General features: G+C 41.7%; 19 protein-coding genes and 1 non-coding gene across 27 annotated transcripts; 8 read left to right on the top strand and 12 right to left on the bottom strand.

The window, feature by feature from the left end:
• Positions 1 to 620: 620 nt before the first annotated feature.
• map3k3 (mitogen-activated protein kinase kinase kinase 3) lies at positions 621 to 19,276 on the bottom strand. Its single transcript, XM_074696566.1, has 17 exons — positions 18,085 to 19,276; positions 12,920 to 12,999; positions 12,377 to 12,498; positions 9,493 to 9,533; positions 9,047 to 9,146; positions 8,751 to 8,864; positions 8,465 to 8,585; positions 7,874 to 8,007; positions 7,263 to 7,336; positions 7,102 to 7,169; positions 6,593 to 6,688; positions 6,356 to 6,517; positions 6,113 to 6,261; positions 5,598 to 5,729; positions 4,177 to 4,306; positions 3,905 to 4,082; positions 621 to 1,984 (listed from the first exon to the last, which is right to left on the bottom strand). The coding sequence occupies exons 2-17, from the start codon at positions 12,921 to 12,923 to the stop codon at positions 1,756 to 1,758; spliced, it is 1,854 nt and encodes a 617-aa protein (XP_074552667.1). The 5' UTR covers positions 12,924 to 12,999; positions 18,085 to 19,276; the 3' UTR covers positions 621 to 1,755.
• Positions 19,277 to 21,192: 1,916 nt separating this feature from the next.
• Positions 21,193 to 38,705, bottom strand: limd2 (LIM domain containing 2). Its single transcript, XM_074697351.1, has 4 exons — positions 38,505 to 38,705; positions 26,229 to 26,273; positions 25,882 to 26,018; positions 21,193 to 23,980 (listed from the first exon to the last, which is right to left on the bottom strand). The coding sequence occupies exons 1-4, from the start codon at positions 38,505 to 38,507 to the stop codon at positions 23,821 to 23,823; spliced, it is 345 nt and encodes a 114-aa protein (XP_074553452.1). The 5' UTR covers positions 38,508 to 38,705; the 3' UTR covers positions 21,193 to 23,820.
• Positions 38,706 to 39,798: 1,093 nt separating this feature from the next.
• Positions 39,799 to 47,249, bottom strand: ddx42 (DEAD (Asp-Glu-Ala-Asp) box helicase 42). Its single transcript, XM_074696083.1, has 18 exons — positions 47,175 to 47,249; positions 45,663 to 45,881; positions 45,424 to 45,574; positions 45,275 to 45,330; positions 44,969 to 45,005; positions 44,501 to 44,653; positions 44,287 to 44,391; positions 44,097 to 44,216; positions 43,825 to 44,001; positions 43,608 to 43,736; positions 43,423 to 43,522; positions 43,294 to 43,341; positions 43,117 to 43,214; positions 42,749 to 43,025; positions 42,444 to 42,670; positions 42,227 to 42,337; positions 42,014 to 42,151; positions 39,799 to 41,080 (listed from the first exon to the last, which is right to left on the bottom strand). The coding sequence occupies exons 2-18, from the start codon at positions 45,872 to 45,874 to the stop codon at positions 40,475 to 40,477; spliced, it is 2,745 nt and encodes a 914-aa protein (XP_074552184.1). The 5' UTR covers positions 45,875 to 45,881; positions 47,175 to 47,249; the 3' UTR covers positions 39,799 to 40,474.
• Positions 47,250 to 47,268: 19 nt separating this feature from the next.
• On the top strand, positions 47,269 to 54,282 carry strada (STE20 related adaptor alpha). 3 transcript variants are annotated; one of them, XM_074696084.1, is made up of 13 exons: positions 47,269 to 47,401; positions 48,111 to 48,214; positions 48,458 to 48,515; positions 49,745 to 49,773; positions 50,867 to 50,969; positions 51,056 to 51,177; positions 51,275 to 51,383; positions 51,487 to 51,610; positions 52,284 to 52,455; positions 52,547 to 52,651; positions 52,783 to 53,033; positions 53,128 to 53,170; positions 53,259 to 54,282. In XM_074696084.1, the coding sequence occupies exons 2-13, from the start codon at positions 48,203 to 48,205 to the stop codon at positions 53,412 to 53,414; spliced, it is 1,284 nt and encodes a 427-aa protein (XP_074552185.1). In that variant the 5' UTR covers positions 47,269 to 47,401; positions 48,111 to 48,202; the 3' UTR covers positions 53,415 to 54,282. The 3 variants fall into 3 exon arrangements, with proteins under 3 accessions (XP_074552185.1, XP_074552187.1, XP_074552188.1); XM_074696086.1 differs by lacking the exons at positions 48,458 to 48,515; positions 49,745 to 49,773; XM_074696087.1 differs by lacking the exons at positions 47,269 to 47,401; positions 49,745 to 49,773 and having other exon boundaries at positions 48,133 to 48,214.
• Positions 54,266 to 56,777, bottom strand: rnf113a (ring finger protein 113A). The gene is made up of 10 exons (XM_074696088.1): positions 56,596 to 56,777; positions 56,120 to 56,199; positions 55,932 to 56,030; positions 55,707 to 55,814; positions 55,497 to 55,606; positions 55,292 to 55,398; positions 55,126 to 55,215; positions 54,944 to 55,037; positions 54,509 to 54,615; positions 54,266 to 54,398 (listed from the first exon to the last, which is right to left on the bottom strand). Exons 1-10 carry the CDS (start codon positions 56,699 to 56,701, stop codon positions 54,331 to 54,333), a joined length of 969 nt encoding a protein of 322 aa, XP_074552189.1. The 5' UTR covers positions 56,702 to 56,777; the 3' UTR covers positions 54,266 to 54,330.
• Positions 56,778 to 57,275: 498 nt separating this feature from the next.
• On the top strand, positions 57,276 to 68,599 carry rundc3aa (RUN domain containing 3Aa). Of its 3 annotated transcripts, none has more exons than XM_074696126.1 (11): positions 57,276 to 57,560; positions 64,364 to 64,479; positions 64,673 to 64,806; positions 64,961 to 65,046; positions 65,219 to 65,308; positions 65,393 to 65,473; positions 65,563 to 65,728; positions 65,804 to 65,961; positions 67,249 to 67,362; positions 67,449 to 67,555; positions 67,799 to 68,599. In XM_074696126.1, the coding sequence occupies exons 1-11, from the start codon at positions 57,454 to 57,456 to the stop codon at positions 67,939 to 67,941; spliced, it is 1,302 nt and encodes a 433-aa protein (XP_074552227.1). In that variant the 5' UTR covers positions 57,276 to 57,453; the 3' UTR covers positions 67,942 to 68,599. The 3 variants fall into 3 exon arrangements, with proteins under 3 accessions (XP_074552227.1, XP_074552226.1, XP_074552225.1); XM_074696125.1 differs by having other exon boundaries at positions 64,364 to 64,491; positions 67,452 to 67,555; XM_074696124.1 differs by having other exon boundaries at positions 64,364 to 64,491.
• Positions 58,614 to 63,972, bottom strand: zwi (zwilling). The gene is made up of 2 exons (XM_074696128.1): positions 63,122 to 63,972; positions 58,614 to 60,681 (listed from the first exon to the last, which is right to left on the bottom strand). Exon 1 carries the CDS (start codon positions 63,794 to 63,796, stop codon positions 63,548 to 63,550), a length of 249 nt encoding a protein of 82 aa, XP_074552229.1. The 5' UTR covers positions 63,797 to 63,972; the 3' UTR covers positions 58,614 to 60,681; positions 63,122 to 63,547.
• Positions 68,600 to 69,084: 485 nt separating the features above from the next.
• On the top strand, positions 69,085 to 69,156 carry trnac-gca (transfer RNA cysteine (anticodon GCA)). Its single transcript has one exon. It is a non-coding gene; the product is annotated as a tRNA-Cys (tRNA).
• Positions 69,157 to 69,678: 522 nt separating this feature from the next.
• Positions 69,679 to 73,366, bottom strand: dcaf7 (ddb1 and cul4 associated factor 7). Its single transcript, XM_074697655.1, has 7 exons — positions 72,981 to 73,366; positions 72,554 to 72,712; positions 71,709 to 71,820; positions 71,494 to 71,612; positions 71,200 to 71,409; positions 70,946 to 71,063; positions 69,679 to 70,860 (listed from the first exon to the last, which is right to left on the bottom strand). Exons 1-7 carry the CDS (start codon positions 73,116 to 73,118, stop codon positions 70,688 to 70,690), a joined length of 1,029 nt encoding a protein of 342 aa, XP_074553756.1. The 5' UTR covers positions 73,119 to 73,366; the 3' UTR covers positions 69,679 to 70,687.
• Positions 73,367 to 76,061: 2,695 nt separating this feature from the next.
• rundc1 (RUN domain containing 1) lies at positions 76,062 to 82,028 on the top strand. The gene is made up of 5 exons (XM_074696832.1): positions 76,062 to 76,608; positions 77,639 to 77,797; positions 79,326 to 79,524; positions 79,630 to 79,722; positions 79,803 to 82,028. Exons 1-5 carry the CDS (start codon positions 76,222 to 76,224, stop codon positions 80,669 to 80,671), a joined length of 1,707 nt encoding a protein of 568 aa, XP_074552933.1. The 5' UTR covers positions 76,062 to 76,221; the 3' UTR covers positions 80,672 to 82,028.
• Positions 82,029 to 82,797: 769 nt separating this feature from the next.
• On the top strand, positions 82,798 to 85,603 carry rpl27 (ribosomal protein L27). The gene is made up of 5 exons (XM_074696833.1): positions 82,798 to 82,879; positions 83,406 to 83,488; positions 83,975 to 84,144; positions 84,642 to 84,752; positions 85,520 to 85,603. Exons 2-5 carry the CDS (start codon positions 83,408 to 83,410, stop codon positions 85,566 to 85,568), a joined length of 411 nt encoding a protein of 136 aa, XP_074552934.1. The 5' UTR covers positions 82,798 to 82,879; positions 83,406 to 83,407; the 3' UTR covers positions 85,569 to 85,603.
• A 2,588-nt stretch (positions 85,604 to 88,191) lies between these two features.
• ifi35 (interferon-induced protein 35) lies at positions 88,192 to 93,311 on the top strand. The gene is made up of 10 exons (XM_074696831.1): positions 88,192 to 88,266; positions 88,528 to 88,559; positions 88,882 to 88,959; positions 89,909 to 90,067; positions 90,136 to 90,252; positions 90,340 to 90,475; positions 90,596 to 90,705; positions 90,787 to 90,970; positions 91,097 to 91,209; positions 92,623 to 93,311. The coding sequence occupies exons 2-10, from the start codon at positions 88,545 to 88,547 to the stop codon at positions 92,833 to 92,835; spliced, it is 1,125 nt and encodes a 374-aa protein (XP_074552932.1). The 5' UTR covers positions 88,192 to 88,266; positions 88,528 to 88,544; the 3' UTR covers positions 92,836 to 93,311.
• Positions 93,312 to 94,778: 1,467 nt separating this feature from the next.
• Positions 94,779 to 106,418, bottom strand: bcat2 (branched chain amino-acid transaminase 2, mitochondrial). Its single transcript, XM_074697344.1, has 11 exons — positions 106,280 to 106,418; positions 104,628 to 104,699; positions 104,014 to 104,214; positions 103,598 to 103,708; positions 101,122 to 101,241; positions 100,871 to 101,034; positions 99,420 to 99,562; positions 99,258 to 99,343; positions 99,041 to 99,181; positions 98,872 to 98,946; positions 94,779 to 96,524 (listed from the first exon to the last, which is right to left on the bottom strand). The coding sequence occupies exons 1-11, from the start codon at positions 106,295 to 106,297 to the stop codon at positions 96,483 to 96,485; spliced, it is 1,173 nt and encodes a 390-aa protein (XP_074553445.1). The 5' UTR covers positions 106,298 to 106,418; the 3' UTR covers positions 94,779 to 96,482.
• A 514-nt stretch (positions 106,419 to 106,932) lies between these two features.
• Positions 106,933 to 111,346, bottom strand: hsd17b14 (hydroxysteroid (17-beta) dehydrogenase 14). The gene is made up of 9 exons (XM_074697345.1): positions 111,214 to 111,346; positions 111,094 to 111,132; positions 110,862 to 110,959; positions 110,617 to 110,683; positions 110,434 to 110,525; positions 109,362 to 109,466; positions 109,210 to 109,277; positions 107,883 to 107,979; positions 106,933 to 107,089 (listed from the first exon to the last, which is right to left on the bottom strand). The coding sequence occupies exons 1-9, from the start codon at positions 111,293 to 111,295 to the stop codon at positions 106,946 to 106,948; spliced, it is 792 nt and encodes a 263-aa protein (XP_074553446.1). The 5' UTR covers positions 111,296 to 111,346; the 3' UTR covers positions 106,933 to 106,945.
• A 3,546-nt stretch (positions 111,347 to 114,892) lies between these two features.
• Positions 114,893 to 120,238, top strand: kcna7 (potassium voltage-gated channel, shaker-related subfamily, member 7). The gene is made up of 2 exons (XM_074697340.1): positions 114,893 to 115,573; positions 119,297 to 120,238. The coding sequence occupies exons 1-2, from the start codon at positions 114,893 to 114,895 to the stop codon at positions 120,236 to 120,238; spliced, it is 1,623 nt and encodes a 540-aa protein (XP_074553441.1).
• A 5,502-nt stretch (positions 120,239 to 125,740) lies between these two features.
• slc1a9 (solute carrier family 1 member 9) lies at positions 125,741 to 156,912 on the bottom strand. The gene is made up of 12 exons (XM_074697339.1): positions 156,686 to 156,912; positions 155,847 to 155,961; positions 143,769 to 143,927; positions 142,946 to 143,098; positions 141,664 to 141,917; positions 140,287 to 140,392; positions 140,047 to 140,173; positions 136,662 to 136,895; positions 135,751 to 135,945; positions 129,728 to 129,862; positions 129,170 to 129,614; positions 125,741 to 127,920 (listed from the first exon to the last, which is right to left on the bottom strand). Exons 3-12 carry the CDS (start codon positions 143,920 to 143,922, stop codon positions 127,741 to 127,743), a joined length of 1,983 nt encoding a protein of 660 aa, XP_074553440.1. The 5' UTR covers positions 143,923 to 143,927; positions 155,847 to 155,961; positions 156,686 to 156,912; the 3' UTR covers positions 125,741 to 127,740.
• Positions 156,913 to 165,764: 8,852 nt separating this feature from the next.
• Positions 165,765 to 175,465, top strand: ntf4 (neurotrophin 4). 2 transcript variants are annotated; one of them, XM_074697343.1, is made up of 2 exons: positions 165,765 to 166,019; positions 173,419 to 175,465. In XM_074697343.1, exon 2 carries the CDS (start codon positions 173,438 to 173,440, stop codon positions 174,797 to 174,799), a length of 1,362 nt encoding a protein of 453 aa, XP_074553444.1. In that variant the 5' UTR covers positions 165,765 to 166,019; positions 173,419 to 173,437; the 3' UTR covers positions 174,800 to 175,465. The 2 variants fall into 2 exon arrangements, with proteins under 2 accessions (XP_074553444.1, XP_074553443.1); XM_074697342.1 differs by having other exon boundaries at positions 165,765 to 166,248.
• A 2,236-nt stretch (positions 175,466 to 177,701) lies between these two features.
• LOC141809417 (liprin-alpha-3-like) lies at positions 177,702 to 216,351 on the bottom strand. The gene is made up of 31 exons (XM_074696418.1): positions 216,212 to 216,351; positions 214,606 to 215,247; positions 207,654 to 207,755; positions 207,314 to 207,553; positions 207,174 to 207,233; positions 206,959 to 207,087; positions 206,730 to 206,822; positions 206,184 to 206,236; positions 205,994 to 206,087; positions 205,654 to 205,788; positions 202,696 to 202,779; positions 202,303 to 202,434; positions 199,948 to 200,010; positions 199,773 to 199,852; positions 199,231 to 199,399; positions 197,905 to 198,098; positions 197,515 to 197,752; positions 194,494 to 194,627; positions 194,245 to 194,399; positions 194,065 to 194,164; positions 193,898 to 193,979; positions 193,613 to 193,813; positions 191,926 to 191,991; positions 191,431 to 191,457; positions 191,092 to 191,267; positions 188,664 to 188,761; positions 185,705 to 185,880; positions 183,588 to 183,656; positions 183,335 to 183,497; positions 181,795 to 181,856; positions 177,702 to 181,576 (listed from the first exon to the last, which is right to left on the bottom strand). The coding sequence occupies exons 2-30, from the start codon at positions 214,963 to 214,965 to the stop codon at positions 181,804 to 181,806; spliced, it is 3,726 nt and encodes a 1,241-aa protein (XP_074552519.1). The 5' UTR covers positions 214,966 to 215,247; positions 216,212 to 216,351; the 3' UTR covers positions 177,702 to 181,576; positions 181,795 to 181,803.
• A 2,621-nt stretch (positions 216,352 to 218,972) lies between these two features.
• nucb1 (nucleobindin 1) lies at positions 218,973 to 222,893 on the bottom strand. 3 transcript variants are annotated; one of them, XM_074696015.1, is made up of 14 exons: positions 222,788 to 222,893; positions 221,718 to 221,848; positions 221,504 to 221,611; positions 221,281 to 221,413; positions 221,085 to 221,185; positions 220,777 to 220,962; positions 220,600 to 220,690; positions 220,457 to 220,515; positions 220,176 to 220,268; positions 219,997 to 220,086; positions 219,740 to 219,910; positions 219,494 to 219,611; positions 219,289 to 219,406; positions 218,974 to 219,258 (listed from the first exon to the last, which is right to left on the bottom strand). In XM_074696015.1, exons 2-13 carry the CDS (start codon positions 221,835 to 221,837, stop codon positions 219,312 to 219,314), a joined length of 1,365 nt encoding a protein of 454 aa, XP_074552116.1. In that variant the 5' UTR covers positions 221,838 to 221,848; positions 222,788 to 222,893; the 3' UTR covers positions 218,974 to 219,258; positions 219,289 to 219,311. The 3 variants fall into 3 exon arrangements, with proteins under 3 accessions (XP_074552117.1, XP_074552116.1, XP_074552115.1); XM_074696016.1 differs by having other exon boundaries at positions 218,973 to 219,406; positions 221,718 to 221,841; positions 222,788 to 222,872; XM_074696014.1 differs by having other exon boundaries at positions 218,975 to 219,406.
• A 489-nt stretch (positions 222,894 to 223,382) lies between these two features.
• ccndx (cyclin Dx) lies at positions 223,383 to 225,282 on the bottom strand. The gene is made up of 4 exons (XM_074697350.1): positions 224,888 to 225,282; positions 224,593 to 224,808; positions 223,833 to 224,162; positions 223,383 to 223,715 (listed from the first exon to the last, which is right to left on the bottom strand). The coding sequence occupies exons 1-4, from the start codon at positions 225,140 to 225,142 to the stop codon at positions 223,566 to 223,568; spliced, it is 951 nt and encodes a 316-aa protein (XP_074553451.1). The 5' UTR covers positions 225,143 to 225,282; the 3' UTR covers positions 223,383 to 223,565.
• Between the last annotated feature and the right edge of the window lie 689 nt (positions 225,283 to 225,971).

Genomic DNA, 225,971 nt, shown 5'->3' with positions numbered 1-225,971 from the left:
TTAACATGGATCACTGATGTCTTCATGAAATGGTAGTCACATGTTTTGGTCCAAAAAGCCAATAAATCAAGCACAGCATCATTGTTTCCAGGCTCTCATAGCCCCTCTGTTCAGAACGCAATGATTTAGTGGGCGTGGCCTTCATATGTCAATGAGCCACCGCTGATACCGCCCCGCTCTTCCACGTCACTGAGAGCGGCGCCACGAGCTCCGAGTGCACAATGTTTAGAAAACAGCGAAGCTCGTTTACTGTAACATTACAGGCTAAAACAACAGGCTAACGCAGCTACAGTTAGCATCCTGAAGCTAACACAGAGACAGGGGGGACACTGAGGAAAAGCTCTTACATCTGCTCCACAGCACACAGCATCTAAAATACTCACATTTCCAGGGTCCCAGGTTTGTTGGAGGATGGTTGGTAATGCGCCTGGATTCAGGACCAGTCTGTTCGCTAGCCCTCTGTTGTACTGTCCAAAGTTGGAAAAGCAGTCGGCCGTGAAGTGACTAGCACACACATGAACAGTTTTACTGAGTGTAGCTGGAACATTTCCTTGATAAATGAACTCTAGCCACTAAGTTTTGTCTTCTTCTGAGATGGGGAGCTTGGAGCTATGTGGCTGTTTACAGCCAAAAACAGAGCAGTGATGGCTCTTCAACTTAGGCATTCTCCTCCCCGCTGCTAAGGAGATTACTCTCCAGCAGAAAAAGGAATCGCTGACATTGGCAAATCCCCCAAATCCAGACAGCTCGTTTTAGGTCAGGATTTTACATTCACAAGCACTACTAAGTACAGGTTTTGTGAGTGAATATCACATTTTGTGGGCTGGGACGAAAACAAGAGACCCACAAATTTCACTAAAAGACTTAATAAAGTGATTTTTGCATAATATGGGACCTTTAAAATCGCTTAAAATATATAAATTTACATTTATCGAGATGTTATTTTTAATTAAAGCTGGACTGGCAGCTAAAACTCTTTGTTGCATTAGATTTATTTTACTTTTTGATCTACAGGAAACCTTGAAATAAGGTGTTCAGTCAAAATTTGCTACCAGGAAATTCATAGATTTCCTCATTTCTGAGCAGATTAATTTCAAACAGAGTTTCAGATCAGCTGTTCATGTTGTCAGCTGCTCAAAAAATCACACTGGACACGCTCAAATGTGACCCGCTGGATTCTTTTTACACCAGCTGCATCACTTCTTGATCTAAGTTAACACTTTGTCGGAAATGCAAAGTGCATCACAAGTAGCTTAAATGGCTTTAGAGGAGTTAAAGAGGAGTTTCTTTGTTCAAAATGCTAAAAAAACGCAGACCCAAACTGAAACCAGTGGACCTTCCTGTCAAACTAACACTGTTTTCCATCCAAGCCGCCGTCATTCTGCAGCTTTAGGCCTGCCGTAGCTTTAAAACTGTGCTCAGCTAAATGTTTAAATGTCAAACACTCAAAGGGCTTCTTGGCATCACTGCCCAACAAGTGAATGTAAACACTGGAGAGGATCATTTCTGAATGATGAGAGCATCAGTGGGACGTGTGTTTGAGTCTGAGAGGGGTCAGCAGCCCAGCAGACGCTTTGTCTGTGTTTTGTTTCCCTCTGGTGGTGACAGCGTGTACTGGCATCGGTTATGAAGCTGTTTGGAGGAGACTGAATTTCCTCAAAGCTTCTGCTGAAGAGACCAGCACCGTGGATGTGTTTCAGAGACAGCTACAGATTCTGCTGAGGCAAACCGAGGAGGAAGTCCAGAAACCAGGCATCAGCACAGAATCTGAGAGAAAGGGTGTCTGAGCAGCTCCTCGGCACTCGGTCTGTGTTTGGCCTCCACAAAAATACATCCGATGAAGTCCCGTGCCTGGTCGGACGTGTGTGAGGGCAGAAGAGGGTTCGTGGGTTGCGTGGCGATCTTGAATATGGCTGCCATCGCCTCGAACTCAGCCCAAGGCGGCTTTTCTGTCAGCATCTCCACCACCGTGCAGCCGAGGCTCCTGGAACAAACGTTTTTTTTCTTTAAGTCAAACCTGCACACGATAACAAGCTCTGTCTCACAGCTTCAGAGGAATGCTTAAACTCTGCAGGACCTCCTCCACCTGTCTGGGAGGTACGAGCCCCCCCTCGGTGTGCAACTCCCCCCTCCAGCCTGGGCCGAGAATCGGGAACATACCAACCTCTGCTACGACCTGTCTGACTGGCCGACAGCCAATCACATCAGTCCCCTGGGAGGTCAGCGCTCATTCAGGTTGCATAAGTGAATATTTAGTGTAGCAGAAAGTGGGTTACATACAGCAGACTCTTACATTTATTCATACGCCCTGCACGTCTCATCCCGTCTGCCTCTGGCTAGGAATGAAGTCACTTACATGTTTTCCTTTCATTAATTTTACTACTACTTTAAAACAGACGAGCATGGAGGTTTGTGGTGCTTGTTTTTCAGGTGAAAAGTCACTGGGTCTCAGTGTCACTGTGTGTTTTGTAGTCACACATGTTTTTATATACAGTAATTTTGTCTTAAATCCAATTAGAGTCCAGATTTTACAATGATATTCATTAAAATGAGATATTCTATTATAGTTCTTGCATCATTCTAGGAGTCAAAGCTCCTTTGTTGGTTTAAAAAGCTCAGATTTGGCTCTTCCTCTGTTTTATGTCTCTTGGTTTTAATTTTCTCATTACTGTCTTGAATTTTAATGGTTTTTAAGGGATCGTGAGGAGGATCTGTTTGAAGTTGGTTACAGTGACATCTTCTAGCCCAGAGTCTCACGCACACTGTCGTGAAGCCGTGACTCTTAACAAGGCCCGGGTTTGTTTTGGAAATCAGATCAGATCTTCTTTTTACCTCTACTTTTCTTTGTTCGACAACTTTTTACTGGATACAACGCCACAAAACGTTGCAACAGGCAAACTTTGTCAGTTTGTACCGTAGTTTAGTAGCCAGCTTTATTTAGCTCTACTCACAGCCCGGTGCTCTGAGACCAAGCGGCAACTGCTGGTCTAAGAATAGGAGACAATGCTGAAATGCTACAGTCTGCTGTTTCTCGAGTGTTGGCTTGAGGCTGGCTCTTGAAGTACCAGAAGTCACATACACACCAAGCCAAAAAAAGCTGTTTTCAAAGCAGAAATTAACCTATTTACAGCCTGGTCCAAAACACGTCTCCTGTCTGAATTTCTAAGTTTACTATCGGCACACACCGTACAGGGGATGGATCTTATTCTAACTCAGCGGTTTAGAGGATACTCAGATCGTGAGCTTGCTAATTTGCTTCATTTTCCGTTTCAGTACCAAACGGGTGACGTCGGGTGAGACTACGTCCATGTTTTATACAGTCCATGTCCGAGACGTGTCTGTAACGTGCAATATTAGTGAATCCTGGTTCTGTCCTACCAGCACTCATCTACCAACTCCAACCTCACCAAGCAGAACTAACATAACCTCACTCTTCATTTTATTGATAGACTCTCAAGTTTGAACAGACCACTGCAGAATAACCTACATTGGCGCTGATAATCTTATTTTAAAATGTGGATTACGATCAGGTATATATATCTAGAAGGAGGACTTTTTTACTAACACTTAAAAACTCTTCACAGACCCTTTAATATTTCTATTCTACCACCTTTCTTTCCTCATTTCAAACTCATAACCATGTCTCAGTTTCTTGATTAATAACATTATTTTTATCTCCCTCATGGGCTGTGTCTTAGATTAAATCTCTGTCATTGTTAGAAAAACACCTTAATTCTGACTGTTTATCACAGAGAAATCTGTTGAAAGCAGATTTTTCTCACTGATTTCCTAATTGTAGAACCGTCCACAGCTGTGTTAAAGTTTTATTCATCCAAGAAAACAAACCCAGCTGTAGCTGATAAATAAAGTCTCCACTTAACCTCTGCTCAGCTCCAGCTCTTACCAGACGTCAGCCTTCCTGCCGTAGCCCTCTCCACTGATCACCTCCGGGCTCATCCAGTAGGGGGTGCCGGTCACCGAGCGGATGCCGGTGCCGGACATGCAGATGGTCTGCAGCCGCTTGCTGGCACCAAAATCCCCGAGCTTCACGTTGCCGGCTGAGTCCCTCAGGATGTTGGCACCTTGAGAGCAGAGTGGACGAGGAACGTATAAGCATAGAAACACAGGCTCCAAACACCAAACACTGACACACTCTGTGGGGTCAAACAGGACTACCTTTGATGTCCCGGTGTACGATCATGTTACTGTGCAGGTAGGACATGCCCTCCAGGATCTGTCGAGTGTACTTGCGGGTCACATTTTCTGTCAGAGCTCCATAGGCCTTAAGCTGGTCTTTGACTGAACCCTAACAGAAAGGAAGCACATGCTGTAAGATCGGTTACCTGAAAACTTTTTTCTTCTTTTTCATTTTTCAATGCTCTTTCTTTTATTTGTTTTGTTTTTTTTTTCAAAATGAATCCCCAACAGTCTAAGCAATAAGAAAAGTTTAAGTAATGATAATCATATATATATATACCTCACTCACATATTCATATTATATACATATATGCATTTACATTCAACTGATATATAAAAAAAATATTTACATGTATTCATATAAATGTAAATATTATATATGCACCAAATATGCATTACCAGCAGACAGTAGTAAAATTAACAGATGAAGAATATATATATATATATATATATATATATATATATATATATATATATATATATATATATATATATATATATATATATATATATATATATTAATGTTGCACTACTTGCCAGTAAAAAATGAAATAGTTTATAATAATAATAATAATAATAATAATAATAATAATAATAATAATAATAATAATTATTATTATTATTATTATTATTATTATTATTATTATTATTATTACAATAACAATAATAATAATAATACTTAAAACAAAAAATAAAATAAATAAATAAATACAAAGGGAAAAAATGAGGTTTTCTTTTCCTAGTTGCTATGGGAAAAAAAACAGTACAGGTGCTGAAAGCCTGTATATTTTTAGGTTGTAGGAGACAAAAATTGATGAGCTTCCGTTTCATTATATGTATGGGGAGTTACCTGAAAACATTCTTCACAACAAAATGATGGAGTAAAATAACTTGCAATAAGCTGAATCATATCATTGCTTGCCATTTTACAGCATCTGCAGCCCTGTAAACATGAGGTAAACATGTCCATACGTCATCTTCTTGCCATGACATTTAGCAAATTGTCTTTTGTGGAAAATGAGGTATTCGAAAATTTTGCAGAGGCAGGAAAATAAAATTATGACAAATATAGAAAGAAGCAGATTTGGTCTCTGAATGAAAAAATAAGTCCAAAAATATGTCTTAAAAGAAAAGTTGACCTCAAGCTGATTGCAAAAAATAAAATGTGGAGGATTTTCAGCATCAACACATTACTTCATTTTCATATCCTCAGACTTGATTAGTCAAAAAATTGGCTTCAAAATCACTGGCCATGGATCCCTGAGTTCATTCAAAGGTTCCTGGAAAAGTTCCTGCAACTCAAAGGATGAGGAAGCATCTTTCTCTTTTTCTGTGACTCTTTTTTTTTTATCTCTTTTCAGTCTTAAGCGACTGGCTTGAATCAAATCGCTCAGACTCACCCCCGGCATGTACTCCATGAAAATAGTGAGGGTCTTCTCATTGTGGTCCCTCAAACAGCCGTAATACTGAACGATGCGCTCGTGATGCAGGTTTTTCAGCAGCTGGATTTCACACTCCAAGGCGCTGACTTCCTGTGAGGAAACAAGAAGTGGTTTGGGAATGATGCTCTGAGGATTGAAATGAGCGCCGATGCATGAAACGTGGAAGCAAAACAACACATCTCTGCTGATTTACTGTTTATGTTACTGTCATTTCCATCTCCCAACAACACACTTTTCTTTCTCCTTCAAGAAGGTTTCTTTAGGTTTGATTTTACCAACACCTTCTCATCAAATGTTATCTGGCATGCACAAACAATGAGGTCATTTTAAGTTGGACAGAAGAGCAAACTCATGATTTGTTAATCAACACATGAAGGTTTAAAATTTGAAGAAATGATGCCGTTTCCTCCTGTAATGTCTAACCAAAGGGTCCAAAAGTTTATTAAACAATAGTTTGCATTCCAGTGTCTTACTTTACTAGTGTCAGGACTCTCAGGATCAAACTGGACCTGCTTGGCAGCTAGCTCCCTCCCAGTATCCACATCGTAACACAGATACACCCGACCAAACGCTCCCTGACCCAGCAGCTTCCCCCTCCGCCACGTCACCGGAGCACTGGGCGCTGAGGAAGAAACGGAGAGGTTTCTCAGCGTTTGGTCATAAGTTGTTTTGTATCTGCTGATTTAATCCTGAGGTGATCTCAGATCAACACTCACATTTGTGAGCCACAGATCGATCCTGAAGGCGGAGTCGGCCCTGAGCGTCCACAAGCTGCCAGCTGCCCAGACTCTCCTCGCTGCCGTTGAGCGACCGCCGCGAGGGAACCAGGGTGAAGAGGTTCCCCTGAGGGCGACGGATCCGTGGAAATGTTCTACGACCTGAAGAAACACGGGAAGCATTAACACCAGAAATGATCTGAGGGACTGATAGAGACTGGACACGGAGCAGCTCACCTTCACTGTGGTCCTTATGATGCAGGGAGACGTGGTACCTTCGAGGGTAGGTGCCTCCTTTCCCCGCGACCCGGTCGTACACGTGATTCTCCCTGTCTGGAAGCACAAATACCCAAAGTCAATACACTGGAAAAACTGAAATTTTATCAAGTTTTTTTGTCTTATTTTTGGTAGAAAATATATTTTTGTACTTAATATGAGCCACATTCACCTGACCAGTCCAGAAAAATATTTTATCTCAAGTTATTTAAAGACAAAAATGACGTCTGAATTTCTTTTAACAAGTAAAAAAAGACGTAAATGAAACAAGAGAAAAGTTACTAAAACCCAAGACCTCATTATTGTCTTTAAATAACTAAAAAAAAAGACATTTTTTCTGGACTGACCAGTTGAATGTGGCTCACATCAAGTATAACAAGATTTTTTCTTAAAGCAAGATTAAAACACTTGATAAGATTTCAGTTTTTTGCAGTGTAGAAAACTTCCATTAAGGGGTCAAATCTCTTTACCTGAGCAGTCCTGACGGTTGTCAGGGTAACTCTTGGCTCTGTGCATGCGGGACTTTCTCATCGACGGGCTGTGGGAGAGGAAGGAAGGATGCTGAATGAAAGAAAAGATCTTATCGTTTGAGAGTTTCTGTTTGGAGAAACGCTGAAATGTTGCTCCTCACCTGTCGGAGTTACTGTCCAGAGACTGACAGCTTCCAGAGACCGAGTTTTCCGCACTGCTCCAGGGATCCAGAACCTGTGCAGGGCACCACAGAGAAACACAGGCTTTGATGAAGAGCAGGGGTGGCCAACCAGTCACAGACCAAGAGCCACAAAAATTACTATGGTACTACAGAGAGCCACATCACACACCTGGTCTTACAAACACACTTCCTCTCACACATAAGACATAAAATGAAAATCAATACATTTCCAATTTTCAAAGCAAGGTTTATTGTGTTCATGTGTTTAAATATGTACTAGAGAAGAGAAACTGAAACTTAAGTATCAATCCCAACTGATCCCAATGTTGGCATCCATATACATAGTTTAGATTGATCGGCACACCACTACTCATAACTATATATATATTTTATGAATGGATCAAAGAGCCACACACTGAAAGGCAAAGAGCCACAGGTTGGCCACCCCTGATGAAGAGGAAGAGGATTTTTTTCAACACAAATTAAACTTTTGAGATAAAAAGTGCCAAAATCAGTCAGACTCAGCTAAGATGTGCTGTAAAATCAGAGTTTATGGTGGATTTTTCCCGTCAAAGTGATCTGTAACTCACACACTGATCGCTGGTCTCAGGGATGAACTCCCCCTCACTGTTGATGCTGGTGTAGGAACCTTGGCGGGCGATCCTCTGCTGGCGTTCAGGAACATAACCAGGAGGCGGTGAGCTGCGCCCTGTGTTCTGAGAACCTGCAGGAGTTAAGAGAGCAAAGGAAACACTGAAGATATGAAAAAATAACTTCTTCACTCTCTGAACTTCACAGGGTTTGATTTTTTCTGTCAGAGCTGCTCAATCCTCCTCCTTCTCCTCCTGAGGACAAAACCAGGCCACTGGTCCAGCACAGTAATAGCTCTCTGTAATCTGATTGGCTGCTTTCCAGCAGGCATCGTCTAGTGATGGTGAACAGGAAAAGGAAGAGGACCCATTGCTAAAAGGGGAAGCTGAAGAAGGAACAGGCAGAGAGCGAACAAACGAGAAGTCGACAGACAGGGAAATCCAGGTAGCTCAAAAAGAAGTTGCATAACACGGCGACCGATAACCACACGTTTACAAAATTCTGAGGAAAACAAGCGTTTTCATGTCCTTCTCTGAACCACAGCGGGAGGAATCTGACTGCTTTTCAGGCTTTAAATGACACATATGTACCGGTTGATAAGTGGCGCCCCCTGGGTTCAGCAGACTGGTACGCCGTGCTCACGTCTCCGGTGGACTGGGAGGACTTGATCCTGACCTGCTTACAGGGCACATGATGGGACGGCGAGGAGGCCTGAGGGTTCAGAGGAGAGAAGAAGTTTGAACATGTCAACAAGCCGCTCAGTGTGATGCAAACATGATGAAGAAATCGTGTGGTGAAACACAGTGTTCTGAATTCATGCCCAGTGTGTGTGTGTGTGTGTGTGTGTGTGTGTGTGTGTGAGTGTGTGTGTCTCACATTGCTGTGCTCCTGTGTGAGCAGCAGGATCCGGATGCTCTTCATGTTGGAGCTCCTGTCGAGGAGATCGATGGCTTTGTCCAGGTCGTCCTGATCTCGGAGAGGGATCGATAACTACACACACACACCATCAAAATATAAAAACATACCAGGACACACTGAGTCATAAATCACGTCTTCAAACCAAAAACACGACACACTCTTCAGCCACAGCTTCTCTTTTACAGCCGCCGTGTTGTCTTGGTAATACAGGAAGAAAAATGTGAAGCGATCCTGTATCAGAGTCTCAACTTTACCTCATTATTCATGTAATTCAGGTCCAGCTGCTGCCCAAAGACAGTCTTGACCTTCTGCTGGATTTCCTCAAACTGCACAGGCCGTGCAAACATCAGGATCCTGCAGAAATCACACAAAAACACACACGAGGAATGACTCAAACCGGCTGCGATAGAAACTGCTTTTAAGTTTCGTGCACACGTGCGAGCTGAATCAACACAAGCTGCTCTTTCTGCGCCGCATTCCTCTGAGTGCACCTTGCATACCTGTGGTCTGCGCTGGCAGCCAGCGACAAAACCACAGTCCTTTCCCCTCTTCAACTCTCCGGCTCACATACCGGTTTGAATTAAGAGCTGGAGTCTGAGTTTCCCCTCTGAGATGTGCTTTTTCTCATGAACCGGGACATGTGACGAGGACAGCGTGTTTGAAGGAAGGAGTTTGTGGAAAGAAACGAGGACACACTCACCTTCTCTCTCCTGAGAACTCAAACTTGATCCTGACGTCATCCTGGGAGAGAGCAGAAAGAGGAGAGTGAAGGAGCAGTTCGTAAAGCTTGATCATTTGGATGGTGGGAGGATGAAGGAGTCTCCCTCGCAGACGCACGTCGTCTACTCTCAGTCTTCTGGAAGTTGACGCTGGGTGGGCTGAGAGCTACTTCTCAACATGAGCTGAATATATTTTTAGAGAAGAAGTTGAAAATAACTCTAATACATTTCAGATGCAGAAAGGAGGTGGGTGGCTCTGTTGGGAATCCAGCAGCTATTATGCTAAATTAGCAAACTGTGTGGGCTGGGGAAACACTGTGAGAAACATGAATATTTCTGTATGCATGGCACCAAATTACTCTACTCTTGGTAACAGATGTGCAAAACGTGTGTTTAATGGTTGACATGGAGATAAACTTTGTAAACCTAAAGACAAGCTGTGTGTTCTGCACATAGACTGTATTTAGAGTTGATAGACTCTCAGTGGAGCCAGGTGACAAAAATAATTTTTTTTTTTTCTTTCGAGAGTCGGATCACTTCTTGACTCTACCTCCCGACATATTTTCCAATCCCCGAAAAAAATACACGAGAACGGCAGCTGTCAATCATCGCTAAACGTGACGTAAAACCTTGTTTTTAACCTTCTATAACTAATGAAAACGAAACTTTTCAGAAAAAAAGAGGACTTGAATACAAGGCAGCCAAATGATATCTTCAAATCACCACAATAATCAGACGAGAGAAACATTTCTACGAAGTGTATTAATTTCTCAAAGTTTGACCACAGCCCATCTGGAATGACTGGGAAGATGGATTTTTTGACCTATACTGCAGCCAGCCACCAGGGGGAGCAGTTTTTGTGGCAACCTTACTTCGGGCCAAGCAAGATGACGTCCATTTTTTTACAGCCTATGGTTCTGCAGCTGTGCGTGAATACACAACTGGAAATTCATGCTATGGTGTAAAAATCACAACCTCCTCAGCAGCGGCGTACACAGACCTTTTAGAGGCAGGGACAAAAGAAAAAATAAAAATAAAGGGCAGTCCATCCCAATTTAACCACCCAAGAGGTCAGTTTAGGAACTACACTACACACTACAGCGCACGTTTTGGCTCCTAAGAGAGTCACTTAACCCAGATTGTGGTTCCTTAATCCCCGTTTTCACCAGGCAGTCCGGTTCAGATTATTGCGGTTTGGTACAGGTCGGATCCTGGATGAGTTAAGACTGATCCTGTTTGGGTTACCACAGCCAACCGTTCCCCCTCATGGTAGCGTGCAAGCCAAGTGACGATAGCTGCGTCAGCTACGTGATAGCGTGACGCCAAAGCAGCGCAACACAGTGTACCCAGCTAATAAATCCAGCAAGGAAGAGATATGCGACACGGTTAACACAGAGAGATGATGGAAGACATCCAGCAATTCATCTTCTTTGTGATTTCCATGTGGCTCTTTATTACAAAGAACAATCAAGCTTTGTTTCAGAGAAGACTGTGTGCCACTGTCACATGGTAAGTGATGATTCTTTCGACTGATCTGCAATGTTTTTAGCTCCCCCTTGGATTTAGATCAGTTAAATTTGGCACCCTAACAGTAGGGCCCCAAAAAGTGGGACGGTTCGTTCCAGTTATTTGAAGATCTGTCCCCGGATTAGTCAAAGGAATCGCCACAAAGTGTGCGCTGTGCCGAGACGAATCGAACTGAAACGCTTGATGTAGACGGAGCTTAAGAGGGCACTCCAGCAGGTTTCTGTTTGCTGAATTTGATCTTCTCCTTTCTGGACGTCATTACCGAACGCCCAGAACCAAAATAAGGCGAGCCAGGACTTCTTTTATTCCCCTTATTAAAAAACGGAATTCATTTGCCTGACCAGTTTTCCTTCTTGTACTTTATGCTTCTTGTAAATAGAATTAATTGTTGACTTTTAGACTGTAATCCTATTTATTGACTTTTATTGAATCTCTTTTATCTGCTTTATCTTGTATGCTCTTCATTACTGTTTATTGATCTACTGCACAGCACTTTGATGACTGAATGCAATTTATGGGTTCTGCCTGATTCTTAGTCTTTGGCATTTTGTGGTTTAAGTGTCGTCCTTTTTCACTTGAGTTCAGGATTTTTCCTGATTATGATTTATGTGTTATCATATACTTTGTGAACTGATGCCTGCTGCTGAAAAACAATTTTCCCACGTTGAAGTTGAAGGGGGGCGCGGCCACCCCCTACCCCTCTCTGTGCACACCACTGCTCCTTAGAAGTTAGCACTGTTATAGATTTGTTTCACCACCTGAGGTTATCAGGGTCCATTTTGACAATCAGGTATCAACCTTAAATAGCTAGATTCAGGGCGAAGATGGCCTAGCGGGCGATCCAAGTTCGAGTCCAGCCTGTGGCCTATTTCCTGCAGGTCACTCTTAAATCTCGCCCCCTTTTCCTACTCTATCTACTGTCCTCTCCTGTGTCATTAAAGGCATCAAAAGCCCCAAAAATAATAACTTTGAAGAGCTAAATTCTTAAATTTGCCTTAAAATCAAATTAATTATGAGTATTTCACACCCAGCATGTTTGTAAGTATCTTAATGAGCCTTTCTGGCTGATGACAACAAAAGCTACTTGAGCGACTCAGAAACATTTTCAGTGTTCCTGTGTTTGGATCTTTTAGACAAACTCAATCCAGACAAAGTGCTTAGAGGGACGCCAAAATAACAGGACACAGAGAGAGAGGCGTCTAAAGAAGTATACGGGCACTTTAAGCAGAAGGATTTTCAACATATAGATCCAAAAAGCATGAAGGGGAAGTAACAAAAGAGGAAGATGGCATCACTTCAGAGAGAGAGAAAAAGAGTTCAGAGTTCTTCAGACTGTACCTGTCTGTTGGCCTGTGCCGGTGTCTTTGGTTTCCCGCTGTCGTATGACGACAGAGGCTGACGCCGCGTCATCTGGAGGGCGACCAGGTCCTTCATGATGGAGTGGAGAGCCTGTCTCTCATCTGGATAAACAGGCAAAGAAGAAATTCACGATTAGGAGAATGAATGATAAGTGTACAGTTGATTTTTCACTTCAAGGTGTGAGCAGGTAATCAGTCCGTGATCTTTAATCGCAGCCACATTTGAGGCGATCCTGAGACCCTGCAGTGTTTTTGATATGCCTATTCCCACGTTTGATCTCAGGGCAAGCTCTGCTCCGGCTGAACGAGCTCATGAAGAGAAAATATTCTCCTTGTGTAGCTTGGACAGACATCATACAGCCCCAGGGCAGCGGACAGAACCAGACCCCCATCTCCACAGCGCCAAAAACCCAGTGTTTTAGATTCTGGATCAGACTCCAGCCTCTGGCCTCAGGGATGCTGTTCAGTGTCTGTTTTTATCTCATGGTTTGAGGAAACCAGCCTCAGCATCAGAAAGACTTACTCATTGTGGCGATGTTTGCGTACGTGAGCTTCGAGTCAGTCCTCAGAAAGTGGTCTCTGCTGAGCCGACCGGTCTGCAGCCTGAGGAGAGACGCACAGATCAATTAGTCCAAACAAAGAACAGTGAGCTGAGTCTGGGACTGCAGACGTATCACATTATCTCTGTGATTAAATGCCGTCTTTGAGGGTTTTCATGTGACATCAAACAGAAAACCTGGTTCCCAGTCTGCACAGAGTCCTCTTCTTGCATAATTCTGTGCAGGCATGTGAGAAATGTAACTCAACCCTGCAGAAGCTCAGACCTACACATTTCTCTGACTGCAGAGTGGAAGGAAAGAGTGCGGTGCATGTGTGAGAAAGTGTGCCGTCTGTTTTGCCCATGAGAAGGAATGACAATTGGAAACGGCTTGCATTGGCAGCGATCAGCCTGCCAAAGTTTTTACGGGGAGTTTTCTGCCATTTAGAGAGCAGCGGCTTTAAAACTTTGATTGCACGAGCAGCTGAAACCCCTACCTCTGCGTGCTTTTCTTTCCAAACTCCATTGTTGATGGAAACAAGGCAATTTTATCTGGCTCTCCAAAGGCGTCAACAGCGTTATAAACTGAGGAATTTCCTTCAATGGAGAGGGTTTTCCTAAATTTGTACCAATAAAGCAAAGAATTCAAACTAATCCAGCAGGAAGAGCACAAAGAGGCTGGTGTTGAGGGTGAATTCTGGTGCTTAAATTATGGTAAACTATCTCCACAAAGGATGCACTGATCTGGGTTTTCTTTCTAGAAGTCAAGAATCATCTTTGTGCACAATTGAAGGGTTAGTTGCAGCATTTATAAAAAAAAACAGCTTGGGCACAGATACTGATGTGAAATCTTAGACCTCGTGTGCACAGACTTTTTGAAGAGCAGGGGTGAATGAAAAAAAAGGGCACATACAACAAGTTCCCGCCACTGAAGAGGGCATTAAATTCCACGTGTCTTCCAGGGAACTCAAGCCCACATATTAGCTCCCTGAGAGAGACACTTAAAAAGCCCAAGACCAGCTCCTAGGAAGGAACTTTAGCCTATGTTTTGGCTCCTAAAAGGGCCCTTTTGTACATAGTTTGGCACCCAAGAAGTCACGACAGAGCACACATTTCCTTAGAAGGCACTTAAAGGGGCAGTCAGGAGTTTGAAAGTGATCTAGAAAAGTCTTCCTCCTAGAAATATACCTGATCATAATCCACACTTTAAAATAGGGATGCACGGTACATCGGTATCGGCTGATATCTACTCTTTGGCTGCCTGCATTTTCAGAGCATCTTGAACCATCTGTCAAGACCCAAGTATTTTTTTTTCTCTGACTATGTGAACACCAAAACTTCCTAAGAAGAGTGGACTCTCTTCTTTTATGTCTCTCTTCCTGTTTTTGATCCAAAAAACTGACAAAACATACCTTTTTGATCACGCTCACGCCGGATGCTCCATCCTTTGATCCTCTCCTTGGTCGTCTTTTCTCACGATTGCACCGCTCTTTCTCTCTGAACTACCTTGATACCTCAGATTCATATCATCTCAGATTGTTTTTCTTTTTTTTGCAGTATCAATATCAGTAAATATCGGTGCATCCTTACTTTAAAATGACACTAACAGCGCCTATGTAGGTTATTTCGAAATGGGCAGGAACAGATTGATTTATGGTACATTCAAGTCTCTATGACAACACCATGCTGGCTGACGTTGTGAGAAGAGAGATCTGTGTTTTTTTTTCTGCTGAAAATGATTTCTGTGATTGATTTTGTAGTGATGGTGGACACTGGAGCCTAACTGTCAGACAGAAAAAGGACAGAAGAGCAGAAGAAAGATAAACAGGAGAGAGATAGAGCACAAGCTAAAGGCTAAAAGGGCTAAACTCTTAGTGCTAATGTCCATTCCAACCCACAGTCAGCAGTTATTCTGCAGTGGTCTGTCCAAACTTGAGAGTCTACAACAAAATGAAGCGTGAGGTTACGTTAGCTCTGATTGGTAGATGACTGGCAGGAGATAACCAGGATTCACTAATGTTACACGAAGCACCAGGCTGTCAGTAGCGCTATGGACGGCTACCAAACTACTGTACAAACTAACAATTTGCTTGTTGTCACAATAGACTGTTAAAAAAATGGACATCCGCTTGCTTGGCTCAAAGTGAGGTCTCCACAAAAACTGCTCCCCCTGGTGACTGGCTGCAGTACAGGTTTAAAAATACGGCTTTCCAGCCATTCCACCTTATTACATCTCGTAGAAATGTTTCTCTTTTTTATCGTTTTATGATGATTGACAGCAGCCGTTCTCGTGTATTTTTTGGGGGATAGTAAAATATGTCAGGAGCTAGAGTCAGGAAGTGATAAGACTCTCGAAAGGAAAAAAATATATATTATTTTTGTCACCCAGCTCCACTCAGATTCTCCCAGAACCCCTCATCGTCTCTACTGCACAGACTCTGGCTCCAAACTGCTACAATGGTGACGCCTGAGAAGGCGGTATTTTGGCTTCAAAACTGTACAATGATAAATGGCGGAGCCACGCTGTCCACTCTATATACAGTCTGTGGTTGTCACGTTAGCCTACAGATATGTTTGAGCACCGGGCTGCTAGCGCTATTTTTAGCAAGCTACTGACACTCGGTACAAACTTACGTTTGCTAGTTATCATGTTTCAAACAACAGTGCTATGTAACTGCACTGATAAATACCTCACCTCTTTGCGTTTGAAACAAAGAAAAGTTGATCCAAAACAAACACACAGTTTGGAGCCAGGTCACTTTAGCACACGTTTTGGCTCCTTAGACGGCACTTCAGCACGTGGCTTAGCACCCAAGAGGGCACTTTAGTGCTTGTTTTTCAACAACGGGGCCATGAGGGGGGAGTGTTGACTGCCCCCCTGCCCCCCTTCTGTGCACACCACTGATGTTGATGTTTTCTTTTGTTTATATCAGTCCGAGTTACAATCACTGCAAAACAGACCAGTCCCTCGGGCTTATTTCAGATTGGGACTTTCCCATGGCAGAAGAAGAAAGAGATAAAGAGCAAAGTTCATGCTAAACCAAATCCTAGGAATACACAGAAGCGAATCATCCGACTGCATTAACTCTGTGGTGAGGTCATCAACAGCTTCATTTACAGTTAAAGAGCAGAAAAACTGCTGCGAGTGCCACCACAGATCAGGATGAAGAGTGTCTCAGGATGGAGCACAGAGGAGAGGTTGTAACTGTCTCCCTCAGGGCAGAGAAGACTGAGATTCAGGGAACTATTTCTGTGTAAAACGGGCACCACTGGCACCTGAAGCAACCCATTGGCTGTGTGGATTTCTGGGTAATAATCACCCACAGGAATCCCTGGCATGTCCGCATGTGGTCGGTGGAGCGTTGCCACGCCGCTTTCAAGCTTCTGCCGCTCTCGTGTTCACCCGCCAACCGAGCAGGAGCCGGGAACTTTCATCCTGTAACCCGTCTAACTTTAAGGCTTATGGCGTTTTCTCACTTTCTGAATAACAGAGTTAATGAGGTGTGCAATCCCCCCGGCGTCAGAAGCGGTCATTTCAGGACGCTCTGAGAAACTTTCCTCTCTTTAACTTTTAAGTTTCCTCTGTGGAGAGCTGTAAAGGTGCTGCAGAAACATGCATCCCAGAGTCTGTTCAGTAACAACACAAAGATAAACTCTATATGCATCCTCTCAGTTACTCTTCTCTCTCAATCCTCCTGATTTCAATTACCTCCCAGGCGGAATTCAGAGAATTCACTGAAGAAGGAGGCCGAGCTCTACCACTCCAGTCAGCTGTGCCCGCTTTATTTTTCCTTGTATCACATTTCCAGGACTAGCAGGATTTACATGGATTTTACTCCCCCCTTCTCTGCTCTGTCTGCTTGGAGAGGTGTTTAGTCTGAGGCTGTTTTTCCCAGCCTCAGCTCTTAACTCTGTCTCTGGCCAGAGATGCATCTGGATTCAGGGCTTGTCAGCAAAAAAAAAAAAAAAAAAAAAAAAAAAATCCCCTTGGCCCGGTGTCTCCCCTGTTCAGGTGCACATGTGTTTCAGGATCAGAGTAATGACAACCACATTTGAATACTGCAAACTCAACAAGACACGAGTGTTTTCTGTGGCTTGAATTCCAAAGACACTTTCTTGGTGCACAGAAAAATACATTTAAGAGACATTTCAAGAGATAAGTTCATGCACAATCTTCTCCAATGCAAAACTGTGTTCTTACCATAGCTAAGGGTTCATTTGTTTACATTTTTGGGCTGATTCAATACAATTCCCAAACTGTGCTTTGTTTCAGTCCTTAGAGGCTGAGAAAATAGGCTAACTTTTTATTTTCCAGCAACTGTTTGAGTCATTTAAACTGTGATATCCCTTGTATGTGCTTTTTGGTTACCTGTCTCCTATCATCTTTTAATTTTCAACTACTTATTCTCCTTGTTTACATGTAAAGCGTAGCGCACTCTGTTAGTTTGGGGCTAGATTTTATTGTTCATTTGTTTTATTTTGGTATGTGTATTTTTTATTTTGTTCCAAAATTTGTCTGTGCATTTAAAACTGAAAAACATATTAAAAAGAGCAAAAAAAACGGTGATATTTTCTATTTAAACTTCATAATGTGATTTATTTCAGACCTGGGTTTTTTTGACAAACATTTTTTAACCTAATTAAATTTCTGACCTCTTTCTGTGTAAGTATTTTACCACTTTAAAAGTAACTTTTACAACTCTAATGTCATTGTGCAATAGTTATTTGATTATAATCAAGCAATACTGTGTCTGTAATTATTTCCTTTATACGAGAAAAGTGACTTTTCCATGCAGGACCCTGATACACATGAGAGAGAAGTCATACGATTTGCTTGCAGAGCTCAAATTCTGAGGATATCACAGATTTTGAAACATAAAAAAATAAAAAAATATATATATAAAAAATATATATATTTTCTAACATGTCATTCAGTGTTGTTTTTGAGTTTTTTCAGGGGTCTAATTATTGTTGAAATAATAAAAACACATTTTACCTCTTTGTTTTTGATCATCGGTGCAGTGGCATGAGTTAATTTATAAGCCAGACAGACTGGTGTCATATTTTCCCGAATTCCTTGAATGCAGCGTCACTCACTCTCCATATACCTGTCATTCCTGTCACGTGCACCCCCCGCACCAACCCCTCACCTGCAAGTCCAGGCTTGTCCCGCGTGCAGGTCACCTGTGTCAGACGTAGTGGTTCCAGGATGCTCTCACGTCCATCGGTGCCCTCACAGGTCAGTCACACCGACACAGGTGAGAGTGTGGGGGGCGCCATGGCGGGGATGACCCCCCAGGTGACAGGCTCCTGTCTTCTCCAGTGGAAAAATGAGGCACAAACAGATTCTTTCCAGGTAGATAGATACAGAAACTAGTCACATCAGACAGCTGTGTGTCTGTGCGCACAGCTAATGTTCCGATGGAAAAGAAGTCATCACACAGCTCCAGGAAAAGTTCTGCTCGGATTTTTGGAAAACTTAAACTTCCAAAACATTTTCAGAGCAAAAACTCGACTTTAGCTGCTCCATGAGTCCCATAGTCGTGTTTTAAATGAAGAAAAGCTACAGAACAAGGTGTAACAATAAGCGTGTGGCCTTTATGAAATCCATTTGTCTGTGGGATCAGCTCGCCAGAGGAAAAGACCGGACGGTTTCCGTGATTTGATGGTCTCTCTTCCTGCTAACTTTGCAGATTTCCCAAAATGAAAAAAAAAACTCTTTAAGAAAAATATCTTTACTTTTAAGATCGAGTTGGATAAAAGTGTGTCGCATTGCAGCTTGAATGATCTAAAAATACAGAAATGAAAAAAGGCCTGTGACGATCTGCGACAAAAACACAGGAGTTTGATTCAGTGCGCGGAATAATGGAGTTCAACCCGCAGCAGGAGGAGTTTGGACATAACTTTAAACAAAAATGCATGAACACACAATCCCCATAAACATTCAGCTTAACACTGGCATCAGATTGTTATTTTGTCAAGTTGAGTAAACTTTTGTTTACGCTTCACATCGCTTCGCACTCTTCAAAAAAAAAAAACGTTGACATAAACAGTTCATGCAACATCCTCACTGCTGCAGAGAGAAGTGAGAGCAGTCAGAGTTTTCATCCTGTTTCTGTGAGAAACGTTGGTCCAAAAGTTTCCAGAATCAAAACAAAGTGTGAAACAATCTTCTGCTGAAAACGTCAAACTTCCTGACAGAAAAAATATCGCCACCGGAACCTCTCTTTACGCTTCCAACAGGTGGAGAAAACTGTATTCCAGCAGCGAATCCTTTGTGTCCAGACTCCAGACTCTCCGTCGTCTTTTCGTTTGTATTAACATGATTTTATTCCTGAGGGATTTTCTAAAAACTAGCTTCATTTGCGCCGAGCAGCCGCGGGAACGCGCTGTTACTTGGTCGAAGTCTTTTCACGGGAGCGTGCGCGTAGTTATCAAAGGGGCGGGGCCGTAGTGACGCAGTTCTAGATTGTGGTGCCTTCATGACCTCCGGAAAATCGGGGTTTGAAATGATTATTCGTTTCTTTTTTTTACAGGATCAGAGTTTATTTATTCAGGGTATATGCTAAAATCCTGAGGTTGATTTCAATACCTTTTTAAAACTTAAAAAAAAATAAAAAATTCAAAAAGTTTAATGACTTTATCGCAAATTTAAGTTGTTGTTGGCAACCCCTCTTTCACAGTTATAGTTCGCACTTTTACAGAAGTTATGTAAGCTGAGAAGGAATAAAGCTTGAAAGAATAAATACAACTAAAGGCAGGTTTATTGACACTCCCACAACAAGAAACAGCAGTTATTAAAGGCCAACTTGCTAAAAAAAAAAAAAAAAAAAAAGTTAAATTATTTCATCATTTTCAAAATTTTGGACATGTGCCTGAGACTGTGTGAATTTCTTTAATGTTGCATTTAATTTCTCTTTTTAAACCTTGTAGCAACGTTAATTCATAGCTGGTGTATATACCTCTCCCAGTCTTTATTGCTGTATCGTATTGTAACTAGAGTCTTTGTGTTTAATTTATTATTATTATTTTCATTTTTGTATTTTTCTACTGACTCCATCAATTTCAGCTGTTAACACAACAATTTCCCAGTTTTGGATCAATAAAGTAATTCTATTCTACTCTATTCTATTCTATTTTATAACTTTATTGACTGAATGTTTAACGTCCCAATCAGGGGACAAGGGGAAAATAAGTACTCATGGATATTTTTGGAGTCAAAGCTTAAATACCTATACAATTTAATACCTCATTAAACCACAATTAGGACTTTTTAAGACTTTTTAAGGGCCTCAATTTTCACAAAATTGATTTATCAACTTTTAATACTTTTTAAGACCCCGTGGACACCCTGTTATTTATACTTTGGTTAATATACCAAAATGCATTAAGATTAGTTCAAAGGTCAGTTTCCATCTGTAGTCTCTTACTAGATGTTAAAATAGGAGACCGAAAAAGCACCCAAATGAAACAAAACAGAATAAAAGTGTTTGGAGGATGAAAAAACAACTATTTAAGTACAAATAATAAGATGGTGAAATTAAATGTTTAAAGAATCTACATTTTAGAAAAAAAAAAAAAAAAATTTACAGTAAGTAACGAAAGACATAACAGACAAGTGTGGCATTCAACAGAAAATAAGGAAATTGCAAAGCATGCATGGTAAATATGAATGATTTGGGCAAATAGGCAGAATTCTACAATAGCATATGATTAGCTAATTAGCTAGATTGTAGCATTGAATAGGTTATAGTGCAAACATGCAAAAAGCATCGAAGCAGCGTTATACAAACAAAACAAAACATAAGCACCAACTTATACAGTTACCTGAGCAGGCTACAAACAGGTCGAGTCAACCCAAGCAACCACACAGGCTACATTAGCTACTGTCAAGACACAAGGTGGCAGTAGCATTGTTGTTTATGTCTAAATCCATTTTCTTTTTCTTTTAAGACAATGCTACACATTGTTTTGCCATAATCTATTGAAACTATACATTCAAAACATTAAATTACAACTTAAATTATTGAAAAATATTTTTAAGTAACTGATTGCACTCTTATAAAATAATGCAAAAATGTTTTTTAGTCTTTAAAAATTGTCAGAATTTTTATCATGACAGTTAAAACCATAACTTATTTATTAATACATACTTAAAAAAAGTTACACTGTAAATAGTTACCTCCATTGTTCACTTCACTTCTTTGTATAATAATCACACCAAAATCACTGTTTTAATCAACACCAGCATTTTATTTTTTTCTCCAAAAGCATGTAAAAAACAAACAAAAAAAAACAAGGAAGAAAATGCACAAAATGAACGTGTGAACTGGCGTAGAAAGGGGGCGCTTATGTTTCAAAATGATACACTTCCATACGACAGCTAAGCAAGAGAGGGGGGAGCAGAGAGGAACGACTGCAAACACAGTCCAAACGTCCTTTAGCTGTAAGGCCACCTCAATCCACAGGTCAAGTTTTCAAAACAGATGAAATTCAAAGATGCAAACATTAAAAATGTCTCAATAACAGCATTGAAAAGTAAGTCCACATCAAGTATAGCACAAAAGTTAAATGACTTACACGTTTAACATTGAAAACGTCACACTGCAATCATTCACCTGAGCCTCTTGGCACCAGTGTTGAGTGTACCTTGTCTGCTCTGTTACACTGAGACGTTGCAATTCACAGATGCTGCAGCTGTACCTTGGCGAACTGCTAACGGAGAATGACAAAGACAGCATTTCGAGATACAATACTCTTGATTTTAAAGCATTCTCAGGGATCCAGAGGACCGTTTCGAACAGTTCAAAGGAAATTAAAATAAAACTGTCAAACAAGTTGAAGTAAGAACAATGTGTGTGGATATAGAGTGGTTTCATCAGAGAGTGGATGCTGGTTGAGTGAAGTAATCTTACGTTAAAGAGTGGGGATCTGAAGTCAGCCTGCTTGTGTCTAAAAAAGGCATGAACAGGACATTTCTCTGTCAAGATTTGTGGACTCAAAGATGAGCTTTTCATTTCTAAGGCTTCTTTAAAACAAAAATCCAGCAAATATCCGTCTTTTTTAAGGTTTCACTCCTGCACACCGTGCTCAGATTCACAGTACACCTTCAGTCACAAACACTACTTTGTGTCATTCAAGTGTCAGTCAAGTCTTAGTGGTAATCCTTTTCTAAAATGAGATATTTAAATGGCTTTAGACTCATTCTGCGTATAGAATGAAAAAATAGATGTTGAGATCTTTTCTAACTGGATTAATTCCTCTTAGGTGTAGAGTTAAATAAGATTAAAGTTGCTGAAGTGCAGTAGCTGCACCGCAGACTGAGGCAACATATTACAAAACTTTGAATAAAGGCTTCCTTGATTTCACAGGCAAGATATTTTTCTTTCTCTCCTCTCACTTCCTCCAACATTACTGTCACACTTTCCCCAGTAGGGGGTGCTATGTACCGGGTTTGGCATGCAGCATGCAGGAGCACAAAAGGGGCCGACACAGTGACAAACCCTCCCTCAGACACAGACTGTCGATTCAGTATTAGAAATAGGTCCAGGTGCTAAGATGCATTTAGGTCGTATGACAGGAGACAAGAACAGGAAGGCATTCAATCGAAAACAGAAAAGTGGTCTGCTTTATCCGGATGGGGCTGTGCGGAAGGTTAACGAGTCTCCAGCTACATGAACACACTTTAAACCAGCCAGGAAAACACAATCTCAAGACTGGTGACATGAAGAGGGAACAGAGTCGTTTGATTCAACACCCTCTTCTATCATCGTGATAAACTGAACCAAACATCAATGCCTCCTCTGAAAATCTTCCGTATAAAGGTGCGAGGGATGTTCACAAACAAGCGTCAGTCCCCCCTTGTGATTATCGACGTCTTGCCTGGTGATGATGTGCGCTCGTGTGTGTGTGCGAGACAAGAGTTTTGTGGGGAATGTTCACTAAAATCACGAACTACAGCTCTATGTACAGACAAATACAAAACACAATCTGAGAACTACGTTAAAATCCAACCTTAAAAGCTCAGAGAGGATCAAATCCAAACTCTACGCTTTTAAAAAACGCTTTGAGGAGACGAATCATTCACAACAACAAAGATCGATACAGTCATAAGATAAGGCTGTTAAAACCCAGTCATCCCGACATGCAAGGATAAGACTCAGAGTGGTCGATAAAACAAAAACAAACCATGGGATGAGGCAAAACAAAGAAAACAAAGCACAAATAAGAAGTTAAAAAAGCCAGAGGTGAGCTGTTGCTGATGTGTGCGGTTGTGTTACAGTACTCTGTACCCTGTTTGTTCCTCAAATATATGAAACCTGACAAACTGACATTAACGTCTCTGACAGTAAACTCACAATACTGAGGAGCAGTGTTTAGATTTGTGTTATCTTTTTGAAATGAGTGAAATCATGTTTGTAAAAATCCTTGGGTGAAAACTGACCTGAGTTTATGCTCTACTGCAAAACATGAATGCTCTGTAACCGTTCTGATATGTTTGCCTGAGCATACAGATTACTGACTGAACACATAAAAAGGGAGCGAATCATTAAAAGAGTTAAAAAAAGGAAACAATAAAAGTGATTATTATCACACTCCCCATTCCAGAGAAGGCATTTGGTCACAATCATCTACCAATTCCAAGAAGGAAATAAGAAAATACACATTAATAAAAACCAAACCCAGAATCCCCAAATTATGATTATGACTGTCTTCTCCTATCTGTTTGTGCATGTATCTGTATCTGATGGCCTTCGAAAAGCAAGTGAGAGCGTGGGTGATTTAACTGAGCCCCAGCTCGTGAGGCATGTGTTCATCGTGATGGAGGTGTAAGGAGGGAGAAAAAAGGAAGAGACAGGGAGGGGACGGGACACGAGCAGACACGATTATGCCGTCTTCGTTATGTCGTCTGTCTCCTTGGAGGCCCAGAGCTCTTTGTGCTGTTTGCGTCCGAAGCCCTCGTCGTAGTTGCCTTTGCTTTTGAAGAGCTGCTGAAAGTGGGGTTTGCAGTAAAACTCGCCTTGGAGGGCCGCAAAGGTGCCAAGACTGTCAGAGGAAAAGAGGAAAAGGGTTATAAACAAACCAAAGGAGAACGATTAGAGGAGGAGAGTCAGGTAAACACAGAAGGACAGGAACTACAGTTCAGAAAAGGTCCAAACGTTCTGTAAAAAGTGAATCAAAACAGATTCTCGTGGCTTGCAAATCCTTTAAAATGGTTCAAAGACAACAAATCAAATACACCATGAAAAAAATACTCAGCATTCTGAGCAATGTGAGCTTTTATTTTACCTCTCCAAACTAATTAGGATAATTTTTAGCAGGTTAAGACCCATTTATCCTTCCTTTGTGTTGGCATCGCTGTTAACCAATACATCCACTTTGGGGGTCGCCCAGAGTCTAAAGTTTACGACAACAACAAACTCAAAAACAGACATGGTGACTGTGGAGAAGATATTGCTAATCAGAGCCGGGGAGATACGCTTTTCTCCCGATTTAATTTGATTCTTTTATGATTTTTGAGGAACCGCATCAATTTAAACTGTGATTTTTCAATATTTATAATTTGTAGTTTGCTTTTACAACACCAGATCTTGTGGAAATGTTGAATGATGATGATGAAGTCTAAAGACAGAAGCCATATTTATTAAAAAATATACATCACATATGGTTCAGTTTTTAGGATTTAATCAGGGGCTGACATCACGTTACTAGATAGTTGAAAAAAAAAAATTCTGCAGCCCCCTGCTGGAGAAAAGTGGTAACTCTTTTCCAACTTACATTCTAAACAAAGACTGAAATGAAGGATTTAAATTATTAAAAAAGAAAGACTTTTGAAAAAAAAAGTTGTGAAACAAAATCATGAAACAAAAATCCTGATACTGGTGTGAATCCATTTTGGCTCCCACCACTATTGCTATTGTACCTTTTGTGTTAAGGACAAAAACGGAGGCAGCATTGCAGGAGGCGATGGTCGATGAGACTTTTTATTAAATTGCTACTGAAGGACAGAGAATTGTTTTTTTGTGTCTTGCTAGAGCTACGTAACAGGTAGGAACATGGACTGTAAAAAAAAATGGACGTCCGCTTGCTTGGCTCGAAGTGAGGTCTCCACAAAAACTGCTCCCCCTAGTGGCTGGCTGCAGTATAGGTTTAAAAATACGGCTTTCCAGCCATTCCAGATGGGCTGTGGTCAAACTTAAAAAAATTATTACACCTTGTAGAAATGTTTCTCACATCCGATTGTTGTGGTGATTTGAAGATATTATTTGGCTGTCTTGTATCCAAGTTCTCTTTTTTCTGAAAAGTTTCGTTTTCGTTTGTTATTCGAGGTTAAAAATGAGGCTTTACGTGACGTTTAACGATGATTGACAGCTGCCGTTCTCGTGTATTTTTTTCAGGGATTGTAAAATATGTCGGGAGGTAGAGTCAAGAAGTGATTTGACTCTTGAAAGAAAAAAATATATATTATTTTTGTCGCCCAGCTCCACTCAGATTCTCCCACAATCCCTCATCGTCTCTAGTGCGCAGAATCTGGCTCCAAACTGCTACAATGGCTGCACCTGAGAAGGCTGTATTTTGGCTTCAAAACCTTACAATGATAAATGGCGGAGCCACGCTGTCCACTCTATGTACAGTCTATGGGTAGGAACAGCAACACCTGCCCCAGGGTTTCAGGTGGTGAGCACAGGCTCTGACCATATCTGGATCCATATCTAATGTTGAGCATTAATGGGCCTAAAGTCACATGAATGAGTATAAAAAGGCATAACAGTGTGTCTGACTCCTCAGCAGTCGAGATGAGAAGACGTTCGTTGAGGGACTTCATACTACAATTCTTATTTTCAGCATTCGATTTGTTGTCTTTGCATCATTTAAAAAAAAAGGGTCAAAATGTTTTACAAATCATCAGTCTTCTCGAAATCAAAGGCGCTCTTTATGAAGTTAACCTGAGTTTGGCGTTGCAGTGCTTGCAGCAGAAGCATGTCGAATGGAAGACCATGTTGTTGGCCACCAATCTCTCCATGGGGTAGACCGTCTTCTCACATGATGAGCACAACTCCTTTTGGGTTTTGAAGCTGAAGGACTGAGCACATAAACATATTCATTAAGACAAAAAACCAGGCACGGATCTGGGCCTAGATACTCCAAGAGATGAAAGCTGGCTTTAACAAAAGACACCAAATGCAGGAGAGACTTCCTCTGCGCTTTTCTGAGATCAAAGCCTCAATGAAAGAGAAACACACACACTCAGAGCGCAACAGAAAATATGGAGAGACAGAAGATGCATGTTTACCTTAGATCGCTGGACGGGTTTCTCTTCAGTGGTGTTCCTGGTGTCCTGGACAAACAGAGAAAAACAAACTCAGCACTGAAACAAACAGATTCACGTGTGTAAAAACTCTTGGTGTGCTCTGAGAGCTGCAGCACACGTGCAAAAAGAGCAAAAAGAGACAGAGAGAAACATTTCTCGCATATTTCTCATTGTCCTCTTATTACCTTTAGCGGGGTGTGTACTCATCTCTTGTTTTCTACCCCTCTTTCTATTTGCTCCATCTGTCTTTTTGCACCCCTGGGAGAGGATCAGGTGCCTTCTGTCTGGTCATGTGAGCTGAACTGTTGGTCACTCTGCATGGGGCTGTTTCTCGGCATAGCACAACAGTTCAGACAGCCGGCAGAAAAAGAAGGGTTTACCTTCAATTGTGTGGCTGCAGTTTGAGTTGTGTTACGCTGTGAGTGTTAACGTATCTGTCAGGTAATTACAGCTCGAGTCACGGTGACAAGAGGAATGGAAAGACTTCCCTTCAGGCACTCGAGAGGTTAAGAAGAAACAGATAAGCCTGCGTGATTACAAGCCAGAGGAAGTTACAGATAAGTAATGACTGTGTTTGTTTTCATGCAGCTGGTCTGCAGCAGCAACGAGCAACAAACATGTCTTTAAGTGAGGCAAACAGGTAGTTCAAGAGCATAACACACACACACGCAGACACACACACAGAGGCATTCAGACGTGCATGCAGTAACTGCCATGGAAAAGCCAGTGAGCAGGGATGAAGGGCCGCCTCTGTTCAGGCTAGGGAAAAGTCCACTGCAGACTTTGCTAAAACCCTGTTATGTAAGGTAGTTTGGCTGGGGCTGGAGGAAGTGGTGAAGGCGGCGGGATGGGGTGGTGGGGGGGGCTGGGGGTCTGCAGACATGGCTGTAAAGAGAAGGGACTCTGGCTGGTCATCGGTTTTTGAGTCCATTAACATTTGACTTGCAGGATATTCTGCTGTGTGTGCAAAATCACAGAGGGGTGATAGCAGCAAGTTTGTGCTCGTATCCTTCGTATGAAAGTCGCAGTCAGACATAAGAGCAGAAGCTGATGAACAGGGCGTCTGACGTGCATCTCATACAAAACTGCACCAAAACAGCTCTATGATTAGTTGGCATACGAGTGATTCTTTAATCAGGGGTACATCTCATATCAATTTTACCAAGTATTTCAAGCAATGACCAATTTTACAGTGGGCCATTGTGGTGATGTTTATTTAATACAGAGAGTTAACAGGTTCCATAATTTATTTAGCTATAAATGCAAATGTGTTGGAATTTGCAGTTTTTGTGCCGTCTGGTTTCTCATATGTCAAGTTTGCTCTTCAAAATTAACACTAGAATCCATGTTTGTGAATATTTTCAGCATTATTTGTTTGAAATAATCATTTAAACATGACAAAATGTTTTAAAATAATTCACTTTGTGTGTGTGTCCGAGAAATCTGTCTTCAACCATGTTACTATTTGAAACGGTACGGTACCGATTGCTAAGTACCTGGCAATTGGTACCGGTACTCAACAGTACCACTTTTTTTGGCTGTATGTGGTGAAAAATATCAATTTGTTTAATAATAAAATATATATTTTTTCAATGTAACATATTTCTTCTTCAATGTATATCCTTGCAATGCTGTGTTCATGTCCAGTGTGGAAAATTGCCTACTCTTCCACTCCCTCACAGTCACAAGAATGCATTCAGGTACCTAAACATGGTAACTTTTGATTTCATGTGAATCGGTACCCGGTACTTTTGACAAAATTTGGTCGGTTCCTTTAAAAGTACCTAATTTGGTACCCATCCCTACATGTTACACATTGAAAAAACTCTATAAATCAGCAATGGTTTCCTCCAAAGTCACATGACTTAAATCAATTGAAATTGCATCTTTGAAGAAAAAGTTACATATTTTAACTCCTCCTTATCAATATTATATCAAAATGATTGTGTGTACATGGGGCGCTTTAATTGTTCGTCAACTGTGTTGCCAAAATTTTCTGGTTTTCTTACTATAAATGTTTAAAAAAAACAATCTGTAGAAAAAAATTACAGAAATATGAGCTGATTGAGGGCAAGTGGTGCCACGTTCAAGGTCTGCAGTTGGCACAAGAGACAAAAAATGGAGGAAATGTCAACCATATTACTGTGATTTTTGCGCCATAATTCTTTAAATTTTGTCCAAATTGATATAAATGATGAGGGACATTTCTAAGGAGCGTAGTGTGACATAGAAATGTTGAATTACTTTAAATTCAGTATAATATGGATTCATGTTGAAAAAATAGTCACAACTTTTGTCTATAACACTGTTGACAAAATTATACTCCAAAATTTATTTTTGTTACTTCAATATTTAAAAATTCAGCTTGCTAGCTAATAAGTTAAGTACACTCCAGGTGTATCATTTGCAATCCAATGGAATATGAAACAAAAAAGCACATTATTTTTTTACTTTTTTATAAACCTGAATGTTCCCCTAATCATAGAACCACTCATTCACCGACTCAGGAAGCAGTCATTTACATATTTCTGACCCTTAAATCTTAACATGGCATCGAATTAATGAGGAGGTGTAACACCGAGCGCGCCGTCTGCACTGATGAGGACCGGACGCTTCAGAAATGATTGGCTCATTACAAGTGAAGCCATCCAGCTTCCTGTTGATGCAATCACATCTCAACTGTTTGCCTCATCTTCATCCCTGCTCCTCCTCAGGGTTCAGTTCGCAGGTAGCTCGCTCACTCACTTACAGCATGTTATCTCACATGCTGCACGCTGCACCACTTCCTGTTGACTCTGATCTCCTCAAAACGATCTAACTCTGTCTCAAACCGAGATTGAATGAGAGAAGTTCCCACAGAGCATTCAGTTCGAGGCTGTGAGAGCAGCAGAACGAGGTCAGGAGGTCTTTGATTGGAGCGAATGAAGCCCTGACACGGAGGGAGCCTTATTAGGAAAGTGATCTGAGAGCAGGCACCGAGTTGCCAAAGATTTTTGTACTCTGGTGAAAAAACAAGCTGGCATGATAAGTAACCATGTTAGGGGGCAGGCATGCATTCCAAACACACACACACACACACACACACACACACTCACAGACACACATGTGCAAACATCCAGGAAGACTTGAGATTAGCTATGCCATCTTGTCCTCTCTTGCCTTATATGTACATGTTGTTTTTGCCACAGAAAAGCTGAATGTGACAGGAAGTTGTGACACTTGTGGCTTGTAACTGAAGTCCTAACCCACCCCTCCTTCTCCATGACTGCTTCAGCTGAAGTGTGAAACTAAAAGGTTAGAAACAAGCTCAGCCATACTCCACGCCGATTCAAAAGAGTCACAGGATCCACGCAGGGGCAGGAAATTAAAAGCCCTAACGAGCACAGAACGAGGCGTTCAATGAAAACACGAACAAACGAGCGCTTGTGGTGGAGCTGATTTGCTCTGCTAGTCCCAACACTATTTTAGCTGTGAAGCAGTTTGACATACCAGCGTGTGAGAAGCTCGAGCCAGCTGGAGAGCTGCATCTCTCCAAACAAAGACCACTTTCACACGAGTGGTGAAATCTTTCTTTCAACAGAGGTTCAACTCTTAGTGGCCTGCGGCATCAAGGCCCTGCTTCGATTTCAAGTCACACCTGCATGTCTGCGTGGGTAACATGTTGTTTTAGAGAAACAGCTTTGGGATAAACATTAATTACCTTCAATAAAACCTGCTGTGAAGTTTGAACAAGAAATATATTGTGATGAATGTTTAAACTGTGGTGATGATGCTTTCAATCAATAAGTGGAAATCTTTAAGTTTGCATGTCGGGTGTAATGAGACAGTTCCTTTTTTCTCTACTAGTCTAAGTTTCAGAACTGGTGCGTGCAATGAGAAGTTAAGTATTTGCACAAGCAGAAGTGCTGTTTTTCTTTAAATGAGGTTTTCATCAAAACCATCTCTAGGGTTTACAGAGAATGGTCCCAAAAAGAGAAAATATCCAGTGAGCAGCAGTTCTGTGGGACAAAATGTCTTCTTGATGCCAGAGGTCAGAGGAGAATGGACAGACTGGTTGGAGCTGATAGAAAGGCAACAGTAACTCAAATAACCACTGGTTACAACGGAGGTCTGCAGAAGAGCATCTCTGAACACACAACACGTCCAACCTTGAGGCAGATGGGCTACAGCAGCAGAAGACCACACCGGGTGACCCTCCTGTCAGCTAAGAACAGGAAACTGAGGCTACAATTCACACAGCAACACCAAAACTGGACAATAGAAGATTGGAATAACGTTGCCTGGTCTGATGAGTCTGGATTTCTGCTCCACATTCAGATGGTAGGGTCAGAATTTGGTGTCAACAACATGAAAGTATGGATCCATCCTGCCTTGTATCAACGGTTCAGGCTGCTGCTGCTGGTGTAATGGTGTGGGGGATATTTTCTTGGCTCACTTTGGGCCCCTTAGTACCAACTGAGCATGGTTTAAAGTCCACAGCCTACCTGAGTATTGTTGCTGACCATGTCCATCCCTTTATGAGCACAGTGTACCCATCTTCTGATGGCTACTTCCAGCAGGATAACGCTCCATGTCATAAAGCTGGAATCATCTCAGACTGGTTTCTTCAACATGAGTTCCCTGTACTCAAATGTCCTCCACAGTCCCCAGATCTCAATCCAATAGAGCACCTTTGGGATGTGGTGGAACGGGAGATTCTCATCATGGATGTTCAGACGACAAATCTGCAGCAACTGTGTGATGCTGTCATGTCAACATGGACCAAACTCTCTGAGGAATGTTTCCAGGACCTTGTTGAATCTATGCCATTAAGGATTAAGACAGTTTGAATAGACCTGTCTCAGCACAGACTCATATAAAGATATTTATTTGAGGTATTTTCCTTTGCTACCCTTGAGGATATGAGTTCATTTCTATATTTTATTTGAATAATATGACAGTCATTTTTGGATATTTAGCAGATAAGAGGTTAAAATTTCTTATGTACATAGACAAATGATCTCTCTGTGCACAGATATTTCGAAGAGCATCACTATTAGCAGCAGCTACTAGCATGCTTAATGTGCTTATGCAGGAGGACAGAGGTTTGTTAACTGACCTAGTGGGCATGAAATGTTAACAAAATCAACCAATCAAATTTGGACTGTTTCAATGCAGACATTATCTTAGCAACATCTCACATTTGTTTCTAAAGAGGAGTCTGAAGGCAAAACTTGAATCCAAACAAATCTTTGTAGAATTGAGGTGCCGATAACCCTGAGGCTGAAAACGGGTTCGATTCTGCTGTAGAAACAAGCGTCTCAGACAAGATTCCCTTTGCAGCTTAAAGTAGAAACATAAAGAAATGCAGTCTTTAGCATTTTTGAACTTGCGTCATTTGTTTTTCATGATCTTAAATGCTGCTGGTAGCCGGACTTTGCTCCTTTAAGCTACACATTTCTAATGCAGACATGAGAGAGAGGTATTTATCTCCCCCCCAGCCAGTGCATAATAGAAACTAAGTGTATTTCCCAACTAATCCTATAAATAGTAATCAGTAATGGGCTACTACGCTTTTTAATCCGCTCACTGAATAGTCCAATCTGCCCGCTTATATTGAGGATGTTAAAACATTTAAACCATTACACTCACAAATCCTATACGGACGTTTTAACCTGAGGTCACAGACCGTCATGAGTCTGCTCTTTCAAAATCAAAAAAAAAAAATGAAAAAGATGTGAAGGAGAATTTTAGAAACATCAAAATAATGTGTGCAAGTTTTTCACTGCTTCAAACCAACAAACCAGACCCCTCTTGTCTAAATCTGAGTGTTTACGAGAGCTATCTGCTGACGTAAATAACGGCCTTTTAGGACAGTTTCAAGAGCTCTGCTCGGCTGTCACGTGGGTCAAAGGTCGAGATGTTCACAAAGAGCTGAAATGTGGAGAAGCATCTGCTCCTTTTGCTTCTGAGAGACGCCGCAGCACGTAATAAACTCAACCTGCTTCACACTTACGCATGAATCTGCAACAGCTCCATACAAGGGAAGGCAGGCGCCGCATTAACAGATGTCTTACGCCATTAAAACAAGTCTCCCACTCTTCTCTCACCCTGTATTTTTAGAGATGTGATCATTGCTTAATCATCCAGGACAACAGAGTGGAAAAACAACAGAACCAACCTCATCCTTTCAACTCGACTGAACACACACAGCCTGTAAATCACTCTGACTTTAATCATAACACACCAAAAAGTTCCAGCTCAGAACTTGCAACATAAACCACACAAGCCTTCAGATTAATATTCCTGCAGATAGAATCTCACTATATATTGCACTTTTCTGGCCCCTCAAGCCATGGCGGCGATCCAACAGCTGAAACAGCTGCTGCAGGGAAGATATATAGGCTCCTTCTGACAGCAAGCTTCCATCAATAACTCCAAACATGATGAGACAAAGACAGAAATGTAGACCAGATACCAGAGAAAGGGGGAGAAACTGAAGTTTGTTCTGTGATGGAGACGTTGTGACGGCGGGGTTTGACACTTGACTTGCAGGGGAAGTGATGATATGGACAACGAAAGAGAGCAGATGAGGGTTCACCACAGCAGTCTGCAGACTAATCACATCTGGGAGTGTGTCAGAGTGTGAGGTCTGTTACTACTTCTCTTTCTCTGTTCAGCTTCCTGTGTGCAATGACAAAGTGACGGGGCAGTTTTTTGCGAGTGGAGTCAGTGGGTATCAGATGTCTGCAGGCATGAGAGATACGGTTTCTACCTCCTGTGTGGACAGCCTGAAACACTTCAATGTTTTAAGGATGCATATGCAAACCAACGAGGGTATATCACTTCTGTAAAGTGCAAAAAAATCAATCTACGTGGTCATATATCTAATTTTTCTGACAGCAACTGAATAAAGGTTATTTTGGACTTAAAGCTCTTTTGCAGGGAGTTCACGCTGTCCACTATTCTCTCTTCTCTGATTAAAGGCATAAAAGCCCCCAAAAAATAACTTAAAAAGAAAAAACTCTAATGCGGAACTTTCAGGCTTTGACAACTTTGGCGCCCCCTGTGGTCAAACCATATACTGTCCAGAAAGTGTGTTAAAGCATCAAATTGAACTGATTCAGTTTCATCCAGTCGTTAAATCTGACATAACTGAGGGTTGGTTAAACGGACGTTTCAGCCTCGGACCTATACGGAAACGGTGTTGAAGTCGACCTACAACGCAAACTTTTGAAAACGGCCTCCAGAGTGGAATTTTTCTGAAATGCTGCCGACACTTGCCGTGTAAACAGTAAGCCGGCATACTCAGTTGAAACGCTGATGTCACGCTCTGCTTCATGCAATTGCATACAACAGGAGAACAGTACCGTTGTAACAATCGCGCTGACTTCCGTGTTGTGCTTGTGTTGCTCAATCTACTGTATCTGCTGACTGTCTTTCAACAAAATATACATCTGTTGCTCCACTTCTGCTCTTAGCATTCACACCAGATGATCGGCTCAACTCTACTTCGGTGGAGATCTACCAAAGTGAGTTCTGGACAAGACAGTTAAGCCGTTTTTCCACAAAGCAGACTGGTTCCACTTGGGGGATAGATCCCCAAACAACTGAGACGAGCCGTCCCACTTTTTGGGACCCTTTCATATGGGCACCAGACTGAACCGATCCGCTCTCAGAAGGTGGAGCTACAACACTGCAGACCGTTGATTGGTCGGAAGAATTGTCACTTACCCCGACAGCGGCTGCATTTCTCCTGGCGGCACAAAGACTTCTCTGAAACAAAGTTTGATTGCACTTTGTATCAAAGAGCTACATGCCAAACACAGAGAAGAAAAAATGCTGGATGTCTTCTATCTATGGTCTTTGTTTACTGTGTCGTGTTTTTCTTCTCCGTTGGATTTAAAGCCGGGTAAACTGTGTCGCGCTGCTACGCCGTCACACTATTGTTAAACAGCTGCAGCTTTCGGCATCCAGCTTACACGCCGGCTACCACGAGAGGGCACAGTTTTGCAGTGGAAACGCAAACGGGATCAGGCTTAACTGTACCAAACCGTGCCAAACTGGTTCAAACGCTTTTATTTCACTGCGTTTTAGTGTTTGCGGATGAAACATTGTTGTGTAAACGGGGCCTGAGTTATGAAGAGACAATCAGTCTCATGGATTTTCTGCTTTTGCATGCCATAAAGAGAAACCACATCAAATACCGCTCTGTTTACACTGAATCAAAAAACTGTAGAGGCAGACTCTATGATATCAGTAAATCTAACATAATCAGGCTCAAAATTCGATCTCAGGGTGATGAAACTTCATATTAACAACCTAAGTACTCTGATCTAAAATTAGGGCTGGAAATACAAAGTTCCCTGTTTTTGAATAATCACCCAGGATGACTGTTTTGACTGGCAAATGTAATAAAATAGTTCCAAATTTCCATTTCACTTTCCTAATGACCAAGGTCAAGACTCAAAACATCCTGTCCACAGCTCGGATTCAGCAAAACTTGACCCATAAGACGCTGGAAATGTGAATTCCTGACATTTTTATCTGAAGAATAAAAACAGTTGCAGATTATTTTCTTGTTGATCCAGATCAGGTTGAAATACCTCCGAGTTTAACCACATTTTCTGAGTAGAGAGGAGTGAGCAGTTAAACTTTAATGAAACTTTCTAGACCCCCGTTAAGAGATTTAGGAAACAAACAGAGAGTACGGAAACAGCCTCTGAACATGGCATGAAATTTCACAGCAAAGCCAAACACAATCTCCTAAAATCAGATTTAAGATTAAAACTTTGGTTGGGAATAAGCAAGTTTTTCTCACACAGATGCTCTGTAGTATCTGTTACCTGCCTACAAAAGTCCATGATGCTTTTATTGAGCTCTTTGAAGAAGTGTCCTGAGGGCAGGACTGGCTGTTAGCGTCAGAACCGTGTAATTAGCTCATCTAATACTGACTCATAAACACAGCCTAACATGGTTTTCTATTTATAGACCAAGGAACTACGACAACTTCCAAAACAGAAACTCCTTTACTTGAGTCTTTCATCTCTCAATTGGCAGTTTGGCAGTTCAATCTCAGCTCCTGCATGCTGAAGCGGTGGTGTGAATGGGTTACTCAACACACCAGCATCACTTCATTTTTGTCTTGAAGTCCCAAAGGACCGAACGGGTGATGGCCTGTGAAAGAATGTGCAGACCTGCTGCCTGTGTCGACTTGACGTGGCGAGGAGATGCTGCAAGAGAAGAAGACATGGCCTCAAGTGCTACGACTGATCAGATGTTGTGTGGAGATAAAGAAAAGAGGAACTCTTCAAAACTAAATTCCCCCAAAGGACTGGAATTCAGGCAAACATGCCCCATCCCGTCTGAAGACAGAAAAAACCCACATGCAAATATCTGCTGAGTGAAGTTTCCTTTCTGCTCTAAAGGTTTTCAAACTACAGAGTGAATCGACTCAGAGTTATTTCACAGGAACAAGATCCCCACAGAACATATGACGTCTGCTGCTTCTTTTGAGGATCTCCACAAAGAAATAATCCGCCTTTAAGTCCTCTGAAACCAGGTTACCTACATCTGATCAGCGCTGACAGTCACAGAGATGCAAAGTGATGTGGGAGTGAGGCTGGTTTGGTTAAACAATTGTTGCTGAGATTCTTCTGTAGAGCGACTAAGAGACGGTTTTAAGGCTGTGAAGTCGCGTCATGACTGTCTGGAACTTGGGACTGTTTGTAAACAGCCATAAAAAATGTTCAAAGTTTAACAAATCAAAGTCTGAGCCTTAAAACTTCAGCAGCATTTTGCAAAAAAAAAAGATCAAATTTAGACCAGATGCAAAAAAAAAAAAAGGCCATAAAAATCTATCCTCATTCAAGCTTTAAGTTGCACAGATTTGGTCCATCCTACTGCCAATAAAACAATGTTATGTTCTGTATGGTTTCTAGATCTATTGCGTATTTGTTTCCTTACCTCTATTGTTTTTCTTTGTTTATTGTAAGCACCAACAAACTGAGGCAAATTCCTCCTGATTTAAAGGAACTTTGGTCATAAATCTGATTCTGGTGACTGAAAAATGACCACGCTCTGGTTTTATTTGGATTCAAAAACATTTAAAATTCCTGTACTTCGACAAATTCAACACAAAGGAGCAGATCTGCAACTCATAAAACTAGCAGTGTGGCCTTTTTTGCCTGCAGCTCCCTCCTGGACCTGCTGGCGACCCATTTACTTCTGTTCTGCACATCTGACAGCAAAAAAAAAAAACACCCCCTCCTCCTGACATATGGCACTTCAGAAATCCCCACCAAACCAGGTTTTTGTGCTGTTAATGATAATTGTTTTAAAGAGGAGTATACTGCCAAACTAACAGCATGTGACTGGTCTTTACAGCATCTTTAGCACAAAAACTCTGCGCTGTCGTGATTCTCTTTTTTTGTCTTCTCTCTTTTTTTGGACAAAGATGACTAAATTACAGTAACGTGCTCCTAAATCCACCAGAACAGTGACGCAAATCATCCATCAGAGCAGGGTGTCAATCTGTGCTGTCAGCTCGGACTGGAATTACAGTCAGGCCGCCCACTGACGGGGCAGGAAATGAAACTGACCATATACTTGCTTAAGCCCTTTCGCCATATGCCGGGGCTATAATGACAGACTTGTGTAGATGTGGTCCCCGGAGTGGATGAAAGGTGGTTTGAGCAAACCACAAAGCTGTGTATGAGCTGTTCTGCAAAACAAACCCAGACAAGAGAAGTGTAATGACGGGGGAAACACACACACACACACACACTTTCTCCCACCTGGGGTAGAGCTTTAATCCAGCACTGCTTTACGCAAAGGTTTAATCCATTCACTCATTCATTCAGTATGACTCAGCTGAATATTTATCAGCTGCTGTTGTTTTCTTTGATGCCATATCTGGGAAATTGACACATTTGGGTTGAAACATTTTAGCTCTTGTTTCTGGATTATCGCAGTCATGTGTGGCAACTGTAAACACCTCACATCTCACACCTCATTTGAACTTAAATAAGCTCTTATTCTAGTCCTGATAAGCCAGGGTTCACCATGAAAGACCTGATTTAAGCGACCTCTTTCAATGAAGGCCTGAGTCGCTCCGGGTGATGATCAGTGAACTGATACTGTAATATGAGCACGCCTTTCTCATGTTTCCTTTGATTCCCAAAGTAGGATAAGCCCTAAAACTAGTTTACATGTACAAATGCAAACATACTCAATCTAGCTTTAACAATAAATACCATACTGTTATAGACTCCAGCATATTCAGCAAGCTTAACGTGGATTTTTTGCTGTGTTTTGTGTTATCTGGCTTTTCTTCTATTTTTTTATTGATTTTTTTTTTAAACCCCAACTGTTTTATTTGTCTGATTTTTAGTCCCGTCTACTTATCTTAACTCTTTTTTTTATCATTTTATTGTATCTGTATTTATCATCACTATTATTTTTAACATTTTATTATTTTCCTTTATTTTTTTTTCTTTATTTAACAAACATCATCTTACCTTCTTTCTCGTTTTTTTTTTATTTTTTTTTATTTATTTATTTATTTTTTTATTTTACTTACCTGTCCATATCTCTCCACCTCTCAGTTTATTGCTGCCTTTTTCAATTTATTTAACTTTTTTTTGACCATTTTCTTCAGCACTTTGTAAGCTAACATTTTAAAATGTGCTTTATGAATAAATTTTAAATTATGGAGTTAAATCGCTTGTTTCAGGTAACTTCTCTGTGTGTATGTGCTTTCTCACAGGACACCTTTATGTAACACTTTGCAGGTTGGAGCAGAGTTATGTCACACACAAACACAACTACTGTACAAAACAAAACTAAGATAAGATCTCACTGTAATTTAAAAAATGGTTGGTATGGAGAAACATTGTGTATTAAAACAGGGCTCATGCTAAATAACCTGTGTTGTTTGTGTGGTGGGATATTACATTGTGGGGTGATATTAATTAGCCAACAGGCTAGCTGACTAAAGACGTGAAAGGCAGCGGTGCATTTTGAGAAACACGACGGCGGAGGTTTAAATGCAACAAAAGCCCCTCTCTGAATCATCCCCCCTCATTGTAATGTTTAAATCCTCACTGCAGACAGAGGTTTCCATTGCAAAATAAGCTCCCCCCGGGTTAGCCATACGTAAAAGGAGTGTACGGACATCATCACCTCACCTCATCTCACATAAAAAGAAGCAGAGAGGAGAGCAGCGGAGGGAGGGAGGGGAGGCTGCAGACACACACGGTGCAAAAAACACACACTTACCATCTGCGCTTCGTCTCTGCAACACACTGGCTGAAAACGCGGAGTCTGTTCACTCTGTGGCTGTGAGGTTTATCTCTGCTCTTTCATTCACTCCTCCAGAAGCCTTTATTTGAGGACACTAGCTCCGATGCCGGTGAGTTTCTACCCTCCCTCCGCTTCACGTCTCGGTTTTCAACGTAACGTTTTTTTTTTCTCTCCCCGGCAGGATGTCGCACGCGATTGGTTCTCATCTGCTACTGGTGCGTTCACGGGCCGTCGGACTAAATGCAACCAGCCGCGAAATAAGGTGGTCACTTGATGGGAATTAGACATTTGTGGTGCAATTCCTTTTGGGATTGTTTTTTTTATATACAATTTTCAACAACTCTCCTAAAATAAAAGAATAAACAAAAAGAATAAAATCAATTTAAAAAATAAATGTTTGGAAACTTCTTGCGTGGTGTTCTAGTTTTGTTGGCGATGTCAAAAATGCCCCTTTGCCACAACTTTATCAGTTTAACAATAATTTGAGTTGAGTGTTTTTTAACGGTTTCATTTTACACATTTATTCCATATTTAATTTAATGTTTAAGTTATTATTTGTTAATTTATAATCAAGATCTTAGAGCTGAAAATAGAAACAAAAGCTTGATATGTTAAGCTTCTTGGAGAGGATTAACATCTTCTCATCTGAATGTTTCATTTATTTATAAATATAATATTTGCTCAAGCTCAGGCTTGGAGTTTACAGTTAAAGCTTTGATAATCTGTTAAAATTAGTCAGTGTACTTTTTTTTTTTTTACCCTATTACATCTTATTGTTGAACTTCTGTATTATATGAAGAGCAAAAGTAATGAATTCCCCCCGGGATTGATGTAGTATTTCTGATTATCATTCCGATCAAAATTTTGCATTATGAAAACAAAAAAATACTTTTGCAGCGGTGCAGAAAACAGACCTTCTGACAGCCTGCATCGCGTGTTTTGGCTTTAAAAGCGTCCAAATTAATTGGCGACATTCAGCTGAATGTTTCACTGGTTGCTGCGGTCAAGAAAAGCTGTTGGAACATGGAGAGGGCCCCCCAGAAACTAAACTTAGCAAGTTAAAAATCACAAAATGAAAACTATGCAGATTTTTTGTGGGTGCAGTTTTATATTCTTGACTTATTTTCTGACTCATTTTTCATATCCCTGTTCCCATACTTTGCAGTCTTGTGTGAATGCCATTGCCTGTCTTGACATTTGACAGACTATCACAGTGGATATACTTGCTATGCCTGAATGCACATGCACCCCTGACTGTTTACAAACAGTGAAAGGGTCTATAAAAGTGGATGCCATGTTTCTTTTTAATCCAAAACCTCACATTTTCCAGGTTTGAATCGACATTTGAAATTCCTCTCGTACAAACAGATGCATCTTTCTGAAAAACATTTAAAAAGCATAGAGACTAAATGCCAGAGGAAGGCACTTCACTAAAACTTTAATACAAGACACAAAGAAAGCTATATATAGTTGTTGACACGTATGTTTGTTTGAGGATCACAGCGCCTTCAGAAATTAGCAGTTAGCTTCTTTAATTAACAAAACTCAAACACACAAACACGGCTGGCAAGAATTCAAAACAAAGCAACCAGTTTACAAGCACAGAGGCACGTCTGACGCTCTGGGAAAAAAAAAAAAGACAACCAACAGTCCCTTACAGTTCTATTGCTTGACCCTACTGACTTACAATAACAACAGTCTCAATGGAATATGTACAGGGGAAGTCTGAGGGCTGCTTGTGTTTATATGACCTACACACTGTTTAGCTCTGAGCGAATGATGAAGCCCTAACCGCTCTGACAGGAGTGTCAGTTCACATCTCTTCAAAGTCCACGGTCCTGTGCTTGAGTCAGCCCTTGATATGCTCTGTTGTCTGCCTACACAAGAGACGAGCTCATCATGGAGCAGTTGGTTGCAAATGTAATCACACTGATGTTTTGATTTTTCTAGTTGTCCCACCTGCTCTTTCTACGTTTTGGCGGTTCAGGGACGGCAAAGCTGTCATCTCCACCTCTGTCCCTCCCCTCCCCGCTCCCCCTGTCTCCCCCATCCCTCTCACTCCTCCGCTCGTCTCTGTCCCTCCTGCTTCCATCTCCGTTACGACTCTCGCTGTGGCGGCTGCTGCTGCTGCTGCTGTAGCGGTCCCGGTCACTGTGTCGGTCCCGATCTCTGTCACCATGCCGATCTCGGTCTCCGTAGCGGTCGTCGCCGCTGTGTCTCTCGCTCCTATCACTGTGGCGGTGGTAACTGTCGCGCCCTCTGTCCTCACTGTGTCTGTCCCGCGAGCTGTCTCTCTGTGAGGGAGGAGCAGGTGGAGGGGGGTAACTTTGAAGTGAACTGGTCTGGCTGGTGGGCACAGAGCTCAGGGAGCCGGCACTGGTGAAGCCAGTCATGGTCATAGAGAGTCCCTGGGACCGTTCTGAACCATTGGCGGCCTCTGTCGGCACAGAGCTCAGGCTGCCAGCACTGGTCCAGCCTGAAGAGCTGTTGGATTTGGTGCTGAGCTTTGGAGGGCCGCTGGACGCAGCCACAAAGTGGCTTTTATACTGAGCCTGGATGAAGAATGACACATTAGAAGAGTTATGCAAAGCGTTAGCGTAATAACATGGTTGGATGAAAACAAATTATTCAAAACCACAGACTGAAACAAGGTTTGGTAAATCAGACAGGTTAAAGGGATAGTACAGTTTTTTTGAAGTGGGGTTGTATGAGCTCTATGTGACCACTAAGTACATTAGATACAGTAGACAGTTGTCTCCTCTCCCTCAGTAAGACACAAACTTTAATCGATGGTGACGAGGAAATAGACGCTAACAAGGAGAGGCTGTACCAAATTCAAAAGCTATTTTCTCTGCCTACAAGAACTAAAATCAGAAAGTAATACCACAGTTTTAGGGTACGCTACATAAAATATTTTTTAAGTGCATTAAGTCTTCAGAAATATAAACATTTATCCGGACCTAACTAACTGGTCATGTGTTCTTTCGTGCAGCGCTAGTGCGCTCCGTCCCCCCTCCTCCTTTCAGCTGTCAGGAATGTAAACAAGCTATGCTTCGGGCACCGGTTGTAGCCTCGTGTAAGTTTGATCAAGTATCGTAATTCTTTTGTTTGTACTCTAAGGATTGTTACTTAGGAAATTCAAAATGAGTGACTATGACAGCGACAATGAAGTTTCATTCACTTTGGAACCAAAAGGATACCTGTATGAACCGGAGTACACAGAAGAAGAGCTGCTACAGATGGCGACTGAAAGGAATACAGAGGAAACATCCACGGACACTGGCAGCAGTAACACTCAGCATCCGTGGGCATTGAGTCACAGCTCAGACATTTACACCACTGAGTATTTCCGACTCTATCTTGATGTCCAGTGTCCGTGGATGACAACTTTCTACTGTATCTAATGTCCTTAGTGGTCACATAGAGCTCATACAACCCCACTTCAAAAAAACTGAACTATCCCTTTAAGGTGTTAGAAGTTGTACCTGGAAGGCTTGTTTCATAGCAGACATACGATCTCCCATTGCTCCAGTGGTTGTTTTAGTGAAGCCTTCATAGCCACTGGAGGAAGACAACATACTGCCACCGCCACTGCTGCTGCTGCTGCCACCGCCACCACGTTCCTGGAAGCACATCAGAGGGTGAGTGGTCTGAAATCAGTAGTAATCTGTTTGACAGTGTGGTAATGAGTGACTTACAGAACTTTCAGCGCCAAGACCAGGCCTCTCTCGATAACCAAGACCTCCTCCACCGATATTCAGCTTCTTTCCTTTCCCACCCTTAAATCTGGATTTCCTGAACCACGGATTCTGAGGGAGACAATGTATAAAAGATGAAGTCACTCCAACAACAAACAATGCATTTTCTCCAGAGCCTTTATCCATTTTTTTTTATCATTTATTGATCTTATCTTACCTGCATGGCCAAGTCCATCAGCTCTTTCGAAACACCTTGATTTGCTCCCTCGAGATTTCTCACAAGGTCACCGGCAAATGATGTGTCTTTGGTGGTGAGAAGAGTGTAAGCAACACCTTTCTCACCAGCACGACCAGTTCGACCGATCCTGTGTGTGTGCGTGTCGATGTCTCGTGCCACGTCATAGTTCACCACCGTGCGGATGGATGGGATGTCCAGACCACGAGCTGGGGAGGAATAGAAAGAGGAATGTCGAAAAGTATAGAAACAAGCGCCTCATGTGGATACTGGAAAAGTAAACTCACCAGCTACGTCAGTGGCCACCAGGATGGGCAGATTCTTTTTCTTGAAGTCACTGATGACCTTGTTCCTCTCACTCTGGTCCATGTCTCCATGCAGCAGACCCAGACTGTAGCCCTCCTGAGTCAGGTTGCTTGCCAGCTCCTCGCTGTTTGCCTTTTTGGTGACGAAGATGAGTACTGAGCCCGAGGAGGTGAACTCCACCAACCGCTTCGTCAACCATCCCCATTTGTCTGCCCCCATGGGTAGCAACTCCACCACCTGGGTTACATCCTCATTGGCCTAAAGAAGGAAAGCATAATAAAGAAAGGTAAAGAAACATGTACAAATGTGAAGTGTCTTAGCTTTGCTTAGGTTATGTGATGCTCCGTACCTCTCCGATATCTCCCTGCACCACACGAATCGGATCCACTAAGATGTCCCGAGCCAGCCTCTCTATCTTCTTCCGGAAAGTAGCACTGAACAGAAGAGCTGTGAGGGACAACACACGAACAGTTACGAACAAACTGATACTGAAGCATCGTCTCCATTCATAATGGTAACCACTTACTCTGTCGATCTGGTCGAACATGGCTCGCAATAGATCGAACCTGGTACTCTGAAAGGGAAAATAAAACTTAGCTATCATAAAACATGTTTACAACTTTCTTTTGTCTCAGCAGTAAGGATTCCCACCCACCAAAGCCCATGTCGAACATGCGATCTGCCTCATCAAACACCAGGTATGACACTCTCTGCAGGGATGTGGCCTTCTTTTTTACGTGGTCAATCAGACGACCCTGTGCAAAGACATACAACAGTGAAGCTTACATTTGTTGCAGTTGTCTGACTATAAGAAAAAAAAACAGTTGTCTTTTCTCTCACCGGAGTGCACACAACAATCTCTGCTCCCTCCTGAAGAGCTTTGGCCTGCTCCCACATGCTGCCTCCTCCATACACGGCTACAGAGCGCAGTGAGTAGGCTTTACCGAAACGCTTACACTCTGCATGGATCTGTCAAACATTTAAAGTGACATATTTTAAAAAAAGCAATGATATTTTCATAAAATCAAATCTGACTCAGTCCCTTTTGATCAGTTACCTGCTGACAGAGCTCTCTGGTGGGACACACAATGACTGCAATGGGCCCTTCTCCTTCCTCGAGTTCCTTTTGGTCCATGATGTGCACCAGCATGGGCCAGATGAAAGCAGCTGTTTTGCCACTGCCAGTTTTTGCAATGCCGATCATGTCCCGACCAGACAGAGCTATGGGCACCCCCTTGAATCCAGATTGAGAACGAAAATATAAAACACTTTCTCACTAATACAAAAAGAAAAACCATTTTGTGTCACAACCTTTAAAACAATCTTTACCTGGCACTGAATCGGAGTTGGCTGAGTGTACTCAGACTTGCGGATTTGGTGCATTAGCTGCTCATCAAAGCTAAAGTGGGCGAAACTGGTACATGGTCTTGGAGGAGCAGCACCAGATACCTGAGAGACACAAAAACTTTAGAGCCAATTTGAAAGATTAACCTGTGCAAGTAAAAGAATCACACCTTACCCTCAAGTTCAGTTTCTGCCTCAGCTCTATCACTTGAGTTCCTGTCAAGCTAGTGAGCTCCTCGTGCTCATTGTAGAAGTTTTTCTCAAAAGGTGGGTAATCAATCTATAGAAAAAAATAGTAAAAACAATCACTCATATTTCAGATTTTAGTTAAATTTTTGTAATTAACAGTTCAGTCACCACTCTCACTGTTTACAGTGCTTTCAATTCACCTCAGAGTGGTCGATAGGAGGGAGCGGTAAGATAATTTTCTTTGTGGTCAGTGCGATTGGGTTCCCGTCACTGTCATAATCAATGTTTTCCTCCTCTTCCTCTTGGGTCAGCCCAGCTGTAGGATTCTCTGCCATATAGCGGAAGTAGGCTTCCTGCAGAGAGCACAGCCTCACATGTCAAAAACTGAGCTGGTTTGCTGCTTCACATCCAGACACCACTAACTGAAAACAATACCTAGGAAGATATTCAGCTTTCTGAAGTTATAAGTTATAAGGCGGCCATATTTTATATTAAAACATGCTTTTATAGTCTGCAAAACAACAAGAATACTGGATGCTAATTTAACTGGCATGGTCAGAGCAGAGGGAAGGGGATTGTGAGACAAGAGAGAAATCAATGGTTGGGTTTTTGGAGACATCTTTTGATCATTCGTGTAGTGGATGAAGAACTCTGAAGGGCTCACTCACTTGTTCATCTTCCTCTTCAATGTCATCACGTATACCCCTGAAATAAAAAGCGGAGAAAAAAAACTTCCCTGCAGCTCGTTCATACACCCAAGACAGCCCACATCCCACTATGGCTAAGGTCACCTTGCTTTCCTCATGATAGGATACTCAGTAAACACTGCTCTACGGCTCATTCTTTCATTAACTGTTTGGGATGTTTTTTATTTACCATCAAGTTAAATTTTTTAATTTAGACAGCTCCATAGCATACTGAGATGTTACTGAAAATCAAAGCTATGAAAAAGTGTAAGCATACTGAAGTCTTACTTGGCTGAATTTTTCTCCTTTTCTTCAAGTTTCTTCATGTCTTTAGCTGCCTGGTTCTGCAGAGGAAATTAAATCAACTGTTAAAACAAAGCAGATTACACACTCTGAGATAAACACTTCTGTTTCTATAGCTGTGATGCACCTCTCACCTCAACCTCTGCCATAAAGGCATCAAGTGGATCATCTTCACTATCTGAGCCTCCACCAGACTGCATCTGCTTCCTTGTAGGCGAGTTCTCAGCTGGGATGTACGGCAGGTCCACATTGCTACTGGACTCCTCTTCATCATCTTCAAAGTATCTGTTTGAAAAAGCGAAATCATGTTTCTTTATCACGTTGTGGACCAGATTTGATAAGTCTTCTCAGGGATTGGAGATGTTACACTCACGCATTTTCCTCGTCAAAATTAGCTCTTTTCGTCCCTATTTTGTAGAATGAAGGGAGCTGCTGGTTCTTCCCATAAGTCCCACCTGATCCCCTGCCTCCAAATGAGGTATGAGATTTCTGAGGAAGCTGAGGCTCTTCTTTCTTCCCCGAAAGAGAAAATCCTCCAAATCCAAAACCTCGCTTTATACCCGGACCACCTTTGTTCCAGTTCATGGTTGTGCTGTAAAGAAGAAGTGTAAATAGCTTTACCTACTCCATTATACTCATAACAAAAAACTCTAAAATGTAATTTTCTGCCTTGGTGCTGTATCAAGTAGGGATGTCCCGATATTACATTTTCACTTCCAATAAGATATCAGCATTAAACATGCGTACTTTTATTACTTATTTTGTAGTTTGTCTGTCATGTTAGAAAAGGCTAGATTAAGTGATATTATTCAAACAAAGAACAGTAGTCAGCAACAGTAGGTATGAGGAAAAACTGACCCATTTATTATTAACCAATGGGTAACAGACACTGCTTGTATCGGAGATATTAGATGCATTCCAATACGATACCAATATTTTTATTTTGCTGATATCCGATGTCAATATCGGACTGGGACACCTCTAATATCAAGGGGGCTCTAACTGAAATGCAACCCAGTCTGCACTTCTCTGGAAAAGTTTCCCTGGGTTGGTATTCATTAATTTGCACCACATCTAAAGAGTGCATTATGGCCAGCAATGACAGCATCGTTGTATTTCATTAAATGACATGCGAACTATTGGGTATATATGGATTGAATAATGGGTAGCTCTAAAAATAAATAAATTATTTTAATATAAATATATTTTATATTATATAATATACAGTTTAAGTTAAATTGAATATTAACAGACAGATGAATTAATGATAGACAGACAATACAGATAATATAAAGATTGTGAACACATAATTAAGGTCGATAACTTATTGAGTTGATATGAGCATATTACACAGATTTAGGTGCAGTAAACAAATAATGCAGGTGGATGAGAGATGTGTGTGTGAATGACCAAGAGGAGTGGTGGAGGAGACTGTACTGCACTGCACACTTTAATCAGAAAAAAAACATATTTAAGATTCTAGGGGTACAAAAATATTTTCCGGTGAGAATTAAAATATGTCATACAAAATCCTCATAACGTTATTTGGATGATAATTTGACATAGCATCGCAACCATAAAGGTAGTAGCCACATACTACATACGGGGGTAGTAAGCAATAAACCAGTGCTGCTCATGCAAAATGTGGTTATTATGCATTTAAGTAAATTGAAAATGACATTTTACTTCAATAACAATACATAATGTTAGCTTTAGCACAAGGCCGCAAAACGAGGCCGAGAAGGGGGTGTGTAACTAACGTCCTAAATCTCACCGTGTGGATTAGTTAGAGGATCCTCTTCAACCTGGTGTTGTGAATATTTACATTATGAATACGCTGGATGAATAAATACACGTTGGAAAGCAGAAAGTCGGGTTTATTTACCTGTTTTCGATGAAAGTTTGAGCTCCACTGTTTTCACTAGCCCAAGCTGTGAGTTCGTCATATGTGCGCGCAGCCTTTCGCGCAACCGTGATGTAATTATTGCGCGACACGGCGTCAGGCTCCTTCAGCCCAGTTTGTATCTGTTAGAAACATCCGCAGGAGGCGGTTAGCTCACTAAGATAACCTGAAATATAAGAACAGGACATCATGTTTCAGGCATTATAAAGGTAAGGCCTTTAAACTTTAAATTAATGCACTTTCTCCCCGCTATAATAGGTCAATGTAGCTACTGAAGCTAACGGTATTTGACTGTTGCTAACATCATAGCATCATAAGCGAAGCATTCACAAGAACTGAGATCTGCTTCTTAAAATCTGATATAAGTGGATTTTTATGACCTTGGATCAAACATCTTTACATACCAATACAAATGGCTAGCATTGGAGTGTTTGCACAAATTTATAAATGTTAAAGTTGTTAAGTTTCATCCCAGAAATCAGCATTTTCTACCTCCTCCAACCTCCTAACCAAATGACAGATTCTGATCAAGCTGCTCGATTTGCATTTTTAAACTCACTAATTTGCAAAAATAATCCATTATTTCAGTCTCATTTTAACCATTAAATTGTGCAAACACGTAATCCATATGTGGCATAAAAAGTCGAATATAGTAAGGTACAAGTAATCTGTCACACTCACATATGTGTTTCAAAAATATGACAGTCATCAGAGCAAAGATTTGGAATCCAGCCGATTGCACTAAACAGACTGCAGAAGTTTATTTCCAATTTCATGCTTTTTAATCAGAGTCCATGCTGGTCTCAGTTTACTCCAGTTATATAAGAATGAAAGCAATAACATCTGGTAATGTATGTGTTATAAGCATTTGTGTATCAGTGAAGTATAATCTCTCCATACGCCTTTGTATTCCCACAGAAAACATCAGAACGGAGATATCTTCTTCCTCAGGACAGACGTTCCTTGGATGTGTTTTCATTATTTCATGTGTGACACACTCAAAAGGATCCATGTCTTTTCTTGTAAGTGTTTGCCATGTCCCTCCCTGCTTCTCTTTGTCCAAGGAAATACTTTAATTTCTATGTGCAACTGCAGAATAAAACCAGCTTCAATGCTGCATGAAAGAGCTAGATTTTATAAATTTGAGCTTTCTCAACCATCTTAAGTGCTTTAAATGTATATATCTATTGTGAAACCTTTCCTTATTCTTGCTTGCATTTTCTCTCTTTTCTCCCTGTTGGTCATTAACCCTCTGTGTATGTCAGCGTTGGGTAACTGAGAAATTGAGTGTGGAGAGCCTGCGGGATTTGGAGTTATTTGGAGGTGAGGTTCAAGGCATTTGAGATACATTCCCAATCCACTGCTTACACATCTTAAAACAATTCACAAACAGAAAAGTTGCTTTTCTCTGCCTCTCAGATGTCATTTCTACATGTCTTCAGCAGTACTGCCTCACTTCCACTTTCAGCTACATAGCTTACATTATATGAGGTTGACACCAACACATTCACTCTTTTATTATGCTTCTGTCACATAAAAGTATGCACAGTTTGATTTAATGCTGCTTTTGAATGTGTTTATCTGGTGTATAAAAATGTTGTGCACTTTATTTTGGCTGTCAAATATTTAAGTTGCCTTTCCACTTGAATTTGACCTAATCCTTTTTGTGATTTTGTGACTTTTGCCACATAGACAGCTTCATGACGGCAGTGACGTTTTTTTGCCAATGTGTATTTGCGGGAGTTGAACTCAGGAATCAAACAACAGATTCAGATTTTTCAGGGTTTACAGCTTCCAAATAACCAACATACCTCATACTACGTTCTTATGAATAAACCCTTTGCCTCATTTATTTGAATGTAGAACATGAGTAGTGTTATTTGCAGTCTTTGTTGTTTAGTCCTTTTAGTCCCTAGTGGTGGTTGTTCTAGTTGGATGGTTGGTACTCCAGATTTATTTTTTTCTGTTATATTTTCAGATTTCACAAGTCCCCAAATAAGGAAGAAAGAACATATTTAAGTCTAGAGCTTGTTACTTCTGTGCGTCCTGGGGATAAAAAACATTTTGTTTAAGGTTGTGTTTTCAGTGATTTCTCCTTTAAGGTGCCCTAATTCTCACCATAAATCTTTGGTTTAGTGTTTGCTATTTACTGAAGCCTCTGTCTTGTTCAGAAAGGTTTTGGGGTGGATCATTCTTTGTTCTTTTCTTTGCGAGCTTTGCCTCATCTTTATTTTCCTGCTGGCAGATCATTGCTTGATGCTGCATGCTAGATCAAGTTTACTTTGTATGTCTCGGCTGTTTTCTGTTCTCATTGTGCAACATAAGACCCGAGGAAAACCCGCAGCACACTTTTCTTTTGCATATGCTTTGGTGAGAAAATGTTTAATTATTTCAGCCATATTTCCATAAATTATCATGACAAAGCCTGCTGCGAACTCCCTCAACCTGAAGCTGCACGTCCCGGTTCAAGAGCTGCTCTAAACACAGATCCTTCTCCTGTTTGTGTGTGTGTGTACATGTCTTTATGTCAATGATGTGGTTTTTCTACCCAGAGCAAGCTCAGGGACTCTCTCACAGGAAAGTAAGTGTGGTACTCCTGTCACTGCATCATCGCCCCTCCATGTGCCTTTTGTTGATGTGCGTGCATGCATGAGTATGTGCGCATAGAGGTTGATGAGTAGAATAACCCACAAGCCCTCTCCCTCAAGGCTTCTGCACATTCATGTTTGCATGTAGTTCACGGAACACGCTGCACATGCCCATAACTCAAGACGAACATCTCACTGGCTCACCCGATGGGGGAAGAGGAAAGGTGGAGTGTAGGTTCAGCCGATCAAAACAGTCCTGTTTGAGTCCGTAGTGTGCTGTTAACATGCTGTGCCCTGGAGTTTGGTGTCTCTGAGCCACCTCACAAAGAGTCTAATTCTGTGTTGTGAGTGTTTGACACTGCCTGTCTGTGCTGATGGCCTGTTGTGGAGTTGATGGTGAGTTTATTCTTGTGGTCCCACGTTGATGTCACTCACTGTGCCTCTTTGCAGGCCGTAGACCGATGGAGTTAACATGCTCAGCTTTAGCACAGCATGGCGACCCTGTTTGAATCTGATCACGACGGTAGTTTGTGCCCTCTGATTAGATGAACGCAGACAGATGCTGCCTCTGCTATAGCATGTATGAATCTTCAGTCAGACTCGTCTCTTCGGATAGAATTACATACGCTGAAGTGCACATCTCTGGTTATAAAGGTGCTTCTTCATCCTTGTCGCCACAGAAACAATCCAAATACTCGTTCAGCTTGGCCTCATTTGCCTCCACAGCTTGCCTCTGCAATCTGTCCATTTTTATCATTTTAATGGGATCCATTAATGGAAATCAGGAGTCCTCACTGTCAAGCACATCCAATTTCTGTGTGGGTGTGTGTCGCACACATTTGATCGAGACATGGTTTTTAATATATTTTATGATAGTAATTTGAATAATACTAATTCTTATCAGTGGTTTCAAAGAGCCAGTTTGTGTTAATAAGCTCGGTATGACCTTAGGTGACCTTTAACTCTTCTCTAACATAAGAGCAGCCCTGCGTTAGTCACTCACAAGGTTTTTAACCACGTCCTGCGCTGACATCAGCATCACAGGGGCTCTTTATTCACTCTGCCTCCTCTCTGCTTTAATTCTAGGCCCATGAGAACAGTCAGGAGAGTCTGACCTCCCTCCCACACCGGGACACCATGGGCAGCTTTCTCCCTGACAGCAGCTCCTACGAGGTCCTGACTGTTATCGGTACGTAAGGGCAAAGGCGCACTCTGACCTAGCTGTGTGTGTCGATTTATTAAAGTTTCTGAATGAGGTGTGTGTTTGTGTCTTAGGGCGGGGTCTGGATGACTTGATGACAGTGAACCTGGCCCGATACAGACCCACAGGGGAGCACGTGGCTATCCGACGGATCGACTTAGAATCCTGCACTAACGACATGGTTACTTACCTGCAGGTCTGCAGCAGCTCTTCATTACATTTCACTTTCTTCCTCTTCAGACAGTGTTTCCTCTCATTCTTCTCACTACAACTTACTTTCATCTCCCCCTCAGGGCGAACTTCATGTATCAAAGCTGTTTCACCACTCCAGTATTCTACCTTACAAGAGCGTCTTTATAGCTGAAAATGAGCTGTGGGTCATTACCCCCTTCATGGCTTATGGTAAAAAATACAAATACATTCAATGATTACTTCATCAAAGAAGACATTTCATATCTTAAAGCAGCCAACACTCACAGAGGATTAATTTTTGTCTGTTTTAAAGGTTCAGCGAGAGATCTGATCTGCACACACTTCACTGATGGAATGACTGAATTGACCATTGCATACATTTTACTTGGTATGCTCAAAGCTCTGGAATACATCCACCACATGGGATATGTGCACCGGTAAGCCACTCTTTGAGTACTTAAATCAAGTTTTAGATGCTAATTTTTCTCTCCATTCCTGGGCCTTTATTGAGGTTACATCTGTTTTTCATCAGCTTTCTAAACCAGTCATGTCTTTAATCCAAAGTGTAAATGTAAAAGTCTCTTATTGTGACAACCTTCATGTGATATGAGGGTGTCTGCGGGGTCTTAATAAGTATTAAAAGTTGCCAAATCATTTGTGGGAAAATAAAGGCCCTTAAAAAGTATTAAAAAGTCTTAATTGTAATGTTATGAGGTATTGAATGTTTTTGGTTTTCAAGCTTTGACTCCAAACGTATCCATGAATATTTATTTTCCTTCTTGCGACTGTTACAAACTAATTCTTGTTTTTTTTCTTCTGCAAGTTGGCCTTAAATAACTGCTGTTACTTGTTGTGGAAATGGGACTATCAAATAACCTGCCTTTAGTTTTATTTATTCTTTCAAGCTTTATTCCTTCTCAGCCTACCTACTTTATGGTAAAATACAAACTATAACTGTCAAAGATTGGTTGCTAACAACAGCTTAAAGTCACGATAAGGTCTAAAGACTTTTTGAAAGGTTTTTTTAAAAGTCTTGAAAAGGTATTGAATTTAACCTCAGGATTTCAGCACATACCCTGGATATTCATTTGTCTGACTGTCTTTATGCAGGAGCGTGAAAGCCAGCCATGTACTGATCTCAGCAGACGGGCAGGTCTGCATGTCAGGTCTAAGGAGCATCTTCAGTCTGATCCGTCACGGCCAGAGGGCCAGAGTGGTTCATGATTTCCCTCAGTATAGCGTCAAAGTACTCCCCTGGCTCAGTCCTGAGGTGCTGCAGCAGGTAGAACTCTTCATCCTTCCAGAATCAATTAAATCAAAGTAGTTGTCACTAAAACATAGTGTAGAAACTAATGTTGATGTTTTCTTTACAGAACCTGCAGGGTTATGACTCACGGTCAGATATCTACAGCCTCGGCATCACTGCATGTGAACTGGCCAACGGACATGTGCCCTTTAAAGACATGCCAGCTACACAGGTCTCACATTTTATCTATCTAAGACAGATATGTTGTATCATTTTCTTTACGGACTAGTTAAGGTGTAGGATCTGTTTTTCTTCAAATCAAAGTGTTCACAAACCCCATTCTTGTTTGTTCCCTTTCCACAGATGCTGCTGGAGAAGCTAAATGGAACAGTGCCGTGTCTGCTGGACACCACCACCATCCCACCAGAGGAGCTGTCACTGAAACCGTCTCGCTCTGGGGCCGACTCTGGGATCTGTGAGGGTCCTGGAGCTGGAAGTGTCCGCCAGTCCAACGGAGAGCCCTCCTCTTCGTCAGGACACCCGTACAACCGCACCTTCTCCCCACACTTCCATGCCTTTGTCGAGCTGTGTCTACAGCGAGACCCTGAAAAGAGGTCGGCTTGTTTCTCTTCCTGCTTGCTTCATTTCAGTGTGTTTGATCAATCTTTAAGGAACAGGGCTTTCATCGTTGTGTTTGTTTTTCTTTAGACCATCTGCCAGCACTCTCACAGGCCATCCCTTCTTCAAACAGGTGTGTAAGGCATCCCTCTCATTCCTTTCATGATAACTAAGAGCAAATCAGAATAATGAAGACAATTTCCTCTGCTTCTGTCTCCCAGATTAAACGCCGGCCTTCGGAGGCTTTGCCTGAGCTGCTACGGCCCGTGTCGCCCATCACAAGTTACGACTCCTCCCAACCCCAGGATTCACCCTCTGGACTGGCTAGCCTGGAGTCCGGTCTGAGCCACCTGGAAGTAGACGACTGGGACTTCTGACAGTGGAGGACTTGGTGGGGAGACTCTCACGGGATTCAGATGGGACACTCTCAGAGCATGCAGGAGACCTGTTTTTGTAACGGCCCACTTGTAAATAGTCCAGATGATGAAGTAACGAGTTGATGTTCCCAGACTGAGGTTACATGCCAGCAGCCATCTTGCCTCTTTTTGATGTTTCACATGCTTTTGTCGTTTAGATATGCTCAGACTCTTTTACTGCACTGATGGCCTCTTTCCTCACAAACACACACGTGTTTATAGATTGTAGTCACACCCTTAAAGCCCCCTGGAGCTAACAGGACCCCTGTGTTCAGAGGATGGTCTGTGGGTCAAGGTGTGGATTGACTGTAGGGATTCAGTGGAAAGCTGCTACTTTATATACAGAGGGGACACTCTACCTCTTGTTTGAGCATGTCTGCATAATGTGGCCCATCTGTTCACTGAGACCACCATGAGGGGGCACCGTGGACTCTGTTTGCCCTCTCTGCACCAGATGGAAGGTTTTCTCTGAGGGTCGACTAACTGAACAGCATGTGTATGCATCTTAGCTCTCTGTTGAAATGTTAACTTCATCTCATGCTTAAGCATCACTTTTGTTACACAGAGGCTGAACCTAACATCCATTACCAACACCTTCAAGCAAAGAAGTGTATTTTCTTGATCTTAACCCGGGTGTGATGTTACTCATGTGAATGTTACATTGGTGCTTGTTTTGTCTGCTTGTACGTTTGAAAGTAAGGGCAAAGCAGAGTGTTACAGATGTCAAACTTGACTTTTAAAAATAAACATTGTTCACTTTAATGCTCTAGCTTAATGGAAACACACAATAATACAGTTACCTGTTTATAAAAGAAGGTATTTTATTGAGAAAACACAGACAAACACATAAAGGGAAACTGCAGAGGTTTAGATGTTGTTAATCCTCCTCGTCTGACGGCGGCTGGTCTGCTAGGGCTTGACGTTTCTCCATCTTTGCCATCAATTCTGGGAAATAGAAAATATTTAACATTCATGAAGTCACATGGATGATATTAACCCCCTTTTTTTTGTTTAAGAGCTTCAGCTAAAGTGGCGATTGCATTTAAACTACTTACCTTTAGCTGGGTTGAAGACACCGTTGGTTTGAGTGTTGCACACGTAACATCGCTTGGACTTGCGGTAATGCTGAAGAGCGCAGCTTTCACAGAAGTAATGCTTACACCTGGAAAATATTTAATTGGTTAATACTAATGCAGACCATGCATGGTGGGAAATCACATCAATCCATTTTTTAAAACTTTTTTATTTACCAAAAATATTCCTACAATGGTAAAAAAGTAAGATTTAAACTAAAGATCACTATCCATCTGTATGCTTCTGGTCAATATTTGAACATGTTTGGCTGAAAACTTAGTAAAAATTAAACAAAAGCAAAACTAAAACCTTGCTGAAATTGTACATTTACTTATCAAGCCATCAACTGAAAGACTTGTTTGTCTTGGTGTGGAAATTTATCTTAGAATTACTCCAAACTTAAACTTAAAGCTTACTTTGTGATAATTGGGTTCTTGAAGGACTCCCTGCAGATGAAGCACTTAAAGGGCAAATCCTCGTCATCACTGCTCACCTCGTAGTTCTCATCATCTTAATGAAAAACAAAAACCTTTGCTGATACAGAAACTTTAATGAAACAACAAAAACCAAACTTGACATAAAACCTTCCTGAACTCACCATTCGCTCCGTATCTGCCTTCTTCAAGCTCCCTCTCAATCTGCCAGCCGTGTTTATAGTCCGATCTGTCGTGGAGAAACTTGCAGCTGTCTGAACAGCAGAAGTAAATATTAAAATCAAAGTTTAAAATGTTTTAATGATTCAGCTGCTGACAGAAGACACACACCTCCAAAACCACAGAAACCAGTTTCCTTGTAATCTTTGCAGATGTCCGGCTGATAGTCCCATCTCACTGTGGCTCTCAGGTGCTCAGGAGCTCTGATTGGTCCTTTTCTGTTGAAAGGTTTTACAGCAATGTCACATGCATTAGCATTCATGAGGAAAAACTTTTTATGACACAGGCAATGAGTACATCTTTGCTTGGTTCTCACCTGACCATGCCTGAGGAAGCATTGCCCATAGTTGTGTCTTTAGGCTTGATGAATTTTTGGTAGTTGTTGATGCCACGGTAGATTTTATCGTCCTCTTTCCCTGTCAGCTCCTTGTGAGGGAGAAGAAAAGGGGTTCATCCAGCAAGAAGGAAAACTACAGACATAGTTGAGTCATTTTAAAAAGATTATAAGTAATACTTTATCTTATACCTCTTGGATTTTCTGACTCCTCTCAAAGATGGCCTGAGCGTCTTTGTCTCTCTCTGTGTCCAGCTCATAGGTAGCAGTAGCACCCATGTCCTCTGGACCCTCTGGTTTCTTTTTGAGGGCAAAAAAGGGGAGTCAGGAAAATGTCTGAAGAGTATTTCACCTAACAAAAATAGACAGTGAATGCAGAGAACCATATGGCTAGATGAATTAGAAGTTTCAACTTACCGCTGACCGTGTGGATTTGTAAGCAACAGTGATTTTCTGGTCTTCTTTCTCAGCTTCACTGTCACTGGAAGATACAGCATCTCTCTCCACCGTCCTTGTCTAAATATTGACAACATTAAGGTCAGTTCTTTTAAAGGTCACCACAAATTTGTTTTTTGAAACTGTTTCGTTTACATTAATCTCTGTACCTTTTGAATCATGGGGTTGATTCTAATGTCTTTCTTTTCTCTTCGAACCACCGAGCTCTGTTCCTCATCACTGCTGCCATCTTTAAAAAAAAAACACATCAAAAGTTGGAATAATTGTTTTATTTAACTCACAGGTGATGTTTCAATCAACTAGAATGAGCAAAAGTAGAATTGTGGAACACTTCCAATTTCCGAGGGAGTCCAAACGCAGCACGTATTACTAATATTGGAGCGCTAACCTTCGCAGACTGCAGCTACCTTCGTTTTCATGGGACTTTAAAGACTTTTAGCTCTTATTAGATAAAATTCGTTGCCATTATGAGAGGAAAGACTTAAATATAACACAGACACAGACCGTTCTTGAAAAGCTAATTCGTGTTAGCGCCTTAATACCGTAAATACAACGTATCCACAAGAAAAAGGGGGATCTAATTTCGAATAAAAGAGTTTAATCTGACTAAAGCAGTAAGTCCTACCTTTGTCACTGTTGCTTGCTTTTCTCTTTCGCCCGGAAAACTTTTTTGTGGATTTTTTAAACAAAAATGTACAAGGTCCCTTTTTCGGCTCACTATCTTCCGCCATCTTGCTTGTTTCAGAATAAAAATAATAACAGCTACTACCAGAGCGCCTCCTAGCGTCCTGGAGTGGGGACACCAGAACCACTACCGCTTGTCTGCTGTTGTAGTGTATCGAACTACCAATGCATTAAATATGCATCAATTTACCTGTAGAATTAACGAAAAGAAATAAGTATAAATAAACTAAAACATTTTTCGTTTAACTACTCAACTTACAAAAGACTTCCGTAAGATCAGGACAATAAAATTTATGTCGGTCAATTTCATTTTAAGGCGAGCCTACACATAAAAGTAAATTTTGTTCCAGGATTTGTAACCTTAAAAATTTTAATGTACAATTGATCAAAAATACACATCGTCTTGCCAAGAATACCACATTATAAATGCTTCAAATAACGACACGGTTAAAAATAATTTAATCAAAGTATTGTATTTGAAGCCCTCATAACTTTTCTTGCGACATTTATGTAAAATATAATAATATAATATAGTTTTATTTTATTTTAGGCGCTACTGAATGAGCATCTACGGAACAAACATGAGTAGTTGGAGTTTTATTTTGAAAGGTTTAACCGGAAATTGAAGTTGTTAGCGTCTCTCATCTCATTCTGTTCGCCGCTTTCTGCTGTCCTCCTCCAGCATCAGCATCCGTGGCTCCCCGCGGAGCTTAGCGGGTGTTTGTAGGACGCAGGACACGCGGAGGGAGGGGTCCTGGCCTGGACACGGATCCCGAAGAGGCCCCGGGGCCGGCGCTGGATGGAGTCGGGCTGCATTCAGACAGCAATGGCTATGGGTCTGACATCGAAAAAGGCGTCTGCGAGGAGCGTCGGAGTGGAGCGAAAAAACCTCATCACGGTTTGCAGGTACACATCACGACACCCTCAAATACCTGTCCCTGTAAGCTATTACGTGTATAATTTTATTATCTGTCTGCAATCAGAACAAATTCATTGTTTTCCTTTTTAATGTTGAGTGAACAATTGTGGAGGGAAACGAAAAAGATGTAAAATGATGCAAAATAATTCCAGAAACAGTGGGGATGGAAGGGACGTGGGTTCGTTTCACCTTCACATACCCTTACCATCCCACCCCCTTTCTATCAATGCTTCATTTAATCCTTAGCTGTTTTTTTTTTTTTTTTAATACAAATCACAGGAACCTTGATGCACTCAAATGGTACACTCCTCTCAAGATGATCTGGTTGATGTTACATTTATTGATGCTTCTCAAACCATCAGAAGGAAGTCTGTTGTCTCTATCAGATTGAGACATCTGATTCATGTGTGACCTTTCTGGTAATTTGTCTTAAAGTGACATTAATGAGAGCAGTGGGTTATTTTTGCCAAGCCTTGGATGGAGCTGGAGAGCAACAGCAGGTCTCCTCCTCCATCACAGTCAGTCCGTGTGTCTGTATGGGACAAGGACATTGGCAGCAGTGAAAGGACTCCTCCCCCCATCAGTAGCCCTCAGTTCTGCACAGAACAGTGAGCGCTGATAGACTGGGATGTCAGGTCTGACAATGAAATATGACCCCGATAAATCACTTTCTCTTCTCCAACAGTTTGGGAGACATTGGAGCTGTGGAGTCTGTGATAGGGGTCAAGACTTCAAAATGTGTTGGTGCTCAGTCGACCGTGAAAATTAGATCTCTATGAGTCACTTTAAAATGTCACACCGGCTTGTCTTACAGTTATAATCGAGGTAGCATATGTATGTTAAGTAAGTCATGTTTTCTGACCTGGTTAATCAAAATAACACCTTCAATCTATTCCATCATCATTCTTTTTATTCAGATTTAACACTCTGTGATATTACTTGTAGGATTTGAAACAGCCTCAAGCTTCTGCACCATAATCATTTTTAGTTTACAGTGTGCAAAAGTGTCTTCTTGCAGAAATAACACCCAGACTCTCAAATAAACACACAATCAATCCTTTTTATTCCAGTACCTCTCTGTCCAAGGTTCTGTCTGCATTTTAGTGACATGTACAGTTTAGCAAAACACTCAACATTACACACAGCATGCTTGCAAAGAAAGAAAAGTACTCACAGGGACTTACAACACAGAGAAAGATTAGCAGGGCCACAAAGAGACTGCTGTGTTCAGTTTGTAGTGACTGAGCTAAAACCTATTTAATCATTTAAGCATTTTAGTGACAAACGCACAGGACGAGACACAAATGAATATCAAAAAAGCTCCCGGTCAGCTTACGCTTACTAAACAGTTTCCTTCCATTTTCCAAGGAACAACGTGACGCTGATTAGGTTCAGGAGGAGGGCAGCTTCTCCCAGGCGTGGCAGTGTTGCTGTCTGATCTGCATCTCCCCGTTCTGGATGTTTCTTTGATGCCGCTCTGTTTTCAGAGTTGATTCAAGTAGTCAAAGGTTGTTGTGAGTTTGCACTGCCTCACTGGAGAGAGATCCTGAATCAGCAGCAGGCCTCTGGCTGTGCATTAAAGCAGGAGGTGAATCATGAAACAGGATCCTGCTGCTGAGACACACGGCCTGATTACAGCTGATGTTAGTGCTTTATTAGTTCACCTGACCAAGCCTTTATATCCATTTATTACATGTGTGTATTTATAAACTCTGACTCTTTCCATACATGTTTAAAACACCACCTGCACACACAGAGATTAACATTTTCATTTCCTGATTCACGTCTTCTTGTGGGAAGCTTCTTTTCTGGTCAGTTTAAGGGTAAAGAAAGAAGATTTACATGATCTGGCTTCATGTTGGTCACCAGAATCAGGCACAGGAACTTACAAATGTCCTAACTATGTTTCACTGGCTTGTTTACAGAATCATACTGACATCACTTGAATTAGAAACACGTGTACAGCAATAGACATTTGTGTACAATAAAGGAAACCTGATCAAATATTTGAACCTGCCCAAAGAACAGTTTTCATGTCAGGGACTTAATGATGTTACAAATTACAGAGTGTTTCATCATAAACTGAAAGAAAAAAAAAAAGAGAGACTACTGCAGTCAGGTCGGGAGATGCAACAAAATCTGTCTGAGATGTTTTAAGTTTCAATCACAACAGAAAATTGTGATTTTTGTTTCATTTTCAGACCTGAAAGCATAAAAAAAAATCAGAGGGAACTTTCTGGTTTTGGCCTTGGAGAGACTGGTTGATATGTACCATGTCCATAGTGACAGCAGTGTCATCCTCATCTACTGTATCCATGTGCAGTTTCCAATAGCAACAGGTATCATCTCATCATAGCCGGGCCGAGATTTTCTGCAGTCTGGGAGGTTTTGTCTGCGACTCCACTTTGTGTGTCTGAGCTGAATGTGACAAAATGTTGGAGATCAATAGTCAAAGGTCACCTGCTGCTTCTAAAACGGACTCTTTTGTTGCTTGAGTTTGGTTAAGAGCGCTCACGCTGTCGTCCATGAGCGGAGGAGCTGTGTTGCTGTGGACACGGTTGAACCTAAGAAAACATAAATAGATGAGTGAGACATGACAGGTGGGATCCGAGGTGATGTCTCTCCAGCTGTAAACAGAAGACACAGGGAGTAGAGGGGTGGGGGTGAGGGCTCTTCCTGGGCGTGGCTTTGGAGATGCTCCTGCAAGTTGGGGGCTCATTTTAAAGTAACTACGTCCTTGTTTAGTTTCTTCAAGTTTCTGCAGCTTTCACGTAGAAATCTCCCTTCTGCGATTTCTCTCTGACACCCTGTGATTCCTCATCTTACATCTGATTCACTCTCTTATTGCTTCTCAGACCAACACCCTTCCTGTCCTTCTTTCCCACTTATCGCTCTACACCTCCTCTAACCATGAAACACTTAGCCTGGACGCTTCACTAAGGGAGAACCCAAATGATACAGGGAGATCTTTCTCTGCTGATCCAGGACAGGACAGAACTTCTCCCCCGACCGTCCAGGATGACAAACACAGCACTGGCTGGTGTTACACAATGCTGCAGCCAGCGAGGAGTCCGCCAGTGTCATCGGATCCTGCTGCTTATGCCAATACTACAGGGAGAGACAAAAGAAGGAGAAGAAGAGACAGGGAGAGGAGTCAGGGAAATGACTAAGGGGGATAGGACAAGGCTGAGAAAGATAAATGTGAGTATCTCAGGTGATGCTGTGGATCAAACAGACTTGTGTAAGTACAGTAAAGGCGCGAGAGAGGAGAACAAGAGGGCATTTAAAGGGAGCGGAGAGTGGGCTTGGCAGAGATCCAGGCTGAGTGAGAGGGGGCACAAAAGAAGCTTGTCAGAAGGACCTGCGCTTGTTTTTCAGTGTCAAATCGTACCAAGAGCATGTTGCCATTCCACTTCATCCATTTGCATTTGAGGCATGCCAGCAATGCCCTCTCACATCAAAGGACTCAAACCAGTACTAGAAACATCTGCTGAAATGAGCCTCTTCAGATAAGGCCAACAGAGAGGCCTCTAGAAGACTCTCATCTGGTTTGGATATTATATCAGTTTAACGCCAACAAACAAGAGGTTTAACTTTTGAGCAATGGTTTCTAAACTGGTCTGAGTCTAACATATGACTAGCTCTACTCATAACATTTCTATTCCTTCAATGAAAACATAAGACAGTCAAAGGAGCAGGTCTGGTCTGGTTTTCCGTTTCTGCTCAACACAGAAATTTCAGTCGATCAACAAACTGCATCATCTGCATACAGGTTGACTTTTAGGTCATTTCGTTCATACTTGCTCAAACTTTACCTCAGATTCTTGAGCTCCATTAAACCCCTAAACCTGATTAACCCACTTGCTCCTTGCTGATCATATTGCAAGACAGATTTAAGACGCCACTGACCTGTTTTCTTGGTTAATCCGGCATGAAAACAAACAAGTCAAAGGTCCAAAAGCAAATTTAATCCAGTTTTGGCCCCCGTTTGGATTGGATCCCGTGGAGATGCAGTAGTGTTGTCCGTATGTTTTCGGTCATGGCGCCGTTTTCGTGTGACATTTATTACCAGTCCCCCCACCCCTCCATGAGGTCCCCTCTCATCTAAAGCGTCTTGCGTTTGGGGAAAAGGGCTTTCCGAAAAGACGTGGTGGTCGAGCCTCTGCTGAAGGAGGCACCACCCAACGAGATCTTGGTCTTCCCGCTGGTGATGGTGGAGGAGCCCAGAGAGGTCGTGCTCCTGCCCCTGGAGATGGAGGAGTTCCCCATGGCCAACTTGCTCTTGCCCCTCTTTATGGTGGTGTTGCCCAGGGTTAAGGCCGTCTTCCCCTCGGTGAAGCTGGTGTTGCCCATTGGGGAGAAGCTCTTCGTCCTGACCCAGATTCGACGGCAGGGTTTCCGAGCTCACTTGGCGAAAAGCATCACACACTCTTGCAGCGCACCCTGCTCAGCCCCACGGGGATAATAGTAACATCAGCTACGATCCAGAGCAGACCAGAATGCTAAGCGTGGATAGCACGACCCCCGTGTCACATAATGCCTTCGTTGAGCTGATCGACGTGGGCTCTGGAAGGCCACATACCACCCATGTGTCCCCGTGAATAGACAGAGGCAGCCGTAGGTGGCCACAGCCTCTCTGGGCGGAACGGGACAGTGGAGTGATTGTACCATCCCAACGACGACACCGGACGGTTGAAGGACACATTGTTGGAAAGGGGGCTATCTGCGGTGACATCACTTTCTTCTGGGCCATTGTTCCCTATAGCCTCTGATTGTAGACATGGCCTATGTGAATGACTGTATACACCATATGTGAAATGAGTCTCTTAGTGTTAGGTTTGATAAAAGAAAGGATAAATGTGTCCTTGCTCTCCGCATGTAGCTGTGATTGCTCATTTCCTTTTAACGGTTATATCCTTCCATTTGAAACATATGGGTGTGGTTCCCTCAGTTGGTCCCAAATAAGTCCTTATCTGAGTCCCTATTTAATCATTTAGAAACCCAGACCTATTTACAAACCAATCAAGCCAAGCATTGTTTAGACATGTTACTTTTATAAGCATTGTTACATCAACCAGACTCAACGTCTCTGGTTCAAATCTGTGTTTCCTCGTAGACAACAGTGCAGTAGAGTTATTTTTATGCATGCAGACTTTACAACATCAACCAATCGTATGATCACAAACAGAAAATGCCACATTTACACCCAAGATGAAGACATGTTGATGGCTGGACATGCGCATTACACAGGACAGCAGTGCTGATGAAAAACACACAATCTCTTGTCTCTCCATAAACATCTCACATGGTCGTTTCACGGTTTCCCTCCCTGCCACGTAGACACACCATAAAGCATCGTCTCGTCACTGTCACTTTGCATAACTCCCCCTGCACGGCTGCAGAAGACCTCGCTCTTGATTGAAATCTCATTACGTCTACATTTAGCCCTTCTCTAAGTTAGGAATCCGAAGGTAACAGGTGACGCCACGTTGATTCCTGGAACACATTAATCACAAACATAGCAGCGTTTTAAACTAATACTACTGACCTGCTAAATCTGACCAGATACAAACATCCGTGGGTGTTAAAGTGTGTGAAGGAATCATGTATGAAAATTCCAGTAGATGTTGCTGTGCGTTTCTTTGCCCCTGATGAGGGTGGTTTTGAACACAGACACAGACTTGGTCCCATGGGTCAAGGTCAAGGTGGTGAGAGCGCTCGTGGTCTCTCCTCGTGTAACAGAGGTTGTGCCCACTGCTAAGCTGCTGCTGCCCAAAGTTATGGTTGTTCTGCTCCAGGAGATCGAGTATTTGCCCCAGGAGATGGCGTACTTAGTCCTCAGGATCGAAACCCTGCCTTTGGTGAAGGAGGTCTTGCTTGACGAGAATGTGGTTTTCCACTCATTGTTAGAGTCTTTTTTGGACTGCTTGGCTGCCTTGGGTGTCTTCGCCCTGGCTTCAGGGGTCCTTTCCATCTAGGTGTTCTTGCGCCTGGACATCAAGGCTTTCCGGAAGGAGGTTGTTGTAGTTCCCCGGCTGAAGCTGGCCCGTCCCAGAGCCACAGTCGTCTTTTGCCTTTCGATGGTGGAATCTCCCATGGAGGTGGTGGTCACTCCCCTGAAGATGGAGGAGTTGCCTAAGGAGACGGTAGTCTTTCCCCTGGCTATGGAGGTGCTTCCTACTGCCAGGGCAGTCTTGCCCTCTGTAATGCTAGTGTTGCCCATCGGAACAGTGGCAGTCAGCCCGAGCCCGTGCCTGATGCCCAGCTCCTCTCATGCAAACAGCATCACTGCCTGTAGTGCAGCACGGGGATGGTGTAGGGTCAAAAACCAAACTGAAGCAGCAGCAGCGGCTTCCCTAAATAGATCAGACCACTTTGTACAGATGAGGGGGAGGGAATTATTTGATCATCCTTTGATGAGAGAGCCGAGACCCAAAGGGACCTGGGCACATAGCATGCACAAAGGCTCGCAGAGACAGGGGGTTAATTGTATTGTTTTCAGGATAACACTGCCAAAGCACTGAAGGGGTACATTGTGCAGTACACAAGACAATTGGGGTGACCTCAGTGTGATGAGATGGCGTGGTTCCCAAAAAAGAAGGCACCCTCCTCCCTGCTATTGTTGCAGGGTTCAAATACAGTACTACATTTGTCTGATCGAGTACAGTGCACGGTTGCGTTTCATGGGCTTCTGCAGCACATACCGAGTAAAACCCCTCACTTGTGCAGAAATTCTCTCCAAAGCAGCATGTTGTTTTAACTCCTCTGTCTCTGTGCTCTTCTCTTTCAGATTCTCTGTAAAGACTCTCCTTGAAAAGTACACAACAGAGCCCATAGATGACTCATGCGAGGAGTTCATTAACTTTGCGGCCATTTTAGAGCACATCCTAAGCCACCGCTTCAAAGGTAACACTGCAGGTAACATACGGCACAGGACAGGTTGACGGATATGTGTGCGAGACTGAATTCTCAACAGGAAAACTTAATATAAGAAATCCCTGTGTAGTTTATTCTGCAAACAGAGTTGTATTACAGTGTCTGCTGTTCTGTTTGATGAATCTGTGAAATGACTCACTGCTGGGTGTGAATCTCGGACCAGGTTCAGGGAGCTGGTTCAGCTCGGATGGACAGCGCAGTTTTTGGGAGTATATCCGGCTGGCGTGCAGCAAAGTGCAGAACAACTGCATCGCAAGCATTGAAAACATAGAGAACATCAGCACATCAGGAGCCAAGGTGAGGATATTTCTGTGCTGGGATGTGTGTATGACTGAGTGTGTGTGTGTGTGTGTGTGTGTGTGTGTGTGTGTGTGTGTGTGTGTGGGACACAGCGAGCCAGCGCAGCAGAGAGGGCCCTCTGTTCCTACTCACTTTCTACGTTGTGCTGCAGGGGCGGGCATGGATTCGAGTGGCGCTGATGGAGAAACGTCTCTCTGAGTATGTGTCCACTGCTCTGAGGGACACAAGAACAACCAGGTCAGAGCAACTCTTAAAGGAACAGTCCGCAAAACCCATTTCCCCCATTTTAATATCACACATTTGACGTTTTCTGTTCGTTTTGAGTTGATAAGACGGAGATGTTAGACAATAACTCCTGCAGCAATCAATACTATTATAAACATGTACATTTCTTGCTAATTTGTCGCAGGAGGTTCTACGATGATGGCGCCATCATGCTAAGAGAGGAGGCCACAGTGCTGACGGGCATGCTGATTGGCCTTAGCGCTATTGACTTCAGGTGAAAACCATTTGAGCACAGGACGTTTCTGAAAATGTAGGAATAGATCAATAATTGGACGTGTCTTGTCTTGTTTTGGTGCAGCTTTTGTCTGAAGGGGGAGACTCTGGATGGAAAATCTCCAGCGGTGATCGACTACACACCCTACCTGAAGTTCACTCAGAGGTCAGGTCATCCCAGTTCATCCTGTTTCTTTACTGTGAGTGCCATATCCCTGAGAAGTCTGAGGCCCTTCTTCCTTTTCCTCTCTGCAGCTATGACTACCTGAGTGATGAGGAGGACCGCCGCAGCGTGGACAGCAGCAACAGCGAAGAGAGTGTCCCAGAGCATCCTTACATCCCCCTGGTGACCGACGAGGAGAGCTGGAGCAACAAGTGTCGCAAGATGGAGCAGAGGTTTAAGATCGTCTACGCTCAGAAGGTGACTTAGAAACACAAGGTTCATGTTCATAACGTTTTGAACACAAACTTCTGACTCCTTATTTTGCTGTTGCAGGGTTATCTGGAGGAGCTGGTGCGTCTGCGAGAGTCACAGCTGAAGAACGTTGAGACGGAGAATAAGTGTTTGAGAACCAAGGTGGAGGAGCTGACGGTGCAGGGCCAGCAGGAGAAGAAGGAGCTGGAGGCCATTGTGCTAGAGCTGCAAGCGCAACTGTAAGAAAATAACTACAACTCCAAGGGGTGGGAGAAAAAAAATCGAAAATCAATATATTGGGATTTTTTGTTTGACAAAATCAAAATCAAGATTTTTTGTCTTTTTTTTTTCAAATTCAAATAAGTCATTTCAGTCTTTAGCTGTGTCCAAAATCAGTCATCACGCAGTGCTGTCCGAAATCTGAGTGAGCATGGTCATTCTCACATGTCTCACAACTTCGAACAGAGAAACAAACAACACGGACGTTAGCCTCTCAACCGTTAATCGCGGGTGATGCATTCACTGGACCTTGTAATTCTCAAATACAGCATAAATTTCGCGCAAATATATGGTTTATTTGTTTAAAAATAACGTGTGATAAATTTTTCTCTTATATTTGGCTGTTGTAAAAAATAATCTAAGTGTAATATTAGTTATCACTGAAATAAACACTGTTTTGCAGTGTTTGAGGAAAGTTACAACTGTAAATCCCCAGCCGTCCTTGAGCGACGCAAGAGTTATTACGTCACTGTCAGCGGCTGGCGAGTGAGTGAGTAGTCTCGGAAATGTTGTTTTAATTTAGCTTAGCTTTAGCTCAGCCGACTACATCTCATTCACGTTATAGTAAGCAGTGAAAAGGAAATGAGTGAATTATTTCAGACACAACCTTTCTTTATAAACTGGATTAGAAAAAATTACCACTTTTCTCCAGCAGAGGGCGAAATGATTCTCTCTGACTCACATGATGTGGATTTTATGGGAAAATATGGCTCCTGATATGCAGGAAGTCCTCGACTTATGAGGTTCTCGACATACGTTTCAACTTTACGACACCAAAAGATATATGTACGTAAAAAAATAGAGAAGTTTTCAAAGTTACGCCGCTCTGTTGTAAGCTCCTATGATGGGAACTAATTTTTGACGCGTATGAATACACAGCTATGCAGTGACACGCAGTCTTTAGCGATGTGTTGTGCTCCGTAATTTTCTTTGTATCTTCACCTTTTTCGCGTCATTCCCTTGAATGTGAAGTATAATACATGTATTTGGATAGTTATTTAGATATTTAGGGTAAAAAAAAAAAAGTGAATTTCAGGGTATAACGCGTCATAAGAACAGAACTCGTTTGTAACTTGAGAACCGCCTGTAGTCTGTAGACATCATCATTTAACTTTTTTCTATGATCTGGTGTTAAAAAAAAAACAAGCTAAAAATCGTACGTATTGTAAAAATCGAAGATTGGCAATTTAGATTGAATCCTTTCTTTCTATTTATGTTCAAGTGTATATACTGTGTGCTTCCTGCAGCTCTGCCCTCATGCCCTGTGATTCCTCCCATCTGGCTAAAGACTTCTCCATCCCATTGGTCAATCAGTGGTCCACCATCACTACCGAACAAGGCGATGTCAAGCTTTTCCGCAGGTGAGCTCACACTATACTCACTCTATGTGCTTACACCTGCTCTCTATGTACAGATCTGTGCCTCAGGTATGTTTGTCATTCTTAAGGAGGAGTTTCCACAGTTTGGAGCAGCTCTCCGGTGAAGTCACTCTGAGCTCCGACTGCCAGAAGATCGATGGAAGACAGAACGGAGAAGCTGTTTGGACAGCACCAGGTAAAAACGACCCCATTAACCCTGCAGGAAAAATGTTGTGAAGCCACAGTAATCCTGCGTGAGTAGGATTGTATTAGTCCCATTCCACTAGTGTATGAAAGCCATTCAGTGCTAGCCACCCATGCACATGTACATACATACTCATGGAGACAAAGCTTGAGGCCTGTTTATGGTAGCTCATGTGGGCAGCTTGAAGTATGCGTGCTCAGCACTGTTCTCTTCACTGTTCTTCCTCTCTGTCAGGAAAAGAAGACACTCCATCCATGCTGGGTCTGTGCGGCTCTCTGGCTTCCTTACCGAGCTCCAAGTCCCTGGCCAGCCTCAAGTCCAGCGAGTGTCTGGTCAGCATCAGCACCGAGCCCAGCCCTGCACTCTCTCCCAGCTAGGAGCTCCAGACTGACGCCCGCAACAGAGATTTAACCCCCCAGCCTGTCTGCCTGGTGATGCTGCGTTGACCATGACATGACCATACCCCTGTTCCCACAATCCACCTTGGTCCTCAACCAGAGGGAAGACGTCATCTCTGGGTTTTTGTTCATCGTGAAGCAGGAAAGATCCATCTTTCATCTTCGCCTTATCTGCTCAAACTCTCCCATAACCACTTTGTACGATCACTCTATCCTGACTTTCCAAAGCATCCACACTTTCCTTAAATTATACTTCCAACCTGCTCCTTATTTGAATATCAGTATTCTTCTGATGTTACGTGTTTGTGTGAATGTTTTTATGTTGTTTTGTTGTTAGAATGAAACTTTAACTTCTGTCTTTGGGAGCTGATGAGAGATGTGACGATCATTTACAGAGATATAGATAATGCGTACAGAGGAGAGGAAGTGTTTTAACAGACGGTACCAGACGTGATTTACATGAAAGTGTGTTTAATGACTGAAGCAGAGCTGTATCCAGGGCCTGATGCTGTTCATTATATCAAATCTTAAGCTATCACATATGTTTAAAATATCAGTTTGAATTCATTTTGTTCTCTTTACTGATTTATTTGGTAATTTTTGTTTGTGTGTTGCAATAAACTGCCTTTTTCCATTATATGTGTCTGATGCTTTAGTTGTAGAAGAACAGTCATAAGAGCTCATGCAAAGGAAAGAAAGCTAAATATCTGCCTCAATCTGTTTAAAATTTGATATAAAAGGCCAAAGAAGGTCACGGAAAGAAATCGGAGCAGGTTTCTGGAGCTGTTGGATAAAATGGTGTGGCTCCATCTTGTGGTCATAGTGATAGATACTGAAACTGTCAGCATTATTGCTTCCCTGTTAAAAGGACATGTAAATAAGATCATCCATTCCCGGACGGTGCACTGGGAGCGGCTGGACAGGAAGAGATCAAGACCAAGGAAAGTAACGAGGTGAGGAAACATACTGAGAGAATGTTGAGCAAAATGTTGATCAGAAGTGTGTTTACTCTCGAACACACGCTGATAATCTCTCTCTTACACACACACACTTTGTTATCCCAAGGTGGAACTGGAAACTTAGTCCTATAATAAACAATATACTCTAGGTGAGTATGCAGAAGGGGGTATAGCTCAGTGGTAGAGCATTTGACTGCAGATCAAGAGGTCCCCGGTTCAAATCCGGGTGCCCCCTCATTACTTATACAATCCATCACCCCTAGTTTGACTAACTAATCTCGTAATTTCATGAAAAGCTTACATCCCCAGGAAGGCCTCTTGATATTTTGAAGTGCGTCATCGAGCCATCTGAGAATATTCCCTTCTTATCCTTTTTGGAAATGTTAAACTATGATCTGTCAATTCAGCTCTAAAAACTCTGAACTGATAAAATCAAGGCATAAATTCTTGTTTTTGCTTAGTTAGAAAAAAAAAAGTTCATATTCAGTTTGTTCACTTCTGACTATTCAGTGGTATCAATTCTCCAGGAAATGTCAGATAAGAAAGGACAAATTCAAATATTGAGTTTGGCAATGCCTTTGTCCCTTCTAAAGACTCCACATGTTAAAATAATAATTTAATCGACTGAAAACTTAAGTTTTTTGCTGGTTACAATTATATTTAAAGAGCAGAAGGGGTATTTATTTTTAGTCCTCAGCTTTCAGTCATTTTTAGAGGGAAGAGAGTCAAAACAGAAACAAAACATTGCACTGACAAATTTGTTCCTAGGACATGGAGGAATACAATTTATTAGAGCAAATTCAATAATAAACTTTATGAAAAAGCTACGACATGAACACTTGGCTTACCAACATCTGAAGTTGATATATTTATATGTATGTACATTTCGCCTTGTAATGGCATGCTACAAGGACATGACCCTTTAATAATTGAAAACAACAAAGAAATAAGAGGCAGACACAGTCAGTAAGGTGGTTCATTCTACTCCCATTTCACAGCTCACTCTAACACAAAGAAAACGCAGCTTTTTCCAAGCACAATTTTCTACAAAAGAAGAAAGAAGAGTAAGTTTGAGCTAAAAAGGCTGTACGACGTTGCTCTGGTAGGTTTGTGAGAGTTGCTGTACATTACTGCATCACCAGCTGGACTAAAACACACTGTTTGATGACAGACACCACTGCAGTGACTGTATGAATCCCTCTCAAGTTTTACTTCAAAATAGAAACAGGGGGCTCAAGACTGAGTCTCCATACTATCAAACTGGACACAGCATTTTGATAAAAAATTGCCACAGGGGTAAACAAGACTATAGTACTGATCTGATGAGTCAAAATCTTATTTACCAGAGAGGTCTTCTTCCGCCACCTTCAGTGGTTTGTATCAACCTTTACAGACAAACAGCTGAACACAACATTTAAACCCTTCAAGATAATCTCACAGCCAGCTGAAATCACACCAACAAGTATAAAAACTGAACAGACAACTGCTCAAAGCTTCTTACAGCCGCAGTGCAGGTGCAGATGAACACTACCTTGTGAGCAAAATAAATAAGAGCTCTAACACGTTTAATAAAGAACAATGGAGGGAAGAGATGCAGAGAAAATGTAAACCAGGTTATCGTGGAGCAGGTGTGTCGCACTCCAAACGCGTTCAGGAAGTTCACTGGTGACCTCATCCTTCTACTCAAAGCAGCGCGATGAGGAGTGAAAATTAAGTCCAGATCTGAAACGACACCCCTCCTCGCCTTCATGAAGTGTTCGTGGGTTTTAAACACGCAGGATCTCCAGGCAGTTGTTGTAGCAGATGGCGATCCAGTCGGGCTGCGTGGAGGCCCACTGCACATTGTTGATCTCTCCTTCGGCGGTGTAAGCCAGGATGGGATCCTCAATCGCCCGGGGCATCTGCTGGATGTCCCAGATCAGAGCCTGGTGGTCGTCAGCTGATGAGAAAACATAAAGAGGAATATTTAGCAAGAGCGGAATAAAGGAAGAGCATCTGATAAAAAAAAAATGTGAGGTCTTTACCTGCAGTGCAGATGTGACAGGAGGAGTGAGGGGCCCATGCGATGCCGTTAACACACGCGCGATGGTTATTCAGACGAGCCACCGGGGTGCAAGGCACACGTACATCCAGGATCACCACCTGTGAAAGAGAAAAGATGTGAGAAATCCAAAACAAAAAAAAAATGACATATTATTTTTTGAATGGAAAAAGCAACAAGGTGCCCATCAAAATTCATAATCATAATTCTGATTTATAAAAACAATCCACAGCTCACCTCCATGCCATCCATGGCCATCGTAGCTAAGTAGTTGGGGTCCTGTTTGTTCCAGCAGAGACGGAGCAGTGGGTGGTGCTGGGGGTCTTCATAGATGATAGTGCTGTGTTCCAGATGCCTCAGGTCAAACATGCGGACAGATCCATCAGCTCCCACAGAGGCAAACATATCTCTTCCTCCTCCTGCACGGCTGAACGCAATGTCGTACACCTGCAAAGACACACACAGACAAGGAGCTTAACACGCTTATATTTTCAGACATTGTGTTAAATGTGATTGTTCTCAGACCCATACCTCTTTGTCATGAGCAATCAGCTGAGTCTTCACATGCCCTGACACCAGGTTGACTCGTCCCAGCACCTGACCAGTCTCTAACCCCCAGATGGTGCAGGTGGTGTCAATGCTGGAGGTGCCTGAAGAAAAGTGACAAAAAAAAAAAAGTGTTAAACATTCAAATCAAAAGAGCATCAAAGACTAGTTTATAATCATATTCTTTATGCGTCCCCTACCAAGCAGGTTGGGGTCAACTTCATTCCAGTCGAAGGAGGTGAGGGGTGCACAGAAGTCTGAGTTTTTGTTATTATTCAGCAAACACTCAAGGCGTGTCTCTGTGTCGCTCACCTGCATGAAAAACAGAAAGCCATCATTAGCCAGTTTGTTGTAAAATGTTGATTTGACCACGCCAGTTTTAGTAAGAATAGAAAAATATAATAATAAATAACGTAGTGCAAGGATTTTATCAAAGTTGAAATCAGGTTTAAATTAAACATTGAAATATTTCTTTAAGCTATGGATAAAGATATATTTAGACTTAAGGTGAGTTTCCACGGGGTATTGTTAGGGATGGGTACCGAATTAGGTACTTTTATTGGTACCGACCAAATTCTGTCAAAAGTAGCGGGTACCGATTCACGTAAAATCAAAAGGTACCATATTTAGGTACCTTAATGCATCCTTGCGACTGTAAGGGAGTGGAAGAGTTGGTGATTTTCCATGCTGGACATGAACACAACATTGCAAGGTTATATATTGAAGAATAAATATGTAAAATAGAAAAGAAATAACATTTTATTATTAAACATGCTGATATTTTTTACCACACCAACACACAAAAGTACCGAAAATTGGTACAGTTGAGTACCGATACCGATTGCCAGGTACCGGGAATCGGTACCGTATCGTTTCAAATGTGAAAGGTACCCATCCCTAGGTATTGTACTACAGTTCAGTTAACAACACACCAAAAAATGTCAAATAGGTACAAATCTATGTTAAAAATAGACTTCAGATGAATACGATACACCAACTATAGTAGTTGTTGCGATATATGGTCTCGTATAAGCAGGTAACCCACCCTCCAGATGCGCAAATAGTCCCCACTGGTGGCCAGCAAGTCCGGGTACACCCCCTTGGTGTCTGGGATCCACATGATCTTGGTAGTGGGGTACGGATGGTCAAATGTGTTCCTGCAAACAAACTCTGAACTCTCTTCTTCCAGACCCACCAGCTGAACCTGGACGGGGTCAAACACAGAACCTGTTATTTGCTCCGTTCCGGGGCAGCGAGGGTCAGAAATAGCATTAGCTACGTGTAGTGTTACTGAGGGAAATTACTATTAATGGCACAAAGACGAGCCTGCAGAAAAAAAGAGATATGGTATTTCGTATGGTATCTTCTATTGGGACAATAAGGAAAAAAAATATCAAGTGTGTTTTTGTCGGTGCTGCGCAGAGGAGCTAACATTAGCATGGCGTTAGCGTATGAATAACCACACCACGCACCTTGTTGTTGTATTCCTCCACAAAGCTCCCGAGAGCTAACCGAAACCGTTTGTCGGGACGGACGCTCCAGTTCATCGCATACACCGTCCATGGCGCCTCGTATTTGTAGATCTCTTTTCTCTTTCCGTGAAGCGACATCCTCCCGAACTGCAGCTGTTGTCTGGGCAGCTAACACGCTAGCGTTAGCTAACTACGAAATAAGTAGTCCTGAAAGAAAACTGTTGCCAGTTACTTAACTTAGAGAGGCACAGTTCATCAGCGGCAACGATACCGACCATTTAATAAAACTGATCTTGTCCTAAAGCAAGATTTTTAGCCACTTTACTTAACAAAGAGTGGCATAGCTCGTTACGACCAATAGAGTTGTCAAGATCACAACAGTCCACAGAATTTCCGGCTGATATTTTCAAAATTGAAGTTTCAACTTAGGACCAGAATTTTTTAACTTCCGCTACATTGGTTTTATATGCTCTCTGATTCTCTAACAACTACATAATAAAAAGTTTAACTGATATTGTTTTGAGAATTGAGAAAATAGGAATATTTATTCAATCATCACATTTAGAGGTTGAATAATTATTCAACTTTCATTTATATAGCACTTTTTATAATAATAAAATGTAGCTCAAAGTGCTTTGAAAGGATTGGAAAAAAATACAATAAGCATTGGTCCAAAGAAATAATACAATAAAAGATTAAAATGAGTAAAATGCATAACTTTTAAGCCATAAAGTTATAAAACAGATTCATGATGGACCTTTTTAGGATCTATTGAAACATCGAACAATCAAGTTTAATTAGGAAAAAATACAAAGCATTACAGTCATGGTTTATTGAGACATTTAAGGATTTTGGTAAGGTAGACACTCAGTTTGTAATCAGAAGTTCCTTGCCCCCCATAGTACCCAACACATTTCCTGTTTATCTATTATTATGTTGAATTGCTGACTCAGCATTTCAACATATTGTTCTCCTGTGTCTTTATTAGGGGCTTGTGGCGAAGTCGTGAGCCCCTAATGCTCTTCCATTTGCCTCTTTTTTTCTTCATCATCTTCCAGTCAAAATTATGTCTCGCTACTCCTCCTGGGGCTTTGAGAAACCCCCACAAATGATACATCAAAGTATAATTTGCTGTATAATTTACTGCTGGGGAGGCTCAGTCCTGGACCCTGTGGAGGTGGAGACTGGCTTGGCTGGAGAGTGGTGGACGGAATGTCGTCATCTAATTTCTTATGGACCTTTTGCACTTTCTATACTCTTTCTTACTTTTGTTTTCTTAAATGCTGTGGTGACTCCTGAATTCCCCCTTGGGGATAAATAGAGTATTTTCTATACTATTCTATTCTATTCTATTCTATTCTATCAAAATGTGCAGTTTCGCTTAATACAAAGAGAGCATTTTATATAAAGTATATATATAGTTTTACAGACTTTTACAAGTTTTATTTTTTAAAACACACATTCCACACATGGATGAGAGAGCACAGCAAACAGAGCAATAAATAACCAGAGCCATGTATTAAGCAGGATTTTAAATGTCTTTTAGCTGCTCCAGTGTCATACAGGGCTGGTGGAGCTCTTCCAGAGGGTGAACCTGTACGTAGCCTCTTCAATGTGTTAATTGGTAATTTCAGTTCCTCTCCAGTCCCTCCTATTGTGTTCTGCAGAGTTCAGACAGCTCCTAGAGTCTGAAAGCTGGAGGCCTAACAATCCATCCAGCCCCAATCCTCCACTTTCAACATTAGGTCAGCTGTGACGCCAGTCAACAAGACCATGCCCCTTTCTTCCACAGCCCCGACACAGGCAAGAGTTAGTCTTACTGCACTGTTAATAACACAGTTTTTTTTTTTTAGCAAGAATAATCAATGTGTGTAAAATGCAATTTTTTACATTTTCACAAGTTTTTGTAAATATGTCATTGAATAAAAACAAGAGTTATGTGTTATGCACAGCTTATCTAGTCCATAGGCAGCCTAACCTTTTTCTTCTCTGCCTGCTCCAAGCCACAGACTTCTTTGCCTCTGCTCTGTGAATTGTCCGGCTGGCTGTAGCAGGAGTTTTTCCTGATTGTCATATAATGAGTCTTACAGGTCACTAAAAGGACAAAAAGGGATAAAGTTAGCCACTGAAAAGGGATACCCTCTGAAACCTTTGTACAAGGCAAGTGCAGACATTGAGTCAGAAAGATTTCTTTGAGGGTAAGCCTCATCCACGCACCAGCCCTCTCAACATCACACGCTTCAATCTAAACCCACCCAAGAAATATTGGACTCCTTCAAATTGCCACTTTCCCTTTCAAACATCACATCCCCTGATACATGCAAGAGACCAGGCCAAGGGTGCACCAGAACCCTACATTTGTTAACTATAACCTACCTAATGTTCTTCTTCTCTGTTTACCTTGAACTCTGTAATCTTTCAAAACAATAAAGCACTGGACCAATGTAGAGCTCATTTCAAGCCTTAAAAACCTAGCCCAAACACTTTCTCCTGAAATGAACCTAACCCATACCTAACCCTAAAAATAACCTGTACAACAGACCAAAAACTTTCAACTTTTTGTTGTTGTTAAAAAGTCGTGGGTCTGTTGTAAAGATTATTTTTAGGGTAAGGTATGGGGTTTTAGTGCATTAATGCACTAAAAAGTCTGGTTCTCCATGCCTTCCAGAAAGACTTTTATTGTGAAGGGCACAGCACTATCAGGCTTCAAAGCCCCGCCCACAAACAAAGTAAAATATAAAGTGGAATTTTCATTTTTTTTGTGTGTGAAAACAAACAAACAAACAAAATAATAAATTAAAAATGACGGGCCATTTTTTTCGCATATTTTCTTCTCTCTTATTTATTTATTTTGCACAAAACAGAAAAAAACAGCTTGATTTCTTGTTTCTGTTTGTGTCTTTTTTTTTTTTTTTTTTACCTCGGAAACAGACTGGTAAAATGTACCTCGGTCCATTTACGTGTTGATTATCGTTTCCTCCACTTTATAAATTTATGTAAATCTGAATTCTTTTATTCTGTAGTTAACAAGTTCCTTTTCCGGTACCTTTCTACCTACGTCAAACTTTACGTGTCCCCACTCTGACGTATGAATCATCCTTCCAAAGATGGCGTTGCACCTGCGTCTCAGCTGCTGATTCCTGTCGTTGGCTCCGTAGCGGAAGAAAACAAAGCTTTAGAAACAGACTGTTGGTGAGCCGGGGACTCAATTTCTATCCGTGAGTGAACCCGGGAACCCAGTATGTCCACGGAGGAGCTGTCAGCCTCGGACAGCGAGGCTGTGTTGGCCGGCGCAGGGGAGCGATGGGCACCGGTAGGCGCTGTGGCAAGCCCCGAGGATGAGAGCGGGATCACCGGCCAGCCGACGCTGAGAGGCTCGTCCTCGGGTAACAAGGAGGAAATGGCCGCCCGGCTGGAGAAGCTGGAAGAGGAGCAGGAACTGTTAAACTCGTCCCTCCTCGCTCTCACCTCGCACTTTGCTCAGGTACAGTTCCGACTGAAGCAGATCGTTCACGCCCAGAGCGAGGAGAAGGAGAGGATGCTGGCGGAGCTGGAGGAGTTCGCTTTCAGGGGCTGCCCGCACGTCGTGGGCTGCCGAGCCCAGGATGCTACACACCTGGAGAACTCGGTGAGGCTTGTGGTATGATACTATAACCCCAAATAAAACTGCAGTGATCCAACTATTCCTTCCCTTCAGTATTTAGAGTTATTTTACCGCCGTACACGTCGACAAGTGTGGGCCTGTTAAAGCAGAATACAAGCATCCTAAACCAAACTTTAATGCACAGAAAAAGCTGTCAGATAATTTTTTTGCTGTATTTTTGTTTAAAGTTGTCACTCTTTCCCCTAGTTTCGCGTATTTTCCTTGTTTGTGTGAGATATGTGACATTTACCTGCATGTTTCCTTGTGTCTGCCTCAGAAGCAGTATGCTGATGAATAATATGGATTTCTTATCTTTATTTTTTAGCAGGTATTTAGTAATTTGAGCAAGAGAAATGTCAAAACAACAACAATAATTGAGTTAATTAGTTGAAACAAGTCTTGAAAAAATCATCTCAGTGCAGCATGGAGCACATCTCCACATTAGACTCACTTTAAACACAAATATAAATGTAAACACAGAGATGTTTGGTGAGTTTTCGTGGTGTTACAGCCGCTGACGTTTTCAAACTGCTCACTGATTTCCATAGATCTCTTATCTCGCTTGTACATTGTTGCTTCCTGCTACAGGTGTTGACTCACAGCACTGCTTGCTTAATGAAAAGGCCTGAAGCAGGTCACTGACTGTTCAGTGACGCCTTCTGTGTGCACAGCCATGTTGACGCAGCCTGCTTCCTTCCTTGTTTACTCTTATTGTCTTTACATTTCTTCTTAGCTCGATCAAAAGCGTGCATCATAAATGTTTGCAATGACTGTGTCTCCCCTTCGAGGCCTTCTCACGTCATTTCTCTCTTGTTTACATGCTCTTCTTGCAGGGAGAGCTGGTGAGTATGTCTTTCTCTGAATGTTTGATTTGTGACGCAAGATAAAACAGCAATGTGACTCCATTAGTACAACGCTCCCTTCAGTGATATCTGTGCACATTGTGTCCTGTGGTCACTCAGGCCTTCCCTGTCTGCACATGTTAAAGTCATTGTGTGTTTCCTCCTGCTACCAGAGTGAGAGAGAGAAGCGTGAGCGCCTGGAGGCTCAGAGGGAAAAACAGAAGGATCTAATTTTCCAGCTGAAGACACAGCTGGATGATCTGGAGCGCTTTGCCTATCAGGAGGGGAGTTACGACTCACTGCCGCAGTCTGTTGTCATGGAGAGGCAGAAGGTGGGAACATGAAGAAGTTGTTTTGCATCATAAACTGTTTGTAATGTTAGAGGAGATGACGACAGTATGAGAGAGGCTGTGCTTTTGTTGAGTAATCCCCACTCACCTGTCAGTTACGTCGAGCACATAATGTAGTGTTTACATGAGTTAAAGCGCCTCAGGCTTCAGTGTGAGGGTGCAGTCAATATGTTTGAAAGCCTGTTTGAGAATATTTCATATTTTTCTGGATTTTCTGTTAAAAAACTGACCTAAAAAGTCTCCCTAATTTAAACAACATCAAATCCGCTGCATCTGCTTTTTGTCTCTAATTTGGTGCTTTTACTTTGAAATCTCAAACTATATTTAATCTCTACCTTACGCATCATCTGAGCTTATTGTTTTACTAATATTTGCTCCTGATGACACAATAAGAGAAATAATGAACTTTGTGAGAGACAGAGTTATCTATCAACACACCTACAGCAATAAATATGTGTTATAACACTTAGAGCAGGGGTGGGCAAACTTTTTGATTCGTGGGCCACAATGGGTTCTAACATTTGACAAAGGGGCCGGACCAGGAGCAGATGGATGGAGTGCTTCTATCAGGGTATCATTCGTTCATTCCATATCCGTTTTAGAATCCAAAATCTGAAAACGGATAACGACTTGTTATTCAATTTTTCATTTTCAAATCAAAAATCAGAAAACAAATAACGGTCTATTTTTTGCTGTTTTGATTTTGTTTTAAAATTAAAATTATAATATGAGAGAATGGAATTATAATGGGATTTTGAATTCGTGTATGGTTCGTTCTTTTGTTATTCTGTTTCAAAACAAAATAAAAAAAAAAAAATGAAAAAGGGACTTTTTTTTTTTGTTTTTCTGTTTTAAAACCAAAACAGAAAAACGAAATTACAGAAAAACGAAATTACAGAAAAACGCGGTTTTTCTGTCCTGGTTTTAAAAATGAAATAAACAAAAAATATTAAAAGATTGTGTCAAAATTGTTTGTGTGATATTTTGATATTAAATGTTAACATTTCTGTATAAAAATTAGACAAATAACTCACATTGAAGGTTTATACAGACATGTTCCTGAGTTGTTTTTTTTTATAAGTAACAGATTGCTGACGATCCACTCCATCTTATCCGCACGCATATCCGCACTTCCATGTGTTTCAATGAGTTTTGTTTTGTCCACTTCCCTCTTCTTAGGTCTGTTCATCTTTACAGAAGAGTTGATGGGTCAGAGGGTAAAGTGCAAATGTGGAGTAATAGGCCTACGCTTCACATCAACAAAGTCAATGTCTCTACAGTGCGCCATCTAGTGGGAAAACATCAGAATTGCAGGGAAAATAAAACATTAACAAGGTTTATTCATTTAATTTTTTCAAGTTCGGCGGGCAGGATTAAAACGTTTTACGGGCCGCATGTGGCCCCCGGGCCGTAGTTTGTCCATGCCTGACTTAGAGCCTCCATCAGTGGAGAAATCTTTTCTTTACCTGACAATAAGTCTATTTTCATCTTTCACTCTGATATTTTTCAGGTCATTATCGACGAGTTGATCAAAAAGCTGGATGTAAATTTAAATGAAGACATCGGGAATCTCACCCCTGAAGAGCTGAGACAGAGAGTAGACGCTGCCATCGCTCAGATTGTGAACCCAGTTCGTGTCAAAGAGCAGCTGGTGGATCAGCTCAAAACCCAGATCAGAGACCTGGAGATGTTCATCAACTTCATCCAGGGTACACAGAAGAAACTGGATCAGTTTAATGTTCCTTCAAAGTCTCAGCTTAGATTTCATGATTGTCTTAATTCTTCCGTAAATGCTTTTGTTTTTCACCAAACAGACGAGGTGGGAAACCCTCTCCTATCAGATGGAGGAGGCCAGCAGACACAAGCATCAGGGAGCAACAGCAGAACTCCAGGAGCAAAGAAGAAAGGTCAGCTCAATCTGTTTGTACTGTTTCACTGAGTAAACTCCACGTCCAGCATAACTGACCTCTGTTCCACCTCCCTGCAGTGGACCCAGAGCAGGCCCAGAAGATTCGAGAAACCGGCCTGCAGCTGATCCAGAAGGCTCTTGCTGTGCTGCAGATATTTGCTGCCAGTCAGTTTGGCTGTGGACCCGGACATGTTCCTCCAAGCATGTGGCCCCAGGAGTCTTCTTCTCCAGGGCAGGACTATGGGCCCCTGCTGCAGAGACTGGAAGCAGCTGTGGATAAGGTGCGAGTGCTGGGCTCCTGCAGACAGCCCGCCCTCGACCACGTCGTCAACTACACCAGCAACACTTTGCTGGGACCCCGGGATGAGCTCACGACAGCTGTGAGGAAGGAGCTCTCAATCGCTCTCAAAGACTTGTTGGCACACGGTCTTTTTGCACCTTCCCAGACCATGAGCCTAGTCCTGGCCCCCATCTCCTGCCTGCTGCCTTACAGACCCGCCGCACAGAACATGCATCCGTGGGAACTCTTTGTTAAATTCTACCACTCCAAAAACGGGAAGGCTTTTGTGGAGACACCTGCTCGCCAGCTCTCGCAGTCCTTCAGCCTGCCTGTAGGTGGCGGTCCAGTGACCATCACTCCTAAACAGTCCCTGCTGTGGGCCATCCACACAGTGCTGAAGGAGCACGGGCGCTACAAACGAGGACCGGACACCGAGTTCAAAGCGCTGGTGTGCATGGCTCTGAACGAGCAGCGACTGGTGTCATGGCTCAACCTGGTGTGCAAGTCCGGGACTCTGATCCACCCACACTACCAGTCCTGGAGCTACATGGCCCAAACTGGCTTCGAAGGAGCTCTCAGGATCTTGGGCCGCATCAGCCACCTTAAATTCAACCTTCCAGTGGACTTGGCTGTGCGGCAGCTAAAGAACATCAAGGATGCTTTCTGAGGAGAATCTTAAAAGTTACCAATCATCAGCTAAAAACCAACATCATGACTTTGTGCTTCAAGTGACTCACCTTCCAAAGGTCCGATCAGTAGCTGCCCATCTGAAGTGAAGTGTGTGACGTCTACAGTACATGCATGGATGATTATGTTCTGTATGTTTACGATGCCAAAATGTCAAGAAGACAATGCTACTCGTACTGTAAACACGCCTTAGACTGGAGCTGGGATTACCTCATCTTTAGCGAAGCCTTCCTGACCTTTGTGACCTGTGCTCCTCACACAGCATTACCCCACCTGTGGACTCGACAGAGCTCTCACCTGTGCAGCAGAGAGCTGGACAGGAATCAGTCCTGGAACGTTGTAGCCAGTCAGACAAGGTGGTGAGCAGAGAAACTGTCTGAATGCTGTGGCTTCCTCACAGAAACACAGAGACTGCTTCAAGGATATGACTGAGTGGAAATCACATGTAGCAGATTGAGTCATTGAAGGGCAGAAACAGCACTCAGGTCAGACTGAAACCCTCCTCCCAGGTACCATGTCACCAACAGGGGTGGAGAAGACACATTTTAACAGATAACTGCTATTCCATGGTTTTAATCATTTTTTAAGGTCTTAACTTTAAAACATAGCGTAAAAACTGGGAAGGTAAAGGAAGACATGTATCTATCATAATTTCTCTCATATCACCCAGCTCTAATCCTTCAGGTGTTTATCAATCTCTCCAAGCTGTTATTTTGCACATTGTGTCAGGTGTATGGACATGTTAAACCCTGTATGAACTGCTGCTTCTCTCCTATTCCAGGTCCTGTAGGAATTCAAAGGACCCATTATTGTTTGTAAAGAACTAAATGCATGACATTATAGCATTTGGACCATATGTAACATGATTGTTGGAAGTGAAAGGTTTTCTTTCATGAGATGTTTTTAATCCTCCTGATACAGTTGAATTGCACACCGTATCAATACAAACTGAATGTACAAACCATAGATGCATTTAAACAGAGGTCGGTTTATATCTGCTGTGTTTGCAGCCTCTGCGAAGAGGAGTGCTGATGAAGGTGAAGTGTGGAGACACATTTCCTCGTTCCTTTGTTTTACCCTGTGAACTGAAACTTTGTGTTCTTTTTGTGTGATAAATGAAACACTATGTTTTGTTTCCTGTAAACATGATGTGTTTAGTTAAGCTGTTACTTTGTCATTTATGTTAAAGGATGTTCATTTATTGAGTAGCTTGTTTTAGCTTATGTCCAGTGAAGAAGCTGGGAACAACAAACACTGGATCATTGTAATTATAATATTTATGTTATTTTTATTTTGTTGCCCTATTTACTTTAATTATTGAGATGTGTTATATTTGCTTTTGTGTTTTTATCATGTTTAATGTAAAAAACAGATGTACACTATTAAAACTGTAAAAGAACTGCTATGCTTTTTGTGTGCTTCAAGTTTTAAATTAATAATTTAAATAATCCTTTTCTGATTATTTAAGTAGAGGCCAAGTTTTCAAATATAGTTTTCACATATTCCTGCTAAGTTTGGATGACTTTCTACATCTTCATGCATACAGTCAACCCCTTGTAACAATTTTTGAAAAGACTAGATTTCAAAGAGAAAAACAAAATAGTTAGGGGCCAAGGTAATGTGTCAATAAGATGTAAATGATTTAAAATATCGCATTGATTACAATATTACCAAATAAAATAGGAGTTACCGTATTTTGTAACTCAGTCGTACCTGTGCAAAGAGGATCTCACAGTAACTGTGTTGTTCAAAACTCCAGCGAGGAACAATTGATTTAAACCAATTTTTAGCGCCTCCCTGTGGACAAAGAGTTTCTCCTTTTCTCTGCTGTTTTTTAAGAGAAGTTTTAACTGTAAAGTTAAAATTCCATAGACTCGTTCGAGATGATAATGCAAATGAATCAGTATCATCCGCTCTTCTCACGTGTCTCATTTATTATTTTGTATTTTTTTACATTAAAAAAAAATTTGAATCAAACAAAAAAACAAAAACATTAAGACAGCATAAAAATCGTGGTAAATTGATTGAGGTTAGATAGAAATAAAAAAAAAGCCATAGACTGCGTAAAATAAATTTTCTAAACAAGAAAATCACACTCGGAAGTGACGTAGCTGCTGGCTGGTGTCAAAGTTCACAGAAATGCGTGTGTACTTCCTTTCCTGTTAGCGGTGGCCGTAGAACAGCATCAGTGAGTGAATTTTCCCTTACATCAATCTGTAAACATCTCATCGAATCTGACCATATTACTGTATTTTAACTTTCCATACGATCGACAACATCCCATCAGCTACGCTGTGTTTATTATTTTTGCATATTGTTAGCCGTTGAAGGTAGAAAACGATCATTTTATGAAGCGATCATCTCTCGGTGCCGATTCAAACATGGCTGCTTCCTTGAACTCAACGCTTAGCCTCTGAAATAGAGATTCCCCTTTACCTCATTACATTCACAGATTGCCATTCCCAAATTTAGCTTTTATTCTGGCTTCATTGTGTCTTAATGGTGCGGAAAAATGAATTTAATCCTCCGTTCTCCTGAAATAGCTCTCCATTACGTACTAGCCTAGCCTGCTAGCCATACAGTAGCCAACACGCACATCATCCGTCTCCCGGATTCCGGGTTCATTCTCAATAGATGCTATTGCTCATGCATTATTTGTCATGTTTTATGTATTTTGCAGTTATGTGACATTGAAGTTTTCTCTGTTTATGTAGACATGGGCAAGTTCATGAAGCCTGGGAAGGTGGTGATGGTCCTAGCTGGACGCTACGCCGGGCGTAAAGCTGTCATCGTGAAGGTAAGGCATTCGTTTAAAAAGATGCAATCTTGAGATCAGTTTCTACAAAGGTGAGATAGAAAGAGGAGGTCCGTATGTGTATGCCATTTATTTATAAGTACTCTGGTTAGTTTGCTTTCGGGTAAGCATTCTTGAGTACAGATGCTTGTTCTTCTGACTTGTCTCCTCCCAAAAAGGCAGTAAACGGCTGCAGTTTACAAAGATCTGAGCTCATTACTCCAAATGTTAAGTTTACACTTGCTCTCATTTAGCTAATGATTGGATTTCAAAGTTCTCAGTGTGGTCTGTAATCCATGAAGTGGTTTAGCTCCCGAATGATTGAACCTGTTTTGCTTACTTCCCATAGAATCAGTGTCATTGTCATGTCATCACATACTGTCAACAGTGTTACATGTAGTAAAAATTTTGGACATGGGAAAGCTGTAACTGTTGTAGTTCATGGTCAGTGTACCCCTACTTACAATCTCCTTCTCATTCTCTTTGCAGAACATCGATGATGGCACAACTGATCGTCCTTACAGCCATGCTCTGGTCGCAGGCATCGACCGCTACCCCCGCAAAGTGACCACAACCATGGGCAAAAAGAAGGTTGCCAAGAGGTCCAAGATCAAGGCCTTCGTCAAGGTGTTCAACTACAACCACCTCATGCCCACCAGGTCCGTATCATTCATCTCTTTACATAACTTTTTCTTAAGAAGAAGTTGTTATGCTTGATGAATGCAGTTGAAGATCACTGATGTTAAGTTTTTAGTACATTAGTGAACAGATATTAATATGATATCTATATAACAATTTGACAGTTAAAGCCTATCCAGCCTTTATTTACATAAGCGTGTATAAACATCTGAGACATCCCTGGCACATCACTAGCAGCACATTTTCTGACATAGTATTCAGGAACACAGCTTACAACTCAACTCTAAAGACTTGTTGCCAGGAGTTGTAGAGACATTTAATTCCAAAAAGGACTTTTTTTTATTGGAAGAGGCAAATATGGCCCTGCCTCTCTGAAGAGCTATCATTTGAAAGCTTCTTTGTTTTGGTCCAGACCAGTTCAGGTTGCAGTCCCACTGAGCTCAGTGAACCTCTTCAAGAAGTTGGGGGTTGTAACATACTGAACATACTTCTAACTTATTTGTTCTCTGTCTCTTAGATACTCCGTGGATATTCCTCTGGACAAAACTGTTGTCAACAAGGACGTCTTCAGGGATCCTGCTCTCAAGCGCAAAGCCAGGCGGGAGGCCAAGGTGAAGTTTGAGGAGAGGTGAGTCCCTGTTTTTTTTTTCTTTGAGGTTGACTTCAGAAAGTGGGTCATGAATGTTGTCTACTGGTGAAGATGAGAAGAGGCTGGAATTGTTGCTAGCTATCGGCTAGTTATTATGTTGGCTGAGCAATGCATTGTGCATTCTACATGTTGGATAAAACATATCTTCGTAAAGCTGTTGCAGAGAAGCAGATTCAGAGTGATTTCCTTCATCAATCCTTTGAAACGCTAACAGTCACTTCACTACTACATATAGCATACTGCACAGTTGCAGAGCAGACTGAGGTGTATTATTGTTCATCAAGCTGAATATCAACATGCAGACTAGGTGCATGAACACCATCTCCCCAGACCTTTACTCAGTGAGGATTTGCTGCAACCAGAAACTGAACTAAAATATTTCTAAACACTTTGGTGTCGCTGGTCTGCAGAGATACTGGTGTGCCAGCTTTTCCAATCTGTGAAATCGTTCTGCATTGAGTATCTACTAATGTATCTGTATCTAAAAGAGGAGGAGCCTCTGAAAATGGTTGTAGTTTCTGTGCTCATGGTGTTAGTGACAGGACCTGCTCTGTTTTGCTCTACTGTTGATGTAGTGCTGCCTCCAGCTGAGGTGTTAAAACACCACCCTTAAAGCTGACTGTAATAAGAAGCCAAGCTCTTTCTTAGCCTAAACATCTAGAATTAAGTTTTGGATTAGTTCTTTACAATTATTTAGTTTTTGAATAATCAATTTTAATGTTCTTTTTCTGTTTCTTCTCTTTCAGGTACAAGACGGGAAAGAACAAATGGTTCTTCCAGAAGCTCAGATTCTAAATTCACTTGCTTTCACTAATAAATGTTAAAAAATGGTTTCTGACTCCTGACTCTTTAATGACTCCATGTGTTGGTGGGGAAGTAATGTTTTTTTTTTTATTCAGCATTGTGAGTAACTCTTTTGCCCTTTATTCTTCAGTCTGCTAAAAACAAGTTGGGTTGATTTTTAGAAACCAGTAAATCCACTGAGGTATGGTCTGTCTTCCTTGTTTTGATTTGTAAAGATGCTTTTAAACAGATTGGCTCACTCTCTTGCTGTTTGTACTTGATGTCAGCCTTTTCTTTAAATATGTGACTCATACAAGACATTTATTTCAACTTTACAATCTAATATCTTTGTACTCTTGCAAAGATGGGATTTTAAATATTTCGGAGCCAAGTATTTCCAACCCTGGATCACTTTTATCAAAGGCAGCTACAGCTGAGTACCTATAAATTTCTTGCTGCTAAACTCAAAGACTGAAGTCATCGTTCTTGGACCTAAACATTTCAGAGAGGCTTTCTGTGATCAGATCACTGCCTCGGATGACACCAGCCTGGCATCCAGCACTACTGTCGGGAACCTTTAAGTTCTTTTGGATCAGGACATGTCCTTTAACTGTCACATCCAACAGGCCTCTAGGATGCAATTCTTTCATCTTTGCAGTATCAGGAAAATGAGACACATCTTGTGGAAAGCGATGCAGAGAAACTGGTCCTCACTTTGTTTTCCTCCAGGAGGGGCTATCGCAACTCTCTTTGACCGGGCTGTCCTAATAAGTCTATTAAGACTCTTCAGCTGGTTTCGAACGCTGCAGCTGGAATACAGACTTCAGTGTTGACATGTCTACACCGTGTAGACAGAATCTCTTTTTTATACTTTTTATTTTGCATTTTCAAGAATGTACACAGGATCAACCTAAATTATGTTGATCTAAATAACTTTGCATTACAGCTGAAGAGCACAATTATACTTTCCCGTAAAATACAAGTATAGTGGTACATACGCAAACGAGAGTTCATCAAACAAGAAAGGTTTTTGTAGAAGTTAAACACCAGTTCAACTTCATAATTAAGGTAAATCCTCAGAAAAAAAACTAAACTAAACAGACAAGCAAACAAATATAACACCGGACGAAGAGAAAAAACAAAAACGGAAAAAAAGAAAAGAAATCCAAAACAAAAAGTAACAGAACATAAAACAAACAGAGCAGTCCTGACAATATGCATCTTCTTTTCAATATTTCTAGATATTTTTTTCCCCTCTATTTCAACCCATGTTTTTCAAGTATTATTATAATTGCATTACTTCATTTATCTTCTTCCATTGCAACTCGAAAACATCAGAGATTTCTTAGGCTATGTGTAATTCTTTCCATGATATATATTTCTTTTATTGATTCAATCCATTTGCTTATTTGTGGTGGGTTTGGTTTTAACCAGTTTTTCGTTATCTGTTTGATTGCTGTTATTCTTAAGAGTCTGTAGACAGAATCTAGGATAGAATTAGAAATTCTTCCCTTTTTTTCTTCCCCTAAATAGATAAAGATTGATTGAACTGGTGTGGGGTTTGATTCCTTGTCCCACTCATGAGAGCACAAAGTTTTTTGGGGCGATACACTGCAGCTCAGCTTGTGACAAAAAATAAAAAGCATTATGTGCTGACATCACCCACATTTTAGCTGATCTGCATTAATTTCCCAGTATCTTAAGGATTGATTTTAGGATTCTTTTAATCTCTATTAATACCCAACATTGACCTGTGCCTATTGAAATTTATTCAACTTTGTTAATTGCTGTATAAATCAAGTATTATTGCTATGACTTGGCCCCTAAATGAATGTAACAGACGATAAATAGCTGAATAAATACAATTAACTTGTCCATTTATTGATGAAGTTGTTATTCAGTGAAGTTAAAGTCATTTTAGAAAAACAGTGCCAAAAACACATCAACTGACTCATTGATTATTATTATTATTATTATTATTATTATTTTTTTCAAACATTCCACAATATACAAACTCTCATTGAGGATAATAAAAACAAGGTACTTTCTGTTCCATAGCATAATGAAACAAAACAAAGTAAAAGTTAAAAAAAGAACATAACAACAATCTTAGAACACAGAGGGTTACATAATTATAAAGGCATCCATAAATAAAGTGAGAAATCAAGCAGAGTTACAGATAAAACAAGATTCAGTATAAAAAAATGGAAATAATAATAATAATAATAAAAAATACTCAGAAATTCTTATTTAAATAAATACATATGTGGTGAGGGACAAAAGTTTTAATTTAAATTCAAATAGTACAACGTTTGGAGAATAAATGAAAATAAATGTTTGCCCATCTGTAAAGTACAAAGTTAAATACTTATTGTAAAATTATAAATGCAACCATACATTTACCTATACATTTACAATAAACTCTGTGACTCAAAAAGGAACCATTACAATTCATTAAATCAGTCAAAAATATAATATTTTGTTTAAACCAGCTGTCAATAAACAACGATTTTTTGTTGATAGTAATAGTTCTATCTCATTGATAATTTTTATTTCTGGTTATTTAAACATCAGAATATATCCGGTGGGTTGACTTCACATTCCGGTTCCCCCACAGCGCCCTCTGGTGGAGAAAAGTGGCGTGGCCGCTGCGGTTTCTGCGAAAAGGAAACTGAAAGAAAGTATCAGGAGCAGAAACCGTCTCGGAGAGGTGAGTCCTGACCAAGCTAGACAAAAACAGAAGAAAACTAGAAGTTTGAGATGTAAACAGGTTAAATGGAATTGAAAAGTTACGAGTTTAAATAGGTGAAAAGCTAAAAATCGCATTTCAAACATTGTGAAAGTGAGATTAAGACCGGTTTTGATTAGTCTCATGGGGCCTACGTATTTGCTAAGAGCTACGCACTTGCGATACACTGAATTCACTTAACAGACTGATTAATTTTTAATTCTGGTGTGTGAATTGTTTCAGATAACTTGGAGCTCAGTATGTCTTCAGACGAGGTGAGACATTTGGCTTCTCACTGTTTACAAGTTGTTGTTGTGTTCATAGGAGATCATACAGTTTCTCTTTTGTTTTCTCACCAAATATCAGACTCATTTTTCTATTTTTCTAAGGCTTTGTGTGCATTTTTCATGAACAAAAGTAAACACATTTCCTCTTTATTGTTGTCACGAGAGATTTAAAGAAAGCTTTTTGATTTTTTGAGGCACACTGACTGACATTTTACACCATTTAGTGAAAAAACACAAATTGAATGGTCAGTTGTAGATGTTTATCTAGTTTTAAAAACTACTCTTATTATTTTTCTCCTTTCTGTTGTAGGATTTCTCCCTGGTGACAGTCACAGAGCCCTTAGAGGACAGCCTGGAGGCAATCAAAGCTCTGATCACCAAACTCAAGGTGGACTTAACTTCAAGATTCATTTGATTAGTTTTACCTGTCAATTGAAAAACAAATGATTCCTTGAATAAAACGTCAAAATTGTGATGTTGAACTGTTTAGAAGCTTTGACACATCTTTACTTTTGTTCAATGTGCAACTTCAGCCCTGACAAGTATAACAGCTTGGGTTTGAACCCCGAGTAGACACCCACAGAATGACACTTAAATGAAACAAATCAGATAAAAAAAGGGGTTGCACGATATTAGATTTTTGCTGATATATTGTAACCCCTTTTGGCTGATACCGATACTAATAATCACAAGTTTGTTTGTTTTTTTTCACTGTAAAGAAAGCTCAGTCTATCCTGTACTGGAATTTATATGTTACTCTAATTGTGACGGTCTTATTTGTTTAAGAAACACACATAAAACAAGACAAAAAACATTTGATTTTACCATAAATAAGAAATGTATTATTTTTTCAAACTCAAGACATTCAGTATAAAAATACAGAAAAATAATTTCTTTAGATCACATGAACTTTAAATGTACAATGCAGTTTTAAACATAACCAAGTTGCATTTGATTATTTTAGAGCTACTGTAACAACCTGGTGACAGACACAGAGCTCTGCAGTGCAAATAAATGAAGTGCTACATTTTATTTAAGGAGCTTATTTTTCAGATGGAAAATAATAATAATCCTAACTGAATAGCACCTTATCGGCTGTGCCTATTGGCAGAAATTTTCATATCTGCCGATACCGATTAACATGTTTTTAAGCTTTTATCAGCCGATACCGATATTGTGCCGATAATATCGCGCATCCCTAGATAAAAATAAAATTTCTAGTCAGTTAAGATTCAGTAATTTTCCAGGGATGAATCTGATTAAGTGTGATATACTCTTTGTTTATCTTTAACACTTCTTAAAAATGAAGTCATTAGACTTTACTTTTGCTTGCACAGAAACAACATGAGCAACTCCTGCAGGACCAGAAGGACCTGGCCTCCTGCAGAGACGACCTCCGGGACTCAGCTCTGAAGTTCAGAGGGCGCTCAGAAAAACTGACCCTGGATCTGAAAACGGACGAAGAGTCTTACATGAAGCAGACTGCAAATGAAAAGGTGTGAATCTCCACTTCCTGTCTCACAGTGGTGCCCACCTTGTCCTCATCTGGTGTTTCTGTCCACAGATGCAGCTAGCAGCAATAAGAGAAGAGGCCGATGACCTGAAGAAGCAGATCGATGAAGTGGGAGCAGCCCTGCAGGTCGAAGAGGCTAAATACGACCATCTGAAGCAGCAGACTGACGTACGTTTCTGCCACTCAGCGCTCAGCGTTAGAGTCACAGCTGACGTGTCGGTTTAACCTGTTAAACCCTGGATCCTCTGATTCCAGGTGTTCACTGCTGTTCCTGAGAAGAACGTCATCTTCACCGGAAAGACCGGCGTGGATTCACAGTTTGAAATGAAATCACAGATAGTTCACCCGATGGATGGGGGCACAGCGCTGATCACATTTGAGGAGGAGGAAGGCGAGTTTGTCTGGGAGCTGGTGATAAAACAACAGTCATTCCTTTCCTCGTGCATTTACATTCACTACATAAAACTCTAATATTTATGATTAAATACTGACTGAACCATCTTTCATTTAGTTGCGAAAAACATCCTGGATAGGGTGAAGCATGAGGTGAATTTAGGAGGCGAGTGCAGCATCACTGTGGAGGCCAGGCCAGTTCACGTCATGCTCCCCGGGCTGGTGGAGGTGAGACTTACCCGCCCTTCATGAGTCTAATCAGTGTCCGTGTTCATCGTCCTGTGAGTGATCTGTCTGTCCGCCCCATAGATCGAGTCTGAGGTGAGTCCCAGAAGCATTTTGATCTCCAACCTGCCCAAAATGGACATCGAGTCTCTGCTCAACAAGCTTGAGATTCACTTCTCCAAGACGAGGAACGGAGGAGGAGAAGTGGAAGACCGTGAATTTCTGCCTGACTCTGGGACCGTGGTCATCACCTTCCTGAGTCCAGACTGTGAGTGAGCTCTCCTTCAGTTATCAACCTCAGTGATGATTAAATACTTCAGATTTAGTTGGAAGAAAACTTCAAATCCTTGAATAATAATCTGTTGTATCATCGCCTCTTTCTCTGCTCCATCAGTTGCCAAAGGTTTGACAGAAACTGAGTTCCATGACGTGATGCTGTATCCAGACAAGAGGAGTCACAGAGTCAGGGTGACGCCGTTTCTCAACGGAAAGGTTACAAACTTTAAGGTAAGTCTTTGAAAAAGGCCGGGGAATTCTGCACATACTGACCCTGATGTTGGGATTTGAACTCTGTTTACTGAATAAAAGTGAAGAGTCAAGCTACATATTAAAATATGTTCAACCAAACTCTGAGAGTGGGAGACAAAGAGTTTAAGAGTATGACATTTTTTTTTAAATATTTTGTCTGTTTTTGTTTCAGTGAATATCTGAAATAATTGTGCCCTATCAGATACAAGAGACAGTTTGATAAAATGCTTTTTTTTAATCCTTGAGGGAACACACTTAGGCCAGACAAAGTCAGAATTTTGGAGGAAAACCTTTTAATCACTTGTGCTTATTTTAGGGCTGTCACTTTAACGCATTGATTAATTAATCACACCACAAGTTAATGCATCCATCTTCAGAGCATCTTGAACTATCTTTCAAGACCCAAATATTGTTTTCTCTGACTAAGAAAACACCAAAACTACCTAAGAAAGGTGGACCCTCTTCTTTTATGTCTGTCATCCTGTTTTTGATCCAAAAAACAGACAATTTTTTTATCACATTCACCTCGCGCGCTACATCCTTTGATCCTCTCCATGATCTCCATCGTCTTTTCTCAAGATCATGCCGCTCTTTCTCTCTGAACTACAGCAACACATCCTTAGTTGGAGCGTGAGCTGCCTGAACTTTTCTGACTTGCAGCATCTCACTATGCCTCTATCATCTCACATCTTCTCCTCATATCCGTGCTGAGCTCTCGTCCAAAGAGCACACTGCTCTCACCCACAGTAGTTTATGAGCAGGGTTTTGATTGACAAGCTCCACCAGACCCCGCCTTCCCCCTGCTGAAAAACATAATTTACCTCTATAGACGCAGTAAATGTTTGCACAACGTCAAAGGAAGCGAACACAGACATTTTAATATTGGCCAGTTGAAAAAAAAATTCTTTTTTTCTTTGTGTTTTCATCTGATTAGGCATGCGCTACAATTTTATAATGTCCTATAATTCTTTATTTGGGGACCTCAGGCAGATATGAGATCAAAATGAGATTAATTAGACTAATTAATTACAAATCATGTGATTAATTAGACTAATTAATTACAAAACCTATAATTAATTAGATTATTTTTTTTATAATTGCCTGTCAGCACTAGTTCATTAAATTTTAAAAAATCAGTAAGGGTATCCACTTAAACCAGAAAGAGTCAGAGTTTTAGAAAAGCAAAAACTCGTATTATTCTGAAAAACAAGTTTAAATACTTAATTTGTCAATTTTTATTTTGAAAGAAGTAAGAATAGTATGTTTGTTTGCCTTTTTAAATGTGCTGTGGTTTGGTATATTTTAGTGAAATCAGAGGAAATAATAACCCAGAGTGAACATGAGGAGAATTTCTTCTTTGCCTGATTTGTTTACGTGATCTTCACCTTCCAGACGGTGACGTCCATGTGTCCACGGACCGTGCTGCTGACAGGAATTCCCCCCGTCATGGAGAGAGAGACCCTGCAGGACACGCTGGAAATCCATTTCCAGAAAAGCTGCAACGGTGGAGGAGAGATTGAAGCTTTCCTCTACAACCCCGTGGGTCAGAAGACCTCAGCTCTGTTTGTTGGTGTCCCGGATAAAAAGGAGGAGGAGGAGGAGTAGACCTGACATCACTTTATTTACACTCAAGCCTGTGGGGTGAGGATGTGGCTGTGCACTACATTCATGGACTTTGATCCCCTGGTAAAAGATGTGACTCTGCTTTAAATACAGGAACACTTTATCATGAGAAAGGATTCAGCATGAAATTATGTACTTATTATTTTTGATTTTTGATTGTTATCAAGCTGGTAAAACAATGTTATCGTTGAAATAATCTCTCAGCTGTCAGTATTTATAAGAAGAAGTAGAAAACTCTTCATTGAAGAATAGGTGGAGGGTGTTTTCTGTTTGACTTTTATTATTTCTCATGTTTATTATCTTCATCAGCTTCATATGGTTTCATGTTTAGTGGTGACGAGTTGTTCTACCTCCTCCACTTTACAAAGGACGGACTTGTCAAAATAGATGAGTTAACTTCACTCCACAAAAAAAGATTTCTGTGTGTTTCTCTGGAAATAAAAGCAGGGCTTATTTAGCCCAAGGAGTGTTTTCAGTGTATTATTACAGCACTTAACTTTTAAAAATAAAACTTAACTTACTTTTTTTAAAGTTTTTTTTTTTTGTTTTGAAAGTTTAAAATGTAAAAAAAAAAAAAATTACAACAACAAAACCTTAATTCAAACCTTAAGTGCTTTCGAGCCTCGATGCTGTCTATAAGACACCTAAGGAGGGTCCCCAGTATCTTTATTCACATCTTATTTTTGGTCAACATAATTAAAGAAAAAAACATAAAAGGGCGAAAAACTGACACCTCATCAAGTGTTTTTGTCTTATTTTCAGTATAAAATGTCTTTTTAGACTTAATATGAGCCACAAAAATGGGATCTAAATTGCTTGGAACAAGTTTAAAAAATCTGCCAACAGAACAAGAGAAAAGTTACTTGTATTAAGACATTGTTTTAGTTTTAAGCAAACTTTTTAGCAGATTTTTCTTGCTCCACTGGCAGATTTTTTTTACTTGCTACACACAATTTAGACCTTATTTTTTGTCTCTATATAACCTGAAACAAGACATTTTTCTCAACTGATCAGTTAAAAGTGGCTCAAATCAAGTATAACAAGACAATTTTTACCTTAAATAAGACAGAAACACTTAATAAAATTTATGTTTTTTTTTTGCAGAGTAGATTCTTTTTTCCAAAATTTAAAAATAGAATAATAATAAAAAAAACACCAAAATTCAGTCTCTTAGGGCTTATGAAATCAAGGGCTGTCTTTATAAGACCCTTAGGGGTGTCCCAAGGTTTTTTTTTCAGCGTTTAATTTTTGGTCAAAATTGTGAAAAACCAAGGGGTTAGCCTTGTTCTTTTTCAGAGTTTTTAAATGTAAACAATTAAATAAATAAAGTAAAACCCTGTGGCCTTTTGAGCCATAAAAGCTGTCTCTAAAAGACCCCTAGGGGCATCCCAAGTGGGTTTTTTCAGCATTTTATTTTTTGTCAAACTTGTGAAAAATGTAAGGGGCAAGTCTTTGTCTTAAAAAGAAAAAAACAACAACAAAAAAAACAAACATTTTTTAAAGTTATTTTAGCCCTGAGGGCTCATGGGCCCCTATGCTTTTTTTTTAACGTTTTCAAATCAGCAGGATTTAGGTTGGGTTAAAACCTTGGTCTTCTTAAAATACAAAAAATTAAAAAACACAAAAATTTCAAGCCTAAGGTCCCCATCTTGTTCATTCAGCATTTTTGGGGGTCAAAATCCTGCAGAATAACAAAGGAGTTAGCTTTTTTAGAATAAAAATAAGATCATTTCTTTTAAAAAATCAAGGTTATTGAAAAACTTGATCAATTTTTTAAACATTCCTCTTATTTCTTGAGATTCCTGAAAATGTCAAGTTATTTTTCCAAAACCTCCACTGTTTTCTTCTTCATGCTGTCAGGAACTGAACTACTACAGCTGATTTAAAGGAAAAATGAAAAGCACAAAGACTTAAGTCAAATCAGGTTTATTGTAACAGCAGAGTAAAAGTAACAGCACATTAAAAAAATAAAGAAAACTAAACTGACATTATTTAAAGAATCCAGCTAAAACCCATAGTGCACCAACTGAAAACACAAACAGCAGCTGAAGATCCACAGATGAACCAAGAACAAACTGAGGCACTTCGACAGAGAGGGACAGTCCTATGGTGTGTGTGTGTGTGTGTGTGATTAAAACAACGGTACATTCAAAGAGTGAAAAACCAGCAAAGGAAACACATGGAGAGAACACAGACAAGCACCTGTGATACAGTCAAGTACTTTGGAAGACAGCCAACCAAGTTTTCACACCATAAAAAGGTAAAATATATAATTTAAGATTCTAAAATAACAATCTTATTGTTACTATACACCGTTTTCATAATGCTTACACTCAAACTAGTGCAGGAGCAACTGCCAGCATCGAACAGTCCTTCTCTTGTACAGCGTGGAGCTAGCTTTGTGCGTGCTCAGGTTCACTTCGACCTCGCCGTTTTAATCTCAATCTTTAGTTTTTGTGCACTCAGCGTCTTAAACGAACGAAACACAAAGTAACAGCTCACGTTTCCTCTCAAATACATAACTGATGTCGATCAAGTCAGTGCAAACTCTGGTGTCAAAGTGACATGGCCCCAAGGAACTACGGCAGTACTCTTTCATTATGTACATGATATTAAAAAACAAGTCCTATGATGCATTTACAGGTCAGTGGAGGATAAGGGCCACTTAAAAAAAGTTACCTAGAGCATTAAAAGAAAAATTAAAAAACTTTTTCCTGGCGTTTTTAAAATTCTGACTTTTTGAAGACGTCTGACATTTCCCTCGAAATTCTGATATCAAAGTCAAAATTCTGACTTTGATTTTAAAATTTTGAGGAAAAAAAAAGGTGAATTTTTTTTCCCTAAAAAGCCTGGAATAAGTTTTTTTTGTCTGTTCACCTGACTTCCAAATATCTTCCTCGTTGCCCCTGATCCTGCTCCGATCACATCCTCCTGGCGCCATCACTCGACAAGTTTACAGAAAACACACAGGTTGTTACAAGTAGCACAGATTATCATTTACACAGTTTTGCTGTCAAACCATCGTAACATGGTTTTACTTTTGTAGTAGTGGAAGAGAAACAGTACCTCACAGATTACAGCTACAACAAGTCCTACTTATAAAATATGAGCTTTCTAACTATTGCAAGTATTTCCCCTCCTATTTCTGATACATGTCAGTTTGTGCCTTTTCTGTTAATGCCAGAATGAAATGCCTGTGCTTGTCATGAGAAGCACTGTGAAAGTAAAAAGAAGGAAAAACACTTGAGTTAATGGCAAAGAGACTGAGGTTTGAATGCACTTGTGTAAGATGAGTTGATATTTTTTCTGCCAGGCACGTTAAATCTGTCAGTTTTTCCTTCTAGCGACAGCTCTCTCCTGGTCTGCAGCTCACGTTATCGCATATCGTTAACAATGCTTCACCAAAGCAGGCTGTTAACACCCATGAGCCCGCATGGAGAGCATCATGTGGTGAAGTCGCCTCAGCCGGACATCGGAGGAACAGAGAGGTGTCTGCTCCTCGATTGGTGAGTAAGCAGGAGTGCATTAGTGAGTCAGGAGTGAAGAGGATGAGAGGTGGAGGTGGAGGGAGGGCGGCTGCTGGTCGTTGATGCGGAATAATGGGACTGTCTGATGTGCAATGTGGCTGCTTAAGCTACCAGTGGTGCCCACTCACTGGCTTTGCGTCCGTACTGGGAGAAGAGAAGGAGTCAGGAAAAAAAGACAGAAGAAAGGAGACAGAAATTAAAGTGTAAGACTTTGGATGTTATACACTTTGAAGTTACAGCTAAAGGTTTATATCTGACTTCATCATGTGACATTAAATCCAGTGGTGTATTAAGTATCTGAAAGCCGTACTTGAGTGAAAGTAAAGATATCTCACTTGATACCTACTCCTGTAAAAGTGAAAATCATCCTCTAAAAAAATCACTGGAGTATAAGACTTAAAGTAGCTTAATTTAAAAGTATTTTTTAGGTTTGATGGTGAGTTTTGGAACGCCAATATTTCCTTGTTTTTCAGCAAACACAGTCGGGGCACTTCATTCAGTAGGATCAAACTGTAATCTGGGCAAAAGTGAAAATGTTTTGCTGTAGACCCTGAGGAATATTCCCAGGCTGTGAGGGGTCTGAAATAAGTCTTGGCTTGATATGAGAGCGCCAGTTATCTGGGCAGGAATATACAGTCCAGATAATCCCTATAAGATGAGGCAATTATATTTGCGTTTTATTTTGTAGCGAGTAATAACGGTGACAATTAGGGGTGGGAGAAAAAATCGTTATAAAATACATCAGGATTTTTTGTTTGGCAATATCAAAATCAGGATTCTTTGTTAAAAATAAAAATCTTTTTTTTTTTCAAATTCAAATTCTTCGTTTCAGTCTTTGTTCATAAACTGGATTGGAAAAAGTTCCCACTTTCCTCCAGTAGAGGGCGAAATGGTCTCTCTGACTCACATGATGTGCATTTTACGCAAAACAAGCAAACTGAAAATGACAAAAATTGTACATATTGAAAAATCATAACTAATATCAAATCGGCACCCCAAAAATCTTAACAGAATCAGATTGCGAGAACAGCATATCGTCCCAGCCTTAGTGACAACGTAAATGTAGTGAAACAAAAGTGAAAGTTGCAATGAATATAGAAACTCAAGTGAAATAAAACCCACTTAAGTACTGTAACAAAATACTTTGGAGGATTAGGCTCACGTCAAAGTGAAGAAAAGAGATTTCAAAATAAAAGTCTCAACCTTATGACAGAAAAGTCGTCAGTTATAGGATCAAAGTTTTACACAGCTTTGGTGCTTATGTCTTTATTCTTATACATTTAGAGAGTCACTGTTTATATTGGAAGTTAAAAAAATTGATTTTCCTTTTAAACTGTTGACATATAATCTTTGTGGTTTCCACTTTTAAGCCCTTTGCACACCAGATCCATATTTTTTGCGTGAATATCACAGACTGTATATAGAGTGGACAGCGTGGCTCTGCCATTTATCATTGTACGGTTTTGAAGCCAAAATACCACCGTCACAGGCGCCACCATTGTAGCACTTTGGAGCCAGAGTCTGCACAGTAGAGACTGAGGGATTCTGGGAGAATCTGAGTGGAGCTGGGTGACAAAAATAATAATTTTTTTTTTCTTTCCAGAGTCTAATCACTTCCTGACTCTACCTCTCGACATATTTAACAATCCCCATAAAAAATACACGAGAACAGCAGCTGTCAATCATCATTAAACGTTACGTCAAGCCTCGTTTTTAACCTCATATAACGAATAAAAACTAAACTTTTCAGAAAACAGAGGACTTGAATACAAGGCAGCCAAATGATATCTTCAAATCACTACAACAATCGGACGCAAGAAACATTTCTACCAGGTGTGTTAATTTTTTAAAGTTTGACCACAGCCCATCTGGAATGACTGGACAGACGTATTTTTAAACCTATACTGCAGCCAACCACCAGGGGGAGCAGTTTTTGTGGAGACCTCACTTCAAACCGAGCAAGCTTGAAGTGAGGACGTCTATTTTTTTTTACAGTCTATGGAGAATATAAGCAAAGTTTCACTTGTGATGAGTACACATCCGACCAATCAAAATGCTCGTTTATGACATGTCACACACCGAAATGTTCAACCCGGTGGACGGATTGAGTGTTCGTGTCCCAGCGCCTGGTTCTTTTCGACACAAAAACTTAGACAATAATTATAAAGAGAACGTTTGGTGTTTGCTCCTGATGTGGCGCGCCATCTAATATTTCACAATTTTGTGCTGTTTCTTTACTGTTGGTGTGCAAGGTTCTTAAAACACTAAACTATGACTAACTGACATTTGTGAAGTCAAAGCAGTCATCACTGGCTGACAGTTTGATTCTGAAATGTGAATTTAATCCAGTATTTTTTCTATTTCTTCATGCACAAACATCCAAATCATCGGCTCAGATTTATCTACAACTGTTTCATTCTTTCTGCCATGTGAAGCTGCAAAATGTATGTTATCCATCAGCGTCTTAAAGAAACAGCTCCCGTTCACTCACCTGAATATCAGTAAGCTCTTTGTAGAACCTCTTGGCCAGGTCTGGACCGTTGTGCATGGTGGGGATCTCGAACGTCTGAGAGATAAAGTGATGACGTGTTTTTAATCTTTGAGTTAAGACCATTCCCTAGAGTGACTCTCTTCAAATTTAATCCAGGCTGAGTTTTTACCTTTCCTTTGTAGAGGAGGCTACCGACAGGACAAACCACACACGCAGTCCCTGCTCCAAACACCTCCAGGATCCTCCCGGCGTCCAGCGCTCCCAGCAGCTCCTGCATCTCCATGGTGCGCTCTGTGACCTTAAACTCACCCTGAAACAAACACAGGAAGTGATGAACATCAGAAACATCATGTGTTTATGTTTGGTCTCCTCTGAGGCGTCCTTACCCAGTCTCTGGCCAGGTCCAGCAGAGACTGTCTGGTGACTCCTGGGAGAATGATACCGTCCAGAGGAGGGGTCACCAGCTCCCTCTCTGCAGAAACACATCACATTTTACTCTTGGCTCAAATAAACAGAGGCAGAAACTTCTCCTTGAGCCGGAGCCTGACCTCCATCCTTGTTGGTCCAGTAGATGAAGAGGTTCATGGTGCCAACCTCCGTGATCTCCTCCTGATCCCCGTACAGCCACAGCACCTGCTGGCAGCCTCGCTTCACCGCCTCATTCTGCACGGCTATCGTGGGACCGTAGTTCCTGCAGAGACCAGAGACAGGAGGGGAGTCTTTGAAGGTCTGAGTTTGGGTTTGATGTAAAAATTCAGCAGCAGTGACAAATCATGACAAAAATTACACATTTATGTAAAAAAAACAGAGACATAAAAATGAAAAAAAAAGGGGGAAAAAACATCTAGAAAAAGAAAAACATGACCAAGCTTGTCCACCAGAGGGCGCCAATGGGCCGTGTATTGTATCATGTATGCATCTTTGATTGATAAACATATCTTTGATCAAATTAATTACTCAGTTTTCCTTTTCTTTTGCATTGAGATGAGCATGATGATGTTTTTAATTTAAATCGACACAGAGATTCTGATGTTTACCGTTAATTTTTTTCTGCTATTTCTAAAAGAAATAAAGGGAAAAATAAGCATTAGTCAATTCAGGACTTGTTTATCAGAGGTTAATGAAACCTGATCTGATCACACCACCATCCACCCTTCAGTCTCGTGACTGCTGCTTGAGGTCTAAATCAGTCTGATAGCTGCGCTGTTGACTCGCCGTCTGACGGTATGAGAGCAGATTTTAATGGCTTATATGTCGGCATGTTCAGCCGCGTTATGTAACAGCTCTGAAGCTGAACAGGTTCTTAATTTATGACCAGACTATCGTTGAAGCAGGGCGGCGATTAGAGGCTGGAGATTTACAAGAGCGCTGACATTATAAAGCTGAGGGATTAAAAATCTGCACGCTGCTGAAAAAGGATTGAAAACGTCTCCTGGAGTAAAACAGACGTTGTGTTTTCAGCTGCATGGATATACCTCTGTTTGTGAAGCACTACAATTCCCATAACCTCCTGGGAAATCTTACAGACGCCTGTCCTCTGAGAGGTTTCGTCAATCTCTTTTGACATCAATAAATTTGACTTTTTCTGCCAAGATAAGGCAGAATCATCATCTAAAACTGGCTTTTCTTTTAACTCCAAACCTAACACCGGGCGGCTCATCGACCGCCTTTCAAGGCTTCACGAGCTAAGTGGAAAATCCACATAGTTGTTCATCGTCCAGATCCACGGCTGAATGAAAACACAGCTGTAGAGATAAAACATGAGTCTTCAAAGAATAGAAACTACTCAGTGAAGAAAAAAAGGATTGAATGTGTCACTTCAGGTTTGCAGGGACATTAAAGGCCACACTGATGTGTGTTGAAAAAAAAACAGTTTTTATTTAACCTGTTTCCTGCAAACGTTCAAAAGAAAAAAGTTCCAGTTTTTCAGGATCGCTCTGTAATGAAACATTGTTTACACGTAGAGTTGAGGTTAGAGATGATACAAAAAGAAACTCACCCTCCCATCTTGTAGGCCCCGACGCCTCCTTTCCAAGCCCTGACGAATGAAGGATCAGCCAGCAGAGACACCGGGTTAAAGGAGCCTGTGGCGAAGTACGGTCCCACCGGTCCGATGATGACAAAGATCATCGCTTTCCCTGCCCGAGACACTCCGAGGGACGGCTGGAGGAAAAAGGGAAGACAGCTTGTTAGACCAGAGAGGATGGATGAATTTTTTTTTTTTTAATGAATCCGAGCTCAAAACGTCACCTCGATTCCTATGAATGTGGGTCGGATGTACAGGCTGGCGTCCAGAGAGTAAGGAACCCACTCCTGGTCGACCTCCACCAGCTTCCTGATGCACTCCAGCAGCTCACCTTTATCAAACAACTGCACAGAAAGAGACACAGGCTATCAGCTGATCCCACCACTATCTTCACCCCTTTAGAGAGGTCAAAGGTTATAATCACAGAAATTATTTGTGTTAAAAACCAATTTACAGTTGATGTCTTCAAAGATGTGCGCACACATTTTGGCAACAGAAGTGTTGTTTATCTCCATCCATTCAGGCGAGTTATCGTTCTTTAAACACTAAATTAAAGCTGTAAGCAGCATAAAAATGTCTGGTTGTTTAGTGATCAGTTGTCAGAGATCATACTATACCATGGAGGTAACTTCTATCCAGTTCTGACCAAGGGTGGGAGAATAAAGTTGTACCGTAGTATCTGGATTTGTTGTTTAACAATTTTAGATCAAAAAGTTGATTCTTTTTTAGGGGTGCATCGATCACAATTTTCTGGCTGATCACAGATCACTGATCTTTAAAAGCCTGACCTGCCGATACCAATTAGGGTCGATAACAATTTTTATTTTTTATAACTGACAGCATATACCTTCAATGTTCCAATCCTATTTTATAGAAAATCATTGCACAATACCTGTGAATCAATAAAATCTTCATGTTAAACAACCAATAAAGTCTCCTTGTCCAATGGCTGGCTGTCACACCTTCCTAGAGGTATATAAGATCAGTTTCACATGTAAGGATGGGCTGATCACTGATCAACGATCCCCCGAAATTAAGGAAACCATCACTGATTGATCAGTGCATGTCTATTTCCTTTTTTTCCCCCCAAATTTAAGTCTTTTATTTTAGTCTTTCTTTATATGCTGTGTTAAAGAGAAGTTGAGTTGTCGGAACCCCTGAAAAAAACTACGCTATATCATTAAGCTTTTGACCAGCTTTATTTGTAATCTTACAATAAAGTAATAATCTGATAAATCTGGAGCAGTTTTCTATCCGGATGTAGTTTTCTGGCTCTTTTAACATAACCCTGGTCTCAGACTCAGCGGTCTGTTCGTTTTTTTTTTTATTTGGGAGGGTTTCAGGTGTATTGACACAACATCATGTTTTTATATTTCACAGTCTGGATTATACAGACACAAGCATTGAGCATCTTGTGTGTTTAAACTCTTCTCTGGGGTACACACTGCATTTTTTCATTAAAAATGTTTGTTTAATTGATGATTTCTTCCATTTGCTCACTGATTTCTCATGAATTTGAGTCGTCACATTTAAGTTACAAACTGTGCTTTTTTGGTGGTTAACACTCTCAAGTCACTTGAAAAACCATTAAACCTCAGCACTTAACGTTACAAACAGTAAACTGGTCTATTATCCCAACATGTCCTGCATACAGAGAAAAGAACGTGCCCTGCAATCTAAAAGTTTCCACCGCGACCTGAACTCCTGATGAAGGATTAGTCGAGGGTCTGGATTGAGTGAGGCAGACCTGGGCGCGTTGCCAAGCCGTTACATAAGCCAGCAGAGGGGCTTACAGCTTGAGGGTCGTCATGTAACCGGCCTCACCCTGCTCACTTAAAGAATCACAGGAATTCAAACCAAGTTTGAGGCGAAACAATGAGCTTCTGTGTTAGCCTGGGCAAGCCACCAAAGGGTGCAGAGGACACATGTCGAGACATTCAACGGCTGGAGACTAAAGTGTACCAGAGACATTCATTCACTGTTGAAATGGTACATTCTCCAAAATGTGCTTGGTCAGCTTCGATCAACTTATTTATCTGACTTAGCTACAGGACAGAAACCTTTTATACTTCAGTTTGAAGGTTCCCATTGAAGTATTTTGGTAAAACAAAAACCAATGTCATGGCGGGAACTTTTTATTCTACAGTTCTACAGTTTCATTTAGCAGACGCTTTTGTCCAAAGCAACGTACAACACAAGCAAGAATTTAGACAGAAGGAAAAACCTAGTTAGTGCGACAAAGTGCTATAACTGGGTGCAGGTTTTTTTTTTTTTAATAATGTAGAATAATCTAGCCAACTAACCACAATGAATTGCTGCAACAATATACTTCAACCTTAAACAACATTCAGTAATCAGTGCTGAAAATTCACTAAGAGCTGGTCTGAGACATCAGACTCACTCTACCCCTGAGGACAGAGAGGAGAAGGGTCAGATTAAGGACCTAAGTGTTCCCTGAACAGATGAGTTTTCAGACATCTCATAAAGCAGAAAGGGACTCTGTGGATCGTATAGAGTTAGGTAATTTGCTCCACCATTAGGGAACAACAGAGGAGAAGAGTCTGGCTAGTGATTTGGAGCCACGCTGGGCTGAGAGCACCAGGCGTAGGAAGGAGCTGTTCTTGTCAGTGTTTTGTAAGCCAGAAGAAGAGCTTTGAATGTGATTTGAAGCTCTACTCAGTGTTAAATCAGAGAACTCACCGGGAGGCAGCTTCTGTCTGCGCTTCGATGCATCCTCTCCATGTTCAGCATGGGTCTGAACAGACGGATGTGGTTGTCGACTCCACGGAACGCCTTCATGCCTTCAAACAGCTGCAGAGAACACACACACACACACAGAAACTTTTATCTCTGGATGGGACACACTGCAAACTGACTTCTGAATGATACTTCTTCTGGAAATAGCAGGGTTGTTTCTTTGTTTTCCTTTAGAGAAATGCTGATTCAAGGTGCTTCTGTTTAGCAGTCAGACAAACAGCTGACGGGCTGCACAGTGATTTGGCAGTAACACCACAACTTGTGACTGCCTCTCCACCTCAGCATAAACAGAACTGCTCAGCCAGGATGGATTAAAAAGCATCAGATGCCACAGATCTGACTGTGAGCGCTCTCCTCACCTCTATGGAGTAGTGCAGGGCAGAGCTGGCCGGGTGCAGCGACAGGTTCTGGAAAGGTTTGATCTCGGGAGCTTCCCAGCCCCCCTTCTCTGACCAGGTGATGGTCAGCATGTGGTCGGAGAACTGTTTCCCAAACACCAGGTTGGAGGGGTCCGGCTTGGGTTTGCATGTTGGGTTACGTTGGATGACGAGGTCTGAGGCCTGAGACGAAGACGAACGAGGGAGCCAGAGACACACAGAGAAAAAGAGGTGGAAGGAGGAGGAAGAGCAGAGCAGGCGACGATACAGTGATTGTTTTCACATTATGGTTATTTGCAGAGCATGCTTTAAAAGAACAATTAAGAAAGAGACTTATTTGGCTTATTAGACAATTAATAGATTAAAATTATAATTATATCATAACAGTAAGACAGAGAAAGGAAACAGAAAAGGAAAGAAGTTTTTAATTTGAGGCACTTTGTAGAAGTCAAAGAGACACAGTTACAATCCTTCACAGTCATGAACGTCTAGCACCCTTAGCTCTGAGGTATCAGGCGTGTTCAGGCAGGCCAGAGCTGGATGGAGGTGACACAGGCCTCACCTGCTCAGGCATAAAATTTTACAGTTCTCATTACCTTGAAGGAGCTTGCAAACCGCAGCGAGCTGAAGGAGAAAGGGAGGGCCTGAAAGAGTCGTCCATGGAGTGCCTGCACATGAAACGAGCCGCATGTCAGTGAAAAACTACCTAAAGTGGTTCATATGTAACCAGCATCAGGAGTACACAGAGACAACACGCCTGACATTGAGTGTCTGTGGGTGTGTGTGACTAAGCACCAATCATTCTGCCTGCAGTTTACTGTATGTGGCTCGTGACACGTGTCAGTAGGTGACAACAGCCGGTGCTTAGTGCTGTGCTGTTATTAGAATCTGCTACAGGCTGCAAACAGGTTATAATGCAAGGGGACGAACCCAACCAGGAAGGACTAAAAGGAAATGAAAACAATGCATGTTCTTCAGGAAATCTGTTAATGAGACTAACAGTAGAGGGTTACTGTTGCAAGTGAAGCAGTTTCATGCAAATTGCTTAACTGGATTACTGTGAATTATTAATCAGTTCTCTTTCATTTAAGGTCAAAACAAAGTGAAGTATTAGAAAATGTAGTTAAAGCTGCATAAATGGAGCTACAAAGCCTCTCTGCTGAAGACACCCATGTGCATTTTTTTTTCTTTTTTTTTTTTTTGAATGGATGATGCAAGGTTTGCCTTCATTGCAACAATAAGTATGACAAACTATGTCAATGCTGTAACAGTTTGTTTATTAAAATAGATGCAAGTTAGCCAAATGCTGCAGGCGTTGATGCACATTTTTAACATTCAACTGAGTCACCTGCAGCAATGTCAGTCTCTTTACAAGATATATATTAGCATAGCAAGTTGACAGCAGACGTATCCATAATCCACATAAAGAGAAGAGAGCTGCCTTCTGTCTCTTTCGTTCATATTTGCACTATGTTCATTTCTTATTGTATGTATTTCATTTAATCTAGTCCATTGCTTTATTATTGTATAATTATTATTTTTATTGCCTTTTATTATTTATACTTATATTTCATTGCACGGTTCAGCGTGGACATTGCTGTACAAACACGTTTCCTTCCTGATCGCGTGGCTATTAACACTTCGAATCCTCGATCTTAGAGCGTCACACCAAACTCCTTTAAATAAAACGAAAATTTAAATAAAACTAGATTTTATTGAAATGACAAACAAACTACAAATGAAGAAAGTGCTGATTATTTTTGTGGTATATGTTTGTATACTTCGGCACACTAACAATCTTCCTCTTCGGTTCGCAAACTATCCTTCAACTGAGGATGGTGGTGACCAAGATAACATTATGTACTTGTACATTGCACTGAAAACAGACATCACCTTTAGAAAGAAAGGTCGAAATTATACGCAAGGTTGACGCCGAAGTCTTTTAAAAGCTTCCCCGATACATGAAAATTATTCAGATTTGTTTTTCTTGTTTTAATTTTTGTTGCAAAGCAGAAATGTGTAACTTTGCAGTTTTTCGCATGGGTTTTGGTGCGGTGACCTTCCCATGCTGTATTGTTTTGCCACCCTCCGTGCTTGGCGGGACTGCCACAGTGGGATCCGGTCTCTGTAAATAGCCGTTATCTTTTCGGGTCCTTATCTGCAGACTTATCACTCATTATGGTGAATCATTTACCCCGACAGTTCAAGCCAACAGATAACAAAGTGCTACCAAAGTCAATAAACTCACCGATCGGAGGGCTGCCATCTCCGCGACGTAACGACGATAAACGAGCTTGTCTGCTCGTGTGGAAACACAAACCCGAACTCGGAGTCAACTTTAGTTCCGCTTTGAAATCGGAGACGCTGCTCGGTTGAGATGAAGACAGAAACCTCCCACACATCAAATTAAACTCTCTCCTCCTAGACAAAAAACTTAAACAATAAAATTTACAAGGACTCTTGAGGATTTTGAAAAAAAGTTTATTCCCTTGTTCCTTTTTTACAGATTTTAACCATCTGTCATCAAACACACTGAGGTAAGAAGAGCAAAAGAATCAGTTTAATAATGTAGTATTGTGGTTACAGTGAAGGGTTTCATTGAGCAGTACATTCAGGATGTCATTTGAGGCGTGACTGAATCGTGACATCTGATTGGTGGACTCCAACAACCTCCGACGGGAGAGGTTATTTGAGGTCAAAGAGGTTGATGCTGATTGGGTGAAGGGTGGGGAGGGGTGCTGGTCTTATTTCACAGCTGGTCAGGATGCCAAAACCTTTAACTGTCCTACACCAAAAAAGCACGAGTTAATAAATCATCACTTTTCAGTTAAAGACAGAAAAAATGTCTTTATATGATCCCTGTTTGGTTAGTGTATTTCTGCGTAGATCTGTTAAGACGTCTGTCAAACACAGGTCATGGGATGCGGTTCTTGTAACCATAGTTGAGCTCGGCTCCTCCACTGAAAAGCAGATCTATCCCTGTGCAGAAAGTAGCATCAGCGGCAAGATACAGGGCAGTAAGTCCGATCTCCTCCTCTGTCCCCATACGACCGATGAGCTGTGAGAGAGGGAAAAAACAAAAATAGCTTCATTCCTGATCAGCTTCCAACAACATGTGATTATCGTTGCATCTTGGAACTTCCCCAACTTCATGACCTCTATGGCAGATCCCACAGTTTTGCAGCTCTGTGAAAAAGCAGCTGGCTCTTCACTGGTTGCCAAGCAGGAAAAAAGAGGTCTAATTATGTCTGAGGGGCTCACTTTGCTTCGAGGAGCAGAGGAGTTCCTGGAGGTTTGAGACTTCATGTGACTTATTTACATTTTTCTCTCCTCATCAGCTGAGTTTGTTTACTTTTTACAATCAATCAAGGTGCCATTTTTATCCTTTGATATCCTGAATTAAGACATCCCTAGAAAGAAATTGAGTCTTCACCAGAAACAAGACACAAACACCTCCTCAGATTTCCCTTCCTGCAGTGCAGAGCCACGTCTCAGTTTGTTACATCACCCATTTGGCTTCAAACACCTTTTTTTCACCAAGATGAAAAGACAGCTGTAATTAACATGGCAATAAAACCCCAGCTTCTTGACACAGTTTCTGTTTAAACCCAGGATTAGAGGACAGAGAGAGGACATTTACAACCCAGCAGAGACACAGCAGAGAGCTGAAGATGAGATCATTAGCAAAACAATGCTGTGGGATTTGTTAAGCTTTTGTCTCGTTAGCAGAAACCAAAAGTTTTGAGCAGGAAACTGTTAAAAAAGTAAAGAGCTCCACAACTTTCAATTACTTTAGCATAAAAGTCATTTAAGCTCTGTAAGAAAAAATGTAGATTCAGCTGTGGACCCACCTGTGAGTCCTCTCCTGCTTTCAGGGTCGCTGCAGCATCAGGTGTCTGTGCTGCTAAATCTTCCCACAGAGGCGTCCGGACGTTACCTGGAGAGATGCTGCAACACAGGACAGAGAGGATAATATTATGAAGAGGCCATAGATTCTTTATATTAATCATGTATGTTTACATCTCTTTTATTTACTCCCAATGTGGTTTGATAGTTTAATATTTTGAAGAGCACAGATGTAAGATTGATACATCAGAAGCAATAGTCTCAAAAGGTCAGATAGGAACATTCAGCCATGTTTTACTGCCGAATAGCTGATTTATCGCTTGTATCACTACTTTTTGTGTACACTTTGCATCATGTTTAAGTTATCTTTTCTTCATGTGCTTGATTAGCTTTAGCATAGCTGATCAGGATGTCAGTAACTGCAGTTGTTTTGAGATAGCAGTAAAGTTTGATATGAGAAGTGTTTAAAGACTGAACTACAGAGATTAATCTTCACTCCCAGGCTAAGCTTCACTGTTTACACCTTAAATTAACTGGAAGCAATAGAGCAGGGGTCTGCAACTGTGGCTCTGAAGCCTCATGAGGCTCTTTGACTCCTTTTGCAGTGGCTCCTTGTAGCTTTACAAAATATTATTAAAATAAAGAATTTTTGTTTTTCTTACAAAGGGCATTGATGATTGAAGACATTGACACTAAATAAAATCATGACTTAACATTTTTTTAAACTAAATAAGCATCACATCTGTCGATAAAGCTTAAATTTTTTTGACCTTTTTAAATTTTTTAAGCATTTTTTTTTTTGGACATTTTTTAAATCAAAATTCTTAAATTTATAAAAAGAAATTCAAAATGTTTTAAATTTCTAAAATTTTTGCAAATTCAGACAATTTGGCAAATTTTTAAATTTCATAATTTGGGGAATTTTTAATATTTTTTCACACTTTAAATATATATATTTTTTTAATTTTGCAAAATTTGACAAAATTTCATAAATTTTGAGAATTTAAGAAATGCATAATATAACACATTTATTTTAATTTTTTTTACATCTGCAAATTTATTAAATATAAAAAAAACAAGACATCACATGTACAATTTTATAGACACAAAAAACTTCTAGTTTCGATAATTTTTCACGAGTTTTACAATGTTGACAGTTTTTCACTTTTTCGTCTTTGTTGTGAAGATAAAGTAGATTTTGTGGCTCCTGAATGAATTTAATCCAGGTGAGCTGAGGCAAAACGGCTCTTATGAAAGTAAAGGTTGCAGACCCCTGCAATAGAGGAATGGCATCCTGAAACCACACTGAACAAATAATCCAGTCCAACTCACCAGTTGACTCTCACTTTGTAGCGACTCTCATCCACTGCCATTGCCTTTGTCATGGAAATTATCCCCCCCTTGTGGAAGAAAAGACACATTACATCTCCTTTCCTCTCTTTCATATTATCAGTGACTGCTCCCTGACTGGAGGATGAACTCACCTTGGTGGCGACGTAAGGAGCAGCATCAAGCTGACCGATGGTTGCCACCAGGCTGGACACATTGATGATGTTTCCCTCGCGCTGTCTCAGATACGGCAGAGCGTACTTAACCAAAAAACAAAACAAAAAACAAAAAAACAACAACAACAGAGTGAGACTCCATGAATTCAGAGATATTATATTCACTCATAGGGTACAGCTCAGAAACACTTTAAGGCAGTGTTTCTCAAATTATTTCAGATCAAGGACCACTTTAAAATTTCACAGAACAACAGTCAAGATGGAAGACTGATGTTTTATTTAGTTTAGCAGGTGTTACAACCTCATAAGCTAATGATGCATAGCACAAACACAGTGGGGTTAAGGATCCTCTTAGTTCCCAGTTAAACAAATCCAGATTCTATGCACTCACTATAGTATTTTCATTTCACTTTGGGTGGACTTTTAATGTTCAGGTCCAGTTTCACAAATTGATTGAGGGTTGTTACCTGACGCATGCTAAGTTAGCTTCCATGGTGTCAACAATGCTCACTGCGGCTAAATAATTTTGCTGTAACACCTTCTTCTGGCCAGTGACAGACGTTTCCTCCTTCTTTCTATTTTCTTTCAATTGTCCCCGTCTTAAAACATATAAGGATTTTGCCTGTATGCTTGTTAATGAGACAACATCAGCCTGACAGTTTTGCCTAGGAGGAGGGTTCGAGGAAAGTCTTGTGAGTCCCAACAAACTCGTTTTTTTTTCTTTCTTTCATTTTATTATTTTTATTATTTTTATTTTTTTGTGAAATATTCCTTATAAAAGAGGCAGACCGCTAGTAGGAGCTGGTGGACCACTAGTGGCCCACGGACCACAGTTTGAGAAACACTGTTTTAGGAGCCTGATGGCGAAACTGTTTTTTTTTTTTTGGCAAAATCTACCTTATTAAATATACTTTACTTTTTAACTATATTTTAGTTTTTTTAAACTTATTTTGCAGGTGCATTAATCTGGATTGCATTTTATTAAACTAAGAGAACTTTCTATACTTTTTACAAATTGATTGAAAGTGTTAAATAAGAATGTCAACATTACTTTAGAAGCCAGGAAGTAGCTGACAAGGTTCAGATTCAGCAGATCCCTGAACTCATCTGCGCTGGTCTCATCGGTACTTTTATGAGGAGGATCTGAAAAAGGACAGAGTAAAGAAGATTTATTACATTATACATTATATTTATTTGTTAGTATACGGTTATCAGTATCTTCTACTGAACTCACGCCATCCTGCGTTGTTCACCAGACAGTCAATGTATCCATATGTGTCTACTGTGGAAGTCACCAGTCTCTGTGGTTCAAGACAAGCAAGTTAAACCAGTTCAGCACCAAGAGAAGCAAACAGACCCCAAAGCAAACAGTGAACTGGTTTGAGGCGAACTGATTGAAGTGGAGTTTAATTGTATGAGTTAAAGTGTAATTAACTCTTATCTTCAGAGCACATGATGAGGCGTTTCCTGCACTTATACCTTAATGTCTTCTTCTTTGGAGACGTCACATGGTATGAACTTGCAGCAGCCTGGCCCTGCCTTGTTCAGCTCAGCCTCCAGAGCTTCACCTGCTTCAGCTGCAACAGGCAGGAAATGCAAACATATTCAAATCCTGAACTTTACATTTAGAGTCAGTAAAAACAGGTATGAATATGTTCAAGAGTGCATCAGTCAAATAAAATTACCAGAATAAAAACAGATGATTGCTCACCTCCTCTTGCACAAAACACAACTTTGGCTCCATTGTCCACTAAAGAAAAAGAACAAGAAAAAGTTATTAATAAACACACCCCAATTAAAAAAAAGCTCACGTAGAGGTTAAAAGGCACACCGAAGACTTTGACAATCCCTTTGCCAATCCCTTTGGATCCTCCTGTGACAATCACAACCCTGTCCCGGTAGCGGAGCGACATTTCAGAGATGATGATCAAATAACAGTTGTCGTAAATCGCCGCAGAGCTGCACAGCTGTCACAAACCTCCACCTGCTCCAGAACAGAAGACAGAGATTATTTCAAATATCTGTCTTAAATGCTTCAATGCAAGGTGTGTACAGCCCCTTTTTTCTGCATCCTAATGTTTATGATCGGAGTCTAAACTGCAGTTTGTGTTCGGTTCAAAGTTCCGTGAAAATCATGGGGTTTGTTTTGCTGCCTTCAGGTGCAAACAGAAGGATTGGAAATCACAATGTTCCTGCAGGTGGAGCAGTTAAAGTATTTGAAGAAGTCGGAAATTGGGAATGCTGTCTTAAATTACACTTTATAAAACGAAGAACAACCAATAAGCATGGGGAAACAGGTTTTATGACAACAGGTCCCAGAGTTTATGCGAAGATAATGAATTTTAAAAGGTGAAATGATGTATTCAAAAAACACAAAAATTTACACCTTGGGTTAAAGTAATCCTTTTTTTTTTTTAAGGATATATGTCTCTTTCCCCTGACCCTTGTGGGCCCCCTTAATTTACAACCCTTCAAGGACATTAGAGGCCTCCTACCAAAACCTTCTATGAGACAAAACGATCAATAATTTTTCCACTTTTTTTTTGTTGTTGCTCAAATCTCTCAGTTAAGTAAAGTCATATTAAAAAAAAACAAAAAAACAAAAAACTAGAATTTTTAATTATTATTATTTTTTAAATCAATTTGACCTGTAACCATCCATTTGTTTATATATATATATATATATATATATATATATATATATATATATATATATATATATATATATATATATATATATATATATATATATATATATATATACAGATATAGATATATATATAGATATATATATATTCTTAATTTATGACGCTTTCAGGTGAACTCTGGTCAAAAATATCCTCTTCTAGATTCTAGAAACTAGTATAAAAACATCACTGACTAATATTTTGCCCCCTTTTCCTCAGATCTCTCATTCAACTTAACACCCAATATAATATCTATATGTATATAAACATATGAAAAAAAAAATAAAATTTAAGATTTTCAATTTAAAAACCTTCCATTGAAAAAAAATCATGCCATATGAAGTAACAATGAAAACATTATGGTTAAAAATCAAGTAAAAAAAATCCTGAAAGGACAAAAATCTCCCTGACTACAAGAGTTACACAAAAGTAAACATTTCTTTATAATGTTTTGTTTCTAATCAGTTAAAATAGCAACGCAATGCATCATGCCTGAGCACTGAGCTGCCACCTTTGCATGCTTGCCCAGCTGCACAGTGTGAGGTAGGTTTGCTGTTGTGCCCGTTGTGCACAGTGGAAGGATCAATTTTTAGTCCTTTGTGAAGGAAATGCAGATGTACATAACTACATCAAATAGCAACACAAAGCAAAGCTGAGGCTTCAAAAAGTCACAAGGTTTATGTAAAATAAAAGATTTGATGTTAAAGTAAAAGCTGGATCAAACCATAAATCTCCAAACAAAATTTTCTGACACTAACAGAGTTGAAGTCAAAAGCTCTAGACAGTGGTGATGAACTGAAAAACTGGTCGACTAAAAGAAGACATTTCCTCTGAAAGTATGGAGCACAAGCTGGTAGGAATCATATTTAATCATATTTTATAAACAACCAAAGAAAGTGTTTTTAAAAATGCAAAACATTTCGATTTTAGTCAAACAATTTAATTTCCTTAGAGCACTTGAAGGCAACATTTGCAAATCACTCACTGTCATGAACTCTTGTTTCTGGGATTTGTAGTTTTTCACAGCACACTGACAAGACACCACACAGGGATGTTTGTGATATATCATATTGATTCAAAACAGTGTTCAGGTTTATTTCCTTCCTCCTGTTTTTAATGTTTGGGAAATTTTGCATCAGACACAAACATACTAAGTGTAAAATAAAACACATAATGGCAGAAACACAGCCACGTGTGAACCACACTAACTTTCAAACTTTCCCTCTGCGATGTGAGCCGTCAGGTTCATGTGCACACATGCGTGCAAGTATTTACAGTGTGTTTAAGGAAGAGTGAGGGGTTAAAGGTTGACATCTCCAGGTTTGGAGGGTTGTTGGGGGCAGGAGAAGGGGGAGAAGCGTCAGTGGCATTCTTGCAGGAGGAGAGGGTCAAATATCAAATTTCAGCCCGACAGCACTGAGGATTTAGTGAGCGTGTGAGAGAGCACATGGGAGCAAATGAAGACAGTAAGTGACCTACAAACAAGTTTAACTGTCTTAACTTCAGTCATGCAGCGGATTAACACCCCAGCAGCTCCTGAAGGAGCCACACAGCTCCCTTTCTGCCTCCCCTCCCCTCCAGGAGGAAGAGGAGGAGGAGGAGGGGTGGTCTGGGCACTATGATGAGGCATTTGATACACAAAGTGTCTCAGACAGACTCTGAAAGGGTCAGAGCACAGGAGTCCCCGAGGTGGAGGTGCAGAAGGAGAGTCATGGTGGAGGTGAGATCAGTTTGATTCAGCAGCTCGAGGAGGAAGCGGTCCACAGGAGGAGAGCGGTTTGATTTCTGTTTGGTGTCCTGGACGAGGTGACGAACCCAAGATGAGTGCGAAGCTGAACGCGTGCAGAGACTTCTTACATCATGAGACGTCCGGTAAAATCAGAACATTTCCTTTAAAAAACAATCAGTGCTGTGAAAATAAGATTAAAAATCTGCTTTGTTTGACAGAATAGAGTGACTAGTTCATTTTTAATCAATATTGTTTCAATCAAACAGCTAATTTAAAGGGCAGAGTGACTGTAAAAGTATTGAATGTTGACTCATGTCAGATTAGACAACAAACTTTGGTGTGTCACTTTAAGAAGCAGCTCAAAAACTGTTTCTACAGTCTTATTGTGGATTTGATGTTACTTTAAAAATGTTTTCAGGTTTTGAATTTCTCTAAAACCACTTTAGTTTGATCTGTTGTCTCATCACCTTCCTATTATCTGACTTTTTATTCTTGCTTTTTTAGATATCTTGTTTTTTTTTATTTCATTGTCAACCAGTAAGTATTTTTTATTTTTTAACACACTTTGAGCTGCATTTAATATTTTGTTCAGCCAGAATTTCAGGCATTTGATGTGGTGATGGCAAAGGATCTCTCCCAGAGATGTGGTGCTTGGCTTTGGGGATGGATGATCCGAGATGTCGAGATGGAGAGGATCTTAAAAGTGGATTTTGTGCTTAAGGATGGGAAAAAGATGCTAAAATAAAAAGATAAATAAGCATCACTAAAGTCACTCATTGTTTTTTTGTTAATCATTTTAAAGCTTCCAGAGTTTTAACTTCAATGTTCAAGAGATTTCTTTTGCGCTCTCTCTGGCGACACCTGCTGGAATAAGACGTCACTGCAAGCGCCTCTTTTTCCTCCATGACCAACTCCAGCTGAGCTGTTTCTTTTGTTTCATCGTTGACAGCAGTTTGTGTTTGTATTTCAGCTGGACTTAGTTTGTGAAATGTTCTGTTGGTTTTGATGTTAACTCTGATTTACTCTCCCCAGAGCAAAGAGACAAAAAGAAATCAAGTGACTCATCAAACTCAAAGAAGGCAAGGTTGAGGAAGATGAACAGTCAGGACAAAGGAGGAGGAGGAGGAGATGGAGGGCAGACAGAAGACAAACAGAAAGCTGAAGGAGGCGGTGATGATGAGAAGCACTCAAAGGAGAAGAGCAACAAGTCGGACAAGGAGCCGAACAGAGAGGGGAGGAAGGAGAGTCGGCGCCTTCAGCTGAGGAACGGCTGGGCCCTGACCGAACGCCTCGCCATCAATGTGTCAGGGATGCGCTACGAGACACAGCTTCGCACCCTCGCTCAGTTCCCCGACTCCCTGCTGGGCGACCCCAAACGGCGTCTCCGCTACTTCGACCCCATGAGGAACGAACTCTTCCTGGACAGGAGCAGAGCCTGCTTCGACGCCATCCTGTACTTCTACCAGTCAGGCGGCAGGCTCAGGAGGCCGGCAAACGTCCCCTTGGACATGTTCCTGGAGGAGCTTCGCTTCTACGAGCTCGGGGAGGAGATCATCGACCGCTACAAAGAGGATGAAGGTTTCCAAAAGGAGGAGGAAAAACCTCTACCTTCCAGCGAGCTGCAGCGCCGCCTCTGGATGCTGTTTGAATACCCAGAGTCATCCAGCGGTGCTCGAATCATCGCCATCATCAGCGTCATGGTCATCGTGATCTCAATCCTCATCTTCTGCCTGGAGACTCTACCTGAGTTCAGGAATGAGAAGGAGCTGAGGGAGGTGAGGATGTTTGCATGGCGCTGATGCATGAAGAGCTTCTTATTGAGCAACACGGAGAGGATTAATGGGTCTGCAGATCCAGGTTGTGTTATCGAGCATTCAGACAAAGAAGGGAGGCGCCCAGGTGGCTGAGGAGCAGGCAGGTGACTGACAGGGTGCAAAGAGGAGAGGCATTGCCACATGGAGGAGGTGATGAGGTGAACAGAGAGAGATAACAGCTGCTGACAGGCGTCAGCTTGTCAAACATAAAGCAGCTCTTTCAGCACAAGTCGAGAGTATCGTTAACTCCTCTTCGACACTGAGGCAAAGGAGAACAAAATCTAAGACCATGAGAAGTTAAAGAGAAAGAGAAGGCAGAGCTAAGGATAGAGCTGACACGAGGAAGGTTTTTCTGTGGATTATTTTGGACTTGTCGTTAAACCTGATCTGCTCAGATTCAGGGGAAGGAATGAAACAGAAAGGCACTGGGAGTGAGTCGTGGTTAATTTTTGAGACAGTGGAGACGATATTTCAGCCATCCAGAGGCGACTGCCAGAACCAACAAGTGCAATCAGGTGGGATGGACATTTCAAAGGTCCTGAGAAGAGACAGACAGAGTAAGAAGCAAAGGAGCAAGTGTGGAGGAAAGGGAAGTAGATGAGCTGGTCTCACGTTACCCCTTGGAGATCTAAAGGGCTATATATAGTGAAAGAACAACCCTTAGGGCACATCAACACATAAACCAATGTCTGTATTAATAAATGCTGTGACTCACCGGCTATGCGCGGAAAACATCATCGAAAAGAGGTCTGCAGATCAGCTTTTCTGATGACCGCCACAAAATGAAATTAGCCGCACACACACCGGTATCCTGGAGACGAGGAGCACTCTGCAGATATGATACGGAGCAGCACCTGTTAGATTTATGTTCCCCATCAGCACCAGCCCTGCTCCTTTACTTCCATACATAGAGACACGGGCTCATATGATCGCAGTATTCGCAGCTTTAAAGGCTAACACTAACAAAGCCTGCGGGCAGAGACGTCCCCACGCAATCACTCATGGACAGATGGCGATGAAATCCAACCAGTAAAATCTGATCGGTTCATTGACATATACGTCCTGTAAGTCTTTACATTGGATTGTACAGCAACGGTGTCAGTGCGCACCAGTGGTGTGCACAGAGAGGGGCCAATTGTTGAAAAACGCGTGCTAATGTGTACTCTCGGGCGCCAAAACGTGAGCTCAAGCATGGGTGGCCAACCAGTCAGAGACCAAGAGCTCTATCTATTTATCTATCTATCTATCTATCTATCTATCTATCTATCTATCTATCTATCTATCTATCTATCTATCTATCTATCTATCTATCTATCTATCTATCTATCTATCCTTCTTTCTTTCTATCTATCTTTCTATCTATCTATCTATCCTTCTTTCTTTCTATCTATCTATCTATCTTTCTATCTATCTATCTATCTATCTATCTATCTATCCATCCATCCATCCATCCATCCATCCATCCATCTTACTATCTATCTATCGGTCCGTCTGTCTGTCTTTCCATCTTTCCATCTATCTATCTATCTATCTATCTATCTATCTATCTATCTATCTATCTATCTATCTATCTATCTATCTATCTATCTATCTATCTATCTATCTATCGTCGTACTAACAGTACTATTGTACTGTTGTATGCCCATGTGCGAAGCGGAGCGTGTGGAGCGTGTTTTCAGCGTTTCCACTGAAAACACCGGCATACTGTTCACACGGCAATGGTGTCAGCAGCATTTTACGGAAAACTCCATTCTGGAGGCTGTTTTCAAAAGTGTGTTTTAGGTCGACCTAGATGCCATGTCCATGTAAATGCAAGGTTGAAACACAACACTACTTTTGCGCTTTACCCTAAAACCATTGTCGTGTAAACGGCCCCCTAGATAGATAGCTATGAGCACACGAGGGATTGAGTGGAACACATGTAGAGAAGAGAAAATGAAACTTAAGTGTCAATCATAGACTGTATAAAACATGGACGTAGTCTCCCCAACGTCTCCGGTCTGTTTCTGCAATGGAAAATGAAGCACATTGGCTATAGCGGCCATACTGGTAGTGGCAAGAGCTTTGCCTACAGCCATAGGGCGCCTGTTGGTCACGTTACCCTCAGCTGTGCCTCTTATTGGGGAAGCTCATGATCTTAATATCCTCTGAACAGCTGCTTTAGAAAAAAATTTACCCCCAGTACAGTGGGAGCCGGTAGTAAAATTAGTGACTCAGACAGGAGACGTTTTTTGAACCAGGCTGTAAATAAGTTACTTTCTGCTTTGAAAACAGCTTTTTTTTAGCTTGGTGTGTTGAGGCTGACTTTCCGGAGCCAGCCTCAAGCGAACACTCGAGAAACAGCAGATTTTAGCACTTCCACATTGTCTCATATTCTTAGACCAAAGGTTGCCGCTTGGTCTCTCATCACCCAAGTATTGATCAATACTGATCCCTACATCAGCATCAATATATCAATATTTTAGATTGATCGGCACACCACTACTCATAACAATAAATGCATATATATTTAAGAATGAAACGAAGAGCTGCACACCGAAAGGCAAAGAGCCCCATGAGACGCAGGTTGGCCACCACTGTGCTAAAGTGTCTTGAATTAAAATGCCCACTGAAGTGCCCCCCTCTTTGGTGGACAAAACGCGTTCTATGTGCCTTTTTTTCTTTTGCCCCTGCCCTTAAAAAAGTCTGTGCACGCCACCAGTCATTGCTGTGAGGCCAGAAACAGCTGTGACAGTGCTTTAGAGAAAAATCAGTCAGCAAAAGTCGACGTTGGTCCATGGTAAAGTGATGCAGAGGTGATGAAGGCTGGCAGGGTGTTGGCATGGCAACACACAACTTCTCCATGGTCCTACCACATTCTTCAGAGAGTTGTTTCCTTGCAGCGATGCCCAGGATGTCGTTTACTGGACAGGCTACAGAATAACCAGAATGGTATGGACATCCATGCCAACATTTCCACACCCTGAGCTCCCAGTAAACTTTTAAAGTCACGCTGCTACATGTGAAATATTTGTCACGAGTTAATTTGCTCTTGGTGAATTTCCCCTGGATGTCACAGTATCACACGGCTGATTTAGCTAAATGTGTTTGTAGGATTTCACAGCCTGAAGGAAATGAGGACGTGATGTTGATGGACTAATGGAATAATAAAAATATATAAATACATGGTGTTGGGGAAAATATGTGCTCCAATAGCAGCCGAGGCTTAGAGTAACTCTACCTGACTTGTTAAAAGATATTAACACCCAGCCATGTCAAACTCGCGCCTGCTTCTCGGAGGGAAACAAGTGGCCGGGTTAAACGAAGCGTCAGATGCTTTGGCTGGGACGACGTCTGAGGTGAAACTCAACCCGCAGTCACATGAGCGTAATACTTTTTTGTTTGCGTTTAAATATAGAGGAAATGATTTACATAAAAGTCTGCAGGGTGAAAATGGAGAGGAGGGGAAAGTTAACACAGTATCAGAGCTCGCACAGATCCTGATGACTGATGTCATTCTCCAAATGTACCGAGGACACACTCCACTCCTCTTCTCACCTTTCCTCTCTCTGTCCACTGTTTATCCCACCTTGTTTTCTCCATGAGGATGACCTTTCCCTTTTAGTCTCCTGTTCCTCTCACATGCTTTGATTCATTTAACCCTTTGGATGCCTTAACCTCTTCTTCTTTTCTTTTCTTTTCTAGCAATACCACACCGTCCCGAACCCTGCCAACCCAAACGAAACCATCGTGATCCCTCCCAGTTTCACCCCCTTCCATGACCCCTTCTTCATCGTGGAGACGATCTGCATCTTCTGGTTCTCCTTTGAACTCATCGTGCGCTTTACCTGCTCCCCGAGCAAGATGCATTTCTTCAAAGACGTCATGAACATCATCGACTTCTTCGCCATCATTCCCTATTTCGTGACATTGGGCACAGAGCTCGCGAAGGACAAAGGCGCCCAGCCGTCTGTGTCCCTGGCTCTCATTCGAGTCATCAGACTGGTGAGGGTCTTCAGGATCTTTAAGCTGTCTCGCCACTCAAAGGGTCTACAGATCCTGGGTCAGACGCTGAAGGCCAGCCTCAGAGAGCTCGCTCTGCTCATCTTCTTCCTCTTCATCGGGGTTATACTCTTCTCCAGCGCTGCCTACTTTGCTGAGGTGGACAGCCCTGACACGGCGTTCACCAGCATCCCCGAGGCGTTCTGGTGGGCTGTGGTGTCCATGACGACAGTCGGCTACGGCGACATGTACCCAGAGACGGTTGGGGGGAAGCTGGTGGGATCCATGTGCGCCATCGCCGGCGTGCTCACCATCTCACTGCCCGTGCCCGTCATTGTGTCAAACTTCAGCTACTTCTACCACAGAGAGATGGAGTGTGAGGACACCACGCAGTACAACCACATCTCCACATCGCTGTGGGAGGAGGACGAAGAGGAGGACGATGGGGGGGGAGATGGTGAAGAGGGAGTGGATAACAAACCTGAACGCACGGGGGATCTCGCCCCGTTGTACGTACTGGGCAGCAGTGGAAACTGTGCTCCACTAAATGGGACGCTCCTCTCAGGACTGTGCGACGGTCAGACGCCAAGTGACCAGAGAGGCTTAAACTTCTCCCTCAAAGAGCCTTTAGTCACTCAGGTGTGACACAGACTGTTTCAGACTTTCAAGAAATGAAGAGTAAGACTGAAAGATGAATGTTTATGATGAATGTGTATTTCTGAATAAAGAAGTTTACGTGACACTCTGCCTGAGTAAAGACAAGAAGAGCTGCTTGGAGGAAGGTTATATCCTGGATTGTCCTGTGACGTGAACTCCTCCCACCGAGCACACGTGTGCCGGTAAACATGGAGCACAGAGAGTGCTGCAGGTGTTGATCCCCTCTGCTTCTCAGAGTTATGGCAGAAATGTGTTGCAGCAATCTGGAGCTGATGATCACCACAAAGAGATCGCTCATCAGCTGACAGCCGTGCGGACAGAGTTCATGTTGTTGGTGGTGGTAAGCCAGTTCGTATGTTACAGTTACACAGTGTTAACGGATACGGCCAGGGGAAGATGTACGGTGAAAGATGAGATCAGGTCAGAGGTGGTGCAGCTCAGAGCCAGCTGACATGTGTGTGCTGGAGGAGGTGAGGCCTTAAGTGTCTCTGATACATGATAAACTAAGGTATGCTTTGAGGCATGGGTGTCCTTAAAAATATGTAGCTCATTATTCATTTCTACTTCTGATTTCTAATAATGATGAACGATGTGCCTCCAACTCCAACAACTGTAGAAAAATGAAGCCAAAATAAGACCACAATGGGTGCAGGTGACAAATTGAAGCTCATGCTTATTAAAAATTTAAATTTTTCTTTCTCCAGTAAAGAACGCAGCATAGGGGGCGCTGGTTCATCTCAGAGGTTAAATCATGCACGCCATGCTGAGAAGCCATAAACCTAAAAGCGGATGCTGGGGTTCAAATCTAACCTGTTGCCCTTTGCTGCATGCCATCCAACACCTTCCCCTCCAACTATCTCACTGTATCCTCTGTCTCTAAATTAAAGCATCAAGAGGTGTCAAAAGAATTATGTTTCCACTGAAACAGAGCAGAAAATAACCACTTTAAAGTTTTCTAGAAAGGAAGAACACCAGCACTAAGACAAGTGTGATCAGAACTGTGAGGAAAACTTTAACTCCATTTCCACCAAGTGGTTCAGTTCGGTTTGTCTTGGCACAGTTTGTGGTGATTCTTTAGACTTCAGATAAATTCAGTTTAAGTTATTTCCTAGTTCTGAGCATATTGAATATCATTTTATGAATAAACCAGTGAAAAAAAAAAAAATTTGTTTATTAAAATATATCAATTTAAGCAACTTCATTCTAAATAATAGGAGTTTAAGCTTCATTTCGCTAGGGGGTGCTGCAGCACCCACCGCACCCCTAGTTCCTGCAGCCCTGGGCAACGGTGTCGACAGCTTTTCGGAAAAATTCCACTCTGGAGGCTGTTTTCAAAAGTTTGTATTGTGGGTTGGCTGAAACGCTGTTTCCGTGGAAACGCAAGGCCAAAATGCAGCAATACTTTTGCGTTTCACCCTAAAACCGTTGTCGGCCTCTTAAACAGGGACATGGCCCCAATTACAGACCTGTACTGTCCCACTTTTTAGTTCCCTTCCGTTGGGGTGCCAGACATACTAATTCGACCCAGAAGGTGGAGCTAGAAACACTTGATTGGTAGAAAGAATCACCACTTCCTGTGCAACAGCAGTAATAAAGAACAACAACACAAAGCAGGGCACACTGTGTCGTGCTGCTATGCCGTCAGGCTTTCATGAGCTGACGCCACAATCAGCATCCAGCTTACACATCGCCTACCAAGAAGGGCACAGTTGGCTTTGGCAATGCAAACAGGATTAGACTTTCTGATCCGACCTGTATCAATCTGCACTGATCCAAACCGGACCGTCTGGCTATGGAGGCTGAATGTATTTGGAGCAGTTTGCTAGTTTCACTCAAGTCTTATGTTTTTTTTTGTTTTGTTTTTTACTTGACCTATGCTGCAGCCAGCCACCAGGGGGAGCTGTAAATGTTTTGGCTGTGAGCTGTTGTGCCATCCATTTGTATAAAGCCTCTCTGTGTGTGAATTTACTGATGTTTTTTTCTGCAAATACTTTTCATATGAAGAAAATGTCAAATGAGTTATGAGTTGAGTTGTGCAGGAAACTCTGAACAGCATGATGTATTTGCACACTAGAAAGAAGGAATAAGTGATTGACCCATGCTGCTAAAAAACACAACTTTGTGCAGAACTTCAGATGCAGCTGTAAAATTTGATCTGAAAACACTTTTTGACCGTTTTGTATGTAGATGAATGTATAAGTGCTGTACATCTTATTTGAGTGAGTCATATGGAGGGTTGAACTCCTTCCAAATGACTTCCTGTGCAGCGAGCAGGAAAGAATGTGATGATGAGTCCTGAAATCTAAACAACGTTTTTAAAGCAGGACAACGACCGGGTGAAGTCTGAGGTGAAGCAGACGGTCTACAGCTCCTTGAGCCTTCTCTCTTTGTGTGCGAAAAATAAAGCAGCTCCTTATTTTTGCATTGTCTGTATCAATGCACATTTGTACTTATGTGTGTTTTTTTAAGTGTACTGTGCCTTTATTGTGATGCAACTGTACATTTGAGCTTTACAAATAAACCTGAGCAGAACCTTTCTGTCTATGGAGCAGCAGATCTGCGTTGGGCTGTAGGAGGACAACATGCGATGAGTGACGCCCGCCTCTAGGTGTCAGACTGTGTTTTAAAAACCACGTTGACCACACAGAGACCAGGACATCTGTCTCACTTCTGCTGCCTGTGGATTTAATTTACAGTAACATGACACAGAAGAGTTCAGAGTAACTCATCGCATCATTCCTCCGCTTCAAATGATTGTGTTCATTTCTGTGATACAATCCAGATGACCTGGGGTATTTTCACTCTGGGTTATAATAAAAGAGATGTTTGATTCTGGAGCAGGGAGGAAGTGAAATCACTGGAGTAAAGTGGTTACAGATTACCATGAAACCAGTGAATTAACTAGATAATTCTGGGCAGGTCACTTTGAGCTGATAGCAAATAAAACATGATGTGTAGTTAATCCAGCATTGGACAACGACATGATCCACATCTTTTATTCTGTCTTGTGCAATGCATGGAGCCTAAACTGAAGATTAAAGGAGGGTGAATTATACCAGCTTTTACAGATTCATTTGTTGTCTTTGAAGAAGAAGAAGAAGAAGAAGTTGGAGTTCAGCGGATTTTGCCTGGAGGTATGTTCCACTGCGTCCCCTCCTCACTCATGGTTACAAAACACTGTCACAACAAAAATTACTTTGCTGTGAAATAACGGTAAAATACTGGCTGCAGGGTTACAGTATGTTTCTTATAATTTACTTGCAAAATACTACAGCCAGTATTTTACATTTATTTTACACAAAATAGTTTTTTGTTGTGATGGTGTTTTGTAACCATGAGTGAGGAGGGAACATATTTAATAGAAGACCCTGCAGTACATTGGTTTGTTGCCCAGATGGCACAGGCTGGCTGTGCTCCAATTAAATTACAATTTAATTACCACCGTTGTGATGGTATTTTAAAGTTAACTGAAAAAAACAAAACAAAACAAAAAAAAGCAAAAACAAAAACAAAAATCTCTGTTAATCTTTTCCCTCATTTTAAAATTGGCTGCCACACTGTGAAAATCATCAGATACATGGTTTGTGCCATGTAAAGCACAGACAGCCCATTCATACCGTGTGGAGCACAAACAGCCAGTTCATGCCATGTGGAGCACAGACTGCCTATCCATACCATATGTAGCACAGACAGCCCATTCATACCATGAAGAGCACAGACAGCCAGTTCGTGCCATGTGATGCACAGACAGCCCAGCCATACCTTGTAGAGCACAAACAGCCAGTTTGTGCCATGTGAAGCACAGACAGCCCAGCCATACCATGTAGAGCACAGACAGCCAGTTTGTGTTATATGGAGCGCAGACAGCCAGTTTGTGTTATATAATGCAGAGACAGCCAGTTTGTGTCATGCGGAGCACAGACAGCCTGTACCCACTGCAGTGTAACATGTCAATGTACGACAGGGTCTCATATCCACTGTATTCCCTCCTCATTTGTGGTTACAAAACACCATTTCAACAAAAATTACTTTGCTGTATAGTAACGGTAAAAGACTAGCAGCAGGGTAGCCAGAGTTTAACGGTTATTTTACATATAATTTATTTTTTTACCGAGCTGTATTTAAATATAACAGCATTTTAGGGCTGAAATTTCCTCATAAATTTACAGTCATTTGTAACAGTGAATGTCAGGGTTGAGGAATCGTCATAAATTTATTAAGCAAAAAATAAATAAATAAATAAATAAATAAAGTAAAAAGCAGTGGTAGAATTATTGCTGTTTCAAATCATTCTTTTGATATTTTCACACTTTTATTTTATATATATTAAAAATCTGAAGATTTGTTGGCCACACCTTAAGTCTAAAGCAGTTTTCTTAAAGAGTTGCCATAAGATGTAATAGAGCCTCACGCTCAATTTTGGATGCTAAGTGATAGGATCACTTAACCATCTTAGAGGAAAGAATTAAAATTTTGCCTTTTATATGACTAGACATTATTTTTTAAAATATATAATACAAAAATTAAAGTAATAGATGTTTTTATGTTTTAAGGAAGTGTCAAAAAAAATGTTTTTTTACCACACAATTTAAGTTTCAATTTTGGTTTCAAACTTTCTTTCTTCTGTTCCTGAAAATCAGCAAAGTGTCAGGTTTTCTGAGCAGATGATGCACCTCTTAACCTCCAGAAAACACACACTTACACACAAACATGCATACACACACACACACATGCTTGCTCTTGATGATGATGGCTGCAGTGATTAAATTCCTGACCCCCCTGTCGCCTCAGATGGTGTGATATCCTCATGCCATGTAGCGCAGGGACAGCTCTCTGTCATGCTACAGCACAGATTAGTGTTCCTCTGCACACAGACGCCACCAAAGACCAAAACCGCTCCACTAATTTCAATTCCACATATTTTTAGACACACATCAGCGCAGATTTGCAGATTTCCGGTAGGTGCTGGTCCTCTTCACCTTTTCCCCCTACCTAACTTGGATGTGCCTGCTGATGTGCAGGGAGCATAAGCCAACGTCAGCCCTGCTCGCAATTACCCACGGTGCCCTTATGCTGTCTGGGAAGAATGAAAAGGATTGACGTCTTTCTGGCCATCTGCCGCGCTGCGATTCCTCTCCCATCCCTCTTTCTCTGCGGCCTCGCCTATCTCTAACTCTTCTTTGAGCGGATTAAGTGTGTTGGATTCTCAGTGTGTCTTTGTCCCATCAGTGTGTGAGCGTGCTTCTGGTCTGTGTGTTTGTTGTAAATCTTCCATCCAGTAATATCTTTGTCTGCGTCTTTAGTCACCAAACACTGACGCGTGTCCCCTTTCGAGTGCAAATCCCTCCACAGATTACACACGTTACTTACCCAGCAGAGTAAACACCAATGAACTGCAGCTATTTTAAATAAATCTCTAAGATTTTATTACATACAATATACACACGACCTGGATCTGTGATTCTGAGTCAAGACTTTTAGGATGCGGGGAGGCAGATATGAATAAATCACATTCAGAATGAAAGGCGATCCAGCGGGGAGGAAATGAAGTTATCTTACAGCAAATCAAGAATTCAGAATGAAACATGACAGTGAAATAAATTAAACATACAACAAAATTTAAACAGAATAATTCCCATAATGCATCATTTCAGACCACAACAAGAAAAACATAAATAATATCAACAGTATTAACATCGAGCAGCCGCAGGCAGGAAAAAGAAAGGTGAAGAGCAAGAAATGTAAAAAACTACATCAGGTGGTTTCATATTGTTAATTAAAGCTAATTGTTTATAATTAGTAGTTAGCTTAGCCTAAAGGCCGTAACACTTGAGCAAAAACATTAAACTCCGATTGATGAATGTAAACAAAACCAAAGTGTAAAAACTTCAAAAAGCTATTTTGAAGTTTCATTTTTACACTTTGGTTTCTGTGTACTTTAAACAAACAAAACAAAGCATGTTTAAGAATACAATTCAACTCTGAGACTCCACCTCTGAGCCACGACCTGTCAGGAAATCAAAGTAAATGAAAAAAAGAACGCAGGGAAGGACCGACTTAAGTCAGGGTTTCTGCCAGTGTAAACTCAAATGCTTAAAGACTACTGCGATAAGTACATACAGGAAAAAGAGGACACCAGGGTTCTGTCCATGTAAAATCTAAGCATTGGTGTATGTTGGGTCAAATGGAAACAGAAAGCAGAAGGTTGGAAATCAGGTTTCTCCACCGTCATTGTGCGTAGACTGACATTAACATTTGACTCTTTTGTTTGCAAATGATCACAACTCCATTTTTAACTGAAAATGGCGCAAAGACCCCGTATCAAATGTTAAAACTGAGAAATGTTTTTGTTTTATAAAAACTACGTAAATTCTCGTTTTAAATTTGATGCCAGCAACACATGACGAAAAAGTTGGAGCAGAGACGTCTTCCAAACATCTCAAAAAGAGATTGTGTTAGCAGTTGCAACAGCATGACTCTGTAGTAGGAGAGTCCTTGTTTTGACTTTTTTCAAACGTGTTGCTGAGATAAAATTTAAAATGATTTCCAGTTGTAACATTTGATTTGTTGCCATTGCAAATTTGAAGCTAAATATAGACTCCTAATGATCTGCAAACCACCAAATTCTGCTCTTTAAAGCCTTTGATTAGCCATAACAGTCTGGTTATATCCTAAGACAACACCTGTCATATGGTGAGATATGTTCGGCAACAAGTGCAGATTTTTGTCCTCAGAATTAAAGAGCTGGAAGCAGGAAGCACAAGGATGTGTGCGGTCCTGACCTGGGCCAAATTGAGATTGCGAGACGTCTGGGTCAGAGGATCTCCAAAACTGCAGCTGTTGGTTCTGATCTGCAGCGATGTGAGCCAATAACAAGTAGATAAAGGAAGAAAAGCTGGTGAACTAGCAGCAATGCTGTAAAGAACCAGAAAGAACAGCGGACGGCTAACTGTCACAGGCCCTGAAGCAACATTCCTGTTTCCCTCAACATACTCAGGACAGGGTTTCACAACTTCACTGACAGAAACCCTGAACTCAGGGGTTTGATTAGCAGGCGAGCCAGAAAGAGCCTCAACACATCCTCTTTAACTGAGAGCAGACTTCTCTCCCATCAGCAAAGTGGAGACAACAGGAAATATTCAAGTCTGGGTTGGAAATGACAAATCAAGACGATAATGGAGTTATAAAAAGAAAAGGAGTAAACTACAGGGATAAGACTCTGCATTTAAAGCCCTTTTTTTAGGACACTAAACAGCCTTGAAGGCTGGATGAAATGGCTAATTAACGATCGCATCATGTGAGCATTAATCAAGCTCAGAGTAAGCTTTCATTTCTTATTGAACAGTTCTGTTTATCAGGAGCAGTGGACCCAAAGACAATGAAGAAGTAGAAATGTAACCAGCTCAGAAATCTGCTCTGGACTTCAGCTGGTAGCTGGCAGAAAAGTGGAGCTGCGTGTGAAACAGAAGCTTTCCGGGGCTAATATCCCATCACGGCAGGTCGCTCGGTTGGAGCGCGTGCCTTCGATCATAAGCAGTATCATCGCTCTCCTCGCCGTCGCTCACTTCATCCAACACTCTTTCTCTCTCTTCATCTTCTGTTTCGCTCTCTAGCATCCGCCGCTCTCGTTCCCGGTCCCTCTCTCTGTAGCCGCGAGGCATCGTGGAAATCTGAGGAGGTAAAGACGAACACATGGGAGCGGGTAGACCATGTTTGTGGTAAATAAACTTTCTGATTAAAGTCTTATGTTATTTAATATAGGGATGCACTGATCCAGCTTTTCTGGGCCTGAAACCAATGCCTGGGCTTTATGTATCGACTGATACCGATCCTGATCCGATACCAGTGTTTAGTAATAACCTGCATGCTCTACTGTGGGATAAGACTAGTAATGTTTTGAGTAAAAGACCTCCTGTAAATGCAGTTTGGTTAAAAAGACGCTTCAGAATTTACAGAAATGACTATTTGATTGTAAAATTTCCGATCCACCTTTGAGGGGCTGGATCAGAGCCGATACCTGATACCAGGATCGGATCGGTGCATCCTTAATTTAAAACACTGTTTGGACAAAACACAGTCTAATATTCCAACATTTCATTGGACCACCTCTAGCTTTGATTGCGGCACACATTTGCTGTGGCATTGTTTCGATAAGCTTCTGCAATGTCACAAGATTTATTTCCGTCCAGTGTTGCATTAATGTCTCTTCAAGATCTTCATTGATGATGGTAGAGTCTGACCGCTGTGCAAAGCCTTCTTTGCCTTCCAGCACATCCCAAAGATCCTCAATGGGGTTAAGGTCTGGACTCTGTGATGTCTCATGCTCCCTGAACCACTCTTTCACAATCTGAGCCCGATGAATCCTGGTATTGTCATCTTGGAGTATGGCCGTGCCATCAGGGAAGGAAACGTCCATTGTTGGAATAACCTGGTCATTCAGTATCTTCAGGTACTCAGCTGACCTCATTCTTTGAGCACAGACTGTTGCTGAACCTGGACCTGACCAACTGTAGCAACCCCAGATCATAGCACTGCCCCCACAGGCTTGGACAGTAGGCATTAGGCATGATGGGTGATCACTTCATATGCCTCTCTTCTTACCCTGATGGTCTATCACTCTGGAACAGGGTCAATCTGGACTCATCAGACCACATGACCTTGTCCATTGCTCCAGAGCCCAATATTTAAGCTCCCTAGCAAACTGAAGCTTTTTTTTTTACAGTAAGTGTCACTGATTGCTGACCCCCAGCGGTCAGACTCTACCATCATCAATGAAAGATCTTGGTGAAAAATTAATGCAACACTGGATGTAAATAAACCTTTGAAATTGCAGATATTAGAGTCTTACAGACAAAGACAGAGATGACTGAGTCTGTAACGTAAAAGAAAGAGGAAATCTTGGGGCTGAGGAAGGCTTACCTGGTTATCGTGGCTGGGCAGGGCGCAGTAGCCCGGCTCCGTCCTGTGGAGGAGTCGTGGTGAATGAGTACGGAAAGGCCTAGGGGAGTGGGAGTGGGAGCAGACGGAGCGCGGAGAAGGAGAGCGAATGGAGCGGGGTGAAGGGGACCGGGCGGAACGTGCGGGCGAATAAGTGATGGACTGAGACTGGGAGAGAACATGGCTGTGGTGGTTTTGTTTGGGAGGACGAGGGGAACGAGGCGGCAGTTCGGGCGGTTTGAGCGGCTCCATCAGGTCCATCTCCGTGAGGATGGGGGGCGGAGGGATGAAATCCAGCTCCTCCTCCGGGTGGAGCATCTGCATTTCAGCTGCATCGAGAGCGCCAAGCTCTTCTTTGGACAAATGGGCCACGATGCCAGCGCCAAACGAGTCCCCCACCACGTTTATGGAGGTGCGCATTCTGTCACTGCGTGGGAAACAGTCACAGCGTCACCACCAAGAGCTGAAACACCTCACACCATCCACCCTGCTGATCCACACACACACACACACCCTCCACCTTTCAGACAACAGACTCACAGCAGCCAGTCGACGGCGATCAGCAGACTGATGTCCTGGGTTGGCAGGCCGACAGCGGTCAGGATGAGCAGCATGGTGACCAGCCCAGCACTGGGAATACTGGCAGCTCCAACACTGGCCAGAGTAGCCGTCATACTGAGGAGGAGAAGAGGAAAACACAGCTGTTTTTAGTGAGGGCTGGAAACCACAGCTACACTTCACCCACATCAGATGATTCAAAGAACGCAAGAAGAAAACAGGCAGACAAAAACTTTTCAAACCACCGTGAAGTGTTTGAGTGAAAACTAAGACAAACATATTTAGTGGTGGGAAGGCTTGAGACAACATCAGGAATCATCAGCATGCATCATGAGGGCCACTAATTATGCTTTTTGGGAATTTTTTGGGGGCCTGTGAGGATTTTATAAGTGATCTTAGAAAAGTATTTTTTTAATATACACTCACTGGCCACTTTATTAGGTACACCTTGCTAGTACCAGGTACTGGAAACATTCCTCAGAGAGTTTGGTCCATATTGACATGATAGCATCACACAGTTGCTGCAGATTTGTCGGCTGAACATCCATGATGAGAATCTCCCGTTCCACCACATCCCAAAGGTGCTCTATTGGATTGAGATCTGGGGACTGTGGAGGACATTTGAGTACAGGGAACTCATTGTCATGTTGAAGAAAGCAGTCTGAGATGATTCCAGGTTTATGACATGGAGCGTTATCCTGCTGGAAGTAGCCATCAGAAGATGGGTACACTGTGCTCATAAAGGGATGGACATGGTCAGCAACAATACTCAGGTAGGCTGTGGACTTTAAACCATGCTCAGTTGGTACTAAGGGGCCCAAAGTGAGCCAAGAAAATATCCCCCACACCATTACACCAGCAGCAGCAGCCTGAACCGTTGATACAAGGCAGGATGGATCCATGCTTTCATGTTGTCGAGGCCAAATTCTGACCCTACCATCTGAATGTGGAGCAGAAATCCAGACTCATCAGACCAGGCAACGTTTTTCCAGTCTTCTATTGTCCAGTTTTGGTGTTGCTGTGTGAATTGTAGCCTCAGTTTCCTGTTCTTAGCTGACAGGAGGGTCACCCGGTGTGGTCTTCTGCTGCTGTAGCCCATCTGCCTCAAGGTTGGACGTGTCGTGTGTTCAGAGATGCTCTTCTGCAGACCTCGGCTGTAACCAGTGGTTATTTGAGTTACTGTTGCCTTTCTATCAGCTCCAACCAGTCTGTCCATTCTCCTCTGACCTCTGGCATCAACAAGGCATTTTGGCCCACAGAACTGCTGCTCACTGGATATTTTCTCTTTTTGGGACCATTCTCTGTAAACCCTAGAGATGGTTGTGGGTTAAAATCCCAGTAGATCAGCAGTTTCTGAAATACTCAGCAGATTGTCTTGACCATGTCTACATGCCTAAATGCATTGAGTTGCTGCCATGTGATTGGACAGGTGTGCTAATAAAGTGGCCGGTGAGTGTATTTGCCTTAAAAACGAGAGCATCAGCGCCAAAATCAGTTACTTCTAAACTTCATAAATGGATCAGGTTCGATGTTCCCACAACCTTTACGTGTTAAATCCGCATTTAAAGAGTCCATAAAACTTTACAGCTCACACCACCTGGATTACAAAATGGACAGGAATCTTTTTCCTAGCACTAAAAACAGCTGCAGACCCAAAAGTTAAGAACAAACAAGTGTATAAGATAAAATGATGTTCCAAAAGCTGATACTGGAAACTGGGACCTTTCTTGACCTTTATGGATGATACAGGAGAAGAGACACTGATGTAACTTCCAGAAACAGATCAGAAACCTTGTGGTGAGAGTTTGAATCACTGTGAACAGGTTTCTGTGCTAACTAAAGATGAATCTGGCAGCTGCTTTATTGTTGTGCCATCTTCTGGCGCCACTAAACTGCGACAGTACGTGTGTCTGCGTCAACAATAGCTGGAGAGAAACAGATCAAACCAAAGCTGTGGAGCTTTTGTCTCAAAATGCGGGTCTTGAATTGGTTCTGACAGAGTAAGGGAGGAATCTTTGGGGCCTTAAAAGCATAGATCTGAATGTTCTGTGTGTTTAAATAAAACCCATGTGGTGTATTTTGCTTCATCAATAAACTTGATGCATTTATTGTTGTCTTAGATCAGAGAAAATAAAGTTTCTCAAACATCGGAAACTCAGAGTTAAATTTCATGTGTTTTGCAGCTGTTGACTTTGCTAAAGCTAACGATAGAGCAGCCTCACAGATGTTTTTCTGATCCTCTGCAGGTGAGACGGGATCTAATCTTGACTTCATTTATCATCTGAAATCCTAACATTGATTTTTATGGCTTCAGTCAAAGCTTCAGTCTTTCTCTGTGTTACATGGTTGCTGTGCAGGTTTTAAAGGATCAGTTTCTTGTTGGTCTAACAACAAGAAACTGATCCTTAATGAGTCCCTGTCTCTTTGAACATGTAAGTCTGAAGTGCTGCTTGTTGTGACAAGTTTGAAATGAAAAGAATAATCAGCTCATGTTGGTCCCACACACAGATATGTTACATCTCTATTGTTTTTGTAGAGTTAATCACCATCCCACAGAGAGCCAGAGAATAAGTGGATCATTTGACAGATTTACAGACACATATGGACGATATTTAAGAACAATTTCTCCTCCCATGATGCAACACTGGTACAGAACTCTTGAAAATTAGATTGTAGAACTTAGCGGGACTCACTTAGCGCTGATGAGAGAAACACAATAAACAACTTCAGAGAGCTCGGCATCATTCATAACCAGCGGCCACAACATGCAGAGTCTGATCCAAAAGACTGGAACCAATCAGACATGAATGTTTCTCTGGAACCTCAGAAATGAGAAACAAGAGCATCTTGGTAGCTCAGTGGTTACAGGGCATGCCACGTATCTGCAAGAGTCCAGAGTTATTCCTGCTTCTCACAGCTGAACTGTAAGAAAACAAAAAGAGAGGACTGAGAAATAACTCAGTCAGGGCCTCTCTGATGAGTGCAGGTTTTATGACAGAGCCAGAGTCAACATTCCCTTTTTTTTGTATTGTCATATTGTAGCTGCACTTGGGGAAAAATGAATGATAAAATGAAATCAAAGTTGGATTTCTTCTTTGTGATCTTTTGGGGATTCATTCATTCATTCAAACCTTTATTTATTCTCAAAAAAAGACATTGAGGTTCCTCTCATTTTCAATGTATGGACAAATAATAAAAACAACACAAATAAAACCAATACAAACGGAAAAGAATCATTTTAAACACTTAAATTACGAGGAACAGTGTTCAGTAATCAAAGTATCAAAGGTCCCATATTATGCAAAAATCACTTTATTAAGTCTTTTGGTGAAATTTGTGGGTCTTTGGCTTTCCTCCCAGCCCACAAAATGTGATATTAAATGACAAAACCTGTACTTAGTAGCGCTTGTGAATGTAAAATCCTGACCTAAAACGAGTGTTTGGAATTTCTGTTTTTGGCTGTAAACAGCCACACAGTTCCATGCACAAGCTTCCCATCTCAGAAGAAGACAGACTAAGTGGCTAGAGTTCATTTATCAAGGAAATGTTCCAGCTACACTCAGTAAAACTGTGCATGTGTGTGCTAGTCACTTCACGGCCAACTGCTTTTCCAACTTTGGACAGTACAACAAAGGGCTAGTGAATAAACTGGTCCTGAATCCAGGCGCATTACCAACCATCCGCCAACAAACCTGGGACCCTGGAAATGTGAGTATTTTAAATGCTGTGTGCTGTGGAGCAGATGTAAAAGCTTTTCCTCAGTGTCCCCCCTGTCTCTGTGTTAGCTTCAGGATGCTAACTTTAGCTGCGGTTAGCCTGTTGTTTTAGCCTATAATGTTACGGTAAACGAGCTTCGCTTTTTTCTAAACATTGTGCACTCGGAGCTCGTGGCGCCGCTCTCAGTGACGCTGAAGAGCGGGGCGGTATCAGTGGTGGCTCATTTACATATGAAGGCCACGCCCACTAAATCAGAGCGTTCTGAACAGAGGGGCTATGAGAGCCTGGAAACAATGCTGCTGTGCTTGATTTATTGGCTTCATGGACCAAAACATGTTACTACCATTTCATGTAGACATCAATGATCCATATTAAACTGCAGAAAAGGAACATGATATGGGACCTTTAAACTCTGTAAAGTTGTTTAGAGTTTGTTGCAGTGTATTCCAAGAATAAGGGGCATCAAATAAAAATGCAGATTTGACGAGTCAGAGTAGACTCGAGGGACTTAGATTAGGTTAAATGAACAGGTCACTTAGGACCTTTCATAAAACAGGATATCACATAATCAAACATGTATGCTGTTAATGAAATTATATAATAAGGGAAAAATATGAAAATGTTCAGAGTTAAAAGTTTCCTGCAACAACCAGTCTGCTCTTAACCCCTTGATGCCTGAAATGACCTTTGTATCTCATCTGTAAGAACGCAAAAAAACCCATAAAAACAATCTATTTTTTAATTGTTAATTAATTCAGGTAGTAAGGGGTTAAAAGATATTGTATACAAAAAGAGTCTTTGGATAAATGGGGGAAGTTAATTGAGGCCAAGGGGCAGTGAAGACAAAAATGCTGCCTAATTAAAAAAATATGTCTTACCTAATCCATCTTTATCTGTTCAACATGTTGTTTTTTTTTATATGTTCTAACTTTGTTTTCTTCTCTTTGTTTAGTTCGTTTTTGTTGTTCTCTAGGTTTCTTTTTTTTCTGTCCGTCTTTTTGCATTTTATACTGTCAGCTGGTTTGGAACAATGTTCTGATGTAAGACTATTTGTCCCCATATTGTTTAAAGTGCACTGTTTAGTTTTTTCATGATGTTTTGTTGTTTGCTTGGTTTTGTTTGTTTTATCTTTCGAATCCTTTAGGACAGGAGCGCTGATGGCCTCGGTTGCGCTCCGTGAGGTTACAGCGTTTTCCTGTATGTCACTCCTGACTCTTGCACTGTTTCCTACTCTATCCACTGTCCTCCTCTATATGATCAAAGGCATAAAAAGCCCCAAAAATAACTTTAAAAAAAGAAACCGTTAAGGATCACCACCTGCTTACATTAAAACCAACTTAAATTTCAAAATAAAAATAAATACAGTAACTGCATGCAATTAGATAAACCATCCTGAGAAAGGGAGAGCACACCTCCCCTGTCTTTCATGTGAATGCATGAACAGCCAAGGCAGGGACAGCATCAGCAAAGAAAGAACAGAGCGAGCATCAGTAGCCCCGTTTAAATTGGTCCAAAAATCCTATTTACAATCAGATTGAAAGGTCAATCAGACTTAAAGTGTCTCATGTAAACACCTTAGCCAATCTGATTCACCCAGATCTGATTGTCTTTCGGATCAGATTGTAATAGGTAGTCTACGCTGATTGGTAATCCGCTCCATGCCCCATGTAAACAGCTGAGTGGAGCAGATTGGGTTAATAGAGAGGACTCTTCAGTCTGTGCATGCGCTCCCTAGTATGTAAGAGGCACACGGCCAAATGAAAACAAACATGGCCAAAAAACCAAAAAACTGGACACAATGAGCATCCCCAACAAAACACGAAGTGGGTCCATTTTTCCAGAGGTAAACAGGAAGCAGGTAGTGGTAGTGTGACGTAATGCGCAGGTCAAAAAAAAACAATACAATCGGATTCAGCTAGGGCCATTTACACACGGATTGAACATGGCTCTCTTTACTTAAACTTCATGTATACACATCAAATCAGATTAACTTAATCCGATCTATTTAAATCAGATTGTGGAAAACTACCCATGTAAACGGGGCTAGTGACAATGCGTATAACCCTGATAGAATCAGACACAGCAGAAAAGAAGGATGCACCCTTAAACCACAACACCTACAAGGTAGTTGCACAAGTGCATTTGCACACCTTATGCTTTGTGTCGTTTTGATGCACGCAAGACTTTGGTTTGACCACTCCTCTCATTTATTCATCTTTAAGAAAAACACTGCTTGCTGTTTCAGAGATATTTAAATGATTATGTTTCTTGTTTGTATTTCTCCTAACCTCACTGTGATGATCTGTCCCCCATCCAGAGTGATGTCGTTCATCTGGGCGATAAAGATGGCCGCTACAGCTTCATACAGCGCGGTGCCGTCCATGTTGATAGTGGCGCCGATGGGAAGCACGAAGCGAGTCACACGCTTATCAATCTTCAGATTCTCCTCCAGGCAGCGGAAAGTGACGGGTAACGTTCCTGCGCTGGAAAAAAAAAAACAGAAGAGACCGCACAAGGTGTTGGGCTGGGAGAAAAACGTTAGCTGGAGGACATAAAATAAGTAGACAGGTGTCGAAAGACAAAAGTGCAGAGGTGAGGAGGGAGAAATCTGAGTGGGCTGACAGCTTCCCAACAGCTGGTGTCGGCCACTGTTGCAATCCTCCAACATGTGAATTAAAGGAATTTGATTCCCGGCTCCTGCTAAGCCGGGGTCATAATATAATTAGAGTAAACGTTGATGGGATTACCCACATTCACTAAAGCCTCAGTAATGTGCCAAAATGACAGTTGGTTTCAGCAGCAACACAGGGTCCCAGGCAGGACAAGACAAGCCGAGCCAAACAGGACAGAGCGGGGCCAGTTTGGCTGCTGACGGCTAATCCACAGGCTTAGACATTTACAACACGGGATCTGTCTGACATGGACTGCTCCATGATAGCTGCAGCTCACACACATTTGGCTCCTGATTATTCTGCATTAACGTAAATGCAGAATTTCCCCCTCGGACCTTTCGGACTGAACTCTAATAGCTGAAAGCGAGCAGCAGGCAACGTCAATCAATCATCCTAACGCCACAGCTGCTCCAGGAAGAGATGTTGTAAAAGAAAACATGTGACGCACATGTGTTAACACTTGCCCAAACAGGGCTCACACTCTCTTACACACACATATACACACACACACTTGCAGGCTGAACTACCTGCTAGCAGTGCCCAGAGCTGTGATCCACGCCTGGAAGATCCCCGAGTAGAAGGTGAGAGGGCTCTTTCTGGTGGTGGCAAAGAATATAGCAGGAAGGATGAGGCCGCCGTGGATCACCAGGCCGACAATGACGGTCACCATGTACATGCCGAGCTGGCGGGCAACCACTTCAAGGTCACCGATGGCTGCGATCTTCCCAGCAATCAGAGAGGCGATGCCGACAGGAGAGTACCTGAGGACCAATCAGAGCTGGTGTTAGAAAACATTCACAGGTGTTGGCAGTTAAAGTCCAACAGGTGTGAGAAGAGAAGAAAGCTGGCTGTCAAATCAAAGAAAAAGATCACTTTATGAGCATGAAGAAGCTCAGATAATGACATTTTAATGTTATTTTCCCATTCTGATAATATATAGTATGGATATTTAAATGATGAAATTCCTTAACAGTTCATTTGAAGAGGGTTTATCTGATCAGATGTTGAAAAATAATCCAATTTGTAGGTTTAATTAAGAAAAACACATTCAACAACAAATTTTATCTCCCACTCCATCAAATTCTCTTGTTTTTATAAAATATGAAGGAGAATTGCTTGAAAATGTTCTCTGAATTTATTCGTAACACCTCATTCATCTTAAAGCCAAATATCTTTGGTGGAGTGAATAAAATCTGGGCGTTGAGTTTGGTTGATTAAAAGAAAATATCCCTGAAGAAAACAGACCTTGTAAATTGTTTGATTTGGAGGAGAACATCTCGTTTTTGTGGGTACCAGACAAGTTTTGATGACCTCAGAGAGTTATTGTTTCATGAAATCACTCCTGAGATGATGTGGTTTCTATTAAAGTGTGTCCACTCACTAATTCAACATCAAAAGACCAGAAAAAGGAGAGGACGGTGTCTCTGATGAGTGTTTACAGAGGGGAAAATAAGTATTGAACATGTCAACTTTTTTCTCATCACATTTATTTCCAAAGATGCAATTCAAACAAAATTTCTACCAGACACTGGTATTAACTCAAATAATCCACACATGAAAAGAAATCACAACGTTCAGGTCCATAAATAATGATTATGTGGAATTAAGTGTTATTACGATAACACAGGAAAAAAGTATTGAACACACTAACTGAGACTCATCTAATACTTAGTGGAGAAGCTTTTGTTTGCAATGACAGCTTCCAGACGCTTCTTGTATGTTTGAACTAATGACCCACACTGCTCAGGTGTGATTTTGGCCCATTCCTCTGCACAGATTGTCTTTAAATCTGTAATATTCTTTGGTTCAGTGCCACTCCAAACATGGTATGTAGTATGACAGCTCAAAAGTTCAGTTTTGGTCTCATCTGATCAGACAACATTCTCCCAGTATTCTACAGGCTTGTCAAGATGCTGTTTAGCAAACTTTAAACCAGCTTCAACATGCCTTTTCTTGAGGAATGGAGTCTTGTGGGCTGAGCGTCCATAAAGGCCATGGCAGTGGAGTGCATTGCCTATTGTTTTCTCTGTAACAATTGTACCTGCTGCCTCCAAGTCTTTCTGGAGCACTTTCAGGGTGGTCCTTGGCTTGTTGAGTACTCTTCTGACTATCTTTCTGACTCCCTGGTCAGAAATCTTGCAAGGAGCTCCTGTGTGTGGCCTGTTGATGGTAAGGTGGTGCTTCTTCCACTTGGGAATAATGGCCCCAACGGTGCTGACTGGAATATTCAGGTGCTTTGATATAAGTCTGTAACCAGTTCCATTCTGATGCTGAGCAACAATCAGGTTGTGAATGTCTTCAGAGAGCTCTTTGCCTTTACCCATCATGAGGTGTGTGGTATTTAACTGCTTGGTAAAAGAACAACCTTTTCTATAGGACCATCAATTTGCTCTAGCCCAGCTGATGTTGGTTTGCACTAATTGGAAGTTCAAGTAATAATCACTGACAGATTTCAGGTGGTATGGTGCATTTCCTTGCCAAAGTATACAGCCTTTCCATGGTGTGTTCAATACTTTTTTCCAGTGTTATCGTACTTAATTAGACATAATCATTATTTATGGACTTGAATGTCATGATTTCTTTTCATGTGTGGATTATTTGAGTTAATGCCAATGTCTGGTAGAAACTTTATTTGAATTGCAGCTTTGGAAATAAATGTAATGAGAAAAAAAGTTGACGCGTTCAATACATATTTTCCCCACTACATTCTGCCTCTGTTTCTTGGCTCTGAACAGACCGGCTGAGCGCTCCAGCTCTGAACAGCATGGGTTCATGATGTCTTGTTAGCTCATGAAGGGAACTGTTGTATTAAATGATGACTTAAAAACACTTAGAGGACTTTTATGATTTAAAGCTTAACTTGTCAGAGAAAGAAAGTAGATGGATAATTGTTTTTTTCTGGTATGTAAATGACACATCTCAGACATCGCCTCATCAATCTTAATTTCCTTGTCAAAGCAGCAGATTTCATCACTCCTGACATTCTCTGCTCTCTGGTTTCAAGCTTTGGACTGCAGTTGTTCCCGGTCATGAACACAGGCTGCACATGAATTAGACGCGTTTCATCACAGCAGCGGCCTACTTCAATAGGTCAGCTGCTGTGATGAACCTCGAGCCTGGCATTCAGCGACAGTTGTTTTCTGGAATCTGATTTGATGGATGTGCTCTTTGTATGATGTGTGTTTCTGTATACACTTCGTGTTTGGCTGGGGCTCAGGCTCCAGTTTGTTTACACTGAGAGGGTGATCTGAACGAGGACGCATCTCCTCCAGCGTCCAGCTGCACATGGAGACGGCCTCGGAGAGCAGCGAGACAAGCATCCTGCTGTTTGTCTTCCAACCGCCTACCCTTCTTCCTCATTCCCTTCTTCCTCTCTGCTTAAAGAGCGGTGTGAAGCCTCAAGGCGGGTGCTCCTCTCTGAAGACATGCTCTCACAGGCTCCACGTCCTGCTGTCCCTCCCACCTGCATCTGCTTTCTGCTCGGCTGCCAAGTGGTTCCTCTGCCGTCGGTGGATCCATTACATTTTGGAGATGGTCCATCTCAAATCCCCTGAGACCCTCACAACATTGTTCCGGGCTCCTGCTACTCTCAAACATACCACAGAGTCCAGCATGTGCCAGGGAAACCCTTTCACTCTCTCTGCGTCTTCCCATCTGTCTGTGTCCTTCACTGACACACTTCCTCCCTTCTCCTCCTTCTCACTCTCCGACGTCGAGCCTGTTCCCACAATTCGTCTCACGGACTCAGTCCTGGCTTTATCCGTCTCTGTCACTGACCTCTGCGTGTTGTATCTCCAGAATGTCAAAGCAATGCAGTTTCCGCCCGCGTGAGCAAAAACAGACACATGTTGGGCATGCTTGCAAACACAAAACACACACACACACACACTCACAGGGGAAAAGGAAACTCACCACATGATCATGGAAACCATCGTCATGATGATCTCGTTGAGGATGTTGAAGAAGTCGCACATGACCTTCCCGCGTTCCCCCATCCGGCCCATGCAGATCCCAAAGGTGATGAAGAAGCCGATCAAGCCTTGAAGGAGACACAGAGAAGTGTGAGACTGGAAAGTTCATCACACAGCGGAGTGAGACACCAGAGTCCTCAGCGGACGTGAGGAAGAAATATCGTCTCTGTCATCAACTCACCGAGGACGTTCATGCCCCATTTGTACTCCAGCGTCTTCCTGCCCACGATGATCGGCTCTGTTTGGTTCGGTGCTATAACGGACTCCCTCTTCAGCACCGTCTGGACCTGAAGAAGAAAACACAACATTTATAATCACCAGAGAATAACAAACTGTGTGTCTGCAACAAAAGCTTGGCAGCTGCTCCATAAACTGAGCTCTTGTTTAGAAAACGGAGAAGAAAAGTTTTGAGGGTAAAACAACAAAGAGAAGAAAAGTGAGACTAGAAGGTTGAAAGGCTAAGGACAGATCCTTCCTGCAAAAGCAATTATGCTTTTATGACTACAACGAATCCCCGCTGAGTACAAACAAAGGAGGCAGGAAAGTGATGTGAAGAAAGACACAAAGAGGAAAACATCAGAGCACTGAAAGAGAGTAAAAGCAGGAGCTAAACAAAGATAAAGAGCTGCAGAAGGGTTGAAGATCACTCAGGCCCCGTTTACACGGAGACTCCCGCAACGATTCTTCCTTTGCGTTTTCAAAAGCCACCCGCGTTTACATGAGGACGGCGTGAAAACGATCCGCGTTCATACGACTCCAGGAGGACAAGTCTCCTCTTCTGTTCTTTCTTTTTCTGCCGTTTTGTTGTGTGAGAGGGTCGGCAATCCAACCATAACACGTATTACTGCCACCTACTGGTTCAACTGGAAATGTGGCTGAGCGCGGAGCCGTTACCTGAAACTGCGAGTGCGCATGCGGTGACGTCAGCGTTTCACCCTGAGACGCTCCGCTCTGTGTTTACACGAAGCTGGATGGAGGAGCGGATTCAGATCTTTCCACTCTGGGGAGCGTTTTCAAAAGTTTGCGTTTTCACTGAAAACGCAACGTGGTCTCGTCTAAACGGAAGGCCAAAACGCAACGAAATGTTTGCGGAATCGACCGTTTTCGGCGTCGTGTAAACGGGGCCTCAGTCCATCAAGACGACGACGATGACTTCTTATCAGAGCAGGATTAACAGCGTGATGGAGACCAAAGCTACCAAACCCTCAGAGAGAAATCAGCTGACACATGGAGGAAACATCGAGTTAGGAGGAAAAGCTCCAGAGATCACATCGGTCGTTAACAGCTCAGAGTTTCTCTTTCATTCTGTCAGACTACAAAGCTAATACCTTGAACAGGTGAGTCAGTGTTACAAACAGAGATCTGAACATGGTTTGAGGATAACGATCTGTTCAGTAGCTGTTGACAAACCAAACAACCAAGAATGACTCAGCAGCTGAGGTTTGTAGCTGATGCAACATCACAGGATTTATAGTTTGTTTCAGCAGAAAGAATAAAAAACAAGACTCAGAGAAAGTCACACAGGCCTCTACAGGTGTGTCTCAGATGCTAAGGCTACCTGTTGGAAGCAGGCCTGCACCAGGTTCTCAGGGAAAAGGTTCCTGAGCAGATCCAGGAAGGCGTCCAGACTGCTGACCTCCTGACTCTTCGGGGTCGAAGGCCCTTGCCTTGACTTCAGTTTGGGGTTCCCCGGGTGAATCCCCAACACCAGGATGACGCCGAGGATGGCAGCTATGATAGTGGTGGACATGTAGTACACCATAGCTCTGCTGCCCATCCTGCCGCTGGAGCGAGCATCGAGACCGGCCAGGCCTGACAGAAACAAAAAACCGTGAAGCCTTCAGACAGACTGTGATGGTTTCAAATGTTTCCTCACATGTTTGTGTCTTAGCACCAAGGTTATAATAGTTCATCAAAACGAAACTAAAAGAGGAAAACTAAAATTTAAAATACATTGCAGTTAACTCAAACTAATAAAAACTAGAAAAGAAAACAAAAACGATAAGTAAACTAAAACTGTATCTTGTGTTCACAAAACTAACTGAAACTAACTAAAACTATACAGAAAATGCCCTTAATTTTAGTTTCTGACAATATTAACAACCTTTAGAATTTAAATCAATCCGACACATTTTCCCAACCAACGTTACGACAGTTTTGGGCAGTTGTCAGCCCTGTATGGCACCATCATAGCGACATACCGGCTGCTTGTTTACTGCACTGACTGGCTGTGAGCTGTGCTGCGACCAAATGTAGTGGAGCAATGAATCAGAGCATCTGTAATAGTTTAATTTCATGTGAGTCTGACTTTAACTGGATTTAAGTCTGCCTTTGTTGTTACAGAGTCCAAGTTTCTAAATATTCAAGCTCATATTATATTGTTTTATATAGTTTTTGTTTATATTATTTTTATGTAATTTTTTATGTAATTTTTTAAATAATTAGTTTTGTTTTTTTTTTGTTTTGAAGGCAGCTGCAGCCAGGTCAGAATCAGCATTAACTGAGCAGTGAGCACTATGTTGGACTGGAAAATGAACAGTATTACAAAATATTTACTCTGACCTTTTTGAATCCTGCATCTGGCAAATTAAGTATGAAAAAACTAAAACTAAACTAAAACTAAACTAAAACAAAACTAAAACTAAACTAAAACTAAACTAAAACTAAACTAAAACTAAACTAAAATTAAGCCTTGTTGCAAAAATCAAAACTAAATAAAAACCTCGAATGCCTGCTCTAAAACTAATTAAAACTAAACTGTAATGGAAAAAAAAATCAAAACTAACTAAAACTAAACTATAATGACAAATCCAAAACTATTATAACCTTGGTTAGCACACCTGTGATGAGGCTGGAGATGATCAGAGGCAGGATGAGCATCTTCAGCATCCTCATGAGGATGTCTCCTGGGAAGGAAACCATGGTGAGGGCGCTGCTGTCCTTCACCCTCATGTAGCGCAGCAGCATCCCGAACACTGCTCCCATTACGACACCTGAGGACAGAGATAATGTTCAACACTTCGGAAACAAAAACAGCTTCTTCATAGACTGATGAGTCACACCACACACTGAGGGCTAAACCATAAATATCCAAACTTTGTGTAAAGATGATACCTGGGTATTTCAGCGAACTCACTGACCTGATTCTTTAACCTAAACACGACTTCACTCTTGACACAGAAGAGATTTTGTACAAATGAGACTTTCCACTGTAAAGTAAACAGCGTTACATCTGGGTTTAAAACTGGGTGACAAATCGTAGACAGAAATAACACACTCCTCTACTCGTGCAGGGATTTCTCAGAGGCTGGACAAAAAAATGCAGCTATGCAGAAACATACCGAAGTGTTTACAGAGGCAAACTAATGAAAACAACAAGCCATCCTCTCTCATGGGAAAAAACCACGGGCTCTTTACGTCCAGTGCTGAGCTGCAGCACAAACAGCCTCTTTTTGCGAAGTGAAACTGACCTCAAAGGGAATTGTTGAAAGATGTTAACCCAAAGTCAAACCAGGCTGCTTTGTTTAACTGTTTCTCTGGGGTAATTTTTCTTAATTTATCCAATTTCAACAACAAGTGGGATCCAGCTTATATAAGACAATGAGAAGTTGAGCAATGCTGAGTTTCAGGATATAAAGCCAGTGTTTTCTGGCTCTTTCATACCCAGAACTGTGAGTCCCAGCAGCAGGTTGTGGGTGTTTCGGCTGCAGTGGCCGGCGTCTTTGTACGCCACATCTGTGTTGTCATCTCGCTGGCTTTCTTCTTTCTCCTTCGCCTTGTTTGTGTTGGACTGGTTAGCTGTGGACTGGTTCGTCATCCTGCCTGTGGGGAGAGGACGTGAATCATGTGTCACAGTGCTCAGATGCATCTTTGGATCTTTAATCACCCTCTTAGATTTAGCAGCATTTGTCTCTAAACTGAGAATGGTCAAACAGCTCCATCTTTACTCTCCAGGAAAGCTCTTTGACTTTTAGCTTTGGGTTAAAGATGCCTAACTGGAGGCTGCAGGCCATAGCTGGACAAACACGTTGGGAGCTGTTATCTAAATAAAGCCTCTAATGGAGCTGCTGATAAAGTCATAGATACAGTCAACCAGGAGCCGTCGGATGTGGCCTCTGGTGTGTGTGATGGACAGGTCCTGAGTGGAGGTTAAGTGATGTTTTACTGGAGGATACAGGACAGAACAAGATTCAATCTAGAGCCAGTTAGGATTTCGGTGCTGTAGGCTAAAGGTGAAATGTCAGAGTGCTGAATGCCTCTACAATTAAAGCAAAGTTCACAACCATACACTTTCTGCATAACCTATCAACCAGTTAATCACTTGGTCTTTATTTTATGGCATCAAATGACAACAAAAGTCAACACAACTTATAAAAAAGAGTGAGATCGTCACTGTGCTATTATTTACAGACACAAACAAGGACCCATCAACAAGCGAAACTTCCAATACAGCAGAAATCTTGGAGAAACAAACTAATTGTAGAACTGCCAACTGACACAACCCAAATTGAATAAGAGAGCAGTATTTTTTTTTTCAAAAATGTCTAAAGTCTTCATTTTTATTCCTTAAAAGCAGAGGAATTGGTGCACAGATGGCCTTGTTGTTTAGGTTGTGCCCAATGACTGTATGATAATTGCACAGTTTGGTTCCGCTATTTACCATTGTACGGTTTTGAAGCCAAAATACCTGCATCACAGGCGCAGCCATTGAAGCTCTCCCTCCCAACATATTTTACCGCCCCAGAAAAAAAAAACACATTAACAGCAGCTGTCAATCATCATTAAACATGACGTAAAACCTCGTTTTGAACCTTGTATAACTAATGAAAACGAAACTTTTCAGAAAAAAGAGAACTTGAATATTAGGCAGCTAAATAATATCTTTAAATCACCACAACAATCAGACATGAGGAACATTTCTACGAGGTGTATTAATTTTTTAAAGTTTGACCACAGCTCATCTGGAATGACTGGAGAATTGGATTTTTTTGACCTATACTGCAGCCAGCCACCAGGGGGAGCAGATTTTGTGGCGACCTCACTTTGAGCTGAGCAAGATGACATTTATTTTTTTTTAAGTCTATGGCTGTGCCCCATGAGGTTCACCCTGGAGTGGGTTTGAATCCAGTCTGTGGCTTGTTTTCTGCAAGTCATTCCCCACTCTCACCCTGTTTCCTACTCTATCAACTGTCGCCCCCCAAAAATAATAGTTTTAAAAAAACATAAGCAGAGGTTTTAACCTTCAGGTGTTCTGCTTGCAAATTGATGATAGATGGACGGCATCTCACTCAGCTAGAAGTGAAGTCACCACAAAAACTGCTCCCCCTGGTGGCTGGCTGCATGGGTCAAAAACTCTGTCTCCCCAGTCATTTTAGATGGGCTTTGGTTAAATTTAAAAAAATAAAAACACCTCTTAGAAATGTTTCTCACATACATATGCTGTGGTTATATAACAATATTATTAGCCTGCATTGTGTTTGTGTTAAGTTTTTTTTTTATTAGTTTCTAGACATTAAGAATGGGGTTTTACGTAGACACGCACCAATCGATTGGTGCCGATTTCTTTAATTTTGGGACATCTGTGATCAGTGATGGGTGATCAGCCCATCCTTACATATGAAACTGATCTTATAAACCTCCTGGAAGGTCTGACAGCCAGCCATTGTAGCTTTTTGCTCCGAGACCTAAAACTCAGGACACTTTATTGGTTGTTAAAGCTAAAACATCAAGATTCTATTGTTTCACAAGTATTATACAATTTACAATAAAATAAGATTGGAACACTGAAGGTATATGCTGTCAGTTATAAAAAATAAAACATAAAAATCGGTATCGGGCCAAATTGGTATCGGCAAGTCAGGCTTTTTAAAGATCGGTGATTGGCCAGAAAACTGTGATCGGTGCACCTCTAGTTTTACATCATGTATAACGATGATTCACAGCTGCTGTTCTTGTGCACTTTTTTCAGAAATAGTGAAATAAGTCAGGAGGGAGAGCCAAGAAGAGATTAGACTTTAGAAAGAAAAGAAAAATAACTTCTTTATGTCACTCGAATCCTCTCAGATTACCTACTGCGCAGACTCTGGCTGCACAATGGAGTCCCTGTATCGGGTATATTTTGGCTTCAAAACCGTACAATGGTAAAAGGCGGAGCCACACTGTCTACTCTATACACAGTCTCAGGTTGAGACTCTAACATAAACCCACCAATTAGCAGATCCATGCACACAGTGGAAAAGAAAAGCCTCCATTTCTCAGGCAGAAAGCATGAAATGAAAGAATGACATGTTACAGATGATATGACGGTGATGAGTAAAGAAATGTGAAGGACTGATCAAAGTTTTCCCATTTCCATCTGCAGTGGCCTTCAAGGTTTTTACCACATTTTTATCCACTGGTTGAGTCCAATAATCACACAGTGTTCCCAAAGGAAGAAAAGAAACTGTATTTATGTATCTGACAGCTCTGCACTGATCCCACCTGTGGATCTTTAACAATTCCCTTTGGCAACAAGCATGTGTTCTCGTTTCTGCGGCAGCGCACTGGTTGATAAGATCTTCCACAGAAAGTTAAAAACGTATGATTCACGCTCGTAAGATGAAGAATGTTTGAGCAGAATGCCACATCTGACTGTTTCATAGCCGCTGAGGTATTTGAGGTTGATGAACATGATGAGCATGAAAACAATCTGACAAGATGAAGCCAAACGCAGAACAAGGTAGATAACAATTCATCATCGCCCAAGGCTTTCCAAGCTTTCCAATAAACACCTGTCAGACGTTGAATTCAGAGTATATTTGAGCTCCTCTGTATCAACACAGGATTGTTAGGGAAGCAGTGAGAGTTTTCTTCCAGGCAGAGTCGTCACCTTCACACGTCAACAGCGAAGAATGTGTCTGCTGTCCAGTATCACATCGCACATTTTGACTCAGCGGAGAAAATGGACGAGAGCGCATCCCCATCAAGTCTAAACATTAATCCTACGTAAACACATCTGGAGGAAAGTGAAGCCAGGCCAGATCTCTGTGAGTATCAGTGACACATTTACACACACACACACACACTGACTCAGTCTGACATCACAGTTTCACACTCTCACTAAAACACACTTTGAAAGGTTGAACAAAAATGTTACCTATTTGCTCCTCTCTCCTGCTTTCACCTCCTCGCTCTCATCATATCTCCTCGTCTATCCAGACTCCAGCAACAGTTGCCAGTCCAGGCACAAAGGCGGATTGCCAGTATGGTCTGAAATTGTATATTTTGGGGGCGGAGAATGTTCTGCTAAGTTTCAATTGCAAAGAATTAATCCTCGGTGAACAGAGCACCCAGGAGAGGAGGGGGAGGCTGTTCAACGGCTAGTAGTCTTCACAAATCCTCTTTCCATCCTTATGTCATTCTTAGCGTGGACAGTGTTTGGTAATGTCAGTCGACGGCAGTTAATATGGAGCAGAGAAAATCATTTCACAGCTTTTGAATCAAACATTAAACTAACTCTGAAATGTTAGCATGCTTTAAACTTTGAATCCCTGTCAGGATAAAACAAAAACAGTTTGTTTGGTTGTCCTGTGCTGACATTCAGTTACTAAATGAGTTCTGTCTGCTTTTTGTGTTTCTTGGATAGACAGTCTTCACACTTACTCAGTTACACATCTGGGAACTCAAGGGACGACAGCGACAAATGTGTGAAGCCAAGTGATCGCTCTTCAAACAAACCATGCAAACAGTCGTCTGTTTCAGTCGGTGTCAGATCTCTTCTTGTTGTTACACAAACAATTTGATCGATTTTTTTGTGCTTCTTTGCAACAAATTTTGACTGTTGGTAGTTCTGCTAAAGTTGGACAATTAAGGTTACTGAGAAGCTGTATAATCTGTACTTTCCCCCAAGCTTTCTGAAACTAAGACACGGTTTGGTGGACTACTGCAACTCTGGTGTCTGAGTTTTTATTACATATCCTCTCAAGACCCCAGCTTTCGTCTGGTGTGCAATTTTTATTTCACCTCGCTATCTGTGAAAAGGAAGACCTAATAAGTATAATAGCTAAACTTGGTCATTGTACGGGAAGTTTGACTGTTTGTGTTATGAGTTCTCTACTAGTTTTTAGTAGTGTTATTGTGCTTAACTCAGAATCCCAAGCACTTTCTGAGCGTTTTTTGCTTCTGCCATATTTTTACTCACCGTGTTCTCATTTTCATAGACCCAAGACAACCATCGCTGTAGGCTGATGTAACTCAATTATGTCTTTAGGAAGTGTAAAAAAAAATGAAAAGCTGTAATATATTAGTGTTTTTGAACCCACCTGCGGGTTTGGGATCCAGAGGGTGTAATGTTGTGATTTCACCAAAAGATGATGTGGGCAGGGTCCCTAAATGTGGCTAATAGGTCAAAATTTTATAAAATGAAGTATCATGGGTCTGAGAGGAAGAATGTGGACGCTGGGTCTTAAGAGGATATTTTGATGCCATTAATCGTAAAAGAAGGAGCCTTTAGCTCTGTTTCAACCCAGCAGTTACTGTTTGGTCCGGGTTGGAACGGTAAAGCCTGATCCTGTTTGTGTTTCCACAGCCAGCTGTGCCCTCCTTGGTAGGCGGCTTGTAAGCCTGATGCTGATAGCTGTAACAGCTGCGTAATAGTCTGACGACATAGCTCCCGCAAATAAATCCACTGAAGGAGAAAAAACCATAGACTGTATAAAACATGGACGTAGTCTCGCAGACGTCACCTGTGTGTTTCTGAAAAAATGAAGCACATCGGCTATAGCGGCCATATTGCTGGTGGCAAGGACTTCCCCTACAGCCGTAGGGCGCCCGTGACTCGCAATCTTAATATCCTCTGAACGGCCGAGTCAGAAAAAATTCACCACCCGTACAGTGGGTGTGGATAGTAAAATTAGCGACTCAGACAGGAGACGAGCCAGCCTTAAGCGAACACTGGAGAAACAGCAGATTTTAGCACTTCGGCGTTGTCTCATATTCTTACACCGAAGGCTGCCGCTTGAGGAAAAACGCAGTAAAAAAAAGCAAAGATGGAAGACATCCAGCAATTTGTCTTCTTTGTGATTGAAATGTGGCTCTTTACTACAAAATGCAGTCAAGCTTTGTTTCAGGGAAGACTGTGTGCCACCAGGAAAAGTACAGGTGACGATTCTTTCGACCAATCAACTAACTGCAGTGTTTCTAGCTCCACCTCCTGAGGTTGGATCAGTATGTCTGGCTCCCCAACAGCAGGGTCCCAAAAAGTGGAACGGTACAGGTTGCTAATTTGGAGACCTGTCCCTTTTTTTAAAAATGAACAGAACTGAAACACTTGGTGAAAACAAGGCTTTTGCCCCAGTTTTTAGGACTGTCCTTTGCACATTTCAGGTATACAGACGTCCAAGCAATCAGCCAAATTCCAACAGGTGCATTCTCCAAACAGAATTTTGCTGCCCCCGCGTACTACAGTAAGAAAAAGTCAGGGCTCTGTTGGTCTGGTAGTTAGAAGCTGTTCTGGGCTGTCCTGTAAAGGCAAAAATGCCCCCAAAGAAAAAAAGAGACTGTCACCAACGTAAGAAAATCTAAACCCTCCTCTATCGGAGGATGCTGGTCGACCTTTCCAGCAGTGGAAGCTGGGAGTTAACCCTTTGCTTCCTGAACAGTTCAGACACAGTCCCTGGCATGATGAAGCAGCAGTATGTGTCTTACACAGAGGGCGGAGGAGAATAAGCTGCAAGGACAGACCCAAGGACCTGAAGCCGCTCTACAAATCTGTCCACCTCCCTCCGCAAAAGACGGATTATTTTCCTGCTCCAGGAAATGTAAGAGCTGCCTCGAGACAAAACATAGCTGGCCTCTAGGAACGGCCTCTTACCGCACTGCTCTGGTGGTAACGTCAAACTGAGGGAAACTGAGACAGTTTACAACCTCGTAGAGTCAAATCTGACTCCTTACTTTTTAGTGTCTGCCTGAAAAGTACTTACCAAAGTTCAGTTTAAAGGTAGACAAGAAACAGATGCCAGTCGGAGCGTCTGAGCTGGAGCCAGGAGAGGGATGACTGGCGTACACATGCCTGTTACATCATATTACAGCTTAGCATCGCTAATAAAACACAGCAAGGCAAGTCAGCAGGTTCAGACTGTTTGGTTGGGCAGCTTACAGTAAATCCTGGATTTTGAAGCAACATGACACAGGTATTATGAGTGCCAGGTAGGCTGTGGACCAGGAGGCTTCCCCCTTTGAAGGGAAGCACCATCTGAGAGCAAACACATGTTAGTGATGAGAGCTGAAACATGAGGATGGAGGAAGACTGACTTCAAAGTGCGGCAGGCAAGGAGCAGAGAAAGAAGGACCTGAGTCCTGCTGGTACCGCCTCACAGAGGAGTTTTCTGCCCTGAGACAGGAAGTCTGCGACTATTTCAGAGTAATGACGCCTGGATCAACATCAGCCTCCTCAATCTGAACCGCCAGTCCATCAGAGTGCGATGATGACCTTTGCAGTGCGTGATAACCATCACAATCAGTCTTCACATGCTGCCATGTACTTACGACACATCTTCTTAATCGTCATGGTTTCTAGGACGACAGGCCACGATAACAGAATGAGTTAATCTCCCAGAAGAGCCGGCTCTGATTGCAGCAAACGAGCCCAAGCTGCTGCAGACGAAAGGTGCACACACCATGGAGCTGGACAGAAAACTACCTCGATCCAGTCCGGCTGTTCAGGACCCTGACTTTATTTATAGTCTGTCACATTAATGAGACGATCAGGTCAGCAGCCAATCCCTGACGCCGGTTAGGGGGATCAGACAGATGCTGCTATACATACAGTAATATCTCCATCCATCTGCCTGCTTCTTATCTGAACCTGTGGAGCTTTACTCTGAACACTCATAAACATATGACTGAATATAAACCTATGTTATATCTATGTGTCCTTTACAGCCTCAATGAAGAGTCGACAATTATTTACATCAATTAAAACTCTGCTCTGACCTTAACTTGTGAGAATGAATCATTAGCTGCATGAATGACTTTAAAAAGCATACTGAACAGGAAGTAATAATTTGATCCCACAGTAAATAAATTATTTTACACTTTAAGACTGTTTTAATCACTTAAAGTAATTCGTTTGTTTTTAATCTTTAAAATATATCACTGTCTTCCTCTCCGTCATACATCACATGATCAGAGTTAAGCTGCACGTGGCTTTTTTTTCTGTCTCTTGTAAACAAACAACTCAAAAATGTTTGCGTTGAAATGAATAGAATTAATTGAACAAAAGTTAATGGATTTTCTAAGAAAATAAAAATAAAATAAAAAATAAAATGCAGAGATAAATAGATAATAATAAAAATAATAAAAGAAATAAAATTAAAAAATAAATAAATAATAACAATAATAGCATGCAGCCAAACTGAACTGTGTTCAATTATTCTAAATTAATCAGTCAGAAATGAATTGGTGTTCAAGGACTCATTGGATCAATACAAAAATAAAGAAAAAAGAATTAATTTGAATTAAAACAAGTGAAAAAGGTGTACATTCATTATTAAAATGAGAATAAGTGTAGTTTAGTTTAAATACAATAAAATAAATTTCATGTGCAATGTGTGCTTAGGTTAAACTGAACAATACTTAAGTCAGTTCAAATGAACTTGTTGTATTTAATGCATTAAAATAAGTTAGGTTTAATTAAAATAACAAAAAAATATTTTTTAATCTTTTGAATTTGTTGAAATGAATTAATAGAATATTTTGAGCTGAGTTATCTTTTGTTTAATTATATAAAATTGAGTTATTTTCAGGAATCTTAGTTAAAATAAATTGCATAAATTGCATTGAGATGTTACTTTGGGACATGATGTGATCAGAATATTCGACACACACTTGATTGTTTTTTATTAATGAACAATTTCTGTTATTTATTTATTTAGTTACTTAAAAAAACAATAATAATAATTTTCAGCAAGAAGTTTCATGTTTGTTTCTCATTTTAAACCAAATTTGACAGTTTAATCTGATTAAAGTGGTTTAAATAGCACAACTCAAATATTTTAGTCAACATTTCTCATTGAAATGGAAATTTTGTTATAAATTCTGCACCACAGAGATGATTTTTATTGACTGTATTGAAATATGTTACTTAAAGGGCATCTGTGTGTGTGTGTGTGGTTGTGTGTGGTTGTGTGTGTGTGTGTCTCAGAGGATTATATCCAATGGTTGATTGTTTGGTGTGAGCTTTGCAAAGGGATCGAGATATAATCCCCGCTCCGTCCCTCCAACCTCCCCTCATAGCGCAGAGGCAAATGAGGATGGTCCCTGCAGCCCTGCAGCGCTCCCCTACACACACTCCTTACACGGTTTGACCCGCACCGGTCTCACCACTTCATCATTTATAACAGATTCATGCACGCACAAAGAGTTTTGCTGTTGAGAAGTCGAACAGCTTACAACGTCCACAAATTTGTCCTGAAACCTTTATTAACTCTGCTCAGGGGTTTATGTTTTTACATGTTTATCTGTTAGTCAACAGGATTACACAAACTGCTGGCTTAATTCTGCTGAATTTGGAGGAGGAGAGTGTAGCCTGGCCTAAAGATGAACCCATGAATTTCAGGATCTGGATTCAACTTATGAGAAACAATAACCAGAGATCTGAGCAGCATATGCAGACAAAGGGGATGAAACAGCAGCTTAGTATCACACTGGGCAATGCTCTCCCTTCTATGCAGAGACATGGATTATCAAACTGCACTAAAACAAGTCATTTTAACACCAAATACAAAACATTTTTATAAAACCATCAGCTGTTATTAGAGCAACACACTGCTGCCTCTGGAGAGATGCTGCTTTATGAGAAAACTGTTCACAAATGATAAAAGTGAATGAGCTAGTATGAATTTACTGATACTAAATTAACCTCAAACACACACACACACACACACACACACACACACAGCTGTGTATACGGAAGCAGAGTGGGACCTAATTCCTTCAACATATGCACAACTGTCATCAAACACGTGTCCCGTTCATGGCTTTAGCAGATCCCCGCAGAGGGAGTGATAACCTGTACGTATAAACCCTCTCACTGGGGTCAGAGTCAATCACATGAGGCACCACACACTGCAGCAAACACACACTATACACACACTTTACACACCATATCTGTCCTTAAGACTTCCCCGGAAGTGATTTTGAGCAGGAGATAAATCTTTACGTTACACAAGAATCTTTAAAGTTTCCATCTGTATCGTCATCATGATGTTAGCAGATAGTCACTCAACCAATTTTCCATTGATGAAAGAGCTTACAATGACGCTATTACGAGCTGGGCGTTGCTGGGAATTCCTAAAATTGCGCAAAAGTATTGTAATATTGCATTACTGAGCATTAGCTCAACACAGGATGCCCTTTAACACATTTACGTTTAGACTAAAGCCCCGTCTGTGAAGCTGTCTGCGTCAGCTGTGAGGTACTTTTTCCTAAGGCTGAGGTGGGAAAGATAAACTGCGCTGCAAAAACTGAAAGCTGTGTTTATGTCTTATTTATTTTAGTTTTAGTCTTATCCAAGATATCAAAATCTGGTAAGAAAAAACTGCTTGTCAGGTAAATTTTTCTTACCGCACTGGAAAATTATTTTACCCTTTACATGAAATTATGGCTCATTTTTGTCTTTTAATATCTTGTTATTAAACACTTTCTGAGCTTTTAGAGCCAAAGGAAGCTTAATTAGTGTTTTTTTTTAAACTAAAATAAGACACAAACACTTCCTTAGATTTCACTTTTTGTCGTGTTTAGCCTGGAAATCAGCAAATTTTGTGATATCACGGTTATCTGCTCTAATGGATTCAGCCAACTCATTGAACACTTTAGTGAGCTAAAACCACAGGTGGTAAAAAAACAAACAAAAAAAACAAAACAAAACATTGTTAAGTGCAGAAAACTGTAGTTCCACAATTGACCACTAGAGGCTGGTCCCAAAAGCCTTAGATTTCCCACTGACACCCATGTTAGAAGGTCACAGCACATATGATTGCAACTTGTTTGGAAATCAGGACATGGATTTTTTTTTTTTTTTTTTGCTTATGCAACGCGTCATCTTACTCATCACTGGGCTGTGTTGAATACTTGTTTCTGATTGGTCAAGACATCTTGACAAGGAGTTGTGATAGCTGACAAACACGAATTATGTCAGAGACACTGTTAAATCGATCTTCAGAAGGAGTCATGGCACATTAGCTTGACATTGGAAATTAGCATTGCATTAGCTTTGAACAGCTTGTTGAAAGCAATAGTTTCCATTAGCATAATTTTGGCAAATAATGTGGCTAAAATATTAGCATGCTAACTGAGCAGCCAAGACAAAATTGATATTGTCCTACTGGGTTTTGACTGTACACCGTGTGTTCTGGAGGGATTTTTTCTACTCTTAAAAATGTGACTTTTAATCAGGCGAGTATTTGTTTTGAAGCAATTTTTTTGTTTATGACAACTTTTCAGCGGATACATCGTAACGAGGTAAGGTATTTATCAGTACAGTTACGTAGCCCTGTTGTTTGAAATGTGACAACAAGCCTATGTTCTAGTTTGTACTGCGCATCAGTAGCAGTGGTATATGTAGTGCTATCGGCAGATATGAGTTAAAGCCGGTTTAAGAGCCAAGCATGTTGACAAAAAAGTCACATTTGGCAAGTTCCAGCGCCCACGTCAAACCAAACATCTATTTTTAATCACTCATCTCGGAGCCAGATTTCTAGACAAGGAGGGTTTTGTTGCTCTGTTGTTGGTGGAGCCCCGGGGCATTGTGGGTTGCACTTGTTGATAACTGTAAAATTAAAAGTAAGCTAAGAGGTGTCAGACGACTGCTCATTTGTAAAATGATTTGGCGATGAAAGTTTAACGGTTGATGACTGAAAATGAGGGGACTTTCATAACCACAGCTGAACCAGTAAAGACAAACAGATGCTTGGATGGAGTAAGAGCTCAGAGAGAAACAAATAACAGGCTTTAAAAAGGTATTTACAGGCTGATTCTCACACTTCAGCAGCTGGATGTTTATCCCTTTCATCATACCTGTCAAAAACCATAATTATAGATTAAGTTGTAAATTCTTTTTTAATTTTTTAACAACTTGTGAATCAATAAACTGATAAAAATAGGAATCTGTTTATCAATATTTATGACTGAGTAAACACAGAGTATGAGTGAGTAAAAGCTTTAACTCATGTATGTGTGTGATCCTGCATCTGTGTGTCAGTCCACACATGTCAAACACACACACCCCCCTTCTCTTGGACGATAATCTGAGTGTATTAATCTGTTGTTTGAACTCCTTAAGCACAGACTGTCTATCACATCTGCTCTCTTCACCCTCGTAAAGCTCTGCTATTAATAAACTTTCTCCTTTTCCTCTTGCTGGAAATCTTTCCTCCCCCTTTGACATTTTTGATCTGCAGTCAGAATTTCTCCAGCGAGCGGAAGTGGTGCTGATAAGAGACGGGGTATTTCAGGTCTCGTGTGTTTAAAGAGCAATTTTGGGTAAGGATAAATCATTGCTGTAAAGAGCTTTGCAAGACAAACTTCATTTGTAAGATGAGGAAAATATTTTTAAATGTTTTTTTCTGAAGAGATAAAAATGGTATAATGGATATAAAAATAAAAACAAAATACCAAACAATTAAATTATACAAATCAGAGGTATCAAACACTTCAACATGTATCCAGAACAAGGGAAGACAGTAAGAAGGAAGCCAGGCTTACCTGCTGCACGTCGCTGACTCCCATCCGACAAGAGCGAGGCATTGGGAGAGACACCGGCGAGAGGAGGGACTGGGAGATGATGAAGAGGGAGGCGAAGTCACGGTCTTTGCGTCATCTGAGAAAATTTGCAGATTAATACAACAGCTTGGTGCTCTGAGCCCCCTCTCCCTCCCTCCCTCCCTTTTTTCCTCCCTCATTCACTCACTTCCTCTCCATCACAAGCATTATCTGCAGCTTTGTTCAAAACAAGCGGAGACGAATCCCAAAAGTTAGAATATGACGCATCTTTTCAGGGGAATCAGGATGCAGAAAATGCAATTGTGTTTGGGGGGTCTTGGTTACCCTCCCTTCCACAGGAGGGCGCTATGACCCTGCACTGTGTAGGGAAATGAGTGCAGCAGGGATCCTCTGACAGGTATCGGTGTCAGTCAGCGAGGCCTCAAAGTGCACGGAGGCCCATAGGGTGGAGCTGCCACATACTGAGCATGCATGCAGTGATCCGCCTGTTTCCATGAACCGTGACGCTCATCAACACGCAGAATTAGAAATATACTGTAAAAGAAGTGGAGGAGTTTCAGGTTTGTCATGCCAGAGATGCTGGGAGGAAGAATGCAGACCTATGATTGAGCTTTATGAGGAGGTCAGGTTTGATTTACGAGGACAGCGTCTCAACTATCAAATACAACGCCGTGTAATGACAAGACGCTGCAGACATCAGGTCTCCTGACTCTGACCAGGCCTCAGAGCCAAACTTCAACCTCATCTTTTCATCTTCAAATTTCACATTTAAAGTCTTAACTCATACCACACATTGTCTTACACTTTAGTCCTGCTGGTACCTTATTCTAGATGTTCACAACCACTCTTCTTTTTCTTCTTTCTCTCCATCCGCCTTGCTTGTTTTCCTCTCCTGGTGTGAAGATTTGCATCTTGTGACTTTTGTCTCCTCCCACGTCTGTCCTGCAGAGAGAAAATAGAAATCTGAAACAGTTTAAGGAGTTCAACATCAGTAGAAACACCTGTCCTTCTACCTCGAGGAGGGATCCTTTTGTTCCTCTCAGATTCCTCCATGATTACCCCCTGAAAACGATTTGCATCGACAGATAGAGGTTGTTACTCTCTGTTCAGTTTGTGAAACAGACTAAAGACTTATCTGTGAAGGTCTGGGTTTGTTACAATGGCTGTAACTTAAATAGATTACTAAGTCCTCCGATGAAATGAATATCAAATATAAACAGATGTCCAACTGTTGGTTAAAAAGTCAGACAATAATGTCATTACTACCCAATTTAAACCTTTTAAAAACATTTTTTATGTCAAACATTGTAACGGTTACATTTGAGGACACATTCTTTTTTGGAGGGGATTTTTCACATTTTTTAAAGGGGACATATCCTGCTTGTTTCTCCTTTCACTATGCCAGACTGAGATGCCTGTAAAGCATTTCTGCCCTCAGTACAAGTCATTTAGTTCCTTCATTTCCCCACAATAGCGTTCTCAATATCCTCATTTTAGGCCATTCTGAAGATCTTGTTGAAACGCTCCGTTTCCAGAATGACCTCCAGTAACCTCGCAACGTCACAGCCCTTTGTGCTCTGATTGGTCAGTTCTATCAGAGGGGCGGAGGGGGTAGAGCCAGGGGGCGGTTTTTGCAGCATGGCAGTATTTACAAAATCACCACATTGAATGGTGCAGACCGAGCGAGTTTGCTGTTTGCCAAAATTTCACTGTAAGGCATTGATAGCACTAATAAAATAGCAGAGTGTAGGATACGTCCTTTTGTATTGGACCCCGAGTCAGACCCGGACGGTTCTGCAGCTCAGGAGGAAGAAAATCCACCTGGACACAGATCATCTCAGGACGCTTCAGTGTGGTGAGTCAAACCGGTACTGTAACATGTATAGTTTATACGTGGAAATTTAGGCAGACTTCACCAACAAACTATTTCTATAACAGGGCTCCATCCTGCTCCTTCACTTTTCTCTGTCTGTTTTATCCATCATGCTGAAAGTGTAGTCTAAAGATCGCCTCTACCGTCAGTTCCTCACTATGTTAGCACTCAGTCAAGTTAGCCAGAGCTAGTAGGGAGCTTTATTTATACTCGGCTCTTGGTGGGTGTATCCCTCGGTGGCGGTTGTGTGACTAACTGACATCACAGAGGAGGAGCTGCTTTATCAGATTACTCCAATAAAAAGAAAGGATCCTCGTGTTGTCACGACGATCAAAATCTCGCGGCCAAATGTCAATGACCTATTTTCAAAGGCATCAAATCTCGTTCTAGGATATCAGAAAAAATACAATATCTCATTTTTTGAAAATTCAGGGGGTGAAAGGTCTTGTTTTCAAATTCATTCAATTATATGTAAGTATTAAATCAGGGATCAGCATGATATGTCCCCTTAAACATGTTAGTCCAATATAAGCGTAGAAAAAAAGGTATTGTTTTATCTAAAGGGGGCACAGAATAAAAAAAAACTAAAACAAAGTTCCTCACATGTGTTTCATGTTTTTTCAAGGACATTTTTAGGGGACAAACTGTTGCACAACAACTCCAATTTTTAAGTTGTCCCATCCGTCTGAAGACCTACCCAGCTTCACTTCCGTTATCAGTGTTGTCCTTGATTCTCCACAGCCTGTGAGACAAATGCAAAATATATACCATTACCTGCTTACAAAATATTAATGTGTATTATTAAGCTTCTAAATTTAATGTTTTCATATTTTATATTTGATATTTTCATCTTTCAGAATCAGTTTTTGTTTAGGAATGAAATATATAAAAAAAAAACGAGATAGAGCACACCTGGAGCTGCAAGTGTCTGAGTGATTTTTACTCCCTGAATTTAGTTTGTCATACACAGACAAGCTGACACACACTCACAGAAGCACACACTGCCACAAACACACGCAGTCCCTCTGGAGTGACAGATGGAGAGGGGCAGGATGGGAACAGGGGCTTGTACTGCTGGGCCTGCGCCTCCATTGTGCAGTGGGTGCGCTGTAAGTCTATCCTCTACTAATTGCCAGAGCAGTTCAAACACAAAGTCTGCCTCTGAAATCTAATCCTGCGGGGTGTTGTACAGTGAGTAAAGTTTACAATGTGTAACATTTTTCCTCTGGCAGGAAAAGAGACCAAACACGGCTAATGGAGGGCGAGGGATGGAGGGGGGTCGAGGTGACAGAGGACAGCAGGGTGCAAAAACCACAGAGAGAAAAGAAAGAGGTGTGGATCACGTCCGCCAGAAGGAAGACGTAACTGTAAATAGATCATTCACTATTTAGGCTGCATGTTTAATCCAGGGGCAGCCAGACTGCAAGTGGCAAGTGAATGAAAGTGTAGCCGCTGTAGGTGCACCGATGCCTGTAAGGAGACACCGAGGAGGGACAGATAAGGAGGCGAGGAGGAGTGATTGAGAGGTGATCCAGGGAGAGGGAGGATGGGCTGGCCAGTGTAAGAGGAGAGGGGCAGACGATGTAAACAAGACGTGCAGCAGAGTGTGTGCATACGGTGACGGCTGTGTGTTAACGTCTGAAGCCGTTTCATAAACTGACAAGGCCGGACATCCCACGTTGCTCTGGATCCAAACAGACGGGCTCAGAAAGGGGGCAGACTGCCAGGTAACGCAACACAAGCGCCAGTCTGCCAGTCTGCCATTCTGCACCCATTCCAGCCTGTTTCTCATTAAGCATTAAACAGAATTACTGAACTTATTCGTCCTCTAATGAGGGCTGCGCAGCTCACTCACGCTTATTCCCTCAAACCTGTTTCCTATACTCTAACTCAGTGGGCTGCATAGACATTCTGTGGGGCAGAAGCAAAAAGAAAAACAAAGACACATGCAGTGCGTTGATGGCTAACAAGAGGGTAGTCTACCATATTTTAACCAGCCATGGGACCAGCTTTGCTTTGCCAACCTGGTGGGGACTAAAGCGCGGGTTTGGCTCCAAAAGGGGCACTTCAGCACACATCTGGGTTGTAAAGAGGGCACTTAAGCGCAAGTTTTGACTCCAAAAACAGCACTACAGCACATATTGTGACTACAAAAAGAGCATTTTAGCTCAGTTTGACTCCAAAGAGAGCACTCTAGAGCAGGTTTTGACTCTTAAGAGGGCACTTCAGCACAAGTTTTGACTCCAAAGATGGCACTTTAGAGCAGGTTTTCACTCCTAAGAGGGCACTTTAGTGCAGGGTTTTGGTCCAAAGAGGGCACTTAGGAGAAGGTTTTGACTCTAAAGATGGCACTCTAGCACAAGTTTTGACTCAAAAGCGGGCACCCAGGAGCAGGTTTTGCTTCCAGTGATGGTACTCAAGTGAGGTTTTGAATCCAAAGATGGCATTATGCAGGTTTTTACTTCAAAGAGGGCACCCTAAAGGAGGTTTTGACTCTAAAGAGGGGATTTTAGCACTAGTTAAGACTCAAAAGATTGCACTTCAGAGTAGGTTTGACTCCAAAGACAGCACTTATAAGCAAGTTTTGGCATCAAAGAGGGCACTTTAGTGCATGTTCTTGCTCAGATAAAGGTACTTTAGTGCAGGTTTTACTCCAAAGAGGGCACTTAGGTGAGGTTTTGAATCCAACAAGGGCACCTTAGAGCAGATTTTGACTCGAAAGAGGGCATTAAAGCACAGGTTTTTACACTAAAGAGAGCACTTTAGCACAGGTTTTTGGTCCAAATTGGGCACTATAGAGCAGGTTTTGACTCCAAAGAGGGCACTTAAGCACACGTTTTGACTCCAAAGAGGGCAGTTAGGAACAGTTTTTGCTTCCAGAGAGGGTACTCAAGTGAGATTTTGACTCCAAAATGGCATTATGCAGGTTTTTACTCTAAAAAGAGCACTTTCAAGCAGGTTCTGGCATCAAGATGGCACTTCAGTGGTTCTTAATCAGATGAAAGCACATAAGAGCAGGTTTTGCTTCCAAAGAGGGCACTTCAGCACAAGTTTTTACTCAAAAGAGGGCACTTAGGAGCAGGTTTTGCTTCCAGAGAGGGTACTCAAGTAAGGTTTTGGCTCCAAAGATTGCACTATGTAGGTTTTTAGTTCAAAGAGGGCACTTAAGTGCAGGTTTTTGTCTCCAGAGAGGGCACTTTAGTGAGGTTTGACTCCCAAAATTGCACTTTAGCTCAGGTTTGACTCAAAGGAGGGCATTTAGGAGCAGGTTTTGCTTCCAGAGAGGGTACCCAAGTGAGATTTAGACTCCAAAGATGGCATTATGCAGGTTTTTACACCAAAGAGGGCACTAAAGAGCAGGTTTTGACTCTAAAGAGCGGATTTTAGCACTTGTTTTGACTCCAAAGATTGCACTTAAGAGAAGGTTTGGGTCCAAAGAGAGCACTTATAAGCAGGTTTTGGCATCAAAGAGGGCACTTTAGTGAGGTTTTCACTCCAACAAGGGCACTTTAGAGCAGGTTTTGACTCCTAAGAGGGCACTTCAGCACAAGTTTTGACTTAAAAGAGGGCAGTTAGGAGCAGGTTTTTGTCTCCAGAGAGGGCACTTTAGTGAGGTTTGACTTTACAAATTGCACTTTAGCGCAGGTTTAGATTGTACAGAGGGCAACTTATCACATATTTTTAATTTCAAAGAGGGCACCTTAGCACACATTTGGCTGCAAAATGAGCACTTTAGCACAAGTTTTCATTTTGAAGAGGGTACTTTAGCGCAGGTTTTGACTCCAAAGTGGACACTTTGGCACAAGTTTTGATTCTCAAGAGGAATCGCAAGTGCGCTTTTTCAGCAATCAACCGCCCTCCTGCCCTCTCACTCTGCACATCACTTTACTAACTTCACTTTTTATGCACCAGAGACAAAAAGCTGTGTGGGGAGGCTTTCATTTGTGTGTGCGCATTCTTTCTTTTGTGTTTACATGTGGTCTGCCTCCCTCACCCTGTCACTCATCGTCCTCGTTGGCCTTCAGTAAACTGTGAAATGTAATTTCAGGCTTGGGTTGCTTTAAACCCAAACCTACACCTGTGTGTCCACAGAGGAGCTAAAGTGCCGCGGCGGGGGACGTCTTTAGAGACCATGGAGCCGATACACAGAGTCTGAGCCTGAGCTCAACCTCACAACCTCACCTTTGACCCTTTACCTTCCCACCACGGTGGCTGGTGACTGGGGCATTTCCAGGAGGTTTCGGCTAATTGGGTCAGATTGCGCAGAGTGAGGGGCATTATGCCTCAAATTGGAAACACATGCAGCTACAGCTCAGTGTTTGGTGATGTTGGCGAACTTTGGCTGTTTTTTTACTTGAAAAGGTTTGAATTCAAGCTGGAGAAAAAGTTAAATTTGGTGAGATGAACGATAAAAGGAGGGAAGAAATCAACCAAAGGGAGTCAAAGTGTGCAAAGACGAAGGAGAAGGGCTGACACCAGGTTCCTCTGGGAGGTCCAAGGATTTATAATTGAGGTCTGACGTCTGGCTGGATGGACAGACTGTTTGCCTCGCCCTGACAGCTCAGCTCAGCTCAGCTCAGCTTAGCTATTTCCAATAATTGACATAATCGCTACCTTCCAATTACGCTCAGATATGAGTTTGGAATGAAGGAGGATGTCCAACTGGAAGACAATGAGGTGATGTGAGAAAAATCTCATCGGAGGAGTGAAGGTAAGGACATCTGGAAACCCCAGAACGTCTCTTTTATAGAGGCAAGAGAGAATTGGTTGAAGATGCCAGAAATGAAATGAGACGATGATGATTGGAGGGGAAAGTGATATCACAGCTACGAGGAGCTGTGTGATGTCGCCTCGGGCTGTGCGAGTGCACCAGGCAGGACTGGACTGTAAAAAGGATCAGTTTTTGGTTTTATGCACGCTTTCATAAGACTCTGAAAATCTGCTGGGTCACACAATCCTCAGAGGACGCAGAAACCCACTGCTGAGTATTTATTATTCCACGTGTAGCAACCTAACCTTCAGGCTTTTAGCGAGATGTGGATTTAGTGAATCTCTTTATGCAGCATGGAGAACTTGTTCTGTCTTAAATAAACCTCTATATCTGCTTGATTGTGAAGGGCTGCGGTAAGTCTGGATGTGTGAATGTGTACATAAGAGTGTTTGAAAGTGAGGGGTAGAGATCAACAGGGCAAGAGGGCCAAAAAATCACATTCTGCGCGTCTCTTCCTTTTCAATCATCATCTTTGTTTGACCGTCACTCCTCCGTCCACACTCCAGCTACTTTCTCTCGCTCTCTTTCGTTCACTCTTAACTCTCACTGATGCACCCCGAGGCGGAAATATCTAAGTGCACGCAGGGCAAGTTCAGACAAAGACAGAGATGGAGAGAATGGTGGGAGGGTTGAAAGGATTTTGAGTGAGTGACACTAAACGCCAAGAGGGAGGAACGTGGCGAGGGAGACACCACAGTGCGTGTTAGTTGATGGTAAAGATGGTGTTCTGGATAAATCTGTGGAATCTGATTGAAGAGAAATAGAAAGACAAGAAGACAGAGTGTGCATGCATGTGTGTGTGTGTGCAATCAGTCAGTGGGTGCAGGCACATCAACGCTCTCCTCCATCTGCAGGTATTGACAGTGTTAAATGTCTCCGTCCCTGAGTGAAGACTGCACTTTAGCTCGCCCCTCTATACAGAAGTGACCCGTTTTAGCGGCTTTGAGTTTGAAAAACCTCTTTTCATGATCCCCCCTTCTCTTTCTGTGTCTCCTCTCCAGTCTCTATCTCTCCCATCCCCAAACTCTTTCATGAGCAGTCTCTCAGGGGCAGGGTTGTAACATAACCCTCCCCTCTTTTGTCTCCATTCTTCTCCTTATCCTTTCATCTTTTTAAACATTCAGGGGGAAAGGGGTTTGGTGAGATGGAAACCACAACTTGGTAAAGGAAAGAAAGAGATAGCATGTGAGAGAGCAGGAGAGAAGGGGACTTTGGGACGGGGGGGAGAGAGTCTTCCCCCCTCCCTTGCTCTGTTCATCCGCCAATTTATGGCTCTCCTTTTCAACAAGGCCATTCAAGGTGGGGAGTTTCAGTGAGAGCGCTGTTCTCGCGGGTCAATAGCACCAAACCCTCCTCTGGTCTGTGTGGGGACGACTTATCTGCTCTGAGGACCCGTTGAACTGTCTGTCGGCCTGTGTGTTCCTCCGGACCTCCATTGTGTCTCCTCCGGGCCTTTCACCGGCTTTCTACCCAGAGACCTGTGAGTGGACAGAGCGGCCAGTCAGCAGCGTCTGTTTGCAGCCTTTCAACTTTACAGGAGTCCTGAAATCACACACACTCATCCCTACAACACAAAGACAGAGAGACGGCTTAGTAAACTGACCTATAACTCAGAAATAGCTACACTTATTTAGATCATGGTACATAAAAAGTTCAATTCTACATCCACAGATTAACTAAGCTTTGGCAATCCTCTCATTTTGATGTCGAAACTAAAAAGATGCAGAATTTTAACGTCACAGTAATTCATAAAGACTTGGTATTCCAAATTCTTTGTGTTGAAATGCCAACACCTTTTGGAGCTGCACCAAAACGTAATCTCTTCTCTCTGCCTGCGGTACCAATAAATACTTTCACATTCTGCACGTAAACAGCTATTACTTGCTTTTATGGTAAACAATAAAGGCATCACTGTCAACATCTACGAAGAATGAGCGAAAATGATTTGTATGGACTCAGAGAGGGTGTCTGGTCTGCAGTTTTTCCTCTGAATCACCTTTCCAGGAACTAAGAAGCTCATCCAGCCAGTTTTACTGTATTTCCAGTGAGGTCTGCAGACAGGAAGCGATAGCACAAAAAAGCAAATGTCGATGTTAAACATCTAAGGGGTGGGAGTTCTTCATGCTTGGTTCCTCTGGTGGAATTTCTCTGCAAGTTCCTGGATGCTGAGTGAAGTTCCTGCTGTGAAAACGCGGCCTGACGGGCAACTTCAAGATGAAAAAAGAAGCAAACAATTTTATGGTTTGGATTCAGGGGGGCTGGTTCAACAATGCCCCTGCACCTTAAAACCAGCATGTCCACCCCTGTTGAATTATGGGTGTTCCAACAAACCTGAGATGTTTGGCATCATTATTTACGCCTTGTTTACAGTTAGGAGCATAAAAACACAATCAAGATGCCATAAAATGTAGAGTAATTTAGGTGCCATGTCCATAAATTATGGAAATACTATAACATTAAAGCAAAAGGTATTCACCATCAAAATGATCCTGCACTTGCCCTTGAGCAAGTCACTTAGCGACGAAGGCAACATACTTCAACCTGCAAGTAAACAAAAAAACTGGCACACACATCGGAAGCAATCTGAAAGCAGGCTCCTGTCTGGCACCAAAAACAAAAGTTACAGGAACAGATTTGACAGTGCTAAATGGGACGCATCCACAGCCCCTGAGGAACGGAACCATCCAGGCTCAGTACCGCTTGTTAGTAACGATTTGCTTCGTTACCAGGAACCAATAACATTACGTGGACCTGTGCCAATTCCTTGCTGGTAATTTTTTTAATAGAGTTCCTTGGAAGAGCGGGCGGGGATGAAAAAAGAGGGGAGGTACAGGTAAAACATATCTCTGTCACGCACATGTGAAGTCTGTAATCAACTCTATGTAACGTTTCAGTGACTTGGCTAATTTTCTGAACACATTCCTGGAAGTGTTTTACAAAATGTCCATCTGTTGATGAAACCAGCGAATCAGCTCGAACATATGTTGTTCGTTGAATGCTGCAGGTCTCTTTTTTTTATTATACGAACCTCCTGAGGAGAAAAAAAACCGTCCTGTCTTTGCGCTTCCCAGGAGAAACCGGAGTAGTTAGCTGCGTGAAGCTAGCAGCTGCAGCGGTAATGTCGCGCCGGAAGTGTCTAAGTGGACTTACAAAATAAAAGCATGTTGCTACTCAAACGTTCGATCGCAATGCACAACTCCAGGAAGATGTTTTATTTTGAAGGTCATAACTTGAGGCTGTGTTTCTCGCTCACGCCGGCTTCACGGGTTGTCCGACTTAACGTGTTTCAGGCGGAGTTCAGATCTTAAAACATTTGGCCAACTTCTTCACCCCTCCACTTCTTCGTTCACATATTTGAACTCAGAAATCCTTCCTCCTGTGCCAGCCGCGGAGGAGTAACAACTCATGGAATATCGAAAGTTTGGGAGAAGTGTACATTTTTAATTTCTTTCAGGGCATATTACGCACCAACTTTTCTACCCCAAGTGGAAGCGCTCCCAGGACTTTAGTGGTTTGTAACTTTTACTTTTCTTTTTTTTACTCGTCGGATTTTTGGGGTTCACATGCGATGTCACGGACTATTAAAAGAAGAAAGAAATGCTTGTGTTCAGACGTGTGGTTATCGTATGAAGCGGGTTTTTGAGATTATTTTTTAGCACCAGTTGAGTGACTGGCGACAAGACTCTATAATCAATGTGGTGTCAGCTGGAAGGACGAGGGGTCCGGATCTCACCTAAACGGTATGGCTCTGAATCACACATGAAGGCCTTCAGTTATAAAGTTTTGTTTTTGAAGATTTTAAAGTGTGTTAGAATTAACAAAAGCACGCATGCTTTGATTTAAATGAGGAACTGTGTTAAACAGACCACTGGTTACATAATGGCACTAAGTTTTATTTAATTAGGTCACTTTATTACCCATGTGTTCTCACTCAGAGTTTATATATAACCCGCCTTTGTTGAGATCAACCCTGTCAGATCTTTTTAAATAAAATCTGTAAATGTAGATTTGAATTATTTTTCACTAATTTGATCTTCCTCTGATCCCATACAGCTACATTTACCGACTCTTCCCAGATCAAAGCATTTACAACACGCCAATCCTACTCAACTCCTATTTTCCTTGGCAGCCCTGCAGTTGTAGCCTATTTCGCATTTTGTTTTCCCTGGCAGGCAGTCAGATGAGGTGAGCTGCTGTCTCACAGCACAAACCCGCAGGTAGATCACACAGGTTGCTGCAGAAAACATACCTGCTTGAGCTGACGTCTTAATCCGATATCATCACGAGATCAGGGGCTGAAAGGCCTCTGTGGGTGGCTGGAGAATATAAATTCACGCAGCATTAGAGTTGTTATGGTGGTGTGAAATAATGCCAGGTAGGCTTTAAAAAGAAGAAGGTATTTATCATGTTGTTTTCCGCTCCGATGCATGTGCAGCTCTTTATCAGAAGTGTGTGTTTGTGTTTGTGTGTGAAGGAGGAATACAGATCCAGGGAGATGTCACTGATAGAGCTGTGCATTTGGAGCCAAGGTTAGAGAGGAGGAGGCTGGATCCTGCAGGCTGAGCGTGGTATGAAACAATCACAGAGCTGGAATTAATGGGGCTGTTTGCACAGTGGGGCAGCAAGACTTTGTAATGGAGCACATGTGGGGCTGAGGCTTTTCTCTGCTCCTCCAGCGAGATAGTGAGGACAAACGTTTACCTGCATGTGTTTTCCATGTCACATGCTGTCACAGCCACTCCTGCTGACACTATTCTTACACGCAGACGCATTTCTGACAGCTTAGTCAGACGGCTTCTGTCATAAAATCTGCTGAAAGACGTAAAGTGAGGGGGCAAACGGTCCTAACAGAAACCTCAGGCCTCCAGACATCTTCGTCCTCCCTCGCTCTTTGGGTTACAGGGCTTCAAAGAGGCAGGATTAGCACAGGGGACGCGTCTGGTCATAACAATAACACAGAATGTATTATCCGTGTGTCAGAGGGACATTTCTGACATTAGCCACACATTAGGGCTTGGTGGTTGTTGGTGGTTGTGGGGGGATCACTTTGTTAACTGGATAATAGCCCAGTAGCCACAGCCAGGTGTGGGTTTACATTATGGCATCTGTTTCCTGATGAGGGTCATGCAGCCGGGCCCCCCTCCGAGCCATAATTCCCCTGGATTCCTCTTTCACTTATGCTGTCTCATCTGGAATAAACCCCCCGCTGTTTGGACTGGCAGCACTAAGAACAGCCGTCAAACCAATTTTCCAGCTGCCAGACTCGGTGAAGAATCAATCTTCTCAACTCATACTCCAGTTTGATCACATCTCATGTTGATTTCTGTCATAGTGGCTGCAGGTAAACAAGATCTGATGCATTTTTAAAGTAGCAAACGATCCAGGTTTGTTTGAGACTCTAAGAGGCACCAGACTTCTGATGCTATTTTTAGAAAAGACAAAATCATCATATAGACATTTTTCTGCTTGATTTTTAAAACAAAACTAAAATTTTCTAAAACTGAAGAATCAGATACTTAAATATTTTTTCCCCAACGCAAAATGGTTTGTAATTATTTTACAGAAATTCTAGTGTGAGGAAATGTATGCAAGCGTGCAACAAACAGTGCTCAAAGTTCTGCAAAACAGTGAAGCTAGAAAACTACTCAACAGCGTGATTTCTGTTTACAGAAGAGTAAAAAATAGTGTTTTTATCTTTGGACAGGTGAAAGTCTTTGAAGACAAAAGACAAAATAAAGTTGCAGCAACTGTGATTTATGGATGTTTTAAGTACTTTGAAGAAAACATTTAGTTGTCGACCTCTCTTTTTTGGTCGTACATTAAATTATTTTCAGATTCTTGGTCAAAAACAAAAAATTTGATGACGTCCAAACTTCAGCAAAATCACATGCTTTTTTTTATCGTGCATTTTTTATTGTGCATTTCTGGACTTTTATGGAAGAAATGATGATCCACTCACAAGGGAAAGTTGTAGTATATCAATAAATCAAGATGCAGTATTAATAGTTTAAGAATTTAGACGGGTTAGTGCAAGCTGCTTTACACAAAAGGCACGAGTAAGACGGACGTCATATGAAGGAATAATTGTTTCTGGTTCAGTCTGAGGGGAAGCGTTGGTCCTCTGGGACTGTTACATTACAGCTCGGTTTAAAAACAGCCACATCTTCACATTTCTCATGTTTCTCAGAGTCTTGCAAACCGCAGGCCGCAGTGCACGAGTGAAAATAAGAACTATGAATCAACAGATTATACTTCATGTGTGGCAGGTCAGATTACAGCTGTTAAATGAACATGACCTGAGCTGAATGACAGAGAGTCACGGCGTCTGATGCAGGCCTCTCTGCTCCAGTCTGAGTCTGTTTATTCACAGATGATTGCTCGCTGACGTGGTCTCCTGCTGCCTGTTTGTTTAGGCCCCATCCTGCGGTTTCAGGGTGTTCTTCCTGTGATCATTTAGAGGAATTTCAGGCTATGGAGATTAGGATTAACATAAGTGTGCAGTGTTGATTAGGGTTTGAGGTTTTGGTTTCAAGAGACTGGGGTTTTCTTTCAGTGTGTGCTCGTCTGGGAGGAAAGGGGGGATTTGGAGTGCTTGGGTCTGGTCCAGAGAACGGAAGAACGCTGTGGACCTTGTCTAGCCTTGCAGGGAGTGCAAATGATGCGTGTCATTGTAGCAAATGGAGCATGGTGATGAAGTGCTGCTGCTGCTGTTTTACAAAGAAACTACTTAGAGGGACAGCCCGCCGGCCCGCCCGCTTGCTTTCTGTGTGGCATCTGAGCGCTCCAAGAAAAAGCCCTGAAGAAGCATGTAGCTGATCACGCATCAGCAGACACACACGTACAGCATACACAGAAATACACCCTGCACCGCCTCCTCTCCACAGTCGGCTGCTTCTGAAATGATCCTCTACTTTGTCATGGTTCACCTGAGCAGCACGCACTTTGTTTTCACCTGTAATTGCTGTTCTCCATGTTTGAGAGGTGTGTCTTCACACTTCACCGTCTGTCTTCACAGAGAACACCTGGGTGTATTTGTCGAGACTCGGTGCGTCGATCAGTAGCGAAAGAAAACAGGAAGCTCACCACACTTTGAAGTGTTTTATCATCCACATGACAGGCAGGGACTGAGAGAGCCTGGAGCGACTGCATGACTGATGTGTCGACCAATCCTTGTTGCTCCTCGCGGCTGCATTGTGTCCAGGGTGTGGCCTCGCTGACTGCGTGTCCCGTCACTGAAAGGGTTTTGTCACTCATTCACATGTTTGCTCACTCGCTGATGGTCACTGATGATGCACCCATTCAAGCAAACACACCACAAGCAAACAGTCAAAACATCCACTCCTTCACACTTTTTTTGTTGTTGCCCTGCGAGTTTTCTCCCCCCCTGCGCTGCCTTGAAGGAGCCTCGCCAGTAAAGCTGCATCACTCACATTCTGATCATTCCACCTATTTTAACTCTTTCCAAGTGACCTCCTCCCTGCTTTCAACAGACTAATACTCACCTCTGACATGTTGGCTTCTGTGCACTGGCTTAACGCCATCCCCTTTTACACGCCACATGGTTAGGTGACTGGAATACTTTGGCGGTTACTCACAGGGGAATCTTGTTGTGAAATATCTACAAATTAGCTGGTGTTGACTCATTATCTGGGCTCTGTCAGTCTTATGCATTAGAAACGTTTCCTGCGAGTCATCCAGTGTTTATGTTTGGTTTAAGGAGGGTGTGTTTAGCTTGAGCTGTGTAAAGGTCTTCTTTGTAAACAGACTGATCATGACACATTACAAAGCATCAGGAGAAAAAAATATTTGAGTTCTAATAAACAGAAACAAAATCTGACAAACCAATTATTTTTTTTTAGCTAAGAGGAAGTTTATTTTGTTACTGTTTTACATTTAAGGTTCCTCAGTTGAATTGAGAATAAGTAAATGCTGAATCTTTTTTTTTTATCATCAAACTGAATGACTTTCCATAACTGCCTACAGATGCAGAATCTACTAGTTGAAATATCTATAGAGCTTACTACCTCTATACATTTATATTTTTCTTTCTTTGTTTTATTTATGTAGAAAACAAGGCTGTACAGACTTAATTTGGGTCTCAGTATCTGTTTTCTTACAGTGAAAAATGCTGAACAAAAGGCTCAGAGTCATTTTAGAAGTTGTGTTATTAAGTTTTCCAACACAAGTTAACATAGTTTTAATCATTCTGTCTGCAGAAAATCAAATAAGAACAAAGAGTTTACTTTAGAAGTAGTTTTCAGTGTGTGGTGGGGTTATATAATTGTAATCTTTAAGAGAAAAGTCAATGAGTTCATTTGAAATATAATTCCAACATGTAAACAGGTAGATACTCACATAAAAGTTGTCGAAACTAAAGTCGGCCTGATTGTAATCCACACTGTAAAATGAGATAATCAACACAAATATAAGTCATTCCTAAATGCGATTTCTCAGCTTCTTGATCAGGTCAAGCAGAACAGGATTGATTTGCGGCATCCCATATCTGTGACAAAACCACATCAGTTGAAAAAGTTTGGCAGTGAGAAGTCAGATCTTTGTTTTTCTCTGCTAAAAACAATTTCTGGGATTAATTTTGTTGTGATGGTGGACACTGGAGCCTAACTGTCAGATAGAAAAAGGACAGAAGAGCAGAAGGAAGATAAACAGGAGATAGATAGAACACAAGCTAAACGCTAAAACACAAGCTAAAGGCTTAAACAACGGCTTAAACACAGGCTAAAGGCTTAAACGTGAGCTAAACGCTAAAACACAAGCTAAAGGCTTAAAGACCGGCCAAACGCTAAAACACAAGCTAAAGGCTTAAACACAGGCTAAGGGTTAAACGTGAGCTAAACGCTAAAACACAAGCTAAAGGCTTAAACACCGGCCAAACGCTAAAACACAAGCTTAAGGCTTTAACACCAGCTAAAACTCAGTCTAAAGGCTAAAACATGAGCTAAACACTAAAACACAAGCTAAAGGCTTAAACACTGGCTAAAACACCGTCTTAAGGCTTAAACATGAGCCAAAGGATAAAACGCAAGCTAAAGGTTTTAACACCAGCTAAACGCTAAAACACAAGCTAAAGGCTTAAACAACGGCTAAAACACAGTCTAAAGGCTAAAACGTGAGCCAAAGGCTTAAACACAAGCTAAAGGCTGAAACATGAGCTAAACACTAAAACAAAAGCTAAAGTCTTAGACACCGGCTAAAACACAAACTCAAGGCTTAAACACTGGCTAAAACACCGTCTAAAGGCTAAAACATGAGCTAAGATCCAAAACACGGGCTAACCTGTTAGTGAAAATGTATTCCAACCCACAGTCAGCATTTATTCTGCAGTGGTCTGTTCAAACTTGAGAGTCTATCAATAAAATGAAGAGTGAGGTTATGTTAGCTCTGCTACTAAACCACGGTACAAACTGAAAAAGTTTGCTTGTTGTCACGTTTGAAACCGTAGCTTTGAGTAACTGTTGATAAATACCTTACCTTGTGGTATTGTATCCAGTAAAAAATGTCTTGAACAAAGAAAAGTAGAGTTTAAAAGAAAATCTGATCTCCATTCATTTCGGAAACAAACACAAGCCTTGTCAAGAGTCAGGTCTTCACGACAGAAAATGAGACAATGAGTTTCTCCACCTTTGAGGTTGAGGATCTTTGCATACCTATGATTGTGTTTTGATGTCACACAGACATGGAAAAGATGTAATTAATGTATATCTCTAAAAATCACTTTAATGCCTTCTAGATTTGGTTTAAGGTTGTAACATCCTCCTGGATTTAGTATGTCTTCCCCCGTGTTCCTGTGTCTCTTCTTATGTCTGTTCAAACATTATCCTCCGGTTTTATGTTTTGTAAAGAACTCTGAAACATCTTTAGAGACGAGTGCAGTATAAATTTTACTGTTGTTATCACAGCTCTCTTAAAACCCAGAGAGGTTTCTGTTTCTAACTCGTCTTTACTGACACTTAAAAAGGTCACTGGGTTTTTCTGCGGTGGTTCGACTGTTGCAGCTCGGAAACGACGCACTTGACACTTTTTAATCACACGCTGTTTTGTAAATGTCCCGACTGCTACATATTCCAGCCAGAAGAGGATTTACGACGAAGATCCTGCTCCATTTGTTTCTGATTTCCTGCTGCTGAAAATCAGAGATGAATCCTTTTGTGATTACAAGCTGTACAAAGTTGAAGTATTGCAGGATATGAAAGGCAGGATGTTTATAATGGTGCGCGTCATCACTTCAGTTCAATTCAAAAGGCTTAAAAGAACCAAAGTTCTAAGTCAATTTCTCCAATCCCAAGCAGCAGACACAAAACAGTGTCGAGTTCGGGCAAAGAAAACAGATTCAGCTGCAGCCCAGGTCTGATCAGGTAGAATACCTGAGGTTCACCTCAGTAAATATGCGATGCCTTGTTTAAACGGTGTCGTTGTTGCCTGTAGAGCTGAGGTAAGCCGTGTTTGTTACCACAGATTTACACAGATCCTCTCTGCTGTGGATTACGCAGAACAGAGGAGAGAAAAGAAACACTCATGTCCTTAAAAGCTGAAAGGGAAAGCTTGTTTTCTCTTTTTAATCCACTTCCTCTGCTGTAAAGCGTCTGATGTTGGACGCCGTCAGTGTCTCCGTCTGAAGGTCGTCTGAATCACAGCGTTGGAAGCTGAACTCCATCTCTGCACATGAAGAAGCAGAGGGCGACCTTGCTGTATTTGGTCCCAGTTTTCCACGAGTTGTGCCAAGATTTTAAAGCCATACCTCAGTGGTTAGAGCAGCGGGTCATAAAGCTGCGGGCCACCAGTAAAAGCTCTCCTTTTACGTTTTAATTGAGGTTCTGAGGTTAACAGAGGAATCCCCGGTTTGCATTGTTTAAAATAACATGTCCTCCTCTCTCCTTCTCTCTGCTCGTCAGCTGATACGTCCTGGGAGTGATGCACTGGCTTCCCCTGGTTGCCATGGTGATTGCCTCGGCCCTGCCCTTCCCTCACGACCCCGTGTCCAGGATTGCCGCCGCGACCACAGAGCCTGGCTTCGACAACCGCAGAGAGCGCCGTCATGACCAGCAGGCTGCTCGGCTCGCGGCTCACACTGTGGACTACAACGTTCATGGAAACGCCTCACACACGGACTACAACATGGCTGACGCTCTTAGCCAACAGAGACACACACTCCCCCTCCAGAACTCTGAGGATTACATGAAACCTGCAGGTGTTGAGACTTCGGTGAACAAAGGAACCTTCCGGTCGAACTCAGGCGGAGGTGACGAGGTTGGTTCGATAGTTTCAGCAGCAGGAGGAGAGACTCTGAGGATTGAGAACGATACCACGCACGGTTCTCCGACACAAACCGTCTCTGACAGCAAACAGGGTGACTTAACTTTTACAGAACTCTTAAAGGAGGACGAGCTCTGGGACTCGACGCAAAGACTGTCGCAGGTTTCTACACCTGCATCCCAAAGTGATGTCAGGCCTCTGTCTCAGTCCAAGAGTCAAACCGGACCAGAACCAACAGCATCCACAGGAAACCAGAGGACGACTGTGAGCGAGGAGAACCTGATCCCTGACTTTGGGCTGAGTCTGGGGAACAGTCTGGACTTAGAAGGAGACGAGATGTACCTCGATGCACATCCTCGAGTCCTGTTCTCCCCGTCCCCGTCCCCTCCAGAACACCCTCCTCTCCTCCTCATGCTGGAGACCGGGCTGCTGGAGGAGGACGGGGACCGGGAGGAGCAGGAGGACATGGACGGACACATTGAGGGTCACGGGGACCGGGCGCTCGACAGGACCGTAGACTCTCCCAGAGCGACTCCTGATGTGGCCCGAGCTGTACGACGGGATAAACGCTCACACCTGATGGACAGACGCCGAGGGGAGAAGTCTGTGTGTGAGTCGGAAAGCGTTTGGGTCACGGACAAAACGACCGCCATCGACTCTCACGGTCACAGGGTCACCATCTTACAAGAGATCCAGACCCAGACCGGACGCCTCAAACAGTACTTCTATGAAACTCGCTGCCGCCAAGCTGAGCAGCCGAGCAGCGCCGCAAGGCCAAGAGGGGCGGCGGCTAAACCTGTGGGTACTGGTGTCGCCGGCGCCGGCTGCTTGGGCGTGGACAAAAAACAGTGGGTGAGCGAGTGCAAAGCCAAGCAGTCGTTCGTCCGAGCGCTCGCCAGAGACGCAAACAACAAAACCGGATGGAGGTGGATTCGGATCGACTCGTCCTGTGTTTGTGTGCTGCTGTCCAGAACCAATCAGGCGCTGGCGAGGGAGGTGTTGACGAGGGGGAGGGGCTGAGAGGGGGAGAGGAGGAAGAGATGTGACACAGAGCAGAGCAGCTTGGACTTCTCCTTCATCCTCCTCTGGGTGAAAACTGTACAAACCTCTGAAAACACGACGACCTCAACACTAGAGCTTAGGGAAAAGTCACGTTTAGAGATTTAACTCTGAAGAGTACTGTTTTTTACTGATTCATCTTTATAATCTAAGTTATTTTTGATTAGTACGTAAGCATGTGTATGTCTTTGATATTAATATATTCCTTTATATAAATATATATATATGTGTGTGTGTACAATATGACACCAGTATACCTTTCTGTATGAAGCTATGTTTATCTGTGTGTATTTATAGGAGTGGTAGGTCTCTCCAGTGTCTGATGATAATTCCAGCTTCTCTTATTCACTCGGGTTGTGAGAGGAAGGAGCGCCACCTACTGAGGCTCCTTTAAACTGCTCCTTTATGGATATGTAACAACGCTTTCAGCAGCCAAGCCTGGTAGAAAAGAAGCTGTGACGGTTTAGAGTCTGCAGCAGGAGCGCTCTGATGAATGATTTTTACCGGAAACATCTGTATCCGAGAGTTCTGTTCAGCTTGTAAATGATACAACACCCAAACTCATTTTAATATCTGCTGGTTTGTTTAGTTTGCCTGCCAAATGTGGTATTAAAGGATCTTTGTACTCAGCGAGTTATTTCTCCTGGAGTGATGTTGATGACTGTAGGGACGCCAAGTGTCTGTCTGTTTGGACACATACCTCACATGTAGACACTGTAGTCCTGGGTGCAGCAGCTGCTGGTTCCGGCCCTTGGTGCACGTCTCTCCTCCCCAAATTTCATGTTGCAGGTTTCGTATCATCCATCCATCTTCCTCTGCTTATCCAGGTCTGGGTAAAGGGGGCACACTGCAGAAAACTAAAATCTTATCGAGTGTTTTGCCTTATTTTATGTAAAAAATGTCTTGTTATACTTGATTTGACACACATTCAACTGCTCAGTCCAGAAAAAAAATGTCTGGTTTCAAGTTGTTTAAAGACAAAAATGAGGTCTGAATTGCTTGTAACAAGTTAAAAAAAATCTGCCAATGGAACAAGAGAAATTTGCTTGAAACTCTTTATACAAGAAAATTTTCTATTGTTCCATAACAAGTACCACTTGTTACAAGCAATTCAGACCATTTTTCTGGACTGACCAGGTGAATGTGGCCCATGTTAAGTCTAAAAAGACATTTTCTACTGAAAATAAGACAAAAACAAGTGATAAGATTCCTGTGCCATCTGGGAAAACCAGTGGCCCCTGTCTCCGGCCACTTCTGCCAGCTCCTCTGGGGGGATACCCTGGTTTTTTCCCAGGCCAGTTGAGAGATATAATCTCTCATGTCCTGGGTCTACCCCAGGGGTTTCCTCTCAGATGAGCATGCCCAAAACACCTCCCCAGGAAGGCGTCCAGATGCCTCCTCTCGATGTGGAGGAGCAGCGGGTCTACTCTGAGCTTCTCCTGGATGTGTGAGCTCTGATCCCTGAGAGAAAGCTCATTTCAGCTGCTTAAATCCAGTATCTTGTCCTTAAAACGATTATTTTTAAAACGATTAATCAGGCGATTATTTTATCGATTAGTCGACTAATCTAACGATTAATTGGACGATTAGTCTAACAATTATTTTTCTGTTGTTCGATTATTTCAAAACCATAATGTATCCCAAATAAATACCAAAACGATCTCTCTCATAACAGAGCCAATTAAACAACACTGTTTTGCACAGCAAAATGCAAAATATTGAATAAAATTATAAAAAAATTATAAGGCCAGTCTGGTGTACCCCCTAGGGATGGGTACTGAATTAGGTACTTTTAAAGGTACCGACCAAATTCTATCAAAAGTACCAGGTACCAATTCACGTAAAATCAAAAGGTACCATGTTTAGGTACCTAAGCGCATCCTTGTGACTGTGAGGGAGAGGGAGAGTAGGTAATTTTTCACGCTGGACATGAACTCAACATTTTAAAGTTATATATTAAAGAAAAAGTATGTTAAATCGAAAACAATTTAGATTTAATTATTAAACAAATTGATATTTTTTCCCATGTAAACACCGGAAATTGATACCGTTGGGTACCAATGCTGATTGCCAGTACCGGGAATCGGTAACGTATAGTTTTAAATGTGAAAGGTACCCACCCCTATCTCGTGGCCATGGTTGGAACGTAGATTGAGTGGCCTGATCCATCTGTCAATCTCTAGCTCCATTTTCCCTCCACTCGTAAAACATAGAGTCCTCCACTTGGGGCCAAGTCCCCTCCAGAACTGGAGTGGACAGTCCACCTTTTTCTGACATGTTTCCTATCAGTAAAGAGAAAATGCACCAACGATTCTATGAAAAACAATAAAGAAAATGTTAAAGTGGAGCATCATTGGGCAAGAAGCAAAGTCACATGCTTAAAACTGCAAAATGCACAGTTACACTGCAAAAAAAACCTGAAAGCTTATCGAGTGATTTTGTCTTATTTTCAGCAGAAAAAGTGTTTTTGGACTTGATATGAGCCACATTCACCTGACCAGTCCAGAAAAGTGTCTTATTTCAAGTAACTTAAAGACTTAAATTAGGTCTGAATTGCCTGTAACCAGTTATAAAAATCTGCCAGTGGAACAAGAGAGGGGTTATTTGTATTAAGACATTATTCTAGTATCAAACAAATTTTTCTTTAACAGCTTGAATCGAGACATTTTTCTGGACTGGTCAGTTGAAAGTGGCTCTAATCAAGTGTAATAAGACAGTTTTTACTTAAAATAAGATGAAAACACTTGATAAGATTTCATTTTTTGCAGTGTAAGTATAAAAAACAAAATTAATTTTACAAGTATTCATCCTCAGCATCCTCAGACATGCATGCATCACAAACCGAGAGTTCGCGCTGATCAGCTGATCCACCGGGGTCGCTTTATTTTTTCTTTTACATCACCATTTTTAATCATCATCATCATCTTCATTATTGTTTATTTTCCAGATGATATTTTTCAATTTGTATTACTATCACTTTAATCATGGAAATCTGATAAATCATTGCACAATTTGTTCTCAAAATGTACACATACAGTAGCATATTTGAATGACCATTTTCAATGTTTCATATTTTTACTTTTGAAAACTAGTTCAAATGAAGTCGAGAAGGAACGAAACATGTTCATACATTTATCCAATACATACCTAAAGAAAAATAAATAGATATCGTAAAAAATAAAAAATACAACTGAAAAAAATACACACATTTTACAAATTGATCCCCAGGCTCCCAACCCGCTGTAGGTTTATCATACAGATATATATTTTTTAAAGACACCTTATATCATCTTCACCACCAAAAAAATGTTTTAGGTCATTGTTGTTTGTTTGACATGCAACGTAAGCACAGAGGCTAAAGGTTTCGTTTCCTGGGCTTCCTGGGGCTTCCTGGGGCTCGCCCTCTTTTCCCGTCGTACTCCGATAAACCCCCCGACACCTCCAGAGAGCTCTTGGTTTCTGTTATGGCTTGTGTGTGCAGTAAAATGACCGGCTTCTGTCCATCCTCTTAGGTTTCTCTCCCCTCCCTGTGACTCGCTGTTTTGTCTCCCTGTCACCTCTCTCGTCATCAGGATTACCCCAGACCCTGAGCGGATGATTACACGCGATGAGCCGCACAACAACATCCTGTGGGGCTCGTGAACAGTCCGACCTCAGCATAAAGCCTTCCTAAAAAAACACCTCGCTGCTCTGCGCCTCTTTCTAAAATGATACACTTCTGTAAAGTCTCAAAAATCATCACGTTGACTCTTTTCTATCTGAATAACTCCTTCTCTTTCAAACAAGCTCTTTGGTTCATGAGGAAGATGAGTCAGAATCCACTCACTAACACACAAGGCTCAGCCAAGACCCTGGTTCATCCTCTCAGATCAGAGACCCTAACAAGCAGCTCCTAGAGGAGATAACCACCACAAACCTCAGCCCTGATATCCTCAAGTCTGAAAGTACAAAACAGGTCGTTATGAGCTGACAGAATCCTGGGAGGAGGAAATGAAGGAAGCAAGAGGGTTGAACCATCGAACCCTGCTCCTAGAGAGGCAGCGGATAGAGTTGGAGACCTGCTAGAAGTCGGTTGCAGGGGATTCATAGAGATTTCTCAGTTGGAGCAGTGGGATTGCTCAGAATTGAAAACCAAGATAGCTAACATGACCTGACATGAGCAGGCAGAAGTGGCATCCTGGTGGATTTGGTTAAAAAAAGGGACAAGTAAGTGATGAAGAGTGGGATGTGGACATGAGCTGGAAGCAAAACCCTTCTACATTTTTCATTGTTAGCATTTAAAACTCTTCTCTTGATTTCTTTCTTACCTATCTTGAAGCTTAAAATGAGTTTCCAAAAAGTTAAAGCTCATGTCTGGATTTTTAAAGATGCTATGAGGAGGATCTGTTTTAACTGCACTCCCTCGCCACCTTGTGGCCCGGAGTCTCTGCACACTGTCGTAAATTACTTTTAGCGAGGCATGTGTTTGTTTTGGAATTAAATGGAGATCGGATCAAAACAAATTTTCTTCGTTTAAGACAAATTTTTACTGGATACAACGCGCTGAGGTAAGGTATTTATCAGTACAGTTACATAGTGCTACGGTTTGAAATGTGACATCAAGCAAACTTTTTAGCAGCTGGCTACATGTTAGCATCAGTGCTCCGACGTATCTGTAGGCTAATGTGACAACAGGTAAACACTGTCAGTTTGTAAGTAGTTTAGTAGCCGTTTATATTTAGCGCAGCTGACATGTCCGTAATGTGTAACGTCAGTAAATCCTGATTATGTCCTGCTAGTCATCTACCAAGCAGAGCTAACGCAACCTCACTCTTCATTTTATTGATAGACTCTCAAGTTTGAACAGACCACTGCAGAATAACTGCTGACTGTGGGTTGGAGTCAACATTTACAGAAACAGTTTAGCCCCTGTGTTATAGAGTGATACAGCCCAAGCTAAAGGCTAATTAGCTTTCTTCTGCTATTCTGTCCTTTTTCTGTCTGACAGTTAGGCTCCTGTGTCCACCATCACTACCAAATTAATCACAGAAATCGATTTCCGCAGAGCTGTGTTTTAACTCTTCTCACCACAAAACTTAGTCAGCTGGCGTGGTGTTGTCATGGAGACCTAGGCAACATGGTTCTGGACGACCTTAACTAGAGGCTAAGAAGTAGCAATTTAAAATAACCTGTAACCACCAACATTGGCGCTGATAATCTTATTTTGAAGAGTGGGTTACAATAGTGTGAAAAGTGTGAAACAAATTGAACAGATTGAAATGTTCATTAATGTCAAGGACAACAAATTTTTCTATGTGGGTGTTTTTAAAAGTCTGAATCCACTTTGGGGGGCAGGAGTCAGACCACAGATTAGCTTCAAAAGAGCAAGATAAAATCAGATGTCAGGAAACATCTACTACAAATGTAAAGAAATAAAAAAAGATGGTTTTACTCCAAAATGAACTGTAGTTCTCCAAAAGAACAAAACAAAAGCATAAACATGTTATTTCTTTCTCAAAGCCAAATAGGCTGGTCTCATAAGGCAGTGTAATGTTATTTATGAGCCTTTAAGTCTTTTTAATATCGTGGATGAGAGGCAAAAACAAAGCTCCACATGTTCGGTCATCTGTACTGTAATATTTTCCAGTTAATTTTCATGACTGGTGTAGAAACTGAAATGAATAAATTCCTGATAGCGCTCCAAACTGACCACAAAAAGCTAAATTTGAAGCAGTGTTTGCGCGACGAGGATGCCAGGGTTTTTATCATTTCTTTACTGCTCCCAGAAGAAGCTGAAACATCCTGTAAGTCCTCGAAGAAACAGATTTACTAACCTGCTCTGACTAACTTTCAGGAAACAGTTTGATAGTGGACGTTGTGCAACTTTTTCCAGAAGTTGCATCCTCCTGAAACTTTCTCTGACTCTAGCTGAATGCATTTCCTGCCTCTAACATCATAAAATCTCTGACCACAATGCTCCTGTCCACCTCTTCACCTCTTTGATCCTTACAACGAGGTCCCTTCAAAAGAGACGACTCAGCCGATCAGCTTTCAAGGTGCCACCAGACAAAGCAGAGGGCGGGTCTCCTCTTATGTTTGTCTCCACCTCTCCGACCAATTGGGGACACTTGGTCTCTCCTGACAGGCTCGTAAAGACAACAACAGAGCCACAATGGCCGACACTGGACACCGGTTGACTTGTAAGTAAAGGAGAACGCCTCTGATTGAGTTATGAGTGATTGTTTCCCCCTCTTCCAGACGTTCCTCCAGTTTAAAACCTAACATTTACTCTGAGGTTAACTTCTCATTACTAACACCTGTGCTGGGGCAGAAGGCGACACGTCGAGCTGTGATGTGGGGGAGTAAACGGCAGCGAGCGGTTTCCTCTGAAGGTAGGAAAATGAGCCCTGATGTTACCCGCTGTGCTGGCTGTGTGCAGACAGGAATGAAGAGAGGAAACCGGCGCGACTGGCTAAAATCTAACCAATACCAACGCTGTCCTCTATTAACCCCACAGCACAGCCGCACTGAGCACAGAGAGACAGCGCGAGAGGGAGAGAAAACAGCTGATCCTTTCCAACTCTTCTATTCATTTCTGAAAAATACATTCTTCATGTCCCTTTCCCTTTTTCCTCCTCAGCGTCCCCGTTATTGCAGAATGGTCAGGCCGATAGGTTTATTTGTAGTTACATGGTTATATTTTCATTGCTTCGTTCTCTGTGGATGAGAGGGTCCTCGAGTCCCAATCCGGTCAGCGCCCTGAGGAAAGAGGCAGAATTATTCCCACATCGCTGCGTGCTCGGCCTTAATTCAACTCTCGCCCAAATCCCCGCCAACCAAACCCCAGCAACACTTAATGACCTTAAGGGGGGGACGAGTGAAATCCTGCGCTCAAATCAATCCACCACAAAAACGTCATGAAACAAAGAGCTGCGGAGAAATGTGTTTAACATGTGCGAGGGAAGCTTTCATCTCACCTCAGCCCTTCAACAGGAGTACGTCCTCACTGAGGCAGATTCACCCCGGGCACCAGAGGTGGCTGTGACACACACACACACACACATGGAGAGGGTCACTATCATTACATCTTAAACAACACTGACCTTCCACGGGCGTCCTTATTAAAAGAAGGAATGAAGGATAATCGTCTTCCTCTGCACTTTGAAGCGTCTGTTCCTTGTTATTGCCGCTCTTTCGCTAAAGGAAACAGAAAATTCCACCGCCATAGTAATGGCACAGTAGCGTGAAAACAACCGACTGCTCCAAGCGTGTGACTTAAATCTTGTGGCTTATATAACTTCAGCTTTTCCCTAACAGAGAGCAAATGTTTCTGTGCATTAGTTCCTGACACATACAGAGCTGCAAAGATGAAGAACGACAGAGGTTAACGATAGATTTCCAAACTGCTCCAATGAGAGCCTCAAAGCTTCAGATGATCAGTGTTGATCATGATCATGATCATTAAAATTTACATTATTCCTTTACTTATTACTCCTCACCAACAGAAACACATTACACTACTCATTATATTACTTTTCATTACTTCAGTGAAATTACACTGCATAAAAAAGTGCAATCTTATGAAGTGTTTTTCTCTTGTTTTTAGAAAAATTGTCTTTTTATACTTAACATGAGCCCCTTTCACCCAACCAGTCCAGAAAAATGTCTTGTTTCAAGTTATTTAAAGACAAAAATGAGATCTGAATTGCTTGTAACAAGTAAAAAAATCCCCACTGGCAGATTTGTTGACTTGTTTCAGGCAGTTAAGACCCCATTTTCGACTTTCCATAACTTGAAATCAGACATTTTTCTGGACTGGTCAGGTAGTTTGGCTCATATTAAGTCTAAAAAGACATTTTTACTGAAAATAAGACAAAATCACTTGATCAGATTTTAGTCTTTTGCAGTGTTACATTTAGTCTTAATGCTGACAGAAAGATCCCAGATCTGAGGAGGCCGGTGAAGGGACCTTTAAAGCTGTCAGGTCTTCTCAGTGTCTGATTTTACTGAAGTTTTTAAATGCTCAGAGGCTGAGCCTACGATTCGATCACCATGATTGAAGGATGGACACAGACCAAACCCTGAATTTATCCATGATGCATGACTCAGTAAGTGTAGACAGAAAAAACAACCTGTTACTCCAAATCTTTCCTTCTTTCTGCCGTCAGGCTGATAAACCTTGACAGTAGCCTCTTGGCATCAATGTACTGACTGTTTATTGAATGTTTAATTATTGTCTCTGGCACACTCTGGTCTGCTGTTAGTAAATGTATGTTTTAAGTTTAAGTTTTCTGAATCTGAAGATCTAAAGAAACGGCGGCACCTGATCACAGCTCCCCCTGCTACCTTTCCAGCGCAGACCTCTCGCCCTGATTCCTGTCGTGCTCTTCATGTGAGTAATGCCGTATAGAGTAACAGGTCTTCCTTCACACATCGTCTAATTCAGGACGCGCCTCCAGGGCCTCAGAGGAGCCGAACATGAGCATGTAGGTGTCAGAGGTCCCGGCTCATACTCACCATCACTCTGAACCTTTCTCAGGGTAACGGAGGGCGTGGCGATGGCTGAGGCACGGAAGTTAGCAGGCAGGGTCTCTGCGGAGTCAGAGGTCACGCCCCGGAGGTCCTTCTCCCTAAACATCTTCCTCCAGGAGGGCGAGCGTGTGAACGTCTTCGTTCCATCCTGTCAGAGAACAGAAACATGGCGGCTCAGAAAATCGTCTTTCAGTCAAAACTTAAAACAGAATCTCTCTGAGCCGATTAGCGTGCTGACCTCATCAGGTCGTCTCTCGGTTCCCATGGAGATGAGCGAGTTGTACTCTTGCTCCAGGAGCTGTCTGGCCTGCAGGAGAGAGGTGATGCAGAGCTTTGAGATGCATTTGGACTTTTCAGATGACACATTTTCAGGACGGGCGCGCTCTGCTGGCATTCATTAGCTCATGTTTGAACTGCTCTGAACCAGACGGGGTATTTTAAGCCCTTTATTAAAGACAGCAACGAGCAGGCAGGAAATTACAGGGACCCAGATGCAACAAAGGTCCCGGGACACACTCTTCTGTTTGGTTCATGGGTGAAGTCTAAACCTTTGAGCCGAGGGGGCACCCTGGTGAGCTGGTTTCTGGTCCTATATCATACTCTGTCTCAAACTAGGCTCAGAAGATCAAAGGATATTTGAATTATGATTCATTCAATGAACAAAAAACCCTCTATTCCCAAACTATTTATGATCATTAAAGCCCTGCACGATGAAAAAATAATCTACAGTAAGGATATTAAAGTAGCTATATGTGACTTTAGTAAATCATATTGGAGCAGTTTAATGATGCTGCTCTAAAGAGCAAATGGTCAAACAGTGAAGTAAGGCATATTTATCCTGTCTAACACTTCTCCAAAGCTCATCTGCAGAATGAAACAATTCTCAGTATGCAACAGACCAGTCTACCTGTTATACTATTTCCCACAATGCACGGCACTAACGCTGTTTGTCTATGCGGGTGACGGGTTTTGGTGAATTACCACCATCTACTGGAATGAGTCTGCATTACAACTACAATACAACAACACTAACACTCACTGAGATAGAAGTGAAGTGATGTGAAAGAAACACCAGTAAATCTCATCACTTCCAGTGGTAAAAGAGGTGTTTACTTCTACAAATTCGTAAGCGAATAAAAACCACTAATTCACCTTTTAAACCATACCCGGATTACATGGAAGTGGTTTTTCCATCAGATGTTAAAATAAAAATCTCTTTCAAATTGATTTTCAGTAAACAATATAACTTTTGATGTAAGATAAGAATCAAGTATGATGATTCTCTGCAATAGATTGATTTTTTTACATTTATAATAAAGGCAAAAAAACATCATTTGTAGCTCCGCTTCTGAAACCAGAAACCAGAGTAGTATACTACAAAACAGACCTAACAGAACAGTCATACTACATACTACAAGCAAAAGCAGTAGGTAGTATGTAGTGCCTACTACATACTACATTTACATGAAGTATGGAGTAGGCAGTTTGGAAAACAGCCAGTCTATCAGGAAGTGGAGCAGCTTCACTTTCTGGAGGGTAAACTTTCTGTATCTGTTGCTGAGGTCTGGCAGTGTTTTTTTTTTTTTGATCCAAGTCTTTTTATTTATTTATCATTTTTATCTATTTATTTTTTAAATTTAAGTATTTTTATCTTTTTTATTTTATTTTTTTCATCAAAGTCTTTTTATCTTTTTTATTTAATTCATTTTTTATCAAAGTCTTTTTAACTTTTTTATTTATTTTTTTATCAAAATCTTTTTATTTTATTTATTTTTTATCAAAATCTTTTTATTTTATTTATTTATTTTTTTATCAAAATCTTTTTATTTTATTTTATTTATTTTTTTTTTTTTGTTTTGTGTTATCACAGAGAGAACAACAAACAAGTAGGACAGTTGAGGACATAAATAAATAAAAAATTCCCTGTCCTATTCCCACCTCCCCAAATACAGGGTGATCAATATCCAAAAAAATAAAAATAAATAAATTGAAAAAAAAAAAAAATGTATGTACACAAATATATCTAACACACTCTTATACACACACATGCAAGTGTACAAAATACATCAATACAAAAAAAGGAATAACATAAAAAGGGGTTACAGAGTCCTGTCGGTATCTGCCATGTTTTCAACACAAGATATAAACGGTTGCCAAGTTAAAAAAAAATTCTTGGTTCAACCTCTAATGTTACATTTAAACTTTTCTAGGTGGACAAGACACATGACCTCTTTTATCCACCAGCCTTAAACTGGGGGTATGGGGTCTTTCCATTTGGATAAAATTAGCCTTCTAGCCAAACGAGAACAAAAAGCCACCATGCTAGCTTGATACCTGTGGCGGCGTGGTTTTTACCTGTGTGCTCTGATTGGGGATCTGCAGCAGCAGAGCCAGGTCGGTGTAGTCGAAGGTGTCATCTAGAGCCAGCAGAGCCCCGTGGACGCCGCTCTCACGCAGGTTGTCGGCGTACTCCTTCAGGCCGAGAGTCTGCACCCAGCACATCACACGCTCGTTGGACCACACCATCACATCTGAGAGAAGAGGAGGTGAATGAGGAGGTGAACAAGGAGGTGAATGAGGAGATCAGGTTTCTGCTCTCTTCCTGGAGCTCAGACAGGCTTATGATCGGGGTTAATTGCCAGTGAAGTATTAACGAGTGATGGAGAAAAACAGTGAAATGTTCCTGCTGAGCTGATGTTTCCTCTGATACGGTGTCGGCCCAGCTAGTCTTCAGGCAAACCGAAAAAACCCCTCACTTTTCCCATCGGGGGAATTCTTCTGTGAGGAAATCAGCCAAGATGAACGGACTGTAAATGTACAACATGTGTATTCTGAGGCCGAGCAGTGGGAAGGAGGGAGGTCTGGGTTTGTTTAATGACTGAGAGTGTTGACATTTATGTAATCATTATCCAGCCAAATTGCTCCAGAAAGCTGTGGCTTGTAATCTCTTGGGGGGTGGGTTGTAGAAGGGGGAGGGGGTGATAACTAAGAGGTGGTCCAGACATCCTCCAGCCAGCGATGAGGTAAACAGACCAAGCCAAAGAAACTTTTGTTGGTTCACAGCTCTGAAGTTTGTGAGCTTTTTACTGTTGGTGCCAAACTGGAGGTAAAGAAGCTTCAGCGTTTCAATCCGACTCATTTTACTCTGTTAAACTGAAAGACTTACACTTTTAACACGTACCAATCAGCAAAGATGGTCAAGTAACAACTTTCACAACATGTTGTAAAATAAAGAGCATTACGATGTAAGAGTTATACTTTCTATGGCTCATTTGTTGGGCACTGACACCAAAGTAACTGTGTTTGCAGCCTGTAGCATGTCGATGCTAACCGGTGCTGGGCCTGGTGTTTTCCACAAGCTGAGGAAAAGGAGGTGAGGACGACGTGCTGGTGCTGCGGCGTGAGCTAAGAAAATACAAAATCGACCTGTCCTTCCATCCATTGTTATGGGAAACGTAAAATCTATCTCTAATAAGATGGACAAGCTAGCCATGCTAACCCAGCAACAGAGGGGATACCAGAAAGCAGAGTAGCATCATGCTATTTCCAGACATGGCTCATGGAGCTAACACTGGACAGAAACTCCACACTAGAAGGACGTTAACTCTTATAGTATTCTATTAACATATTCTTGAACGTTTACCTCCGCAAATGAGGTTATGTTTTTGGGAGAGTTTGTAAACAACATTATTCAAAAACTAACAAACGGATCTTGATGAAATTTTCAGGAAATGTTCTAAATGAGACAAGGAAGAAGTGATTAAATTTTGGAGGTGATCCGTATCACTGTCTGGATCCAGGAGTTTTTCAAAGGATTCTTTATCATTGTGACATAGGGCTGTTTTCACCATATGTGTATATAACTCCACCATAAATGGTCAGATTGCTTTATAAAACAATACAAGACAAGGTCACCATAATTTCTGACAGATGTTAAAGTACGATCCAGATCCTGGCAATATTCTGGATACTAAGATCTGGAATATCAAATATGTACTGGGTCATCATCATTTTCAACACTGTCAGGAAACAAATTATCGTACAAACTCCCAGCTAACACCAAATTGGAGCAGACAGTCTGCTGAAAGGGAGTATAACATTAAAGTAAGACTTAAGTGTTGGTGACAATCACAAAATGCTTGGTGGAGGTCTGTGCTCTCTGAGTGCTTTTCTGATTGCACTGTAAATATAAAATAAATAAAGCACATTCTACTCTATTCTTCTTCCTACTTAACTCTATCAAGGTTGAATGGTCATCTGGCATAACCTTAATTAAATTTTGGTTTACTTTATTCCATATTTGCACTGATTTTATGTTTTTATGTACCTTAGAAGTGTATCTTGCTAGATGTCAGACATAAACTCTATTTTAGATTTTAGATTTCAGTTTTTGTGGTGTTGCACTTAAAGATGTGGCGTCAAACGCTGAGAAACGACTGAAATCTTACTGATGTAACGTCCTGACTACAGGATGTGAACCCAGCTGCACACACACACACAGGGGCCAATCCTGGACAAAATCTTGTCACTATCTTAGATTACACGCTCACACACATCTATATCAGTCATCTGTGTTTCCTGTTTTAGAATCTATTTTTCCACAAACAACACTTCATCATTTCCGTCACCTCAGGGGCAAACACTGGATTAAACCATGAGTGCAGATTTGTGATGGGAACCCCCAAACGTCACACATTAATGTTCGATGACCAGATTTCAGATTAGACTTTTCAGGATGTCTCAACAGCTGCGAACAAGGAAGACACCCCGGATTAGTGAGGTGAGCGACTGATTTCCTGTGATTGGTTTTATTTTTGAATTCTGTAAAAGAGATTAAAATGTAATATTCAGGATGTTTGAGATTCTGTGCTGGTGTTTGGCACGAAGCTGCAGAAACACGTCGGATGATAACAGCGATGTGTGGTGATAAGATTTAGTCTCAGGGTCCTCGTTCTGATTACATTTTCCTCTTTTAGAAGCAAAAATCAGACCCATGACCAAAATATCCAGGCATGATGTCACTGAGGGGTGTGAGAGGATGTCCTGACAGACCCTCAGGCTCCCTCAAACCAACTCTGAGATCAGCTGATAGAAAGGATTTACCCGAGTCCTTCTGGGTCTTTCTGGGTGGTGATTTAAAGAACTTAAGTGCTTAATGAAGGAAAATTAAAGGGCTGATAAAGATCAGTCAAAGTGATAATCACAGCTTGTAGAGAGGTCATTGAGGGATGTTTTAAAGCTGAATGGAGGAATTATCAGGGAGGATGAGGTCAGGTGGAAGGGGCCGTGAATAATGAGATCTGGTAAAGCTCACCTTTGTTCTGGTGGGCGCTCTCCTCTCGCCTCCGTTCCAGCTCCTTGCGGTCGTAGTTGAGACGCTTCAGGCACATGATGCCGTAATGCAAACTGACCCTGGGAGAGGTCACAGAGGCAGAGAGTGTGAGGCAGGTTAACTGGAGGGCGTGTTTCCACTCTCACCTGTGCTCAGAAAGTCTTAACCCCACCTGGCTCCTTTTGACCTCTGAAGAGACCTTGGAGAGAGCCTGGAGACACACACCTGAGCCGCCCCAGTCTCTCAACAACAACTCAGTGTTAGTTAACACCTTCAAGTTTCCCCTTCACACAGAGAGAGGGCAAGTTTTTCCTCCTAAAGGGTCATGTTTGTCTTTTAATTTCACGATTTAAAACATTTTCTGGATCTATCAGGGGAATCAGGCTTATATTTAGTCTGATAATTCTTGCTAAAACTTGAACCCAAACTCTTACATCAGTCTCAGTTTGCAATAAGAGTGTTTTAAATTTGACTGTGTGGTTTTTGTACAATGAAAATGAAGAATCTTTTATTATCTACATTGTCCTCAAGGGGGCTCCAAAACCAACACAACCCACAACTTCCTCACAGGAGCTTTAAGTTTTCTTTAACATTATTGTCTTTTCAGGTAGTTTTTGGTCGTACTTTTGTTGTGTTACACCACATAGAATGATGTTTTTTATTTATTTTTTTAATTAAAAACCTTTAGATTAAAATTTCAAATTTTTGTAAGGTCAGCGATACACTGTGGGCAAATTTTCAATTAGAGATTAATATTTTTGTTCTACTTTTTTGGCTCAATTTTTTTAATCAACTTCAATCCTGAGTAAAAATATCAAATATTCAATTATTCAATCATTTTATTATTCTAACCCTTGCCCATTTGATTACATGCTGTCACTGTCTTTATTAGAAAATAATAATAATAATAAAAAAAATGATGAGTTTTTTTCACACTATAAATGTTGGAGAGCTGGAGATTTTTTTAAATATCAAGCTTGGAAAAAAAACAAGATTAGTAATTAAATTGATTTTGATGCATTAATAATTTTTTGTAGTGTCTTATTCTTTATTTGCTATCCTTGCAGGACATAAGAGGATAAAAATGTCCCATCTGGTCCCATTATAACCACAGTTTTTTTTAAAGCACGGTCAATGCACAATCTAACTCTGAATTCTCTAATTTTAGGAGTTCAGAAAGTTGGGAGAAAAATAGCAGAAATTGAGACAATTTTCACTTTGTATATCCATACCAGGGGGAAGGCAACCTTTCCATGACTCAAGCCACATAAAAATACACTCATGCCCAAAGTGCCGAGACTTACTTCTGTCATAAAATCATTGACAGTCGATATGAAAGTCTCCTTTAATTGTTTTCCATACTTAGCCACACATTGAGAAATGCTATAACTTCCCTTCTACTTTAAACAGTAAGGAGAGTTTTGAATGTGTTGCTTTGTTTAGCATTCTTTGCTAACACTGTTTTCGTGTTTGGTTTCAAAAAGTCGCTGCCCACTTGACATCCTAACACGTTCACAGTAAAGGGTGCATATCAATCAATCTTGAGTCATCTCTGGCAATAAATCCATACTCCCTTGTCCAACTTTGCTGAAAAAAATGACTGGAGCTTGGTTTGTTTGCTTTAATAACGCTGCTAAATAAATGCTAATGTGAGCTAGCAGACTGACGTCCCGACAGATTTGCTTCAACGCATTTGCACACATGTAACGTCATGATTTGAATTTATTATTTAAAGTTTTTTTTTTTTAATTTTATATAAGAGCATTTACAGTGAGCTGAATTTCTTGTTAAGTGTTAAACAGAATGCAACACAAAAGTTTTATTATCTATTTTATTTATTTATATGTTTGTGTCCTCTGCATACTATAATTATTCCCTGCGTGCCAACAAAAATAATCTCATGTGCCAGCTCTGGCACCCGTGTCCTAGGTTGCCTACCCCTCATCTACACAAAACAACTTTAAAAACACGAATGGCCATTTGAAGGGTTAAAATGGTGAAAATATTCCAAAATTTGGTGTTTTTGATTACAAATGAAGTTAATTTAAAGATTTAAGCAACAAAAAGTTTTTAAAAGAATTTAATCTGACATTTTTGCCCTCTAATGTCCTCAAGGAGTCGTCAATTGAGGGTTAAACTTCTAGTCCAGTCCATATATTTCTGGAAAATTTATATTTATTACCTTATGGACTTTTTATGCTTCTGTTTGTACACAGAGTTGCTCTCTGATGCATCTTTATGAGCACAGAGAGTGTTCACCTGTGCTAATGAGGGACAGCTAAAGAGTCCAGCTCATGAGGACCTCAGTTTAAGAGCAGCTCTGAATCTGCCGCTGATGTTTTTGTGAGAGGACTTGGGTGAATGAGGAGCAGCGAGGGGTGACAGCAGAGCGTGAAGTTTCAGACTCTACCTGTGGAAGCTGTCCACCATTTTGAGCTGTCCTCTCAGCTCCTTCTTCGTCAGGTGGTCCAGCATGCGAGCATCCACCAGGGACTCCATGAAATAGCTGCGATACTGAGGCAGACCCAGGCTGGGCAGCCAGTCGTTTCCCACCCACTCATGATTCATATCGCCGTAGGCCAGTATCTGGAGGGGGACAACCGACCGCAGATGATCAACGCTGATTCACGCTCGGTTTGAGATGTGATGGTGCTCATGACTCACTGTGGTGAGCCACTCTGGATATCAAATTACTGACAGTCATGATGTGTTAATTCTGACTTTTCAAGAAGGTGCTTCTGATCCTTACCTGATCCCAGCTGAACTCCTTCAGCTCCTACAGCGCCGACAGGGGACAGAGAAAGATAGAGAAAGAGACGTGGAGGTGGAGAGGGAAGGAGTGGAGCAGGGGTCAAGAGCAGGGTGGACAGATGGAGAGATGATGGAGTAGAAGCAGAGGAGGAGGAGGAGGAGGAGGAGGAGGAAGAAGCAGCAGCAGGAAAAAAGAGGACAAAGGGGAGGAATAGTGTGTTAGTGAACGGGTAATTAGTTGGAAGCAGTTCACACAGAAACAGCAACCAGAGGGAGAGAAGACTCAACACTACGGCCTGGACCCACAAAGAAAGAAACAGAGACACACGGAGGAAGAAATTCAAAAAAAGAAAGAAAGAGGGAAGAGAAGGGAGATGTGTCAACATGATTCAGACCAGACGGGACGTTTAAAATAAATCCAAACTGAGTCAAACAATAAGAAAAAACTTAAAACGGGTTCAAATGACAGAGACAGACAGGAGGGGGCACTGACCGGGGGCTTGGTGGCTGCGTTCAGGGACTCCATCTCTGCATGGGTCATCCACACGTTACTGGTGGACTGAAGAATACGAGAGAGAAACCAGTCAGTAAATAAATGATGATGTAAAACCAACAAGAAAACATGAAAATGAGGGGGGAACCCAGGTTGTGTTAAACACTTCATTTTGAAACTGGCTAACGGACTGTAAAAATCATTGGGTACATGGTCTGTGCCATGTTGAGCATAGAAGGGCAGTTGGTACCATGTAAAGCATAGATAGCCGATTGGTGTCATGTAGAGCACAGACAGCTGGTCCATACTTTGTAGAGCATAGACAGTCAGCCCGTGCCGTGTAGACCATAGACAGCTGGTTGGTGCCATGTAGAGCACAGATAGCCGGTCTCTGCCATGTAGAGCACAGAAAGCCAGTCTCTGCCATATAGAGCACAGACAGCTGGTCCATACTTTGTAGAGCACAGACAGCAGGTCAGTGCTGTGTAGACCATAGACAGCTGTTTGGTGCCATATAGAGCACAGACAGCCGGTCCATACCTGGTAGAGCACAGACAGCCGGTCCGTGCGGTGTAGACCGTAGACAGCTGCTTGGTGCCATGTAGAGCACAGACAGCCGGTCCGTGCTGTGTAGACCATAGACAGCTGCTTGGTGCCATGTAGAGCACAGACAGCCGGTCAATGCTGTGTAGAGCATCGATAGCTAGTGCGTGCAATGTGGAGCACAGTCAGTCTGTGTCCCTGCAGTGTAACATAACAATTTAAAGCAGGGTTTTATATCCTCTGTGTTCCCTCCTCAGTCATGGTTACAAAACGCTGTCACAACAAAAATATCTTTGCTGTAATTAAACAGTAAAACACTGGCAGCAGGGTTTGTCTCTTTTTTACACTGGTATTTTTAACAGTGCTGTTCTGAAACACAACAGGATTTTACCATTAGATTTTCTTTGTAAATTTAAAGTCATTTGTTACAGTGTGATAGTCAGATACCTAAAAATAGTTTGACCAGATGAAAAAATTTAACATCTGTCAGAGAAATCTTTCTTAATCTATTTCACCTGTCTTCAAAAATGATATTTTTAAGAAGATCACCAAGGATTAAAAATCTGGACACCAGGGAAATTCTTCATTCTGCCCTCATATTAAACACAGATTGTCGTGATTTCATTTCATTGTTTTTGTTTTGAAGTCTCAATGACTCGACACTGCTGTGCTGAGAAAAAAAGCCGCATCACAAATTCAAAATAACAACAACAACAACAACACTGAGCTGCTCTCTTGTTGCCGTGATGGTCCTGATTAACAGCGGGCACAGCTGTGAGCCCATCGGTCACTCGTCTCGTTTTACAGTAATTTAACTTGAAACCAAACTAACCCAGAGAGTGGATCAAGCTGTTTGGTTATTTGTGACTTCTCTTCTTTGGAAGTGGGGACATAAAAGAAGAAATGTGTGTGGCTGCAGCAGCTTTACTGCTTTTTTCAACATCTGGTTTGTCTTTGTAACCGTACACGGTTTGGGAAAAATGAAGCTTTTTGTTGCTCGTGTTTTTTATCAGCAGCAGGATTGTTTCTTTTCAGCATAGAAAGAAAACAGATTACAGGAAACGCTGAATATTTCAGGTATGTTTTATGTTCATGTTTGTATTTCTATGACTGTTCGCTCATGTTGTGTTGAATGTTTGCTCACAGAGCGGGTGCTGGCCGGAGCCGACGGGCTGGTCAGGGACACCATCTCCTGGATGGCCAGCCGCAGTTTGAGGCGGTGCAGTGGGTTACTGATGCCGATCTCCCTCTGGATCTCTGTGTCTGACAGGTTCGCCATAATGGCGCCGCTCTTCACGTTAGCACGGCAGGCTGCAACGTACCAGGCTGGCATCCCCACCCACAGCTGGAGGAATCAGAAAAAAGACCAATTTTAAAGAAATCAATCAAATTAGATTGAAGTCAAGTAGTTGAGGGGATTTTAAATCACCTCCAACCAAGACACAACAGTCGGTCCGTCCCATGATGCAAAGGGGAGTCCTTGGCGACATGCTTCCTCCAGCAGCTCATGCCTGGCGAGAAAAGAAAGCGTTCACATTAAACCAGTTTTTATCCGAGAAACACATTAAAACAAAACAAGCAACAAAATTCACAAACTTCTTCTTGCTGCGGCGGTCTTTATCTGCTGGACCCAGAGTCCCTGTCTTGTTCATCCCCATGGGGTCACCTGCAGCCAGGTCCTCAGAGGGTGTGGATGCTAAGAGAGCCACAGCAAGAATTAGATCACATAGATAAACAATACATTCAGAGTGTTTCATTCATCCCTCATGTACGTACCAAGAGATGCAGACCCCTCCCGCCCAGGCTGACCCATCCTTCCCTTCTCCTTCTTCCCGAAAAGCCGCCCGATGGAAGACTTGATGCTCTTCTTCTTACTGGACTTGTGGAGGGAATCTTGGCTGCTGTTGGAGCTGCTCCCATCTGCCGAGAGACTGGGAGGAGGGGAAACAATCACTGAGGGGGAAGGAAGGAGCAGGACACAGACCGTACATTGTTCTGAATGAGTTTGATGTGAGGCTGCCCTACCTGCGAAACTCTCGGGGGTCATCCAGCATCGCTCCGGGGTGGGTGAGGGCCATCCTGTCCAGGCGCAGAGCACGAGGAGTGGGCGGAGGCGTGGAGTCAAGGAGAGCCAGGGACCGGTCGTCATCTTTGCTGTTCTGCAGAATGAAATGGACAAAAGGAGGAAGATTAATAAACAAATATGTTTCAGGAGGAGCAGTCTACAAACTCAGACTCGACGCAAACAATTTATATTTCAGGGTTTGAGGTATAATATTGTTGGTTTAGTATTTGTGTTGCTAATTTATTGTTGATTATTTAGGAAATAGCTCAATTTGGGGAACATGATGATTGATTTATGGGATTATTGGTGGGCCCAATGGTCCCAGGCCCATCCACTTTCTGACTGGCAAGCTTTTCTTTGAATTTTCTTTTTGTCACTCTGCGCTGGTTTTGTTTTTGTTAGATCTCCTGTCTGTATAAAATGAACGGTGGCGATCTTTAAGCTGTTTGAAAAAAAAATTTTTGGGAAAGACAGTAGATTTTTGTCTTATTTGACCATGGTTAATGTTGCTGCTCTAACAGCCTATAATAAATGGAAAGTTGAGGCAGCACAGTCCGCTAGTACGTTAGAAAGCAACTCTTTGGCCAATACCACTGAGAGCAACTGCAGGTAGGTCTGTCTGATGTACTTAAAGATGCCGTCAAATATAAAGGGAGCAAAAAAAACCAAACAAATCCACGCTAAAACCACACAGCAACAGTAATATATCTATTTCTAAATAGTAATAGTTACTTTTTAACTTTTGTAATTTAAGGGCCACCCAAAACTAAAATCCTGGTTCTGCTCCCTGGTATGGTTGATCATATGGGGGCAGACATATGCAATGATTTTCTTTTGTTTGACGTAGATTAGGGAGGGTAAACTAGGTTGCCATGTTTTTTTGGTTTCGTAAGATCACTGTTGAATATTAGTGTTTCATGTTACCATCAGTTTGTATTATTATTTTTAATTAATAAAAAATAACAATTTTTGGTTTTACTGAGTCGGACACTGCAAAAACTGAAGTGTTTTTGTCTTATTTTCAGTAGAAAATTCCTTTTTAGACTCAATATGAGCCAAATTCACATGACCAATCCAGAAAAATGTCTTGTTTAAAGTTATTTAAGGACAAAAATGAGGTCTGAATTGCTCGTAACCAGTAAAAAAAAATCTGCCAATGGAACAAGAGAAAAGTTACTTGTATTAAGACATTGTTCTAGTCTCAAGGAAATTTTCAAGCAATTTTTTCTTGTTCCATTGGCAGATTTTTTTACTGGTTACAAGCGATTCAAACCTCATTTTTGTAGTCTGATAACTTGAAACAAGACATTTTTCTGGGTTGATAAGTTGAGAGTGGCTCATATCGAGTATAATAAGACAATTTTTACTTAAAAAAAGACAAAAGCACTTGATAAGATTTCAGTTTTTTGCAGTGGACCCATAACTAGACTCACACAGCAAACTGAAATCTAATCAAGTATTTTTGACTTCTTTTAAGTAAAAATTGTCTTATCATATTTTGTATGAGCCACTTTCAACTTTTAAGAAAATAAAAATGTCATATTTCAAGATTTTAAGAGACAAAAATTAGCTCTGGGTTACTTGTAGCAAGTAATAAAAAATCAGCCAGTGGGGTAAGAAAAATGAGCTCGTTGAGTTTCTTGAAATTAGAATATTTTTTTCTTACCCCATTGGCAGTTATTTTTACTTGCTACAAGCAACTAAGACCTAAAGATGGGTCCCAAATTAGGTACTTGTAAAAGAACTGACCGAATCCTGTCAAAAGAATTGAGTACTGGTTTATGTAAAACCAAAAGATACCATGTTTAGGTACCTAAACGCATCCTTGTGACTGTGAGGGAGTGGAAGAGTAGGTGATTTTCCATACTGGACATGAACACAGAGTTGCAAGGTTATATATATTGCAGGATAAATATCCTAAATTGAAAAATGTAATATTTAATTATTTAAAAATTATATTTTTTACCACATAGACACAGAAGAGTACCGAAAATTGGTACCGTTGAGTACTGGTACCAACTGCCAGGTACCAGGAATTAGTACTGTATCGTTTCAAATGTGAAAGGTACCCATCCCTACTTTGACCTAATTTTTGTTTTTAAACACCTTGAAAAAAGACATTTTTCTGGCCTGGTCAGGTGGATATGGCTCATGTTAAATCTAAAAAGATTTCTTTTTTACTGAAATAAGACAATAACAGTTGATCTGATTTCAGTTTCTTGCAGCGCAGCCTCGGCCTCTTAGCCATTTGCTTGATCTTTGAAGTCGTTACAAACAACAATCAGACGTGTCATATAAATCTTACAGCACCCAACATTACGTGACAAAGCGTAACTGACGGGACGCCGATCTGTCATCATGTTAAAATCTGTGAACAGTCAATCAGCTGGTAGGAATTCCTGCCTTGAGCTAAACTTCTCCTGGTTTCATATGTAAAGTCACGTCAGTCTGTTTCAAACTGTCTGGGAGTTTTTATTCAATCTGCTTTTAACCACATTTTTACTGTCATTTCAAAAACAGCATGTTTCTACTGTCAGAATCTAAGCTCTGTTCCTGTCCAACGCGGTGTTTTTCCGTCACTGTTCACACTACAAGCTCGTACGATAATTTAAACACTTCTTGCCGCTCTCCTCTGAACTCCCACGCTGACGTTTCCTCTTTCACAATCACCCTGACGGCATGTTTTCTGTTTATTGCTCCATCTTCTGAAATCTATCCGCCCGTTTCGTAAAGCCCGGTGTATCTGGCACCGTTCATCGCCACCACCCTACGAGGTATTTCATCAGCTGCCCGAAACTTCCATGGCGCTGATGAATATCTTAACTTCTCCTGACCCTGTCTGCGTGATTTACTTATGCTTTATTTACATGACTCACTGTCTGGAGGAGCTGTTTGCATAAACAGGGAGGGGGATACAGAGGCGAGATAAAACATTTCCACGCAGATGGGAAGAGAAGTTTATTCTGAGGCTGCGGAGGTACCTGTCTGTCATTCTCGCGGGCCGGGGAGTGAGGCAGGCGAGGGGTGGAGTGACCGGAGCTGGGGGGTGAGGGGGAGGCAAGGGTGGAGGATGTGATGGACGAGGGGATGAACCCCCGGCCTGTGCTGTCTCTCCCCAGGGTGGATGGAGGGATGGGGGGGCTGTCCAGAGCCACGCTGACCCGGCTCTCGATCTCTTCAGCTCGTAGCTCTGTGTTCTCCTTCTCCTCCTGGATCAGTCTGCATTTCCAGAACAAGACTCGGTTAAAAACAGCGAAAACTGAACAGGAGAAGTAAGACTTCAGGACACAAGATAAACTCCTGGAGCTGAGAAAATCTGCATATTAACCATAATTCCTTGAGAGTGAATGAACTGCTGGATGCCTCCTTACTTGATCTCCTTGTTGATGGCCTCCAGCTGTTCCTGCAGCATGATAGCCAGCGTCTGCACGTCCGTCTGTCCGCTGGGTGACAGCAGCTCGGAGCCGAACCGAGGCTCCCCATCGTCCTCTTCGTCGGAGCAGCCCACCTCCAAACCTGGCTCGAACCCGGTCCCAAGCAGAGCCCCGCTCTCCCAGTCTGGGTACTGCACAGGATCATATGTTAGCGGACCATTCAACTTAATGTTTAACTCTTTAACTTTCTGCTCAACTGTTTGGTGGAGATTTTTTAAATGTTTATATCTCATGGGAAGTTTGTTGAACTGAGTAAAACCTGATTGGGGCATCTCAACAGCTTGAAATATTTTTTCTGAATTTTGTGTTTTTTTTATTTTAGTGCTCAAACAAGAACAACAATAATACAAAAATATTTTTTTATTAATCAGTTTATTTATTTACTTATTATTATTTTTACTTTTTCATTTATTTATTCATTTACGAATAATATTTGTTTTATTTATTTATTTTTCTTGGATGGAATGTTGAAGTACAGAAAAGGATTTGGGCCAGTGAAAAAAAAAAATACATTTTTTTATTAAAACCATTTTTTCTGAGAAAAAAAGTCAACATTATAACTTTAATCTAAGAATTCTGACTATTTTTCCCTTAAAAAACTGTTACAAAAACATCATATATATATATATATATATATATATATATATATATATATATATATATATATATATATATATATATATATATATATATATGTTTGTTTTTTGTTTTTTTAAATTGTATTATTCCTATTATTATTATTATTATTAATATTATTATTTTTCTTTGGGGTGGGGAAAATCCTCTACTGTATTTAAGGGTTCTTTTTAAACAATGGACTAAATTAAAATTCTGTGTTTTCTGTCTTTTTTTGTCTAATCTTTGTTTACAGTTGTTTCCTGCTTTATGTGCCTTTAATTTCTCCTCATGGAATTTTTTTTTTTTTTTTTAAACCAGTAATTGAAATAAACTTAATATTCCTTTGCATTTAAAAATTAAAGTTAAAGGGATAAAAGGAGACGTAGTTAAAGGGTTAATTGTCTTTCTCAGGATGTGTGAAAACAATACAAAGGAAACCTTAAAAACAGACTTCTTGTTAGTTTTCATGCTTGATTTGTTGGATGTCAGACAGATTTGCGGTTCGTAAAGCAGAGATCTGTTTTTCTTGAATGGTTAAAGGAGCAGTCCGTGCACAAAGGGTGTGTTTCTGATGAGTCTGGATTCAGATAATTGACCATAAATCTGTGTGTTTGATCTTAGACAACAGGGATGTTCGATCCTCACCTTGGTAGAATCCTCACGGGCAGAGCTCCAGCGGGCCCTGTGACTCCGCCTGACCACGCCCCCTGTGGAGGCATTACCAAAGGGGTCCAGGTGAGTGGTAGAGCCTGATGGGAGGGACCCGCCTCCGTGGGAATACCTCAACTCCAGAGCGCTTCCTGGCAGAGAGCGACTGGAGAGATGGAGAGGAGGATAAGATGGCACAAGATTAGAGGAGAGTGTAATTAGCTCTGTATGACGAATTAGACGGGAAGAGGTATGGCAGGTTAGAAAAACACAGGTGAGCTGTTATATGACACACAAAGGAGGTACGCAGAGAAGAAGTGAAAACAGAGATTAACACTTTGGACGGTGAACTTTTGATATCAGACTAAGAGAGGAAGGTGAAATATGACGAAAATGAGCTGGTTTAAAATGCTAAATCCACTTTTTTCTCTATAGAGTGTTTTACTATCCAGAGTCTGTCAGAGATAAGACACACAGCACAAACATTTCTGTCACGCGAGGCCACACTCCAGTGTTGTCGCTGTCTTAAAGGCACCAACCTGGAATATGAGCCCCCGGGCCTCGCTCTGAGCTGATCTAGCTCCAGCTGAATCCTCTCCAGCTCCGCTATGAGCTGGTCCTGTAAAGAGAAAACAGACAGAGTAAGAAAAAAAAAAAAAACATGACGTGCTTTTACAGGTTAGAGGCAGAAATAAAGCCAAGAGGAGCAGGTACCTTGTTTGCCAAGAGGTCGTCCTGGAGTTTCTTCATGTTGGAGAGTTCCTCAGAGAGAGCGTTCTGCAGGAGGAAAAGGTTCATAATCACTAAACAAATAAAAACACACTGAGATAGTTTATCTTATTATCCTTAATTTCAGGTCAGAGAGCTGGGATCACAAAAAACAAACCTCAAATGATAGAGCTTGTATCCTTGATTTAACCTTCAATAGCATTAGCCGTTAGCTTTTAGCAAAGAAATTAAGTTAAAAAAAAAGAATCTTTGAATGATTAAAAATGTATCTGTATCAAATTTTTTAACAGATTTCATGACGAAAAAATGTTTTGTATTCGTGTTTTTTATTATTTTTTTTACCACCACACTGCTAAAAAAAAAAAAACGTAACAAGTGTTTTTATCTTATTTCAAAGATGCTATGAGGAGGATCTGTTTAATTGCACTCTACCGCCACCTTGTGGCTCGGAGTCTCCGCATACTGTTGTAAATTACTGGAGTTAAATGGAGATCGGATGGACACAAATTTTCTTTGTGAAAAACATTTTTTTTTACTGGATATGATGCACCAAGGTAAGGTATTTATCAGTTCAGTTACGTAGCGCTACAGTTTGAAACGTAACATCAAGCAGACGTTGTAGCAGCCGGCTGTACGTTAGCATCGTTGTCAGCCTGGTGCTCAAACGTATCTGTAGGCTAACGTGACAACAAGTAAACACTGTCAGTTTGTAAGTAGTTTAGTAGCCGTTTTTATTTAGCGCAGCTGACATGTCGCCGCGCGGTAACCGCCCCGAAAACTGCTCCTCTGTAGGCAGAAGCCCCAGAAATGCAGAGCGTTTTTTCAAAGCGGCTCCTGCCGCCGCGGCATGTGGTAACAGGCGGCAGTGACGTAGAGGTGATTCGGCGAACGTTACAGCAGAGCCCACCCAAACGTCCTTCACAACACTCCCTCCTCAAAAACACGTACCCCCTAGTAGTACCTTATAGTTTCTGTTTACTGTATGATGTGCATAGGAAAGATTTTATTATTATTGTAGAGCTCTGGATATTCAGATACCGGCAATATTAGCTCCTCTATTGCTCGTTCTGCCCCGCGAAGCCTGCTATTTCCGGGTTTTCTTTTTCCTTCGATGTGATTGACTGTTCCCAGGCGGCTGCTGCCAGAAAGTTCAACACGCTGGACTCCGGGCGGCAGGGGAAAATCTGTGCGCGTGCACGTGGGCGGCAACCGCTTCTGGGTCCTACTGCCGCAGCCAAAACCGCTTGCCGCCTGCTGCCCGACCCTCATTAAAATGACTGGAGGCGGCCTGTTGCCGCGCGGCTGTGTGAAGCCCCCTTAACGTCAGTAAATCCTGGTTATGTCATCCTGCCAGTCATCTACCAAGCAGAGCTAACATAACCTCACTCTTTATTTTATTTATAGACACTCAAGTTTGAACAGACCACTGCAGAATAACTGCTGACTGTGGGTTGGAATGAACATTAGCACAAATAGTTTAGCCCCTGTGTTATATAGTGATAGAGCCTGAGCTAAAGGCTAATTAGCCTTTAGCTCAGGCTCTATCACGCTCCTGTTTAGCTTTCTTCTGCTCTTCTGTCTTTTTTCTGTCTGACAGTTAGGCTCAGACAGTTAGACCAAGACGCCGTGAATCAATCTAGTCCTGGTTGAAGTTATGACATAGCAACTTAAAATAACCTGTAACTAGCAATATTGGTGCTGATAATTTCAGTTTAAAGAGTGGATTATGATCAGGAATATATATCTAGAAGGGAGACTTTTTCAAAATCACTTTCAGACTCCTCGCAGCCCCTTTAAGTATAAATTGTCTTATTATTCTTATTGAGCCACATTCAACTGATAAGTCTAGAAAAAGGTCTTGTTTTCAGTTATTTAAGGACAAAAATGAGTCTGAATTGCTTATAAAAGTAAAAAAAAAAATCTGACAATGGAAAAAGAACAATTTGCTCAAAAAAATTGCTTGAAACTAGAGTAATTTGGAAGTTTTTTTAGTTGTTACAAGCAATTCAGACCTCATTTTTGTGTTAACATAATGTGAAAGAAGACATTTTTCTGGACTGGTCAAGTGAATGTGAGTCATATTAACTCTAAAATTTTTTTTTTTTTACTAAAATAAGACAGAAACACTTGATAAGATTTCAGCTTTCTCTAGAGCAAACTTCAGATTAATACACAGCCTTACAGTTTGGGATTGTAACACTTCCTGCTGATGCTGTGCTGGCTCTGACTCAGACTACACTCTTTGTGAGCACTGTTTTTGTTTTAACATATATTTTTTCTTGAACTTATTAGCCATGATTTCACTTTAAGAAATCTGGTTTCTGTGCGAGCTCAGGTCACCTTTTCCTCCAGGGCGGCCATCCTCTCCTTCAGATGGAGCTGCAGCCGCTCGTTGGACTCTGACAGAAGCTTGTCCACCGTGTCAGAGAGACGCTTGTTGTGTTCATCATTCATCCGCTCCCTCTGTCTCGCCTGAGGGGAGGAGAGGCAGAGAGCAAGATGGGTGAGAGCGAAAGAGAAGAAAAGGGAAAAGGGGAGGGCGGAGGGAGAGTTAATAACAAGCATTCTGCTTGAGTGAGAGACAGAGACAAAGATTTCTATCTGAGTGTGCGCCGTCAGATGGAGGGTTTAGAAAATTAGTGCTCTTTTGTGCTGGGTAAGGCCTGACAAAAGCAATGTCATGAAAGGGGGAGGATAAAAAAAGAGAGAGATGGAAAAGCAAGCATGACTCACCCTCTGTAGCTCCTGGTTCTTCTCCTCCAGTTGCGCCTCCATCTGTCGCAGACGCTCCTCAAAGTTACCATGACGCTCCTCCGCCTGGATGATTGGAGAGCCAGATTAGAGCGTGAACTGTGCTGCAACGATGATACAACTACACACAAAGGAAACAGCTTGTTGACCGAGTCTTGGTCTAATTAGTTACCTGCCTGTACAGATCAGAGCGTAACATGAACGTTTGTTTGTCCGCGTCTCAGCGGGCATTAATCTTATCCGTGCAGGGAGAGTGTCCTGCCTCAACATGTGAGGAGCAAGTGTAGCCACTGAAGCGGTTTGGCTACTGAGGGAGTGAATATGCATTTTCTTGGCATGACTGAAATGTGTGTTTACAGGAATGCTGGAGGTTAACCTATGAGCAATTAAAGCAGTCAGTCATGAAGAATCCGTGTGGCGTACAGTTCTTGACGTGTCGAGCGCCCAAGGATCAAATAACTGCGCTGACTCCGTGCCCTGGGTCGGCTTTCATCTGAGATTGTTTGCTTCTGAATCTTTGGCACCGTTTGCCTGAAATATTTGGTATTCATCTGTCGTTTGACATCTCGCGTTCCTTTTTCCCTCATCCATGAATGCACGTATAGATTCATACGATGCTCACTCCTGCACCAGTTTACATGCCCACACATGCCCACTCATGCACATGCAGGCAACTGTGTCTGTGCATGGAAGCGTATTCTAACATGCACAGATTTCTGCACACACACACACACACACACACACACACACACACACACACACACACACACACACACACACACACATCACACACACATCACACACACATCACACACTACAAGAGAGGATTAGGGCCACATTGAAGACAAAAAAAAGTTGATTAATGAGAAATAAGGTCAGAAAATTACAAGAATCAAGTTTTAAATTAACAGGAAAATTTTCTTTTGAAAGAATAAATAAATTTATATAACGTTGTATATAAACAAGATTAATCTCATGATTGTAAGTGATTACAGTCGTAAGTTTATGAGTAAAAAGGAGTAAATTAATGAGATAAAGAGCCATAATTTTAAGGGAATAAAGTCGTAACCATACAAGATTAAAGTTGCAACCCAACAAGAAAATAGTCAGAAACTCAAGGAAATAAAAGTGTAACACTGGGAGAAAAAGTTTTAGATTTATGAGATCAAAGCTGTAAAATTGCAAGATCAATCTAATAAATTAACATGATTTAAGCCATAATTTTATGTAAATTTAGTTGTTAAGTTAACAAAATCAAAGTCATAAATTCACAATAAATACAATAAAAGTAAGTATTCCTGACTTTTTTCTTCATGTATTATATATTTAGTTGTAAATTTTTGATGAAAAAAAGTCACAAGTTCATAATAAAAGCTTGAAATTTGCAAGAATAAAGTTGTAAAATTGTGAATTTGTTAATTTATGGCTTTAATCTTGTAAATTATTATCTTTTCAATGTGGCCCTAATCTTCAATCACACACAGACACACACATACATACAAAAAGACACTGCACACACACTACAAGGCAGGATTGGGGCCTTGTTGAATACAAAAAAAAGAAAAAAAAATAATTTAATGAGAAATAGGGTCAAAAATTTCCAATAATATAGTTTTAAATTTACAGGAAAAAAAAAATATTGAGAGAATATACTCGTTAATTTGCCAGAATAATGTTGTAAATAAATAAGATTCATGTCATGATTAAAGTCATAAGTTTATGAGTAAAAAGTCGTAAATGAACGAGATAAAGAGTCATAATTTCAAGGGAATTAAGTCGTAAACATATAAAATTAAAGTTGTAAACAAACAAGAAAAAAGTCACAAACTTGCAGAAATAAAGTGGTAAAATTATGAGAAAATCTTTAGATTCATAAGATCAAAGCGATAAAATTGCGAGATCAGTCACACAAATGTATGACACATAAGTTGTAGATATAAGTGAATAAATTCACAAGTTAATGAAAATATAATCATTAATTAACAAAAAAAAACTTTTTTGATTTATGACCTTATTTTCATAAATGTAAATTTATGATTAAACCTCTTAAGACCCAGCGTCCACATATGTGGACATTACATTTTTGCCTCTCAGACTCATGATACTTCATTTTTTAAAACTTTGACCTATTAGCCACATTTAGGGACCCTGCCCACATCATCTTTTGGTAAAATTACAACATTACACCCATTTTAGTGAAGAAAAAAACATATTTAAGTACAATAACACCACCAACAAACACCTTATAGAGAGCTTTTAACACAAATAATCAAACAAGTTATTGTATTTATTAAGTCTTACTAATCCAAAATAGCAAGGTAAATTAAAAAATGCAGACCAGACAAAAGCTCGGGTCTTAAGAGGTTAAAAAAGTATGAATGTACAATAACAAAAGCTGTAAATTTGCAAGAATAAAGTTTAAAATTGTGAATTTATGGCTTTAATCTTGTAAATTAAGTTGTTTTTTTTAATGTGGCCCTAATCCTCAGTCAAAACACACACACGCACACACATACTGGAATCTGATTCTATTTTCCTGAAGCACAACATCTGAGACGGTCTCTCTGTTTACCTCTAAACAACTCTAAATACTTGAAACTCGCCACAATAAAGAGGAAACACAGCTTCAGGCTGCAACGGCCCGTCGAGCTGATTTGGGATTTAAATTTGGACCCAGATTGACCCGAGCCCATCCAGCTCATGTTGCACACCCCGTCCCATACGGAGGCGACTCTCTGCAGCATTATGGATGCAAACACTCACACAGCTGCAGCTGCACAATCGCAGCCAGATGTTACCCTCTTGTTACATAAAATGAGAGGAAACTGGGAAACCGCAGAACTGTCAGGTGACTGAAAAATGCACCAACAGAGCTGTAATGGTTGCACACACACACACACACACACACACACACACACACACACACACACATACACACACCTTGTTAAGTGCTGCCACTCTCTGAGCGAGCTGGGCCTCGATCTCAGGCAGCGTCTCGGCCCTCTGCAGAGTCTGTTGCAGCTTCTGCTTGGCATCATCCAGACGCTCCTGTAGCTGCCGGTTCTTCTCCTCGCTCTGCAAATAAAACATGATGAGAGGGGGAAAATGAAACTGGGAGCTCCAGTTGAGATTGCCGAGGGCGGCAGACACGACTGAAGCAACCTGAGGGGGGAAGAAGAGGCTCTGATGGCAGACGTGGTGTGCCAACGTGAAACGCTGCCAAGCTGCCAATCAAGAGCAAAAACAGGGACTCACAGGGGGATGAAAGAGAGGTGCCCACCTGTCTGTAGAGGGAGTCTTTGCTGGCCAGCTCATTCTCCAGCTTGTCTTTTATGTCATGGAGAGACGTCGCCTCCCTCTGGGCGCTCAGGTATCTGCAAACCAGAACAAACACAAGCTGGAGCAGTGAGCAAGGCACATTTTTCAGGGGGGGCACGCAGAGTTCACAGACACAGGAGGAGAAAACAAACCTTCGCTCTAATGTGGTGATTCTCTCCTCCATGTCTTCCCTTTGACAGAGAGCCTGGGAAAATGAAAAGGGAGAGAAACGTAAAGATCCTGATGCAGACAGAAAGGAGAGGCAGGAGCGCGAGGGGGGGCAGGCCAAGTTCACATGTAGGTGTCGATCAAAGAGGATTCGACTTTGCCGGCGCAGCCAGCCTCTGAAGAATGATAATGACTGCTTAATAGTTGTTGTTGACAGATTTCAGAAGCAGCCACTTATGTGGTTGCACAAGTTCAAGAGAGACAGAGCGGGGAAAGGGGAAGATTAACAGTTTTTGAAGAGGGCTTAGTCGTGTAGTCATGTATGATCTTGTGCTTTCTGTTGTGCTATGGTCGTTTGGGGATGGGCATGACGTGGATTAAGAAACAAAAGCTTCAGAAGGAGGCGAAGGTTTACGGCCTCGGTCTCCGACAAACAGATCAAACTAATGAATCACTTCCAGAGCGTCAGAGACATCAACGCAGAAAACTCTCAAACTGTGACAGAAACAGAGCCGGGTCTTTGCTCTCACCTCCTTCACATCCCTCTGGAGTTTCTGGTTGGCCTCCTCCGATCGGGCCAGCTCCCTCCTGGCAGACGTCAGCTGCTCCTCGATCTCTCCGACCTGACAGGAAGTGACAGCGTGGGACACCAGGCTGAGCGAGCACAAATGTTTTCTTTTTGTCTGTGGGTATTTCTGGATAAAGATCTTTTGTTTGTTTACTCAGGTGAAAGCATTGGAGCGTCTCTGAGCCCCGTACCTGTCTGCACATGAGGGCCAGTCTCTCCTTCAGCTGGCCCAGCTCCGACCTCTGGCGCTCGATCTCGCCCTCCCTCTGCCTGTCGATGTCGCCGTCATCCAGGATGGAAGACGGTCCGTTCGGCAGACGCTGGAGACAGAAAAATGAGCGTAAACTGTTAAAATAAAAGCTTAATTAATAAATTCAAGGTGAGGTAACAAACTCCTTCCTCTTACATCCTTGCCGTTGTCTAGTCCTTGCTGCCGTCTCTTGATTTGATCTTTTAGAGACACGACCTGAAACAGAGAGGGACACACGTCAGGAAACGCTGAATTCACCGACACGAGGGTTAAAACTGAGAGGAAAGTGGACTCACTTCTTGAGAAGACGACTGCAGCTCTTCCTCCAGGGCGGCCACGCGCTCCAGAGCCACCCTCAGCCTCTCCCTCACCTTCTCATCTAGAGCTTTGTGATGCTCAAACAGCGACTTCAGAGCTTTCAGGACCTCCACCTCGCTGGAGACCCCGGCCGGGGACTGCGCCTGCCTCTTCACCACGGTCATCCTCAGGCTGCGCTCGTGACGGGACACCAGGCACTCCAGGTGTTCAAGCAGCAGCTGGAAGCAGACAGTGAAACTTCAGAGGAGGAAAATGATCTGAACTTTAACGACTGAGATAAATAAACGCAGACGGAGGAATCCTGCGTTGTGCACTGACTCGTGTGTTGTTCCTCTCGGCCTTCAGCTCTGCGATCTCCTCTTCTCTTTCCAGCAGCTGTTCTCGGCAGAGGTTCAGCTCTTTGGTCAACACTGCAAACTCCTGCAGGGGCACAAGAGGGCGCTGTTATTGACTTTGGCTCAACACTGCTGCTGGTGCTGCATGAGGTCATGAACACACTTATGAAACCACAGGGTTCACTGCACCATGGGAATATTTTAGAGAGATGTGCTGCTGATTTTTTTTCCCCTGCTTTTGTGAATTCCTCCATTTCCCAGAATCCCTCATGAGAGAGACGGTGGAGATGCATCTTTCCTGGCTGGTTTGAAGGATGGGGGTGCACTGCAAAAAAATTAAATCTTATCAAGTGTTTTTTTTCTTATTTTAAGTAAAAAATGTCTTATTATACTTGATATGAGCCACATTCAAATTATCAGTCCAGAAAAATGTCTTGTTTCAAGTTTTTTAAAGACAAAAATAAGTCTGAATTGTTTGTAACAAGTAAAAAAAAATCTCCCAATAGTATAAGAAAAATTTGCCTAAAACTAGAATAATGTCTTAATAAAAGTGACTTTGGTAACTCTTTACTTTAGAGGTCCACAAATTTCATCACACTTAGGTAATAAGACAAAGTGTTTTCTAGAGATAGACCATCTGGATTTTTTCGGGCCAATACCAATTATTTGTAGTCAAGGAGGCCGATAACAGATATTTAAAGCCGATATTGAATTGCAGTCAAAGTGCAAATATTGGTGTCAAAATTTTGAACACTACAAACTCCAAAACCTAACTTTATTCAAATACCTTTACGCATGAGTTTATTAAACAGCTCCCAGGCTTAGCAGCATGTTTTATAGAGTTAAATTAAAACTAAAAAAAAAAAAAATCGATGCAATTCTTTGTTGATTCCCTTATCAATTCCTGTTGTGAATTTTCTTAGTGCAAAAAGTAGCTTCATAGGTTTTCTGTGTCAGCAACATTTAGTTGAGTTTAAACTGTAAGTGAATAAAATGTAATTGGTCCCTGAGACTTGATATTTCTTGGCATAATTAAACAGAAACAGGTAAAAATTGCACACAATGTGACGTTGATGTACTGTGTTGTAATATATTAATAATTCAAGTAGGCCATCTAGTGTCTCAAAGTGGTTATAGCAATGGTTTAAGTTGTTTGAAAGCTTTCCGTAGTTATGAAGTCAGCCATGAGCCTTTCATTAGCCTGTTAGCTTTTGACATTTGAAATTCTCAGTATTTTTTACAAAGAGGTGATGTGATATGTTTCTGTGATGAAAGTTGAAATTCTGTTTTATAGCTGAAGTTATACTGATGTATGCTAACTGCTAGCATATCAATGCAATTTCCCACATACGTTAGCATCAAGCTTGCGCTATTTTGTCATTTTGGTAAATAAGGTGATTAATACCATTTGGAATGTAGTGAATATGAATCTCCAGAGAGAGAGTGATGTACATTTCTTTAAGAAGTCAGTTCTAAAGTAAAACTTCAAGCTGAAAATCCTGAATCAGGGTTTTCTTGAGAAACGTTATCTAACTGTTAAGCTAAGATAGCTGCAGGCCCGGCGGCTCCGGCACAATGTAAAGAATTGATAAGGGAATCATTAAGCACATACCTATAAACTACAATATAACTCCACAAGATGCATTCCTCATCTCTGTACAGGGGCTGCTGCTCTCCTTATAGCCAAGCAATAGACTAAACAACAACTTCAATCTTGTAAATTTATTGGATTAATTTTGAAAAATGTACTTTTTTCATTTTTTCTTTGATGTGACCCTGATCCTCCGTTGTAGATAACATAAGGACACACTGAAAAGAAACTTTCTGCAGGAGGCTACCTGGTCTGACTCTGGCTCACTTGGAACTTTTACCATTACACATCAGCTGAAGCATTTACTGCCTGTGCTTCCCGTAAGCCCACACAGCACAATTCACCACAGATCCAATAATCTTGAATCCATTAGAAAACTCAAACTTTTAAAGGATTTCTCTGCGTTAAACAGAGGTTTAGATTTCAGTGGGAAAAAGCAGACCTCTGTTACAAAGTTTAACAACCAGGTTTATGGTGCGTTTTGCACCTAAAATGGGTTTGATTGTGTAATAACGACGTCTGGCTCTGAGTTCACCCGTCATTAAAACAAACGCATGGAGGTGAAAGAGGCACGAGAGGTCGACGGGTTTTACATTTTCAGCTGAGTTGTTGTATTTTAGTGAGTTTTATGAGTTGAGAGTCAGGAGAGTCAGATACAGTGATGAATGGATGTGTCTGAACGATGCATGCATCAGGCTGCAGCTATCTTCCCTCTGTGTGAACCCTGATCAGTTTACCCTCATGGCAGCAAACAGACGCCTTCACCTCACCCCGTCTCCCTGCGTTTAAGAAAGTACACCATGTAACTAGCTTGTGAGCTGATGTGCTGCTGGGCTGAAGGAGGAAGTGAAGAAGAGGAGCTTTGAAAAGATGGAAGGAGGAGGGATGAGGGAGGAAATTGCTGTGTGTACAGATGGTGTGTTCTGCGCCCAAAGGATACCCTAATTCTGGGATTAATTCATGTAAAAGACGGACGAGTCACTTCCTACATCCCTCCCTCTGTCGTTCCAGTCACACAAACTATGCAAATGATTCCTACACCTGTCGTTTGCTGCGCTCTCCCACCTTCAGGTCCGTTACGCTCTCCCTCTGTCATGATCCACAACATCTAAAATAGACTCCTGAAGCCACCTCATTAGTATGCAGCAATATGCAAATGAGCTTGATTTGTTAGTCTCTGTGTGTTTCATATCACCAGGTTTCCTCCCTCCCTCTTTGTGCCATGCTGTCCCTCTCCTGCTCCATCCGTCTCCTATTTTCCTCTCTTAGCAACATCTCCACACTCAGACGAACTCGCTGAACTCATCTACTGTAGAAGGAGTCGCAGCCCTCCACGCGCTCCTCTATCCGTGTGTGTTTGCACACACGTGTGCTCCATATTGATCCCTCCTCTCTGTGAGGTAATTCAGCCTCTTAATGTCCAGTCCAGCTTCGCAGCATCTGTTATTCTGTTTTGATTTTCCAGACGGAGGAAAATAGGTCCCAACAATAAGGGAGGGAGGCCTCATCGCCGCCTGAGGCATCAAACAATGACTCCTGCCTGAAAATAGAGACGGGGCCCTTGTATGTTGAGTGGAATTACAGAATGATTAGCTCTCCAGCCCAGGGATGTGGATAATGTAATAATTGGCGTCAGTGCTACAGGAGCAAACGCAGCATTTCTATCGTCAGTTTGATGTTCAGGCCTCTGTCGTGGTCGTTCACAGACCTGGGCATCCGATTTCCCCCTGAACCCAGAAACAAATGCAAAAAACAGAGGTCTATAAAAGTTACTTAACACTTATCTAAAGAGCGGAGTGAAGAACAGCCAGTCACATGGTGTTTTACAGTGGCGTGCACAGGAGGGGGGCAGCAGGGAGGTGGCCCCCCACATGGCCTGACTGTTAAAAAATATGCACATGAAGAAACCTCCTTGGCGTAAAACCTGTACAAAGAGCATCCTTAAGAAGCCAAAACATGGGCTCAAGTGCTCTATTAAGTCAAAATGTATGTCAATATATAATCCTACCAAGCCAAAACGCTCCCTAGTCATGCTCCTTTGAGTCAAAATGGGCGCTAAATTGCCCTTTTAGGAGCCAAAACGTGCACTTTGGTGCCCCCTTAAGCAAAACAAGTGTCATAGTGCCCTCTTAAGAAGCCAAAATGTAGGCTCAAGTGCCCTCTTGTATCAAAATGTGTGCTAAAGTGTCTTTTTTGTAGCCAAAAGTACACCGAATTGCTCTCTTGGGAGCCAAAAGACCCTCTATACTTCCACCTGGGGTCAAAATCGAAGTCAAAATGAGGTCCTTAGAAACCACAGCGTGCGCAAAAGTGCACTCTTGAGTCAAAACGTGTGCTAAAGTGACCTTTAAGGTGCCACAATGTGCGCTAGAGTGCCCTCTTAAGAGCCAATTCATGTTCCATAGTGCCCACTAGAGCAAAACAAATGTCGAAGTGCCCTTTTTAGAAGCCAAAATGTGATAAAGTGAAATTTTAAGTCAAAAGGCGTGCTAAAATGTTCTTTTAGGTGGCAAAACGTGCACCAAAGTAGCCTCTAAGGAACCAAAACATGTGCTGTAGTGCCCCCTTAAGCAAAACAAACGTTGAAGTGCCCTCTTGAGAAGCCAAAACATGCACTAAAGTAAAATTTTGAGACAAAGGCATGCTACAGTGTTCTTTAAGGTGCCAAAATGTGCACTATAGTGCCCTGTTAGAAGCAAAATCCGTGCAATTGTGCCCCATTGAGCAAAACAAATGTTGAAGTGCCCTCTAAAGAAGCCATAATGTAAGCTATAGTGCCTTCTTGTGTCAAAACATGTGCTATAGTGCCCCCTTGAGCAAAAAAAATGTTGAAGTTCCCTCTTCAGAGGCCAAAAAATGCACAAAAGGAAATTTTGAGTCAAAATGTTTGCTGAAGTGTTCTTTTAGGTGCCAAAATGTGCACTATAGTGCCCTCTTAGAAGCCAAAACACATGCTATAGCAACTATTGAGCAAAACAAGCATTGACGTGCCCTCTTAAGAAGCCAAAATGTAGGCTCACGTGCCCTATGCCCTCTTGTGTCAAAACGTGTGTTAAAGCGTCTTTTTGAGAGCCAAAAGTACACCGAAGTGCTCTCTTGGGAGGCAAAAGACTCTCTACATTTCCCCCTTGAGTCAAAATGTACGTCAAAATGTGATCCTTAAAAGCCAAAATGTGTGCTAAAGTGCCCTCTTTGGAGCTTAAACATGTGCTATAGTGCCCTCTTCATAGAAACAAGCATTGAAGCACCCTCTTCAGAGGCCAAAACATGCACCAAAGTAAAATTTTGAGTCAAAGGCGTGCTAAAGTGTCTTTTTAGGTGCCACAATGTGCAATCAAGTTCCCTCATAGGAGTCAAAGCATGTGTTTTTGTGCCCCATTGAGCAAAACAAATGTCGAAGTGCCCTCTAAAGAAGCTTAAATGTAAGCTTAAGCGCCCTTTTGTGTCAAAATACATGCCAAAATGTATTTTTGGGGACCAAAGTGTGCTGAAGTGCCCTCTTCTAAATCAAAAGGCGTGCTATGGTGCCCCTTTTAGTCAAAATGTGTGCCAAAGTGCCCTCTTAAGAGGCCAAAATGTGTGCCAAAAAGCAAAACGTGCGATAGTAACCCTTTCTTTGGGCTAATATTTCTTCACAGGGAAAACATGCAGTATTGAATGCTCCTCACTGTCGAGAAAACGCTGTAGGTACCTTTATCCTTTCGCCCTTGCCCTTCAAAAAGTCTGTGCACACCACTGTTGTGTTATGTTCATGTGTTCAGACATGGCATTCATTTGATGAAACTTCTCACAACATGCTTGCAAACATTAAAACTCAATATTTTCCCAAACGTGCGAGCATAAACCTCTCTCTTTCATAACAATAAAAAGTCAAGGCAGGGAGAGCAGCAGCAAAGACCCTGTCCAGAAATTCAAGATCTGTGTCTGTATTTAAGATGAAAATGTAGATATGGTGAAGACAGACACGTATGTTAATATCCTCTCCTCATCCTCAGAATATCTTCATCCCTCAGACTCACTCATCACATCCTAATCTCACACATCAGCCATGTTTCACCTCAGCTCTCACACACACAGCCCCAGTCTGAGGAGGAGCTTTCTGCCTGTGTACTTTAAACTCCATCAGATGTACAATAAAGAGTCACACTCCACATTACAATCCTTCTTACAGGTTAACACATCAATAATTCATCAGGGCGAGAGGAAACCATTTTCCATCCGAGCACTGTTGATACAGAACAAGAGGATATGCCGCTGATAATCCTGTTCACATTTCATGTACGCATGCAGGGTTCCTGCACATGTTCCAGGTCTCCTCCTTTTGTTGTTCTGTTTTCTTTTGTTAATTGAGATATCACATCCTAAGATTAGGTGACAATATGAAACTCTTCTTTTACCTCACATTGGAGAAAAACTACATCTTGGTGCAAATCCTTAATGATGTTGAATTTACCATTGCTCAGCTGGAGCTAGCAGCAGTTAGCCCAAGCTAAAACTAGCAGTTAAAGTTTGAATTTATTTCTTTTATCAACTCATGATTGAGCTTGTGAGCTGTAATCTGTGATGCAAACTCCTCTTTTTCTCACTCAAATGCTTCCATACACTTAGTGATAAAATGTAACGTATTATAAGCTGATGCATGGATGATTTTTGACTTATAAAAACCTCACAAATGCAAACATTTGAGGTTAAACTTGACACCTTTTTACAGAAGTCAACAATGGACTTGTGAACAAAAACCTCTCTGACTCATGAATGATCCCTGAACCATGCATCTCGCCTTTAAATACATTTACACTGAGGCTTTGTTATATCTTAAAGAGCTTATAGTTCCTTTCACACGTTTGGATTAATTCTCTTGTATCTCCAAAAATAGTATGGGAGCTTTCAGTCATCAGACCCCTCTCCTGTGGAATCAAACCAATCTAGCTCAGAAACGCACATATCTTCTCTTTTATGTCTAATCCGTGCTGCCGTCGCCTGGTCTGAACTCTTACAGGCACAGAGTGGACATATATGATGAAGCTAAGAGTAACGGCTTTTCCTTGGAACAGCCCTCTGTGATCCTGCTATAGGCTCAGACTGCTGAGGGAACATAAACAGAGCTCCTCTCTCCATCTGTGAGCCCTCGTGTCTCATTCTCACATGATGCTAACTCTGTATCCTCCCTGGTGGATTCCAGCTCTGTTGTGTTGTAAGTTCCTGGTAACGTGGATCAGGACTCCCTGCCTGTGTGAACCTGGTGTTTTGGTAATGATACGTAATACTCCTTTAATAAAAAAAAGAGTTTCATCACTATTTCTAACTTCTGTGTCATGTTTTTTTTGTCTTTTGGTCCACATACCTGAGGCAGAGCGATGGACAGCTGCCTCTGAAGCGACTCCTTCTCGTGTCCCAGCTCCCTCAGGCGTAGGTGGGCCGTCCCCAGACTGTCCTGGGTCTCCCTCAGGCTCTCCAGCAGCCTCTCCCTCTCCGTCAGCATGTTCACCATCAGCGACTCCAGGTTGCCTGTGCTGCCACCCTCATCGCTGCCACCTCCTCCTACACCGCCACCTCCTCCTCCTCGAGGATCCCGTCCGCCGTAGCCCCCCATGCCCCCCATCCCTCCGCCCATGCCTCCACCGCCACCCGCAGGCGAGGACGACCCACCGCCTCCTCCGCCACGCCCATCCTCCGAGATGGTGGGCATCACCTCGCACATCATCTTGAGGCCTGGGTGTGAGAGGTGCTAGCTGGGTGCAGCTTCTGGACAACGTCAGGGCAGAGTGACAGCGTTGGTTTAAGGGGGGTCCCTTCCTCTACAGCTGATTGGGTGAGGGAGACAGGCAGGAAGTGGGTTCTGAGGATGTGTGAGTGAGAAGAGTGGAGGGGAGGGTGTAAGATAAGTTCGGTGGAGGGATGGGGTGGGGTGCAGGGGTGAGAGGGGAGAAGTGCAGGTTTGGTGATCGACCTCTGACCCCCAGCCCTGGCTTCACTGTGATGTCACCTGAAAAAAAGAAGAGGAGAAGAAGAGAAGCAGAGGAGGGGTGAATAATCTGGATTCATGGAGTCATGATCGAGCTGTGTGTGGCTCAGGTGATCCCTCCCAGACCCTCCACACGCTGAAAAACACATGCACAGTCCCCCAAACCTCACAGAGAGATCAATCATTGCTCATATTGCAGCGCAGCTCCCTCTTCCTCTGACTGGCATCGCGATACTCTGGAGTAATTCATCCATCAGAGCATGTCTCCGCTTCATGTGTCCAACCGTCCACGCAGAATGGGGGGAAATAAAGGCGCATGATGATGAAATGAATCGTGAATGGCAGCTTCACCTCACTAAGCCCACAAACACGGAGCAATTAGCGGGGCCTGCTGTGGCACAGAGACGCGGATCTGTTTCATACATCCATGTGAGGAAAAAAGGGTGTCATCATGAATTGTAATTACGGGCTGTATCCAGGAGGAAACAGGCTTCTTCTATCTACGGCTGTAAAATCATCACCGGTGAAAGTGGAGGCTTATTAAAATCCTCAGGGTGTTCAGACAGAGATCAAATAGCTGTCTTTTTAAAGAAATGCTTCAAATGGGGAAATAAAGCCTCTTTTCATGACAATATCGGGCTGAGCTGGATAGCCTCACATCGCTACAACATGATGGTGGGAGGTGCCAATCATCCTGTAAATGATGTAGGCCTAATTAACACATTCAATCACACGATATCGCACAGCTGTGTCATGTATTGTGACAGGATAGAGCTAAATGTCGGAAAACGCTGTGTCGCTGTGGTTTTACTCGGTTTGCAAAGCGGCTATTTCCCATCAACACCCCTCTGCCCTCCTCCCCTCCCCTCGCCATCCTCCCACCCCCCACCCATAAAAACAGCTGGATGGTCTAACGCACGGATAGATCTGTGTACCGTGCATCACCGTGGATTTCAGCCGCCACCTGACGGTTCGTGAATCTTACCCTCTCCATGATCGACAGAGAACGGACGGAAACGCGCATCGTCGCCCGGTTCACTCCATCAGAGCATCTGAGATACGGAGGCTGCAGTTTATCCCCGTTACAGCCCGGTTACCAGCCTGCCCCATCCCCTCCCTCTCTCTGCTCAGGGAGCGACGACTCGCCTCAGCCGCTGCGTCAAGCTAGGCGCTAAGTGTTATCACAACTTCCGGTTTGGACCTTCAAAATAAGATACATCTCTGAAACAGCTAACGTTAAAAGAGCCATAAAGCTTTACTACAAAACAAAATGTTAACGATTGGTTCTAAATATTTTGTGATAACTTGAATTATTAAAACTTGCCTCTTCCTTTTTTTTCTATTTTTTTTTTGTATCTCAAATAACACCTTAACACAATCCAGGCCACTTAATTTGTTACTAACTTCTGCATAATGTCTTCATCTTAAATTTGTCTTTTTATTCTTATTTAACAAAAGTATTATTTTGTTATTATTTTTCTTTGATAGATTAAGTCTCATTTCATTTTGGTTTAATCCAGTATTTACTCAACTTTTATTTTATTTTTATTTTTATTTATTTTTTCAAAATCTGTTTTACATAAGGGTTTATTCTGTTTGATTGTACTGTATTTGCTAATTTCCCATAATGTGTGTAGCAACATATAAAGTTCCCTCTGAGAACCAAAAGTGTCCTATCTCACTCCTTGTGTTGAATATTAATTGAAAATTGAAATTTAAATGACAATATTGAATCTTAATGAATTTCCAAATTCATATTCTGAGTGCTTATTTTTTTAACATCTTTTTTTTTTATTATTGTTTACAGAGTTGTCACGTCTAACTCAATTGTATCTGAACTACTTTTTTTAATGCTCTTTTAGCACAAACAAAAACAAACAAACAAAAAAAAAAAAACAATCTCGACTTTGGCTCCTAGAATTTTGATTTGTAATCTCAACATTGTTCTTATAACTGACCTTTCCCTTTTTTTATAAACATAACTTTTTGATAGTTCTGGCGCTTATTACACCCGAAGAATTTTTAAAGAATAATTAATTACCAGAGGGGAATTCGGTACATGACATCACCATGTTTCATAATGGGAAAATTAAACGCACAACTTGCAACTTTATTTTGAAGACTAGAAATGGCATTTCCGGTGCTTGCCCTGTGCTTCCCTGTAACTTGGAAACATTTCTTCGTTCCTCTTCCCTCATCTCTCCTCTTGGACCTTAAAGAAACAGGCTTCTGCCGGCAACCGTCAAATTACCCCTTCACCTCCTGGTTCCCTCCTCTAACTGCGACATTTTTTTATCTTGAATATTTCTTAGAAATTAAAGATTAAAAAAATTTTTTTTTAGTTTTGCACAAGATGTCATTCGTGTTGTGTCCTCATCAGTGAAGAAAGTTATCACAATTGTGTAAGAACTGCGCCCCCCTGTGGCTCAAAAACTGTAAAGCAAAAAATATGACTACAAGGTTTGAGGCCAAAGGTCTTCAGTTTAAACTACAGACATTTTGGTTTGTAACTTCTTTCCATATTTTCAAAAATTTAATTAAGTTTTAGATAATTTTGAGTTTTCTTTTGAGGATCATTTCCAGTAAAAATGGAAATATTTGTAATTAATCTTTTTAAAAAAGCCTGAGCATAAGTATTGGATTAGTATTTGAACTCAAATCCTCGAACTTATAAAAGTCTTTTTTTTCAGACATGTTAATGGATCTTTCTGGAAACTTTATGGAAAACTGATAATGGACATTTTATGGAAAATTTTAAGACTTTGTTCTTAGAAGTATTATTTAAAATATCAGGAAATCTTCCTAGAAGCATATTTAACAAATTTATGGAAACGCTTTGAAATGCTTGAAAATAATTTAATTTTCTTTTTTTTTTTTTTTGAAAAAAATCACAGGATTTTGGAGCTAATTTGAATAAGATTTGTAGAAATCGTCAATGTATTTCAGGACATCTGAATCTTACTGGGAATTTTAGATAAAACTTTTGCTGATTTTTTTGTCACTGTGTGAGAAGTCTTGGTTATTTTCAATGGTTATTTTTGATAGATTTAAAAATAAGAATTGTTTCCCTCATACTTTAATACTTAAAATTTTAGGAAACTTCAATCTAAATGTTTTAGTATTATTTAATGTGTCACATGTATTTTAACCACAGACAGGATCGTGCTGTCTGGTACTTACTTGCCATGATGTCTTCACAGACCCCCTGACTGTGTGTTGACAGCTTCATTGCTTCCTATGGTCAGAGACAGATGGATGAGACGCTGCAGAGCTGCTGTGGACAATGCACTCTGCAAAGTGACAGACACAAGACACAACACAACACAGACCTGTTCATGTAAACACATGCTGAGCTACACAGTTCACAGCGAGTCCCAGAGAGGAAAAAACCTGAGCGTCATATGTGAGGCTTCCTAAAGACATCTCTATTCGGCTGATCTGCTGCAGGGATACCAGGAGAGGAGGGGCAGTGAGGGGTCACAGGAGGTCAGCGGGTCAGAGGAATGCTGATAGGAATGCCTCGAGTGTCAGCCGTGGAGCATCCCATCAGCTGGACAACAACAAGGGTCAGCTGTAGGTCCCCTGGGAGCCCTGACGGTGCACAACAGGAATCTTTCACATTTAAAAATATGCACACTTCCTCTCAGGAAGCATCAGGAGGAGTGGAAATAAAACCTGCTTTCAGCTGATCCTAAAAAAACAAAAGGGGTCACATGACTCCAGAAATCTTTGTTCAGTGGTTTAAAATCCAGACTTTATTTGAAACGTAGATTTTACACTCAGCAGGAGTGAAACCGTCCCTGAAACAGGTTTTCTGACAGTAGATTTACCGATATGTGTGTGTGTGTGTGTGTGTGTGTGTGTGTGTTGTCGTTAAGCACAGAAATGAACACAGTGCAACATGTCATGATTCACGAGCCACGTCTGTCTGAGTTTATACATACAGCTCACATATTTGAGTCAGTAGGAGCCATCTGGATATCTGTGTCAGTGCAAATCAGCGTGTGAATGTGTGTGTGTGTGTGTGTGTGTGTGTGTGTGTGTGTGTGTGTGTGTGTGTGTTAAGGCTGTTGGAGCGTGCTGCTTTAAGTGTGTGAAGGCAGATTCTGTGGAGGCTCTGCGGGCAGATTATTCTGGGCTTCTGCTTCGGGTGCAGCTGGGACTTTTTCCCCTGTGAGATCTAGAAGAGAAAGATTATTTTAATAAAGACGATTCAAAACAAAACTAGCAACAGCACACACACACATCAGACGTCACACACATTTACCTTTATCCTCCTCTTTTTTCGTCTCTGGCTGGAACTTGAGCTCTCCGTTAGGACCTGCAGGAGGTTGCCCGTCTGCTGCCTGCTGATCCTTCTGTCTCTGTGACATCTCTAAAACTGCCTGAAAAGGAGGAAATGACAGTTTTAGTATCGTCTCTACATGCTGCAGAGTAACGACAGGCATTTTTTCCTGATTCAACCCCTGAAACGTTGAATTCACTCTGGTTTCTGATGAGGAGGGACACGTACCTGCTGGTACTCCCTCCTCTGGGCTTCCAGGGCTTTTCCTCTCTCCTTCAGCAGCTCCTGCTCCTGACGCAGAGTCTCCGCTCTCCTCTTCAGCTCCTCCTCTTTGTCCCGGAGCTCAGCCTCAAACCGCAGGAGCTCCTCTTCTGTGTACGCAGGCTTTGTGTCCAGGGTCTAAGGAGACAGCAAGGACTCAGAATAAGAGGACCAGTGACTGGAGTATTCCTCTTTCCCACCCACGTTTCCCACACTCCCTTTACCTCCCACTCCTTAGGATTATTAAACTCCTTTTTCTCTGTGGATTTGAGGAACTCTTCCAGGCTGACGAGCCGATCTTTATTGGTATCCACCTTTGAGTACAAAGCAGAAGAATTAGGTGATAGTGAAGACAAACCGAGAGAGAAACCGCTGAGATTTAAAGGTGACAATCAACTCTCACATTCTTCATGACGTGCTCCCTCATCCTCAGCCTCTCCTCCTCCATCTCCATCATGTCGTCTTCCTCGTTCTTTGGGTCGTAGACCTTCTCCAGCTGGACGAGGGGAATGAACAGATGTTAGCCTCAGTACATATCAGGTTCAAAACTTTTACTTTAAATCAGGAAAACAGAGAAAGCAGCTGTTTGTTCAAAGAGATGATCATCAGGTGAGAGCATTTTGAAACAAGTCAAGCGTTGATCCGACAGAGGTCAAACGGTCACGAGGCTGAGGAGAACGTTACCTCTTTGGTGAAGAGAGCCTCCAGCTCCTGCTCGTCTAAAACACCATCTTCGTTTGTGTCTAAAGAAAAATCAGAAGCGAATCGTAATTACAGTGAATTTACAACAGTAAAATAAGAAGACGAGTTCAAGAGTTGTCGCTCACCGTGCAGTTTAAAAAAAGTTTTAGGGTTGAACTCCTGAGGATCCAGCCCGTCTGTCTCCTCCCACACTTCCCGCAGCTGAGCCACACTTCCCTGAGAGTGCGTTAGAGATTAAGTATGAGTAAAGATGAAACATTGAAAGTTTACGACACTGCTTTGTGTACGGCGTCTGTGCATACCGGAGCATTAACTCTCGGATGCTGGCGATGCTTTTCCTTGAGTTCCTGCAGTCTCTTCTCTTCCTTCTCCCTCTTCTCCTGGTCCAAACTCTTCAGGTACTCCCGTCTCTCGTGCTCCTTCAACATCTCGTAGCGTTTGAACTCCTCGTGCCTCTCAGCATCGTAGTTCTCGAGATCTTTGGTGGCCTGGACAATGAGGGGGACACAAAGCTGTAGCAGTATGTTCCGGTTCCTCTAAGCCCGCCTGAAGACTAATCAGAACATACAAAGCACTGACCAGCTGTGCCCACTTCTTAAACTTATCTTACCGTTGAGATGAGCAGCTCCAGGTCTTTGGCCTCAAAGTTTTGGTTGTGGGGATCCAGATGTTCAAACTGCTTCAGCAGGGAGGCATGGTCCATCTGCAGAGCTTCAAAGCACACACACTGGATGTTTAACACATGTGGGATCTTTTAGCACATTCATCATTACGCCAGAAATTGAAGCCTTCTTTTGCTCACTCACTCTGAACGTTGGTGCTGTCCAGTTTGGCCTTAAGCAGCATCCTGAGGCGAGAAACTTCCTGACGCTTCAGCTCATCCAGGCGGGTCCGCACATGGTGGCTGACGAGGTCTAGCTCTTTACTGAGACGACCATTCTGACAGAGAGAAGAAGAAAAACCAGGTGAGAAAGCAGCTGAGGAGGTGAAGCAGGAAGCTTTATGGGTGAATGTGAAGCGGAAGCTGACCTTGATGTCCTCAGTGTTTGCTGTTTGCAGTTTCTCTCTGAAGTGAGGGTCTGTCTCTAAAACCTCAATCACCTCTCTGAGATACCTGTCGTAATACAAGCCGGTGTCCTGCAGCAGTGAGAGAAAGGAAAAGAAAGGAAATACTTCTTAACCTTTCTCTTTTTAATAACAATCAAAAATCAGATAATAGCTGAGCACACTGAGACTACCTTACCCCATTCTCCTCCGGCACCTCATTCACAGCTTCCTCTGTGCCTGCATTGCGGTCTATAGGTACTGACCAGACTAAGGCACAGATAGATAGAAGCAGCAGCCAGACTGGTTTCAAGTTCATCCTCCTGCAAACTAAAAGAATACAACAGTAACTACAGGCAGGAAAACCAGTATGACTCCTCTGCGATTACTACTGTGTTGCTCCTTGATTACATCATCAAAAACAGTATAAGTTTTCTTCACTGTATGAAAAATTTCCATATTGCAATGATAGTTCAACTTACAACACCAAGTGCATGTCATTTGAAAGATAAAACATTTACAAAGTGTAACCTGGCTTACAAAGTCTATTACACATTTTTAAGGTTGTCTGCACAGATGAATAATCTAAAAATACCTGAATTATTTGTCAAAAACATCCTCATATTTCACTGCTTTTTGGTATTTGCTGAGTACATTGTATGCCGAATTAACCAGAGGACTAAGAGACAGGTGAAACTAGCTTATTTTGTTGTTTAATTGTTTTCATATTTTTATTTACAAAGAAGTTGTAAAAACTAACAGATTTTCTAAATGGGGTTTGGTGTACCGGTCATTTCAATCCCGGAAATTATTCACATGGCCAAACAATGTAACCAAAATTCAACAGCAGCGCAATTTTGTGGACTATATAACACGATTTAAGCAAGAAATTTAACATTTATTGATAATATATGATGTAGCTATCGAGCTAACTAGCTCAAATCATCACAACACGGATGCGGATCCGGGAATGACCTCTCTAACCAGGACCACCCGATGAATTAAAACGACGTCATTAATGAATGTCGTTGTGTTTTTGGTCAAATTTCAACTTTAAGTCGCTAAATAAAGACAATTTAGGGCTGACATAGCAGGGTCTTGTTTTCTAGCTGAGCCCCTCTACATAAGCGCTGCTCTGTCAGCTGACGTCTTCCTGTGTTTCCCCCTCTTATACATGAGAATCTTCAATAATCCTTTAAAGACATTTCGTTGTTTATCAAACTTAAATTTACAAGAACACATGACAAATATTAAAAGCTCTTCTCTTACCGCAAGTGTATTTTCGCTATCAGATCCAATGCTTCAAGCACGATCTGTATTTGCGGCGGATAAAACTGACGTCACGAGAATGCAGACCCTGTCCAGCGTGTCGCCTTCACTGACTCTCGGAAAAATATTTTATTCGGACTTTTCTTCAAAGCAAAAGCGAAGCAAAACATCGGATCTAATTCCTTATTTTCGTGGAAATAGTGCTAACTAATAACGACACATTTCTAACCCCTTCATATCAAATCGGTCACATTACCACAGATCAGTTTCTCTTCATAGAGACTACGTTTTTTTCCACAATCCGGATAAGAATACTCAAAGTTCCGAGCTCAAGTGAATGCATCAGTATCATATTATCAACACAGGGGAGAAAAAGTACATGCACACCATAAACACGTTTAAAACGTTTAATTGCTTTAAAAATATATTCGTTGTAAATAAAAACAGTACACGAACATAAAGTCATGGCAAAGTGAAATAAATTAACATGAATAAGTAAAAATTGCACATAATAAATACAAAGTATAAATATCATGTCAAGAAACAACAGGGTCTAAATTAAAATTAATTGCAATATATAATAGAATATGGCACAAATCAGTTACAAAACTTGCACATGAATAAATAAAAACGATAAATTACTTAAAATATTTCAAAATATTTCAAAATATAAAAACATGTCAGAACATTTGAGGTCATAATACATTTATATCAGTTTGACTGATGAAGTTGAGAGCTTCTTGATTGATTAATATCGATGTTATAGGTAGTTGAGTGTTCAGAAATCAATGTCTCTCATGTCAGTAGGTGTGCCAGGCCTTTCTGTCTCCAGCTCTTCACCTTTCTCCATGGGGCCCTGCTGGAGCCCACTCCTCAGCCGCTGTCGGAGAGCATACTCGATCATGTCACTGTAGCACTGCAGCACTGCCTGAGAGACGAGAGAGAGGAATGAAGATTTTATATAAAATATTCAAAGTTTTTTCAAGAACCCTCAGCTTCATCTGATCAGTTATAATATGACTTCACATGTGCAATATCCACTCACCAGGTCAGTCTGACACAGCTCAGCCAGGGCTTCCCCCATCACAGCCAGCTGAGTGGGGCTCTTGTTCCCCAGTCCACGCAGGGCACAGTTCAGTGATGCTGCAGCAACAAGTGATGGAGGAGCTCCCAGGAAGCGGGAGTCACAGGCACACATGGCAGCCAGGGTGTCGCTGTGCCGCCTCAGGGTGGAGAGCAGCTCTCCCCCAGACTCACTGCTGTCTCTGTCTGATCCCTCCTCCACGATGGAGGCCAGGAAGTGTGGGAAGAAGTCCTGGGGGGTCACTGCTGCTGTGTCCCAGCGGAGAGTGGCGAGGATGAGACGCTCCATTTCCTAAAGGAGGGGTAAAAAGTGCATTTAGGTGTCAGAAAAACTACAGTTAGTCACAAATTACAGCGTGAAGTGTTTCCCTCCTGTGCATCATTTTGGGGCTTTGGCAACTTTTGAGACCAGCTAATCTTGTTTTCACTTTAAGCTACTGAGGAATCAGTCAAGCTCAAATAAGAAAAATGATTTTTTTTTCCTTGTTAGGTCATGTGCTAAAGGTTTTAGTTGGTTGCCAGCACCATAATCACCAAATGAACTCTTTGAGATCCTGTTTTTGTCCATTTTGATGTTAGATAACACTGAAAAGTGTTCTTGGTTTTAAATAAAGCTCTTATTTGGGTTTTAGGCTTACATCTCATGCCTCCTCAAGTGAAGTAAGAAATCAAAGACAGAGATGATCTCTTCAGGAGCTTACTGCACGCTGTGACTGACTCACCCGCAGGCTTGAAGGCTGGAAGCTGTATTCAGCTGCAGCACAGAGCGTGTCGGCAGTCACGGTGTCACACTCTGTGAGTTTGGAGGCGATAAGGATGCAGCCGGCAGCCAGGCAGTACGCTGAGACGGGCAGGGAGAGGGAGGCAGACAGGAACCTGTCCAGGAGGGAGACAGACAGGGGGAAGACGGCCTCGTCACAGCCGCTGTCACAGCACACCTGAAGAGAGGAGGAAGAAGAGGTGAGACTTCATTGCAGACATGACGGTTAAAGTGGAGAAAAGGAGACAGGCTCATACCTCCAGGGCCCATTTGGCCAGCTCCTCCCTGCGCTCAGGGTCCCTCTGGATGAGAGTGATGTAGAGGGTGGAGGGCATGTACCTCTCCTCCACGTGGAGCAGCCTCTGGATCACACGGTGTCCTGACACGCTGGGGTCCCAGGCAGCTCGCAGCTGAGCTGAACCCCCCACCTGGAGCTGGTTCTGAACTTCAGCCTGACTCTGGTCATCCTCCACCTCTTCACACCACAGAGACACACACACACCCCCGTCCATCTGTAAACCCTGATGGGTCAAATGTGATCTCAGTAAGTCCAAACGAGGAGGAAAGACCTCAGAGTATTCCTCTGTCAGCCGAGGAAGACAGGAAACGTGTGCAGATCCTCTTCTTGCTTTGAAATAGTACCTGACCTCCTGTGGTGTGCGGCTTAGTGTCACTCCTCCACCTTCATCTGCGAGTTTTATACCCACAGAGGGGAGGGGACGGGGGAGTGGCACCACAGAGGGAAGATGGGAAAAAAAGGGGCAGAGACCATCGTGAGTGACATAAAACAACAAGAAGAAAACAATACGGTCTGTGCAACAATCGCTCCAACAGGTGGGGAGAGGGAGAAGGAATGAGGGGGGAGAGGGGGAGGGAGGAGGAGAAGAGAGGAGCAGACAAGTGAGGGAGTGGCCCGCAGGGACGGGGTAACAGCTTGTGTTCGGCAGTGAAAGAGAGAAAGAAAGGAGGGAATAGAGAAGGGCGTGAGGGGTGAGAGGAGAGAAAAGGTCACATCCAGACTCTGACAATGGGAATGGATGACAAAAGGATGAGTGTTTGTTTACAAGCAGCAGCAGAGGAGAGACGTCACCCTGTGGATGGATGGTCGCTCAGATTAATAACCTCTACACTCACATTTATACATCCTTACTACCTCAAATATTCAGAGAAATCACCTCAGAAATTATCATCCTGCTCTTTTTGTTTATATTTTAACAACCAAAGTGAAGAAAATACTCTTACAGGAGAATCAGATGAAAACATCTCGGTTGATCTCTGGAGATGAAAACTTTCACAGATGGAGTTGTTGTAAGATAAGATGATTTTAAAGGGTTGATATAT

Source organism: Halichoeres trimaculatus, unplaced genomic scaffold (assembly GCF_033239565.1).
Source record: "Halichoeres trimaculatus isolate MK-OKI-2021-1 unplaced genomic scaffold, fHalTri1.1 fHalTri1_scaffold_20, whole genome shotgun sequence".
In the NCBI taxonomy this organism is placed as follows: Eukaryota; Metazoa; Chordata; class Actinopteri; order Labriformes; family Labridae; genus Halichoeres; species Halichoeres trimaculatus.
The sequence above is the reverse complement of the archived record's forward strand: the minus strand, read 5'-3'. Positions and strand labels throughout refer to the sequence as shown.

Coding starts and splice junctions, on each gene's coding strand:
- map3k3 (XM_074696566.1), bottom strand. Junction 9,534..12,376: donor CGGCACAGGCCAACAGACAG/GTACAGTCTGAA, acceptor GCTCTCTCCCAG/GATGACGTCAGGATCAAGTT. Junction 9,147..9,492: donor GAGTTCTCAGGAGAGAGAAG/GTGAGTGTGTCC, acceptor TGATTTCTGCAG/GATCCTGATGTTTGCACGGC.
- limd2 (XM_074697351.1), bottom strand. Junction 26,019..26,228: donor AACCCGTCCAGCGATCTAAG/GTAAACATGCAT, acceptor TTATGTGCTCAG/TCCTTCAGCTTCAAAACCCA. Junction 23,981..25,881: donor CACTGCAACGCCAAACTCAG/GTTAACTTCATA, acceptor TTCCTCTGACAG/TCTTGGCACCTTTGCGGCCC.
- ddx42 (XM_074696083.1), bottom strand. CDS start 45,874: ATGAACTGGAACAAAGGTGGTCCGGGTATAAAGCGAGGTTTTGGATTT. Junction 44,217..44,286: donor GGCAGAAACTGAACTTGAGG/GTAAGGTGTGAT, acceptor TGTGTCTCTCAG/GTATCTGGTGCTGCTCCTCC. Junction 41,081..42,013: donor CTATGAAACAAGCCTTCCAG/GTACAACTTCTA, acceptor TTCTTCATCCAG/GCTCAGTATAAAAGCCACTT.
- strada (XM_074696084.1), top strand. Junction 51,178..51,274: donor ACATGGTTACTTACCTGCAG/GTCTGCAGCAGC, acceptor TCTCCCCCTCAG/GGCGAACTTCATGTATCAAA. Junction 51,384..51,486: donor TACCCCCTTCATGGCTTATG/GTAAAAAATACA, acceptor TCTGTTTTAAAG/GTTCAGCGAGAGATCTGATC.
- rnf113a (XM_074696088.1), bottom strand. CDS start 56,701: ATGGCGGAAGATAGTGAGCCGAAAAAGGGACCTTGTACATTTTTGTTT. Junction 55,607..55,706: donor GGAGTCAGAAAATCCAAGAG/GTATAAGATAAA, acceptor CTCCCTCACAAG/GAGCTGACAGGGAAAGAGGA. Junction 55,216..55,291: donor TGGTTTCTGTGGTTTTGGAG/GTGTGTGTCTTC, acceptor TCTGCTGTTCAG/ACAGCTGCAAGTTTCTCCAC.
- rundc3aa (XM_074696124.1), top strand. CDS start 57,454: ATGGAGTCGGGCTGCATTCAGACAGCAATGGCTATGGGTCTGACATCG. Junction 57,561..64,363: donor AACCTCATCACGGTTTGCAG/GTACACATCACG, acceptor CTTCTCTTTCAG/ATTCTCTGTAAAGACTCTCC. Junction 65,962..67,248: donor CTAGAGCTGCAAGCGCAACT/GTAAGAAAATAA, acceptor TGCTTCCTGCAG/CTCTGCCCTCATGCCCTGTG.
- zwi (XM_074696128.1), bottom strand. CDS start 63,796: ATGGGCAACACTAGCATTACAGAGGGCAAGACTGCCCTGGCAGTAGGA.
- dcaf7 (XM_074697655.1), bottom strand. CDS start 73,118: ATGTCGCTTCACGGAAAGAGAAAAGAGATCTACAAATACGAGGCGCCA. Junction 71,064..71,199: donor TGGCCATGGATGGCATGGAG/GTGAGCTGTGGA, acceptor TCTCTTTCACAG/GTGGTGATCCTGGATGTACG. Junction 70,861..70,945: donor CTGTCACATCTGCACTGCAG/GTAAAGACCTCA, acceptor TTTTCTCATCAG/CTGACGACCACCAGGCTCTG.
- rundc1 (XM_074696832.1), top strand. CDS start 76,222: ATGTCCACGGAGGAGCTGTCAGCCTCGGACAGCGAGGCTGTGTTGGCC. Junction 77,798..79,325: donor TTGTCATGGAGAGGCAGAAG/GTGGGAACATGA, acceptor GATATTTTTCAG/GTCATTATCGACGAGTTGAT. Junction 79,723..79,802: donor TCCAGGAGCAAAGAAGAAAG/GTCAGCTCAATC, acceptor ACCTCCCTGCAG/TGGACCCAGAGCAGGCCCAG.
- rpl27 (XM_074696833.1), top strand. CDS start 83,408: ATGGGCAAGTTCATGAAGCCTGGGAAGGTGGTGATGGTCCTAGCTGGA. Junction 84,145..84,641: donor AACCACCTCATGCCCACCAG/GTCCGTATCATT, acceptor TCTGTCTCTTAG/ATACTCCGTGGATATTCCTC. Junction 84,753..85,519: donor AAGGTGAAGTTTGAGGAGAG/GTGAGTCCCTGT, acceptor CTTCTCTTTCAG/GTACAAGACGGGAAAGAACA.
- ifi35 (XM_074696831.1), top strand. Junction 90,068..90,135: donor AGCAGACTGCAAATGAAAAG/GTGTGAATCTCC, acceptor TTCTGTCCACAG/ATGCAGCTAGCAGCAATAAG. Junction 90,253..90,339: donor ATCTGAAGCAGCAGACTGAC/GTACGTTTCTGC, acceptor CTCTGATTCCAG/GTGTTCACTGCTGTTCCTGA.
- bcat2 (XM_074697344.1), bottom strand. Junction 101,242..103,597: donor CAGACAGAAGCTGCCTCCCG/GTGAGTTCTCTG, acceptor CTTTCTGTGCAG/TTGTTTGATAAAGGTGAGCT. Junction 99,344..99,419: donor CTGGACCAACAAGGATGGAG/GTCAGGCTCCGG, acceptor GTGTTTCTGCAG/AGAGGGAGCTGGTGACCCCT.
- hsd17b14 (XM_074697345.1), bottom strand. CDS start 111,295: ATGTCGCTCCGCTACCGGGACAGGGTTGTGATTGTCACAGGAGGATCC. Junction 110,684..110,861: donor CCAAAGAAGAAGACATTAAG/GTATAAGTGCAG, acceptor CTTGAACCACAG/AGACTGGTGACTTCCACAGT. Junction 107,980..109,209: donor TACAAAGTGAGAGTCAACTG/GTGAGTTGGACT, acceptor CCTGTGTTGCAG/CATCTCTCCAGGTAACGTCC.
- kcna7 (XM_074697340.1), top strand. CDS start 114,893: ATGAACAGTCAGGACAAAGGAGGAGGAGGAGGAGATGGAGGGCAGACA. Junction 115,574..119,296: donor ATGAGAAGGAGCTGAGGGAG/GTGAGGATGTTT, acceptor TTTCTTTTCTAG/CAATACCACACCGTCCCGAA.
- slc1a9 (XM_074697339.1), bottom strand. CDS start 143,922: ATGACGAACCAGTCCACAGCTAACCAGTCCAACACAAACAAGGCGAAG. Junction 140,174..140,286: donor ATGGGGCATGAACGTCCTCG/GTGAGTTGATGA, acceptor GTCTCCTTCAAG/GCTTGATCGGCTTCTTCATC. Junction 129,615..129,727: donor ATCGCCGTCGACTGGCTGCT/GTGAGTCTGTTG, acceptor TTTCCCACGCAG/TGACAGAATGCGCACCTCCA.
- ntf4 (XM_074697343.1), top strand. CDS start 173,438: ATGCACTGGCTTCCCCTGGTTGCCATGGTGATTGCCTCGGCCCTGCCC.
- LOC141809417 (XM_074696418.1), bottom strand. CDS start 214,965: ATGATGTGCGAGGTGATGCCCACCATCTCGGAGGATGGGCGTGGCGGA. Junction 202,780..205,653: donor GAGTGGCAGCACTTAACAAG/GTGTGTGTATGT, acceptor CCAATCATCCAG/GCGGAGGAGCGTCATGGTAA. Junction 197,753..197,904: donor GCCATCAACAAGGAGATCAA/GTAAGGAGGCAT, acceptor CTGGAAATGCAG/ACTGATCCAGGAGGAGAAGG.
- nucb1 (XM_074696015.1), bottom strand. CDS start 221,837: ATGAACTTGAAACCAGTCTGGCTGCTGCTTCTATCTATCTGTGCCTTA. Junction 220,516..220,599: donor AACTTTTTTTAAACTGCACG/GTGAGCGACAAC, acceptor ATTTTTCTTTAG/ACACAAACGAAGATGGTGTT. Junction 220,087..220,175: donor GGGAGCACGTCATGAAGAAT/GTGAGAGTTGAT, acceptor TTGTACTCAAAG/GTGGATACCAATAAAGATCG.
- ccndx (XM_074697350.1), bottom strand. CDS start 225,142: ATGGACGGGGGTGTGTGTGTGTCTCTGTGGTGTGAAGAGGTGGAGGAT. Junction 224,809..224,887: donor TGGCCAAATGGGCCCTGGAG/GTATGAGCCTGT, acceptor TCCTCTCTTCAG/GTGTGCTGTGACAGCGGCTG. Junction 223,716..223,832: donor AGCTGTGTCAGACTGACCTG/GTGAGTGGATAT, acceptor CTCGTCTCTCAG/GCAGTGCTGCAGTGCTACAG.